Raw genomic sequence first — 217,626 nt, 5'->3', positions numbered from 1 at the left:
TCATTTCCTGATTGATTTGTTTTTGGACAAAGAGGTCAGACAGAGGGACGCTGGGGGTCCCAGGGGCCCGAACAGGGCGGCTGCATCATCTCACGCACTTGGCCGTCTCGGGGCTTAAGGAAGAGCCACGGGGAACCTTGACACAGAACAGTCTCTCACAAGAAGCTCGGGAGGGGCCAGCAGCCTGGCTGCCTGACCCCACCTTCTGCCTGGACCCCTACACGTCGGGAGACCCCAAAACCAACAGATGTTACATGTTTCGGGAAGAAGAGCCTGCCCCCTTGCAAGAGAGGACCTCGACAGGGCAGGGATCAGCGTTCCCAGGCCGGCCTGTGGTCACCTTTGGCCAGATCGTTGGATGGGAGCAGCCAGGCAGGGACCACTGTGAACCGGGGAGAGACGGGGTGTCGGGGTGTGGGGGCAGAGGGGGCCAAGTCTAGCAACGTTTGCAGGAAGCGGGTGGGGGGCGGGGGAGGGAGGGAGACCCCTGGCTGTTAAAGTCGGACACTTTCATCACGGTCTCCAAGGCTCTGGCGTGTTCCTGGCTGACTCGGAGTGGGAAGGGTAAGCGCCAAGTGTCTCTCTGGTCCTTTCCTGAGGCGCCTCGGGGTCCTGGCAAAGCAACACAGCAGACGGTGGGCGGCTGGAGCCGATGGGCTGGGGGAGGCGCCTACTTTCGATCCGTCCTCCCCCAGCAACCCTGGAGGCCTTACCCCACCGACCCGATTCACCAGCACCCCTAGGAACCCCGTCAATGCGGTCTCACTCCTTGCAAACGGCAGTCGGCTCTGTTAACAGACATTGGTCAGGCCCACAGCCTGACGTGTACAGGACTGGCCCAACGATGGGGCTGCCTGTGACTGCCAGCGCCGGGCGCCCACGGGCCAAGACGCTGAGTCACAGTTCACCCGTTAGGCCCCCTTCCCCCTCTGAAGCTCTGGAGGGAGCTGGGGTACCCACAGAGCGACACCTCCATCACTTTTAGTTATCTTTTTTATTCTTTTCTAAATCAGGAAAGACTTTGGGGGCAACTACGAGGTGGCAGAAATCTGGAAAGCTGGTTGGAACAGCTACCAACTTGTCTTCTCTTTGGTGACCACAGGAAAAAACAGAGGAGACTTGAAGGGTCTCCCTAGGAAGAAAAGGACCCAGAAGTTCCCAGAGGGCCACAATCCCCCACCTTCAGCTGCACCTTCTCCAGAAACGCGGGGCTGGTGTGGCTTGCCCCAGGACCGCTGCTCTGTGAGAACCCTTCCTCTGCGACTTATCACAGATAAATATCGGCTTGTTTCAAGCCTTCAGGAAGTATTGGGGTTGTGGGGAGACTCACAGCTTCATCTTCAGAGAGCCTGCAGGAGGGGAAGCCTTAGAAGCAGCCCTGCCCTCCACCACTTCCTACTGCCCGATGGCCCAGAGGCAGCCTTCTCCGTTGGAGGTGGTACAGCCCTGAAGGCGGAAAGGCTGGGTCTCGGGCCTCGGACCTCATGCAGACCCCTGCAGGGGGCCTGGCTGGACACCCCAATGGCCACCAGGAGTCAGGACAGCCTCACCCCCACCATCTCATTTCCGATCAGCTGCGGTCGAACGGTTCAAGGCCCGAGACAGTGACGTGCCTTGGGTGGTCACTTCTGATTTGCTGGGCTAGCAGAGGTGACACAGAGCCACCCGCCCACATCTGTCGGCCTGCAGGCATAGGGGAGCGGGCCTTATTTGCAGGATCTGCTGGGGCTTCAACCACAGGACAGCTTGGAAACCCAAGGCTTCCTTTCTGCCGAGCGAGTGTCAGCTCAGGCTGCTGCGAGCTGTCAGAAGTCTCTGTTCCCCGAAGCACAGAAGAGGACTTGGGGGTCCCTCCCAGGGGGCAGGGCACGCACTGCTGAGGACAGGCTGCATGGCCTGAGGCTGGAGCCGCCGGGGCGGGGACCCCACGAGAGCCACTGGGCCCAATAGCTCTTGCGGGCCGGGACGGCCACCTCCAAGGGGCAGATGCCAGGCTGGGGGCACACACGCACCCCAAGGGGGCAGCCCCCTTCTCTTCTGGTGAAAGTCACCCACGGCTGGGGGTCCCTCTGAGGGCCTCGGAAAGGAGCAAAGCCAGTGCCCGACACCATGCCCGTCTCTCAGGGGTTGGGCCGCCCTCGCAGAGGCGCCCACCCCGGGCTGGATCAAGGCTGACACCCCAAGGACAAGGCACAAGAAGCACAACCGGCACGTTTGCTTTTTCTTTCCCTGTTTTGTTTCGGTTTTTTTCTTTAAACCTAAGGAAGCAGGTTCTGAGAAGACAGTGCAGCGGCGTCGGCCTCCCCGGGCCCAAGGGCCACGCGCGCATCCCCACGGAGGGGGCAGCCGGAGGGGTGGGATGGGGAGCGGGTCTGTCGGTGGCGGGACCGTCAGACGGCAGTGCGCGTGGGCGTGCTGGGCTGGTTCAGCCGCAGCGTTTTACACAACCAGCCGGCAAAATCCACTTCTTCCACCTCAGACCGCTTGATGAAGGCGTGGTTCTGAAAGGGAAGGAACGATGTGAGTGGCCCCGCCCTAGCTGGCTGGCCGGGTCCCCACCCCAGAGCAGGGAGGCCCGGGCCCGGGGCCACGCGGCCTGGGACGGGGTCTCAGGCGACGGGGGAGGCCACTCTATGCCCCCTGGAGCTCAGGGTAACGTGGGGTCGGCTCACCCTCTGTGGGGCGTCCCGGGCGCTGTGGGGTGAGGAGCAGCATCCCTGCCCCGACCCGCTTGACGCCAGGATCCCCCCGCAGGTGTGACAACCACACACGTCCCCAGACGTGGCCCAGGGACCCATGGGGGCAGAGTCACCTGGGTGAGAACATCTGATCTGGAACCACGGAACTCTGAGGATAGCAAGTGTCCTACATGTCCTGTCCAGGCGGCAGCCACCGGCCGCTTGAGGCTCCTGAGCCCTTGAAACAGGGCCCGTGTGGCTGGAGAGCAGGATCGCGCCTCATCCGTCAGTTTAAGTAACTTTAACAGTCACCCTGACAGCGGTTCCCGTTCGGAAGGGCGGGGGTCTAGGCCTCCCACGTGACATCCACCTGTTATGCCAGCTGGGGAGGCGAGACCACCCCTACCTCCCTAAAGGTGGGCACAGGCTTGGGTGAAACACCAAACCAAGGGAACAGGACTCGTGGTCGGGAAGACAGTCAGCCCCACACGGCCCACAGTGTCACGCAGGCAGAGACGTGGATGTCGTCCCGCACTGTGTGAACTGCGTGGAGCTGGGCGGGGGGGCGGGGGGGGAGACAATGGCAGATGTCAAAGTTCACTCCCCTGTTCCGTGGGTCTGCATGTTCCACAGTGAACACGTGCTTCTTATGTCGTGCGTGCCCTGAACACACGTCACTGGACTCAGTAAGGAGCTTCTAGAAAGAGGCAGATGGACGCAGACCCCTTCCCACAAGGCACTCCAAGCCAGGCTCACTCTTGGGGCCACAGAAAACTGACTACAGCTGGGACACACAGGCTGCAGCCACAGCTAACAGAGGGGTGGGCTAGACAGGGTGCCTTCCTGGAGGCGGTGCCGAAGCAGAGGCCCACAGCTGGGGGGAGAGCAACAGGACACATCCCAGAAGGAGAAGGGCCATCCTGTGCAAAAGTCCTGAAGTGGAAAGCAGGAGGGAGGGCCCGGTGGAGGACATGGTGGGGAGGGGGGAGCGTGGTCCTGCAGGCAGGGGCACAGGAGCCCACCAGAGGGCGTGGCTCGGTTATTCAAACTACTGCATCGTGACCACCCTAAGAGGCTCCTTCTCTCCCGTGTGGACACCTGAGGTTGACAACTAACGTCTCACGCCTGTAGCTGGCAGTGTTTTCTCTCTTCGAGCCACAAGACGCATAAACAAGGGGCTGACTCAGCATCGGGGGTGACTCAGGTGGTCAGGCCTGGTGATGGAGGAAGAAGGCCTAACGTCCACAGTGGACATGGGCGGAAGGCACTGTGACGGTCACCCTGAGGCTGGCAGGCAGCCCTGCCGGGGGAAGGCCAATGCCGGAGACCACCTTGGGTTTTCAAGGACGTTGGACAGTATGGGTTTAGAGGAAGGCAAACACCCCAGTGGTGCCCCCAACGCCTTGGAGGCCGGCCATTCTGAGACACAGCCCTAGCCCCAGGCACACGGGCCCTTCTGTACCCCGGGGAGCTGAGAGGACCATGGCCGCTCTGCATGGTGCCCTCCAGCAAGCCAGGGCGACCCACAGGGGTTCTCCAGCTTGGCCAAGAGACATCAGAGCCAGCTCAGGTGTTCACTCAAGGCGAGGAGGGCCTGCCAGGGACCTCTGGAAGTCCAAAATCTGTGGGTATTACTCACCATGAGCATCTTCAGATCTGCTCGCTCTGCTGGGTTCTTAATTAGGCTGTGGGTTCCAGGGGGTGGGAGAGAGAAGACAGGCGGGCAGTCAGTGGCCTTGGGGGAAGAGGCCTGCATCCTGCTGCCCTTTCCTGCCTGGCCCCCGTGGGTGAGGGGCTCCACCGCCACCCTTGGGTGTGAGAGCAGGATGCCCCGGGAGGGCAGGGCAAGAAGCTGAGACCAGGACAGGAGGGAAAGGGGAAGAGGGTGGGAACTCCCCCCCCACGCTGCTCCATCAGAGGCCCAGCAGCAACCGCTGTTGTGGAAGCGGAAGTTTTCCCTTCACGAAAGAGGAACGGTCTAAAAGGTCTAAAAGGAACGGTCTGAAAGGCTGCTGCTCAAAGCAGTTCAGGGCTGAGTGGCAGTTCTTCAAACTGGCAACCTCACAGGGCACAGATAGGTTTACGGGGAGCGCTGGACGCACAGTCACAGGCTGGCTGCGAGGTACGCAACCCTGGGCCGCAGCGTCGCGTCCTGACGTGCAGGGCGCTCAACGGGCCGGCCCTCCGGGTCCACAGCCCGCTCGCCCGAGGCCGCGTCACCCAGACGCTTCAGAGGGTGGGAGGGCCACCCCCCAGAAACCGGCTCCGAAGGCCTGCCTAGGAGCCACGGGTTACGGGCTTGAGGGGTTAGGACACCGGGCTGCCTGCTGGCAGAAGGCAAGGCGGGAATAGCGTTATTTCCAGAGAGCCTGCCATCCTGGCTTGCGCGGGGTTTCGGGGACAAGCTGGGGGTGGCAGCTGGACGCCGTGACTCAGCAGCCTTGGTGGGGGGTTGGCGGAGGATCTGGGTTCTCAGGTGAGCTCCAGTCCCGCCAGACGCCGCCACTGCCAGGCATCCCCGAGGCCCCGGTCGTCCCAGGAAGCAGGCCGGGCCGCCTGGCCCCTGCCCCACCCGCCCCGAGCTGGCGGCCATGGCGTCTTACCATTTATTTACGAACTCCTGGAAGTCCTGGGTGAAGATGCCGTTGGGCAGCTTGGGAGGAGGCTGCGGGCCAGGACAGAAAGGCGGGGGTGAGAGCTCAAGGATGCTTCTGGAATCAGGGAGAAAAGGCGCTTCCCAGCCTGTGCCTCTGAGGACAGCTCGGCACTTGTTGGGGACCCTCAGGATGCACCCTTCCTGGAGGCAGAGGGCGCCCACCACCCCCCTTCCAGCAGCTTCCCCGGGCAGCCCTGCCAACTGGGTTGGCCTTTTCCCAGAGTTTCCTTCAAAAGCTCTTCTTGTTCGGGGACCACGACTGGCTCAGGAGTGAAGGAGAACAGGGCTCATCCTCATTTTATGGATGAGGGTGGTTACTCTTGACCACGTGCTACACGGTCTGGGCCACTACCCTCCGGAAGTGCTTGGAGAGAGCTGCGGGTCTGCCTGAAAAGAGGGGGAGCCTGAGGGGCCTGGCCCCTCACAGGTCCCGGGGTGGGGACAGCCGTGCGCAGGCTCAGGCCCCGTCCAGGAGGGCAGTGGGCCTTCTTCCTGCTCAGGGGCGGGAGGTGCCGGCGGCCTCCCTGGAAGGACGTGCTCACCGGGCCTGGGTGTCGCTGCCAGGTGCAGGGAGAGCTGTGTCACCGGAACCACCCTGCCCTGTTCTGTCGCCACTGACCCTGCTCTGAGCTGCTCACCTCAAGACCCAACCCTGGGCCAAGCTTGGCCACCCCAACTCCAAAGGGCCACTGGAAACACACTTCCATCAGAGAAGGGCCAGGAGGGTGACCCGGCCACGCCGAGAGGGAGGGCTGTAGGGTCAGGTCCTGCTCGGCCCTGTCTCAGCTGCAGGCCTGAGGAGCCCACTCCCATCCTTATGCCTGGATTTACCCATCTGTACAATGGGAGTATCCATGCTGCCCTCTCACGTGGTGGGGAGAAGGACTGGGTGGGTGCCCTGTGCCCCCTTCCCAGAGAGGAAGGTGATGCCTCAACTTTCCCTGAGGAAGTGGGATGATTTATGACTTCACCCACAGGGCCCCAGCGCTGGGCCATTGGGCTCAGAATGAGAATTTCGGGTTCATCCCCGTGAAAAGATAAAAAAAAGAGCCCCCTGGGGAGGGGAGGTGTGCGCATCCTACTGGACTCAATGGTCTCCACAGCTCCCTGAGGCCCCTTCCCGACACAACCCACAGTCTACACATCGAACGCTCTTCTTTCTGGGGAACACTTTCCAACGGGAATGGCTTGATGCTGCTGCTGTGGAGACCCGCCTGCCAGCAGGGCCCCGGGCACGCACCTCGTTCACGATGTAGTCCAGCAGCTCAAAGATTGCCATGGCCGGCCGGCTGTCCATCCCATGACCTGCCCGGGGCAGAAACAAAGACGGATGAGACGGGCAGGTGGGCACCGTGCTTCCGTCGGGCGGTGGGGCCTGAGCGTGCTGAACGCAGCCGAGCACCCTCTTCCGCACCCGGCCCAACCCAGAGGGCAGGCTCCTGGGCCCAGCTGCCTTCCTGGGAGAGGAACATCTCTCCTGAGCCTCTGGTGAATTAAAAAAACAAAACACCAGAACGAACAGGAACGCTTGTTGAGAAGGCACACATCTGGCAGGGGGCTGGGCTGTGCTAAAGCCGACCCCCTGCTCCCTGGAGTGGGGGGAGGGGCCACGGGGGGCCGAGCAGGCAAGGGCAGCAGTGTAACCTGGCACGGACCTGCGGGCTCAGGATGGTGGCTGGCTGGGATGGCTGACCCCTGTCCTAGACCCAGCTGGCCAGGCCCGCCTTTGGCAGCTGGACTTTCGCCTTCTGTCCCCTGTCCTGAAATGGGCACGTGGGCCACGGCCGGGGCTGGGGGAGGTGCTGGCAGGCCGAGCGGCCTGGCACAGCGCCCCGCTCCTCCCCGCCTGGAAGGTCTGAGCACCGTCTGGGAGTTGGGCTGGAAAGGGAGGGGCAGGGCCGGGGCCTGAGGACACAGATGTGGGAGCGGGGGTTCTCCCCTCGGAGGAAATCAAGACACCCCAGCAGTCTGGGTGCGGCACCAGGAAAGGGGAGGGTCTGGGCTTGAGAATACTGTGAAAACCGCCATCTGACGACCCAAGTATCCGTCAGCGGTAAATAGATACCACACGGTGGAATATTATGTGACCATAAAAAAGGAGCGAGGTACGAGGTGCCACGAGGCACCGATACTTGCCACGGTGTGGACAGATCTCAAGAACACAATGCTCAGTGAGAGAAGCCAGACACAGAAGGACACACAGGGTGTGTGATTCCATTGATGGGAAACGTCCAGGACAGGCAAATCCACAGACACAGGGATTGGGTTCATGGTTATCAGGGGCTGGGTAGGGGACAGGGTTTCCTTTTGGGGTGATGAAATGTTCTGAAATCAGATAAAGGTGATGGTCGGACAACCTTGTGAAGGTATAGAAGTCCAGTGGGTTCTAAGCCTGAATCGAGTGGACCATATGGTATGTGAATGCTATCTCAATAAAGCTGTGAGAAACCAACCAACCAACTGCAGTCCACTGCATGGTCCTTTGGGCTCTCACTCAATTCAACTCTCTTCCTGTCACTTGACTTAAAAAATAAATAAATTGGGCTTCCCTGGTGGCGCAGTGGTTGAGAGTCCGCCTGCCGCTGCAGGGGACACGGGTTTGTGCCCCGGTCTGGGAAGATCTCACGTGCCGTGGAGTGGCTGGGCCCGTGAGCCATGGCCGCTGAGCCTGCGCATCCAGAGCCTGTGCTCCGCAATGGGAGAGGCCGCAACAGTGAGAGGCCCGCGTACCGCAAAAAAATAAAAAAATAAAAAATAAAATAAATAAATAAATCCCAGAGTCCTACGCGCCCCTTCCTAATTACACCACCTGAGCCATGACCCTCACCCCTCGCCAGCCCCCAACGTGGTGGAAGCATCGGCCTGAACCTCGCAGGTGGCTGCCTGAGGTACCGGGAGGCCCCTGGGAGCCCCGCTGCCCTCCCGTACCTCTGCTGTGTGCTGGGCTGAATCTAACCAGCCACCCGAGACCCGAGTCGAGTTGCCTTCACTTTGGGCTCCCTGAAAGGCCTGGCCCAACACAGCAGGACGGCCACTGCAGAGTCCAGGTGTGGGGCAGAAGACTGCCTGCTGGACAACCCTTTCGGCTTTTCTGTACACTTGAACGTTCTCGTGATAAAATGCTGGAGAAACCACCCGCCACCCCACGGCTTGGCTGAGGGGCGAGTGTCTCGACCCCGCCAGCTGGCAGCAACAGGTGCAGCTGCCCCAGACAGGACAGTTCGAGGCGTTGCTTGCAGCACTGTCCCCAGAAGCCTCAGGACCATCTGAGGACTGCTGACCGCAGTGAGCGCGGCCCAGGGGGACAGGTGGAGCTAAGAGGGGCCAGAGGGGAGGCAGCTGCTGTCCCCAGGCGCCGTGTGCCCCATCCAAACCGGAAGTCCCAGTCTCAGGCCATACCGCTGATGGGGCGTCCGGGGGGTCTCGGCCGCGGCGAGATGCTGTGAGGCTCTCCTTCCGCGCCGTCGACCATGGGCCGGCCAAATATGGCCTCCAGCTCCTTGGCGTCCGGCGGGGGGATGGGGTACCTTCCAATGGACAGCTCCACCAGGGACAGGCCCATGCTCCAGATGTCTGACTGCACCGAGTAGTGAGTGCCTTGCAGCCGCTCCGGCTGAGGGGAGATGGGCAGAGACGGCCCGAGGGAGATGGAGGGGCGCTGGCACCCTAGAGTGTCCCTGTGGTCCCCCTGCAGCCCCATCCCGCTTAGGGACACAGCGGCAGAAAGCCATTCCGCCCCCTCCCTCCACCTGCTTCCAGCCGTGCTGACAGCAGCCCCTTAAAGCCCCGCAACCCAAAGTGCTTCTGGAGAGCGACCGACCCAGGAAAGACGCCGGAACGTCTCCTTCTCCCAACAATCCCAAGACGGACTTCTCAGAATCTGCTCTTAGAATCAGCCAGATGGGGACTTCCCTGGCGGTCCAGTGGTTAAGACTCCACGCTGCCAATGCAGGGGGCGCGGGTTCGATCCCTGGTCGGGGAACTCAGATCCCGCAGGCCACGCGGTGTGGCCAAAATAAATTAAAGAGATAAAAATGAAAATAAAAAAATAAAATCACCCAGATAGTGCCTAAAATAACGGAGGGCTAGTCGATTGGCTCAGAAATTAACTGACTACGCTCCCCGAGCGGACAGGAACCAGGCCGGCGTCTCCAGAGAGACAAAAACCCAGATGAGAAGATGATGGAAACTAGAAATTCGAAGGAGAGAACAAAGCCCGCAAAAGAAACTATACTACAGGGAAGGGCAGGCTTTTGGAAAAGCTTCTGGAAAACGGGGAAGAGCTGATGAGGGTCGGGGTGGCGGTGGGGAGGACGCTGGAAGGACTCACAGACATGTAGGACCGCGTGCCCACGAAGGAGTTGGCCATGGAGTCGATGAGCTGCCCGCTCACCCCAAAGTCGCACAGCTTGATCTCCCCTCGGGAGTTGACGAGGATGTTGGATGGCTTCACATCTGGGAGCAGAGCCGGCGGTGTGGACGCTGCGAGTCGCCGTCAGCCCCTCCCGGCCCCGGGGCGCCCGTCCCCTTACCTCGGTGCATGATCTGGTGCTTCTCCCGGAGATACGCCAGGCCCCGCAGAACCTGCAGGGAAGCCGCAGGGCGGTGCCGTGAGGGGGACTGTCCTCTGGACAGGCCCGAGGCCCAGGCCGAAGTGGCCATGTGACATTGACAACATTCTTTGGGTGGGTACAGTCACCCACCTCCCCAACTCTCACACGGCCCCCCACCCTTGAGGAGGACACCGCTCTCCCCTTGTCTGAGGAGGGCCCAAGGCCCTGTCAGTAGGGCTGTAAGTGTCCAGTCAACTGCCCCGCCTCAGGGGTTACCCCAGCCCGAGAGGCATCCTCTGTTGAGCCCTTTGGTGCCGGGACCGTGCTCGGGGCCCCCAGGTTGACGGCGTGAAGGATACAGGGGCTGTTTCACTGAGTTAGACAGGTGACACTCGACGATGGCAGCACTGTGGGACAGTGTGTGCCTGGCGCCGTGCCACGGTTCCTCCTGCCACCCCCATGCCTGTATGGGGCACGGAAGTATCACCCCCACTTCACAGGCAAAGGGACGCCACTCACTCAGTCCCACAGCTGGTGGAGGCTGGCACAGGCACCTCTGCCTCTTTGCCCGGAGGCTGACGCCCACCACTGGCTTCCTGAGGCTCCTCGAGCCTGGCCGTGTGGAAGGGGGCAGAAGTAAGAAGAAACCCATGAGAACGCAGGGCCGGGAGCGCGCGCCCGCACGCACTTACCGCGATGCTGACCTTCCCCAGGATCTCTTCGGGGATCCTCTTGGCTTCTTTCAACACCTGGTCCAGGGAGCCACCGTCCTAGGGGCAGCACAGGAGAGAGAGGTAGAGCTGCCCTGAGCCGTCGCCAGGCAGGGCTCCCCAGAGGGACGCCAGAGTGGCAGGGAGGAAAACGAAGCATTTCCCTGGTTCCCAGAGAGCTGGTGCTCAATTTCCTCCACGGAAAACAGAGGCCAGACCACAGCCAAAGGCAACCCACTGGCTCAGAGCAGGGACTCCCGCGGCCCCGGCCACCTCTGGGGCCTCAGGAAACGGAAAGGGTGCCAGTGTGCTCGCCAGGCGGTCCATCCTTCCCGGAACTGAGGCCCGTGGCTGGACGGCGTGACTCAGCCTTCCTGAGGTTGCCACGGCAGCGGCAGGCGGGCAGTGCTCCATGAGGCCTGTGGCTGAGCCGCCCAGCTTGCAGCCCGAGCACCAGAGAGCGTACCTGAGCCAGACCCGCAGCTCTGGGCCTGGGTCCCCTCCCAGCAAGTCAGCCGCAGCCTCGGGAAGGGGAGCGCGAGCACAGGGGCGCCGCCCGCAAGTGCCCGGCACAGATAGAAGGCCAAGCCAGCTCCGCCAGGAAGGCCTGATAGCCGAGGGGCACGGGGGAGGGGGAACGATGGCTCGGCCCCCTGTCCTGCCGGTGTAGCCACTGCTCGCCACCCTGAAACTGGGATGTTCAGCAAAGGACGTGACACAGGGCACCCTAGTTGATCCCCTGACCAGGGCATGGCCCCAAATCCACACGATAACGAAGAAGTGACAGAAACCAAGTATCTTGTGCAAGGTCACCCGGAAGCAAACCTGGAGACCAAAACCCCGGGTGTCACCGACTGGCCCAAGGCGCCTCTTCAGAGATGGGCTCCGAGGACACACCGAGGCCCCCCCAGGATGCCGGCAGACCGGAGCTGAGGCTCGGGCATGCGGTGGGAGGTGGCCAGCATCTGAACTCGCAGCTGGGTGGAGAGCCTGTTTTCTCTCCATGCTGCTCTAGGGCTCCTGTGGCCACCAGCTGTCCCAGGAGGCCTCTTATTCCGTTTGAGGGGGCGCGAGAAGCCTGCAGCCTCGGAGACGCCTGGTCCCCCCTCCCTGGCACTCTGCTCCAGCTGTGCTTGGGGAGAAGGGCCGCGGTGGGAGTTGTGGAAAACCCCAGGCCCTCCAACGCTTTGGGAACCCACGAGGGACTCTGTAGGCTAGCCCCAGCCTGAGGACGAGGGGGCTGTGCGTGCAGTGACGGCGGGTGCAGCCGGGGAGGAACCCACGGGACCAGGAGGTCCGGTGCACTTGGTCGGCAGGCTGCCCGGCCCAGCCCTGTTCTGCGTGCAGGGCGAGATGGGAATTCCACTTTTTTTTTCTCATTTTTTTGTTTCATCAACCTTAAAAGGTTTTTTTTAAAAAAAGCGTTCGTAAAAAAAAAAAAAAAAAAAAAAAAAAGCGTTCGTGATCCCTGCTCCCTGACTCAGCTCCTCATACTCTGAACTTTCCGTAGGATTGTAGTATGTTTGCTGGACGACATTCAGGGAGAACGTCTCCGCAGCGACTACGGTGGGCCAGGCCCCAGGCTGGGGTCTCAAGGCGACTCAGGACACATCGCGGGTCCTCTCCACGCAGCCCCACTGCCACCCAGCCCCTGACGTCAGCGTGGTTCATCCTCCGTGGGGTGCAGAGCTGATCCAGAGCTTTAAGTCTATCTATCTATCTATCTATCTATCTGGGGGCTCACATTATGCATACTTTCCTCTCGGGGGATTTTCTCATCCGGTGCATATATGCTGCTTTCACTTCTCCCCTGGAAAGCGGCCTGGTGTCATTCTTCACCTCCCCTTTGCTGACGGACGTGTTTGATTTTTCATTATTGTAGAACAAGGGAGTGCATTCTTCAGTAGATTTGACCAGGACCCAAGAAAATACCAAAAGCTGCCTCTGAGTGGTCAGTCGGCTGCTCCCTGGCCGCTCCGGCCCTGAGACACCCGCTGTCCGCTGGTCCCAGCCCCTAGTTTCCCCAGGAAAAGGAATAGGTCTGGGCACCGGGGAGCCGCCAGCCCCGCTGTTTCCCGTGCCCACAGGTGAGTTTCTCCTGTGCTGAATCGGGGCTGCTCGTCACAGCCAGCGGGCCTTTCTCACAAGCTGGAGCTGGAATCTACCCGGTGGGAGACCAGAGTCAATTCGTGCACGACCCTGCGTAGAGACGAATGCGTGCCCTCGACAGGGAGAGAAACGGAGGTGATGCAGGAATTCGGGGAAACGGTGGCGGTGGTGACAACGTCACGGCTGACGCTCCGTCAACATTCGCGGACCAGCTCGCCCCGTCCTCATATCTTTGGCCTGACAGACAAGGTGCGAGACTCGTCCAGTCCCGCATGAGAGGTGGGGGGACTGCAAGCGTCCTCTCGCCGCCATGGGCGAGACCCTGCAGGGGACCATCGGGCACGAGGACACTGGTGTGGGTGGCACAGGCCCTCTCAGCGCTTCCCGTCATCTTGTCCTCCTCACGCCCTCCCCGCCCAGCAGCCACCCACCACTTAAGGCTCACCTCCATGGACTGTAACCCGTCAGCAGAAAGAGGGGCGCGCGGGCCACACCCGAGCCCGTGTCCTTGCGTTTGTGTGCCATCTACGCGTTCCACTGTCGTCATATGCTCGCTATGAAAGCGAACAAGAAAAGCCCGACCGTGAAGCTCTGAAGGACGAACATGGCAAACAAAGAGAATCTAGCATCTCCCCTGCATCCCAGCGGTTCCGTCTGTGCGCTGCTGGGGTGCAGGCGCCTCACCTGGAACTGATGCTTTACACCCACCAAGAACGGAGGGGGAGGGGGTGGGGCTGTGATGCTGCCTCTTTTCTTTTTTTTAGACCGTGCTGTGTAGCACGCGGGATTTTAGTTCCCCAACCAGAGATGGAACCCGTGACCCCTGCAGTGGGAGCATGGAGTCTTAACTACTGGACCGCCAGGGAAGTCCCATGCTGCCTCTTTTGTACAAGGCCAAGAGGGGCCTCCAAACTCTCAGGGTATTCAGGGAGCAGGGATGGAGGTAGCTGAAGTGGGGACGAGCAGGGGAGGAGGGGGGAAGGGGAGAGGGAGGGAGAGAGACAGCACAGAAGAGGCTCCCCTCAGACCACAGCAATGTCACATCCTTTTCTCGCCCTGATACTCGTCTGTGCAGTGTCGACCAGGTGGGTGGGCAGATACGACTGCCCTCTCCCAGGTGGGGAAGGGGCTCCCACGGGGCAGTGCCAGGCGGGAATCAGGCAGCCAGGTTGGGGCAAGGCAGTGGGGGAGCCCTCCCCCCGGCCCACATGCATTCCTCGCGGGCTCTTGCTCAAATTCGTTTCCTGCCTTCGTTACAAAACCATCAGAGGGGACGGCAAGCTGGAGGCGAGGCGTAACCACAGCCACCCGCCAAAAGCCACGCGGCATCCTGGTTTTGCAAGGGCCCTGAACAGCCGGGAGCGGGCAGGGCCCTACCTGACAAAGGAGGCATGGCAGAGGGCCGGCGGCATTTCCTCTGGGGGCCTTCGGCTCTGACCACTTCTGCTTTCGCGTTACACCTGATCCCACCCACTTCTGAGCCTCGAGACCAGAGCTCCTTAATGAGGGGGCACATCAGAATCAACCATGGTTTAAAAGAGATGGGCGGCCGCCCTCCATGGCAGAGGCCTGGTCCCATGGGTCTGAGCTGGGGTGCAGACCCGGGTCCCCAGACCACGCAGAGGGCACTTGGGAAGGAGAGATCAAGTGTTTAGTCGCACAGCCCGGCGGCGGGCCTCAGCCCTCGGGCATGCCTGCTTAGGTGCAAGGACTTTCAACGTTGCATTACTCAGAAAGCCGCGGGGACCGGAAACAACCTTAGTGTCCACCAAGAGCGTTTCATAAATTACCCAACAGGTACGCAGGGACGCCAGGGCGCTAGACGGAGGGGAAAAAGACGGAGCCGGCTCTGTGCCAACAGAGAGTAACGTCTACCATGGATCCGGGGAAAAAGCAACGTCGGGAGGAGGGTGTCTGGCGCTTAAGAAACAAAGGGGTCTACATGCACACACGGCTGCACTGCCTCGTCCACCTCCAAGAGGGTCCCCCGGGAACAGGACGGGGACTCCGGGGTGGGAGGGGAGGCGTCCCGGGCCCCGCCGCACTCACCATGTGCTCCATGCAGATGCTGATCTCGCCGTCGCTGTAGAAGGCCCCATAGAAGCCCACGATGTACGGAGAGTTACACTCATGCAGCACCTGCAGCTCACGGATGATCTGGTTCCGGATGGCTGGCTTGATCTCCAGGTGGATCAGCTGCAAGGGAGAGGGAGGCGGGGTCAGGATCGGGCCACTGAGGGGGGCCGGGAAGGAAGGGTGTCTATGTACCTGAGAACGGGGAACACACACCCACACACAGACTGGAGCGGGAATGTTCACAGTAACCGGCTTCACAGCAACTGAAAGGTGGAAGCAACCCAAATGCCCTGAATCAACGGAGGAAGGGACAGAAAAATGTCTCTCTACGCCCTGAACATCACTCAGCCGTGAAATGGGGTGATGCACAGACACTCGCTGCAATGTGGATGGACCTTGAGAACATGACGCTCAGTGAGAGAAGCCAGACACAGAAGGACACATGGTGGGTGACTCCACTGATGGGAAATGTCCAGAACAGGCAAATCCACAGAGAGTGCATTCCTGGCTGTCTGGGGCTGGGGGACAGGGGAGTGACTGCTGATGGGGATGGGGCATATTTTTGGGGTGATGAAAATGTTCTAAAATTGATGATGGTGATGGACGCACAGCTCTGTGAATATACTAAAAATCAGTGTATTAAATACTCTAAAAGGATCGCTTGTATGGTAGGTGAAGTACATCTCAATAATGCTGTTTTACAAAAATATATCATCAGAGGCAACATTATTCACTTGGTTACAGGGGGAGCTCTGTTAATCAAATCATACAAAGGGCCAGCCTTTCCCAGGAGCAGACCAGGTAATGCCCTGTCCGATGCGGCAATTACTTCACCTCTGCGCCCCTCCGCCCCTTGGGTTTTCTGGACCCCTTCCCACCCCCGGCCTAGAGAGAACAGATAGCCTTCCACTGCCACCCTAGGATCCTAGCTCCCCTTCCCCTTGAGTTCAAGTCAGCAGAGAGGACTGCCACCAAATTCATCGCAATATCTGGAAAGGTTAGAAAAGAAAGGATCGTCCACAGAGATGCAGAAAAGACAGCTGACAGACAGCCAAGAGCAACGCCCAGCTACAAACCCCAAATAGCCAAGATCCCCCGTACAGCGGGGGAGAGTCAGGCTGCGGGTGCACGTCCTGGTTCCTTCGAGTCCTAGATGCTACAGCCATGGTGATAAGACAAGAAAAGGGTGCGATTTCCACCTGTCCATCAGAGAGGCGGAACCAGATCCCCGGTACCTGAAAATGACCACTATCAATTCAACAGACATTTCTGTAGAGTCAGTTACACTCGGGGCTGGTGACAGGGAGAGACAGCACAGATGGTCCTGCTTGGAGGAGACGCACCACCAGGAGGGGGAGAGACACAGGCAAAACAACCCCGCTGTGGTGGAGATGCTGATGGAGGAATCACAGAGGGGGGTCCAGGGCTCAGGCGACACTCAGGCCGGGCCTCGAAGGACAGGTGGGACTCTGCCAGATGGACAAGGTGGGGTGGGCATGCCGGCGGAAGGACAAAGAGCTGCCTGTTGGCGGGCTGTGTGCCGAGTTCATGGGGGCACGGGGCGTGTGTGGGGCACCAACGACCTTCAAAACCTTGAGAACTGCAGCAGCTCCCAGCGAAACGGTGCCTGGTGCCTATTCCGCCCCCAGGCAAAACCTCACGCCTACACATGAAGGTTCCCCACCTGACCCAGCCTGCAGAGCAGAGCTCTGGCTGTGGGCCCTGGGACACCGCACCTGCCCCTTGGCCACCACCAGCGGGACGGTGGAACACACCAGAACCCAGGTGCTCTCTCCTCCATCGGCCGCCCCTGTGAGCACGTGCACGCAGACCCGCTTGGAGAGGGCGAAATGAGGGTCTGAAAGCCAAGTGCTGCCATCCGTGTGCAGCGCGGCAGGTTCATCCTGCAAGCCAGGCGGGAGGGCACAGCGAGGTGGACGGTGGGCAATGCCAGCGTCAGGATCATCAAGGCCCAAGAGAAATACAGCACGGGCCACCAATTTAATTTTGAATCCTCTAGCTGCTGCGTTCAGAGTACAGAGAGACAGGTGACATGAATTTTTCATGTATTTTGTTGAAACTCGGTGTAGTGTATCAAAAATTGACTGTTTGGACGTGAGGGCGATGTAAAAATATTAATGACTTTTTCACACGGAGGCCGTGAAACCTGGTTTGTGTTTCTGCACGTACGGTGCGCCCTGTCTGACATCGACTGTGTTTCAAGGGCTCGGCCACTGCGTCTGACCAGGGGCAGCCATCGTGGACAGCGCCGCTCTCGACAAAGAACTTCAAAGGAGCCGCAGATGAATCACTGGGGTGGTGGGGGTAGAGAAGCAGAAGTGGGGGAGTTGGACAAAACTGGACAGATCTGGACAAATCCCAGGGGTCCTGGAAGCCTGGAGTCAGGGCCTTAATGTGAATAAGGCCAAAAGAAGTCAGAGGCTTTCCAGAAAAATATGGTAAAGAACGGATGCAGGGGCGGCTGCCATGTGAAGTGAGCCTCATGGATTACCTACGAACCACCACTGAGGGGGTGTGGAGAAAAAGCAGGAATGGGACGAGGGCCACGTTTCTGAGCACTGGTGCTTGCGATTCGCCCTGACGATGATGACCCATAGGGGTTGGAGAGTGGCGGTGAGAACTGCCCCCATTGGGCTGACCAGCAAGTTCAGGTTCAGAGACTTAAATGACGCCCCCAGGGGCACACAGCTGGTGAGCGGTCAGGGAGGGTTGGGGCCTGGCTCATGGAACGCCAAACAAAACCCACACTCTTTCCACGGCAGCACCTGGGCCGTGCGAGCTCCAACAGCTGATTAAATAAGTACGGTGCTAGGAGTTCAAACCCCATCTAGGAGTCTAAGGGTGCTCCTACTGCAGATTGGGGCATTCGAGTTAGGGATGGGGGCAGGGGGCACAAACTAGGTAAAGAGGGAAATGGATTGCGGAGGCGAGGCCTTGACAGCTTCCACTGGGTCAGCGTCAACTGCAAAGGGAGGACCCGAGAGGGTTCAAGCCCAATTCAGACACCGACCCAGCTAATCCTCAGTTTCTCAGTAAAACAGAGCTGTTGGCCCATGCAAATGAGAACGTGCGCACCGGCTTTGACCCAGGGCCATCACTAGAAAGAAGGCAGCTAGGGTTAGGACGTGGCCTTGGGCAGGTTTGTAACCTCCATTCTGGAAGCATGCAGATGCCGAGGGGAGGGACACACACACACACACACACACACACACACACACACACACACACACACACACACACACACACACACACACACACACACACACACACACACACACACACACACACACACACACACACACGAGGCTGAAAACACATCCCTCCGCTCAGAGCACTGGGAAGTTGGGAGAGCCCCACAGGTGCAACACGGTCACCGAATTCTTCGCGGATCTCTGCCGGTCCCACTGACGCAGAGGTTGTGTGCCCAGGGCCCCGCAAGGATGCGGGAGGAATCGTGACACCAGACACGAGTTCAGAGAACATTTACGAACGGACGAGACAGTGGAAATGGAGCCCGGTTCTTGCGGGTCTTAGGGACCTGGTGTCACTGCTCGTGTCGTAGTGGTCAGGATAATCCCCTGCCCATCACAGGGGCTGGAGGGACGCCGGCCCACAGCAGGATCTGTGCAGGCCTTCCAGAATGTGTGGAATTCCTACTCGGCTTCCCAGGAATTCGGAATTCCACCCAAGGTAGTGGAGGAAGGACGGAGGCCACTGTTTCTCAAAAACCACTTTGACATGTCAATTTTCCCACCTGTGTCCTCAGCTGAATACAGGCAAACAGAGCTCCTGGGAGAAATGGCACTCTGGGAGCCCTTGACCTCCGCAGACCGGCCGAGGGCTCCAGGGCCACCAGGGAGTAAATTCACGCCCTGAATTGCATGACTCTGGGTGCGGCTGCACAGGCCACAGGCAACTGGAAGGGGTTACGATTGATGGGGAACAAAATCTGAGGTTCACTCCCCCCAGTTTTTAGAACTTTTTTTTTTTTTTGCCGTACCACACGGCATACGGGATCTTAGTTCCCTGACCAGGGATCGAACTGGGGCCCTTGGCAGTGAAAGTGCTGAGTCCTAACCACTGTACCTCCAGGGAATTCCCTTTCTTAAAAAAATTTTTATTCTATTATTATTTTTTTTTTGGCCAAACCGCGCAGCATGTGGGATCAGTTCCCCGACCAAGGATCGAACCTACGCCCCCTGCAGTGGAAGCTCGGAGTCTTAAGGGCTGGACCACCAGGGAAGTCCTCCCTTTTTTTTTTTAAACCTTTTATTTTGAAAGGATTATGCAAGCACAGGAAAGCTGCAAAAACAGCAGAGAGAGTCCCGTGTGCCCTTCACCCAGCTTCCCCTGGCAGTGACGCTGTCTGTGACTGAGGCCTGTATCACAGCCAGGACACAGACATCGGGGCAGCACCACTAACTAGACTACACCTGGGCCCCCCAGGTTAAACCCGTAAGCCTTACTTCGCAGGCTTTCAGAAAGCCGTAGACAAACTCTCAGATTTCATGGTTATACAAGGCACGTCAGCAGCCACCTGAAAGAGTCCTGGCTGTCCTGAGAACCCTCCGACCCTGACGAGCACTCTGACCTGTACACTCTGTTCCCAAGTCCCTGCCTTCCATCACCGTCTGAATTTCACATCTGCTCTTCCACTCCCTGTACTCTGGGCGATGGCAGACCAGGGATTTCGGGGGTTGCTCTGGTTTTGAAAAGGCTGCCTGTGGTAAGCAGACAGAAATAGAAAGCATGTGGCTGTAGGTTTCAGGAGGGAGGGCGGGGCTCTGGAGGCAGGAGGAATAGCTGCTGCACTAACCTCCCCCCCCCGCCACATGGAAACCGAGTGCATGGTTCCCAGGAAAGGCGGGCCCTGCGCAGATCCCCCCGGGGACCAGGGTGGTCAGGTTTCCAAGAACGCAATTTGGAAACTATGGGACGATGGGCTTCCAGAAAGGGGGCTTTCTATGTCTGCAGGAACACGTCTGTGGGAGCTGAATCACGTGTCAACTCAACGTCCCCCAGTCACGTGTGCAGGAGCCACCATCCCCAGGTGGTGACCTCCTCTTCTCCACTCCCGATGTCTCTCAGGGACCCTTCCCTACATGTAGCAGGGAGGCTGCACTGCGGCACAGGAGCCCCGATGAGGGACTTCTCAGCACCAGGGTTTGCACTGAACAGGGAGGTGATGGTTGATTTTGTGTGTCCGCTTGGCTAGGCCACGGTACCCAGCTGTTGGGTCAGATGCCAATCTAGATGTCACTGTGAAGGTATTTTTTAGATGTGATCTAACATGGAAATCATCAGACTTCGAGGAAAGCAGGTGACCCTCCGTAAGTGGGTGGGCCTTATCTAATCAGTTGAAGGCCTTAAGAGAAAAGACTGAAGTCGCGCTACCCCCACCCCCCGCAAAGAGAGGATTCTGCCTCCAGATTCCCTCTCTCTCTCTCTCTCTCTCTTTTTTCTTCTTTTTAAATTTTTTGGCCACACCGCAGCATGCGGGATCCTAGTTCCCTGACCAGGGATCGAACCAGCGCTCCCTGCAGGGAAGCCCCTAGGACTCTCTTTGGACTCAAGCTGCGCCGCCAGGGAAGCCCCCAGACTCCCTTTGGACTCAAGCTGCACCAGCTCTTTCCTGGGTCTGCGCCCACTGGCCCGCCCTACAGATTTCAGACCTGCCAGCCACCACGGTCCCTGAGCCAATGCCTTAAAGTACCTCTACCTACCCCACCCCCTACACACCCCTAGTGCTTCTGTTTCTCTGGAGAACCCTGGCTACTACAGGTGGCTCGGGTACCCCGTTGCCAAGGGACCGCCCTCCCCCACCCCACCGATGTGGCCGTCGCTACCAGCAGCCAGTCCTGGTCGGCAGGGCCTTCTGGTTGTGAAGTCAGGCGAAGCCCGGCTCTAAGGGGTCTCGATTCTCCTCTCTTCCGTCTGCTACCCTTCTCAAGCGAGTCTGTTCCCGGAAATCTGAATTTCAGACATCCCGCAAGGCAGGGGGCGGCCTCCAAGAGAAGAGCTGCGTGGGACCAGGCTGCATCACCACATTCTAACTAGAACCCACGTTGGTAGGGGTGGCCTCTGAGCCTGCGAGCCCGTCAGAAGGCAGAGGCCGGCACCCTTGAGGCCCCTCTCTCCTGCTGCCAGGGCACCTGTCGCCACCGCTCGCACCCGCAGAGTACGGGGACAGAGCCGTCACCCCACCGCCAGCTGCCTCTCACCTTTCTTGCCATGATGAGGCCCGAGGGTCTGTGCTGGACCTTGGTGACCACCCCACCGTTCCCGGCTCCCAGCTCCGAGATCCTTTCAAAGTCATCGTCCTTGAGCTCCCCGACCTTGGCCTTCTGGGTGAGGAAGGCTTCCAGCCGCTTCTTCTGCTGCTCGTCAAGTTCTAGCTCCTCTAGCTTCTTCTGCAGGTCCACCAAGTTTGCTCTGCGGAGACCCCAAGGGCGAGGGTTAGCCAAGACTGCATGTGCTACCAAAAGATGACTCAGCCCGAGCCGAGGTCACCGTGTGTCCACTGCACATTCCAGGCCTGGGGTTTGTAGCTGGGAGGTGAATCAGACCTGATTCTGGTGCTTGAAGGGCCTACGATCTCATGGGAAAGAAAGACCACCCGCAGACACACAGCTGAGGTCCCTGAGAACTGGGGATGCCGTCCCTCTCCCCCACTCATAAAGGTTAGGAGACCTCAGAACCTCGAGGACCAGCTCTAGCTCAGTGGCCCTGCTCTCAGACCCGGGAGCCCTACCTCCTGACACAAGAGCTCTGGACCACATGGGAAGGAGACAAGGGAACCGGAGATACAAGCCTGGGGGTCGGGGAGTGAAGCCCCAGGTCAGGACATCTGTCTTTCACAGGGATGGAGGAGCAAACTCATTTGGAGTGGCCTCAGAGCAAAGAACTAGAACCAAGAGGCAGATGACAGAAGCCGTAGCATCTGTGCCTCTAATTCACACGAATTACACAGAGGCACGGGCGGAGGAAAGGAGAGGGGCATAATTTAAACAGTGCAGACAATTCCAGGGCATTCCTTTCCAGCAGCATGCTCTTATTATATCTTGAGCGTTACTGTAAACAGTAGGCATTTATACGTACATGCATTCCTAGAGCTGGTTATTAAAAACCAGCCATGTGGGACTTCCCTGGTGGCACAGTGGTTAAACATCTGCCTGCCAGTGCAGGAGACACAGATTCGAGCCCTGGTCCGGGAAGATCCCACATGCTGAGGAGCAACTAAGCCCGTGAGCCACACCTACTGAGCCAGCGCTCTAGAGCCCGTGAGCCTCAACTACTGAGCCCGCGAGCCACAACTACTGAGCCTGCACTCTGGAGCCCGTGAGCCACAACTACTGAGGCCCGCGCACCTAGAGCCTGTGCTCCACAAGAGAAGCCACCGCAATGAGAAGCCCGCGCACCGCAACCAAGGGTAGCCCCCGCTCGCCGCAGCTAGAGAAAGCCCGTGCGCAGCAATGAAGACCCAACGCAGCCAAAAATAAATAAACAAACAAACAAATAAATAAATGTATATAAAAACCATGTATACTGCACTTTATTGGGTGATTTCAACGAACTTTCAAAGGACAGGTTGACAGTTAGCTATTTTCACGAGTGCCTTGACTCTGAACCAAATCCTGGAGTAAAACACTGTAACAGGAAGGTAGACGCCAGCTCAATGCTCAGTGCGCACGAGCACTAACCCGAGGCTGCCCAAAAGAAAAAGAACGTGAGCTATGTATGCAATTTTTAAAATTTCTAGCCACGTTAGAAAATGTTTATCTGGTGAAATTAGTTACTCTGGAATATGTATTATACTTACAGCTCCCCTGAATTTGGACAAACAAGCCACATTTCAAGCGCTGGCTGTGGCCAAGGGCTCTACCCAAACAGTGAGTGCAGCTCTAAGGGAAGTCACTAGAGGAGAATGGGCCACCTCCAGAGGTCCCCACTCACCACTCTCCAGGGCACTTAAGCCAAGGTTTACCGCCCACCTAGGGGAGACCCCCCCGGGGGAATTCAAGCAGGAGACGAAGGGGGACACTGGAGTTCTGGCAGGAAACTTCCAAGGCCCAAGTTCAACCATGACTTGCCTACAACTTAAAGAGATGTAAGCAAAAGGGCACACAGGAGCAAGATGACCTGCCGCTGGGTGATGTCACCTGAGCTGGTACCTCGAAGAGGTCGTTGGGAGGTAGGGGGCTAGGTGCCACTTCCTGAGCAGGTACAAGAGCTTTAACTCCCACAATCCTCCTGGGAGGCACCTCTCTTGTAGACCCAGCCCACCCAGGAGGGACAAGGCTCAGAGGTTCAGTAACCTGCCTGAGGGTCACAAGGCAAGGAAGTGGCAGAGGCTGGAGCAACACCTATGCCCTTCCAGCCTGCAAAGCCTGTGCTCATAGTAGTGGTCCCCTGAGCCAGGACCTGGATAAAGGGGGAACAAGAAGGACACCGATGGACAGAGAAGGAAAGGCAAAGGAAGGAATGTATGTGCCACGACCCCTTCACCATAGGAGTGAAGAGGCAGCTCTTGCAGCCAGACCCTCAGACCCTGGAATGTGTCCAGCCTGGCCTATGGCATCTAAAATGCATTCTGGAGTCAGCTGATTAAGCCATTTTACATTTCATGGCAACTCCACTGTGGTTATTTAAAAAAACCCTGGAATTCCAAAGGCTGGCTTCTTCTGGGGGAATTCTTGAAGGGATGGAAATCACAAATCACATTAAAACAAAAAGAAAAAAAGAGAAGAGAATATGATGAAGGAGATGTCTCGTAAGAATAAGTGGAGTTTCTGAGAATCAGGAACACGTCCCCACATTGAGCTGCACCCTCGGGGACTGAGAAAGATGTGAACTCACACACATATGCATCAAGGCGCTCCTCCTTCATCTGGTCGCAGGAGGCCAAGTCCCCTGAGAGGCACCAAACATGCCATTCGCCCATCACACCTGGTTCTCATGGGTCACACCACAGGCAAGGCGCACGGCACACAGATCCCGGCCACGGACCTCTGACACCAGCCTGGCCGCTCCGGCATGAAGAACGGGAGTGGGGAGGTCATAGGGACATGCTCTGGGGCCAAGCGGCGTGACCTCACACAACGCAACTCTGCCATCAGGTAACCCCAATGCCCCGTGCTTCTTTCTCTGTCCCCTTCCTTCCCCTCAAGTCTTCCTGTCCCCCTCCGTTGCCTCAAACCCAATCACACTTCTCCAGCCCCTCAAGGCTTTGCTAATCCATTCGATCCAGAATCTCTGTTCATCTGCTTTCAGGGGTCCCAGCAGGCTCCCGACTTCTTTCCTGCTGGGTGCCCAGTTCTCCCCACCCCTGCCCCTTCAAATCTCCCTCGCTCCTTGTTCCCCCCCAAGCCTCTATGCCTCCTCCAGGCCTCCTAACCACTCTCCCCAGGTTCAGCTCCACCCTCCACCAGCAGGGTCTTCTCAGGCTCCCTTCCCCCCAATTCCCTGAGGACCCTCCCCACCCCTCAGGGATCCCTCCCCACCCTCAAATCTCTCAGGTACCCCCTTCCCCTTTTCCTGGACCTCCTTACCCCATGCTCACTCCCAAGAACCCCGCTTGCCCCATCCCCTCCTCTCAGGAACCCCACGTGCCACCGTTCTTGGAATGCAAGGACCCCCCCCCCGCGCCTTTCCCCGCACATCACTACTCAGGGACTCCTCCTCCTTCCTCCCATTTCACTATTGCGGACCCCTGACCCATCCTCTCCCCTCAGAAACCCTCCCATCATCATCCTGGCTGCACTATTTAGGGCGCCACATTCCGGTCTTCTCCCCGCAGGGACCGATTCACTTACTCTGAGACGCTCCATCTCATCTTCTCCCAGCAAGAACCTTCCCCCAGCCCGATTTCACCATTCAGGGACCTCCCTCCCGCCGACAGCGATACTCCGAGCCCCTCACCTCTCCTCTCCTCTCAGGGCCCCCTCCCCGACCTTGCTACCCAGGGCCCCCTCCCCTCCTTTCAGGGACCCCCTTCCCCGATCTCGCAACTCTGGGACCCCTCCCCCGTCCTTCCCACCCAGGGCCCACTCCCCCGTCCTCTCATCTCCTCGACCCCCTCCCCCGACCTCGGTACTCTGGGACCCCCATCCCGTCCTCTACCCGGCCCTGGCCCTGCCCACTCACTCGGAGGCGCCCTCGCTGGTGGGGGACGGGCCCTCGGCGATGGCGGGGTTGATGGTGAGCGCCGGCAGCACCGGCTTCCTCCGGGCCAGCATCGGGGATCCGAGAGCCGGCGGCGGCGGCGCCTCTAGCCGGGGCCCATAGGGGGCGGGCCGGGAGCGGGCGGCGCCGACGCGAGCGCGGGGCTGCGGCCGCGGCCTAGGCCGGCGCCGGTGGGGCGAGGATGGGCGGCGCTGCGGATCGGAGCCGAGAGGCGCCAAGGGACGCAGGGGCTGAAGCCGAGGGATCGGGGCCACGGCAGCCACAGAGGCCGGACCGAGGCTGACACTGCAGCCGGAGCCCGGGAGGCAGAGGGAAGGGAGGGGGAGCTACGAGATCGCGGGCCTCTCGCGATAACCAGCGCCGGGGAGCCGAGCCGGGCCCCGCCCCTCACCCCGACGCGTGCGCACCAGCCTGAGGCCGCCTCCTCGAAGGGAAAAGGGGAGGATACCGACTCTAGGCGACGCATGAAGCATGCGCACTCGCTCGTCTCCCACCGAGCGTGTGCGCATGTGCCTGGGGCGCCAGGAGGGCGTTCGGGAGAGGCAGGGCGAGAGCGAGGACGCGGTGGGCAGGTGTGCGTGAGGGAGACGTCAGCCCCTTAGAGCCTTGCAGGTGCCGGACTGGGAATACATCACCCGGTAAAATCCTCAAAAGTTGTGGGAGGGGCTCCCCTGGTGGCGCAGTGGTTGGGAGTCCTTCTGTCGATGCAGTGTACACGGGTTCGTGCCCCGGTCCGGGAAGATGCCTCATGCCGCGGAGCGGCTGGGCCTGTGAGCCATGGCCACTGAGCCTGCGCATCCGGAGCCTGTGCTCCGCTACGGGAGAGGCCGCAACAGAGAGAGGCCCGCGTACCGCAAAAAAAAAAAAAAAAAAAAGTGGGAGACTTAAGTTGACCTCAGAGTCAAAGGCTTTTTGCCAATTATGGACACACACACACACACACACACACACACACACACACACATATACATAATATCAATTACCATCATTCTTTCACGAAAGAGAGGTCATTTAAAAACTTGTTGTTGTAAGTATATGTAACATAAAATTTACCATTTTACCATTTGTAAGTGCACAGCTCAGTGGCATTAAGTACATTCACACGGTTTGGCAACCATCCCCACTATCCATCTCCAGAACTTTCTCATCCTCCCAAACTGAAACTCTGTCCCCATGAAACACTGACTCCCCACCCCTCCCCCAGACTACCACTACTTTCTGCCTCTATGAATTCACCTCCTCTAGGGACCTCATATAAAGTGGAATCATACAATATTTGTCCTTTTGTGACTGTCTTATTTCACTCAACATAGTGTCCTCAAGGTTCATCCATGTTGTGGCGTGTGTCAGAATTTCGTTCCTTTTTAAGGCTGAATAATATTCCCCTGTATGGTTGGACCATGTTTTGTTTATCCGTTTACCCACTGATGGACATTTGGGTGTTTCCACCTTTTGGCTGTGATGAATAGTGCTGCTATGAATATGGGTGTACCAATATCTGTTCATATTCCTGCTTGCAATTTTTTTGGATATCTACTTAGAAGCGGAATTGCTGGATTATATGGTGTTTCTATGTTTAATTATTTTGAGGGATCATACTGTTTTCCACAGCGGCTACACCATTTTATGAGAAAGGTCATTTTTAACACCAATTAAAAAAAAAAAAAAAGGAGGCAGTATATGGCACTGAATAAAGGCACAGCCATTTAAATGGGAAAAAGTTGGCTTCATGAAAAACTCACCACATTGCTTTTTTTGGCTCACATCTATGAGCACCTGTGTGCATTTCATGGTAGGGTGCATCTTCACGTGGGAAAAAACAGAGAGAGGAAGGTTCAGTCCACCTCTTCTAGGTTCAGCCCAGGTCCCCTGGTCCCCCTGGCTCAGCCCTGCCCACTTCCTGTCCAGCCTCCCTGCAGTCATTCTTTTAACAGTTAATTTGCAAGCCTTTTAGGTGCTAGACCCGCGCTGGGCACTGAGAGATACAATGTTTAAAAAAATAGCTACATAATCTAAATATACATAATTGCAAAATGTGACAATGGTCTAAAAATGCAAAGTTGTAACCATAGCTCTCCCCTGATGAAAACTGCTCCCAGACACTGCCTGCCCCTCCACTTTTACAATCTGAGCTGTGTTTGTTTTGCCTCTCACTGCTCCCAGTCGCTCATCCAAAATTCAGAAGAATGCTCATCTAGCCTCAAATAATGCCATGACCTTTCCCAGATCTGGGCGTTTCCAATGTCTTTCTGTTCTGCAAAATGATTTCTCTATGATTTTATTTTATTTTAGGCTATATATACATATACTCTTTTTTATTGAGCTGTAACTCACATGTAATAAACGCACAGTTCTTGAATGTTCAATTCCTTAAGCTTTTATAACTGTATACACCCATGAAACCATTCCCGGAAACAAGATGCAGAACATTTCCATCACTCCAGAAAGTTTTCTCGGTGTCCTATTCAGTTAATCCCCCTTGCCCCAAGCAGCAGTGGTGTGCTGGTAAATGTTTAACGATGGGCTTGTGAAACGAGAGATTTAGAGAGAGAGAAAGAGAGAGAGAGAGAGGCTGGTTTGTAATTTGTAGTACTTGTCCTTTTCTGTGGTGTATATATTCCCACCGAGACTTATTTCCATCTACCATGAAGTTGGAAAGGATAGTAACAATAGGCACCTATGAGCCAAGACAAGCTGGCTGCAGCCCCCTACTCCCCTACAGGCACCCTAGATTCTGATTTCTATCTCCAGAGATTAGTTTTGCATATTCTAGAGCTTCGTGGAAATGGAATTGTACAGTATGTACTCTTGTGCCCAACTTCTTTTGCTCAGCAAAATATTTTGGCCATTCATCCATGTGATTGCATGTAACAGTAATTTGGTTTTTTCCTTGCTGTATGTATGATATTCCATCGTGTGTATCTGGGGGACTGCCCTTCATGTAGACCAATCAGTTAGTTCTTTTTTTTTTATTGAAATATAGTCAATTTACAATGTTTCAGGTGTACAACAAAGTGATTCAGTTATGTATATATTATATATTTTTCAGATTCTTTTCCATTATAGGTTATTAAATGATATTGAATATAGTTCCCTGTACTATACAATAGGTCCTTGTTGTTTATTTTATGTATAGTGGTGTGTATCTGTCAATCACAAATTCCTAATTTATCTCCTCCCTTTCCCCTTTGGTAACCATAAGTTTGTTTTCTATGTCTGTGAGCCTGTTTCTGTGTTGTAAAGAGGTTCATTTGTATCATTATTTTTAGATTTCACATATATGTGACATACGATATTTGTCTTTGTCTGACTTAGTATAATAATAATCTCTAGGTCCATCCATGTTGCTGTAAATGGCATTATTTCATTCTTTTTTTTTTTATGGCTGAGTTAAATTAGTTCTTGAGGAGGATCAAGGGATCAAATCTTTTCTAATGAGCAGAATTTTCTCCTCGATTCCTAGTTGGGGGCTCAGCATACATTAAATCTGATTCTCCCTGTTCCTTCCAGTTCCCTATTCCTTGGAATTCCCAATACACCCTGCTTGTTTCTGGCGTATGGCTCTCGCTGCATTCTGATTCCCTTCCCTGCTCTCTTATTCTATCTTCCCGTCTAGTTATGAACATTTTGAAGGCAAGGAAGCTGTTGGATTTGTCTCTTTCTCTTCCAGTCCACCTCCTCGGATAGTGGAAGCCTCCGAATATATGCTACTTGAATTAATGAAATGGGTGCTCCTGTCCTTGGCAGGCGAACTTCCTGCTAATCACCTGATGCTCGGCCCTTGTTATAGAACATAAGCTTTTATTGTTGAGATTACAGCAGACTTGCCCTCCAGCCCCTTCTCTATCTTGACCACGGAGTACATTTTTCTCTGTAACCTCACCCTGTTACCTATCTCTCTGCTTATCATTGGTTCCAATCACATCTTTCTTGATACATCTGTTCCCTGGTCCCAGAGACTTGGATCTCTCTGAAATCTCCCCCTCCCCATGGAAATTAGTTTTTAATGGCTTTGTTGATAGATTCAATTCAAAGTGGTGTTTATCTTACTCAGGAACAATTTAGCATTAACATCACATGTGTACACTCGGCCTATCTCGGAATGCACCCTGAACTTTATCTCTCTCACCTGGGCAATGGATTAACTGGAAGAACGGCTGACCTGACCCCTTTGCATACTGCAGTTGAGCTCTATCTAGACTACCTACAACCCAGCAATTCTACCCCTAGGCATATGCCCTTCTATAACCAGGAGACACGTACGCTAATGTTCTCTTTGGCAAAAATCTGGAAACAATACGAATATCCATTGATGGAAAAATATGTTCCAGTATAGTCCCCAAAGAAATATTAGGCAGCAGTAAACTCACAAATGACAACAACAACGTAAAAAAGTCTTAGAAAGTTACAGAAGACTTTTGACGACACCATTTTTTTTTTGTTTTTTAGATTTTATTTAATTTTGGCTGCATTGGGTCTTTGTTGCTGTGTGCAGGCTTTCTCTAGTTGTGGTGAGCGGGGGCTACTCTTCGTTGCTGTGCGCAGGCTTCTCATTGTGGTGGCTTCTCTTGTTGCAGAGCACGGGCTCCAGGCACACAGGCTTCAGTAGCTGTGGCATATGGGCTCAGGAGTTGTGGCTCATGGGCTCTAGAGCGCAGGCTCAGTAGTTGAGGTGCATGGGCTTAGTTGCTCCGCAGCATGTGGGATCTTCCCGGACTAGGGCTCAAACCGGTGTCCCCTGAAATGGCAGGCGGATTCTTAACTGCTGCGCCACCAGGGAAGTCCCCATCACCTCAATTTTTTTTAAAAGTAAAAAGTATTTATACTCAAAACATCACATCCTAATTATATTTTGCTATTATGTGTGCTTTTTAATTTGCTTTGATTTTCACCTATTTTCATTGTTTTTGTTATTGTATCTGTTTGGTGGAAATATGATGGGGAGGTACTTTCTGTACTTTTTTAACTTTGTGTCATTGACATCACATTGGCAGATTGAAATGGTCCCTAGTGGGAGTATTTACACTCTGGAAATTGGCAAATGATACAAATGAGGGCTTGATTTATTGTGTTTTTGATTGCATAGAATGAGTCAGAAAATATTTTGGTAAAGGATCGGTCAATATTTTCTGCTTTGTGGGCCCTACATCTCTATTGCATGTCTGTACGGAGAGAGCAGCCACAGACCACACTAACCAAATGGGCATGGCCGGGTGCCAATAAAACTTTATTTACATAAACAGGCAGAGGATCATAGCATGCCAACTCCTGGTTTAGGCTTTAAAAAGTGGTGGAGACATGCCGTGGAGCGGCTGGGACCGTGAGCCATGGCCGCTGAGCCTGCGCGTCCAGAGCCTGTGCTCCGCAACGGGAGAGGCCACAGCAGTGAGAGGCCCGCGTACCGCAAAAAAACAAACAAACAAACAAAAAAAAATGGTGGAGAAAAGTTAATAATGCAGATTAAATGTCAAAATGTGTGTCTACTATTGTTAGGTTGTGACTAGCACACACACACAGAAATGGAAAGATATTTTCCAGTATTCAAAAACCGTTACATGATTCACCAAAGAAGACATTCACATTATTGATGAACAAGTGAAATTCCAACATACATCTTCACTTTCATGTTATTTATTAACATAAATGAAAAATATTGCCAACGTTCATGTCAGAACTACACTTGTTCCATTATTTGCCACCAGAGGTTGGTTATAGATACAACAGTTTGGCAAAAATCAACCAAAACCTATTCTGAGATTCAAGTGGCTATGTAGAATTTATATATAATATATATTAGATATACAGAGATATCTAAATTCCCTTTCAAGAGAGCCGGTTGTTAAACACAGACCAACACACCACTACTTTTATACATTGGGGAGCTGAAATATTCCTCCACCAAAACGGTGTGTGTTCATTCAGCTAACATTTATTGAGCGTCTACTCCCTGCCAGGCAGAAAGACCTACCCCAGGGGATATGGATATTCACTAATTACTTCATTCAACAGAAACGTCTGTGATCATTCCCTGCATCAGCTTCGATCCAGATACTTAGCTATTCAGAGAGAGAAAGGGATATGGGGTTAAGCAAAAACTCAGGAAGTAGCAAATAAGTGGACAAAAGCACAGAGGCCCATCTCTGTGATGCCATCCCTAGAGGGATTTTTTTGTGTTTTTTGCTTGTTTGTTTTGTTTTTCTTTTCATTTTGTTGGTGGCCGCACCACCCGCGTCTTGAGGGATCTTTGTTCCCCAGCCAGGGATGGAACCTCAGACAGACCTGGGCAGTGAAAGTGCAGAGTCCTAACCACTGGACTGCCAAGGAATTCCTATCTCTTTCTTTCTTTCTTTCTTTCTTTCTTTCTTTCTTTCTTTCTTTCTTTCTTTCTTTCTTTCTTTCTTTCTTTCTTTTCTTTCTTTCTTTCTCTTTCTTCCTTCCTTCCTTTCTTTTCTTTCTCTCTTTTTCTTCCTTTCTTTCTTTCTTTCCCCCTCCTTCCCTCCTTCCTTCCTTTTTACCTCCTTTTATTATTTGATTATTTTTCTTGAGATATAATTGACATATAACATTATATTAGTTTCAGGTGTACAGCCTAATGATTTGGCTTATGTATATATTGAGAAACAATCACCACAACAAGACTAGTTAACATCCGTCACCACACATAGTTAACAAACACCTTTTTTTTTTCTTGTGATGAGAAATTTTAAGACCTCCTCTCTTTGCAACCTTCAAATATACAACACGGTACGATTACCTATAGTCACCATGCTGTACATTGTGTCCTCAGGACTCATTTTATAACTGGAAGTTTGTACCTTTTGACACCTTTCACCCATTTCTCGCCCCTCCCACTCCCACCCCTAGAGTTGTTTTTCTTTTTTAATGATGTTGTATCATGTCCTGAACAATGGATGGGCAAGATGATATCTATTTTACAGCTGTGCAAAAAGGGTCCATGCAGATGAACAAGAATTAGGAGGAATGTGGAAAAGGAGTTTGACTTGGGGCAGGGGTGGTTAATAGGTGAAATTTACTTTTTGCCTTCCCTTTATTTATTTATTTCATAGCACTGTTATTTAGTAAGAAACAGATAAGCATTGTCTTTTAAAATTTATTATTATTTTTTAAATTGAGGCATCATGTATGTAATGCAAAATCCACCCTTCTAAAGTGTATGGGGACTTCCCTGGCGGTCCAGTGGTAAAGACTCCGTGCTTCCACTGCAGGGGACACGGGTTCGATCCCTGGCTGGGGAACTAAGATCCCGCATGCTGCGTGGCAAGGCCAAAAAATTATAAAAAAATATAGTGCACGGATCAGTGGTTTTTAGTATATTCACTGTGTTGTGCAACCCTCACTGCTATCTAGTTCCAGAACATTCCATCGCCCCCAAAAGAAACCCCGTTCCCATTAGCCATTGCTCCCCAGCCCCCGGAAACTTGCTTTTCTGCCTCCAGTTTGCCCTCAGCTTCTGACTGTGCCCATAAATGTCTGCGGAAGGGATGAAGTCAAATGGAGTTTTGATGGGATGTCGTAATCACTTCGATCAAAGTCCCAAACTCAAGGTTTCTAGAGTGAGCGATGACTTTATTTTTTCTTTTTTTACAGGGGCAATTAAAAATCTCCGGGGCTTGGCAAGATCAGATGGTTGGGTGCAGATTTCTCTCTCAAGGTCAGTACCTCAGGTGACCTTCAGTTTATGAAGGTGTTTCTTCATCAGTCTGATTTCTTTCTTCCTTCCTTCTTTCTTTTTTTTTCTTCCTTTTTTTAATATTTGTTTATTTATTTAGGCTGCGCCGGATCTTAGTTGCAGCATGCCGAATCTTCGTTGCAGAATGCAGGGCCCTTTAGTTGTGGCATGCAGACTGTTAGTTGCGGCATACATGCGGGATATAGTTCCCCGACCAGGGATCAAACCTGGGACCCCTGCACTGGGAGCGCGGAGTCTTACCCGCTGGACCACCAGGGAAGTCCCCGGCAGTCTGACTTCTGTTTCCTGTAAAGCATCAGAAACATTGTTCAGATAATTCAGCAAAGGAGGAGTCCCTCAGAAACGTGGGGCCTTGGAAAACTCATCTCACCCCTCTGGGTCTCAGTTTCCCCTTTGGCAACACCATTTCCTCCTTTGACACGAGAGCAGGGCTCTGCAAACTTTTTCTGTAAAGGACCAGATAATAAATATTTTCGGTTCTGAGGGCCAGTCTCTGTCGCAAAAATATAGACAAATGGGTGTGGCCAGGCGACACTGACATTGGCATTTCATATCATTTTCAGTAACAGAAAATATTCTTAAAACTTTTTCTCAACCAGTTAAAGAGTGTGAAATGCATTCTTGAAGACAATACAACAGCAGGTGGTGAGCTGGCTTTGGCCCATGGGCTGTGGTTTGCCAACCCCTGATCTAGGGCATCAGGACATTGGTTACACTTCGAGGCATTTGGGGTATAAGACGTGGCATGTTCCTCATAACTAAGTTAAGGCAAATCATTCATTCATTCAACAGCTACAGCAGTTCAAATTTTTATTGAACCCCTACTCTGTTCCAAGCTCTCATGGAGCTCACAGTCTGATAGGGAGAAATAGGCCACAAACAAATAAAAAACAGTACGTCCCATTTCAGCAAGTGCCGCGGAAGAAAAATAGCGAATGCAAGAGAAGAGGAAACACAGAAGCTGGGAATAGGGCAAAAGTCACAGTTTTAGGGCTTCCCTGGTGGCGCAGTGGTTGAGAGTCCGCCTGCCGATGCAGGGGACACCGGTTCATGCCCTGGTCCGGGAGGATCCCACATGCCTCGGAGTGGCTGGGCCCATGGACCATGGCCGCTGGGCCTGCGCGTCTGGAGCCTGTGCTCCACAACGGGAGGGGCCACGGCGGTGAGAGCCCCGCGTACCGCCCAAAAAAAAAAAAAAGTCACAGTTTTAAATAGGATGTCAGGGACTTCCCTGGGGGTGCAGTGGTTAAGAATCCACGCTCCCAATGCAGGGGGCCCGGGTTTCATCCCTGGTCAGGGAACTACGTCCCACATGCATGCTGCGACTAAGGAGCCCGTGAGCCTCAATTAAGACCCGGCACAACCAAATAAATAAATAGGATGTCAGGGACGGTCTCATTGAGAAGGTGACATTTGGCAAAAGCAGAAAAAGTTGGGAGTGTGCTCCATCGAGATCTGGAAGAAGGGTTCTGAGGCAGATGACACAGCCAGTGCAAAGGTCCTGGGGCAGGACCGCACCTGGCGTGTTGGAGGGACAGCCAGGAGGCCCGGGTGCCTGGAGCAGAGTGAGACAGAGTGGATAAGACTGCTGATGGATGGATGTGGGGTGTGAGGGAAAGAGAAAACTCAAGGACAACCCAACGTTTTGACCTTGAGCACTGGAAGGCTGGAGCTTCCGTTTAGTGAGACAGGAAGGGCAGCGGGAGGAGCACATTTGGGGGAATGGCAGGTGCTCAGTCAGCCACATTGAATTTGGGAGGCTTGTGAGACGTCCGCATGGAGATGGCAAAAGGCAGTTGGATATACAGGCCATTTGCCAACCTTAAGCAGTTAACCCTGAAAACAAGGTCAGACTTCTAGAAATGACAGGCATAGCAGAAGCACTTGCTGCATTTGCAGTAGGGATTAAGCTAGTTTTTGTTTGTTTGTTTGTTTTGTTTTTGGCCATGCCCCACTGGCATGTTGGATCTTAGTTCCCGGAGGAGGGATCGAACCCGGACCCCCTGCAGTGGAAACACGGAGTCTTAACCACTGGACCGCCAGGGAAGTCCCTAAGCTAGTTCATTTTGAATCTAATAACTCACATCTGATATCTTGGAGAGGTGGTACTGGACTTTATAAATAATCACAGCTTTTGGGGGGGAAAAGGTCCAAGCATTATTCTAATATTTGAGAAGGAATGGGTAACGTCTTACGACATCAGGCAAATATTTGATAAATATTTGATGGGGAAAATGAATGAATAAATGAGTGATGAAGGAAGGAAGGCTCTGAAAATGAGTGATTTGTCTTCCCAAAAGTCCCTGGCACAGCTGGCATGGATGCCCTCTCCCAGGAGGACTATCTTCCTTTCTGACTGCCATGCTGCTGATGCTCTGCTCACATCCCAAAGCGCAATGGTTACACCTTCCGTCTCGTGATCCACACAGAAAATCCCTAATTTGTAGCATCTGCTGATTCCTGAGGTGTAAATACCCCAACCTTGGCCAATTTCAATCTACCTGCGTGATGTCATTGAATCTCACCAGCCAGAGGAAGCCAGCTCCAGCTCACCACTGTACCTGAGTCTTTTCGGGCCTTGGACCCAACATCATCTCTTAGCCTGAGCATATATATTACCTATCTCCTCTGTCCTTCTATGTCTTCAGTGTGAAATACCAGCCAGTTCCTGCAGATGTTGGATGAAATTATGTGGATCAAAATACTTCAGGAGAGGGACTTCCCTGGTGGTCCAGCGGTTAAGATTCTGCGCTTCCAATGCAGGGGGGCGAGGGTTCGATTCCTGGTCAGGGAACTAGATCCCTCATGCCGCAACTAAAGATCCCTCATGCTGAAAGTAAATATCCCGCACGCCACAACCAAGATCCTGCATGCCCCAAGACCCGGTTTAGCCCAATAAATAAATAAATATTTTTAAACAACACTTTGGAGGGGCAAAGAATGGCATGCTACACAAATGCAAGGCGTACGTACAGATAAAAAGCACAAATTAAGAGGTGGTGTGTATACACACCAAGGGGCTTTGGAAAGTAACAAAGCTGTTCAAATTTGTCAACATCTTTGACAACGACTGAATGGGATTTAATTCATTGAGAGTCCTAGTGTGTAAAGCATGGTGGGAGAGTAGGATCATGGCCCCAGGATAGGGGAGTCCTGGAGACCTTGGCAGGGGGCAGGGGGAGGAATCAGGACAAGGAGGGGGCACAAAAATAACCTCCCACTCCTCCCCACTTCCCAGGAGACCTGGGTTTGGCGGGGAGGGAGGGCGTGGGTGGGGCCGCCAGGGAAGGAGGTTGAGAAGGCAGTTGCTCGCGGGGTCCACTAGAGGGCGCCAGGGACTGAGAAGTTGACCGGTCTCCCCCAGCCTCAGGCCAGGCCTGGGTGGGAAGGGGAGGGGTCCACTGGGTGACGCTGGGCAGCTGTCTATAGAAGAGGACCTGGGGGCCTAAGTCTCTGAACATGGAATTCCAGAGTTGGGGGTTTGGAGGAGAGGGGTTGAAAAATTAGAGCAGGAGTCTGCAAAAAAAATTTTAAAGGGCCACGTAGCAAATAGCTTAAACACAGCCCATCACAGTTAGTCAACTCTGCTCTTCTTGTCCCCAAACAGCCACAGACCATACAGTCCATAAATGGGCGTGCTGTGCGCCACGGAATTTTATTTTTTGAGGCTGAAATTTGAATTTCATGTAATTTTCCTCTGTCGCGAAATAATTTTTTCCTATATTTTTAATGTTTGGTTGTTTTTTTTTTTAAGAAGATGTTGGGGGTAAGAGTTTATTTATTTATTTATTTATTTTTGGCTGTGTTGGGCCTTCATTTCTGTGTGAGGGCTTTCTCTAGTTGTGGCAAGCGGGGGCCACTGTTCATCGCAGTGCGCGGGCCTCTCACTATCGCAGCCTCTCTTGTTGCGGAGCACAGGCTCCAGACGCACAGGCTCAGTAGTTGTGGCTCACGGGCCTAGTTGCTCCGCAGCATGTGGGGTCCTCCCAGACCAGGACTCGAACCCGTGTCCCCTGCATTAGCAGGCAGACTCTCAACCACTGCGCCACCAGGGAAGCCCTTCTTCCTATATTTTTAAAGCGAAATAATTATTCTGTATTTTAAAATTATTTGAAAATGCAAAAGCTGCTCTTTGCTCTCAGTCTTTACAAAGACAGACTATGGGGGTATAGTTTGTCAGTGGACTAGGGATGATAATAAATATTTGTCTGACACTAGGAACCAGGTATTAAGTGCCTCAATGCAGTGGCTTACATAGCACACTTAAAAGCTGAAGGAAATCTTGTTTTAACACTCACTCCTCTATAAGCCAGAAAGTGTCAGTAATAATTATGCAAAGCAACCAATAATTGTAATAGCCATAAGAGAAATATGGAGTGAAATTTTTTCTTTCATTGAACACCAGCTATATAATCACACCAGTAACATACGTAAAATAAATATCCCAGTCCGATATACACACTACTAAATGTTAAATAGGTAGCTAGTGGGAAGCAGCCACATAGCACAGGGAGATCAGCTTGATGCTTTGTGACCACCTAGAGGGGTGGGATAGGGAGGGTGGGAGGGAGATGCAAGAGGGAGGAGATGCGGTGATATATGTATATGTATAGCTGCTTCACTTTGTTATACAGCAGAGACTAACACACCATTGTAAACCAATTATACTCCAATAAAGATGTTAAAAAATTAAATAAATAGGGCTTCCATGGTGGCGCAGTGGTTGAGAGTCCGCCTGCCGATGCAGGGGACACGGGTTCATGCCCCGGTCCGGGAAGATCCCACATGCCATGGAGTGGCTGGGCTCGTGAGCCATGGCCGCTGAGCCTGCGTGTCCGTAGCCTGTGCTCCGTAACGGGAGAGGCCACAACAGTGAGCGGCCCACGTACCGCAAAAAAAAAAATAAATAAAAATAAATAAATAAATAAATAAATAAATATCCCAGTCCAATAAAGGGAAAAAGGTGATGAATGGATACATTTTAATTCCATTAATGAATTTTTTTTTAAAGAAAAACTTCTCTTTACATGTAGGTACATATCTCTACTGATCTGTTGCAGCAATGAATAATAGCTTTATAGTTTAATAAGTTTAAATCATCAAACAAGAATAATAATTTAAAGGAGGAAATTATTGATATTTCCATTTTAAAGGTACGGCTCAAATCCAGTAAAAATGAATTAAAATTTGAGCTTGCCAAACAAAAATATTATAATTTGCAATTGGTGCACTGTCTAAACTTTTAAACAGAAATAGAAGGTCCAAGTGGTCAGATAGGGAAAAAAAAAAAGTGAAGTAGCTCAAACTCTGTTTCTTTGCATTTAAAATCACTGGCCCATCACTGTTTATTTCAAATCTACTGTTTAAACACAAGATCGTGTAATACCACAAGGGTTGGAAATATGAACTGTTTCCAAAGAGAACTCAAAAGAATTAGAATCGTTAAGAACTAGCTCTTCAAATGAATGTGTATAGCTGAGTCTGTGTGTGTCTGGAGCCAAATGCATTGCATGAAGTTCTCCAAATTCACTTCTGTGTAAAATACAATGTTTATTAAAGGATAAGTAATAAAATGTGCTAATTCAAAACTTCCAGTGGTTAAACCACAGCAATTGTTCAGACCAAGAGTGGACAGGCCATGACTTGTCAGCCAAATCCAGCTTATTTTTGTAGGAGCTAAGGAGTGTTTTTTGTTGTTTTTTTTTTTAACTGGTTGGGAAAAAAATAAAAAATAGAGGGACTTCCCTGGTGATCCAGTGGTTAAGACTTCGCCTTCCAATGCAGGGTGTGTGGGTTCGATCCCTGGTCGGGGAGCTAAGATCCCACATGCCTCGTGGCCAAAAAACCAAAGCATAAAACAGAAGCAGGGCTTCCCTGGTGTGCAGTGGTTGGGAGTCCACCTGCCGATGCAGGGGATATGGGTTCGTGCCCCAGTCCGGGAGGATCCCACATGCCGTGGAGCGGCTGGGCCCATGAGCCATGGCCACTGAGCCTGCGCGTCCGGAGCCTGTGCTCCGCAACAGGAGAGGCCACAACAGTGAGAGGCCCGCGTACCGCAAAAAAAAACCAACCAAACAAAAACAGAAGCAGTATTGTAACAAATTCAAGGAAGACTTTAAAAATGGTCCACATCCAAAAAATATCTTTAAAAAAAATCAAAAAGAGAATAATATTTCACATGTGCAAACTATAGAGGATTCAAATTTCAGTGTCCATGTAAAGAGCTTTCCTGGCACTGGGCCATATTCATTGATGAATTGTCTGCAGTGGCTTTCTTGCTGGGATCACAAGCTGAGTAGTTGCCGTCTGGCCCAAAGAGCTGAAAATATTTACTATCTGGCCCTTTATGGAAAAACTTTGCTCACTCCCTGGTTTAGACCAGTAAAAGATTTCTTAAGGGGAGATTATTTCGACACTGACATTGTTCAGCATTGTCTATGCACGTTGATAAAAAAATAATAATAAAATCAGGTTTATTATCAGTTTCTGAATTCTCTGCAGACAATGGGCTCCCCCTTTTTACTTCAGATTTTCTTTTTTATAAATTGAAGTGTAGTTGATTTACAGTGTGTGTTAGTTTCTGGTGTACAGCAAAGTGTATCGGATAGATACACTTTTCAGATTCTTTTCAGATTCTTTTCCATTATGGTTTATTAAAAGATACTGAATATAGTTTCCTGTGCTATACCGTAGGACCTTGTTGTTTATCTATTTCATATGTAGTAGTTTGAATCTGCTAATCGCAAACTCCTAATTTATCCTTCCCCCACTTCCTTACCCCTTTGGTAACCATACATTTGTTTTCTGTTTTGTAAATAAGTTCATTTGTATCATGTTTTAGATTCCACATATAAGTCCTATCATATGATATTTGTCTTTCTCTGCTTGACTTACTTCACTTAGTATGATAATCTCTAGGTCCATCCATGTTGCTGCAAATGGCATTATTTCATTCTTTTCATGGCTGAGTAGTATTCCATTGCATATATACCACATCTTTATCCATTCACCTGTTGATGGACACTTATGTTGTTTCCATGCCTTAGCTATTGTAAATAGTGCTGCTGTGAACATTGGGGTGCACGCATATTTTAGAATTAGAGTTTTCTCTGGATGTATGCCCAGGAGTGGGATTGCTGGATCATAGGGCAATTCTAGTTTTAGTTTCTTAAGGAATCTCCATAGCTGCTGCACCAGTTTACGTACCCACCAACAGTGTAGGAGGGTTCTCTTTTCTCCACACCATCACCAGCATTTTTTTATCTGCAGACTTTTTGATATGGCCATTCTGAACAGTGTGAGGTGATGCCTCATAGTAGTTTTGATCTGCATTTCTCTAATAATTAGCGATGTTGAGCATCTTTTCATGTGCCTCTTGGACATCTATGTGTCTTCTTTGGAGAAATGTTGATTTAGGTCTTCCGCTCATTTTTTGTTTGGGTTGTTTGGGTTTTTTTATTATTGAGTTATACAAGCTGTTTGTATATTTTAGAAATTAATGGGCCTCGTTTTTGATAGCACCTGGGGTGAGCTGCTCCCCTCTCCCCAGCCGTGGTATGCCACCGCTCGTGTATAAGAGTTCTCTGGATCTTTACTATTCTCCCCATTTTGGGAGGAGTAGAGGCACAGAGAGGGCAAATAACTTGCTCAAGGTCACACGGCTTGCAAGAGGAGGGGCTGGAATTGAATCCAGAGAGCCGTAACCATGACATTCGCTCTGTGCTAGATGACACGACAAAGCCCCGGCCTGTTGTGGCCATGAGCACTGCTACCTGGGGTTGACTCTGGCTCACCCCGGGGGCAGCTCTGACTTAGCGTTGCTGCCTTGAATTTCAGCATCACTACTTACAAGCTGCTTGGGCTAGAGCATCCCCTCCGCGAGCCTCAGTTTACTTATCTGCAAAATGGGTATTTACAAAGTCCCCAACTCATTTGGGGTTTTTGGAGGATCAAGTTTATTTGTGTACTTTTCACAGTGCCTGGCACAGTGAGTGATCAATAAATTTTAGCTGTGGTTTTGATGAGACTGGGTGCCCAGACCCAGACGCTGGGCCTAGGAGAAATGGCATTGTTTTTTTGTGGAGAAGGGAAGTCCAAGAGAGTGGGGGTGGGGATGGTTTGAGAGAATTCAATGCAGAGTGAGTTCTCCATGCATGTTTGTCTGTTTGTTTTGGAGGCCCCGCTGGGATTCTCCATGCACGTTTGCATGCAAATTGCATATACAAAATAAACCTAAAGAAAGGTAAGAAATGACTTTTCAATCCTTTTTTAAACTGTCTGATTCTGTCAAGAAGCACTCAAATTGGGTGCTGTTGTGTCTTTAACACATTTTTGCTAAGTTTTTAAGAGTCACCTAATCCAGAACCTTCCACAGGCAACAGTAGCTCTCTAGAATATAATAACATTGTTTATTTTCTTTTGCATCTGTTTTAGGCACTGATACTTAAAAAAACCCAAAACCTGGTGTTATAATGTTTCCTTTTAAGATACATTTTAATTAATTAATTTATTTTTATTTTTGGCTGTGTTGGGTCTTCATTTCTGTAGGAGGACTTTCTCTAGTTGCGGCAAGGGGGCGCCCCTCTTCATCGCAGTGCGCGGGCCTCTCACTATCGCGGCCTCTCTTGTTGCGGAGCACAGGCTCCAGACACACAGGCTTAGTAGTTGTGGCGCACGGGCTTAGTAGTTGTGGCGCACGGGCTTAGTTGCTCCGCGGCATGTGGGATCTTCCCAGACCAGGGCTTGAACCTGTGTCCCCTGCATTGGCAGGCAGATTCTCAACCACTGCACCACCAGGGAAGCCCTAAGGTACATTTGTTGAAGAAAGTTTAGTACCATCTTCAGCATTATTATGTATTTGGCTTTTTTCTTCAATAAATTTATTTTTGAAAGACACTTAGTAACACGATGGTAAATTAGACCAGTATCAGATGCCCCAATTAGAAGGTAATTGTAAAAGCAATGTAACATGAAAATAAATGTTACTAGGGACTTCCCTGGCGGTCCAGTGGTTGACTCAGCGCTTCCACTGCAGGGGGCACGGGTTCAATCCCTGGTCCTTCCGGGAACTAAGATCCCACATGCTACACTGCGCCGCCAAAAAAAAAAAAAGTTACTAAATTCTCTTGAGGGTTTTGGTGATCATTTAAGTGTACTCTAACTTGGAGATTCTGTTGGTGATCTGAGATTTCTACAGTGTTCTTCCTGCAGCAGGGAGGACATTTGGGGATTAACCATGCTCCCAGAGAGAAGAATCAGGGCGCGGTTCTTTCTTAACACTTTCTCAGCCCGTTCCACCTCGCTCATGCGTGAACGGGATTGTCCCCTACCTGGTGGGCTTCTCCATATATATGTACACAACGTGGCCCATGACTCTTATCAAACTACGCTCCTGGTCAGATTCTCCCTGGGATTAAACATTAACCCCAATGTTTAACCTGGAAGGGGCTTCATTTTATATAACCTTTAGATCCATCGTCCCATTTTGCAGATGGGGAACCAGAGTCTCAGAGGGGAGGAGGGACTCTGTGATGTCACAGCCAAGTTGATTGCTGAGCTGGGGCTAGGACTTCGACCTCCTGGCGCCCAGTCCAGAAAGCAATTGCACACAAAATGGGAAAGTTTTGAATTGATTAGAGACGACACAGATAACCCAACTCGGCCGAGAGCAGGTGTATTTCTCTTGAGACCCGTGGCGCACACTGAATTGTGGGGTTTGCTCCACAGATGGGTTTGGAGCCACTTCACTGGTGGTGGGGGATTGATTTCGTGGCTGGAGGTATATCGGTGATCAAAATATACAGGTCTCTGCTCCCTGGTGTAAACAGATAACATAGATAGATAAACAGAATTCCCTCCCATCAAAGGGCTTGTACTGGGTGTGACTGGGATGGGGGGGTGATTTTGGCTGGGGTGGTCAGGGCAGCTACTTGGAGAGGTGACCACCAGGCTTGGGTTTCATCACAGCTTTGAGGGGTGTTAGGGGTTGAATTGTATCCCCCAGGCCCAAATTCATATGTTGTTGTCCTAACCCCCAGGGCCTCAGAATGTGACTGTATTTGGAGTTGGGGGTTTTCAAAGAGGTAATCGAGTTAAGTGAGGTCACTAGGGTGAGCTCTAACCCATAAGACTGAGGTCCTTGTAAAAAGGGGACATTTGCACACAGAGATACAAGGACAAGATGGCATCTAAAAGGCAAGGAGAGGGGCTTCCTTGGTGGTGCAGTGGTTAAGAATCTGCCTGCCAGTGCAGGGGACACAGGTTCGAGCCCTGGTCTGGGAAGATCCCACATGCCGTGGAGCAACCAAGCCCGTGCGCAGCAACTACTGAGCCTGCACGTCTGGAGCCCGCAAGCCACAACTACTGAAGCCCACACTCCTAGAGCCCGTGCTCCGCAACAAGAGAAGCCACTGCACTGAGAAGCCTGCGCACTGCAGCGAAGAGTAGCCCCCTGCTCACCACAACTAGAGAAAGCCTGCGCCCAGCAACGAGGACCCAACGCAGCCGATAAATAAATAATAAATTCTTTAAAAAATAATGTAAAAGGCAAGGAGAGAGGCCTCAGAAGGAACCAGCCCTGCTGACACCTTGATCTTGGACTACCAGCCTCTGGGACTGGGAGAGAATACATTTCTGTTGTTGCAGGCCCCCAGTCTGTGGGACTTTGTTTCAGCAGCTACAAGCAAACACATTCAGAAGGTGAGGGATGGAGGGCCAGGACGAATTCAGGCTCTGGGGACCCCGACATGCCTCCCCCACCCGAACCTTAAGGACTCCCTCCCAGAAGCCCCAGGGGTGGAGCCAGAGGAGACAAGGTCTCCTCGCCCACAAGGGGAAGGAAGCTGAGTTGACCACATCCACAGCCGTAGGAGGCCTCCTTTTCCTGGTGAGAGGGTCAGCTCTGACCCTTGGACCCACCAGCCATAAAATAATCACCGAGATGAGGTGAGATGAGATGGTGGTGAGACATGGGGGAAGGACTGGGCAGAAGGGTGTGGATTGCGAGATGGCAGGGGCGCTGACCCCGTTTGCTGGTCTAGACTCAGGACCCTCACGGGGTACTGTCCCAGAGGCCACCTGGTCTCCTGAAGCTGGGGGACCCCCTTCCTATGGTTGGCTCAGGGCTAGACCCTGACACCAAGCTTGGAGAACCGGATCTCTGACCCAAGGGACCTCCCAGCTCTTTCCACAAACACATCCCATCCAGCCCCATGCAGAAACTTCTAGAACCATCACAGGACTGACATCAGCCTTCTCATCCTGGAACAAGGCACCACCCTGCCCTCAACTCCCCAGGATCTTTCTGCCGAGGCCTCCCTGACCCAACCCCTCCCATCTCTCTTTCCTGCTTTATTCTTCTATACCTGGTCTCTCCCAATTTATTTATTCTTTATATTTCTAATTGAAGTATAATTGATTTACAATGTTGTGTTTCTCTTCAATTTATTTATTTACTTGCTTATGCACAACTGATTTTACTTAGCATCTTCCCCACCTCAGAACATCAGCTCCACAGGGGCGGGGCATGGGGAATAATTGGTTATGTTCTCTGCTGGGTCCCCAATGCCTGGCACACATCAGGCACTCAAGAAGTAGTGGTCATTGGGGCTTCCCTGGTGGCGCAGTGGTTAAGAATCCACCTGCTAATGTAGGGGACACGGGTTCGAGCCCTGGTCTGGGAAGATCCCACATACCGCAGAGCAACTAAGCCCGTGCGCCATAACTACTGAGGCCGCGTGCCTAGAGTAGTCCCCGCTCGCCGCAACTAGAGACAGCCCGCGTGCAGCAGCGAAGACCCAGCGCAGCCAAAAATAAATAAATAAACTATTAAAAAAAAAGAAGTAGTCACTAGAATGAATGAATGAATTCCTGGACATAACGTCCTTCATGCTTTAGGAAGGACAGAGGGAGCCTCCCACCCCTTGACAAAGTCTCGCCTCTCATGGTATTGGGAGACCCTGGTTCAAACTTCCTGTCTTCAGTCACCCCTGAGAGCCAGGAACCCCTTGGACTGGGAAGCCTGGAGGATTAGGTGCTAATCAGTTGGCATTGCCCAAGAGCCCGATCAGAGTCCCCCTGTCCCCAGCCCCTGGCCTGCCTCAGCCACACCCATGTCACAAGGGTTTTACTCACTGCCTGGCCTGGCCGTACCCCAAGGGAGAGTCCCGGAGAAAGAGGGGGAGGAAGGGGAAGGGAGGGGGGGAGCAGGTGCTCCCAGAGCCCCTCACCTCTTTCCCCCAAAACTGACCTAAAGGGAGAAGTAGAAAGGACCCTCTGGCAAGCAGCCAAAGGAATGCGGAGGTGACATGGTACCGAGGGACATGTCCCCATCTGGGGCAGGGGACCTGGGCGTTGTCTCAATGGTGGCTGACTCATGGAGTGGCCATGGTGAATCATAACCCCTTATTAGCCCCTCTGTCCTCCTGTGCAAAATGGGGACTGTCATTAGGGCCAGACTTGTGCTGAGGCCAAAGGGCTGAGGGGGCCGGAAAATGACAAGCAGACGTCTGCCCTTCGAGCACCTTGGAAGCTGAGCGGGGCGTGTTCCTTACAGATTCATATACTAGTAATAATAGTAATAACCCTAAAAATGGCCAGAGTTTGAGACCTGGCTGTGTGGGCGTCCCTTCTGAGCACTCCACTTGTTATAATGGATCAAACCCCCAAGAACCCGGTGAAGCAGGGCCTTTATCCCCCATTTTACAGATAAAGAAAATGAGTCAAGAGGAGCAAAGTTATTTGCCCACAGTTACAAGTGGTAGAGGCAGGATTCGAAACCAGGCCCTGCTCTACCCCAGCCAGTTCCATGGAAATATTCTCACTTTAAAGTTTTTAGCAGTTACATCAGAAAAGTACAAAGCAAAATGAAGTTTCGTATTAATAATAAATTTTTGTCAGTCTGAATGACTGAATTCATAAACCCAAGCTGTTACCATTTCAACGTGCAGTCAGTGTCACAGTTATGAGTGCAGTATTTCACTTTTTTTCATGCTAAGTCTTGGATATCCAATGTGTATTTCACACGTACAACCCATCTCAATGTGGATGCTCAGTTTTCATCAGAAATCCTCGATCTGTATTTATAGAGTTCAGAAGATTTACAGTAAAAATGTAGATTCACATATGCAACTTGTTCCACATATACTCAAAAGTTGTCTGTTAACTGAATTAAGTATCAATTTTTTTAATTTAAATGAATAGAAATTAAATAAAAGTTAAAATCCAGTTCCTCAGTCACACTTTTTATACTTCAAGCGCTCAGTAACCACATGTGAACTTAATCCTGCTGTTGGGCTGAGCAAGTCTAATCCACAGAACCTGTGGATTACAGAAAACGTTTTCTGAAAAGGGCCAGATAGTAAATATTTTCAGCTTTGCGGGCCAAAGTGTCTCTGTCAAGACCATGCAACTGTGTGACAGCAACTGTAAACAATATGTAAACTAGTGGGAGTGAACATGTGCCAACAAAGTTTTATTTATAAAAACAAATAAGGGGCCAGAATTGGCCCATAGACTGTAGTTTGTCAGCCACGCGCTAAACTCCATGATTATATTTATACATGTTCAGTTGTTCCTTCTACAAGTATTGATTCGTCAGCTACTGCGTACCAGGCACAGTTCCAGGCACTAGGGATACTGCACACAGTAGGTCTTGTCCTAATGATTGTCCATATTTTGCAGGTGAATTCTAGCTAGAGACTTTATGGTACTCCACCCCACAACCTTTCCTATCTCTGACTTGTTAAGCACCTGGATCAATGTTGATGTATAGAAGGAGTAAAAGACACTTCTGTAGACTGAAATAATGAATGAATATTGACATTCCCTAGGATGTGTCCCTCTGCCTGGCACAGAATAGACACTCCATAAATGTTTGTTGAATGAATGTACACTGTGATAAATGAACAAAATATATAGTGTCGGGTGACAGTAAGTTTCTATGAAGAAACATAAATCGAGATGGGGATGGAGACTGGTTTTAAAGAAGGTAGTCATGGAGAGCTTCATGGAGGAGGTGAATTCGAGCAGCCATTTAAAGGTGAAAGGAGCCAGCCACAGGGAGATCTAGGAAAGGGGATAGGACCGCAAGTGCAGAAGCGCTGAGGGAGGACCGTGCCTGGTGACATGAGTCCAGTGTGGAGGGAGAGAGAGGGAAAGCAGTGGAAGATGGTGCAAAGGTAATGAGGGAGAGGGCTTTTTGAGTCCTAATAAGGAAAGCAGACTATGGGGGCAAGCATGGAAGCCAGGAGGAGGAGAAGGGGGAGAGTGCACTGGTCCAGCCCAGTGAGGATGGGGCTGGACCAGGACAGTAGAAATGGAGCAGGCAAAGAATGAACGTATTTTGAAGGCAGAGCTATCAAAACTTGCTGATGGATTGTAATAAACATGTGCAAAGCCCACTGGAAGATAAACAGAAGCACGAGTGTGGGAGCTGAGGGAAGGAGGAGGGTGACGGATACACAGGAAGTAGTGAGAGCCAAAAAATAATGCCACGGAATTCAGAACAGTGGTTACCTCCATGGGGGGGAGGGGTAACTCCTGAAAAGGGATTTCTGGAGTTCCGGAATATTCTTTCTTTTTTTTTTTTGGCCGTGCCATGTGGTATGCGGGATCTTAGTTCCCCAACCAGGGGTCGAACCTGTGCCCCCTGCAGTGGAAGCCCAGAGTCTTAACCACTGGACTGCCAGGGAAGTCCAAAAATTATATATATTTTTAATTAAAAAAATTTACACAGGGTCTTGGTGCAAACCAATGCTAATAGCATGCCATCAGGTTAGAGTATAAGAGATTCAGTTATGAGCATTTGGCAGCCAAAAAGTAAGGGGGAAGGAAAGCAATGATATGTGAATAGGCGAGGACCATTTTGGCAAATTCAGAACTGGCCAGACATTCTTGAGCAACCACCATGCCCTGAGTAGTGTCAAGGGAGATGAACAGACCTGCCTTCAACCTTCAAGGGACTCAGTCTAGTTTTGAAAAGACAATACAGACAGGCAGGACCAATCAACAAATACCTGAGGAGAGTGTGTTAAGTGCTAATCTCTATAATCTACATTCAAATGTGAAGTTTGGGGCAGGGGGAGACAGCTCTGTGGACAGGATTAATCAAGGAAAGTAAATAGTTTTTTTGTTTGTTTGTTTTGTTTGTTCAGTGCAAGGGTCAGAAACTCCAGCTCAAAAATTTTAAACCAAAAAGGGAAGTCACTGGCTCACATCACTGCCATGTTTCTGAAGCCAAGGAGTGGATTTCAGGTATGGCTGAGTCCAGGACTTCAGACCATGTTGTCAGGGATTGATTGCTCTCTGTCTGCTCTGCTGTATTCTGGGTGGGCTTCATTCCCAGATAGCTTCTCCCATCATGGGGTAATGATGGCCAACAGCCCCAAATCTACACTCCTACAGCTCAGCACCCCGAGAGTGCTATAGAGTGGAAAGGGGAGTTCTGGAGTGAAGTGACTTCCCAGGGTCTAATGTAATATCTGTAATATCTGTGAGGTGTGGAGGTAGAGTTCACACACACGTCTGTCTGTCTCCAAACTCTGAGTTCTTCTTAGCCACTGAATCATACTACCTCCTATAGAACTGTCCCCAAGCTGCAGAGGAAATGGTTAGCATTTTCTCAATTTTAAGAGTTTTCTCGTTTGAATTTTTTTCAGTCTTTTCTGACTTTTAACTACCACTTGTCTGAGCTAGAATCTAGTACAGTATGCAATCTCCAGTCAGTAAAGATTCAGGAAGCAGTTTCTATGTGCCCTAAACTAAATGCTGGGATTTTATAGATAGGAATCTTGTATGTTTAAGGGTGTGAGACTGAATATCATAATTTCATGGTGTTTCACGTAGAACCCAGTGGCTTTTGAACATCTTACCACTTGAGTACATCTGAAACCCACAGAGGGAAGTTATTTGCCCTGGGCAAAAAGATAAGAGCTAATATAGATCTGGGCTACAGTTCCTTCAGGCTCCATGAAGAAATGTAAATGTTCCCAAGAAAAATAATATATTCACCCAAAATCAGTCATTCACATTTTACCTAGGTCTAGTTATATCTAAGTAACATCTGAGAGGGGGTGATTTTTGCCCTGGGGAAAAATGCTAAGAACTAATCTTTGAGTTATAATGCCTTAAGGCTCCATAAGAAAATGTAAATGCTCCCAAGCAAAGGAATATATGTGCCTGATATCAGTCATTCACACTGCAGTTGGAATTAGCTCAAAGTTCTTCGAGCACATTTTCCCTGAGGTAACCTCAGAGATGGAAAGGAAGAGGGATCTGTGAGAAAAGCACAGGTATAGGGAGACTGCCTCCTGGCAGGACTTGGCTGGCAATTACTGATATGGTAGTGTTCACATCAGAATAAAGCAATAATGATGAGAGGGAGGCATCACCTTATTTAAGGAACGTTACAGGCAAGGCAGTGGGAATGCTGGACTTTGGGGACCCAGGTGGATCAATTTACTTTTGTAGAGGGGGCAGCTCCTAAACACTAACTCTAATACAAGGTGAGCTTGTATTAGAAAACTTGGAAAACTATGGAAAAGGTATGTTTTGCATTTTATTTGTTTTTTTTTTTTTTTTTTTTTGCGGTACGCGGGCCTCTCACTGTGGTGGCCTCTCCCGTTGAGGAGCACAGGCTCCGGACGTGCAGGCTCAGCGGCTGTGGCTCACGGGCCCAGCCTCTCCGCAGCATGTGGGATCTTCCCAGACCAGGGCACCAACCCGTGTCCCCTGCATCGGCAGGTGGACTCTCAACCACTGCACCACCAGGGAAGCCCCTATTTCTTTTTTTTTTAAAGTTAAATTGTATTTCTTTGTTTGGAATATGTACATCGGGCACATGGCTGAGAATTCCAAAATAAATGATTATGCGGGGAAAAGCCCTCCTTCTTCTCTATCCCACCTCCCAGCTCCCAGCCCTGAAGGTTACCACCGTTACCAGATTCTTGTGTCTCATTCCAGAGATATTCTATAAATATATAAGAAACATGTATACACATTCATTTTTCCTTTTGTCACACAGAGACAGTATCTTGTGTTGTGCACCTTAATTTTTACTTAACCAGTGCATTTTCAATGGGAAAGATATTATCTTCAAGGGGGTTGTGAAAACTAGTTCTTAGGGGGTGAAAAAAAATCTTACTCTTTTACTGTATAAAGCACAGATATACATATGGTACAGAAGCATGTATATAGAATACATGTGGATTTACAGTTTCATGGGGGAGCAGTTAGGAAAATGTCTTCAAAGACTCCTTGTGGGAGGGCCAGAATAAAAAAAATGTTGAGAAACACTGAAATAACCATGTATTTTCAATATTGTCCCATATCAGTACATAAAGAGAACCCTCATTCTATTTCACAGCTACATAATATTCCATTGTGTTAACACATCAGACTCTATTAATCAATCCCCTATTGACAGATATTTTGGTTGTTTCTAATGTTTTCCTAAATGCATTATGTACATGGTTGTGCATTATGTATTTAGTATGCTTTTTATTGAGGTAGAATTAATTTACAGTAATGATGCACAGGTCTTAGGTGTGTTCAATTGGCTGAGTTTTGACAATTCTAGGCAATCATGTAACCACCATTAAAAATAAGATATGGAATATTTTCTCCCCCCTAGAAAGTTCCTTCATGCCCCCGTCCACTCAATTGCCCACTCTACTTCAGGCAACCACTTTCTATCACCAAGAATTACTTTTGCCTCTTCTCTGGGTGTCGTATAAATGGGATCCTACAGTATTCTTTTGTGTCTGGCTTCTTTTATCTCAATACATTTGAGATTCATCCGTGTTGTTGAATGTATCAGTAATTTATTCCTTTTTGTGGCTGAGTACTATTGTGTTGTATGGATACACCAGTTTGTTTATCCACTCCCCTATTGTTGGGTATTTGAGTTGTTTACAGTTCAGGACAATTATGAATCAGGCTGCTGTGAACATTCATGTACAAGTCCTTCTGTGAACATATATTTATATTTCTCTTAGGTAAATACCCAGGAATAAAATTGCTAAGTCATCTGGTAAATGCATGTTTAACTTTATAAGAGATTTCCCAATTGTCCAAAGTTTCCCCAAGTGGTTGGACCCTTTTGGTTCCCACAAACAGTGAGTGAGAGTTCCAGTTGCCCCTGATGTTGTCTTTTGTATTGCAGTCAGTCTAGTGGGTATCTTTAAACGTTTTCATATATCAGAAATGGTTCAGTATCAATCAAGTGCAACTTAAAAACAAACCTACACCTACGCAATTATGTTTAAGAAATGCTACAAACTCTGTCCCTTCCAAGGGTGTTACAGAGTGTGGTAAAAGCTCTGACAAGTTCCACAAATCTGTTTATTAACACAGTATTCCTCAATCAACACAGCATCCTCTTGTGTTATGTTTCATACTTTTTAAATAATTAATTAATTTTTGGCTGCATTGGGTCTTCATTGCTGCACGCAGGCTTTCTCTAGTTGTGGCGAGCAGGGACTGCTCTTCATTGCGGTGCGCGGGCTTCTCATTGCGGTGGCTTCTCTTCTTGTGGAGCACAGGCTCTAGGCGTGTGGGCTTTAGTAGGTGTGGTGCAGGCTCAGTAGGTGTGGCGCACGGGCTTAGTTGCTCCACGACATGTGGGATCTTCCTGGACCAGGGCTCGAACCCGTGTCCCCTGCATTGGCAGGCGGATTCTTAACCACTGCGCCACCAGGGAGGTCCCATGTTTCGTGCTTAAACACATTGGTGGAATCTATTGTGGGAATTTTACTTTAGATTCCAACTTAGCATCGCTTTGAAGCATGTGGTCATGTCCAGTAAATTAGGTCATATGATTCCAAGGGCATCAGAAAGTCCTCTTGTCCCTCAAATGCTTATCTTTATCCTACCTTTTCAGACGTCTCTTCATTAGGACATATAAAAGCCTTCCAAAGCCCACGATTATAAAATTACAAAAAAGTACAAATATCCTGGGGAGGTGGACTATGGGGTCTAAATCTATGTGAAGGTGTAAATGAGTAATACCAGATCCATGATTCTGGCAGGTTTTGATAAGAAGAGGAGGAAGTTCTATGTCAAGGGCACCGGGGCTCCTCAGAGTCATAAATGGGAGCGAGGGGGAGGCAGAGACAAGCCCAGAAGTCAAACTTCACCTACTTTCTCCACCTGCTGACACTGCCCTGGAAAGGAGCCTCCACAGCAAAGGCTGAATAAATATTATGACTAGGAAAGCCAAACCAAACCAAACAAACCCCTTAAAAAATCCAACACACACAAATCCAACACAGAGTGGTTAAAAAGGAAATAAGAGATGCAGAGGTCAAGAGTGAGATAATGTCCCCCATCCAGAGGGGGGCAGTTACCGTAACGCAGGGATTCTCCCGCCAGGCACTGCTGACATCCGGGCCAGGCTTTCTCTGTGTGGGGCTGTTCCAGGCATTGTGAGGTGTGGAGCAGCATTCCTGACGCTCACTCATTCCACGCCTGGAGCACCCCCAGTTGTGACAGCCACAGATGTTACCGTCAGATAAGAGAACCACTCTGGCGCAGCACATAATAGGTCGTCCTTAAATTTTTGATGCATGAATAAATAATGGCTGGTCCAGGGAGAAATGTACGCCAGGATGTGAATTTCTTGAGAGCAAGGAGGGTGTCTGAGTTACTGTGTAAACCTAGCACCTACCGTCGTGCCCGGCACACAGAAGGTTCGTCATCCATTCACTAATCTCCAACAGCTTCCTGCTGTATTTAGTATAAACCAAACTCCTTGCCACAGACTGCAAGGCCCTGCACGACCTGCCCCATCCCCTCCCTGCCCTCCCCTCCTCCCTCTCTCACTCTGCTCCATCCACATGGGCCTCCTGGCTGTTCCTCCAACACGCCAGGCCCTATCCTGCCCCAGGACCTTTGCACATGCTGTTCCTTGGCCTGAAACACCCTTCCACTAGATCTCCCAGTGGCTGGCTCTTTCTCATCATTCAGGACTGTACTTAAATGTCACCTTTTTTTTGGCCATGCCACATGGCATGTGAGATCTTAGTTCCCCGACCAGGGATTGAACCCGCATCCCTGCATTGGAAATGTGGAGTCTTAACAGATGGACCACCAGCAAAGTCCCTAAATATCACCTCTAAAAAGAAGCCTTTGCCAGCCCTCTGTTGCCCTTTACATGATGACATTTAGTTTCTTGGTAGCATTTGTCCATTTGTTAGTTTTCTGGTGTGTTTATGCATTTATGGTCTAGCTCATCCACTGCCTTATCCCCAGGGCCTTAAATAGTGCTTGGCACACAGGAGGTGCCCAATGAGTAAGAGTTGACTGAGCACCTCCTGTGTGCCGGGCACTTCCTAGACACTGGGGACCCAGCTGAGAACAAAAGAGCCTCTATCTTAGCCCCGAAGTCACTCACATGAAGAGGCAGGGGAGGAATGAGGGAAGAATACAGGCAAGTAAACAAGAAAATTTCAAATAGTGAGGATTTCAGTGAAACCAGTGATGTGATAAAGAGGTACAAGGTGAGGGCTCCTCTCTGGTGAGGGGTCAGAGATGGCCTCTCAGCTGTCTGGGCTGAGATCCACAGATAGAAAACATTCCCAAATATGTGAATGCAGTGATAGATTCGGGGTGGAGGGGATAGGAATTCCAGGCAGAGGGAACAGCTAGTGCAAAGGCCCTGAGGAGGGAATAAGTTTGGCTCAATGAATATTTATTGAGAATAAATGAATGATAGAAGATTCTAGAAGGAATCGATTGTTCTGGTTTGGCCGTGGAAAGCTTGCTTGCGGGCAGGGGGTTGGGGGTTGCCAGCTCCAATGAGGGAAGGGGGCTCCTGGCAGAGGGAAGGGCTCTAGCGGAGGCCTGGGCAGTTCTTCTTGGTTCTGTTCTGAGAGTGGACAGGACCCAGCCAGGGGCCCTGGGCTTTCCTGGAGCCGACATCCAGGGATTATGACGAGAAACAGTCCCTGAAAGTAGGGGAGAGGTCATGTCAGAGCCGCGGCTCCCCAGACTTTGGCCTTTGCCCACTGCCGGCTGGAAAAGCACGAAACATCTGAGATAACTCCCTCCCCTCCCCCTAGCCTGCCCCTGTGTCACTGGCCCTTAACCCTGTCTGTCTTGCCTGTTCCCCAATCAGCACCTGGGGGTGGGCTAGGAGCGCCCCAGGACTATTTCAGCATCTTTTAGGGGTGGTGACAGAGCCACAGAGAAGAGCCGGCTGAGCCTGGGAGCCCTGGTGGTGGGGTGAGCCCCCAGCTCGCAGCAGACGCAGAAGTGGCTGGAGAAAGAGCTGGCCAGGCTCATGAATGGGGAATTAGCAGTTGGAAAGGTGAGCCCTGCACTGGTCTCCAGGTGAGGGAAGGTTTATGCCAGGAACCTTCCCCAAGCTCCCAGGGTTGGCAGGAATCTCACATCCCATTTTACAGATGAGAAGACTGAGGCCCAGAGGGAGAATGCAACGACCAAAATTGTGTCTCCATTCTGGGGCTGCTCCTGGTCTTTCTTCCTGGTCCCCCCGCCTTCCAGAAGGGGGGAATTTGGGCAGCATGGGAGTGCAGGAGAGGGCTAGTTCCATCGGCTGATCATCCCCACGGGGGCATCTGTCTACCACTTTTTAAAGAAATTGGCTGTCAGGCCCCGGGAGTCTCTGGGTTGGCCCCAAAACACAGATTTGGAGACAGAAGTCCAGCAAGCAGGAGCAGCAGGCCCGACCTTGGGGCTGGAGCCGGGATAGAACTGGAGCAGGATGGACCTCAGGGTGGTGTGCAGATGGGTGGTGGGGAGGAGAAGGGCTGCGTGACCCTCACAAATGTCCCCTCCTTGCCCCAGATGGCTTCCTCCACCAGTCTCACGTGCCCTACCGACAGCCTGGAACTCTTGGATCTCCTGTTTGACCGGCAGGACGGCATCCTGAGACACATAGAGCTGGGCGAGGACTGGGGCCACGTTGAGGACCAGGTGATAACCCGCTGCATTTACCCCAGGGCCAGAGCCAGGACCCCACTCAGCTCTGTGCGTTTATTGCTCATGTGTGAGATTTTAGCAAAGCACGTTATTGTATGGAACCTCTCAGCGACCTAAGGGGCAGATGCCATCACCTCCTTCTTATAGGTGGGGAAAAGCGAGGCCCAGAGAGGGGTGGTGACTTGTCCTGGGTCACACACACAGCAGTTTGGAGTTGGGTCCAGACTTAAACTTGGGGCCTGAGCCTCGACACGGTTGGATGTTGTTCCCGTGCTACATGACTGTGTTCAGGCTCCAACAACACTGGGGGCAAGGAGCGTTAGCTCTTTCCATCTTACAGAAAGGACACGTGAGGCCCAGAGAGGGTCAGTGGCTTGCCCAGAGACACACAGCTATCCAAACCGAAACATAGGCCTCCTAATTCCCACCGTCCCTCTCCGTCCCAACAGGTCCTGCCAGGCCCGAACTCTGATGATTTCCTCAACTCCATCCTGGGTTCTGGCGAATCAGTGCCCAGCTCCCCGACCTGGTCTCCTGCGGCCAGTGACAGTGGCATCTCAGAAGATCTGCCCTCCGACCCCCAGGACACCCCTCCACACAGTGGGGTGGCTGCCACCCCAGTCAGCTGCCATAGCACAGAGTCTGGCAAGGGGCCCTGCCCCTCCTACCATACTGGCCCTGCCTGCCCCACCAGGAACCTTGGGCCAGTGGCCCAAGGGCTTGAGGCTTCCGTTGCCATAGACCTGGGTGAGTCCTGTGTCTTTGCTAACTACCCTCACCTTCTCCCAGGCACTGTACACGCAAACCCATTTTCGGTACGCAGGCCTCTCACTGTTGTGGCCTCTCCCGTTGCGGAGCACAGGCTCCGGACGCGCAGGCTCAGCGGCCATGGGTCATGGGCCCAGCAGCTCCGCGGCATGTGGGATCTTCCCGGACCGGGGCACGAACCCGTGTCCCCTGCATCGGCAGGTGGACTCTCAACCACTGCGTCACCAGGGAAGCCCATGCAAACCCACCTTTTGAGATGGGTATTGGGATGCTGTCTGTCACGGGCCCGTTTTTCAGGTGGTTAAGAAATGAGTCAGAGCCGCAAAGGTGGGATGCGCCTCTGGCAGGCTGGTTCCTGCCGCAAGCATCATGCTGGCAACCTCATTTTTGTACCTTCCGTGCCTGGATCATAGTAGACGCTCAATGAAAGTGTGTGAGGTCACGGGATCCCAGGCCTTGGGGTGTTCCCCCTGGACCTGGAGAAAGGCCTGATGCAGAAGCCACCGCCAACAGGGTATCCTTTGTCTCTTGAGCATTGCGATGGTATGGGAACGCTTATTAGTCCCTTTGGAGACTTTACAAAACTAAGGCTCAGAGAGGTTTAGTCCCTTGCCCAAGGTCACACAGCTCCACCCAGTCGAGATTAGAGCAAAGGGCTATTTGACTCTGAAGTCTGTGCTCTCCAGAGCAGCTCACCTACAGTTTGCCAGGTACCTGGTGGGAGGGAACCACAGGTGAATCAGACCTGGTCCTTCCCCCAAGGGAGAGGTAAGGCCAGGCCAACTGCAGATCCAGCTTATAATGCTGGGCAATAACAGCTACTCCCTCCCGGGTTGACAGTGGGTCCCTGACAATGTCCTGATGAATCTGGGTTCCCATCTTATGGTGGAGGGGAGACTGAGGCACCAGGTCTTGGGGCCCCAAGCTGTGCTACAAATCCCTAGCACATTGGGGTCAATGCTGGGAGCTTTGCTGGAGGAGGGAAGTAGAAGCTGGGAGCTCAGGGGCCCCCCGCCTGACTCCCTCCCTGTCTCTGTCCCCATCTGCCCTGTCAGAAATGTGGAGCCCAGGCCTCTACGCCGGGGAGCAGGCTGAGCTGGCCAACTCACCCCCACACTGCAACCTCACAGTGAAAGACCTCCTCCTCTCTGGCAGTGGCGGGGACTTGGTGAGCAGTCCCCACCCGACCCCTGGAGCATCAGAGGTGGGAGGGCACTGGAGTTCATGGGGCCCCAATACCCCCATTTTGGAGACTGGAAGACAGTCACAGACAGGGGCTGATAGTAGTCCAAGGTAAGTCCAAGTCACTTACTCTGACTTACACCCAGAGTAAGTCAGTGGGTCCCAGTCCTGAGTTCTCTGTCTCCTGGGCTGGGATACTTTCTACTATAGTAGTAGTAGTATTAAAAAAAAAAAAGGGCTAAAACTTACCAAGCATCTACTATAGGCCAGGCACTCTTCTAAATGCTCTTAATGTATCATCTTTTAATTCACAGCAACCCTGAAAACTGGGGCTCTTATCTTAATTCTACGTTTGAGGAAACGGGCACAGAGAGGTCCAGTAATTTGACCTAAGTCACACAGCTGCTGCAGGCTTAATCCCTGGGCTGGCCCATTGGGCCTACTGTACCCATTGCACGCTGACTGAGGGCTGTCTATCTTGCCCTGGGGTTTGACTACAGGTAAACCAGACCTGAGAACCCAATCAGTACCTCCATTTCTCAGATGAGAAAGCCAATGCCCAGAGAGGTTAAGCCACAAACCCAAAGTCACACAGCAAGAAAGTGGCCGAGTCAGAATTTGAACTCTAATTTGCCTGATGCCCAAAGTTGTCCTGACAACCTCTAAGAAAGAGCAGAACACCCCTCTTGACTTGAGAGATGCATGGTGAGCACCAGCTGTGTGCTCAGCCTCTGGGGACCTCATGGTCAAAAGGGGACAACTGACTGCTCATGGAAGTGTACCCATAAGGGAGAGAGGCTGGAGGGGCATTGCAGGTCCAGGAAGGCTTCCTGGAGGAGGCAGAACTTCAGCAGCTCTTGAAAGATAGGAAAGGTGAATGACTGCTCTGGAAATACTAACTGGCTTTTGTAAATGTGTCAATTTAATACTGTTGTTCTGTGTGTGAACAACACTGGGAAGTGGAAGACCTTATCCCCATTTGGCAGATGAACATACTGAGGCTTGGATCCTGGAGAGAAAATGGTTGGGCTGATCCATGGCCTGGAATTCTAGGGAGTGGAATTTGATCCAGTGAATGTCAGGCTGCCCCAATCTCCACCTTTATTCCTGAGCCTCCCATTCCATGGTGTGACATTCCTAAGGCTTGGCTCTCTGATGACCCGATTCTTTCATTTTCAATGTTTCTATTTCATAATTTAAATTTAATTTAAAAAATTTTGAATAGGCAAATGCATTCACATAGTCCAAGTTCCAAAGGTACAAACAAGTAGACAGGGAGAAACACCCCTCACCCCCATTTCCTGGAGGCTCACTTAACCTGTGCCTTGTGTGTTGGCTTTTCCCTTTGCTGTTGCAGAATGCACTGCAAGGAATGTTCAGAGCCCAGAGAAGTGCCTGGCATGTAGTAGGTGCTAAATACATAGCTGTCTAATGACTACTTGTGAAACAAATGAAAAACTTGTATCTAAAGAGCAATTCCTGGAAGTGGAATTGCTGGGTCAGAGGGCTGTGTGCTGGTTCTTTGGAGCCCTAGTGCCAGTGGGGACTTTACAGCAGATGGATCGATTGTTTCTCAGACCTGATGCCTCTTTCATTTCCCAGAGGCGGTCACTCTCCCTGCCCTCAAAGCAATTCTGCTGGTTTCCCCACAGCAACATAACCTGGCAGTCCCCAACCTGTTGCGCCTTGGGACCGGGCACAGCCAGGAGCTGGTGCTGACAGAGGACGAGAAGAAGCTGTTGGCCAAAGAAGGCATCACCCTGCCCACCCAGCTTCCCCTCACCAAGGTGAGTCAGTGGGACCCCTGGCTCTGGAGCTCGCCCCCTTTCCTGCAGCTACTTGCCCATGAGTCTCACCTTTGGGTCTCCCACACTAGAATGTTAGGACGTGTCTGTCACCAGAGCCAGAAAAATCATCCTCAAAGCCACCGCAGTGGGGGCTTTCTAGCTGGCCGCAGTCTCCACCCAGCCTGTTCACTCAATATCAGTATCTGAGTTTGCTTTTCCAATTGGAAGACCTCTCTTAGTCTTGATAACTGGCCTCGGGAAAGGCGCTGTTCCCACAGATGGTCAGAAGATGGCGGGATTGCACCAGTGCACAAAATCCAGTTGCCAGTACGGGACTGGGTTTGGGAGCTGGGAAGACCTTCAGGACCCAGGACCCCCCTAGAGATTCTGCAAGAATTTCGGGGCAGAAAATCTGGTCTTCAAGTCATCATGGGTCTGCCCTCAAGTCCCTGAGTCTGGGATGGCTCCCTTGGGAGGATAATGGGGTGAAGTTGTGGGGTCTGGACAAGAGAGCGGACCCTCCAGCCTGCCTCAGTCTGCTCCCCATGTCACTCTGCAGTATGAGGAGCGAGTGCTGAAGAAAATCCGCCGGAAAATTCGGAACAAACAGTCAGCCCAAGAAAGCCGGAAAAAGAAGAAGGAATATATTGATGGCCTGGAAACTCGGTAAGGCTGGGGTCCCGGGACACCACACTTAAGGGGGAAACTGAGGCCTGAGAGAGGGATGCAATGGAGCTAAGGTCACAGTTTTCAGGATCTGACAAAATTAGAGTTGTTTCCTTCTCTGGGAGAGACGATTTTTCACGTGAATTGTGAGGATGGAAAAATGCCTAGTAAGGTGGTACAGGGCTCAGGTTCGAAGCCCCTTAATCCCCTAGAAGATGTTATGCCAAGAAGGGAGAAGGTATCATCCATCTTGTCCTGGCTCTTTGCCTGAAGATGGGACATTTACTTCCCTTGCTGAGCATCACTGATCCTCAGAGCTGTCAATGGCTTCCTTCGGTGGGGGAGAAGAAAGGCAGAATTTCCTCAACTTAAGAACTGTGCACCTGGGACTTCCCTGTTGGCGCACTGGTTAAGAATCCACCTGCCAATGCAGGAGACACAGGTTCAAGCCCTGGACCGGGAAGATCCCATATGCCACGGAGCAGCTAAGCCTGTGCACCACAACTACTGAGCCTGCGCTCTAGAGCTCGTGAGCCACAACTATGGAGCCCATGGGCCACAACTACTGAAGCCCACGCGCCTAGAGCCTGTGCTCTGCAACAAAAGAAGCCACTACAATGAGAAACCTGTGCACCACAACGAAGAGTAGCCCCCACCTGACACAACTCGAGAAAACCCATGCGCAGCAACAAAGACACAATGCAACCAAAAATAAATAAATCAATTAATTAATTAAAAAAAAAAAGAACTGTGCACCCCAGGACTTCCCTGGTAGTCCAGTGGCTAAGACAACACGTTCCCAATGCAGGGGGCCCAGGTTCGATCCCTGGTCAAGGAAATAGATCCCACATGCCACAACTAAGATCCATGTGCCGCAACTAAGACCTGGCACAGCCAAATAAGTAAATAAATAAATATTAAAAAAGAAAAAGAACTGTGCACCCCAATCTCATCCAATCGCCTCTCTCAACTCATTTAGGCTACTGAGGGACAGGCTCCTCTTTATTCTTTAATAGAAATATAAAAACTTAGCTTGCTCACTTTTTAAACCAAAAGTGATTTAATTAAGTGTTACAGATTTGGGTTTTCTATTTCTTTTCTAGTCAATTCTGAGATGTCATATTCTTCTGGGAAGTTGTCCATTTCAAATTTACTGACATAAAATTGTTCATAGTTCTCTCCTATTATTTTTTTAAGTTCTGAATAATTTATAGTTGTGCCCTTTTTAATTACTCATGTTGTGTATTTGTGCCTTTTCTTGTTTTTTATCTTGGTCAATCTTGCCAGAAGTTTGTCTGTTTTATTATTCTTTTCAAAGAATGAATTTCTGGCTTTTCCTCCCACACAGTTGTCTTTTTGTATTCTAGTTCCTTTATTTCTACTCTTAGCTTTATTGTGTCTTTAGTTGTGTTTTGTTTTGCTTTTGGTGGGGAAGATCTATTCTGTTGTTCTTTTGCTAACTGTTAAATGTGTATGTTCAGCTGGTTGAGCTGTAATAAGGTTATACATTTTGGGGGACTTCCCTGGCAGTCCAGTGGTTAAGACTCCATGCTTCCACTGCAGCAGGGCACAGGTTTGATCCCTAGTCAGAGAACTAAGATCCCGCATGCTGAGGGGCCAAAAAAAAAAGAAAAAGAAAAAAGGTTATACATTTTCCTCTCAGCACTGCTTTATCTGCATCTCACACATTTTGGTTTGTACCATTGTCATTACCATTTGGTCCCTAGGTCTTTCTTAATTTACACAGTGGATTCTTCTTTATCCCATGAGTTATTTAGAAGGAGGGCCTTTTAGTGGGAGAATTTATTCTCTTCCCTGGTTGTGATATGAGGACTAGCATATCCTCATACCATGATTTGAGTGTTTTGGTTTTTTTAAAGATTTTTTGATGTGGACCATTTTTAAAGTTTTTATTGAATTTACTACAATATTGCTTCTGTTTTATGTTTTGGTTGGGTTTTTTTTTGCTTCAAGGCTTGTGGGATCCTAGCTCCCAACCAGGGGTTGAACCTACATCCCCTGCACTGGAAGGTGAAGTCTTAACCACTGGACTGCCAGGGAAGTCCCATGATTTGAGTGTTTTAATTCTACATCTGAGTGGTCTGGGCCAAGACAGCATTAACAGATGGATGCAGATGGGAAAGGTGGGGTTGCCGGACTGGACCCCAAAACCCTAGATGGAATGATCACATTGTCTTGTTCCTCAAATGTACTCTGCTAAGCCCCTAATCAACTTTACTTCATATCAGTGCCCAACTGCTCTATGAACTAGGTAACTGTATCTCCACTTTACAGATGAGGGGACTGAGGCCAGACAGCAGAGTGCCTCAAGGTCACAGGGAGGGTGAAGATTTTAACTTGGGTCTCCTTGGACTCAGTTGCCATGCTACTGCATCTTCTCAAAGCATCACTGCCTGAGTTTGGTGGTCCATTTCCAATCCTGGGGGCTCAGGCCGGAAGAAAGCCCCTACATCAATGCAAAGATGGTACCTAGGAGCCAGGCAGAACTGGGTTCAAATTCTGGCCTTGTTACAGACTTGCCAGGGTGACTTTGGATGAATGACTTCCCCTCTCTGGGCTTCGGTTCCCTGCCTGTACAGTGGGGCCTCACAAAGAGATGTTAGTTTGACCTGTTGGTGACAGGTATATTCTGAATTTCACTGTGATGTTGCCCCTTCAGGATGTCAGCCTGCACTGCCCAGAACCAGGAACTTCAGAGGAAGGTCTTGCATCTTGAGAAGCAGAACCTGTGAGTATTGGTCAAACTGGGGCAGAGAACAGGAGGAGCTGACCCCAGAGTCCCTTGCAGGAGAGGTGGACATGGGGGGACAGGCTGTGTGACGGCAGGGCAGAGCAGGGAGTAAGGGCTCCACTTAGAAAGGAGGAAGCCTGCAGAGAAAAGGGGTTTTGGACTTGGGCCCTTGAAGGATGTATAAGAGTTCACTAAAAGGAAGCTGCTGCCGGTAGAGGAAATGGCATATGAATGGCTAAAGGCTAGGAGTATGGTATGCTGGATAACTGCAGGTGATTCCATCTGTGGGTGCATTTACTTAGTCAATTTTTTGGGGGGTGTCATGGATGATTCCATTACAGGTGTTTGTGAAATAGCTTGTGTTAACACTTTAGTTGTGATGGGAGGAGGTGGTATTTCCTCCCCCCCGTCGTGGTCAACCTCCCGATTGACATTTTGAACTGTTGGATGTCTGCTCTGGTGGCAGAGAGGACTTTGTTGCATTCATTCAGCTTTGGGAAAGAAATGTATGCCTCTGTCAAGTTGTTGGGTGTTTTTTAAACCTTAAATCTTTTATCCCCCTGCATATACACATTCATCTTGTCACAAGGTCGGTGTTGCCTCCATAATTGAGTTAATACAGGCTAAATTTCCATCTTCTGTGATGTCCTGTTTGAAGTTTAAACAGCTTGATCTATTTTTTAAAAACCTATCAGCATATTCTTCATGTTGTGTGGACAGTGCTTGGTGCCTTATTCTTTCATAGAATCGTCTGTTTGAAAATAGTGAGGGATTGATTTTTTTTTCCTAATAAATTAATTTATTTATTTGTTTATTTTTGGCTGCGTTGGGTCTTCGTTGCTGCACGTGAGCTTTCTCTAATTGCGGTGAGCAGAGGCAACTCTTCGTTGCGGTGTGCAGGCTTCTCATTGCAGTGCTTCTCTTGCTGTGGAGCATGGGCTCTAGGTGCACGGGCTTCAGTAGTTGTGGCACGTGGGCTCAGTAGTTGTGGCTTGTGGGCTCTAGAGCGCAGGCTCAGTAGTTGTGGTGCACGGGCTTAGTTGCTCTATGGCATGTGGGATCTTCCCAGATCAGGGCTTGAACTCGTGTCCCCTGCATTGGCAGCGGATTCTTAACCACTGAGCCACCAGGGAATTGATTGATTCTTACGGTGGTATTTAGAAGGGAATTTTAGTTCTTTTCTTTCTGTGCTATAATGTAGCTATGTTTAAACTTTCCAACCAGGTCATATATTTTCTACTAACCTGTTTTTAACCTGAGGAAAATTCTTGAGCCATTGTTTCCAAGTAGCTTCCACTGAGTATTTGCTACATTGGCATACTTCTAGATCAAACTGTATGGCCCTACTTACTCAATTTTTATTTAGCATCTACTCTGTGCCAGGCATAGTTCTGGACACTGGGGCCCAAACAGTGAACAAAACAGACCCAGCCCCTCCACTTAAAGACTCACAGTCTACTGAGAAACAGACTCAAGACAAACAAAAATATATGAAAGATCATTCAAATAGTGATAGCCACTGGGAAGAAAAATAAACTAGGGGGAAGGGGCTAGGGAGTGAGGGGGGTGCCATTTTAGGCAGGGAGGTCAGATAAAGTGACATTTGAGATGAGACCCAACAGCTAAGAAAGAAGCAACTACAAAAAGACCTGTGGGGGGTGGGGCAGGGGAACAGTGTCCTTGGTACTGAGAGAACAGCCTGTGCAGAGGCCCTGGGGCAGGAATGCTTGTGCGTAGGAGGAACAGTGAGGGGCTGTGTGTCTGGAGCAGAGTGAGCAAGGGGGAGAGAGGGAGGAGGGGAGGGCAGGGAGGGGACGGGACTGGCTGTGCCAGGCCTTGTGGGTCTCGGGGAGGACTTGGGCTTTTACTTCCGAGGGAGATGGGAACTCTGGGAGGGTTGGGAGAAGTTGCCTCACATTTGAAAAAGTGTGGAGCATGAACTCTAGAGGAGGCAGGAGAAGCCTGGGGGGCCCAGAGGCTGGGGCCGGTGTCCAGGCGAGCAGTAATGGCAACCTGGGTGGAGAAGGTGGGGTGGCAGAGAAGTGGGTGAGATGTTCAGTGATTTATTGAGGGAGCTTCTGGGACTTTTAAGAGCAGTGGGGCCTTGAAGGATGGACGGGATTCAGACTTCAGCCAGGCTGGGGGACCCCAGGAATCACAGGGAGGCAGGTCAAGGCTATGTAGGGATCAAGCAAGTCTTCCCGTTTCCACTAAGGTCCCTCTTGGAGCAGCTGAAGAAACTCCAGGCCATCGTGGTCCAGTCCACCAGCAAGTCGGCTCAGACGGGCACCTGCATAGCGGTGAGTCCTGACCCCCAGCTCCAAGGGGCTTGTCAGCCTTGGCAGAGGGTCCTGTGGGGGAGGTGAGTGTGAGTAGGAGGACAGCCGGCCCCGAGCCCCAGCTCATGCGTGCTCCAGTCTTCTGGGCCTCAGTTTCCCTGCCGAGTGTACTCAGGGGAGGGGGAGGGATGGGGTGACCCTGCCCCCATCTCCACCAGGTCCTGCTCTTCTCCTTCGCCCTCATCATCCTCCCCTCCATCAGCCCTTTCGCCTCCAACAAAGCCGAGAGCCCCGGAGACTTCGTGCCTGTACGAGGTAGGTGGACCAGGGGGTTGCTCCTCCCTCAAAAACCCTCTGGGCTGCCCCATGGGTGCACTCCCCTTGGATCCCCAGCCCCCATACTGGGCCACTGGGAGAGGGGGAGGAGGCCCCCTTGCAACTGCTTCCTGAGGCTGGGGGCTAAAAGAAAGAAGGGACCCAGCCCCCCAGGCCATCCCTCACGACCCCCCAACCCTTGCTCAGTTTTCTCCAGAACTTTGCACAACGATGCTGCATCCCGTGTGGCTCCCAACACCGTGCCAGGCTCCGAAACCCCAGGACATGGGCCCAAGGCTGGCACACTTCAGGAAGGGCCTCCAAGCAGCCCTCAGGGGGAATGGGGATCCCGGGACCCGCCGGCTCCGGACAACTCGACGGAGGATCTGGACAACGGGACCCTGGTCCAGGGCAACTCCATGAAGGAGCTGGACCGGGCCGCCCTCCTAGACTGTGCCCGGCCTGAACAAGCACTTGGCCCAGGGCGCGTGGGGCTGGAGGTAGCAGTGGGGGAGCTGTGAGCACCACGGGTACGTGCCCCCAGGCCCCTCTAGTCGGGTGCTGCAGTGGACAGAGACAGGCACAGGGATCCGAGGTGAGGGAGAGACCCCGGCGATGGTGTCAGGATGGAGACACGCAGACTCACAGCTTCAGACCCAGGTACCCAGGGCCATGCAGAAACTGATGCTCAGACACAGACCATAAGGCCACAAAGCCTGAGAAATACACGTACAGACCCAGGTGCAGAAGGAAACAGGAAGACAGACACCAACTGATCCACAGCCCCAGAGAGATAGGCATACACCAGGCCTCGGTAACTCCCCGCTCAGGGACTCCTGCCTGCCCCCTGGAACACAGGGAGGAGGAAGCGGCCAAGTCTGCTGGGACCCTGGCCCTGGAGCACGGGCTGAGCTCTGAACTTCGGGGCCGCCATGGCTCACAGCTGTTCCCTTTTTCTAAGACTGCTACGGTCCTTAATAAAGTATTTTGAGAGAACACGGCTGGCATGGAGGTGGAGTGGGATGGGGGCTGAATTAGAATCTGGGGCTCCCCAACCCACAGAAGGAGGGACTAGGCCAGCCTAGGATAGAGGAGTGAGGCAGGGGGTCCCTTGACCCCCAGGCTGGAGCGGTGACCAGAGAGGTGCCGATGCGTGTTCAGCACCTTGGAGAGCGGCGGCGGGCGGAGAGCAGGGCGCAGCAGGAGGGCGAGGTAGCTCTGGCCCACACCCCCACACACACCCCCGACTCTTCCAGGGTATTCGCGGAAGGCCTGCGGCAGTTGCCTTCCTGGGGGGCCGGGCTGCCCACCCTGCGTGTTTTATGGATGAGGGCACTGAGGCGTCGGGAATGAGGGGACCTGCCCAAGGTCGCAGCTCTGGAGGACTGACCCCAGCTGCACCTGCGCTCTTCCTTTAACGCATCACCCTGGCCCTGCCCGCTTTGTACAGGTGCCCGGGGGTTGCAATTGAGATAAAAAAACGTGGCCTCTCTCCTCAAGGGGCTCACAGCCTAGTAGCAGAGGGCACATAATAAAGAATCCCGCAAGTGAGAATTACAAACTGAGGACTCAGCAAATATCTGCAGCTGGTAAGGCCCTCCTTCGCCCCCAGGCCTGGATTGCACCCCAGGCACACATCCCAGGGGGTGAGGGGACCACACAGCCCTGCCCCCAGGGACTAGGGCCCAGGGCAAGGTTGTGGATGGCAAACACAGGCTCAGATGCAAGAAATTCTTTTATTGCATTGAAGGCTTTTCTGGAAGCCTGGAGGAAGCCAGGTGGACCCACCCTTCCTCCTCCAGCCCCAAAGGCAGTGTGAGCCTCTATTGTCTGTCCTGCCATGAAGTCTGCCTCCTAAATGATGGCCCTGCCTCCCCTTCCCTCCTGGAGGGACTGTGAAGGCTGTCTGGGGGTAGGCAGGGGTTGGGGAGTGTGAGGGCCCAGGGGTCAGAGGAAACCACAGAGGGCCTGGCCACACCTCCCAGGAACATCCTGAGTCAGAGGCTGGAGCCTGGGGGTGGAGCAGGTACAGGGGGTGGGGGGGTGTCAGCTCCAAGGTCAGAGTCCAGGGGGGCTGCTCCTTCCCAGGCCCCCTCCAGAGGCCCCAAGCTAAAGGGAGGTGCAATGGAGGGCAAGTCTGCCCCAGGGCCTGGAGCCCAGCTCTCAGCGCCCTGAGGTCTTCCCACAAGGACAGAGAGGAGTAACAAAGTGAGACCAGTAAGAAAAAAAAAAAAAGAATCCATGGTTTCTACAAACAGCCCCGCCCTCCCCAGGCCCCCTGGTCAGCTGGGAACCACCTCGGTCTTCACTCTTTTGGGGGGCCTGTGGGGAGCAGGACTGTCCAGCCGCTCCCTTTTGGGGCTGGCGGGCCCGGAGCCGTCATGCTGGGCGCCGGGCTCAGCTGCGGGCTCCTGCTTGGGGCTGGCGGGCGCTGGGCTGTGGAGCTGGGCAGGGGCCTCCTCCTTGGGCTCCAGCTTGGGGGTGGGTGGGCGGGGCAGGGGTGGCAGCGCCCTCTCCAGCACGCGGGGGCCGTCCCAGGCCGGGATCTCCAGGCCCAGATGCTTCATGAGACGGGTCATGACTTCATCTACATAGCCGTGGATACGCAGGTCTGCGTGACGGTCCTGTGGGGGGCGGGGACCAGTCAGGCGGAGGGAGAAGGCTTGGGGGGGCCTGGGGGGTCAGGGGTCAGGGGTGGGCTCCAGCACGTACGTGCTTGGTGGGCTGAAGGTTGACGATGACCAGCCGGCCTCCGTGGCGTTTGGTGGCGAGGGGCAGGTTCCCGCTGGGCCGGATTTGCAGGGAGGTGCCCAGCGTGATGGACAGGTCCGCGTTCCTGGGGCCAGGAGGCGGGATTAGCCTGAGCCCCTCGGCAAGGGTCTCTGTAGCCCTCCTCCTGCCTCACGAGGCTGGGGGCGGGACGTCTCCAACACACACACCACCCCACCCTTGCTCAAATGCCATGGCTTCACTGCTCTGCTGACACGCCGGGGCCAGCCCTGGGAGGCCAGCTCACACAGCGCCCATCTCTGCCTGGGGGCCGGCTTGCCCCAGCTTCCAAGCTGCCCTGAATCCTGCCCGCCGCTTCCCTTCTGCCGGAGCCACCCCACCCGGTCGGCAGAAGTGGAGCTGCTGATGTCCCCACTTGGACCCCTGGGTTCCAGACCTGGCTCAGTCACTTCCTGGCTGGGCAGTGTGGACGGAGGTGTCAGCTTGCTCCAGCCTCGGTTTCCTCGTCTGTAAAATGGGCCCCGAGCAGCACCCACCCTGGGCTGTGGTAAGGATGGTGTGTGAGGCCTCTGGCCGGGGCCGGGGGTATGAGGGCTCAGTACACAGGAGCTGCCGTTGTTACGGGGGAAGCGAAGCCCAGAGAGGGTGTGAGCCACCTCTTTCCTGATGTCCCCGGGGTTGCAGCTGTCTGTGTTTCTGCCCCTCCCCTACCCACCCCACCCTGGGCTCGGTGGGGGTCAGACCTGCTGGCCTCATCGGCCAGAGTGAGGTCCCGGTCAGGCAGGGAGTCTTCCCAGTCCAGGATAGTGTCTCTCAGCTCCCCCCTGTACGGAGAGCGGGGAAGTCAGCAGGGACACTGGCCGCCTCCCCTGGGGTCCCGGGCGTGGGGAGGGCCGCTTACCTGCAGGCCCGCAGCCCCCTTGACTTGGCCACGGTGCAGAGCCGGCCAGTGGCCTTCAGGCCCATGCTGCCCACGACGGTGTCCCGGACGTACTGCCTGTGTCGGGAGAGGAAGGGGTCAGCTTCCTGCCCACTCCCAGGTGCCTACCCTGCGGCCCCACCTGGGTGGCTCTTGCTTTTTGCAGGCAGCTGTTCTCCCAGGAAAGCGGGGGCCACATGACCAGAATCTAAGCATGAGGGGACATCCGGCAAACCCAGCACGGCGGGGGCAGAGGGGGCCTCCCACAAAACAGCTGGCCTGGCTGCTTCAAAAGGTCCACAGCTCGGAAAACAGAGAAAGGTCGGGAAGTGCTCCAGGTAAAGGAGACTGAAGAGATGGGACAGTGGCATGCAGAGTGCCGCCCTGGGTTGGACCCAGCACCAGGGGAAAAACAGCAACAATGGGAGGGAGCGCTGGGAACACAGATTGGGGAGAATAGTCGTGTCTGTGGTTTTTACATTTCCTGACTTTAGAAACTGCACCGCGGCTGTGGAAGAGAATACCGTGGCTTGTGGGAGATAAATGTCTAAAGGGTTTAAGGGGCAAAGGATAAGGAAATCTGCCACTTGAACAGTAGAGCAAATCCAAACACAGAGAGAAGAGGAGAAACAAATTGTGGCGAGATGGTAATATTGATGAATCTAAGTCAGGGTCAGCAAACCATAGCCCTGAGGATCAAATCCGGCCCTCTGCTTCCCATTTTTGTAAATAAAGTTTTATTGGCACACGGCCATGCCCATTCCTTTAAGTGCTGTCTATAGCAGCTTTCAAGCTACAGAGCTCATAGTCACGACAGAGACAGTCTGGCCCACAAAGCTGAAGATATTTACCATATGGCCCTGTACAGGAAAAAGTTGGGGATCCCCGGTCTAGGTCAAGTATGAGTTCATTGTATGGTTGTTGTGAGTTTTCCACCAGATTGAAGTTTTTCAAAATAAATTTAGAGAGAAAAAAAATTTGTTTTTAAAGTTGGGGCCCCATCTGTGCTCTGGTCTTAAGAGATTCCACCCGCAGGGGAGCCACACGCACCCGCCACGCCTGAGTTACTCACACCCATAAGGCTGCTTGCCCAGCAGAGGGAGGCACGCCCAGAGCCCTCCTGTTCCAGGAAGGCTCAGCCTTTCCAGAGCCGGAAGAATGCCCCGTCACACCCTGTTATGGGCTGAGCAAGTATTTTGGAATAAGACCTTATTTGGAAGTAGGGTTGTTGCAGATGTACTGGCTGGGTTCAGATGAGGTCACATTTGTGTAGGGTGGCCCCTAACCCAAGTGACTGATGTCCTTATAAGAAGAGGGGACACAGGGACTTCCCTGGTGGTCCAGTGGGTAAGACTCTGCGCTCCCGATGCAGGGGGCCCGGGTTCGATCCCTGGTCGGGGAACTAAATCCCGCATGCTGCAACTAAGAGCTTGCATGTGGCAACTAAAAAGATCCCGCGTGCCACAACGAAGATCCTGCGCGCCACAACTAAAGCCATAAGTGAATATTAAAAAAAAAAAAAAAAAAAAAGAGGAGGGGACACAGACACACAGGGACACGGAAACGTTGATAAAAGATTCAGAGGTCGGAGTGATAAGTCTACAGCCAAGGATGGTCGGAAACCACGAGGAGCCGGAAGAGGCAGGAAGGATCCTCCCCGACAGGGTTCAGGCAGAGCACGGCCCTGCCAACACCTTGATTGTGGACTTCGAGCTTTCAGACCCATAAGACTATCAGTTTCCGTTGTTTTAAGTTACTCAGGTTGTGGCAGTTCGTAACAGCAGCTGCAGGAAATGAATACACCTCCCGGGAGGAAGATACGCCCCCAAGTCCCACCCTGGGAGGGTCACACCCTCGTCTCTGGAAACATCAGGTTCAACTCACAAGGCCCTTCTGCAGAGCCCGACCTGGGTCATCCACACCTTGGGCCCCCGTCCCTACCCTCCGTGGCACTCACATCTTACACTTGACACATTCTTCTACAAACATGTTTCCGTGAAGCTCTGCCAGCTTGTCCCTGTGGGAGGAGAAGGAAGAGGCTTAGTGGAGGGGATCCAGAGGCCTCAGGGCTGGAATCCACCCCCCAGGACCAGAAAGAGGGGATCTCGATTCTCTAGACGTGCCCGCCTAGCAGACACTGACACTGGCAGCTGAGCACCAAGCACCTCTCCTGGCTGAATCGCCACAGTGGCCTTGAGAGGGAGGGGCTGCCATCAACACCCATTTTCCAGATGAGGAAACTGAGGCTCGGAGAGAGGGGCAGCCTGCCCAAGGCTGAGCGGGGCTGGACGCGGGGTGCACCTGGGGAAGCCAGAGCGCACGTGCAGCCCGTCCACGTTCTGGCTGACCAGGAAGCGCAGGAGGCCCACGCGCTCCAGCTGCACCAGTGCCATGTGAGTCTTCGTGGGCCGCGCGTTCTCGAAGGTGGTGTCGAACTTGGGGGCCAGGCCCTGCTCCTCCATCGTCCAGACGCCATGGGGGCCCCTGAGGTGGCAGGCGGGAGAGACAGAGAGAGCTTAGGGATCAGGAAGACGGGACGGAAAAGGAGACAGAGAAACGGAGGCAGAGAAAGAGTCAGAGACAGACGAAGTGACACAAAGGAGGGGGTGGGGGAGGAAGGAGGGAGAACGTGGTACACAAGGGCAGAAATTAACTATTCAATCCCACCAACACTTACTGCTGCTGCACCGAGCCTGGCCCTGCGCTGGGTGATGCTGGGGCCCTAGGGGACCCAGGCCCTACCCTCAAGGAGTCCTCCATCTTGTGGGGAGAGACATAGGTGGACACAAACTCTCCAGCTCTGTGGGGCTGGGGCAGAGGGAGGAACCTGAGGCTGGGCTGGCCCAGCAGAAGCGGGAAGGGCTCTTTGTGGAACTGTGGGAAGGCTTCCTGGAGGAGGCTGAGCTGTCTCTTGAACAGACAGGAAAGGGCCGGGCAGCTCAGACAGAAGAGGTAAGCAAAGGCCAGGGGGCTGGCAACAGCCTGTGAGTGGTCTGGGGACTGCAGGGGCTGCAGGGGCTGAGGTTGGAGAGCTGATCCAGGGCTAGGTTGGGGACAGCTTTGATTTCCAGCCTGAAGTGCTGAGAACTCTCCTGTGTGGCAATGGGGAGCCATGGCAGGTTATGGAAGGGGGGTGAGATTCACACCTTAAAATTCTAACATTCCTCCAAGAACGAGGAATCTGCTCTTCCGCTGTAAGAGTCTGCTCCGTGGGCCTGAGAGGCCTTAGAAAGAGAGCACAATTGTGATAGGCCTGCCCTACGGGGTAGGCTTGCAAACTCAGCACCTACAGGGGCCACTTGGAGGCCACCAGTTAGAGACCCCTGCTTTTCATCAATGAAACTCTTGTCTAACACAGGCTGCCTAACGTTAGACATTATCTGGCCTCACACCCTCACTTGAAGGTGAGGAAACTGAGGTCCAGGTGGTTAAGCCACTTGTCCCACCAGAGGTCTGACAGAAAAATATTTGTAAGTGAGTATGGAGTTAACTGTCCTTGATATCAATTCTCCCCTTTTTCTCTGGTAATAATAGAACCCCACTACTTAGCCTTGCAGTGAGCCTAGACGAAAGACTACATTTCCCAGCATCACTTGCAACTAGGTGTAGTCAGGTGACCAAGTTCTGGCCGGTGGAATGGAATGTTGGGTGTGATATAAAGGGACATTCTCCAAAGGAAGGGTCTTTCCCATCCCCAACACCCCAGGGAACTGACAGATCACCCCAGACTCAGCGGGAGGGAAGGCGGCAGGAGGGGTTCCGGTGGCCAGACATCTGTGAGCTCACAGGGAAACCCTGCCTTGACTTCCCTCCATGCGCACGGACCTGAAGTCGGGGATGCCTGAGGCTGTGCTGATGCCCGCGCCCGTGTGGAACACCACGTTGGAGGACTGCCAGACCAGCTGTGCCAGCTCCCATACCTTCCGCTCCAACTCCTCAGGGGGGTCAAAGACCTGTTGGGTGGGAGAGAGTGGAAGGGAGCGAAACAGGAGGGAAGGAGGCAGGGCACAACCTTTAAAAGAATGACACAGGGCTTCCCTGGTGGTGCAGTGGTTAAGAATCCGCCTGCCAATGCAGGGGACATGGGTTCGAGCCCTGGCCCGGCAAGATCCCACATGCCGCGGAGCAACTAAGCCCGCGTGCCACAACTGCTGAGCCTGCGCTCTAGAGCCGGTGAGCCACAACTACTGAACCCGTGTGCCACAGCTACTGAAGCCCGCACGCCTAGAGCCCGTGCTCCGCAACAGGGGAAGCCACCGCAATGAGAAGACCTCGCACCACAACGAAGAGTGGCTCCCGCTCGCCGCAACTAGAGAAAGCCCGCGCGCAGCAACGAAGACCCAACGCAGCCAAAAATAAATAAATAAATAAAATAAATCTATTTTAAAAAAAAAAAGAATGACACAGCCGTAGGACATAACAAAAACTGGTCAAAGCTCCAAGATGGCGGAAGATTCGACTTCCAGTATACCTGGAGCCTCATTATATACCCATTGTAATACCTCAGCATATACTAAATGTATTAACACCCACAGGTGCCAGGACAGTTCAAAGGCTAACCATAAATGGCCAAAAAGTGGGCGGTGGCCCAATTCCTGGAAATCCCCACCCCTTCCCCGAAATAGTCGGAGTAATTCTCCCACTCACTAGCCTATGAAATTACCCAGCCCATACAAACTAACCACGCCATATTTCGAGGCCTCTCACCTTCCGATGTGGCCCCAGGGCGGAGAAAGTGTCTGGTGCACGGTAGGTGCTTAATAAATGTTTGTGGAATAAAATGGAAACCAGGCAGGAGAGGAGTGGGGCGTCACACCACCTGGGAGCTCACTAATGCCTGACTCGGAAGGGACGCACTAGCCTTTGTGGGGTGGGGGCAATCTTCTCCCCCGTTTACAGAAGAGGAGAGGAGACCTAAAAGGAAGTTACCCCGCCAAGGTCTCAGTGTATGGTGGGGACTTCTTCTCAGCGTGGCTGGAGGGGTCTTTCTGACTTACATCCTCCAGGTTCCTCCCCAGCTCAAAACCCTTCCTCATCACCCTCAGGATGGTGTCAGCTCCCCAGCTTGGCACTTGAGGCCCATCTTGGCCTGGTTTTGGTAACCTCTCTGGTCTAATCTGTTCTCCAAGTTTGTTTATTCCCACCCCCGCGCCTTTGCCCCGGTAGTGCCTTCCGCCTGGAACTACAGCCCCTGGTGCCCCATCAGAACTTCAGGACTTCCCGACCTGGGTCCTAGCCTCAGTCCCAGCCTGACCGATCCGGAGCTGGGCGTGGTCGCGTCCCCAGGCGCGCTGGGGCGTCACTTCCCGCCCCCTCCTCACTGGGAAGTCCCTCCCATTGTCTAGCTTCAGTGTCTCCTGATACTCCCAGAATGCCCGCTGCCAGCCGGCCCCGCCCAGCCCACGGCCCTGACGACGGCCGTCGGGACACCCGGCCGCGCTCACCTCGGGGAGACCGCACTTGCCCTTGTCCGCGTACGGCGACAGCCCCGCCGCATAATTCACCGACATCCTCCAGGCCCCAATGGGAACAATAAAGTTTCCCTTGTTGCGGCCGCTTCCGCCGGAAACGGGGTGGGACGAGGAAGAAGGAGGAGCCGCCTTCTCATCCTCTATACCCGGCCTCTTCTCCCCAAGGCGCATGCGGCTCGCGCAAACGCCTCAGTCGCCATATTAATTGCTGGCAAAGAGCAGCCAGCTTCCTACTGTGCTGGGGACGTGGATGGTGGCGAGAATAGGGCTGTCCAGTGACCCGGGCTGGAAACTAGGGGACTGCCCACGTGAGAGTTCTCTAGTCACCTCTAAAATGAGGGGCGCAAACGATCGGTTCCCTTTTTCCCCTTTTTACAAATGAGTAAACTGATGCGCCCCTTCCCCGCACCCCATCCCTCACAGGACAGGGCCTGAGAGAAGGGACCCAGGACTTATGCTTCGAGTCCAAGGTTTTTTCCCCTGCACATTTCATAAGTTTCTAAATTTACAAATGCAGGGTACCTGTGCATGTGTGCGGGGGCCTCAGGGGGTGGCAATTTGGGGCCTCACTAGGGAGGGTTACGGACGCCACTCTTAAGTTATCTGAACGTTATCCAGGTGGATGATTATTACTCAGCAGGACAGGTCCTGACTTCACCAAGAGGCTGGAGAAACTGCTCACAATCACCGGGGCTGGAGGCCTTGAGGACTCATTTAAGAAACGTATCGAGCACCTACTGTTTACTGGGGAGACGCTGGAGAACACAGGCAGCACCCTGTGACCGGGCAATGGTGACTTAGTATGAGTGGGTTGTAATGAGGGCACTGGGCAATGAAGGAGCTCAGAGGAGGCACCTGACCCAGCCTGGGGGCAAGCAGGAAGGCTTCCTGGAGGAGGGGATGTTGCAGCAAAGATCTGAACAGTGAGTACGATTGAGATGGGGAGAATCAGCCAGTTGGGGGTGACAGGAGGTACAGAAAGAGGGCTCCTGGCATAGGGACCGCAAGTACAAAGGCTGAGAAGAGAGGAAAAGGGTGGCTCATTCCAGAAACTGAAATCCGTCCAGCCGTGGTCGGGAAGAACATCGGTGTCTTCCCACCAGAGCCCCTTGGCCAACAGACAGCCCTGCTGCCAGCCTGTCTCCTCCCTCTGCTCATCCCCGGCCCCCTGGGGCAGCTGCCCGCTCAGAGCTGATCAGGTGTCAGAGCTGCGAGCTGGGAGCTGCTGGTGCGAGCTGGTGGCCCAGCTGGGAGCAGGTAACCAGAGCTGGCAGTGGACACAGTGGCCTGGTGCTGGAGTCACTGGAGCTGCAGGAGGTAGGAGGGGAAGGAGTTAAGGGAGGCCTGGGATGGAGGCTCCCCTTAGGGCCTCAGGCTCCTTGCCCCTGATCCCTGGCATGTGGGAGAAAGAAAAGGCTGGTGTGTGTCCCAGCTATGCTGAGGCACGCTGACACCCACACACACACTCATTCATGCGTGCACCTCCCACTTCCCAGCCTTTGCGCTGTCTAGGGTACGTACCCTCTTTTTCTGCTGCTGCAGCTCAATATCCTGCCCAGCCATCAGGCTCTGTTCATATATCATCACCTCTTCCAGGAAGCGGTCCCTAGATGAGGGTACTTCCCCCTCCCCCAAGCCTGCGGATTCCCTCCTGCCCAGGCAACCTGTGGACTTCTCTCTTGGGTGTCAGTTACACCCTGCTCTGGGTGTGATTGAGCCCGTTAGACAGGAGTAAAGAAAAAGGGTGGGTGGAGTGGGTGGTGAGTGAATGGGTACATTGATTGAATGGGGTAAATTGAAGGGGTGAATGAAAGGATGGGCAGTAGATGGATGGGAGGGTGGATGAACAAGTGGATGGATGGGTGGGTGCGTTTTGGATGGATGTGTGGTAAGTAGATGGGTCAGTGGGTGGTGGATGAAGGATGGTTGGGTGGGTAGATGGTAGGTGGGTGTTGGCTGTATGGGTGGGTGCATAGGTGGATGGGTGGGTGGATAGTTGAGGTAGATAGGTGGTTGGATGAGTGGTTGGGTGGGTGGATGGGCAGGAGGATAGGATGGTGGGTGGGTGGTGGATGAAGGATGGTTGAAGGGTGCGTGGAGAGCCATGAGAAGATGAGCTGGTGGATGGGTGGGTGGGTAGTGGCCAGTGGGTGATTGGACTGGTGAGTGGATGGTGGGTGGATGGATCAGTGGATGGTGGGTGGATGGGCAGGTGGATGGTGGGTGGATGGTGGATAGAGCACTGTTGAAGGGTACGTGGAGAACCATGAGAACATAAGTTGGGCGGATGGTGGACAGTGGGTGGATGTAGAAGCGCTTGGGTGGGAGGATAGCTGCACAGGTGAGTGGATGGGTGGAAAGATGATTTGGAGAATTCATGGGCAGGTGAGCAGGTAAAAGGACAGGTGAAGGATATGTCTTAACAGAAATCCCACTCAGACATAGGAAGGAATTCCTAGCCAGACACCTGGCAGAATGCCCCCTTGAGATCCCTGCCTGACCTCTATACCTGCACATGCACGAAACACAAAACAGGCTAAGCTGGACTGACATGCATGCACACACATACCTTGTGCTCACACGTGCACACACATGCATGCAGCCATCACCCCGGACCTCTGCCCACCTTGGGTGACTTGCCTCCGTGCTCTCACTCACACAGGAGCCAGGCTGGTGTAAGGGGACTTAGCTGCAAGGATTTTCTTTCTGACTTTCCAAGAAACATGCCTCTGTGCTAAGACGCCTCGGCTCTGGGCCTGGGCCCCCAGGAGCCCCTAACTATTCAAGAAAACAGAACCAGTCCAGACACTTCCAGCCTCTGGAGCCAGGGGTGGGGCAGAGGAAGAGCTGGGGGAACCCAATTTGAGGAGTTAGAGTTCTGCCTACTAGTAAGAGGCAAAGCTGATCAGAACACCATGGGATTTTGGAACTGGGCTGTGAAGGATGAATAGGAGTTCACCAGAGGGGGGAAAAAAAAAGGCATCCTAGATAGAAGTAACTGCACAGATAAAAGCTTGAAACCAGAAAAAGCCTGATCTACTTGGGCAACCGGGAATACTGGTGGAATACATTTATTGAGCACCTATGTTTGCCAGGCTGTATGCTAGGAACCTCACAGGAAACTGGCCACGAGTTGGGTAAGAAGGGATTATTTCCTGCATTTTATGGAAGAGAGATGTAAAACACAGGGCAAGTGACCTGCTGAAGGACACACAGCATTTAGAAGATAGGATAGGTTCATGTCCTGCTCTAGGGGCTGGGATGGCCAGCGGGGAGGAGGAAGTGGTACTTTTGAGGAGTGGGAGGCGGACGACTCTCCTGCCCGCCAGGATTGATGTCCTTTACCCCCTGGCCTTCTGTAGGTGGCCTGGGGAGAGGAGAAACACCTGACACTGGCCATGAAGACCCTCCGGGCACGATTTAAGAAGACAGAGGTGAGTCTGAGGCCACTGAGATGCCTGATGTCCCCCAACTTCAGGCTCCTGTCCCCCAGGACCTGGCTGAAGATCCACTGGGCCCCTAGACTGCTGTCCTCTGTCTGTCATCAGATTCTTTTGGCAGTATGACCAAGCCCCTCCCTGTTCAAAACTCTTTCATGGTTGCCCACCATCCACAGGTTCAAGTTTACCCTTTTAGCCTCTGGCCACCTCCCCTCCCTTTCCTCTCTACTGCCCCCTGCTGCCCTGATCTCCACATTACTTCCTGTTAAAGCTTTTCAGCCACCATGCCTTTGTCCAGGCTGTTCCCTCCACCTGCAATTCTCTTCCCTGTACTACTGTGCATCAGATCCTCCCCATCGCTCGCAATTTGTCTCCAAGAACATTTCTTCCGGAAAATCTCTATTCCCAGCTACAGTGACCACTTGCTTTTCTGGGGCCTCACTTTCTCGGGGACCCTGATTTCTTGCTTTTGAGTATTTATTCAGCAAATATTTGTATTGGGTGCTCTTCTAGGCACAAAGGACACAGCAGTGAACAGGGCAGACCGAAATCCCTGCCCTTGTGGAGCTGACAGCTGTGTTGGGGCGATGGATGCTAAACAAGATAAATAAGTGAAAAGGCATATTTTGTACCAGGGAGACGAAGAAAGGGAATTTAAAGCATCCTGAGCAGGGGAGATGGTTGCAGTTTTAAAGCAGGTTGTCCAGAAAGGCCTCACCAAGAAGCTGATATTAGAGTATAGATCAGAAGGGAAAGGAGGAGGAAACCATGTGTGTGTTTGCAGGAACTGCGTTCCAGGCAGAGGGAACAGCCAGTGCAAAGGCCCTGAGGTGGGGTCTAGCTGGCTTCTCTTGCAGCTATATTTTGGGCTGTGAACTTCCAGAGACTGCACTCCGTCCTCATTCATTACCCACTCCCTCCCGGCCCCGCCTAGTCCCTGCCAGTGTGCAGGCTGGTCCAGGTCACAGAGTGACAGAAGCTAAGAGAGCATTCACATGTAGAGTCTGGCAGCCAGCCTTCCTGAGCACTGGCCTCTGTCAGGCTAGACTTCCCAATTACAGCACAAAGAAACCAGGGTCCAGAGAGGTTAACTCACCTCTCCTGGTCACAGAGTAAAGTGGCAACAGGGAGATTCAAACCCACACGTGTCTGACTTTAGAGCCCTTGGTCTTTCTCCCATGACAGGGCCTTCCCATCCGGAAGGCCCAAGGCAATCAGGGAGGCTACCTGGAGGAGGTGGTGCTGGAGCAGAGCATGGAAGGATGGGGAAGATTTAGTTAGACAAGTGAAGGCACACAGGGAGGGGGATGGGGACCAGTGTGAGCAAAGGTCTGGAGGCTGGGCAGAGCCTGGTTGATACAGGGACATAATGGGATGATGAAGAGGTTCTTTTGGCTGGAGCAGAGAATGTGAGGGGGAGCTGAGGCCCGAGAGGGCCCAGCCCGAGGAGTCCTTGAATGTCAAAAACGGGGCAGAGGAACAGCCTGGTTTTATTTTTCAATTAAAAAAATTTTTTTGGCCTTGCTGCGCAGCATGCAGGATCTTAGTTCCCCAGCCAGGGATCGAACCCGTGGCCGCTGCTGTGGAAGAGCAGAGTCTTAACCACAGGACCGCCAGGGAAGTCCCAAGCCTGGTTTTAAAGTCAGATGGCTCTGGGTTCGAATCCTTCCTCTGCCCCTGACTAGCTTGGTGACTTTGTGTATATCTCCACCATCCTCTGGCCTTCCAAAGTTTTCCCAACTGATTTTTATTTTATTTTATTTTATTTTTATTTATTTATTTTGGCTGTGCTGCGTGGCTTGTGGGATCTTAGTTCCCTGACCAGGGATCAAACCAGTGCCCCCTGCAGTGGAAGCTCAGAGTCCTAACCACTGGACCACCAGGGAATTCCCCCCTCAAAATGATTTTTAAATGTATTTTTATTATTTGTCAATTTTAACATTCCTTTCATTTTGTTTATTTTAACGTTTAAAATTTAAATTCAATGCCGTTGAACTCATTTTTATTTCATCCCATTTTTGTTTTTATTTATTTGTTTTCAAACACTACAAGGCGATTTCCATGTGCTTTGCCAGATGTCAGCTCCTTTAACCCTCATAACAATCATATGGGGTAGGAGCTTTTATCTCCACTTTATAAATGAGTAAACGATGCCCAAAGAGGTTAAGGAACTTCCCCAACATCACACAGCTAGGAAGTGAATGCCTGCCTTCTCCCTGGGCTGTGTTACTAGGAACACCTGTGTTGCTAGGGCTGTGTTATTGGGCCTTGGTTGCGGGGAAACTTGCATTGATTGAAGTGAGAAGGAAGGAGAGGGAGAGGGGGAGGGAGAGAGAATGAAAGAGAGAGAGAGGGCACCAGAGCAAGGAATAAATTGTTTGTTAAGCCCTACAAAACGTGGCGTGGGGTTAGCTTCATTCACTGCGAAACGATCCTAAAATTTTCATCCCGTTCGAAATCGATTCCTAGTTAGTGTTCACATTTCCTGCTAAAGATTCCGGAGAAGCTGTAGCCAGTGGTAAACCAAACCACGGGATTGTTGAATTTCAAAAGCAGAGTCCTATTGAAATCCAATCCTTCAAAACGTTTGTGCCGCTAAAAAAAACAAAAACAAAAAAAACACCTAGGGGCTTCCCTGGCGGCGCAGTGGTTGAGAATCTGCCTGCTAATTCAGGGGACACAGGTTCAAGCCCTGGTCTGGGAGGATCCCACATGCCGCAGAACAACTAGGCCTGTGAGCCACAACTACTGAGCCTGCGTGTCTGGAGCTTGTGCTCTGCAACAAGAGAGGCCGCGACAGTGAGAAGCTCTCACACTGCGATGAAGAGTGGCCCCTGCTCGCCGCAACTAGAGAAAGCCCTCGCACAGAAACTAAGACCCAACACAGCCAAAAATAAATAAATAAATAAATTGATTAAAGTACCCTTAATTTAAAGAAACAAAAAAACACCTAATTTGGGACGTGGGTGTGTTTTGATAGGTGCCTGGCACAGTGTCAAGATGAGGGCAGGAATAGAAGGGTGTTAAAACCTCAGCCCGGGTGTGAGGGTCTCTGGGTGTGTCAGGGAGGGCGGGGGCAGCGAGCAGAGCCCGCCTGGGCTGGAGCGGGCACAGCAGATGGGAGGCCTGGGGGAGGAAGGAGAGGAGAAGCTGGTCCTCCACTCCCCCCGCAAAACCGCCCCCCACCCCCGTCAGTCCCTCTACCTGCCAGGCTCCAGTTTCTCTGCCAAACGCAGGAGTCAGGTTCAGCTTTTGTTCGGCTGCCCCGAGGGAAGAAAGCAAACACCCGTGACTGCAGTGGTCCGTCTCCACCTCCGTCTCCATCTCTCCGGACCTTCCATTTCCCATTCTCAGCACACAACCTGCCCGGCGCGCCCTCTCCGCTCCTTTCTGCTTCTCTCATGATACAGCCTGCTCTGCCAGGTCCCAGCAGAGCGCCCTACTTGCTCTGAGCCTTCTCGCACCCTCTCTGGGCCTCAGTTTTTCCATCCATAAAATGGGAGAGACTTCCCTGGTGGTCCAGTGGTTAAGACTCTGCGCTTCCAATGCAGGGAGCACGGATTTGGTCCCTTGTTAGGGGAACTAAGATCCCACATGACACGCGATGCCGCAAAAAGAAAAGAAAAGAAAAAAGATGGGAGTTAACTGGAGCCGGGAGCCTAGTCTTTGGATTCCCATCAACCTCCTGCCCTTATTTCAGGTTTTAGAAAAATCCTGCATGGAAGAAGAGTGCGGATTTGTAGAAAATTTTAGAGATTCGTAAACTCCCGGTGCCTCAACACTTTTTGGAAAATCTGTCTGTCTGTCTGTCTCTCCCTCACTTTTATTCCCAGAGTCACTGTTTCTTTTTCTTTTTTTTTTTCAGTTTGAACAAAGTAGTTTATTGCTATTAGATCAACACAGGCACTAGGGGATTGCTTGAATTTTGTAGCTTGTAGTTTATTATTAGGATGCCCTGAAAAGTACTCTTGAAATGAACAAATGTACATATAGATATATATTAGATATGTGACCTTATTTTAAATGAGTCACTATTTCTTTAATTCATTCAACAAACATTTATTCAGCACCTACTGTGGGCTGGAGATCAGGGCCGGCTTCACAGACACACACACAGACACACACACACACACATACCCTGCCACTCAGAAGGACCCCATGTTTGGTTTCATACTCATTTCTCCCCATCTTGAAATTCTTCATAATTTTCCAACAAGGGGCCCTGCATTTTCATTTTGCACCGGGTCCTTCAAAATCTATACCCGGTACCTGCTGGGGATCCAGCCGCATTGACTAAGGGGGACAAAAATTCCTGCCTGTGCAGAGGTGAGATTCTGTGGAGAGATCAAGAGGAAACAATATTTTCAGAAAGGTACACAGGATGACGTCAGGTAGTGATAAGAACGATGAAGGAAAAATAACCCCCCACTAAGGGGTCAGAGTGACAAGGGGTGATCAGAGAAGGGCTCTCTGAAGAGGTGTCTTCCAGTGCAAAAGACAGTAAAGGAATCAGCGTTGTGGGCAGTGGAGGAAGGAGGGCATTCCGGGTGGAGGACACAGCAAGGGCAAAGGCCCAGAGGTGGGCAGAGCTGTCTGAGGACCAGAAAGGAGGCCACTGCAGCAGGATGTCACGGACCAGGGGAAAGGTAGGGGGAGATGAGCTCAGAGAGTTGACGAGGAGGATTGTTTAGAGCAAAGCTAGGCACATTTTTCCTGTAAAGGGCCAGAAAGTAAACTTTTTTTTTTTTTTTTGCCACGCCACACAGCTTGTGGGATCTTAGTTTCCTGAGCAGGGATTGAACCCCGGCCCTCGGCAGTGAAAGCATGGAGTCCTAACCATTGGACCACCGGGGAATTCCCATAGGCCATTTGAAAATGGATGGGCATAGCCCCATCCCAATAACACTTGTTTTATGGACACTGGAATGAGAATTTCATATAATTTTCATGTGTCAGGAAGTATTACTCTTCTTTTGATTTTTTTTTTCCCTGACCACTTATAAGTGTAAAAACCATTCTTAGCTCTTGAGCTGGACCAAACCAGGTGGGGATGGGGTGGGCTGGGACTTGCCACCCACCCCAGCCCTGGGGACCTCAGTTGGCAGTTGGACCGCTTGCCATAGAACCTCCTGGGCTCTGTGAGCAGTTAGCATTTGATGCCGAGCAAAGTCGCTGGAGGCTTTTGAGCAGAAAAGAGAAATGCTCTGATGCAGGCTTTAGGAAGCTGTGGACCAGGGAGGGGAACAGAAGCAGGGAGGCCTGGGAGGAGGTGACCTCCAGATAGAATTGTGATGGGGCTGGACCATGGGTGAGAAGGGGTCCCTGGACGTAGTTTACAGCTGGCGGGGTTGGCTGCTGGATTGGGTATGGGGTGAGAGAGGAGTGAGATGATGCTAAGACTTGGCCTAAGCCCCTACCAGGACAGTGACGCCCTTGGCCCACTGCGGGGGGCTTCTGAGCTTGTCTAACATCCAGAAGGACAGGCCGAGGGCAGTTGGAAATCCGAGGCCTGAGCTGGGAGATCCATTTCAGTCTCCTCTCTGGACAAGCCTGAGAGGGTCACACCACCCCCCCTCGGTGTAAGAGGAGAGAGGAGCCCTTAACACCCTCCTTCCAACTCCCCAATTGCTTATCAGCAGATTCTCCATTTACCTGCCCCCACCTCTCCCTCCATCTGCCTAAAGGTGTCTAAGAATAATCACGGACAACAGCAGTGATCCTGCCTCCGGGTACGCTGGGTGATACCTGGGACATTTACGGTTTTCACATGGTGTGTGTGTGGGGGGTGTTTCTGGACCAGGGGTGCCGCTCAACACCCCACAGAGTCCAGGATGGCCCCACCCCAGGGAATGACCAGGCCCCAAGTGTCAGCAGTGCCTCTGGGTGGAGGAACCCGGCTCTATAGTGTTCCTTCCATTATCTATCCCATTGTTAAAGAATTGAGGCCCAGAGAGGGAGAATGGCTGGCCCCGGGTCACACAGCAACTATACAATGGCCAAGCTGGGTTCAAAGCCCCAGTGCCTGTCAGCAGTCACTGCTCTTAAATTTGGGTTCCTGAAGGCCTGTCTCCTCACTCATCCCTTCTCTCCCCTGTAATCCCAATCTTCTCCCTTCTCCTGGTCCCTTCTCGAATTTGCATCCACAACACAGTGGACTATCCTGACTTTTGGAACCATTTGTGGCTCTCCTGACACCCCACACTCCTGGTTTCCCCCGCCTTCCCAGGACCCCCTCCTCCAGCTCCTATGCTAGCACCTCTCCTCCTCTGCCCCCACCCTTAAGTATGCACACCCCTGCCCCACCCCACGCCCCAGGTCCTGGACCAGGGCAGAGGCTACCGCACTGGTCCAGGAGAGCAATTTATTTCATGATTTCTCCCAAACATGATCTTGTTCCTGCCACTCCCCAACTCCTGCCCATTCTTCAAGTTTCAGCTCAGATGTCCTTTCTTCCAGGAAGCCCTCCCTGACTCCCCAGATGATATCAAGAGTCCTCTCTGAGCTCCCAGCTCACCTGGGCTTCCCTCATAATAGCCCTGATCACCTTGGTTCATAAATCCATGGATGTGTCTGTCTCCCCAGGGACCTCAGTGATAGCAGGGACATCTGTCTTCGTCACCACTGAGTCCCAATGCCCAGTGCAGTGCCAGGCACCCTGTAGCACAAGTGGACTGAATGAATGAAATACACATGGCTCAGAGGGCTTGGCTTTGTGAGTCACACATTAACAGAGCAAACATTCACCAACTGCCCACTCCACCCTGGGGTGCCCACCCCACCCTGGCCTCTGCCAGGGAGGCCTCAGTGGGACCCTGCTCTCAAGGGGCTTCCAGTCTGAGAAAAGCAGCAGAACACAGACCCTCCCAGCCCCTTGGAGTTAGAGCCAAAGGCTGTGTCCATTCTGTCTTTCAGTGGTTTAACTGAGCACCTACTATGTCCTGCGTCCCTAGGATTCAGTATTAGATATGCACACAGCCCAACCACATCTTTCTTTGAATCCGTGTTTATGGCGCACTATGTTCCAGGCCCCATATCTAGCATCTCATTTAGTCTTCCCAGTAACCCTCTGCAGTAGGTACTGTTTAATATGAAACCCATTTCCCGGATGAGGAAAGTGAAGTCCAAAGCAGGTAAGTATCTGGGCCGATCTTATAGATGGTAAATGCGGGTGTGTGGAGGGCAGGGGGCGTGGTGGGGGGGTGCCCTGGATTCAAATTCAGGTTTGTCAGACTGCAGAGCCCCGCTGGTGGATGATGAATGAATGAATGAGTGAATGAATGAGGGAGGGAGAGCCCGGATAGCCCAGCGGCAGTGGAACCAGACCGGGAGTCACCTGAGACCACCCCCCGTATCCCACACTCCCCCTCTTCCCCGCCCCCCCCCCCCCCCCAGAGAGGCGGAGACGAACGCAGGCGGGTCCATGGAGATCCTGGGAGCCTGGCCCTCTTTGCCTCAGCCTCCGGGTGGCAAGAAGGTCAGGTCGGGCCACCGCGGTGCCCCTCCCTCAGAGCCCAGCCCCCTTCCCTGGCACTCCCCCCGACCCGTAGGGGAGAGGCCGGGAGGGGGGCAGCAGGCGGGGCGCGCGGGGGAGGTTTGGCGCGGGGCTTGGCGGGACCGCGCGGGCCGGGCGGCCGAGCCCCGGCATCGCGGGCCCTTCCCTCTGGTCACCTCCCGGAGCCCGGCGCCCTGGACACCATGAAGCAGCTGTGCCTTTGCGCCGCCGCCTCCTTCGCGGTAGGGCCGGGGGAAGGGGCGCGGGAGCGGGGCGGGCGCGGGCCCTTCCTCCCCTCCCCGTCCCGCCCCTCCCCGCCCCCTGACCTCGCAGAGCCTAGACCCTCCACCCTCAGACCCGCGAAGGATGATCAGGGAGGAGGGAGGGGGCGGGGCAGAGACTGGGGGGGATGGATGGGACATTTGGGGGGACAGTTTTGAGGACAGATGGGGACACAGGAGAATTTGGAGGGCATTTAGAGAGACAGTTTTGGGGAACAGTTTTGGATGGGATCATTTGTGGGGACAGTTTGGATGCTGTTTTGGGTGATCTTTTCTGGGAAAAGATTGACATTTGGAGAACAATTTTGGAGGACATCTGAAAGATTTTAGGGGAGGACATTTTGGGGACAGATGATGGAGTCATTGGGGGGATGATTTTGGAGAACATGTCAGGAATTTGGGGAAGACATTTTGGAATGCATTTCAGATATTGGGACATTTGGGAGACAATTGTGACATCTCAGAGGCAGTCAAAGGATAGATGGCAGAGGGTGGTGCTGAGGGACATTGAAGCAACCTTTTTAGGGGTTCCTGTGGGAAGATTTCGGAGGGTAGTTCAGAAAGGGATATGGTGAGGTGATATTGGAAAGGTGGCTTTCACTAAGGGATGGGCTGGGAGCCTAGGTTTGGGGGACAACTTTTTGGAAAGATGCTGGGGGCTGATCTGGGGATGGTTTAATGGTACGATGGTGGAAGTGGTGTATGACAGCTGGGGCGATGGACCTGGGGGCAGATGCTGGGGACCCAGGCTTGAGGGTTGCTGTCTCAGGCCCCCACCCAGGACCACTCCCCCCGGCAGCTGCGGCTCAGCCCCACTGACCTTGGCTCCTGCCCACCCTGCGGCCCCTGCCCCATCCCGAAGCCGGCAGCCAGAGGCAGGCGCCAGGCAAGTGCCCAGGCCGGGCGGTGAGAGCCCGGAGCCCCTGCTGGGGGAGTGGGGAGGGGCAGTGGCCGCCAGTCCCATGTTCCCCTGGGTGTGCCCCGCAGAGCCAGGACTGGGGCAAAAGTGACGAGCGGCTGCTGCAGGCCGTGGAGAACAATGATGCCGCACGGGTGGCCTCCCTCATTGTCCGCAAGGGGCTGGTGCCCACGAAGCTGGACCCCGAGGGCAAGTCCGCGTGAGTGCCCACGTCCTGGGGGTGTGATGGCTGAGGGGTGGCCACCCTGCAGCTGACCCCTGACCTCTGGCCTCCAGATTCCACCTGGCGGCCATGAGGGGTGCAGCCAGCTGTCTAGAGGTGATGCTGACACACGGCGCCAACGTTATGAGCACGGATGGGGCAGGTACTACCCGCCGGGCCCTGGGGGAGGGAAGAGGAACTCAGACCAGGTGCCGAGCCTGAGGGTCCAGCCGGGCCCTGCTTCATGGCCTCCATGTCCTGCTGAAAAAGGGGGGTTCTCTTCAGTGCCCCCAGGGAGGCACAGGGGCGAGTCAGGCTGTGGTACCCAAGGATGGAGACCATGGCCGGCAGCAAACAGAGTGAGTCAACTTGTGGATCAGGGAGAGCTGGGACTCAGGTAGTGGTTGAGTCAGAGGAAGTAATGGAAACAGAGGAGCATCTGAGCTTGAGGAGCATCTGGGGGCGTGAGAATAACAAGTACAGTTTTTTGGAGGGGAGTATCTGAGGTGCATGGAGTAGCTGGGCTCTAGAGTTAGCTGGAGCTCTGGGAGTAGCTGAGACAAAAGGAGAATCTAGGTGTGTGACTTAACTAGGGCCCTGAGGGATAACTGCGATAGAAAGCATGGCCAGAGGGAGTAGTTGGGACTCAGGGAATAGCTAGGCATGGGGCATAGCCACATCTGAAGCTTCAGGGCAACAAGTATAGGAGCCAGGATGTATGGGTACTGGGAATTTGTGGAGTATCAAAGAAAGCGGCATAGCTGGCACTTTGGTGTAGTTGAGCTTATAGAGTAGCTGGGACCTGGGGAGTAGCTGGGGACCTGGGGAGTAGCTGGGACCTAGGGAGTAAGCTGGGGACCTGGGGAGTAGCTGGGGACTGGGGGAGTAGCTGAGGACCTGGGGAGTAGCTGGGGACCGAGGGAGTAGCTGGGGACCTGGGGAGTAGCTGGCGACCTGGGGAGTAGCTGGGACCTAGGGAGTAAGCTGGTGACCTGGGGAGTAGCTGGGGACTGGGGGAGTAGCTGAGGACCTGGGGAGTAGCTGGGGACCGAGGGAGTAGCTGAGGACCTGGGGAGTAGCTGGCGACCTGGGGAGTAGCTGGCGACCTGGGGAGTAGCTGGGGACAGTAGTGCTTGAGGAGTGGATGGATGTGGAGTGTAGCTGGGACGAGATTGTCTGGGACACCTACTAGCTGAGGTTTGGAGAGCCTCTGGTCCCAGGGAGTAGCACAGTTTTGAGAGGTACCTGGGTTTGGGGACTTGTTAGAGTCATCACAAGTAGTTGACACAGGTTTGGGGGGGCAGCTGGAAGTTCCCTGAGTATCTGAAGCTCTAGTACATTCTCTCTCCCTTTCAGGTTACAGTGCCCTCCACCTGGCCGCCAAGTATGGGCACCCTCAGTGCTTGAAGCAACTACTGCAGGTCATGTCCTTTCCTGCCTCAGATACTTCCCAACCCCAGATACCCCCTTGCCCTGACTAGTCCTGAGTTCCAGGAATTCACTGAACCCCCAGTTACCCCCTGCATCCTTTGTATTCCTTGGCCCCTTTTACTCCTGAGTCCCAGCTGCTCCTCGGACAACCAGATACTCCCTGAGCGTCCCGCTACTTCCCACCCAAGTTACACTCCCAATACCAGCTATTTCCTGAGCCCAGCTTCTCCCCAAACCCCCGGCTGCCCCTGGGCTCCCAGCTAATCCCTCTCTCACCGATTTTCATAAAAGCCAAGAGAGTCACTTGGGGGCCTGTGAGAAGTGGGTTCCACAGAGCAGGTGGGTGGGAGGGGAGAAGCGGGGAGGCAAGGAGGCTGAAATACAGCAGAGCCCAAGGAGGGGCAGTTCCTAGAGAAATTAGGCAACAGGGATGGCTCCTAAACAGGGATGGCTCCACCTCCAATGACACGCCTCCCCCCCCAGGCATCCTGCGTGGTGGATACTGTGGACAGTAGTGGGTGGACGGCCCTGCATCACGCAGGTGGGTGCAGCCTGGCCTCGCCCTGGCCACCATGGCCCAGAGGGTGCTAGGCTTGGGAATTATTCTACCTAGGGCTCTGGGGACCTGCCTAGGACATTCCACCTCCTTCCTCATGGAGCCCCTACCGTGTGCCAGGCACTGGGCTCTGCATTCTCCTCAGTGACCCTTTGAGCCATGGACGATGACCATTGCACAGACAAGGGGATTGAGGCTTATCAGCAAGAAAGTGGGGAGGATCCAGGCCGTCTGACCCCGAAGCACAGGCTGCTGTATGCTGGGCCTGGGTGAGGACGATCAGAGGGTGACCAGAGTATAATTTGCTTCAAGGAACTCCTAGGGAATCTCAGGAAGGCCAAAGGTCCAGGCAACCTTCATAGTCATCAAATCCAAATTCCTTTCCTGAGGGAGGGAAGGGACCCACCCACCTGAGCCAGGACCCAGCCCAACGTCTGTCCATTGTGCCCATGACATTCGAGAATGTCTTTCACTTGATGACTCAAGAAACGTCTATCCTCTTGGGAGCGTGGAATACATTTGCTCTGGAGTTTTAGTCACTGTTGAAACATTCCCTGCAGTTGGAGTACGCTGCCACCTAGTGGTGGCAAAGCCTTTGATCACGTTATGGAAGCTCCATGGTTTTTTTCTTTCAATAAATATTGAGTACCTGCTGTGTGCCAGGCTCGGTTCTAAGCGATGGGATTACAACAGCAAACAAAACCCCATAAGTCCTTGGGCACACAGCAGGTAATCACATAAAGTTTGATGATTTTTTTTTTTAGCTTTTTTTCTTATTTTATCTTTTTGGCCATGCTGCACAGCACGTGGGATCTTAGTTCCCTCACCAGGGATCGAACCCGCGCCCCCTGCAGTGGAATTGCGGAGTCTTAACCACTGGACCACCAGGGAAATCCAAGAGTTTAATGGTTTTCCAGCAACACTTCCATGCACAAAGCCCTTCCTTCCCTCTTTGAGGCTCTGGACATAACACACCTTGTCCTACTTCCTTGATGACCAAGTCCTTCCAAGCTCCTCCCTGCCTCAGGGTCCATGTCCATGCAGTGACCTCTACCCTCCCCCTTTCACCATCAAAACCCAAGCTCAGATCAAACCCCGAGAAGCCTGCCCAACCTCAGCGGAGGTCTGATCTCTGTAGTAAATATTAACACTCTTTGTATGAGGGTTTGGTATATAGTCGGTACACAATAAATGCTGGTTGAATCAAAAGGGGTTAAATACATGAAAATCAGTGAAACGTTCCACCCTAAGAGGGACCCACAGTGGAATGTGGAAGGAGCTTGGGACTGGGAATTAGAAGACCTGGGTCCTCATCCTGGCTCTTTCTCTGACCCCCTGGGTGACCGTGGGCCTGGCTGGGCCTCAGTTTCTTCATCTGTATAATAGGAGTCATATCTCTTTGTCACTGATCTTCTGGGGGAGGTGGGAGTTTCTCATGAAATAAAGGATAAGAATCACGCTCAGGCAGAAGGCCCCCAGAAAATATCAAAGCCATGCCCTTCCTACCCACCCTTCTCTCTTTTTCCAGCGGCTGGCGGCTGCGTCTCCTGCTCAGAAATGCTCTGCTCCTTCAAGGCACATCTGAATCCCCGAGATCGGGTGAGTCTTTGGGATCTTGTGGGGAAAGATACTGCATTTGAGGTATGCTGCCACCCGGTGGCAGCATCCCAGGCACCCTTTGAAAAGTATGAAGATTTGGAGGGAAGCTTGGGGGCCGTCATAGGCTTCCCCACCTCCCAGAGTCATTCTCTCATGCCTTGTCTCACCCCTCTCCCACCCCCCTCCCCCAGCTGGGTACAACACCCCTCATCATAGCAGCTCAGATGTGTCACACAGATCTGTGCCGCCTCCTCCTGCAGCAAGGGGCTGCTGCAAATGACCAGGACCTTCAGGGCAGGTGAGCATCTCCCCTCTCAGCCAGTCCATTGTGTGCTGTGTGACTTAAGCAAGTCTCTTAACCTCTCTGGGTGTGGGATCTAGTTGTCCTCCTCCCCTTACCCACCCTGGGTGTTGAGGAGGGTGTGGTGGTTTGAAAATGTCCTCACCCCCTCAGTAGCCTCCTCTTCTGGTAGGACGGCCCTGATGCTGGCCTGTGAGGGAGCCAGCCCCGAAACAGTGGAGGTGCTGCTGCAGGGTGGGGCCCAGCCGGGCATCACTGATGCGCTGGGCCAGGACGCTGCTCACTACGGCGCCCTGGCAGGGGACAAACTCATCCTACACCTCCTGCAGGAGGCCGCCCAGCGCCCCTCAGCACCCAGCGGTATGCAAACCCCACCTCTGAACAATTTTGAGCACCCTCCTCCATCTTCTAGGTAATTTCTTGTCACCCCTTTCTCTCCCTCCCTACTGTGGATAGTTTCAAGGTATCCCTATTTGTATTATAGGAGGTTTCATTGCTCCCGTCACACTACTCAGGACAGTTTTGAGGAATCCCAGAGCTTTTAGAATAGCCTAGGGGTCAACTCTGTTTTCCTGGGTCATCCATATGCTTGGATGTTTACCTTTCCTAAGAATTGGCCCTTCCGCTTGCCCCATCCTGGAGATGCCACTGTTCTCTCTTTTGGAGAGTTTCAAGGCCCCTCCTATTAGTATTCTGTCAAAATGATTGATTCCTACCTTAAAAGTCCTGATTCTGGGGGGAATTGGGAGCGCTCTCAAGTCCCCTGGGCTCACTAATGCCCTTCCTAGGGCTAGGAATGGAATCCCTAGAACAGTGCCTGACCCTGCTTCCCTCTCTCCCCTGCCCCCCCAGAGGATGACTCAGGCGAGGCATCATCTCAGGTATGGATCCCTAAGCAGCGAGCAAGTCCCTCTCCCTGTGCACACACTACCTTCCCCCTTGCCCCAGGCTCCCTGGGAAGAGAAGGAAGAGATGGACCCTTGACTCAGGGTTAATACCGGGAAGGACCAGGCTGGGGAAGAATGCCACCTTCGGGGTATGCTGCCACCAAGTGGCGGCAGCACCCACAGCATAACTCTCAAGACTCAGTGAGAACACTGGGGGGATGGGGCCACATCATGGGGCTAGGGTGGGATGGTAGAGGGAACTGAGATGGATGAGGGCTGGTGCAGTCAGCGAAGGAGTCAGGTCTGGCCGCTTTCTCTCTTCTGGCACTACAGCATCTCAGCTCCATAGGGAAAGAATTGTAAACGATTGGGTCTAGCTGGGGAAAGTGCCAGGGCATGGAGAGGGGCAGAGGGTAAAACATAAGATTTGGAGCTCTCAGGAGATGTGGTCTTGCCCCCTTTTATGCTGGGATAAGTGAGGACCAGCGAGAGGCAGGGACTCACTCGAGATCACACAGGAAGTGAGGGCACAGTTGGGGCTGGTGACAGAGAGTGGGTTGGCTGTGTTGGTTTATTTGGGTGGGAGGCTGGCGTGTCCCCCATGTACCCCCTCTACCCCTCCCCCCAGAACTCTGTGTCCAGCCATGAAAAGCAAGGGGCCCCCAAGAAGCGAAAGGCACCTCAGCCCCCTGCCAATATCCCGATGCCGGTGAGAGATGCCCTGGCCTTGGGGGGAGGCATGGAGGGACTCCAGGCAGGATGGGGAGAAAGCTCTGGCTCAGGTACGGGAGCGTACAGTCCTTGGGCATCATGTAAAGGTAGTGGGTTCCCGGGGTCGGGGGACAGGATGATCAAGATGCCTATGAGGAGATCGTGCGGCTGCGACAGGAGAGGGGCCGCCTGCTGCAGAAGATCCGGGGCCTGGAGCAGAACCAGGAACGGAAGAAGCAGGAGGTGAGGGGCCTCAGAGACATGGGCCTTGGGCTAAGCCCGCAGCAGGTACCATTTTGGGGGTACTCTACCTCTTCTCCCTCTCCACACACACGGGCCTCCTCGGTGTTCCTCCAACACTCCAGGCACGGTGCTGCCCCCGGGCCTTTGCACGTGCTGTGGCCTCTGCCAGAAACACCTTTTCCCAGATGTCCTTATGACTCCCTCCCTCATCTCCTTCAGGTCTTTGCTCAAAGACACCTCCCCTACCCAAATTATTTAAAATTGTTACACCCCGACTCACTTCACAGTTCCCTTTATTTTTATTCAAAGCACTTACTGCTATTGGATGTACCATATATTTTATTCATATTCACCCATTCGACTGTAAGTCCACGAGGGCAGACATGGTTGATGGTGCCTGGCTCACAGTAGATGCTTCATAAGTATTTACTGGATGGATGAATATTTGAGTAAGTGAGTGAATGAATAAATAAACGAATTAGTGGCCCTAAAGGGGGTCTGGCACAAAATAGGCCAGAGGACATCTGTGGTTGGGATGGAGGGCCACTGAGCAGGAGGTAGGCCAGGGAGGCCCCCCAGCCCAGATCCAAGCCCAGGCCCCTTTCTTCCGTCAGCTGCCAGAGGCAGAGGCCAGCTCCCTCCACAGCCTGGAGAGACAGGTAGGGTGGAAGGTGGGGGGAAGCTGGATGGCCAGCTGCCCAGTGTTTTCCCCAGAGGCCCACTGAGCCCCCCACTGCCTCCCTGCAGGTGCAAGAGCTACAGCAGCTGCTGGCAGAGAGGCAGGAGGAGAAGGAGAGTCTAGGACGGGAGGTGGAAAGTTTGCAGAGCAGGCTGTCCCTGCTGGAGGTGGGCCCAGCGGGGAGCAGGGCAGGGGTGGGGCTTCTAGGGGCGGGGCCACCAGGGGGAAGGGCCTCTCTTCTGCTGCAGCTGCATGATAGCCACACTAATACACATAGTCTCACACACATGCAAACACAGAACAGACAAACATACAAACACAGGTACACATAATAGACACTTTTAAAAACACAGAATCACACATGCTGACATACGTGCAGAGATGAACAGCCACGCTTGTATATATGTGGTCTTACACGTACAACAGGCAAACACACAACAAACACATCTGTGGGTGTATAATCACACATGCACTACAAATACTTGGGCACACACAGCAGATATTTCTCATTCAATCACACACCTAGGCAACACACCCACAAGCACACGCACACACACAAGTATTTCTCAGAATACATAATTACACAAACATAGATACATGCACACAACCGCGTTCACGCACATGCACACATACAGAAACACAGAACGGTCACACACCACAGACTAAAATACAAGTGCAAAATCACACACAGTCACGGGGACTCACATAGGAGAGACCGGGGCCACTGTGCACGCCCACACGTGCACACACATGCTCACCGCCGACCCACAGACCCTGAACCACTGTTGCAGGTACTCGCACACAGGCAGACAGCCGTGGCCCCACACAGAATTGCAGACACACCCTTTCAAGGACTCACTCCCATCCCTCTCTTGGTCCCCTGTGACCAGGTGGCACGTACACCCCTAGTTGTTGGGGTTATGGACACAAACTTGGGGGAGACATGGGGGCTGGAGGGAGGGCAAGACCCCGAGCCGGACCCTGATCACCCCCCCACCAGAATGAGAGGGAGAACACCAGCTATGATGTGGCCACCCTGCAGGACGAGGAGGGTGAGCTGCCCGACTTCCCAGGTGAGCTCCCACCTGCCCTCCCCCACCCGTTGTGTCTGGGGCCCCAGGAGTTGGAGCCTTGACCCATAGGCATTGAGAGAGGTTGCATCTGGGAGGGAGCTTGGCCCGCCCCGTTAGTTACTCCACTCCCCAAAGTCGGCCTGCCCAGGGACCCTGGGGCCTGACTCTGTGTCCCCTGCCAGGGGCTGAGGCGCTGCTCTCCAAGCACCTAAGCCCATCGGCCCAGGATCTCTTGGCCTCGCTGCAGGAGCAGGTGGCCACGCTCACCAGACAGAACCAGGAACTGATGGAGAAGGTCCAGGTGGGGAAACTGAGGCCGGGGAGGGTTGGGTGGGGACAGACCTGAGGACCTGAGGGGCTGTTCCCCGTGGGGTTGGACGGGCACGTGGCTGAGTCTGTGGACAGGGAAAGTGGCATGGCTGCCCTGTGCCCCCCATGGCCACTTCAGCTCTTGCCCGGCTGCCCTGCCCCCTCCAGATCCTGGAGCACTTCGAGAAGGACGAGATGGAGGCTGACAGTCTGGCCGAGGTCATCCCTCTGGCGCTGTACAACTCTCTCCGGGCTGAGTTTGACCAGCTCCGCAGGCAGCATGCCAAGGCCCTGCAGGCGCTGGGGCAGCAGGAAGCACAGGAGGGCCCTGGAGAAGAGGAGGCAGCCCCTAGGGAGGGCAACGGCCCGGGAGCCAAGGCCGCCAGAAACGGACCAGTGGAAGCAGAGCTTAACGGCACTGCAGCTCCGGAAACCAGAGTTAATGGAGCCGAGAGCACAGAGGAGGAGGCTGCGGGAGTAGAAACCACGGAAGCCAGAGCTTTGGAAGCAGCATCCAAGGTGGCAGAGGCCACGGAAACAAGACCCACGGACGCTGAGGCCACAGAAACAGAGGGTGTGGGCGCCGAGCGCTTGGAAACAAAGGCCGCGGGGGCTGAGGTCACAAAAACGAAAACTCTAGAAGAAGGAGGAAACTCAGAAACAGAGGCCACGGGAGCAGAGTCCACAAATATGGAAACAGAGGAACCAGAATGGAAGGCCAGTGGAACAGGTGCTGTGCAGGAAGAGCTCACAGGCACAGGGACCATGAAAACGGAGGCCATGGGAGTGGAGGCCACGACCCCGAGGGTCACCACAGGCCCCGCCTTGCACCCCAGTGCTGCCGAGCTGGAGGCGGCCCACGGCAAGTGTGAGCCCGCGGAGGCCGAGGGTGGTGGAGCTGGCGGGGTCAGCAGCGGTGACACAGGCCAGCTGCGGGCCGCCCTGGAGCAGGCCCGGGAGGACCTCCGAGACCGGGACTGCCGCCTCCGGGAGATGGAAGCGGCCTCAGCCCAGCTGGACGAGGCCCAGGCCGGCCGGCTGTTGGCCGAGGAGGAGGCTCGAGGCCTGCGGGCAGAGCTGGCCCAGCGGGAGGAGTTGAGGCTGGAGCTGAGCCGGGAGGTGCAGGCCCTACGGGAGCAGCTGGCTACGGCCGCAGCCGCCGGGGAGCAGCAGCGGGCTGCGGCCGTCAAGCTGGGCCAGGCGCGGGACGTGGCTGAGGCCCGGGCTTCTGAGCTGGCCGCGGCCTGCGAGGAGGCTCGGCGGGGCCTGGCGGAATTACGTGAGGCCTCCGAGGTGCTCCACCAGTCAGTGGTGCCAGCCTCGGAGCATCACCGGCTGCAGGAGGAGGCCCTGGAGTTGCGGGGACGGGCGGCCAGCCTGGAGCAGGAGGTGGTGGCCACGGGCAAGGAGGCCGCCCGTCTGAGGGCAGAGCTGGAGCGCGAGCGTGTGGGCAGCGTGGCCCGCCTGGAGCACGAGCGCATCGTGGATGCCCTGCAGGCCGACGTGGCCCGGCTGCAGGGGCAGCTGGAGGAGCTGGGGCGACGCCACGAGAAGACCAGCGCCGAGGTCTTCCAGGTGAGCGTGGTGGGATCCTCATTGGGCACAGCCAGTAGCCAGTTGGTGGTCTGTTCTGACCCCACAGCCATGCGATATTTCGACCCCATCGGTTTCAGTCCTGCAGAGACTTGACGCTGCGATATATCCAGGTGGACCTTTGACCCTGCAGCCATTCTGACCTCCTGGGTGTTTCAACTGGTGTTTTCTTTTTAAAAACCTTTTGGTCATTTTGACCCCATCATTTTTTCTAATGGTTAGCCCTTTTTCCATCTTCCTTTTTTGTTTTTGTTTTGGTTTTTGCGGTACGCGGGCCTCTCACTGTTGTGGCCTCTCCCGTTGTGGAGCACAGGCTCCGGACGCACAGGCTCAGTGGCCATGGCTCACGGGCCTAGCCGCTCCGCGGCATGTGGGATCCTCCCGGACCAGGGCACGAACCCACGTGCCCTGCATCGGCAGGTGGACTCTCAACCACTGCGCCACCAGGGAAGCCCGCCATCTTCCTTTTTATCTATCTATTTATTTATTTATTTATTTTTGGCTGTGTTGGGTCTTTGTTGCTGCCCGCGGGCTTCCTCTAGTTGCGGCGAGAGGGGGCTACTCTTCGTTGTGGTGTGTAGGCTTCTCATTGCGGTGGCTTCTCGTTGCGGACCACGGGCTCTAGGCGTGTGGGCTCATTAGCTGTGGCTCGTGGGCTCTAGAGTGCAGGCTCAGTAGCTGTGGCACACAGGCTTAGCTGCTCCGTGGCATGTGGGATCCTCCCAGACCAGGGCTCGAACCTGTGTCCCCTGCATTGGCAGGTGGATTCTTAACCACTGTGCCACGGGGGATGTCCCTGGCACGTGGGATCTTCGTTGCAGTGCACGGGCTCAGTAGTTGCGGCGCACGGGCTCTCTAGTTGTGACACGCGGGCTCTAGAGCATGCGGGCCTAGTTGCCCCACAGCATGTGGGATCTTAGTTCCCTGACCAGGGATCGAACCCACACCTCTTGCAGTGGAGGAAGGAGGATTCTAAACCACTGGACAACCAGGGAAGTCCTGAAGGTGGATCTTTTGACCCCATCTCTTTTCTTAAATACACACACACACACACACACACACACACACACACACACACACATCCCGCAAAAAAACCTAGCAACTGTTTTTAACAAATATGTGAATAAAAAGCCACATTTGTTAGTTGTCATCAGGAAAGCGTTTTTCTCTCCATGCCTCTGTTTACTCACCTGTATAATGGAGCTAATAATAGTTCTTAGTCCTCACATGAGAATTAAATGGTTTAATTTTACTTAGGACAGTGATGGTACAAGTGATTAATAATTGCAGCCAGGATTACTGGTTTTCCAAGAACATTCTCTTCTATTTTTTTTTTTTTTTTTGGCTGCACTGCTTTCAGGGATCTTAGTTCCCCGACTAGGGATCTAACCTGTGCCCCATGCAGTGGAAGCGTGGAGTCTTAACCACTGGACCGCCAGGGAAGCCCTATTTTTTGAATTTTACCTTCCTTCATGATCACTTCTTTTGTGGGTAAATTTTGCAAGGCTGATTTGATTCAGACTTAGTTTTTTTTTTTTTAATTGTTAAGGTGTAGTCAGTCTGTACTAAGTGGAACATCTAATTATTATCCATTTTCCCTGACCTTTTATTTCTTTTAAGGCCAATGATCCCCCCCAGGATCAATTTTTGCAAATCTAACACTGCTCCAATCTTGATATTTTTGTGAAAGTGCAGTCATCAATTTTGGGGCATTTGTTTGCTTTTCATCCAGACTCTTCTGTTTTTCCTTCATTTCGTAAGAAATCTACAAACCTTCACACCACCGGCAGAGAGAAGAACATTGGCTATATTGTAATAATAATGATAATAACGTTCATTATGTAATAATAACACTAAAAACAACATCACAAACTTGAAGATAGCACTTACTGTGTGCCAAGCACCATTCTAAGTGTATTCCATGTATTTTCTCATTTTATCCTCACAATCACCCTGTGACGTGGAGGCGCTTATTATCCTCGTTTTACATATGAGCAAATTGAGACACAGAGAGCTTATGTCACTTGTCTAAGGACACACAGCTTGGCAGAGTCAGAATGTTCATCGTGCCCAAAGAAATCCAGAACTTCCCTGAATCAAATTCCTTGAGGCCAAACGGGCTTGAATAGCCTCAGACCAAAACAGAAGGGTCAGAATCTTTGGTGTCCAGGCATCTTTGGGGTCCAGACGTCCTCAGGGTCACACATGGGTTTGGGCCGCAGGTGCAGCGGGAGGCGCTATTCATGAAGAGTGAACGGCACGCGGCCGAGGCCCAGCTGGCCACCGCAGAGCAGCAGCTGCGGGGGCTACGTACTGAGGCCGAGCGGGCACGCCAGGCCCAGAGCCGTGCCCAGGAGGCCCTGGAGAGCGCCAAGGAGAAGGACAAGAAGGTGGGTCCCCTTTTCTTGTGCTCAGTCAGGGGGCCCCCCACTCGAGAGAGGTTGGAGGGAATCTAAGAATGTCCCAACTGAAAGAGCCTTGGGAAATCAGCCCATTTTCCAGATGAGCAAACAGAGGCTCCAAGAGGCAAACTGAGTGTCTTGAAGTCACACAGCACCTCACTAGACAGTGGATGTGACCCCCAGAGCCCCAGGTGCTTTAGCACACAGAGAAACCCAGCCCCAACCTGCTGTGTGACCCTGGGCAAGTCACTTGACCTCTCTGAGCCCCAGTTTCCACCTCTGTAAAATGAAGATAAAATTGCGGTAGGGATTATGGTTTATTTGTAGCAGTGTTCCTCCCCTTCAGCACTAGTGACATTTGGGGCTAGGTTATTCTTTGTGGGGGACCATCCCGGGCACTGTGGGGCATGGAGCAGCATTCGTGGCCCCTACCCACTCGATATCAGGAGCACCCCCAGTGGTGACAAACACAGATATTGCCTGGCATCCCCGGGAGGCAGGATCTCCCCTGGTTGAGAACCTCTGATCTATAGAAATAACAATAAAGCCCAGCATTTATTGAGTGCCTGCTGTTTGCTGACACAGTTTAAACGTAATCACAGCAGCCTACCAAGGTGAGAAGTGTGATTCTCTTTACAGATGAGGAAACTGAGATTCAGAGGGTTTAAGTCATCTTCCCAAGATCTCCAGCAGGAAAAGGGTAGAGAAGGACCCAAACCCTGGCCTGTCTGACCCAGCCCCACCAGGCCAGGCTGCTTTCGGCCCTCCTGTTCTGTCTGTCTCCGCTTTCACTTCCTGGGACTCCAAGATCCACAAGGTTTTTCTGTAAAGGGCCAGACGGTCAATGTTTTTGGCCTTGCTTGGCCAGGGCACTCAGCTCTGCCGCTGATGCAGGAGCTGTAGACCCTGTGACAATGAATGGGCTTGGCCGTGTGCCAATAACATTTTACGTTTGGCCATGGAAATGTGAATTTGGTTTCATTTGCACATGTCGTGAAATGTCATTCTTCTTCGGACTTCTTCCCCCTCAACCATTTAACGTGTGGAAACCATTCTTAGCCGATGGGCCGGACTCAGCCTGCAGGGCAGAGTTTGCTAACCTCTAGGATGCAACTTTCCCTCCAAGGCCTGTCCTTTGCCTGGAAAGGTCGCAGGCCCCCAGCCCCGGGCTCAGGATGCTAGCTGACCCTCCCCTGATCCCACTTCAGATCACAGAGCTCTCCAAAGAAGTCTTCAGTCTTAAGGAGGCACTGAAGGACCAGCCGGGAGCCCCAGGCTCCTCGGACGTGGAGGCCCTTCGTGGCCAGGTGAAGGCTCTACGAGAGCAGCTGGAGGTGAGAGCCTCACCCACCTGCTGGGCACAGGGGTTCCCGGAGGGTGACGGGCAGGCAGGAGGTTGGGCACATGGGCCAGGCGTGGAAGGAAAACAGTTCAGTATTTTAGCAAGCAGCACAGCCACGCCGGCGCCTGCCATCAAACTAGGGGCTCGGGGTGCAAAGGGGGCTTTCTGGCATATCTTGGAGGGGGTTCTGCTTTTCTGAGCGCCCTCCCCACACCCACAGGAAGCTGCCAGGGACCACAGTGCCGTGGTGGCCTTGTATAGGAGCCACCTCCTCTACGCCATTCAGGTGAGTCACCCTGGCTTTGGGTGCGCCACTGCTGCTCCCTGGGCCTCAATGTCCCCATCTGGACAACAGGACGCTGGTCAAGGGAAGAGGTTCATGGCCTCCGGGGCGGGGGGTCGGGGAGGGGAATGGAGAAGCTGGGTGGGAGGCGGTGGGGAACGCCCAGGCTCTCTCCGCTTCTCTCCACCTCCCGCCCCAGGGTCAGATGGATGAAGATGTACAGCGGATTCTGAGTCAGATCCTGCAGATGCAAAGACTCCAGGCCCAGGGCCGCTGAGGTCAGAGCACTGCCCTCCGCCTTCCAGGCCCCGAGTCGGGGCTCCCAGACTCACGCGCTGACCATCCGCACTTGGAGACCAGCCTGGGCTCCTTCCCAACGATCCCTCACTGCCTCCACGGCCCCACTGGTCCCTGCATGCGCTGGTCAGTCTAGACCCGGGCCCTGACCGCGTACCCTTCCCTGCGCCGGAGAATTTGTGAGTCCCCTCCCTCATGTCTGGTCTTATCATCAAACGCCACCCCAGGAATAAAAGCTCACGGAGCAGAGGATGAAAGCATCGTGTGGCCTGATTGCTGGGCTCCCACTGCAAAGCGGGGAAGGGGCGGCCCAGAGCAGGGACTGGGGATTAGGGTGAGGAGAGCAAGGCAGGACTCAGTCCCCGAGAGGAACACTGTTACTATGTCACTGCAGTATCTTTTTTCTTTCTTTTTTTGGCCACGCCACGCAGCATCTTAGTTCCCAGACCAGGGGTTGAACCGTGCCTCCTGCCTTGGATGCGCAAAGTCGTAACCACTGGACTGCCAGGGAATTCCCCAGTTACTGCACTATTTTTAAAAGTCAGAAGGGGTTCCCAAAAGTTCATAATGAACAAAATATGCAAATGTCAAATGAAGACGGAATCTGAGGCTGCACGACTTACCTCACTGTCCTCACCCTAAACCCGGCCCTGGTGGGAGTGTCCCACACCCTCCCACAGCCTCTTTGCCTCTGGGCCAACCCCCTGAAATCCCCTGGGGGTTCCTGGCTCTTTCCAGCTCCGTGTCCAGCCTGTTCCCCAGGTTTCCTCAGCGTCCAGCAGTGGCTCTGCCTGTCCCCGGGCGTCCCAGGCCCTTGGAGAATGTCCACGGTTCGGGGCTACCTTCCCAGAGCCTGGGTTTCTGCCCCTCTGTGGCCTGGAGCGTGGAATGTGGCTGGTGGGGGTGGGGGTCCCCATCTCTGTGGTTGATGAGTGATGGGCATCTTCTGTCGGCGCCAGCTGCTCTCTGTTCCTCCCCGCCCTGGCCTCTCTCTGTCTTTCTCCCTGTCATCATGGCCCTCCCTGGCGTGCCCCCTCCTTGCTGCAGCCGGAAGGAAGGCTCTTCTGGGAAAGGCCACAGGGTTACCACTTCTCCCTTTCGTGGCCTCCTCCTTCTGGCCCCCACCTTTGGGGCCTTCCGCACCCGAGACTGGGGGTGGCCGGGGAAGGGACTGGGGGCTCCTCCTCCGGAGCCCCATGAACCAGGCAGTGAGTCAGAAGGGGAAGGGGAAGTAGGGGGCCTCGACTGGGGGCTGGGCTTTCCCCTGGGTGGGACCTGAGTCCCTTGCCTGCCCGAGGGTGCTCCCTGCCCCAGCCTCTGAAAGCAGATCCCGCCTGAGCCATGGCCCCAAGACTTGTCCTCACCCTCACCTTCTGGGTGGGTTGCTCACTTTGCTGCTGGAGAGAAGGTACGTGGGGACCCGGGGAGGGTAGGGGGAGCCAGGGCAGAGGGACACTCTCTGAGGACTGGACTTTGTCTGCCGTGGAACATCCTGGGTGGGGTGGGAGCTCACACACCTTCTGTATGACCACTGATGGGAGGGGGTTACCATCCCATTGCATGGGTGGGGGAAACTGAGGCACAGAGAGGGCAAGAGCTACCCCAAAGGGACCGGGAAGTGGCAGCCACAGCCTGGAGGAAGGAAGGGTGAGAGAGAAAGAAATTTTAATTGTATCCATTCATTTCATGTGATTCAAAACAAAACCATCACAAAGAGGGGGTCCGGTAAAGCATCTCCCTCCCCCCAGAAATCCCCGCCAACCCTAGGTCCCCTCTGTGGGTCCGTCAACCTCAGTTTCCCCATCTGGAAAATGGGCTAATAGTTCCTGCTTTGGTGGGTTGTAGCGAGAGTGAGAGGTGATGCAGGTGCCTTTCATTCATGCACTCATTTATTCCACAAACCTCTATTAGGCTCCTAATGTGTGCCCAGCACTGGCTGGCAGTGAGGTGGGGGCCAAGCCACGGTAGGACTTTGATGGTCCTGGGTGAATCAGAAGCTCATGCTCTCCCTCTCTCTCCGGGCCCCCCAGCAGCTGTCACCCAGCCCAGGGTGCGGTGCCAGGCCTCTAGGTACCCGATCGCAGTGGATTGCTCCTGGACCCTGCCGCCCGCTCCAAACTCCTCCAGGCCCACGTCCTTCATTGCCACATACAGGTCAGAGAGCCTGGAGGGCTCCCTGGGGATTTTACATCGGGGCTGACCCCCTAGGATCAGGGCAGCTGGGGACTTCGTGAGAGCCTGAACCCCTCAGAATTCTAGAGCACCACCAACCCTTAGAAATATACTCCCTAAAATACGTACTGCAAGCCGCATGTGGAGGGTAAAATTTTCTAGAAGCCACATTTAAAAAAGAAAAAGAAATGGGTGACATTGGCTTTAATATTTTATTTAAATAGTATCTAAATATTCCAAATGTTTATCATTTAATATGATCGAATGCAATGTACTTTAACATGCTTATATACGATTCATATATTTAAACTTGTACTAGAAATTGATTTCATAGCATTTAATAGGATTATCTGAAGTATTCAACATGTAATCAATACTTTAAAAATTAATGAGAAATTTTGCATTCGGTCTTGTTATACTAAGTCACGGAATTCCATGTGTGCTTTACACGTGTCACACTTCAATTCAGATGCTAAACATTCAATCAGAAATTCTTTTTTAAAAACAAATAAATTTATTTATTAATTTTGGCTGCTTTGGGTCTTCCCGTTGCTGCCCGCCGGCTTTCTCTAGTGGTGAGCGGGGGCTACTCTTCATTGTGGTGAGTGGGCTTCCCATTGCAATGGCTTCCCTTGTTGTGGAGCATGGGCTCTAGGTGCATGGTCTTCTGTAGTTGTGGCACGCAGCCTCAGTAGTTGTGGCACAAGGGCTTAGTTGCTCCGCGGCACGTGGGATCTTCCCGGACCAGGGCTCAAACCCGTGTCGCCTGCATTGGCAGATGGATTCTTAACCACTGCGCCACCAGGGAAGTCCCCCAATCGGATATTCTTGATCTCTGATTAGATTTCATAATAGTTGTGTTTGGAAAAGTAGATTCACACACCTGAGTTGTTCTGAGGAGCTTTCCCACGCTTTCTGATAGGTGGAAACTTTTTCATTCAGATTAGATGAAATAAATCAAAAAGTCCCACTCAGTTGCACTAGCCGCGCTTCATATCCACAGGGCAGAAGCAGAACGTTTTGGATGCTGTGGAAGTTGCTGTGGACGGTGCTGAGCTCCAGCCTATAGAGTCTGAAATCTTGGGGTGTCAGAACTCTAGAGAACTGGAATCTTATTATTTTGGATTCCAGAATCCATGAATTGTAGACCTGGGAATGTTGGAATTCTAAGGCTGGAATGTTGACATTCCAGAAAGCTTTATTTATTTATTTAAAAAACTGTATTATTATTATTACTTGGCTGTGCTGGGTCTTTGCTGTGGCATGCAGGTTCTTCTTTGCTGTGGTGCACAGGCTTCTCTCTAGATGTGGCACATGGGCTCCAGAGCATGAGGGCTCAGGAGTTGTGGCGCATGGGCTTAGTTGCCCCGTGGCATGTGGGATCTTAGTTCCCCGACCAGGGATCGAACCCACGTCCCCTGCATTGGAAGGCAGATTCTTAACCACCAGACCGCCAGGGAAGTCCCCCCAGAAAGTGTTAGAATCCGGACCCTAGCATCTCCCTGTGGGGTTTTACCCCTGACCCTGGGTCCCCCGGGCTCTGTGATGTTGGAGTGAGGGGTCCCTAGGATCACACAGCCAAGAGCAGGACTCCTCACCTGCTGTCCCTACTTGGGGTCCAGGGCACAGGGGGCCAGCAGGAAGTGCTGGGACCCTCACAGCACACTCGATGTCCAGGCTTGGCGTGGCAGCCCATGGGGAGAGCTGGCCCTGCCTCCAGCAGACACCAGAGGCCACCAGCTGTATCATCCCTGACATCCAGATGTTCTCCATGGTGCCCTATGTGCTCAACATCACAGCTGTCCACCCCCGGGGCGTCAGCAGCAGCTTCGTGCCGTTCGTCCCAGAGCACGTCAGTGAGTAGGGGCAGTGGTGGGGGTGTGGAGGGTCCCCCTTCTGCTCCTCCCACACACACACACGCCCACCTCCCACCTGTCAGGATGAGATCCTGTCCTTCTCTCACGGATCCTGTGGGCTCCACCTTCACAATTCAGCAAGAATCCGCCCACTTCTCCCCTCTCCTGAGCCCCTACTTGGTGCAACCTGCATCACCGCCCACCTGGACCAGTGGCAGCCCCTCCATCCTGGTCCCCTATTCCTGCCCTCACCCCCATCTGTCCTCCTCACAGCAGCCACCAGAGGGCGCTTGTGAGCACTCCAGTCAAGTCCCATCTTGGGCTCCTGCCCTCTTGCCCGCAGTCTGTCCTCCCCGCAGCAGCCACCAGAGGGTGCCTGTGAGCACTCCAGTCGGGTCCCCCCTTGGGCTCTTGCCCTCCTTCCCACAATCTGTCCTCCCCACAGGAGCCACCAGAGGGCGCCTGTGAGCACCTGAGTCAGGTCCCATTGTTGCCCTGCCTACAGCCCTCCAGGGCTCCCACCATCTGTTTCTGTCCCCTCCCTGCCCTCCCCTCCTCCCTCTCCCCCTCTCACTCACTCTGCTCCAGCCACATGGGCCTCCTCGCTGTTCTTCCAACACACCAGGCACAGTCCTGCTCCAGGACCTTTACACGTGCTGTTCCCCCTGCCCGCAAGGCTCTTCCCCCAGGTCTCCACACTGTTCACTCCCTCACCTCCTTTAGCTCTCAACTCAGATGTCATCTCCTCAGTGAGTCCTCCCTAAGCATTTTTTTAAAATTGCAAACCATCATACATTGCTGGTGGTTATTAGAAAACAGACTGGCAGTCCCTCAAAGAGCTAAACATGTTACCATGTAATCCAGCAATTCCAATTCTAGGTATATATCTAAGAGAAAATGGAAAGCACGTTTGCAGAAAAAACTTGTGCATGAATGTTCATAGCAGTATTATCCATAATAGGCAGAAATTAGAAACGACACAAATACTCATTAACTGATGAATGGATACACAAAACGTGTCCATCCCCACAATGGAATATTGTTCAACCATAAAAAGGAGAGAAGCCTTGACACTCGCTACCACATGGATGGACCCTGAGAACACAATGCTCAGTGAGAGAAGCCAGACACAGAAGGACACACAGTGTGTGATTCCGTTGATGGGAAATGTCCAGAACCGGCAAATCCACAGACACAGAGAGTGGGTTTTTGGTTGTCAGGGGCTTGGGAGGGAGGAATGGGGGGCTGACTGCTCACGGGGATGGGGCTTCTTTTGGGGAGATGGAATGTTCCGGATTAAATGGCGGTGATGATTGCATGACACTGTGAATATACTAAAACCACTGAACTGTACACTTTCAAAGGGTGAATTCTCTGGTATGTGAGTTGTGTCTCCAAAAACATTGCAACCCACTACCCTCCTTGCACTCCTGACCTTTCTTCCCTCCTTTTTATGACCTTCGGATCTGCCTTTGTGTCTTATCTTCTGCCCGGGGGATTGAGCTCCAAGGTGACAGGACTACTGTGTCCCTAGTATCCAGAACATCCCTGGACACTCAGCAGACCCTCAATTAATATTTATTGGTTGGTTGGTTGAATGAATGAGTGAATGTGCCCTCCGCTGACCCTGTCTCCTGCTTGTCCGTCAGTCAAACCGGACCCTCCAGAAGGTGTGCGCCTGAGCCCCCTCCCTGGGCAGCGGCTCTGGGTGCAATGGGAACCCCCCCGGTCCTGGCCCTTCCCAGAGATCTTCTCACTCAAGTACCGGATCCGCTACAAGCGCCACGGAGCTGCCCGCTTCCGCCAGGTGAGGAGGGTGAGGTGACGGGGAGGGCAGTTCCCGGGTAGACGGAAGAGCATGTGCAAAGGTACAGTGGGGTGTGGGTCACAGCTTGGGGTGCTGGTGTGCAACGTGAACGCAGCCCAGCAGTTCCACTCCTGGGCATCTACCCAAAAGAATTGAAAACAGGGTCTCGAACAATTACTTGTACACGAATGTTCACAGCAGCACCACTCACAATGGTCAAAAGGTGGAAATAACACAAGTGCCCATCGACGGATGATGGATAAACACAACGCGGTCCCTCCACACACGGGAACATCACTCAGCCATGAAAAGGAGAGAAGCCCTGACACTCGCTACAACGTGGATGGACCCTTGAGAACACGATGCTCAGTGAGAGAAGCCAGACACAGGAGGACACACTGTGTGTGATTCTATTGATGGGAAATGTCCAGAACAGGCAAATTCACAGAGACAGAGATTGGATTAGTGGTTGTCAGGGCTGGGGGAGGGAGAGGGGGTGACGGCTCATGGGGATGGGGCTTCTTTCTGGGGGGATGGAATGTTCTGGAACTAGATAGTGGTGATGGTTGCCCAACACTGTGAATGTACTAAATGCCACTAGATTATCCACCTTGGAATGGTTAATTTTTACGTCATGTGAATTTCACCTCAATTGAGAGCACCAATATATTGTTTTACATTCTTAAACAATAAAGGCAGGGTATCAGTCAGTGAGCATACGGGCAGGGCAGTTGTGTCCTGGGCAGCCTTGGATGCTGGGCTGAGGAGCTGAGTCTTTGCAGGGTTTAGGCTTTTGCAATCCTGTCCCTTAGAACCTTCTCCAGCAGTAGAAATGTTCCACATCCACACTGTCCAAGACGGTAGCCTCGGGCCGCATGAGGCTGCCAAGCAGTTGCAAGCTGCTGAGGAGTCGAGGAATGGGCTTTTAAAGTTGATGTAGTATTCATTAGTTTAATTTTGCAAATGCTTGCAATTTTAAAATCGAGACAGAGTTTACATGCCACGAAGCTCTCTGTTTTCAAGTGCACAGGCCAATAACTTTGGTGTATTCGCAAGATTGTGCAATGATTAATTAATCTAAATTTAAAACGTAAAGCATCACATCCGGCTGCCATATGGGACAGCTTGTGCAGAGGAAGGAGGGACATAGTCAGACCTGAACTGGGGAAGCTGCTGATGGTGGCTGACATGGGACATGCCAAGGATGAGGGGGACCCCGATGTTGGAGGGAGAGTGTGGAGTGGCGGGAACAGAGGGGACAGGGCGGAGAACCAGAAAGGCAGAGCTGAGAGGGTGTCTCATGGGTGCCCAGGGATTTTAATCTGTGGAGGTGCCTGAGTGAGGACATGGAAAGGTCAAGGCCATCAAAAGAAGAATTTATTACATTTCCCCAGAAAAGAGGACACATCACGCCACGCAGGGCCACGTGGGCAACTTTGGGACATCAGGAGGCTGAAGTGGGAGCCAGGGGAGAGCCCAGGCCAGAGGTGGATTGGGGTTTCCTCGGGGAAGGCTAGGCGGGGCAGGTGAACAGCTTAGGGTAAGCAAGTTTGAATAATTCCAGTGGGCTCTGGGCTGCAGGGTGGTCTCTAGTTGCTTGGCATCTGGCCCTGGGGTGATTTAGGACAGGGTGGGGATATGGGCTGGTGTGTGACCAGTACAGAGAGGGGATGGCTGGGGGTGTGGACTCGGGGTGGGTTGGTTTTTATATGAAAGGCATGCTCCTGGTCGACCAAGAATTGGCTGGCCAGGGAGGGGCAGGCTCTCCCTGCTCAGCAAGATGTTTAAGATGTCCGAAGATGTACAGGGGCCACAGAGGGCATGCCGATGAGGATTGACATTGGTGCCTGAGTCTTGGAGCAGCAGCCCGAACATGGGGACGGAAGGCTTGATCACATAGCTTCCTTGTTTCCACCGACCCAGACCTCCTTCTGCTTTCAGGTGGGACCAATTGAAGGCACATCCTTCACCCTCAAGGCTGTGAGGCCCCAAGCCAAGTACTGCATCCAGGTGGCTGCTCTGGACCTCACTGACTATGGGGAATCAAGCGCCTGGAGTCTCCCCGCCGTTGCCTCCGTGACCCTGGGCAAGTAGTGGGGGTTCCCTGCACCCCCAAAGAGGGGCTGTGCCCTTGACATCCACCTAAGGGTGGATGGGACCTGACTGGCCTGGGTTCACTGCTGCCGAGTTGCCGGGCAACCTTGGACAAGTGACTTTGCCTCTCTGAGCCTCAGTTTCTCAGTCTGTGAAATGGGGATGTACTGCCTGCCTCCTTTGACACAGTGCAATGTTTTGTGAACTGTGAATATGAGATTTTTTAAATTGTTTAATTAGAAAAGGATCATTGTCACTAGAATGAGGACTCTTCCTTCTTTTAACAGATCCACATGAGACCCTGTGAGGAGAGGACAGACCAGGACACACACACACAGTGAATCCCCACTGCCACACACGGGGTCAGGGCTGGACCAGAGAAAGAGACAGGGCTGGGGGAGTCAGGGCAGGGGTGGTGGGTGTTCCACCTGGGATGGAATGATGAATCCATTCAGTTCAGTTCAGTTTGGTTCACCTCAAAAGCTGCCCAGATGTGAGCCCCAGTGTGGGTGGACACCAATGGCACATGGGTTTGGGAAGCTCTGAGGAGGGGAAAACACAGCCAGGCTCTGAAGGATTTTCTCAATCCAGGAGCTTCTCAGTACATTTCACTCAGGTCTCAATTCCAAGGTCACCTCCTCCAAGAAGCCTTCCCTGACCACCTCATCTAGGGCAAGCAGAATAAAGACCCCCCCCAAAGATATCCATGTCCTAATCCCCAGAACCTGTGAATGTGATACCTTACACAGCACAAGGGACTTTGCAGATGTGATTAATTTAACAATCTTGAGGATCCTTAAAGATTGAGGATCTTTCATTAAGTTAATGAAAATGGGGACTTCCCTGGTGGTGCAGTGGTTAAGACTCCATGCTCCCAATGCAGGGGGCCCAGGTTCGATCCCCGGTCAGAGAACTAAATCCCACATGCCTGCTGCAACTAAGAGTTTGCATGCCACAAGTAAGGAGCCAGCAAGCCACAACTAAGGAGCCCGCCTGCCACAACTAAGACCTGGTGCAACCAAATAAATAAATATGTTTTTTAAAGTTAATGAAAATGAAGTAGAGTTATATTGTATTATCCAGGTGGCCCCAAGGTAATCACAAGTGACCTTATAAAAGGGAAGCAGGAGGGTCAGAGGGAGACAGAGAAGGTGATGTGACAGTGGTAGCAGAGGTCAGAGTGATCCAGGACCGCGAGCCATGGAACTCTGGCAGCCTCTAGAAGCTGGAAAAGACAAGGAAATGGATTCTCTCCTGAAGCCTCCTGAAGGAACCTGCCACCCATTTTAGACTTCTGACCTCCCAAACTCTAATAAATGTGTTGTTTAAAAATATTGAGCTTGTGGTAATTTGTTACAGCAGCCATAGGACACTCATACATCTCAAGTAGCCCCTTCTCATCACTTTCCATATGTCTCCCTGTTTTATTATGTTCAGATCATTTACCAGGACCCGAAAGGGTTTTTGTGTGTGTTTATTGTGCCATCAGTCCCACCAGACAGACTGTGATCTCCATGAGGGCAGAAATCTTACGTCTTATTCTCTGATGTGTCCCCAGTGACTGAGCACGTCCTTGACACAGAACAAACATTTGTAAAAGGAAGGGAGGAGGCTAGGGAAGGAACGACCTCTTTAGAGGGACAACTCAGAGGCAAACAACGGGGGGGACATCTGGGAGCGAATGTTTGTAGGGGGAGGTAGGTTTGGAGCCTGGTCTTTGAGTCTCTGTGACTCAAGATAAACTTGGGTGTGGGGGGGCGTCCAGGGTGCTTCCCTGTGGAGCTGTGTGGATCGTAAGAGCTGCCCCAGTCCTCAGGTGAGCGCTAGGGACACGGGAACGATGTGTAGGTTCCCGGAGCCCAACACACAAGGTAAGCGCTCAACGCTGAGTTCTACGTTTGCTGAATAAAACCACAGGGAACGTAGCTACCAGCAGCCACGTCGCGTGACGACGAAATTTTAACCAGTCGCTGCTCACCTCTAGAGGGCGCAGCGCCTCCTCCTCGGAACTTCAAATCCACACCGACGCCGGAACCTTTTGCTGCGCCCTTACCGAGGTTGCAACTGGGGAGGGAATACAGACGGACTCGAGTGTTGACAGGCGGGGATCTGAACCAATGAAAAGGCAAGCTGTGTACGCAGCAGCCAATAACAGCGGCTGAAGGAAGTGACGGAAGCGGAAATACAAGGATAGATGGTCGGGGAAGTTCGACAAGCACTCAGCCTAATCAGTATTCTCGTGGTCGTGAGAAGAGCAGGAGGTAAAGATGTCGGAGCGAAAAGTTTTAAACGTAAGTATTGGGCAACTAGGGTTTTCGACCTGGGGCGGGACATCTCGGAGCTCGGGCCGAGGAGGGCTACTTATACTCTATTAGGGCCTTTGCTTTCTTCCCCAACGGCCTTCTGCAGGGCGGGGCTCTCTAGAACCCTCCTAATCACCTTCTGCGGGGGGTGGGCCTTCACTAAGCCTTCCCCTCGAGGCTGGGGTGTACCCAGTCACCTGTGGGGGCGGAGCTTAGGCTATTTACCCACTCACTTCTGATAGGATTTTCTGAAAGGAATTATCCAGTCACTCCCGTTGGGGGCGGAGCCTCCTTAGGATATTGGTATTCTCACTTTACATTCTCACCTCCAGGAGGCGTGGCTCTGTTAAGTCTCTCCCCGCTTGGGGTTCTAGCCAATCGTGTTCCTCGGAGGGATTAGGCTTTGCTAAGCTCTTCTGCTCCGCTGGCAGGGACCCTTCCAATTGCCTCAACTTCTCCCAGTTCTGTTGGGGAAAACTGGGACTCTTGGGGTGTGGAGCTGGTCTCTGGAAGGCAGGATTCAGCTTCTGGAAAAGAGCGCTCCGGAATTCTGAGTCCCTGTTCCCCGCCCTTCAGCAGGGTGTGTGCTCCCAGGAAGGGGGTGAGCTCCCCAGCCTGGGAGTGTATAAGCCTAAGATGTCTGGACGGAGTAGAGAGGAGACCTCCAGACTGGTGGCTTGGAGCCCAGGATGATGTCCCTTACAGTGACTCAGTGCTCTAATCTCTTAAACACCTATATTAGGAATTCAGCCCCAGCCAGACCCAGTGCAGTTGTGTCGGACTTCGAGTCCGTGAAAGTCCTTCCATCCCGAGGATCCAACTGGCAGCCCAGCTATTTCCATAACTTGCTGGTAGATACTTCTGTGTGCCAGGCACAGCTCTAAGTGCCTTGTTCATCAGGTCTTCTCAGGGGGACAGGTTATCCCTTCTTCAGATGAGGAAACTGAGGCCCAGAGAGGTTATGTAATAGCCAGAGAATAGAGGAATCAAACCCAGACACCCCTCCCCGCCAGCTCTGTAACTGATGCTCCTAATCACTGTACCACAGTTTCCCCAGAGCTGTGTCCCTGGGTCTGAATCCTGGATCTGCTGCTCACACTGTGTGACCCTAAGTAGCTGAAACCACCAGAACTCAGTTTCCTCCTCTGTGAAATGGGTACACCATTCTCTGTCTCATAGAGTCTTTGCAAGAATTCCATGAGGCAGGGGACATAAAGCTCTCTGTGTACTACGTGGAGCCTAGTAAGTGCTCAAAATGCAAAGTGCTTTATTTTCTGATTATCGTATGTAGTTCTCTTTCATAATCCAGACTCTCCTTCCCCACATCTCCCATCTCAGGCTCCTGTGCAGAAAGAGTTAATGCAACAGGCTTGAGGCTGCTGCCTTAGAAAGCCTGGCTTGCAATGCTGGACTTTGGCTGGTATCCGGGAACCTGAATTTTGGGATGGTTCCCAATGTTCTCTGAAAAGAATGGCTCCCTGGGGTTAAACTGTTAGTACAAACAGTGTAGTTTATGCTGAGCACCTGCTCCCCTCCGGGAGTCTAGAGTCTGGAATCGTCATACGTGCTGGGCAGAGGTGCCTACACACCAGCCCCCAATGAAAACCCTGGGTGCTGGGTCTTCCTGAGCTTCCCTGGGGGACATTTCGCACACGTTGTCACAATATATCACTGGGAGAATTGACTCCATCAGGAGAAGTCTCTGGAAGCTTGTGTCCGGTCTCCCTGGGCCCCTCCCCACATGCCTTTTCCCTTGGCTCGTTTTTCTCTGTATCCCTTTGCTGTGATGAATAGTAGCCATGAGGACAAGTGTATGCAAGTCCTAGGAGTCCTCTCACCAAATCCTCAAACGTGGGCGTGGTCTTGGGGACCCAGACACAGCTCCCCAGAGCCCCTTCCCTCTGCCCCCAGCCTGCCCCTGCGTCTGAAAGCAGCTCCCCTGACCCTTCCTTCCTCCCCACAGAAATACTACCCGCCCGACTTCGACCCGTCAAAGATCCCCAAGCTCAAGCTGCCCAAAGACCGGCAGTACGTGGTGCGGCTGATGGCCCCCTTCAACATGAGGTGAGCGGCCCCGCGGGCCCTGCGCTGGCCGCACAGAGAGCGCCCCGCCCCCAGTGCGCAGACCACCCACAGAGAGCGCCCCGCCCCCAGTGCGCAGACCACCCACAGAGAGCGCCCCGCCCCCAGTGCGCAGACCACCCACAGAGAGCGCCCCGCCCCCAGTGCGCAGACCACCCACAGAGAGCGTCCGGTCCCCAGTGCGCAGACCAGGTCGTCGGTCCTGGCTCAGACGTGGACCCAGTGAGCGAGTGACCGTGCCAGACCTCACCCTCCTGCCGTTCAGGACCAATCTCCCTGATGTCTCAGAGCTCCCAGCTGGTACCTGTGTCGAGGTCTCAGTCACTGGTAGTAAGAGTGAGCACACGAGACAGGGTCCTGTATGTACATTCACTTCCTCCAGCAGTCCTGTCCGTTCCCGCCCCAGGGCCTTTGCACAAGCTGTTGCCTCTGCCTGGGACACTTTTCTTTCTGCTCTCACATGGCTGGCTCTTTGTTTTTCTTTTTTGGCTGAGTTGGGTCTTCACTGTGGTGCGTGGGCTTCTCATTGTGATGGCTTCTCTTGTTGCTGAGCACGGGCTCAAGGTGTGCGGGCTTCAGTAGTTGTGGCTTGCAGGCTCTAGAGCGCAGGCTCAGTAGTTGTGGTGCACGGGCTTAGTTGCTCCATGGCATGTGGGATCTTCCTGGGCCAGGGCTCGAGCCCGTGTCCCCGCATTGGCAGGCAGATTCTTAACCACTGCGCCACCAGGGAAGCCCTGGCTGGCTCTTTTTCACCCTCAAGACTTGGCTTAGATCTCACCCCCTCAGAGAGGCCCTCCGGATCCCCCTCCCAACCCCCTCCATCCTTCCCTCCCCATCACAGTCCCCAGGCCTCGTCCTTCATACCGCCTCGGAATTACTGTACCTCACCACAATTTTTTACATCTTAGCACATCTGAAACGAAGTGGTAATCAAAGCCACCTTTGTTAGTGAAATTCAGCCCGTGTTTACGTATTCCTTTCTCTCTCCCCTTCCTTCATTCGTTTTCCCTCAGCAGTCACTTACTGGGCACCTGCTGTGCACCAGGGCCTTGGCTGGGTGCCAGGGACACTGTGGGCATCAAGACTTGCCCCACCCCCATCCCCGGGACTTCCCTGGTGGCACAGTGGTTAAGAATCCACCTACCAATGCAGGGGACAGAGGTTCGAGCCCTGGTCTGGGAAGATCCCACATGCCACAGAGCAACTAAGCCCATGCGCCACAGCTACTGAGCCCGTGTGCCACAACTACTGAAGCCCACGTGCCTAGAGCCCATGCTCCGCAGCAAGAGAAGCCACCGCAATGAGAAGCCCGAGCACCTCAATGAAGAGTAGGCCCCACTCGCCGCAGCTAGAGAAAGCCCGCGCGCAGCAACGAAGACCCAAAGCAGCCAAAAATTTAAAAAATTAAATAAATAAATAAGACTTGCCCCCCTGGAGCCATCTGGTGGGGAGTAGAGATAATACACAAGGGCTCAGGCGTATTCACGAAAGGCGCATGTAGGACACATAGATGGTCACGAGAGAGGGAGAGGGACTGGACGGTGGCCAGGGAGGGAGGGTGCTTCGCTGGGTGGTCAGGCAAACGTTGGAAGAAATGCCAGCAGAACTGGGATCTGAGGAATGGAAGGTGTCACGGGCTATGGGAATTGCAAGGGTGAAGGCCCGGAGGTGGGACTGAGCTGGGGTGTTTGTAGGAACAGCCAGGAGGCCAGGGAGCACAGGATCTGAGCAGGAGGGGCCGCGGGAGGGCAGGGGCCGCGAGCTCTGCCTTGCTCCTTGTGGCATCCCTCCTGGTGGAATCTGCACTTTGGAGGTCAGGATGCCCCATGAACTCCAGGCTTGCTTCCAGGAATGGGTGATAGGCGAGTCTCACCTAGTCTGGGTAGTCTGGGTGCTTCCCAAGAAGGCAACACTTCAGCCGAGACCCAGGCAGATATTAGTGAGAAGAGTATGCCGTCTAAGGGAATCAGTACACACAGTGGGGCAGTCTTCTTGCGGGGTGGGGAGCTTCCCGTCCCTGGAGGTATGCAAGCAGCCATCTGCCAGAATGCTAAAGCGTCCTACCAGTAAGAACCAGGGTATCGAGATGGCTTGAGTCCCTGTCCTGCCCCACAGGTGTAAGACATGTGGAGAATATATCTACAAGGGCAAGAAGTTCAACGCCCGCAAAGAGACAGTGCAGAACGAGTCCTACCTGGGCCTGCCCATCTTCCGCTTCTACATCAAGTGCACGCGCTGCCTGGCAGAGATCACCTTCAAGGTAGGCGGCCAGCCAGTCTGGTCCTTCCTCCCCTGGGGGTCAGTGCTCCTGTCCTCTCCCTCCAGGGAAATCCCATTTCACCTTCTCTGCAGAAAACAGCAAAGGTTTGGGGAGAAGTTCACGGCAGTATTGTTTATAAAGGCAAAAAAATCAGGAGTAACCTAGATGTATGGTGATGGGATTCAAGGGACAAACTACTGTACAGTGGAATATTGCACAGCCAGTAGCAGTCACGTTTTTACTTTGTTACTCTAAGGGTGGTATTAAAGATTTGAGGAAAGGATGAAGAGAACTTATAGTTTTCTCTTCACATACTCTTGTACTGTTTGAGCATTTTTTTTTGCTAGGGACTTTTTTCCTTTGGTTAAAAAACAAGATTTGGTTAAAATAAAAAGTACATTAAAAAATGATAGGGCTTCCCTGGTGGCGCAGTGGTTGAGAGTCTGCCTGCCGATGCAGGGGACACGGGTTCGTGCCCCGGTCCGGGAAGATCCCACATGCCGCGGAGCGGCTGGGCCTGTGAGCCATGGCCGCTGAGCCTGCGCGTCCGGAGCCTGTGCTCCGCAATCGGAGAGGCCACAACAGTGAGAGGCCCGTGTACCGCAAAAAAAAAAAAAAAAAAAAATTAAAAAATGATATATTTTAATTACTCCATCAGGAGTAATTAAAGCTGTCTTCTCTAATTCCAGGATGTTCTCTTCACCCCAAAATTAAGCCCCAGCCCTGTCAGCAGTCACTCCTCATCCCTCTCCCCAGCCCCTGTCAACCACGAATCCACTTCCTGTGTCTGTGGATTGCCTATTACGGACATTTCTTTATCAGTGGAATCACTCTGTAGCCTTTTGTGTCTGGCATCTCTCACTGAGCATCATGTTTTCAAAGTCCATCAGTGTTGTAGCATGTATCAGTGCTTTACTCCTTTTCAGGGCTGAGTAATATTCCACTGTGTGGATGGGCCACATTTCCTTTATCCATTTGCCAGCTGATGGGCATATGGGTTGTCTCCAGAAAATGTCTCTTTTTACCTGAATTATGAAGTATGTGTATATTTAGATTTTAATGAATACATATGACTTTTTTTAAAGACTAGAGAAACTATGGCAAAATGTTATAAATCCGCCTTTATAGTGAAGAATTTCAAATAACTAGGATTGCATATATGTGTGTATGTGTATATATACATATGTGTGTGTGTGTGTGTGTGTATGTGAGCATATGGTAAAAACAGAACTCCCACAGTAGTGCAGGATTAACACTGGAAAATTTGTTTACTGCTCCCCTCTGCCCAGCCAGCCCCCATGCATAGAGACAGTTATAACAGTTTCTTGTGTGGCTTTCAAAAAATGTGCTCTGCCTACACATGCACACACAGGGATCAGTCTCTTCCTTGCTGTTTCTTTTTAAATAGTAAGCTTCTTATTTTGGAATACTTTTAGATTTACAGAGAAGTTGCAAAGATAGCACAGAGAGTTCCCATCTGCCTCTCACCAGCTTCCCCTCCTGTTAACGTCTTCCATTTCTACAGTGCATCCGCCACAATAAGAAACCAACACTGGATCATTACTGTTAGCCAAATTCCAGACATGATATGGATTTCAATCTTTCTACTAATGTCACCTTTCTGTTCCAGGGTCTCATCCAGGATACCATGTTACATTTTTGCTTCTCCGTTTTATAAACACAAATAGGAGCATGCTCTATACATACGTGATGTGTAATTCGTAATTAAGGGAAGAAGGTCAAGTGCGTGCACACACGCACGCACACACAGACACACACACACCAGAAAAGATGTGCAGAGGTCCAGAGACTTTTATTTGCAAACATGTGGAAGGTGAAGGGCAGGAGGGAGGGAGTGGGCAGGTGGAGAAGGGTCTGCAGGTCTATGCTCGGGAGTTCAGCGATTCTGCAAAAGGGGACAGGAGCACTAGAAAGAAAGAACTGTACTCGCCAAAGCCATAAGGCAAGAAAAAGAAAGAATTGGTATTAAGAGGAGTGAAACACGGAGAGAAGGTGTCCCAGGCTGCTGGCTGCTGTTCAGCAGAAGCTCTTGATGCTCAGAGATTTAGGAGCTGATGTCTGCCCACCCTCCCTCCCAGACAGACCCCGAAAACACAGACTACACCATGGAGCATGGAGCCACGCGGAACTTCCAGGCTGAGAAGCTCCTGGAGGAGGAGGAGAAGAGGGTGCAGAAGGAACGGGAGGACGAGGAGCTGAACAACCCCATGAAGGTGAGTGTGCGCAGGTGCGTGCGTGCATGCATGTGTGTGTGTGTGTGTGTGCGCGCGCGCGCGCGCACGCGCACGTGTGCCTGTGCTTCGGTGCTGGCGGAATCGGTGCCCCTTCCTGCCTCAGGCCTCCAGGCAGGGTGATGGGGTGGGGAGTGTGGTCAGCAGAACTCTAAGATGTTCCCAGAGCCCTGACTCCTGGTCACACACCTCATCCAGTCCCAAGACTGTGCATACAAGGATCCTATTCCTGTGACTAAGTTATGTTAGGTTAAACTACAGCACAGTCGCCCTTGTAAGAGGGAGATTATCCGGATGGTCCCCTTAATACGGGTCTAGAGTCAGAGACAGAGGACGTCAGAGACATGAAGGACTGACACTGTGGAAGTGGCCACGTGGCAGGGAACAGCAGGCAGCCCCTAGGAGCTGAGAACAGCCCCTAGTCAACAGCCAGTAAGAAGGCAGGGACCTCAGTGCCACAACCACAAGGAACTGAATTCTCCAGCAGCCTGAGTGAGCTCAGAAGAGGGCCCTGGACCCTTGATCTCAGCCTAGCAAGACTGCCAGGGAACCCAGCTGTGTCGGCCCAGACTCCCAACCCACAGAAACCAGGAGACAATGAATTCGTGTTGTTTTAAGCCACTGGGCTAGTGGCAAATTGTGGCACAGCAAGAGAAAACTAACAGGGAGTCAGGAAGTTGGACTTTGGAACGCCAGGTGCTTCCTGCAGCCAGCTGCCCCGCGGTTTTCTAAGGAGGTTCCCATTAGGCTAGTTTGGATTAAGACTAGAAATAGAGAAGGAAACGTTCTCTTGACCATATCCTGGCTGTGTGACCTTGGCCAAGGCACTTGGCCTCTCTGTGTCTCAGCGTCCTCATCTGTAAAATGAGATGAGAATTGTGCCCCCCTCGTACACTTGTGGTGAGGGTTAAATGAGTTCATACACATAAAACTCTTAGATCACAGCTTGGCACATAGTAATTCATAAATATTGATACTCCTTTTGTTATCCCTTAAATAAGTTATTTTCATCTTTAACTGGACATTTTTTTTTCGTCTTTCTCATAAATAGTAGGAAGTCCATGTTCTCCTCTGTCTCCTCCCACCCCCATAATTCCCATCTCTTCCTGGACCCTCATGCCTCTGCCAGCTGTGTTTTCTGGTCAAGCCATGTCAGATCTGATCCGATGTTTTCAGCAGCCGTGCGGAGCAGCAGGGAGGGAAATAGGCCTTAGAGGCAGTTTGCTGTATTCCTGGAGCTCCATCAGTGCTGTCCACGTGCTGCTCTAGTTACTGCTACACTGGCCAGCACGGGGTTATTACCCTGGTACTGGTTAGCTGTCCTTGTGTAACAAGTCGACTCAAAACTTTGCAACTTCCAGCATTTATTATCCCACAGTTTCTGAGGGTCAGGAATCCAGGAGCAGCTTTGCTAGATGGTTCTGTGGGTCCCTCCCAAGGTCACAGTCAAGCTGTCTGCCGGGGCTGCCTCATCTGATGGCTCAGCTGGGGCTGGAGGAGCCACTTCCAGGGTGGCCCCCTCACGTGGCCATTCCCTGGAGACTTCATGTCCTGTCCACATGGGCCTCTCCACAGCACTGCGTGAGCCTCCTCACAACATGGGGGCTTCTCCCCCTCCCCCAGCGAGAGTCCCAGAGAGAACAAGGAGGAGCCCCGGGCCTTTTATGACCTGTCTCGGAAGGGACACACCGTCATTGGTCCTGTTGTGTTCATCAGAAGCGAGTTACTACAACAGCCCACCCTCACAGGGAGGGGAGTTAGGCTACACCTCTGGAAGGGAGGAGCGTGAAAGAATTTTTGGACGTATTTTCAAACCACCACAACTGCCATTTCCCAGAGGATTAGTTCAACAGGGTCACATAGCCAGGAAGCAGCCAAGGCAGGATTCATTTCCAGCCCCGCCCGGCTCCAAAGCCACCTCTCTGAGACCTGGCGGGGCCGACCTCACCTCTCTGAGCCTCAGTTCCTTTGTCTGTAAAGTGGGGGTTATTGTGAAGATTAAACGAGATTATGTCTGGAAATATCTTAGCCTGGAGCCTGGCACACAGCAGTTGCTCAGATCGTCTTTTTTAAAAATCTTTATTACTTTTGCTTAGTGACGGAGCCAGGCTGGAAGTCCAGGCCACCTGGCTCCACCGTTGACCAGCCGCATGGTCTTGGGCAGTCACTTCCCCTCCCCGAGCCTCAGTGTTCCGAGCCGTGAAATGGGTACAGCTGTGCGACCGGGTGCTGTGGATCGAGCCCCAGGGTGGGGGGGTCTCCCCTTGCCCATGGTGACCCCAGAGGCCAGGCAGGCCACGTGGAGGGGTGGAATCCCAGCTCACTCAGCCCTGTGTCTGCACACCTGCCAGGTGCTGGAGAACAGAACCAAGGACTCCAAGCTGGAGATGGAGGTTCTGGAGAACCTGCAGGAGCTCAAGGACCTGAACCAGCGGCAGGCACACGTGGACTTCGAGGCCATGCTGCGGCAGCACCGCCTGTCGGAGGAGGAGCAGCGGAAGCACGAGCAGGCGGAGGACGAACGGGAGGCGGCGTGAGTCCCGGGGCGCCCGCCCCCCCACAGCCTCTACAGGGTCCTTCCCTCTGCCTGGAATCCCCCCTTCCGGACCTTTCCACAGCTCCCTCGTGCGTCACCGTCTCAGGGAGGCCTTCCCCGCATCTCCCTCCCCATCTCGCTTTGTGTCTCATGGCGTCTCTGTCGGGGCCCCCAGGATCACCCCCAGGTTTGATGAGTTAATTACAGTGAAAAGTTACGGCGAAAAATCAGCAGAAGGAAAAGGCAGGTGGGGCAGAGTTGGAGGACCGGGCGCAGACTTTCAGAGGCCTCTCCCGGTGGAGTCCCACAGGACAGGCTTAATCCCCCCAGGTGAGACATAACGGCAGAGGGAGGGGCGCTCCCGGGGGAGGCCCACGAGACCCAGCCCGGGGTTCTCACTGGGGGCCGGTCACGCAGGCACCTTGGCCCGGCACGGCCAAGACCCCAAACCCAGGAGGAGAGCAGATGCCCGTGCAGACCCCATGTCTGCACAGTGTCGGGACAAGGAGCCCCCCCATCAGTGAGGGTGGCAGGAGCCCCCAAGTCCAGATCCAGATGCCCCCCCAAGGGCTGGCCTGGTGAGCCAACCTTTCTGAGGATCTGGCCTCAGGCCTGCTGTGTTCATGCTTCTGCCCGGCACCTCCCACTCTCTGGAACCTTCTTGCTGATTTGCCCCTTTCCTGATTTATTATCTATCTACCCTCATCTAAAGTCTGAACAGGGACTTGCTCTGACCTCTGCATCCATGGCCTGGAACACGGTCAGGCACATACTAGCTGCTGTTGGATTGGCGTAGATAACAGTGAGAGGAGTCTGCGTTTAGCGAGCCCCTTCTCGGTGCCAGGCACTGTTCTGAGTTTGGCTCTGTCATTATGGTGGTCAAGAGAACTGAGGTTCAAGGAGCTCCCAGCACAGCCCTGACTGAGGCCCCCCAGCTGGGGTTCAAACCCAGAATGGTTCTGGCTTCCAGGCACTTAACCACCCCACTGGGCTCAGTGGACAAAGAACTTTTTTTTTTTTTTTAACTTATTTATTTATTTTTGGCTGTGTTGGGTCGGGTCTTCGTTGCCGCGTGCGGGCTTTCTCTAGTTGCGGCAAGCAGGGGCTACTCTTCGTTGCAGTGCCTGGGCTTCTCATTGCAGTGGCTTCTCTTGTGGAGCATGGGCTCTAGGCACACAGGCTTCAGTAGCTGCAGCACACGGGCTCAGCAGTTGTGTCTCGTGAGCTCTAGAGTGCAGGCTCAGTAGTTGTGACGCACGGGCTTAGTTGCTCCGTAGCATGTGGGATCTTCCTGGACCAGGGCTCGAACCCGCGTCCCCTGCATTGGCAGGCGGACTCCCAACTGCTGCGCCACCAGGGAAGCCCCTGGACAAAGAATTCTATTTTAAAGTTATTTGTGCATCCCCATCCCCCACTCAGTGAGATCAGGACAGGGCAGCCAGGCAGTGCACCTCAGTGTGTGTGTGTGGGGGTCCTGGCCATTGTCCCACAACAGAGCACGTTCCCAAGTCCCACGTTCCTTCCCGCAGGGCCTTAGTGGAAGAATCTAGGAAACGAAGACTCCTGGAAGACTCGGATTCAGAGGAGGATGCTGCCCCCACCCAGCCCCAGCAGGCCCTCCTGCCCAACCCCACTGCCATCCTGGACGAGGTGAGTGTGGCCTGCCTGCATCTCCACATGCTCTCAGGTGAAGCAGGGACAGAGTAAGCCAGAGGTTGGCTTAACTTTGTCTTGAAAGGCCAGTCTGGGTCGTAAGTGGTCAACTCCACATCATAGCACTAAACATAGCACTAAACTTGCTACGTAGATAGTACATGAATAAGTGGGTGTGGCCGGGTGCCGATAAAACTTTATTTACAAAAACAGGTGACAGGCCTCCGGGACTGTAGTTTTCCACCCCTGCTTCAGCTGCAGAAACAAGGAGACTCCCCACACTTAGAGACATCAGGCAGACGTTTATTTCTCAGTCACTTCACAGTCCTGGGCTGGACTCCCAGGCAGCCCTGCTCCATGCAGTCACTCAGGGATCCAGACTCCTCCCATCTCCTAGTTCTGCCCCGTCCTAGAACATGGATGCCAACTCTGCGGTCACAGCTGGCTCAGAGCACCCTGGGGTTCCAGCTGCAGGAAGGCAGAGCATGTGTGGAGGACCACCAGCCAGCGCCTGGAGGCCCAGGTTCAGATGCAGCCCACCTCCATTCCCCTCGAGTCCCAATGGCCGGGCATAGTCACATGGCCGCATCCTGCCTTTGCAAGGGAGGCTGGGAGCTGCCTCCTCTAGCTGCCCTTGCTGGCAGAAAGAAAGAAGAGGGTTTGGGGAGGGAGCGAGCCTTTTCCGCCACAGATGTCTTATCCAAGGTGATCAAGGCCACTCTGATTTGTTAATTGAAGGAGGGGGTTAAAGTGGGAAATCATAAATAGCACAGACACCCCCAGAAACTTATTATTTTAATTCAAAACATGTTCCTGGTCTGTATTAGTTAAATACAAGTCCAGCCACTGGACAGGACCCAAGTGACAGCCACTTCAACTACATGGAAGTTACTTTTCTCTCGAATAACAATTGTGCGGGGCTGTGCAGAACAGAGAAGGTGGACCCTGGTGTCCGGGTCCTCATTGTCCTGCCGTCCCAAGGATGATGCCCTCATTGCAAGGCAGCTCAGTGCCACGTCTGCATCCCAGCCAGTGGAAAGAGGTGGGGACAAGGGAGGAGGACATTGAGGGTAACTATACCCTTGATTGAGTACATCCTTCTGCTCACACCCCATTGGTCAGAACTGAACCACCTGACCACATCCTGCTGCAAAGGAGGCTGGGAAATGTAGTCTTTCACTGAGGCAACCACATTCCAGCTGAGAATTCTGTAAGTGTCTGAAGAGAGCGGGTTTGGGGGTCGCGTACTCTCACCCATTAACCTTTTGACATAGAACCAAGGTGTTTTCCTTGAGGCTGTATCCCTGATCAGAGTTCTCACGCTGTCTCTCTTGCATAAACCAGCCTCAGAATTCATGGTCTAAAGTTTCCTCTTCTTTTTTTCTTTCAAGTGGAACAAGAGATTGAAGGTACTTTCAAAGCAGTCTGGCCTTGTATGATTTCCCTCCAGTCTTTTTTTTTTAATAAATTTAGTTAGTTAGTTTTGGCTGCGTTGGGTCTTCGCTGCTACTGCGCTCGCTTCCTCTAGTAGCAGCGAGTGGGGGCTACTCTTTGTCGTGGTGCACAGGCTTCTCATTGCGGTGGCTTCTCTTGTTGCAGAGCACGGGCTCTAGGCGTGTGGGCTTCAATAGTTGCAACACGCAGGCTCAGTAGTTGTGGTTTGCAGCCTCCGTAGTTGCAGTGCACGGGCTCAGTAGTTGTGGCTCACGGACTCTAGAGCACAGGCTCAGTAGTTGTGGCGCACGGGCTTAGCTGTTCTGTGGCATGTGGGATCTTCCTGGACCAGGGCTCGAACCCATGTCCCCTGCATTGGCAGGCGGATTCTTAACCACTGCGTCACCAGGGAAGCCCACCTGCCAGTCTCTTACAGTTACCTTGCTCGTAGCTAATTTGATGGTGGACTTCTTGTATTTTGCTTTACACAAACTTCACCATAACTTTTACGGAAACACCTCTCTTTGACCCCTCTGTTCCCTGGGTTTAGTTTAATGGGGACATGGAATGGCGTTTGACGAAAGGTGAAGGATAGCAGCTAGCTCCACCAGTCAGTTCAGTGGTGCCAGATGAGCAAGCTTCGGCTAGGACTGCCGGTCTCTCCCTGTGCCCCCAGCGGACGGCCTCTGTCTCGGTTACTACACACGGGGGATGCAGTGAGGCCGCTGTGTCCTCCTCCTGCCCCCACTCCCCGCCCCAACTGTGCCAGCCCCCTCGGATGGGCCAGGCTCAGTCCTGCCTCCCATCTCTGCTTGCTGACCTCAGCACTGCGTTCTGACCTCGGCTCTGCTGGCCCCCGATCAGCAGTAGCTGTCCCCCCGGCGCTGTCACACCACCCTAACTTCTTTCTTTCACGTCACTGATCAAGACAATGGCGTCTGGGGACTTCCCTGGCAGTCCAGTGGTTAAGACTTCCTATTCCCAATGCAGGGGGCACAGGTTTGATCCCTGGTCGGGGAACTAAGATCCCTCATGCCGTGCAGCCAAAAAAAGAAAAAGACGATGGTGTCCTGAGCATCTACTTGCTCATCCACCCTCTTCCTCCCCAGATGGTGAGCTCTGTGCGGGCAGCCCCCTGCCATCATGCTCCCCCTGCACCCTCAGCTCCCAGCTCCGACAGGGCCTTCTGCATCTAGTGGTTTCCAGTTCCTCTATTTAAACATCAAACAGATAAAAGGGGTCTCTTCTGGTGCGACTGAAGGGCTGGAGGTGGGGCTGAGCCCCTCTCTGCCTCCCGCTAACTGGTCCCCAAAGTGGGTGCCCCCATCTTCTGTCATTCCCTCAAACACGTTGATTGAGCACCTACTACAGACCCAGCAGTGAACAAGGCAGGACCCCGCAGCTTGGTTGAGGAGGCAGTTAATAAGGCAGTGGAGGCCACTGCGGGCACAGACATGCAGCACGCACTTGAGCTTGAAATGTGAGGAAAGGCTTCCCAGGGGAGCAGGTACTTGAGATGGGTATTGGAGGATGAGTAGGAGTTCACCAAGTGAACTAGAAGCAAAAGGGGCATTCCAGGTGGAGGGAATGGCATGGGTAAAGGCGTGGAGGTGAGCGGTCACAATGTGATTTAGGAAGTGTAAGCGCAGGGTGTGGGGGGGCCACAGAGGAGTTTTGAGCAGGAGAGAATTGGTCAGCACAGCAGGGGGAGTGGGAATGGCAAAGATCCTGGCTCAGCTGGGGACTAGGAACCGGGCTGCCAGAGAAGGAGCAGGATCTGGGACAGACCCCCCCAGTCATGCCTGCCCCCCGCTACCCCCGCCACAAACTGCAGGCCCCAAAAGCCAAGAGGAAGGCGGAGAGCTGGGAGCGCAGTGTGGGCACCTTTGGCAGCAGTCCCCAGCTGTCTGGCCTGGTTGTGGTGAAGAAAACAGACCTGGGCCGCAGCATCCAGCGAGGAGGAGTCCTGCCCGCCCCAGGTAGGTTCCTGCAGTCCCTTAGCTTCATGCAGTGCCAAGGGTGGCCACCAGGTGGCAACAGCACCCCTGGTGCTGTTCCGGTGCGGGTTGAGGTGTGCCCCCAACCAGCGGTAAGGGGAGAAGGGCTGCAGTTCCCTTTTTTTCTTGTAATTACAAAAGGAGCAAGTGCTTGCTTTTAAAACCCAAGTCAGATAGAGGCGTGTAGGACAAATTGTCTGCACCTCGGTGGTTGTGTCGCCGATGCTTTGTGTGTGTGGCTCCTCGGACCCTCGGGAGATGGAGAATTAGGGTGAGGTCGGCCCGATGAGGTGGAAAGAGCAGGCTTCCAGGGCAGGCATCCTGGGTGAAGATCCCTCTGCCTCCACGCGCTCGTTCTGTGGCCTTGGTCGAGGGCCCTCAACCCCGGTCCTCAGCTTCCTGTCCTGGAAGCTGCTCATGACAACAGGACCAACCTCGTAGGGCCTCGTAGGGTTTGGGGGCTGATTCCATGAGCTGCTCCATGTCGGGCGCCTGCAGTACATCCTGGCACCCAGCGAGCCTTGCGGATACACAAGCCATTGTTATCAGAACAGTTATTACCCCATTCATCAGATGAGGAGACTGAGGCCCAGAGAGGTGAAGCTGTTTGCCCAAAGCCACACAGCCAGTGTGGGTGGTGGAGCCAGGGTCTGCCCCTCTTTGTCACTTGGGACTTGGAGTGTTTCCGTTTTCTGTGTTGCACCCCCGGCATGGGCACCTCTGCCCACCTAGATCAGCTTTTAGAAGCGGAGCTGCTGGGTCAAGGGGTGTGCAGTTTAAACCATGATGGGTCTGCCAGGCACTTTCCACAAAGGCTGCAAACAAGCAGGAATGGCCCAGTCCGCCTGGAACTGTCCCGAGGTGGGCTGCCGGGACGAGGAGGCACGGTGGGCTAGCTCTCGCCTCTCCTCCAGATGCAATGAAGAACGGGCAGGTGGCTGGCCCTGCGCCCCAGACGTCTGGCACCTCCTCCCTGAGCCAGCTGGGTGTGTATTCCGACAGCGAGGACAGCAGCGGCAGCAACTGAGCCCTGCCCCCAGGCCCTTCCCCAGGTCAAGATCACACAGCCAGCTCCAGCCCATGGTCGGGGCAGGAGGCCCTGGGACCAACTGGAGTCACCACTGGACAAGCACAAATGACCTCCAAGGCTGGCGGGGTCAGCAATGGCTTCAGCTGAGGGACTCAGTTTCTCTCCCGTCCCCCCACCTTCCCTGCTCCGGAGCTCGGGGTCCCCAGCTCACATGGCGGCATCCCCGGAGCAGCTTCTGACAGGCCTTCGAGGTCGTCGCGGCTGACATTCCGAGATGCTCTGGGCACGTGGGTGAGCCCACCCACCAGTGGTTGGCTCCATCCCCGCCACAGAACCATCTGGAACCCATGAAAGGAACCTGCTGATCTGGCCTGGGGGTACCTTCTCTCTGCCAGCATCTGAGGAGGGGGCTGCAGAAGCATGCAACCTAGCCAGTCCTGGACTCTTGGCTCAGAAACTGCAAGATAATAAATGTTCCTTGTTTCATACACTCCGTTGGGGGATAATTTGTGAAGCAGCAGTGGAAAGCTGATACGGTCATGTAACCAGCAAGTCTGATTCCAAAGCTCATGTTCTTTCAAGATTGCCAGATTCCAGCTTGTGTGATCTCCTGCTGCAGTATTTTCTAGTTGAAGGTCCTGTGCCCCCGCCAGACTGCTTCACAACTTGATCAGCCCCCGTCTCTGGTCTCCCACCCCTCCCGGGGTCACAGACGTTAGCCCTCCTCTCACACACAGACACACACACACAGACTGTCATCTGGCATTTGATAATGAGGCTTTGTGTTTTTCACTGTCAGAGTTTAGGGGATGAAACGACCCCACTTTGGGGATTCGCTTTCCTAAGGTGATTTCCTTGCTTAGGACAGCACAACGAGGTGAACCAGGGTCCAACCAGGGCTTCTGATGAGGGCTTGGGGGTCTTATATTACAGCTCCATGGCTGCGAAGACAGGACCTGGGTGGGTCTGATTCCAAAGCCCTGACAGGGACTCCCCTGGCGGTCCGGTGGTTAAGACTCCACGCTTCCACCACAAGGGGCGTGGGATTGATCCTTGGTTGGGAAACTAAGATCCCACGTGCCTCTTGGCGTGACCAAAAAAAAAAAAAGCCCTGACGGTGGGGACTAAAGCCAGCCCACACTGGCAGCTAGTGAGAACTGATGCCTCGTGCATCTCTTCCCAGTTTTGCACCCAGCGGCATCATATTTATGGCTTAAAATTGGCCACCACGGAGTGTTTACACCACGGAAATCGGCAGATGCTGCAAACCAGTTCCCCACACCAGAGCCAGTTGTGAAGCCCGTACCAGCACACCACTCCCTGTTTTCCCCCAACTCAGCATCCTGCAGACAGTGCCCTGGACGTGGGCCATTCAGAGACTCTGGGTTAAAATGTCATCCAGGGAATTCCCCAGCGGTCCAGTGGTTAGGACTCGGTGCTTTCATTGCTGAGGGCCTGTGTTCAATCCCTGGTGGGGGGACTAAGATCCCGAAAGCTGCTCGGCACAGCCTAAAAATAAAAACAAAAAATAAAAAGTAAAGAAGTCACCCAGCTTAAGTAGTTGTGAAAAGAAATTGGGGGGCTGGGGCCTCTCTGCTTCATTTCAATTCATTCTTTCAGACGGTTTCCTGAACTGCCATTGCTCTTAATCCACCACAATTTTTGCCATGTACGTGCACCATCCGTTGCTATTATTTACTTAACATTATTGTTAACCTGACTCCGTTCTAAAACATGGGTTACCAAACTCTGATCCACAGGCCAAAGGTGGCCTGTGGCCTGTTTCTGTAGATAAAGTTTTATTGGCACACCTACACACCCATTTGTGTGCATATCACCCACGGCTGCCTTTGCTCTCCAGTGGCAGAGGTGAGTGATTAAAACAGCAATTCTGTGACCTGCAAAGCCAAAATATTTACTCATATATCAAAATAAGATGTAAACGAATGATACTAGAGGTGGTGCTAATGTTGCAATTAAAGCAGGGTAGGGTAGTTCTGATGGGAGTACCTTAGGAGGTGTGCGTACTGCTTGTGGCTCTCTGTATTAGTTACCTAGTGCTGTGTAACAAGTGATCCCCAAATCTAGCAGCTTAAAACAACAGGAATCTGGATGTGGTTTCACTGGGTTCTCGGCTTCAGGGTCTGTTACAGCTGCAGTTGAGATGTTGGCTGCGGCTGGGGTCTCACTGGAAGGCCCGACTGGGGTAGGGTCCGCGTCAAGCTCACCCACGTGGTTGTTGGCAGAATTCACTTACTCATGGACCCTTAGCCAGAGGCCACACTCAGTTCCTTGCCTGCACGGACTGGCTTCATGAAAGTCTGCTAGAAGTGACGGCCCATCACTGTTGCAGTGTTCCGCGATTAGAAGCAAGCCACAGATCCCTCCCACGTTCCAGGGGAGGGGCTCACCTTGTGTGACAACCAGGAGGTTGGGGTCATAGGAGCCACCTGAGGGTCTACCTGCAGACCCCCCTGCACAGTGAGCTTTGCAAGGGTCCGTGTGTTGATGAGTGTGTCCCCAGCACCTAAGACCAGCTAGGCACTTAGTAGGTGCTCAATTAATGTATGTAGCCTGAGTGGGTATCTCCCCATTCACGGATGAGGAAGTTGAGGCCCAGGGAGCCCCACGCTTCTGCCCACTGTCTGTCACCCTCCCCTTTCCTCCACACTACACTGGAATTGTTTCTTTAATTCTTATTTCCCCCGCAGGCTTTTACGCTTTGCTCTCCCACCCGTGTCTTGGGAACAGTTTGTCTCCTGGTCCCCAGTTTTCTTGCAGGGGTTCCCAGGGCCGAGCAGGCAGAGGGACAGCGCAGCAACACTTTGGGCAGGGGGTCTGTTGTTGTGTGCTGACCCTCCAGGGCCTCAGCCTGCATGCCCCCTCGCTCCCTGCCCTGAGCCCGCCACCCCGAGATCCACACCCCCTTTTTGCTCTCTGGAGCCTGCCCTTCCCTGCTCGCTGCCGACAGTCCCCGTCCCCCACGAGTTCCATGTCTGTCATCTGGTCCTTGGGAGCTGTCAGGCCTCATCCGGAATCTCCTACATCAACTCCCCTGGGGGCTGCCTGGCTGCCGGAGCACATCAGAGGGACTGGGGGGGGTGGTCTCCCCTATTCTGGAACCCCCTCCCTCCTGAGCCTGGGCTTCACAAAGGAGACAAGGGGCCGCTCCTGCTTCCCAAGCTCTCGCTGAGGGCCAAGCGCTGCCCCAAGCTCCCTCCATGCCAGGGCTCTGCCACCCATGCCGTCGGGCACATGCTCCCTTACCCACCGCCCCATTTTACAGATGGCAGGAGGCTCCTTGGCCAAGGGCTCAGAGTGGGTGAGTGAGGGGCTGGACCTGGCTTTGAAACTGTGAGGCTCCAAGGCTACACCTTCGATCACCACACCCTATAGACTGGGAGCTTCCAGGGAATGGTCTGTGCTTCCCCCATCAGGTTGGGGCCCTGGAAGGCCAGTGTTAGACTGGGAGCCCTTGAAAGCAAGCACGTATTTCCTGTGTCAGACTGGGTACTTCGAAGGTCAGTCTTATGCCTCCTCCATCAGACTGGAAGCTCCTAAGGTCAGAGCCGTGCCTCTCCCTTCAGACCGGGAGCCTATTGACGCTTGCACACATCTCCGTCAGACTGGGGGCTTCTGAGGGCAGGACTATGTCTCTCCCATCAGACTGAGCTGAAGGCAGGGCTGTGTCCAGGAGCTTCTGAGAGCAGAGGTCGTCTCTCCTATCAGATTAGGAGCTCCTAAATCAGGGCCATGTCTCCTCCATCAGATCAGGAGGTTATAGGTCCCACCATGGGTCATCCCCACTTGGTCCCCTCCTGTCCTGATGCCTTGGCTCCCATCCCCCCTGCAGACATGGGGATCCGTGAGGTGAGAGCAGGTGCAGCCCCCAGCCAGGGACCCCCTCTGGCTTCTTCCTGAGGTCCCATCCACCCTAAGCATCTGTTGAGCACTTACTGTATGCCATACAAGAAAATACTATTCAGGGGCTTCCCTGGTGGTGCAGTGGTTAAGAATCCGCCTGCCAGTGCAGGGGACACGGGTTTGAGCCCTGGTACGGGAAGATCCCACATGCCGCGGAGTAACTAAGCCCGTGCGCCACAAGTACTGAGCCTGCGCGCTAGAACCTGTGAGCCACAACTACTGAGCCCAACTGCCGCCACTACTGAAGCCCATGCGCCTAGAGCCTGTGCTGCACAACAAGAGAAGCCACCACAATGAGAAGCCCGCGCACCACAACGAAGAGTAGCCCCCGCTCGCTGCAACTAGAGAAAGCCCGTGCGCAGCAACGAAGACACAATGCAGCCAAAAATAAGTAAGTAAAAAATAAATACATTTATTTAAAAAAAATGTTTTTTAAGGCACCCAAAACAGTGCCAGGCAGTAAGCGCTCAACAAAGGTTAGCTGTTCCATTTCATAGACGGGAAAACAGGCCAGGTCACTTACTCAAGGTCAGGTGGGCTGGGATTCCAGAAACCCAGCGCTACCCGGGAGGAGACCTTGATGGAGGAGACCCTGATAGACCGTCTTTCAGACCCTGAATGCTGGGGAAAAAGAGGTCCCATCAGCCCAGGACCTCCAGACCACTCACCTCCTTGCCTTTGTCCATGCAGTGCCTGCCTCCTGGCTTTGCTCTCTTGCTCCCTCCTCCCCCAATCAGAAAGGCAAAACCCAAGAGGTTACTGGCTATTCAAGGTCATACCACTGCAGGGCCGCCAGACCTCCAGCCCGGCTCTAACCCTCGTCCACCATCTCCCGCCCCTTCTCAAGCCCCCTCCCTGCTCCTGCAGTGGGAGTGGGGGCAGCCCCAGGAGAACCCAGCTCAAAAGCGCAGGAAAGTCAAACGCCGTTTGATTCTGCCTCCAGGGCCTCTAATTGCTATTCCTGACACAGACCGGAATTAGAAGGCCCCTTTCAAATATTTATACCTTAGACGTCGCGTATTTATCTGACAGGGAGAGGACTCGGATTTGATGAGATCTGTCAACAGCTCATCCCCGAGCCGGGTATTGCCTTGCGGCTGACAGAAAACAGGACAATTACTTGCCGTGCTCCCTGGGCAGTCCCCAGGGATGCTGCCCTGTCGCTGATCAGAGAGGACGGGGTGGGGTGGGGGTCTGTGTGAGTGCTCTTCGGGAGGGAGGACCAAGTTCAACAGGTTCGTGTGGAGGCCAACTCAGCCAAAGCAGGAAAGAGGAGGGGAGGACATACGGACACCCCTGCTGCCGTGAGGGGCCTTGCCTCATCGGCTCTGGACCTCAGTTTTCCCATCTGGAAAATGGGGCTAACAGTGGAGGGGAGATGGAGAACCTCTGATTCCACGAAGAGACCTGATGGGGGTCGAATGCCATCCCAAGCCAGGCCATATCACAGCATCCAGGCAGAAATGAGCTGTGGGGTGTGTCTCCCCTCTCTGTGCCTCAGTTTCCCCATCAGGAAAAAAATGTCACATCCTCCTGATGATCCTTCCTCCAGCTCTCTGAGTTTTTCCTATTAGAAACCCCATTTTTCAAATCAGGAAAGCAAAGCGTGGCCTGCATAGACATTGCCCAGGCCCCACTGTTCTTTGCGGGGGGCGGAGTGGGGGAGAGCTCACAACAGTGTCAGCTCTGACTTGCGTCTGGTCTTGCCTCCCCTCCAAGCCACACCCACCCTAGGGGGCTTGGAGGAGGGAATCTGAGGTTCCATCCTTCCTGACTACCCCTCTCTTACTCTTTCTATTAGGGGTCACTGAGCAAGCCCCCTTATGGGGAAAGAAAAAAAATGTGTTTGCTTTGGAACTGGCCAGCAGCTCCCTTTGCCTATCTTACTCCCCCCAGATCCGTTAGTGTCCTCGCCCCCTGACAGCTGCAGCTGCCAACAGGCAGCCAGGCCAGGCGAGACACCTCTCATTTCTGTCCCCCTCCCGGCCTCCACCCCCAGAAACCACAAAGGGACAGATGCCGAAGGCACACTCCAGGCACAGATACCATCTCCTTTCCCCTGGCCAGCTGCCCCAAACCCCTTCCCCCATCCTGCAATTAGTCCCCGGGGGAGAGGGGACGGAGAAGAGCCCTCTTGGGGGAGGGGAAGCCAGAACCCCGTCCCTTCCGTTGCAAACCCCCCTTCCTTTGGCTGCCTCAATATTCATTTTAGCCGGTGACCTCTGGAACAATTTCCACAACCCCAATCTCCTGGTCAGTTTCGCCGCCAGACCCTGGTTCAATTTCAACCCTCAATAGTGGTCACGCTCACCCCCTCTGCTGGTCAATTTCATCCCTGCTCGCGGTCAAGTCCAGCCCTCCATTTCCCGGCCAATTTCCACCTCCCCTCCCTCTCCCCCTTCCCCATCTCAACACCTCTCGCTCTCCGGAGCAAGGTCAGCCCCTGTGGGTTTCCACCTCCCGTGCTCCTCGCTCGCTCCTGCCAGCCTCGGTCCTCCGGGTCACTGTCCAGCCGCCGCGGCCTCGGCCCCCGCGACTCCCGCCCCGCATCCCCCCTCCCTCCCCGGGCAGATGCTCCCCTCCCTCCCCAGAACAGCTGAAGGTCTCAGTCACCTCCGAGGGGAGCGCAGGGGGAGGGGAGGGGAGGGGGTGGGGAAGCCTTGACGTCGCTGCCCGGGACCCGGCCCGGTACTGGTAGGGGCTGGGGCGTCCGTCTGAGAGCCCCCTCCCCAAAGTCCCACCTCCCGGGCGCGCGCCGGCGGCTGCGGGTAAAGTCTCTCCGAAAGCGTGAAGGGGGATTGGAGATTTTATTTTCCTTTGTGCCCGCGACTGGGGCCGGATCGAGGCGGCCGGGCCGGGGGCCGCGGGATTGGGGCTCCCCCCGGAGCGGCGAGGAGCGCAACAAAGGATGCGCCGCACCGGGGTCACCGTCCCCGCGGCCCAACTTTGCGCGCGGCGCCCGAGTCCCCGGGGAGCCTGCCCGCTGCGCTGAGAACCCAGGCGTCCGGGCTGAGCCAGGGCTTGGGGGCGTCCGCAGGCGGCGCTTTCCCCGCCCCCGGCCCCCAGGAAGGGATCCCGGAGCTTCCCGGAGGCAACGGGTGGCCGAGCCGTGCAAGGAGAGCGCGCTGCCCGCGGAAACTCCGCGGATGCCCCTCGCTCTGGCTGGACGACCCCGCGCTCCGCGTTCAGGGCCCTACGGGGCGCCCCCTTCCCCCGCCGTCCTTCCAGAGCCGGGCTAAGGTGCGCTTTTGCTTCTCCTCCCCCTTCCTCCCTCCTCTGTCTCCTCCTTTTCCCCCCCTTTTCCCCCTCCTCTGAGCCCAGCCAAGGGTCACACCTGATCTTTCTCCTCCTCCCTTCCTCCCTTCCTTCTCCCCCTGCTCCTCCCTGGGGACTCCGCCGAGGAAGAGGGTCCAGAAGAGGGCATGTGGGTCCTCTTCTGACAGTGGCCAGGTTTGGGGTGACACTCGCTCAAATGGCCAAGTGGCTACGAGACTACCTGAGCTTTGGCGGTCGGAGGCCCCCTCCGCAGCCGCCCACCCCCGACTACACGGACAGCGACATCCTGCGGGCCTACCGGGAACAGAAGGATCTGGACTTTGAGGACCCCTATGAGGATGCAGATGGCCGCCTAGAGACCGACTCCGCGGGGCCCGGGGACTCCAAGGGCCCTGGAGAAACCAAGTACGACTCTCCAAAGCACCGGCTCATCAAGGTGGAGGCAGTTGACATGTCCAGAGCCAAGGTCTTGCTGGGCAGCCCCCGGGAAGAGGTGCGTGGCTAAGGCCCAGAGGTTGGATGGCCCCAGGAGACTGGGTGGGGCGGCCAGGCTAGGTTTCCCCAGGACTTTGGGGAGCGTGTTTTATGTGTTACCCCAGGGAAAGACCAGGGCACCAGCCGGACACTCCCCAATCCTCCATCCGCTTCGTGGAGTTTGATATCTGCCCCTTTTCACTGCACAGCGCTGGTTGTCCTCCTCCCTCTCTGACTGGCTTTGTGCCCCTGTCCTCCTGCTCCCTGATTCCCCCCTTCTGGATCCCTCCGCACAGCTTCCCTTCCTCTTAGCAGCTGAAGGGATCTTCCTTAAACAGATCTGAGTGAGTCAGTTTCCTGCGGTCACTTAAACATCCTCACCACTACTCTCCACCCTTGCTCTCTTATTACTCCCATTTTACAGAAGTGGAAACTGAGGCTCACAGAAGAGAAGCGACTGGCCCAAGGTCACATGGCTCTAGCTTGTTAGAACTTGAACCCAAACCTGCCTCCAATGCCCATGCTTTTTTTTTTTTTTTTTGGTACTTTTCCTAGAGGATCAGGGGGTCCACCCCAAACCCTCAGTGGAGAGACAGAGAAGGCTTCAAAGAGGGTTACGGTAGGCTGTGTCAGGTAGTGGTTAATGGCACAGAGAAAGGTAGGAGGAAGCAGGGACTCGGGGAAGCAGACAACCAAGGATCAAGCGCTGCTTCTTACTTATCAGCTGTGTGACCCTGAGCAAGTCACTTGCCCTCTCTATGCCTTGGTTTTCTCATCTGTAAAATGGGGATAAGGTACTTACTGAGTGTTGGTGCTACAAGTAAATATATGTGAAGCCTTTAGAACAGTACTGGGACCTAATCATTAAAATGATTGAAGGAGGGAGGTAGGGATCTGTGTCGGGGAGAATCAGAACAGCACAGAGGAAGAGAGTAAGGGAAGCTCTATCTGCAAACACTCGCGGGTGGAAGAGGAAACTACTTGCTTGGAGGGGATGTATCAGATGACACAGAGACAGCAGGCAAGAGGTGTAGTATTGCCCAGCAGGGGTATTCAGAGCTAGGCTTGGTCCCCCTGAACCCTTGACTCCCTCCCCTTCCTTTCTGTCTCCAGTTGGAGGTCGACACCGAGTACTCGGACCCTTTTGATGCCCAACCTCACCCGTCACCCCCGGATGACGGCTACATGGAGCCCTACGATGCCCAGCGAGTCATGAGCGGTGAGTGGGCAGAGCTTGGGGGAAGGTGACAGGGTCCCAGGTGGGAGTGGGAGCTGACCAGTGTCCTTGGCCTCCCAGAACTGCCATACAGGAGGGTGCAGCTGTATGACACTCCCTATGAGGAGCAGGACCAAGATCTGGGAGATGGGCCTCCTTCAGGGTGGAAACCTCGGCAGAGCCGGCTGCCCCAGGAGGATGAACGGCCAGCAGACGAGTATGACCAGCCCTGGGAGTGGAAGAAAGACCACATCTCCAAGGCATTTGCAGGTGCTTCTCTGACCCTGACCTCTGAATGCCTGTGTCCCTCTATTTCCTGCTCTGGTCACATCCCCTGTTTCAACTTACAGAGTAAATCCGCATCACCTGTCACTTTGGTAGTTTGTTAATTCTCACTAAAGTGTGAATGACTGATAGTCATAATCTTCCCAGGAGAATCTGTAACTTCCTTGGAAACTGAAACCCCATTTATTTATTTATTTATGCTGCACCGCGTGGTTTGCGGGATTTTAGTTCCCCAACCAGGGATTGAACCCAGGCCCTCGGCAGTGAAAGTGCAGAGTCCTAACCACTGGACTGCCAGGGAATTCCCCTTTCAGAGTGCAATGGAACCTACGCATTCTGCTCAGTATAGTGCAGGAATAGGCGTTGATGTCACACTAGATCTGGGTTTGTGTCACTTGGGCAAATCCCTTTATCTCCCTGAGTCTCAGTTCCCTTACCTGTAAAATGGGGATCATTCTAGTACCTATCGAATAGGGTACTTGTAAATTGAGTTCTAAAGTGCTCAATTACACAGGAGCCATTGTGGAAGAAGGTAGCCTTTCCTGGAGTCGATTCGTAACTGAGTTGGGTAAGCTTGGATAAGTCTCTGAACCTCAGTTTCCTCTTCTGTAAAGAGGGAATAATAAGGTCAGCTTTAAGAAATAAAATAACTTGGACTTCCCTAGCGGTCCAGTGTTTAAGACTTCGTTCTTGCATTGCAGGGGGCACGGGTTCGATCCCTGGTCGGGGAACTAAGATCCCACATGCTGCATGGTGCGGCCAAAAAATATATATATAGGAAAAAAATAACTTGGACCAGGAAGAGTTGTGCGTACCCAAATCTGCCCCAGAAGTTGTATGACTGTGAGGGAACTTGGAGCTCAGTGCCTCAGTCTACCTGTCTGTATATTGAGGGTGGTTTTCTAGCTCTATGAGTTGGCCAAAATCAGGCAGAACTTCCCGCCGACCCCTCTAGCCACACCCCCTGCTCTCTGATTTATCACTCAGGGAACTGCCCACCCTTCCATGCCACCAGATTCAAGAATGACCACACCCCTTTCTTCTGAAGGCTAATTGGTTGCTCGCGTACCAATCCCGCCCCAGCCTTAAGCCCAACCCCTCCTCTTCTGGGTTCTGATAGGTTGCCCTAAGCTGGCACCGCCTTCCTACTGAAATTCCACTGGCTTGCCCCCACCCCACCCTCTTGAGATAGGCGGGACTTAACCATTTTCTCTTTAAATCTTCTCCAGTGCAATTTGACGGTCCAGAGTGGGAAAGAACCTCAGGCTCAGCCAAGGAACTCCGGAGACTCCCGCCCCGAAGCCCCCAGCCTGCAGAGCGCGTGGACCCGGCCCTGCCTCTGGAAAAACAGCCGTGAGTGGGGAAGTTGAAGATGGAGTTGAATCCCTCCCTGCCCCACACCAGCCACAGATTCCTCGGGCCAGGGGGGCTGGAGGAACTTTCACTCATTCACTTAATTCATTTCCTCAACTAATCTTCGCTGGGTGACAGCGCCTGCTGTGGGCCAGACACCCAGCTCGGTGCAAAGCAGAATCAGGTGGCGTCTCCATTCCCTCCGGCGTCAGATTCTGGGTTCAAATCCCTTCTCTATCTTTCGGCTGTGTGGCCTTGGGCAAGTCACTTAACCTCTCCAAACCTTGGGCTCAACACCTCCAAGACAGTGTCTGCCTCACACAGAATAAAAGGGGATTTCCTCCCTTCCCTTGAGTGGGGTTTATAAGCCTGAGAGCAAAGAGACATCTTTCTCACCCCCAGGAGATCTTGTGGTGAAAGTGGGAGAAGCAGGATTTTGAAGGGGTCCCAACTTTAGGCTGGGGTGAAGCTCACAAGCTGGGAGAGTCTGGGTGTTCTCTGTGTCTCTCCAGTCTAGGAGCTTCTCAGGGAACTCCCCGAGCCCCCAGAGCCCAGCCCTGTGAGTACCAGGGTGTGTTTATCACAGTCATTCCCAAACCTCTTAGGTGGGCCGTACAGAACTGCCTAATTAACACAAGCACAGGGTATTTTCTTTCAATACAAACAACTGTTTGGTGCTCATCTGTCTTTGACACTTTGCTCCCACTGCTAGCTTCTCTTTGAGCACATTAAAGAAAAATATTATGTAACAAATGGTACAGGTGGGTTGGGGATACAGGATGTGGTGAATCTCATGAAAGTGATATGCAAGTGATTCGAGTTGGGGGATTAGGGAGGGGTTGAGGACACTTGGAGACCCAGCTGAGGGAGGCTGTAAAAATCAAGGTCGGGGTATGTGCTGAATTGGAAGGAGCAGCTCCAGGTTGACCTGGGTTCAGCTCCCTCCCAGGGAGAACCTTGCCTGCCTGAAAACCAGGCTCCTCTTGAGAAATCCAAGGGAATTTGTCTCACTTGTTTGCCTGGACGTCACAAGTCCTTGAAAGAGCTGTGCCTGCATCCAGCCCCAGGACGTGTTGGAAAGGGGGATTGCCCTTCAGGAGACCTGTCCCCACCCCCTAGGTGGTTTCACGGCCCGCTGAGCCGGGCAGATGCCGAGAACCTCCTGTCGCTCTGCAAGGAAGGCAGCTACCTCGTGCGGCTCAGCGAGACCAGCCCCCAAGACTGCTCCCTATCCCTCAGGTGAGACCGCAGCCCCCTGGAGGGACAGAGGGTCTCAGGACTGCGTGCTTTCCGGAGCAGAGGGGTGTGTCTCCAGCAGCCAGTGGGCGGGACTTCCAGGGCTGATGGACAGAGCTTTCAGGCCAGGGGGTGGGGCTTATGGGACCCGTGGGCGGGGCTTCTAGGCCAGGGGGTGGGGCTTCCAGAGGGGCCACTGGCTTGGTTCCGACTGAGAATGAACACCCTGTCACTGGAGGTACGCAAGAAGATGGAGAGGAAGCCATACCGTAGATGTAGGGCTTGAGTGAGATGGGGAACCAGGGACCCTAGACTGAGGGTAACCCTAGTGAGGAGCCCAGGACAGGTAGCACAAGGTGTCAAGAGGTTTGGAGAGAAAGTGCCTTCTGTGTTCCTGGGGAGGGAACTCCACCTGGTAGGAGCTCCAGCCTGTCTTGATAGGGGACAAGCTCGGAAGGCATCCCCGCAGTGTGGAACTAGCCAAGAGCTTGACGCCAAGTGGCTGTTAATCAGAAATATTAGGGGATGCCAGCGTCGGGCTCCTGGGGGCCATGAGGGGGTGGCTTTAGGGTTGGAGAGTGTGGGCGGGTCTGGAGTGCTGGGTACCCCCTCTGACTCCTGTCTCCAGGAGCAGCCAGGGCTTCCTGCATCTGAAGTTTGCTCGGATCCGAGAGAACCAGTTCGTGCTGGGTCAGCACAGCGGCCCCTTCCCCAGCGTGCCGGAGCTGGTGCTCCATTATAGCTCCCGCCCACTGCCCGTGCAGGGCGCTGAGCATCTGGCCCTGCTGTACCCCGTGGTCTCACAGACCCCCTGACTGAGCCTCAGCCCCCCGCCCTGGGCTGTGAGGACCCAGATCAGTGGCTGCAAACGGTGGAGGTCTTCCCAGTCCTGGAGAAGGCTGGATGGAGAGAACCCCGCCCCTGCCCCTCCAGGCTCTGGGTCTTCATCAGAGCCGCCCTGCTCAGCCTCCTTCTAGGTTCTAGGGATTAGAATTGTGTCTCGAAGCCCTCCTCTGGCCTGGAAAATAAATAAGTTATTGTGTGTTTCAAGTGTCCTTTCTGGGAGGTGGGGATCTCAGCCCCTCAGAAGGAAAAGGGGAGGCAGACCCTTGGAGGGGGAAGAGCATCCCCAGCTCCTTGTTTTGGGGATGGAGCTGGGGTTGGAGCCTGAATGGCTCACAGGGAGGGACCAGAATTCAGAGAGCTGGAGACAGGCAGGGAGAGAGAGGCATGGAGGCAGATAAAACTCCGGAGACAGTGGATGGAGACCAGCAGATTAAAAAGATGGAGAAACGGAGGGGGCGAGGCTCTCAGGCCAGCCCTGCCCCCACCCTGCCCCTCCTCCTTATCCGGGGCGGGCGGGCGGGCAAGGGCTGATGCTGCAGAAAGGACATCTGTCCCCATGGAAACAGCAGAAGTGGGGGAGGGGAGCCAGGCCCAGCTGGTGTCACTTCAAGGTGACAGTCGGGCAGGAGACCCCGGGGGCTGATAAATGCCAGGAAGCCCCGATCCCCCCCCCCGCACCCAACTCCAAGCCTGCCTGGGGGAGAGATACCAGCTGGGGAGGGGGTGCGTCCAGCTCCGGGCACTGTTTTGAAGCCGGGGGCATCACTTCTCTCTGCTAATTGGACATGTCTCTCCAAGGATAAGAGGTGGAAGGCTTGCGAGTCGTCAAAGAGCCCCCTCACCACAGTGGTCCTCTGAGACCCCCCTGATGACTCCTCAGATCTCTTTAGCACTCCCAACTTGCCACACATTCTGGCTTTGGTTTCTTCATGAGCCTTTATTGGGTGTTCTTTGGGCAAGGGAGAAATCCAGCCTCATAGAAATGAGGAGGGGGCGTGTCTCAGGATGAACTGCTGAACTTCGTGATCCTCTTGGAATAAGTCACATCTTTACGTAGCTGCTGGGGGGGTGTCCTCTGTTGGTCTCTGGGGGTTCTGATTCGTCTTCCCACTTCAAAGAATCCTCTTGGCCTGGGCCAGGAGGGACTTCAACTGCAGAGATGGGGTGACTGGGCCTGGGGCTGGAGGAAGATTTGGGAGCCAGAGGCCGCTTGGGGGTGGGGGGCCAGGGGAAAGAGATCGAATAGAAGCTTTGGCCCTTCTGATTCTTGCTGGAGATGTCCAGCATCTTCCCCTACACAGGCCATGCTTCACTCTTCCTTGGGGCCCTCCGGGGCTGATATAAGGCATTGATGTAGAGTGGATTCCCTGCATTGGAAGGAGGGGGGTATGACACCAAGAGGGCAGAATCACTTAAGAGAGCCTGGCCCTCTCCAGCCCACTTTCTGGAGGCTTTGTCTATGCCTCTGAAAAACATGGGTGTAGGGGCCAGCCTTCCCCATCTATTCCCCTTCTCTGCCTCCCAGCCTCACCCTCGCTCCTTCCAAAAGGGGCAGGTATCAAAGTCAGAAGGGTCTGCGTTCCATCCTTGTCAAGAAGCTGCAGTTCCCGCCTCCGCCACGCGGGGGCGGGGTCGCCAGTGGATGGCGGTGCTCGTGGGAACCGTCCACCCTCCGAGCGGCTACCTGCGCGGTTCCTTACCTGCGTCTCTGTTCCGGCAGCGGCGGCGGCCCCAGATCCAGGCTCCCAGAGCGAAAGCGGCCACGGCCACCGCTCCAGTCACCAGCAGTGCGAAGGAGAGCCCTGGGAAGGCGGTGGGGGTTTGTGGGCGGTCTCACTGGGGGCGGGGCACGGGGGCGGGGTGGGGCGGGGCTGGAGGAGGGACACGTGGGCGGAACTCACCTGAGAAGCTCCGGTTCAGTAGCCAGGCATCTGCCGAGAAGAAACCTACGTCTCAGGGGAGCTCACCTTCGAGTCCAGCTTCCTGCACCTCTTCAGGGTAAGAGCCCCTCTACCCCGTGTGGGACCTCAGGGTTCTTGCCCCTGCCATGCTGTGTGAGTTCAGGCAGGGATTTGCTCTGAACCTGTTTCCTCTTTTGAAAAAAGGATACTAATCATTCCTATCTTGCTGGGTTATTGTGAAGTAACTGCCAACGGGATTTTCTCATCATGAGCTCCATCATCCCCACCATGAGCTGCACCACCCTTGTCATGAGCCCCATTGCTGCCATAATAGACTCCACCGTTCCCATCACAAGCCTTATCATCCCCACCCTTAGTCCCATCACCCTGAACATGAGCTCCATCATCCTCATTTTGAGCTCCACCATCTTCACCAGGAACTTTGCCAACACTACCATGAGCTCCATCATCCTGATCATGGGATCTATCGTCCTCATGGCTCCTGTTTTTTGAGCGTCTACACTGTGTCAATCCCAAGATAACTGAGCCTCAGAGAGGCTGAGTCACTTGCCTGGAGTCACACATCCAGGCAACAGCTGGGCCATGCTTTGAACAAAGGTGTTTCTCCCCTCAGCTTCCCTCTCCCTTCCCTGTTTCAGAAAGAAAGGAAAGGAAAAAAACCAAACCAAAACAAACAAAAACTTACACGGGCCTGAATTTTTGAGTCTTGCTGAATAATCAGTATCATAGACACAATAATAACCACTTATGTTTACTGAGGACTTACTATGTTCCAGACCCTGCAATAAACTCTTTAGATATAATCACTTTAAATTCACCTAATCTGATGAGGAAAGCACTATTAGCTGAATTTTGATGACTAAGGAAACAGGCACAGAAGGGTCAAGTCACTTGCCCAAGGTCACACAGCAAGTGAATGGCAGAATGGGGATGTGCTTTCAGGTCTGTATAACTGACATGAACCCCAGCCAAAGGCGCCTTCTCCTGTGATTAAGACGAGACCCAGAGCCCCCAACCCCTTCATCTTGGAGGTTCTAAAGTTGGCAGTGGTCCCAGGGTTCCAAGCAGCTGTTCAGGGATAGGAAAGCCAGCTGTGGGGAGCTGGACCTGTGCCCGCTCACTCTCGCTCCCTCACAGCTGCCAACAACTCACAGCCTGGTGCCTCTGCTACCCTGCCTCTGCTAATTGGTAATTGGCCCCCTCATCACTGGAGGGGTGGGGGGCAGGCAGGACAGCCATAACACACCGCCCTAGAGGCAGGCAGCGGGTGGGTCCTGCCAGCTGGAGACAAATGGGCGTCTCTTGGGCCTGGGAGCCCGGGTGGTACTTCATTCTGCCTGATACGGGCCAGGCATGTGCCCAAGGCCCTCGGGAACCGCCGAGAGAGAGCAGGACCCCATCGGGTCAACCTGAGTCTCCGGCCCCTATGGTTTGGCCTATAATGGGGTGTCATGCAGAGTGGGGGAAACGCATGAGGTGGGCTCTGGAGAAAGCTGGCTGCATCCCCGGCTTGTGTGTGTGGTTGGATGTGTCTTGGCCCTTGCTGAGCCTCAGCTTCATCCTCTGTAAAGTGAGACAGGTGGCTTAGCTGATCGGGAAAGTGGCTTCCAGCCTTGAGAGTCCATGCCTTTCCTTTTCGTTTATTTGTTTGGCCGCGCCACACGGTTTGCGGGATCTTAGTTCCCCGACTCACCAGGGATTGAACCCGTGCCCCCTGCAGTGGAAGCATGGAATCCTAACCCCTGGACCCCCAGGGAATTCCCGAGAGTCAATGGTTATCAATTCTGGATTCTGGAATTCTAGAATTTTCTGCTCCTATACACTTTGTGATTGCAAAATTCTAAGAGTCTCTCTGGGACTCCCCTGGTGGCCCAGTGGTTAAGAATCCATCCTGCAATGCAGGAGACACCAGTTCGATCCCTGTTCAGGGAGCTAGGATCCCACGGGTCACAGGGCAACTAAGCCCATGTGCCACAACTAGAGAGCCTGAGTGCTGCAACTGGGACTTAACACGGCCAAAATGTAAATAAATAAATATTTAGGAAAAAAGTTCTAAGAGTCTCTTTTTAAAGTCAGACCGGTTTCCCTGGTGGTGCAGTGGTTAAGAATTCACCTGCCAGTGCAGGGGACACAGGTTCGAGCCTGGTCTGGGAAGATCCCACATGCTGCAGAGCAACTAAGCCCGTGTGCCACAACTACTGAGCCTGCACTCTAGAGCCTGCAAGCCACAACTAGTGAGCCCTCGAGCCACAACTACTGAAGCCCGCATGCCTAGAGTCCCTGCTCCGCAGCAAGAGAAGCCACCACAATGAGAAGCCCACGCAACGCAACGAAGAGTAGCCCCTGCTCGGGGCAACTAGAGAAAGCCTGTGCAAGCAACAAAGACCCAACACAGCCATAAATAAATAAACAAATAGATTAATTAATTAATATTAAAAATAAGTAAATAAATAAAGTATTTAAGACTACAACTCTAAGATTCTAGAATCTTCCATTCCTTTATTTCAGTGTTTCTCAACTTTTTTCATTATCACTCCCCTAAGTAGACGTTCTAAGAACCTTAATTTGTTCCCCGATGAAATGTTAATACCACAGACATTCTGTAACTCTGTTTATGGGCTGTCTGCGTATCGATGCTTTGTACATAAAAAGAGTAAGATTTTCTTTGCTCCCAAGAACAAATTTTTGCCTGCTTAGGAGTGACAGTCCCATGCAGAACATATGCTGTAATTCTCAGAGCTTGGAATTTATGTCCCTAGGATTCTAGAACTGCAAGATTCTTTTTTTTTTTTTTTTTCGGTACGCGGACCTCTCACTGTTGTGGCCTCTCCCATTGCGGAGCACAGGCTCCGGACGCGCAGGTTCAGCGGCCATGGCTCACAGGCCCAGCCGCTCCGCGGCATGTGGGATCTTCCTGGACCGGGGCACGAACTCGTGTCCCCTGCATCGGCAGGCGGACTCTCAACCACTGCGCCACCAGGGAAGCCCTAGAACTGCAAGATTCTATCTTGTGGTTTGAGATTCTGGAATTGTCCTCGGTACAATAGAAATGTGGCCATATGTTGACCAAAAGACAAGTTCTAGATTGTTCACAGCAGCCTTATTCATAATAGCCAGAACCCAGAAGCTGCCCAAATGGTCATCAGTAGGAAATTGGAATGATTGGTGGTGATGGAGGCTGCTCTGCAGCAAGGATGAGCCACTGCTCCACACACCAACATGGAGGAATCTTCCAGACATCAGGTTGAGTGAAAGATGTCGGAGACAGAATATACTCTGTGAGTCCATTTAAGTAAAATGTGAAACCAGTTAAAATAGATTTATGCTGTTAGAGGTCAGGATGGTGGGGTGGGCATGAGGACGGCATCTGTGAGGAAGCAGATATGTGTGTTGTCATGGTGCTGGGTACCCAAGTGTGTTCAGGTTGTGAGAATCCATTGCTGTGGTTTGTACACATCCCTCTAAAATTCATATGTTGAATCCTAACCCCCAATATGATGGTAACTGGAGGTCGGGGCCTTTGGGAGGTGATTAGATCATGAGGGTAGAGCCTTGATGAATGGGATCAGTGCTCTTATAAAAGGGACCCCAGGGGACTTCCGTGATGGTCCAGTGGTTAAGACTCCACGCTTCCAGTGCAGGGGGCGCAAGTTCGATCCCTGGTTGGGGAACTAAAATCCCACATGCCGTGCGGCACGCCCAAAAAAAAAGACCCCAGAGAGCCCCCCGGCTTCTTCTTCCACGTGAGGACATAACTAGAAGGTGCAAGCTATGAAACATGAAGAGGGTTCTCACCAGAACAAAACCTTGCTGGTGCTTTGATCTTGGATTTCCAGCCTCCAGAATTCTGAGAAACAAATCTGTGGTTTATTTAAAAACACTACCCAGTCTGTAGTGTTTTGTTATAGCAGTGGCCAAACAGACTAAGACATCCATTGAGCTGGCCACTTACAGTGTGTGCATTTCTCTGTTTGTAGGATGTACTTGAATAGCGTGTTTTATGGGATGTTTTGAACCAGAATCCAGAATTATATATATTCAAGGGTTATTATAATTGTGATATCTTGGAACAGGGCTCAGCAAATATGGCCCATTGCCTGTTTTTTTCAATAAAGTTTTATTGGCATCCAGGCCTGCCCATTCCTGTAGGTATGCCTCTGGTGACTTTCATGCTGCAACGGCAGAGTGGAGTTGTTGCAACAGAGGCTGTCTAGTTTACAAACTTCTTGCATCTGCAGACTTTCTGTTCCTAGGAATCTGATTTGGAGAATTTATGTTTCTAGGAGTTTGAGATTCTACAGTTTTAAGATTTCTGGAAGTTCCAAGTCCCCAGCTTGCCCGCACATGCTCTCATACCTGTCTCCAGCAGGAGCTGTGTCCCACTGCCCTGGGCCTCCTCCAAATCAGGGATCTCCACGGTCGCACAGCACACGTAGAGCCCATTGTCATTGAGGCTCACGTGGTCCAGCTGCAGGGTGAGATTGCCAGGCGGCTGCCAGGAGAGCCGTCCCCAAGGCCCGCAGACACCCACGGTGAGACTGCCGTTGATGATGCGTGTCTGGCACAAGATGTCACCATCCTTGGTCCATTCGATGTGTAGCTGCTCCCAGGCCTGGGCCTGCACCACCTGGCAGGCCAAGGTCACCTGGCTGTCCTGCCTCACCTGCAGCAACTTGGGTGCCTGCTGCACACTCAGGCCTGTGGCTCCTTGCAGGCCTGGAGGACAGAAGAGGTGATTGAGGCCTTTCTCAGTGTGTGTGAGTGTGTGTGACTTACCGCATTAGCCAGCCCACAGGGATGAGGCAGTAAGAGTCTGAAAGCTTGCTGTCTGTGTGATCTTTGCAAGGTTCTTGCTGAGGGTCAATGGCCTCATCTGTGAAATGGGGATAAGTCTCTTGGCACTTGCGAGATTTCAAGGTGGACTGTATGACGTGTCTGGCTCTCAGCCACACACATATTGCCTTGCGTGAGCCAGACCCTGTCCTGGCCACTGTGGACACAGACACAGAGGTGACTAAGACAAAAATCCCTACCCTTGTGGAGCTGAGGGTCTGTGGGGAGAGAGACACTGGAAGTCGTGAAATGAGAATCCTGACGGAGGAAAGGAATGGGGAGTGGCAATAGGGGATAAGGATGAAGTGAGAGGATCTACTTATAGAGGATGGTCAGGGAAGGCCTCTCAGAGGAGGCGACATTTGAACAGGGATCTGAATGGTAAGACGTAGTCAGTCGTGGGAAGGAAGATATGCAGGAAGAGCACTCCAGACAGAGGGAATGGGCCGTGCAAAGGTCCTGAGGCTTGACCGTGCCTGGTAAGTTGCAGCAACAGTGAGGAGACCCTGTGGCTGGAGAAGAGCTAGCCGGCGAGAGGAAGTGGGATCCAAGAAGTCAGCAGGGATGGCTTTTTCGAGGCCTGCAGGCCATTGGGGTGGGGTGTGGTGGAGGTACAGAGGTGGGGGTGGGGAAAGAGGAGCAGCTTAGTTTTTAACCTAAGTGTGATGGGAAACCAGGGGAGCAGGGAGGAAATGTGGTCCAATTTAAGTTTTAAAAAGATCACCGTGACTGCCATGGTGAGAACAGACTATGACACAGGGAGATCAGGTGAGGCCAGGAAATGAGGGTCCAGGAGACCAGTGATGTGGGCCGGACCCTGGAAAGAAGTGGTCAGTCTGAATAGATTTTGAAAGTTGTCCCCAGAAGGACTACAAGAGGAACTGAATTGAGAGAGAGGGAAAGAGGGACAGTGGCAGATTTCCAAGGTTTAACCTGAGGGACTTTGTGAATGGTGGAGGCTTTGGGCCAAGATGGGGGACACCGAGGGAGAAGCAGGGCTGGAGGGGAAAGAGTTTGCTTTGGGCCATGAGAAGTCGGGGTGTCTGTTAGACACCCCTTCAAGTTCCCGGTCTTTGGGGTGCAGTTGTAGCTGACGCTAGAGAGAGGAGATCCAGGGAAGAGTATTCCAGGCAGAGGGAACAGCAGGTGCAAAGGCCCGGAGGTGGGATCAAGCTTGATGTGTTGGGATAAAAAAAAGAAAAAAGGGGGCTTCCCTGGTGGCGCAGTGGTTGAGAGTCCGCCTGCCGATGCGGGGGACACGGGTTCGTGCCCCGGTCCAGGAAGATCCCACATGCCGCGGAGCGGCTGGGCCTGTGAGCCATGGCCGCTGAGCCTGTGCGTCCGGAGCCTGTGCTCCGCAACGGGAGAGGCCACAACAGTGAGAGGCCCGCGTACCGCAAAAAAAAAAAAAAGAAAAAAAAAAAAGAAAAAAGGAGAGAAGAGTCAGCAGGCTGGCCATGGGGGAGAGAGGGAATGCAGAGGAGAGAGGAGATGAGAGGCCAGCGGAGCCAGGTCACGCAAGACTCATACGCAGGTCATGGTGTGAATTTTATCCTGCAGGCCCCTCTGAGGATCCTTGCTAGAACCCTCCAACCCTTGTAAAGTTCTGAGTATCAGGGAGAGAGACGGGGCCTATTTGGCAGAGCAGAGAAACTAAGGTTTCGAGGGGCCCTCTGTAGGAGGGGCAGGAAGCTGGGTGATGGGTTGCAACAGGGTGGGGGTAGAGGGGAGGGAGGCCCAAGTACTCACCCCAAAACTGTGCCAGGAGGACCAGCACCTTGCCCAGGGAACCCATTCCTGGCCCATCAGGCTCCCCTCTCCCAGCATCCTGCCAACCCCCTCCCCCTCCTACATGACAGACTTCCTGCCACAGAGACATATGTGACACTCCACCTCCACCACAGAGGTATAGGTGACACCCGGGCAGCCAGCAGACGTCTGGTGGCCACTGCTGCTTGGGGTTCCATTTCCTGTCACCTCTTGCCTCAGTTTCCCAGAAGTTTTTTTTTTTTAATCTGAAAAGCAGTATGCGTATGTGGTGGAGATCATGTGAGCGAAAATCCTTCTAAAAGACTATACAAACACACCTAGGCTGGGGGGGACACATTGAAGGGCAGGTGAGGCAAGGGGAGGGGAGGGGAGCAGGTGGCAGAGGCCTGAGCAGGGGACAGAATGGCAGAATCCCAGGCTCAGTTATTTTGCCCCCAAGGTGTCTTCCTTTGGGGTTCAGAGGAAGGGATTTCTGCTAATGGCTTTGAGTCCCACGGCAGATAGGGTGGCTCCCCTGTCCCCACAGCCTGGGGAGAAGATTGGGGGCCCAGTCGAGGGGGTTCACAAGCTCTGGACTTTCTCCCAGCCCTGCACCCATCACCCCACAGCCGGCAGTACCCACCCCGGAGGAGGAGGCAGACTCCTAGGCCTCAATGTCTCACCCCCAACCACAGTGTGACCTCCTTTTTTTCAACCAGAAAGAAGAGGGTCAGCGTTCTTGGCAGAATTGTTCCTGTCAACCACAGGGAGGCCCCTGCGGTGGCGCTCTGCCCACACTTCCCCAGGAAGTGCCTCCCAGCCTCCTCCTAGCCCTATGGATTCTGGGCAGGCAGAGAGGCTTCTGGAGGAGATGTGAGAGCCTGGGGCTTTGTGGGATGCATAGGAGTTCAGTTGTGATTTAGGGAGGGAAAGGCGGCTTTGGAAGCTGAACATCCGCTTGTGCAAACGACTTTGGCTTTTCAGTAAATGTAAGGCGTGAGTAGTTGCGGGGGGGCAGATCTCTGGGCCAGGTGGAGGTGGGTTGCAGTGGAATTCCAGTTTGAGTGGCAGCTGAGAAGTTGTGTGGGTGAGAGAGTGGGGAGACTGAGGCACTAGGAAGACTAGGGGTAGGCTCAAGGCCACACGGCAGTCGAACCCAGGCATCCTGCCTCCCAGTTCCGGGCTCTCTCCAGCTCAGACATCATTAGCAATGTCGCCTGGTACGACCCAGGCTCTGGGTCTCGGCTCTCGGCGACCCTAGCGCAAGAAGGACTACATTTCCCAGTCTGCCGCGAGGGGCGCGCCTGCGCCCTGCGGCCAGTGATGGAGCGCTGACTGGGGGCGCGGCGGCGGCGGCGAGGGCTCGGCGGGCCATTGGCTACCGGCAGCGGCAAAGGCAGCTTGGGGACTAGAAGAGCGAGTGAGACCCGCGGCCCTGGCCGGGGACGACCTGGGCTGCAGCCATGGAGGACCAGAGGGTAAGACCGGGGCGGGGCGGGGCCCGCGGCGGGGTTAGACAAGAGGAGGGGACCAGGTGATGCCGCAGCTACCTCCCCGCCCCCCCGCCCCAGCTGCTCTGCGGAGGAAGCCCCACCCCCACCGCAACCGCGCCCGGATCTAGCCCCGATTCTAGACTCGGCCCCCCCCCACTCTCGCCACGACCCCACATCATCTTGGCCTGGGTTCAGGCACATCCCCTCCATGTCCCCCTCGCCCTCCCAGTACCCCGGACCCAGCCTTGACTCCATCTCCCACGCCTTCCACCCGGATTGCGGACCAGGTGTCCCGGCCCCCGCCCCGCCCCGCCTCGGAGGACGCCCCGCCAGCTCAGCACTGGTGACCCCATCAATCCCGCGCCCCCAGGAAAAGCACCCGTCGGAGGCCTGGGTTAGGGATACAGGCCCCAGCAGCATCCCCCCACGCGGCCTCCTTCCCTCCCGCATCCCCTCTTCCAGGCCTCCTTGCCTTTCTCCACTTACCTGGCCTCTCTAACCCTCCCTCAGGTACCGTCTTTCTCCTTGCTAATCCCTTTTCCCAGCGTATCCCCTTCCCCAGATGAGCCCATGTTCTGCAGGCCTCCTTTTCCTCTGGGGTTTCTTTCCCGAAGCTAGTCCCTCGCCCTGGATCATGCCCTGCCCTCAGGATATAGGTACCTGGTTGAAGGCTTTGTGCTCAGGCAGACCTAACTGGGGCCCAGGGTCTGTCCCTTCCTGAGAAGCTCTCTCAGAGCCTCAGTTTCCTCCCCTGTGAAATGGGCACGCATAGGGTGCCTAATGCCTGCCCGCTTCCTGAGAGATGTAGGGCCAGAGCTCCGCCCAGGGCCTGCTCTTGGTGGATGCCCAAGCTCATTGGCACCGTGGCCCCCGCATCCCCTCCCTGGATGCCTGGAGGACAGAATGGGGAGCCTCAAGTCGGGGAGCCCGGCCAGGCTGAGGGGCTTACCTGTGTGCGCGCTTCCCTGGGGGCAGGAGGCTCTGCGGAAGATCATCACGACACTGGCTGTGAAAAACGAAGAGATTCAGAGTTTCATCTACTCCCTCAAGCAGATGCTGTTGAACGTGGAGGTAAGGAAGTCACCCCCCCCAGGAGGGAGGGAGGGGCAGCCATACGAGCTAATCTGCTGATGTCCATGGGACTCGCGGGCCTGGCTGCCACGGCCAGGCCTGTTTCCCCATCTGAGCACCGGCTTTGACAATCCTAGCCCTTCTGACCCCACAATGTCTCTCCAAAGGCGAACTCGGCCAAGGTGCAGGAAGACCTGGAAGCCGAGTTCCAGTCCCTCTTCTCCCTCCTGGAGGAGCTGAAGGAGGGCATGCTCATGAAAATAAAGCAAGACCGTGCCAGCCGCGCCTACGAGCTGCAGGTGTGTGTGCGGGGGGGGGGGGGGGGGGGGGGGGGGGGGGAGATGGGGGGCGGTGCTCTCCTGGAACCCCGCCCAGACGCCATCCTCCATCCCACCCCTCGCACTCAGCAGAGCCCAGCTGGCCTAAGCATCTTCCTCCAAACCTGCCCCTCCTCCCGTGCCCCTTCCCAGAGATGTCCCCAAGTGTCCCCGGTGTCCAGAGCCAGACCCTCTAGCGGTGTCGGCCACACCTCCTCTTTTTTCCTGGGGTCTTCCCAGCCTCCTCCCTGGCCATGACCTATTAATGTCCCACCCACCTGCTCTCCTTCTTAATCCCCTCTCCCATCCACCCCTCCTCTCCACGGCTGCAGCCCCACCCGTACATCTGGCTTTTCCTCCCCACCTGTCCTCACCCAGCGCTTCCAATTTCTCAGCCCTTCCCACTGGTGCCCCAGATCTGAGGGCATCACCCCTTGCCAAATACCCGCCTGTGAGTCTCCTGGGGTCTCAGATTCCAAGCTGGGGTCGCTGGAGGTTGCACCAGAACCTCCTGGGCAACCTCCTAACACCCCAGATTCCCATCCCTGGGGGATGTGGAGCCCTGGGCTTAGATGTGGCCTGGGCATGTGCATTTCTAAGGAAGGGATCCCCAGGTGGTTCTGATGCCCTGCCTGCAGAGGGCCAGCCTCCCTCTCCCACCTGCAGTTGGAGAAGGGCATGGTACCCTGCATCCCGAAGGCGGTGGGGAGCCCTGGGAGGGCTTGAGGCAGTGGAGTAAGGTGTCTCTTCTCTCGGTGCCGTGGCGCCTGCAGAACCAGCTGGCTGCCTGCACGCGAGCTCTGGAGAGCTCTGAGGAGCTTCTGGAGACGGCCAACCAGACCCTGCAGGCCACGGACCGTGGGGACTTTCCTCAGGTAGGTGCCTCGGGAGCCAGACTGGTAGGGCTGCCAGATAAAATACAGGACCCCCAGATACATTTGCATTTCAGATCAACTACGAGTAATTTTTTAGTATAAGTATGGCCCATGCAATATTTAGTCTAAGTACATCCCAAAGATCACATGGGACATACGCTAAAAAGAACAATTCATCGTGGTTGATCTGAAATTCAAATTTAAGAACAAATAAAATTTTTAGTATATCTCATGCAAATGTTTAGTATAAATATTTCCCAAGTGTTGCATGGGACATATTTACACAGAAATACATATTCATTCTTTATCTGAAATTCAGATTTAACAACGAATAATTTTTTAGTCATATGTCACGTGCGATATTTAGTATAAGTGTGTCTGAAATATTGGATGGGACCTACTTATACTAGAAAATCATTTCCTGTTTATCTGAAATGCAAACTTAACTGGGCATCCTATAAAATTTTTATTTGCTAAATCAGCCAACTGTATGTACTGGGTACTGGGTGGGAGGTGGGGGTGGGAGCCTGTCTTTGCCCCCTATCCCTTCGGGGCACAGCCAAGGTTTTCTGCCCCAGTGTTGGGGCACTTTGCCACATAGATGCCTGGCTGGGCCTCAGTCTTCCTGTCTGTATACTGGCTTTCAGACTCAGTCAACACAATTCTTTGGATTTTATTCTGTCCCTCTTTCTAGGCTGCCAAGCAAATCAAAGATGGGTAAGATGCTGGGACCTGGCTCCCACCCCATTGCCCCACCCCTGTTGTGAAGGTGGGAATGCCCAGGTGAGGGTCCCTTGGCCCAGAGCACTGGACAGGAAGAAGGGGGAGGGGGTCCCCTACACACACCTCGGAGGACTAGGCCTGGGCGTCCACCTCCTTCCCTGCAGTGTGACGATGGCCCCCGCCTTCCGGCTGTCATTGAAAGCCAAGGTCAGCGACAACATGAGTCACCTCATGGTGGACTTTGCACAGGAGCGGAGGATGCTACAGGCACTCACGTTCCTGCCTGGTGAGAGGGGAACTTGCTGGAGGGCCAAGATTGCGGGGAAATGGCCCGGGAGTCTGGGGGGCCCTGAGACAAGGCCTAGAGTAGGGCTGACAGCCATTTGTGGAAACCCCAGAAGGCCCCGCCCTGGGGAGGAGCCCTGAGAGTTCCCACCCCACGGTGGATGGAGCCATAAGTAAGCCCCACCCTGTGACAGAGCCCTGAAGAAGCCCCACCCACCAGGGGTGGAGTCCCATGGAGGCCACACCCCCAATTGGTCGCGTTCTGGAAATGTTCTTCATCTGAATGGTGGAATCCAGAGAAGGCCCAGCCATTTGTTGGTTAAACCCTGAGAAATCTCTTCCCTACCCTCCACCCTTTGAGGAGGTTCCACCCCCAGGCCCCACAACCCAGAGGGGCCCCGCCCCTAATCCTGGGATCCAGAGGACGCCCCGCCCCCAAGAAGGTCTATTATGTGGGTGGGGTTACAGCAAGGCCCGCCCCTGCAGGCACAGCGCCCTGACACCCCTCTCTGCTCTGTCCTGGGCAGTGCCTAGTGCCCCTGTGATCGACCTGGCCGAGTCCCTGGTGGCCGACAACTGTGTAACCTTGGTGTGGCGCATGCCGGACGAGGACAACAAGATTGACCACTATGTGCTGGAGTATCGGCGGACCAACTTTGAGGGCCCGCCCCGCCTCAAGGAGGACCAGCCCTGGATGGTCATCGAGGGCATCCAGCAGACAGAATATACCCTGACCGGTAAGGGCAGCTCACCCTTCCCCATCAGTCAACCTGGGGCTCATGGACGATCCTCAAGGCACGTGGGGTGTGAGAGCAGCCGGGCTGGACCAGTGGGGCGTAGCAGAAATAACAATGATGAAAACGATACTGGTGACAGCCACTGTACCACGTGTTGAGAGCTTACTACGCGCTAAGCATTTTACCCACATGTAATGGGCGTGCTTCTTATCACCATTTTACAGATGAAGGAACTGAGTGAGGTACGGGCCGAGAGGGCCTCCTCCATCCCTGTCTTATCTCTATGATCCAGCATTCGTTCATTCATTCATTCATTCATTCATTTTGACTTGATGTCTGCAGGGTACCAAGCACCATCCTTGGAGTAGTGGGGGAGCAAAGTGGGTGAAAATCCCTCCTCTGGTGCACTGGTGTTTGGGGGGCTACCCTCCCAGGATTTGGGGATTTCCTTGGCAGTTATAAGAGAGCAGAAAGCCTGGGGGAATCCGTCCAGCTGGTAGGGGAGGGTCTGATGGAAGATAAAATTAGGGGTCCCTAATGAGTTAAGAAGCCATCCTGAGCCAAGGGAAATCCTCAGGGGCGGGGAGAGTCTTGCTGACAAGATAACTATCACCACCGCTCTTGGGCTGTAATTAGCCTGCATGGTTACTAATGAGCATGCTAATTGCAGGAAAGAAAAGCCAGCAACCTGCGAGAGGGCCTGAGAAACTCTTGGCTTATCCTTTGCATGGGAATCAAAATAAACACATCCCATTTTTTCCCCCAATCTTTTTTTATTGTGGTAAAACACACATAACATAAAATTCACCATCTCAACCATTCTTAAGCGCACAGATCAGCTATTCACTGCGTTCATGATGTTGTGCTAACATCCTCCCCACCATCCATCTCCAGAACTTTTCATCTTGCAAAACTGAAACTCTGTCCCCACTAGCTTTGTTTGTTTGTTTTAACTTTTTGGCCACACCACACGGCTTGCAGGATCCTAGTTCCCCGAGCAGGGATCGAACCCACACCCTCGGCAATGAAAGCTGAGTCCTAACCGCTGGACCACCAGGGAAGTCCCCCTGTCCCCATTAGATGCTAACTCCCATTCCCCTCCCCGCGGCCCCTGGCACCCACCATTCTACTTCCAGTCCTTACGATTGTTACTACTCTAAGTGCCTAATATAGGTGGAATCACACAGTATGTCTGGCTTATGTCACTGAGCATCATGTCCTCAGGGTTCATCCACGTGGTACCCTGTGTCAGAATGTCCTTCCTTTTTTAAAGCTGAATGATAGTCCCTTGTGTGGCTTTACCCAGCTTTCTCTAGTAGTGGCAGCTTACATAACTAGAACTCAATACCAGAACCAGAACGCTGATACGGGTACCTTCTGCAGTGTTGACTCGCTTTTCCCCAGTTTTACACGCACTCATTCGTGTGTGCCTGTGTAATCCCATGTGCCATTTTATCCCATGTGTAAATCTGTGTCATCACCACCGTCATCACGGTGTAGATCTTCTCCATCACAGGCTTCTGGATGCATCCTCTTTGCCTCTCTGGCCTTTTCCAAAATCCATAGGGCAGGAACTTGAATCCCTCAAAAGACCTGCGATATTCAGGATAATGATGAATTCGCTCACCTCTGTAAAGAACCTATGTGGTTATTTGCAGTCCGCCTACTCTCTCGTTGATTGTTTGGAAGACAGGAAGGTTTGGGTTGAGTTTATAACTTATATTCCTTGACCCATCTCATCCTCATGTGAACCCTGCTCAGTGTCGGGGATATGATTGTTGGGTTGCAGAGTAGGAAACTGAGGCACGCACTGTCAAAAGTCAGATGGGTTTGTGATTCTGAAACCAAGCCTCCTGGGTGGTAGGTAGTCTTAGCTCTGGGGCAGTAGATGGCGCTGCTGAGCAAACCACCTTACTCTCAGAAAAGGGGCTCCAAGGGAGGGGGAGGCAGTCTGTGTGGGCACCTGGAGGAGGTTAACAGCCAGGCTGAGGCCCAAAAGAGAAGAGGGGGAGAACAGACTTCCAGGCAGAAGAACAGCCTGATAAGGGCTCAGAGGCCAGAACACTGAGCCTTTGTGCCTGGAACTAGTTAAGTCTGCAGAGGGAACCACAACTGTAGGGAGAGGGGAGAGGAGGAACGGGGACTTTACCCTGAGGGCAAGGGGATCTATGGGAGATTTCAGAGCAGGGGGTACTAAGTGTTGTTTGGGATGCCCAGAGAATGGGCACCCTGTGAGGAATGCCCAGGAGGCAGCTGGACATGTGGTCTGAGCTAAAGGTTGGGCTGTGAGTGCTGTGGGTGGAGAGGTGGTGTCTGAAGGGTGAGAAGGGGACAGTCAGCAGAGTGACGTGAGCAGGGGTTACAGACTGAGGCACCCATACATTTGAGGGTATGGAGGAGCCTGCAAAGAAGACCAAAGGGGAGCAATCAGAGGGGGCAGGCTGCCATGGCTGCCAAGGAAAGAGAATGTTCCATGAAGGAAGGAGTGGTCAGCCAGGAGATCCTGAAAGATGAGGATTAACAAGGCCAAAGGAAGGAGAGGGAGTGAGGCAGCTGAGAGGGGGGTGTGGACAGCTCTCCAAAGAGGTTTTGCTTGAGGGAGAAGACAGCTTGATGGTTGCTTTTATTTTGTAAGATTAGAAGAAATTAATAATATATTTTTTAAAGTATAGAAATGGAGGGTAGGATATAACCTAGTAGTATGGAAAGTCTTTAAGGAACCAGGCATGGCTAGATCCAGGGGTTCCAGCAAATGACTCGCTCAGCTCTGTTCCTGACACTCATTGGCTCTAGGGCTGCATTCTCAAGGAGGCTTGCCGACGTGCTGGAAAATTTTCTCAAAAGGAGCTTCCTCCTAGCTGGCGAGCCCAGAGGAAAGACAGAATCTGCTCGTTATAATACTAGAGTCCCAGGGCAGATTCTGATTGGCTAGTTTGGGTCATGTGCCTATCCCTGGACCAATTGGTGTGACTGAGCCATAAAGCATCCTGACTGGCCAGTCTGGGTTGTGGGCAGAGCCAAGTGATACCCCACAGGTGAATGAGGGCAAGGATGGTTTCTCAGGGATGTCATTTATAAGATACTCCTTAGAATGAAGGGTGGTGGGATTACTGTGGGACACAGGGGCCTCTAATCTATTGCTCAAAGCGTACACAATGTCGATTCCTCTGTTGTCTCGTAGGTCTCAAGTTTGACATGAAATACATGAATTTCCGTGTGAAGGCCTGTAATAAGGCAGTTTCAGGCGAGTTCTCTGAGCCAGTGACCCTGGAGACACCAGGTGACTGGCTCCCACCCCTGCCCTGGCTGAGACACCATAACCCCTTACTCCCAGGGCCCCAGGGACTGGTGTCTGAGGAGAATCTTCTAAGCGGGATTCTGTGACCCTTTTTGCCATGGTTGCCAGGAAGCTCAGTGCTCGGTCCACAGTAGCTTCCTTAGCCTGAGTGTCTGGTATAAACCTGGTATTGTTCTTTGCATTTGCAGTTGATCCCATTATACCTGGATGGTTTTTAGACACACACACACACACACACACTCTCTCTCTCTCTCTCTCTCTCTCTCTCTCTCTCTCTTTTCTCAAAAAATGGCTAAGCGCGCTATAGAATTGGGAATGGGATATCAGTACTGAAGACAGATTTGTTAGCCTCCCACAGTGACACCTTTGAATGTCCTGATAGGAAGTCCTTCTGCAATCTTGCTTAACTCTGTCATGCTATAGCCCAGCCCCTTTCCTGGGATTAATCCCCAGTGGAAGCACAGGGCAGCACAGTGGTTTGAAAATGGCTTCAGACCTGGGATACCTTTAGGCAACAAGCCCTTGGTCTTCACTCCTCTGGCTACATGTTCTGCCCTCTCCACTCTTCCCCATCTTGTCTATTGGTGTCTTTCTGCCTGTTGTCTCTGTATCTCTCTGTCTCTGAATCTTTGTCCATTGGTCTCTTTTGCTCTCTCTCTGTCTTAGTCTGTTTCTTTGTGTTTTTCTGTTCTCTGTCCCTGTCATGGTCTGTCTTGGTCACTGTCTGTCTCTCTCTGTGCCTCCGGGTTTCCCCATCTCTGTGACTCCCACATCTGCCTGGCCCCAGCGTTCATGTTCCGCCTGGATGCGTCCACATCCCACCAGAACCTGCGGGTGGATGATCTCTCCGTGGAGTGGGACGCCATGGGCGGGAAGGTGCAGGATATCAAAGCTCGCGAGAAAGATGGCAAGGGGCGGACGGCGTCTCCCGTCAACTCCCCAGCCAGGTAGCCTGCCCTCTCCCCTCCCTGAGTCTCTGGTGGAGGAGATCAAGCTGGACATGGACACACAAAGCCCAGTGTGCTCAAGGCTGGGGTGGAGGGAGGGATGTGGAGCTGGGGGGACCCAAAGAGTGAATGGAGAGGAGATTTTGAAATGGGTTTTGACGGTTGAATAGTTTTCCAGATGAGGAAGGGCACTGGTGTGTTCTGACATGAGAGGCCCTGTGTATGAAAAGAACAACAGACAGTCAGGGAATGATGAAAAGTTCCTCGTGGCTGGGGTGGACCAGGGAAGCCCTCCGATGGGAGAGGTGAGTTCTGAATTGAGACTTCCCCTTCCCTGTCGCCCACAGAGGTACTCCATCTCCCAAGAGGATGCCCTCGGGTCGTGGGGGACGGGATCGCTTCACAGCTGAGTCCTACACAGTGCTGGGTAAGGAGGAGGGTTGATGGGAGGAGAGGAGTACTCTGGGCAGGGCCCTGATGGGGGGTGGTGGGAGAGAATTCCTTTGGCTGGGGAAACTGAGGCAGCTATCAACAAAGCTTCTGTGGGAATGGTCCCAATAAGGTGTTATTGTGACACTGGAGGAATGGGAAGATTTGGGGCTGAGGGATTAATGGGGGGAATCAGAGCTTATGGGTGTTCTGGACTGGGGAGTGGCTGGGCAGGAGCTTGAGGGGGGATTTCCTGGGGTCTGTGGAGTAGCTGAGACTCAGGGAGTAGCTGAGCCTCGGGGAGTAGCTGGAAAGAACAGTTGCCTGTGGAGCAGCCAGGTTTGTGGAGGAGCTGAAGCAAGACAGGGGCTCGGGGAAGTGGCTTAGGGTGAGTGGAGGAGCCAGAGAGAGTCGCTGAGTCTGAGAAGTGGAGAGAATGGCTAGGATGAGAGGAGCGGTTAGCACCACAGGACTGATTGGATCCTGTGAAGGAGAAGCTGGAGTCCGAGGACGACCTGGAGTTCAGGGGAATCACCACTGTCCAGAAGAAAAGCTTGAAAAAGAAGCCAGGGTAAATGAGGAAGCCAGTGTGGTTTGTACTTTGTGGCAGGTGGCGGCGGGGAGGGCACAAATTTAGGGAGTAGCTGGTTTCTGGGAATGAGTGAGGAGAAAAGCTACCATCTGGTGGGGCAAGAGCGTGCAGAGAAGCTGCAGCTCAGGAGTAGCTGGATCGGGGAGTAGCTGAGGCGGCAAGAATCTGGATCCGGGGTCCGGGGAGGATGTGGACTCAGGGAGTAGCTGAGATCTAGTTGAAGCTTGGAAGATCCGGACTTAACGAATATCTAGGGACGCCTGGAGTATCTGGAAGGAACAGCTGAGGACCAAGCAGTATCTGGAGGGAATAGTTGGGCTCTGGCTGCCCCTTTGTGAAAGGGCACCTGGGACCCGATTCTACCCAGTCCCCCCTGCCCGCTCCGCCCCACAGGGGACACGCTGATTGATGGCGGGGAGCATTACTGGGAGGTGCGCTACGAGCCGGACAGCAAGGCTTTTGGCTTGGGGGTGGCCTACCGCAGCCTGGGCCGCTTCGAGCAGCTGGGCAAGACAGCCGCGTCCTGGTGCGTGTACGTCAACAACTGGCTGCAGGTCAGCTTCACTGCCAAGCACGCCAACAAGGCCAAGGTGCTGGACACCCCCGTGCCCGACTGCCTGGGCGTGCACTGCGACTTCCATCAAGGTGACCCCGGGCCCCCGCTGACCTCTCCGGCCACCCCTGTCCGCCGTCTCTCTGCCCAAACCCCTCTTACCGGTCCCCCTGTTCCTCTTGCCCTCCACCCCAGGCCTCCTGTCCTTCTACAACGCCCGCACCAAACAGCTGCTGCACACCTTCAAGGCCAAGTTCACACAGCCACTGCTGCCGGCTTTCACGGTGAGGCCTCCTCCGCGGCCCAGGGGTAAGAGCGGGCGTGGCGTGAGGGCTGGCTTCACTACTGAGCCTCTCTGTGTCCCCCCACCCCGACGCCGTCCCCCAGGTGTGGTGTGGCAGCTTCCACGTGACGGCAGGCCTACAGGTCCCCAGCTCTGTGCGCTGCCTGCAGAAGCGGGGCAGTGCTACCAGCAGCTCCAACACCAGCCTCACCTAGGCCTCGGGACGGCCCCTCAGCCGGGCTGATTTCGGGGCGGGGGGGGCGCCTCCAGGCCTTGGCTGTTTCAGCTGGGCACCCTCCTCTCACTTGCTGCTTGGAGCCTTAACCCCTGATGGGGTCACCAGTGGGGAGCGGGCACGGGGGCGGGCCCTCCTCCCCACCTCACCTCCTAATAAAGGTCAAACACTGGCCGGGCGGTGCTGCTGGTCTTATTTTCGGGGCTGGGTGGCACTGGGTGTGCCTGGCCCTCTCTGGACCTCAGCTTTCTTGGCTGTAAAGTGGGCTTTTCTTGGGAATTGCCTGGCGGTCCAGTGGTCAGGACTCAGAGCCGTCACTGCTGAGGCCTGGGTTCGATCCCTGGTCGGGGAACTCAGATCCCATGAGCTGTGAGGCACAGCCCCCCACAAAAGGCTTTCCTTGAGGGTCAGGAGGCAGGTTTTGCTGAGCTGAGGACCACCGTGGGCAGTCGTCTGAGGGAGCCCGCACTGCCCCACCCAGCCAAGCCAAACACGCAGGTCCTGGGGTCATTTGAGCTTTAATTCTGGGAGGAGGGATCTGCCTGACTGATGCGCCACACTTGGAGATGGGCCCGCTGGTCCCCTGTGCACTCGGCTGCCTGCTGCAGCGCCAGTCTCCTCTGCAGTTTCCCTTTCAGCTCTGCTGTCACATCTGCCAGCCCTGGGAGTGGGGAGGGGGGTGGTCCCTGAGGCTCCAGCGGCACCAGGGATTCCCCAGTCCAGGCTGTTCTCTCTTATATCCACCCAGGACTGCTGCAGAATTTTCGGGGCCCAGCATAAAATGAAACATGTGTTCAGTGGACATGAGGAATTTCAAGATGGACCCAGCAGAGCATTAAACCAAGCGTGGAGGTCACCCATGTGTGACTACACGGGTCCCCCGCTTGTGAAGCCCACCCTGCATTGACCCCTTACCTGTGGTCGGGGAGGAGGAAGCCTGCGCTGAGCTGACTGCCAGCTTCCTGGCCAGGCCACTGTTGAGGCCTTTTTTGGGCTCTGGTGGACAAGGTAGATGAAGGCTGAGGCTGGCTCTTGGCTGGATGGGAAAGGGGCTGGGAAGAGGGACCCCTACCTGACTTGGGCACGATGGGTGGCTTTGGAGGCTTTGCCTGAAACATGGCCAACTTCCTGGGCTTCGGGACAACTGGTCGACTAGGGGAAGGCACTGCATGGACAGAGATGTGGCATATCACATCCAGTCGTCAGCCCGCTCCTCATTTCCAACTCTCATCCACCCCGGCCGCCACCCACCGTCCCCGTTCACGTAGTTGGCAGCTGGGTCATCTTCAATGGGGATCACATAGTTCTCATCCTGGTTCAGTAGTGGGGGCAGCTTGTCCTGGCTGGACACAGGCGTGATGGACGAGGGAGGCAGCTGCTTAGGGCCACCCCTAGGGGCTGCGGGACCTGGTGGGAAACTGTGGTCACTGTCAGGGCCCACGTGGTGCAGAGACACCTCAGGATGAGGATGTATGTGCACACCTCGTTGCATGCATGTGTGTCTGTGCACGTGCCCGTTTATGAGTCTGTGTGTGTCCCCCTGTGTAGCATATACATGGACACTGGGTGAATTTGCGGAAGTTGAATATATGCAAAGGGTTCATACACACGTGTGTGCATGACATCGCATGGATGCTAAGGTATGTGCTGGGTCGCTTGTCTATATTAGTGTGTACACTAATTTAGTGTATGTGTAAAAGTCTGAATTTGTGCTCTTGAGTGGGTATGTCTGCATTTGTGTGTACGTACGTGATTGTGACGTGAGGTATGTATATGTGTGCTACATGGGACTGGAACTGTGTGACACCTGTATTCATGCATGTGTGGAGCCACTATCTACATAGGAGCTTCTGATGATGCAGGTGAACACATACAGGTCTGTGTTCATGAGTGTGGCATGTATGTATGTATGTATACTTGGGCCCATCATGCACGTGGGGTCCGAAGCATCTGACCAGCCCAGGGAGAACTATACTGCTCATTCCACAGACCTTTCCAGTCTCTTCTTGCTTCGTAATCGGGACTACCTCCCACCCTGATTTCCCATCTCTAACTACTGAAATCCTTGGGGACCTTCAGCCAACAGCCCCTCCTCCAGGAAGACTCCCCTCTACTCTGCCCTGCCTCCTCTTCTCCCAGCTCTAGGTGCCGCGCCTTCCCCTCCCACCCTCCAGCCCCAGGTTCGACTCCTCAGGGCTGGGACTGTCTGTGCCCAGCCATGCCCGCCCCCTCCATAACCTGGAAGCCCCTAGAGAGCAAGGTCTGGGTAATTTCTCGGTCCCTGCAACTCTGGGTAGAAGATTGGGCACAGGTGGCGCCATGAGGTTCCTAGGTCTTTCCCCACTCTGCCCCAGTGGCGACCGCGGGGACAGGGCATCACCTGGGCCGGGGGCCGAGGGTGCCACCCACACACTCTCGCCATTCTCTTTATCCGCCTCCACGTAGCCTGAAACAGAGAGGGCGGCCTGGAGGAGGCACGGCGGCTGGGGGCTGACCCAAGGGTGTCCGGGTCGGGGAGGGGGCGGGAGAGGCGTGGACTGGGCCCCCAGAGTTCCCTGAGGCTGCACCAACCAATCACTTTCTCGTAGTCATCGTCCAGCAGGAAGGGCATCAGCTGCTTATTGGAGTGCGACACGAAATAGTTGACCACTGCGTCGAGCGAGGTGCAGGAGAACTGGGGTCAGATAGGGGATGTTATCAGGGCTGGCGGGGAAGGGGAGCAGACCTTTGCAATTCCCGGGACCGGGGCCCAGCGCTCACCGGCTCCTCCACGTCGATCACGTACTTGGGGCCCTCGCGCTTCACTCTGTAGTGCCGGACCACCGGCGTCCTGCAAGGGCAGGGGCGAGTGAGTGGCCTGGGTGAGGACAAAAAATGGCCTGCCCCTCGTCCGGGCCCCGCCACCATGGAGGGCCCAACCCCGACTTGCTCCCCTGCACACTGACCACGCCACATCCTGGCGTGGGTCTCTGCAGGGGACCAGGCCCTCGAAAGACTCCACCTCCTAGAAAAACCCTGCGCCTGGTCCTGGCATAGCCCCCCAGGAGGACCCTCCTGTACGGATTCCATCCCGGGAGCCCCCGCCCCCGGCTCCACATTCTGCCTGGCCCCCGCCCCTATATATGACCACACCCCCGCACCCGACGCCCCTCCCACCCCGGCGCCGGGGCCACGCATGCGCACCCGTTGAGCGTCTGGAGCGTGCTGACCGACACTCCGCCCGCGCCGTCCCCGCTGGGCCGGAGCAGCAGGTTCCCGCACTCGGGGTGGCGCTCCAGGAGCAGCTGAGCCTCCAGCCGGCTCACTTTCAGGAAGCACCTAGGGCGGGTCGCGTCACTCACCAGGACAGGCCCCGCCCCCAGAGACACAGCCACGCCCTCCCCACGTAACCCCGCCCCTGGGCACCCAGCCTTGCCCTCCCGTCCGCGACCTGGTTTCTGGAGACCCTGCCTTGCCCGACCCCAGGCCCAGGCTCTGCCTCCGGAGGCTCAGGCTATCCTGCGGGCACACAGGCCAACACTCAGAGACCCATACCCGCCTCCCAGGCACCTATACCCTCTCCTATAAAACTTGTCCCGCCCCCAGGCACCTAGGCTCGCCCATGGAGATCCAGGCCCGCCCCCAGGCAGCTAGACCCGCCCCAAACACCCAGTAGGGCTCCCAGCTGTGAGACCTAATCCCCGCCCCTGCCCGGATGCAGTCTTACGCTCAAGACCCAACGCCTGGAGACCCCGCTCACTGCCCTCTCCGGCTCCATGCTGTCCAGCCCGCCACCATCCTGGAGACCCTCGGCACTTACGAGGGCATCTCGAGCGCACGTCGTGCCTCTTCTTTGGCCAGGACCTCGGCCATCATGTACAGGTGTCCGGGCAGCAGGTTCAGGTTAGACGGGACACGGAGCTGAGGGGGGCATTGGGGCGTCTGGGAATGGGAGGCTGTGACTATGTCACGGAGGGGCAAACTGAGGCCAGAGTGCGGATACAGCCAGGATGGGAACCCAGGTCTGGGGGCTCCAGAGCCACCTGACACCTCAGGGGCAAAGAGGGCATAGAGAGGACTTCGGTGATGAGGAGGACAGAGCAAATGCTAGCATGTAGGGTCTCAAACAAACTCAACGGCCTGCAGGAGGCAGACTGGGAACAAATGAGTAACCTAGAAATCAGGAATGTTTACTAACACTCCTGGTTTTTAAGTGTTAGCAGCTGACTTAAATTTATAGCACTTTGCTGGCAAAACAAAAGACGTTTATGGGCTACATCTGGCTCATAGGCCGCCAGTTTGTGACCAGTTTGCTCTACTGGAGAGGTTTGTTTGGGGAATGAAGGTTGGAAATTAAAAAGAGGATTTCCGAGCAGGCCTAGTGGGGAATGGGGGAGAGAGGGGCCGAGGACGACCACTCTTACCTCCACCACCATCAGGATGAAGCCTTTCCACATCTCCCGAGACTCCAGACTCTCTACCTAGGGAGGGAAAGAAAAAGATTTTGTGTCGATGAGCCTCGGTCTAGTCATCTGTGAAATGGGAGTGAGGAATAAGAGTCCCTGTGTCCAAGGGCTGTTTTGAAGATTAAATGAGCTTGAACAGGTTAATTTAGAATGATGTCTGAATATAAGTTCTTAGTAATGTGGGGTACTGTTATTCTTTAATGTTATTACATCAACATTTAAAAAAAACATAAGTCAGATCATGTATCTCCTATGCTTGAAACCCTCCCTTGACTCCTACCTCCCTCAGGGTAGAAGCCCAGGTCCTCCTGGTCACCCACAGGCCCTGTACAACCTGCCCCTTCCCCCCACCCCCGCAACCCTCATTCCCTCCCTCTCTCCCCCTCTTTCACTCTGCTCCAGCCACAGGGGCTTTATATATATATATATATCTCTATATCTCACATCTTCTTTATCCATTCAGTGGACATTGTCAGTGGACATTTATGTTGCTTCCATGTCTTGGCTATTGTAAATAGTGCTGCAGTGAACATTGGGGTGCATATATCTTTTCAAATTATTGTTTTCTCCTGATATATGCCCAGGAGTGGGATTGCAGGATCATATGGTAGCTCTATTTTTAGTTGTTTAAGGAACCTCCATACTGTTCTCCATAGTGGGTGCACCAATTTACATTCCCACCAACAGTGTTAGGAGGGTTCCCTTTTCTCCACACCCTCTCCAGCATTTATTATTTGTAGACTTTTTGATGATGGCCGTTCTTTCTGGTGTGAGGTGGTGCCTCACTGTAGTTTTGATTTCCTTTTCTCTAATAATTAGCGATGTTGAGCATCTTATCATGTGCCTCTTGGCCATCTGTATGTCTTATTTGGAGGAAGGTCTGTTTAGATCTTCTGCCACTTTTTGATTCGGTTGTATTTTTTTTTTTTTTTGATATTAAGCTGTATGAGCTGTTTGTATATTTTGGAGATTAATCCCTTGTCAGCCACATCGTTTGCAAATATTTTCTCTTATTCTGTAGGTTGTCTTTTCATTTTGTTTATGGTTTCCTTTGCTGTGCAAAATCTTTTAAGTTTAATTAGGTCCCATTTGTTTATTTTTGTTTCCATTACTCTAGGAGGTGGATCCAAAAAGATATTGCTGCAATTTATGTCAAAGAGTGTTCTGCGTATGTTTTCCTCTAGGAGTTTTACAGTATCCAGTCTTAAATTTAGGTCTTTAATCTATTTTGAGTTTATTTTTGGGTATGGTGTTAGCGAATGTTCTAAGCGCAGGGATTTTTAATTGTCTTAGTCACTGCCTTGACACTAGAAGAGTGTCTGGTACACAGTAGGTGCTCAGTAATGTTAGCTGAAAGATTGGATGATGGCAGTGATGGTCTTTGTGGATCAGATCTTGTTCTGGGCACTTTACATATATTATCCCACTTTTCAGTTGAGGAAACTGAGGCCCAGAGAGGTTAAGTGACTTGCCCAGTGTCACCAACCCAGTGGTAAACTTTTTGTGACTCCATGCTACTATGTGTTAATGGTGGGTGTGACAAGAAGGAAGGGTCTCCTACCAGCCCCACCTTAAGACACCTACCTTGAACTTGATCTCCTGGTTCCGCAGGACCAAGCAGAAGTGGGTGCCACGGTCATGGGAGCTCCCCCAGGGAGCTTCATCTGTGAGCTTCACAAACATTCCTAGGTCTAGCTTCTCCATATGCTGGGGGCACAGTAGACAGGGTCTGAGCACGAGGCCTGTGGCCCCTCAGGCCCCCTGTCTTAGACATACCATCCACGTCCTCTGCTTGGTCCCTGGGGTCAAGGTGGGCCAATTCTTGAGCCTTCATTTCCATCCTTACCTGGGAGTCCCGATTGCTATTGTAGAAATAGAGAGTCAGGCCCTGGAGGCCTGCCCAGAACTTCTTGTAATCCTGTGGACCAGAGTTGGAGAAAGAGAAGGAGGTGAGGTGGCGAGGCTGGGTACCTCCATCATAGTCTACCTCAGGACGTTTGCACTGGCTGTTCTCTCTGCCTGAACACTCTTCTCCCAGATCTTTAGGTAGTTTCATTCATCACCTGCTTTGGGTCTGTGAACAAGTGTTGCCTTCTAGGGGAGGCCCTCCTCATCCATGGCCCGGCTTCTGGGGATCTGTTACTCTCAGAAAGGACCAAAGGGAACCTACAGGGGTGGGAGCTTTAGGAGTAATTTGTGCTAACTCACTTTATGGTTTTCCATGCATCCACCACTCATCCATCTGTTCCGCCCTCCCATCCTTCCACCCTCCCATTCACCCATACATACATATAACCCCCTGTCCCCTTATCCACCCTGTAAATATTAACATCTCCTAGGTGCCAGGCACTGGGCTAGGTGCTCAGTCTACAGTCAGAATTTCACAAGGCTCTGGACACTAGAAGGTCTGCAGATTCAGGATTTCCCCCTCAGGATTCTGAATTCCAAATGTCCTAGCTCTCTGGAGGCCGAAGGGGCTGATACAAATCAGATTATAAGATTGTAGAATTTGTTTTTCACCAAATATTCCCTGAGCACCTACTCTGCGCTCAGCTCTGTTGCAGGCAAAATAATAAATGGGGCATGGCTTCTTTTTCTAAATAGATGATGTTTCGGGAATTCCCTGGCGGTCCAGTGGTTAGGACTCCGTGCTTTCACTGCAGGGGGCACAGGTTCCATCCTTGGGGGTGAGGGGTGGGGGTGGGGACTAAGATCCCGCAAGCTGCATGGTGCGGCCAAATAAAATAAAATAATGATGTTTTAGAAAGGTAGAGAAAGCATAGATACTTAAATCCTCCAAAGAAGAGAAATTAGCACCCTCAGGGAGGGATAGATCCTGGACCAAGAGATCACAGAGGAGGAGAGAAGCCCTCCAACTGGGAAATCTGGGAAGACTTCCTGAAACAGGAGGTACTTTAATTAGTCCATAATGATAATGAGGGTAGCTCTTATATTGACAGCGATCAAGCATCCATCAATCCACCTATCAATTCATCCATCTGCCTATCCATCCGTTCATCCAGCCGCACGTCCATCCATTCATTCTTTTTATCAACTTATGTACTCACCCACACATCCATCCACCTGTCTATAAGCATACCTCATTTTATTGCACTTCACAGATATTCTGTTTTTTTCTTTTTTACAAATTGAAGATTTCTGGCTACCCTGCTTTGAAGAAGTCTTTCGGCGCCATTTTTCCAACAGCGTTATTTTTTTTTATTTTATTTTTTTGTGGTACACGGGCCTCTCACTGCTGTGGCCTCTTCCGTTAAGGAGCACAGGCTCCGGACGCTCAGGCCCAGCGGGCATGGCTCACGGGCCCAGCTGCTCCGCGGCACGTGGGATCTTCCTGGTCCAGGGCACGAACCCGTGTCCCCTGCATCGGCAGGCAGATTCTCAACCACTGCGCCACCAGGGAAGCCCCCCAACAGCGTTATTTTAAAATTAAGGTACGTACATTGTTTTTTTAAGATAGAATGCTATTTCACACTTAATAGAGTATAGTCTAGTGTAAACATAAATTTTATAGGCACTGGGAAGCCAAAAAATTCATATGACTCACTTGATTGCAATATTTGCTTTATTGTGGGACTTCCCTGGTGGTCTAGTGGTGGGACTGGGTGCTCCCATTGCAGGGGGCCTGGGTTCAATCCTTGGATGGGGAACTAGGTCCTGCATGCCACAACTAAGAGTTTGCATGCTGCACCTGAGAAGCCCGCCTGCCGCAGCTGAGGATCCCACATGCTGCAACTAAGACCTGGCAGCAGCCAAAATAAATACATACATACATACATAAATACGTAAATACATACATAAATAAATAATATATATTTGCTTTATTGTGGTGGTCTGGAACCAAACCTGCAGTGTCTCCGAAGTATAGCTCTATGTATCCATCCATTCACCTATCTGTCCCTCCACCCAGTCACCCATCTGTCCATCCATAGGTACATACTACATATATACATTTTACATTTATTGAAGACCTACTGTGTGCCAGGCACTGGGAATACAGCAGTAAGTGATTAAACTCACATGGTCAGACCTACTTTGTCATGCACCAGCTATGTGCCATCCATTGCACATTGTTCAAGCTATCTCTGCCTCAGTTTCCCCACCTATAAAATGGCAATAATAATGGTGCCTGCCTGGGACTTCCCTGGCAGTCTAGTGGTTAAGACTCCGGGCTTCCACTGCAGCGGGCACAGATTCGATCCCTGGTCCAGGAACTAAGATCCCACATGCCTCTTGGCATGGCCAAAAAAAAAAAAAAAAAAAGGTAACTGCCTCAGAGACTGCTATGAGAATTGGGTGAATTAATACATGCAAAGCACTGAGTCAGATCCTTGGCATGTTAAGAGTTATCCCTTGGGGCTTCCCTGGTGGTGCAGTGGTTGAGAGTCCGCCTGCCGATGCAGGGGAGGCGGGTTCGTGCCCTGGTCCGGGAAGATCCCACATGCCACGGAGCGGCTGGGCCCGTGAGCCATGGCCGCTGAGCCTGCGCGTCCGTAGCCTGTGCTCTGCAACGGGAGAGGCCACAACAGTGAGAGGCCCGCGTACCGCAAAAAAAAAAAAAAAAAAAAAGAGTTATCCCTTGGGACTTCCTTGGTGGTGCAGTGGTTAAGAATCTGCCTGCCAATGCAGGGGACACGGGTTCGAGCCCTGGTCCGGGAAGATCCCACATGCCATGGAGCAACTAAGCACGTGTGCCACAACTACTGAGCCTGCGCTCTTAGCCCACAAGCCACAACTACTGAGCCCGTGTGCCACAACTACTGAAGCCCGCTGCGCATAGAGCCCGTGCTCCACAACAAGAGAAGCCACTGCAATGAGAAGCCCACGCACCGCAACAAAGAGTAGCCCCCACTTCCCGCAACTAGAGAAAGCCCGCGCGCAGCAACGAAGACCCAACGCAGCCAAAAATAAATTAAAAAAAAAAAAAAGAGATATCCCTCTTCTGTAACCATGCCTATGGCCTTGTCAACCCATTTTATTTTTTTCGTTTTAATTTTAATTTTATGTTTTTGGCCTCACGGTGTGGCCTGTGGGATCTTATTTCCCCAGCCAGGGATAGAACCTGCGCCCCCACAGCGGAAGTGTGGGATCTTGACCATTGAACGACCAAAGGAGTCCTTTTTTTTTTTTTTCTCTCCATTTTATAATAGAGAAAACCGAGGCACAAAGATGCAGAGTCACTTGTACACGGCGTGGGAGTCAGGACCGCGCGGAGCAGGGATGTGAACTTGGGTCTCATCCTCTGGGGCCCTCGTGCTCTTTCTTAACCCCTGAGATCTCCTGCCTCTGGATGCTTTCTAGGCTGGGGAGGATTTGGATGTGTGGAGGCCGAAGGACGGGAGGAGGAAACGGGAGGAGGAAACTGCCAGGGCAAAGGCAGAGAAAAGCCTGGTTGGTTTGCGTCCTGGTAGGAGATGGCAGATGAGGAGGGGGATGGGCCTTAGTGGGAACCAGGCTGGGCTTTATTCTGAGGAGGACACACACACACACACACACACACACACACACACACACACACACGGCCCCTGGCCAGTATCTGGTTCTGTGGGACGTAGCCTCCATTAATTCTCACTGTCCCTCCTCACAATCTGTACTGACTTTGACCCCTGGATCTGAAGTTCACAGAGTTAGCTCAGGGCCGGGGGTGGGGGGGGGAGGGGAGGTGTGGGAATCAGAAGACTCCCCATTTCCTGGAGTAAAGTCGCTGATCCTGTTTGTATCCGAGAGAGACATAAAGAGACCAAGACAGAGAGAGATGGAGCCAGGCAGGGAGAAATACAGAGAAAGAGAAAGAGCTCAGGTCAGAATCAGAGACACAGAGAGAGACAGAGACAGACAGACAGAGGGACGTAACCTTTCCCAGCCCCCAGTCCATGCCCTGCCCCACCCAGCACCCACCGCATTATCCTGGGCCGGTTGCGGAGGTCTAGGCTCAGAGAGGTGCTGCACCTGCCTCGGCCGCCCAGCAGCGCCAGCTCCCTGGCCCGTCTTACCCGGTCTCGGGGTCCCTTCTTCTCCAGGAAGCTTTCGTGGTAGTGTGAGGGCAGGCTCCTCTTGGGCTTGGGAACCCGGGGTGGCCTCAGGGCCAAGGCCATGGCGGGCCGGGTCTTTGGCCTGGCCTCTCCCTCCAGTGGGTGCCCCAGCTGAGCCAGGAAGCAGAGAAACAGGTTCCAGGGGAATTTCCTCTCTTCTGTCAGCTCCCGAGCTCCCTCCCCTGCCAGGGCTGGATGGGGGCTGGGCCTGGGCAGGTCCCGAGATCTTAGGGAAATCCCCTCCTCTCTGGTGCCCAAAAGAGGTCAGGGAGGCCTGGCTGGAGTAAGGGAACAGAGGAGAGAGCTGCTGGGAGCTGTCAGTGCCAGGGCATCAGGAGGGGGACCTGCCCAAGCAAAGGCCTGGAAGGGAGAGAACGGAGTCTGGTGCCAGAGTGGTGAGGGGATGAGACCAGAGAGTGGTACGATGTCCAGGAAGCCCATTAGGCCGCCTGGACGTTAGAACAATCTTGTTTGTATCTACCAAAAATCTTGCAGGGATTTTGACAGGAATAGCACTAAACCTGTATATCAGTTGAGGGAGACTTGACATCTTTTATGTCCTGTGTTGAGTCTTCCAACCCACAGACATGGTCTTTCTCTTCCTTCCTTCCTTCCTCCCTCCCTCCTTCTCTCTCTTTTCTTTCTTTCTTTCTTTCTTTCTTTCTTTCTTTTCTTTTCTTTCTTTCTTTCTTTCTTTCTTTCTTTCTTTCTTTCTTTCTTTCTTTCTTTCTTTCTTTCTTTCTTTCTTTCTTTCTTCTCTCTCTCTCTTTCTTTCTTTCTTTCTTTCTTCCTTAGTAATTATAAACACCATTGTACTTTTAGTTCCAGTTTTCATTGTTCATTGCTAGCATACAGACATGCCATTGATTTTTGTGTGCTGATCTCTTATCCTATAACCTTGCTGAACTAACCCACTTCTTAGTTCAAGGGGCATTTTTGGTAGATTTCTTGTGATTTTGTACACAGGCCATCATGTCATCTGCAAATAGGGTTAGTTTCATTTCTTCCACCTTTCCAATCTGTATGCCTTTTATTTCCTTTTCTTGTCTTATTGTGCTGGCTAGCATTTCCAGGACTCTGTTGAATAAGAGTGGTGAGGGTGGACATCTTTGCCTTGTTCCCAGTCTTAAGGGGAAAAGTGGGATTTCCCTGGCAGTCCAGTGGTTCAGACTCCATGCTTCCACTGCAGAGGGCACGGGTTCAGTCCCTGGTCGGGGAACTAAGATCCCACATGCCACGTGGCGTGGCAAAAGAAAAAAAAAGTGTTCCGTCTTTCACCATTAAGCACAATGTTAAGTTTTGTAGACGTGCTTCTCCAAGTTGAGGTAGTTTCCCCTCTGTTCCTAGTTTGCTGAGAGTTTTTATTATGAGTGGGTGTTGAATTCTGTCAAATGCTTTTTCTGCATGAATGGATACGTTCTTATGATGTTTCTTCTTTAGCTTGTGTGTTAGTTTTCTGTGGTCGATATAATAAATTATCACAAATTTAAAGGCTTAAAACAACACAAATGTATTATCTTACAGCTCTGTAGGTTAGGAGTCCTACGTGGATCTCACAAAGCTAAAATCAGGGTGTTGGCAGGGCTGTTTTCCTTTCTGAAGGCTCAAAGAATGAATCTATTTCCTTGCCTCTTCCAGCTTCTAGAAGCTTTCCTCATTCCTTCCTCCATCCACAAAGCCAGCAACTGTGGGTAGGAACCTCACATCATATCACTCTGAATTTCTTCCATAGTTATCTCTTCCTGACTCTCTTCCATTTTTAAGGACCCCTGTTATTACACTGGGCTCAGCAGATAGTCCAGGATCATCTCTTTATTTTATTTTTATTTTAAAAAATTAATTAATTTAGGCTGCACCAGGTCTCAGTTGCGGCACGTGGGATCTTTTGTTGTGGCGGGCGGGCTTCTTAGTTGCGGCATGCATGCGGGATACAGTTCCCTGACCAGGGATTGAACCCCGGGCCCCCTGCATTGGGAGTGTGGAGCCCTACCCACTGGACCACCAGGGAAGTCCCAGGATCATCTCTTTATTTTAAAGTCAGCTGATTAGCAACTGTACTTCCATCTGCAACCTTAAATCCCCTTTGCCATGTAACCTAAATATTCACAGGCTCTGGGGATTCAGACATGGACACCTTCAGGGAACCATTATTCCACCCACCACAGTCTCTTAAATATGGTGGAAAACACTGACTGAATTTGGCGTACTGAACCAGCCTTGCACCCCTGGAATAAACTTCACTTGGTCATGATGTATATAATTCTTTTTATGTATCGCTGAATTCTATTTATTAATATTTTGGTAAGGATTTTTGTGTTTGGATTCATGAGGTATATCCTGTAGTTTTCTTTGTACTCTTCTTATCTGGTTTTGGTGTCAGGGAGATGCTAGCTTCATAAAATGACTTGGGGAGACTTCCCCGGTGGTCCAGTGGTTAAGACTTTGCCTTCTAATGCAGGGGATGCAGGTTCAATCCTTGGTCAGGGAGCTAAGATCCCATATGCCTCGCGGCCAAAAAAATAAAACATAAAACTGAAGCAATATTGTAACAAATTCAATAAAGACTTTAAAAATAGTCCACATCAAAAAGATCTTTAAAAAAAATGAATTGGGAAATATTCCCTCTTCAATTTTCTGGAAGAGAATATGTAAAATGGTATTAATTTGTCTTTGAACCTTCATAGAATTCTCCATCTGGGCCTGGAGATTTCTTTTTTGGGAATTTTTTTTTTTTCTCCCAAGCAAATGAATACTTTTATTAGCATGGTAAAAAATATTTTTTTAAACACATAGGGTAAAAAACATTTTTTTAAAACACATAGGGTTTTGACTTCAAATACTTGCCAGGCCTGCTACAGAAATTAACGTGTAGCTAAAGAATTTATGCATCTTGAAGGTACCTAGTTCCTTTCTGGGGACTTTTAAAATTACAAATTCAATTTCTTTCGTAGTTATAAGGCTGCCTGGACTTTATACGCATAGCAAAGAATAGCCTTTGGAATCTGCTCAAGAACTGTGTAGTCTGGGCAACCTCTTCATCTGCTGAACTGTCTGGTAATGTTGATTATACTATCTGCCATATAGGGGTGCTGTAAATGGTTAATAAGGTCACAGCAGTTAGGTTTTTTTTGTTTTTTTTTTTTTTAAATATATTTATTTATTTATTTTTGGCTGCGTTGGGTCTTTGTTGCTGCGCACGGGCTTTCTCTACTTGCGGCGAGCAGGGGCTACTCTTCCTTTCTGTGCCCGGGCTTCTCATTGAGGTGGCTTCTCTTGTTTCAGAGCACGGGCTCTAGGAGCACAGGCTCAGTAGTTATGCCTTGTGGGCTCCAGAGCGCAGACTCAGTAGTCGTGGCACACGGACCTAGTTGCTCCGCGGCATGTGGGATCTTCTAGGCTCAGGGCTCGGACCTATGCCCCCTGCACTGGCCGGCGGATTCTTAACCGCTGCACCACCAGGGAAGTCCACACAGCAGTTAGTTTTAATTTTATTTATCAAAGGCAATGGGGAGGGAGGTGGTCATAGTTGTATTTTATAAAGATCTCTCTGGGGCCAGCCAGGGTGAGAGATGGACAGGGTGTGGGTGAGTGTGGAGGCCTGAGTCCCTAGGAAATGATCCAGATGGGAGAGGCTCGAGATCCAGCCCTGGGTTTTATAAGAGAGCCAAAGAGAAAGTAGGCAAGGTTATGTGGGAATAAACGGGCCAGTTTGAGCTCTGCTGAGTCTAAGGGGCTGGGGGATGCATAGTTGATGGCTAGCTCCTGGGTGGGTGGTGAGATGACTCCAAAAGGAGGTTTGGACTGGACACAAAGTGAGTGTCAATGAAATTTAACTATCAAGTTAAGAAGAAGAAAAAAGGGAATTTTATTTGAGCCAAACTGAGGATTATAACAGAGGAAGCAGATTCTCAGAAAGTGCTGAGAGCTGTTCTGCCTGTTAGAAGCTGAAGGCACATATACATTTTATTTATTTATTTGTTTGTTTGTTTGTTTATTTACGCTGCACCACGGGGCATGCGGGATCTTTAGTTCCCCAACCAGGGTGCGAACGCGCCCTCTCTGCGGTGGAAGCATGGAGTCTTAACCACTGGACCGCCTTGAGACAAAGGATCATACATCGAAATGATACTGATATTCTACATAAAGTTCACCAAGGATAGATAGTCCAGGTAAGCCCGTAAAAAGGGAGGAGCGGGCTTCTCTGGTGGCGCAGTGGTTGAGAGTCCGCCTGCCGATGCAGGGGACACGGGTTCGTGCCCCGGTCCGGGAAGATCCCACATGCCGCGGAGCGGCTGGGCTCGTGGGCCATGGCCGCTGAGCCTGCGCGTCCGCAGCCTGTCCTCCGCAACGGGAAAGACCACAACAGTGAGAGGCCCGCGTACCGCAAAAAAAAAAAAAAAAAAAAAAAAAAAGGAGGAGCAAATCATCCTGATCCCCTACAGAGCTGGAAAAGAACACTATTCTTTTAAGAAGTTACATTTACTGTTGAGTAGGCATTCCCATCTTCCCATGTTTGAGGATCACTGGTTAATGTGTAATGCAGATTGGGGAGAGAGGGAGGAAGGAGGTCCAAACAGAGAATTTTGTTTACTTTTTCTTGTCCTGCCTTAAAATACAACTTTTATTTCATCATGAGTAATAATAATCATTCACATTGCCTAGCTCTTACTCTTTGTCAAGCCCTGGTCTTTAACAACGCTGAAGTAGGAATTATTATCCCCAGGAGGCAACAGGGAGGTGGAGACACTTGGCCAAAGTCACAGAGCTGGGAAGTGGTGCCGCAGGATTTGGAGCCAGGTCCAGTCTGATTCCAGATCATCCTGGCTGGACACCCCCGCCCCTAACAGCCTGTCCCCTCTTCCAAACCCGGGTCGGGTACACCCATATGCGGCTGAGCCCAGCCAAAGGTGCCCTGCAGCTTAACGGAGCCCCCACCCCAGGCTTTAAGCCCTGCGAGGGGCTGGTGAGTCCCAGCGCTGGGAGGTGGCCCTGCGCCTCGGAGCGGAGGTCCCGGGACGGCGGCCACCGAGAAAAGAAAGGGCTGCAGCTGTGCGGCGCACTAGCTGGGCTCAGCCCACATGCACGAAGCGCTAGCGTTGGGTGGGGGGTGGAGGCCACGAGCCGGCTTTGACCCGCGAGCTGATTGGCTAGCTGAGGACAAGACCCTACAACTGATTGGATGCGTGAGGCCGGAGTCTCCTGCTGACTGCTAGAGGAGGAGCAGTTTAACACTGATTGGCTGGAAGGAATCCAGCCTCTACCGTCTATTGGCTGAAGATGAAATGACCCAGTTTTAATTGGTTGGCTGGCTCTGCTGTGATCCAATCATGGAATCAGTCGAGGGCCGCCGGGAAGGGTGGAAGTTAACCCTTTAGAGACTGCCGCCCGGCTTGGGCGATCTACAGTCGCGGCGCGGGGCTGCTTCCCCATTCTATCCCGTAGCCCCAGGGCAGTGTGGCTCATTCTCCCGGACCTCAGTGTCTCCTCGGTCCCAACAGCCGAGGCCTGTGTGTCCCTCAATAGGAGTGGCCGCGGACCTCAATTTCCTCGGTCGACGTAGTGGGCTGAGCCACCCTTGTCCCCCAGCCCCAGGCCTCAATCCTGTAGGCTATGGCCTCGGGTGGAGTCATTGGTTCTCCGAAACCGTAAGTCCCCGGCCTTAGTTTCCCCAATGGTACCCTGAACTCTCGGCTACCAGCCCCCTCCCATGGAAGGTGGCCTCAGGCCTCAGTTTTCCGAATGGTCCCGGAGGATTGAGCCGCCGCCTCTTTCTCCAGCGTGTGCAAGCCGGAGGCCTGACTTTCCCCGCTCGCTCCTGCTGACCCGCCCACCGGCGGCGGCCAATGGCTGGGGCGCTTCCCGCTCGGGGCAGAGCCGCGTCACGTGCCGGGAAGAAAGCACCAGAGGCGCGCTGGGCGTGTGGCTGAGCGGCCATGGCAGGTACGGCGGGCCTGGCGGGGGGCCGGCAAGGCGCTGGGTGGGGTGGCTGGACCAGCTCGGGGTGCGAGGCCCCGCTGCAGCCTGTTGCTGCCCGCAGCTCCAGAGTCGCTGTCCCCCGCGGGCGGCGCGGGTGAGGAGGCGCCGGACGAGGACGAGGCGGAGGCCGAGGACTCTGAGCGGCCGGGGGCATCGGGTGGCGCGCGCGGCGGAGGCGGTGGCGGTGGCGGCGGGGCCGGGCCAGGGAGCTGCGGTGGCCCGGGGGGCGCGCTCACCAGGCGCGCGGTCACGCTGCGGGTGCTCCTCAAAGACGCGCTGCTGGAGCCCGGCGCCGGGGTGTTGTCCATCTACTATCTGGTGAGCACCCCCTAGCCGCATCCCATCCTAGCTGGTGCAAAAGGGGAAACCGGAGTCCAGTGTGCTTTCTTGCCGCAGGCCGAGCCCCGGTGTGGGGAGGGGAAACTGAGGTACGGAGCATCCTGACCCAGCACGAGCCCTTCTGGGCGGGAGAACATTGTTTACCAAATACTCCACTCAGAGAGGACACTAGTGCCTTCCTGACTGTGTGACCTCATTCAACCTCTCCGTATACCAGTTTTCCCATCTGTAGAATGGGATTTTCTTTCCTCCCATGGGGTTGCGTGAGGATTCAATGAATACAGTGCTCAGCAGTATGCCTGCTACACAGTAAGTGCTTTTTATAAGTGTTTGCTATTATTACTATTATTGTTACTGTTGTTGTGCTCTTTGTGAGTGGGAGCAATTTGTGAATTGAACACCTGCTGTGTGCCAGGCTGTGTTGGGTGTTAGGGACACAGCAGAGATCAAGACAGACCCTGTTCCTGCCCTTTGGGGCTCACAGTCCAGTGAAGGGAGGGAGTACAGTCATATAACTGGACAGTTCCAATCCAGGCTGATCGGGATGGTACCTAAGCTGGAAGCCTTCCTGGAAGGAAGCAGGAAGTGGTTACCAAACCCTGGGAAGCGGCATGGGGTCAGGGAGGACTTCCCAGAGGAGGGGTCTTGATGGGTACCAGCTCTTCGGCCCAGCCAGCCCACTGTCACTGCAGGGGAAGAAGTTCGTGGGAGACCTGCAGCCCGATGGGAGGATTGTGTGGCAGGAAACGGGCCAGGTGTTCAACTCACCCAGCGCCTGGGCCACCCATTGCAAGAAGCTGGTGAACCCAGCCAAGAAGTCTGGCTGTGGCTGGGCCTCTGTCAAGTACAAGGGCCAGAAACTGGACAAGTACAAGGCTGCCTGGCTCCGGCGAAACCAGCTCCATATACCTGCAGCTGCCGCCGATGAGGTGCGTCCTTCAGCCTCCCTGACTCACTGTTGGATAAGGAGTACCCAGAGAGAGGATGTTGGAGCTGGGGCCTTGAAGGATGAACAGGAGTTGGTCAGAGAAAGGTGAATGGAAGAGTTTTCCAGAGGAAGGGATAGCATATGCAAAGCCTTGTAGGCATGAAGCAACACATGCTGCTTAGGGAACCATTATTAGCTGATGCAGCTGGACATTCAGATGCCTTGGTAGCTGAAGGGGCTGGAGACATCAGCAGGGACCAGATCTGGGAGGGTCTTGAATGCCATGATAGTAATAGATATTCTTTGAATGTTCACCAGCTGGGTTGAACTTGGCCAAGGACCCTCTCTGGGTTCCTAGTCTTTTTCATATGTAAAATAGAGATGATAACGGTACCCAGGTGTATTACACACACACACCTGGTTGGCAAATCTTTAGGGCCACTGGCAGGCTGGAAACTCAGGCAAGAGTTGATGCTGCAGTCTTGAGGTAGAATTCCTTGTTTTCCAGGAAACCTTAGTTTTTGCTCTTAAGGCCTTTAAACTGATTGGATGAGGCCTACTGACATTATCAAGGGTAATCTTCTTTATTGAAAGTCACCTTATTGTAGATGTGAACCACATCTACCCAATGCCTTCAAAGCAACACCTCGACTAGTGTTTGATTAAATAACTGGGTACTATATCCTAGCCAAGTTGACTTTTAAAACTAACTTTCACAGCATGCCATAGGGCTATTCATTCAGCAAGTATTTAGTAAATGCCACCTGTGTGCCAGGCCCTCTTCTAGGTGCTGGAGATAAAACAGATCAAAATGAGAAAAAATCTCTGCCTTCATGGAGAGAGAAACAAATAAGTCCACCTTACTGTATGTTGGCAGAAGTAAGCAGGGACAGGGGATGGGAATGGTGGGAGGGTTAGGGTGGTCAGGGAAGGCCTCACTGAGAAGGTGACATTTGATCAGTGAACTGAAGGAGGGGAGGGAGGGAGCCATAAGGCTTTCTGGAAAACAGCACATGCAAAGGCCTTGAGGCTAGGCTGTGGCTGGTGTTTTTGAGGAACAGTGAGGCTCCAGTGTGTCTGGAGCAGAGTGAGCAAGGGGCAGAGAGGGAGGAGGTGAGGACCAGGGCCGGCGGGGGGAGGACAGGGGCAAGTCGTGCAGGACATCATGGGCTGCGTGGTGGACTTGGGCTTTTACCCTGAGGGAGGTGGGAGCCCTGGAGGGCTGTGGGCAGAGGAGGGGGCGGGACCTGACTCAGGTGCTCACGGCCGCCCTCTGCTGGCTGCTGTAGGGTGTAGGGAGGACAGACTGGGGCCAGGGCGTGAGAGTAGGAGCCGGGGAATCGGGGTGCAGGTGATTGTACAGATCCAGGTGGCTGATGATGGGGTGGACCAGGACAGCCATTGAAGGGGGAGGAAGTGGGCAAGTTCTGGTTAATTCTGCAAGTGGATCTGATGGGATGTGCTGATGGATCTGATGTTGGTGTTAGGAGATGTTTTGTTCTGAGCAAGTGGGTAGACAGGATTGCCCTCATCAGAGATGTGGGGAGGAGCAGGTTTGGGGGGATGGTTGGGGCAGGGTGGCCATGTTGAGTGTGAACCCCCCACGAGGAGATGTCAAGGAGCAGCTGGACCCCAAGTCAGGAGCTCAGGAGAGCCCCAGGCTGGAGTCAGGACTGTGGGCAGTTGTTCAGGGGGTAGATGGGGTTGGAGGCCACCCAGGAGGGATGTGGGTGGGGAAGGAAAGAGGCCCGAGGACCCAGCCCTGGGCCAGCGAGTGAGATGGGGGAGAATAATGGGGTCCAGGAGAGGTGGGAGGGAAGCCAGGTGAGTGGGGGGCTCCCTGAGGAGTTTCTGGGAGGAGAGGAACAGACCCGGGCAGACGCTGCCAAGAGGGGGGCAGGGGGACAGAGACTGAGATGTGACCATTGTGTTTGGACACAGAGAGGTCACCTCGGCAAGGTTTCTTGAGAGAGCAGGGGGAGAGGTTATTGAGAGAATCTGGTAAAATAATCCATGCAAAGTGCTGGCTTGCTTGCTGGATGAATGGAGCAACAGGGCATATGCTAAATGCTTTGCACGCATTCTCATTTCACCCTTACGCCACGCCTGTGGGGCTGGAGGTCATTGTGCCGTTTAACAGATGAGGAGACTAGAGCCCGAAGTCTGTTTGTAATAGGCAGAGGCGGGATTCGAACTTGCGAGGCTAGTCCACAGCCTAGATTGTTTCTGCTCACTCCCTCCCTCTAGTGGGCACCTGGGGCAACGACAGGAACCGAAGGCTCAGGCCAGCCAGAGGTCTCTGTGGAACTTGCCGGGAGGGTAGGGAGCAGCCAGCTGAAAGTCCCGTCGCTGTCCCCCCAACCCCGACCCCGCCAGAGCCCGGCCAGCGAAGGAGAGGAGGAGGAGCTAATGATGGAGGAAGAGGAGGAGGAGGTTCTGACAGGAGCCTCAGCGGAGGACAAGAGTCGGAGACCACCGGTGAAGGGCCCCTCGGAGCCTGTCCACCCTGGTGAGAGGTGGGGGGAGGAGGGAGGGAGGAAGGGCAGGAGGCCGACGGAACTCAGGTGGGGGAGGAGGCTGGGGGCAAGTCTGGCCTTTCTTTTCCTTAGAGCCCCCAAGATGCCTGGCTGACTTCCCAGCCCCCGTTGCCTAATTTCACTCTCACTGCCTGACTTCTTTAAGCTCTAATACTACATTTCTTGGTCCCACTGCCCAGTTTCTTTATCTGCTGCCGGATTTCTTCACCATGCCGCCTGATTTCCTTGCTCCCCCGTAGGATTTCTTTGCCCTGTTGCCTGATTTCTAGCCCTGCCGCCTGATTTCTTTGACCCGTTGCCTGGTCCTCACCTGACTTCCTGAGCCCTTCATCTGAGTTTTTAAATCTCTTCTGCCTGATTTGTTAACCTGCCGCCTGATTTCCCAGTCCACCTGCCTGATTTTTAAGGCTGCCCCTGGAATGGTTTTTTTTGTTTTTTGTTTTTTCTTTCTCCGGCTGCCTGGTCTTCATTTTCCAGTTTCTGGCTGGGGAAGGAACTGACGCTGCCTTTTTTTTTTTCTCTTACCCCCCAACCCCGCAGAGGCCACGCCCCCAGGGAAAAGGGTGGAAAACAAGATCCGGGTGCCTGTGCGCTACTGCATGCTGGGTAGTCGAGACTCTGCCAGGTCAGATATACCCCATGCCTGCCGGGACCCTCACCCCCATCGGTGTGAGCTCTTGCCGGTGTATGGGGAACAAAGGCAGGGGTAGGGTGGAGACAAGACCTCAGGTCCGAGCTGGATGTGGGCAGCTGGGGAGCCAGCGTGGGGGTGAGGAAAGGGCCTGGGGGTTCCTGAGGCTGTGGAACCCTCCTGGCTCCTTCAGGAACCCGCACACCCTGGTGGAAGTAACATCCTTCGCAGCTATCAACAAGTTCCAGCCGTTCAACGTGGCCATCTCTAGCAACGTGCTGTTCCTGCTGGTGTGTGCCCAGCTCCTACTTTGCCCCTTAGGGGTCAGGGGCTCTCAGGCCTGGGCAGGGGGTGTCCCCCCACCCCACCCCCCACCAGAGGATCCCTGGAAGGTTGGCTCCATGAGAGCAGAGACCTTGTCTGCTCTGTTCACTACCGGTGAACAGTAGGCACTCAATCAATGTCTGAATGAAGAAGGAGGTGGGTGGGCTGACCCCGTCACAACGCAAGGGCCCTGGCCCTCAGGACGGCCTTGGGGCGGCGGTGCGCAGTCTGAGCGGGTCTTCCATTGTCCCTCCCCTCCCCAGGACTTCCACAGCCACCTGACCCGCAGCCAGGTCGTGGGGTACCTGGGCGGCCGCTGGGACATCAACAGTCAGAGTGGGTATTTGGGGCCTGTGGGCAGGGGGGTGTTTGGGGCTGGGGTCGATGTCCACGCCTTCTCCCGCCTCCGTGCAGTGCTCACGGTGCTGAGAGCCTTCCCCTGTCGGAGCCGGCTGGGGGACGCGGATACCGCGGCCGCCATGGAAGAGGAGGTGAGGGGGCGCACGGTGACTCGGCGTTCTGGGGAGGGCTGGCGTGGACACAGCTGTCCTGGCTACCGCGTCTTGGCGCCTAGCACCGTGTCGCCACTCAGCAAGGGTGCAAATGGGTGTGTGTGACCTCCGGTCCCCTCACCTGTGACCCCCACCCTCATACTTCCTTCTGTACAGACGCGCCGCCGGCCCCTTCCCCTCTGAGCCTGTCTGGCACCTGGTAAAGGCCCGATAAGTATTAGCTGCCGTCCTTAATGTTTTCATAGGGTGCTTAGTACGCGCCTGCGCTCCACACTCACCTTGTCACAGGGCACAGAATGCGTGTGGATTGGGCGCGCACATGTTTCTCCGCCCACTTCTTCCTTTCTCTTTACCCTATCTCTTGATGTAACTATTGATTGAGCGCCTACTATGTGCCGGGAATTGTTCCTTGAGCTAAGGATACAGCAGTGAGCAAAATAACCTTTTATCTTAGATTTATGTGAGGAGCATCTTTGTTTTTTTGGGGGAGGTCGCACCACTTGGCTTGCGGGATCTTAGTTCCCCGACCAGGGATTGAACACCAGGCCCCGGGCAGTGAAAGCGTGGAGTCCTAACCACTGGACCGCCAGGGAATGTAGCAGCAACTTTTTAACGTTATTTGTTGACTGTCCCCCACCCCCCCACTGGACTCGCTGAGGGTGGAGCAGGGTGTGTCTGCGTCACTGCTGTGCCCTCAGGCCTGGTACACAGCAGGCGCTCATTAAATGCTGGCCGCGTGGGGCTGGATGGGTGCCAGGCACGTGAGCGCACTAGGGCTGCTACAGCCCCCGGCCCCGTGCGTCTCTGCCCCCAGATTTACCAGAGCCTGCTCCTGCGGGGCCTGTCCCTGGTAGGCTGGTACCATAGCCACCCGTACAGCCCGGCCCTGCCGTCGCTGCAGGACATCGACGCACAGATGGACTACCAGCTGCGGCTGCAGGGCTCCAGCAATGGCTTCCAGCCCTGCCTCGCCCTGCTCTGCTGTGAGTCCCGGGAAGGGGCGGGCGTGGGGCCCCAGAGGGCCACCGCGCCTCCATGCCCAGCCCCTTCTCTCTCTCTCCTCCCCCAGCCCCTTACTACTCTGGTAACCCGGGCCCAGAGTCCAAGATCTCGCCCTTCTGGGTGATGCCGCCCCCTGAGGTAGGCGGGGCTGCTGGGGGGAGGCCTAGGGCTGGGAGGCGTGGGCGGGGCCCTGTGTGGGTGTGGGAGGGGTCAGGAGGCCTTGTTAGCCGCAGGAAGCCAGTACTCTGGTTCCGGGCTCATCTGGGGAGCTGGGGTCTGCTCTCATCTGTGAAATGGGAACAAAATCATTGCTCTGAGGCTGTGGGTGTGAGGACTGTTGAAAAGGTGGGTGCTCTACCTGTAGCATGCTGCTTTTGCACCAAGGTAGCCTCCTTCCTGAGCCCTGTCTGGTTTCATTCCCCAAGTCCATCTCGGGGTCAGAAATCAGCTTTAGAAAGGAATTCCGGAGCCATGGCCACTCCTGTGTGTGTGGTGGGGTGGGTGCCACCCTGCCTCCCTGGTCGCATTGCTGGGTTCCTTTAAGGTCTCGCGCGGCTCTGGATCTGATCTGAGTGCGGAGCCAGGCCTGCAGTATCAATTCTCTGACTCCCAGCCCTGGGCACTTCCTGCTGTGCTCTGCCATCTTGGAGGGGGGCCGGGTTGGGGGTAGCTAGTGGTGACTGCCATGTGTCTCTGCCAGCAAAGGCCCAGTGACTATGGCATCCCCATGGACGTGGAAATGGCCTACGTCCAGGATGGCTTCCTGACTAATGACGTCCTTCATGAGATGGTGAGTTCACTGCCGCGTGAGGTGGGTGGGGGTGGGGTGGGTGCCCTGGGAGGAGCAGGTGGGAGATGAGGGCGCCCAGCTGGATGGACATGACACTGTAGGACTTGGGAAGCGCTGGCTGAACGGGCCACATCAGGGCCCAGTCAGGCTCCTCTTCCGCTCCTGAAAATCACGGGCTCTTAGGATCAAGTCCCAGATCCTTGCCTCAGCCCCTCCTACCTCTCCCCCCTCGCCCTCCTGGCTGTTCTGGAACATGCTAGGGACGCTCCCACCTTGGGCCTCCGCAGCTGCCAGGGATTCTCCAAGTGGGGACACGTGAGAACCTCAGGTGTTACTCGGACGAATAGCGAGCAGGCACGTAAACAAACGGAGCTAGTTCGTCACACCTGTGACTTCACTGATGTTACTGCTCTGGCTAAGGCTAAACCGTGGAGCCATGTCAGGACCGGGGCAGGTATAAAGAATCACATTCAGTGTGCCTGCTGCTTCTGCAGAAGTTGTCTCCCCCTCCAGGGGGCCCTCCTGCCAAGCCCCTAATTTCTTCAGGACCTGGGTAACGTCTACATGCCACACTGCATTAGACTAGAGGCCCCCCGAGGGGTGGCAGCAGTGTCTGTCCCACTCGCTAATGTATCCTGAGTGCCTGGCCCGGGAAGTGCGGTCGCAGGGGCTCACCTGCCCCACCGTTCCTTAGATGCTGCTGGTAGAGTTCTACAAGGGCGCCCCTGACCTCGTCAGGTTCCAGGAGCCTTGGAACCAGGAGCACACCTACCTCGACAAGCTCAAGGTAAGACTCATGCTGAGTCCTGTGCAAACCCCTCCTTTTATAAAGATCTCTGGGAGCCCCGGGGACCCCCCCCCCCCACTGAATATATTCGTGGGCAGCTTGAAGAGAAGTGAGTTCTTACCTGGGCCTATACAAAAATACTTCAGTCAGAAATGAATGCTACCAAAGAAAAGTCGTGTTTTATCACATGGAGGTGGTGACGCTGGTGGACATCACCATCGACATGCAGATGAAAATGCAAAAGCCCCGTAGACCTCATCACCCCTGGGACGTCCCAGCTGGAGACGCTGCTCTGGGCCCTGCTTCTCCCGGGGCGCCCATGGAGGTGCAGGAGGGGTTCTGAATCTTAAGCAGCAGCAAAGCTGAACCGAGCAGAGCGGCTGGTGCTGGGAGTGGGTTTGTCTAGCCCGCTGGTCCTACCGCTGGTAAACGGGACGTGTCGGCAGGGGCTCCGCATATTTCCTGCCTTAGAGTCGTTCTCAGAAGACACTACCCACTCCGCTTTGCAGAGAAATAGCTTCACACGTTTGCTTGTTTTGTTCACACTTAACAGTGACCAGGGCTTAAAGCTGCCACTGGTTACCTCCCAGACTGGTGCTAGGTGGGTGGGGTGGCCTCGGCACACGAGGGGGCCGCGTGTAAGAGCAGGATTTGGGAAGTGTGGAGGAACCTCACCCCCAAAGGACGACGTCCCCAGGCCTCAAGGTGTGGCTTCAGGGACACGGCTGCGTGCTTGGGTTAGGAGAGCCCCCTGGCAGGCTGCAGCCCTGAGGCATCAGGCCTCCTTATTTCAGATCTCCCTGGCCAGCAGGACGCCCAAGGACCAGGGCCTGTGCCACGTGCTGGAGCAGGTTTACAGCGTCCTCAGGCAGGGGAGCTGAGAGCACCAGCCTCCAAGGACCAGGGAAGCCTTTGGTCAGATGCGGCTCCCCGAGGCTCTGCGTGAGGGGAGTGGGCCCAGGGCCTTTGTGCTGCTTCGTTCCTGTGTGACTGAGGTGTGTGACGGCAGGGGCTCAGATAATAAAGGAGAAACAGCCTAGGCATGTGTCTCACGGATTCAGGAGGGGTTGCTGTCCATGCAGCCGTGGCTATGGGGAGGGGCCGTGCTGGCGACTGGGCGGATGACAGCCGTCCCTCCCAGGCTCTCTGGGGGCTGGTGCTCATGTGGGCCCCACCCTGGCTGGAGACCCCTTCGAGAGGGCCCACCCTGCACCACAACCAGGCAAGAGACTGTAGAAAGAGACATTTAATACTTTTTTTAAAAAAATCAGGATTACATTTTGATCTGCCCTAGGCTGGGATGGCTGTCTCTCCTCCAGGTACTGGTGACCAGGGGCCTCTTGGAGGAGCAGGGAGGGCCTGGTGTCCTTGGGGGCTTTACCGGGTCACCAGAGGAGGGGAATGTGAACCAGGCCCGGGGTCCCCTGTTTAGCCAAGTTTTGGATTAGGCAAGAGGGGAAGTGGGTGCAGGGCTGGGGCCCTGCTGGTCTGGGCAGCTGCCTACCTTGGTCTGGAGGAGACGGCCTGGGCCACTGTCCAAAGACGGTATGGTGGCTGGCTCACCAGGGTGGTGCCCGTGACTCCCCCAAGGGTCCCAGCAGCCAGGGGTCTGGGAACATTCACTTAACAAAGCCTTTGTGCTTGACCTTCCACATAGTGGAGGCTGGGCTCCCGTGGTCGCATGTATGTGTGTAGGCTGGGCTCCCGTGGTCGTGTGTGTGTGCGTGCGTGCGTGTGTGTGTGTGTGTGTGCGTGTGTGTGTGTGTGTACACGCACGTGCACGCTGGCAGCTTGTGCCAGAGATGCTCCATGTGCTTGGCTTGGGATGCGGTGGTGGGCACGGGTGTTTGAGGCTTAGTGCCCTGCAGGGGGGAGATGGCCTGTCTTTAGGGGCCCTGGCTCCTGAGAAGCCCAGGCTCGTCTTTCCCCAAGTCCCCAGCCAGAAGAATGGGGTGAAACCCTTCCAGGAAGGTGGCATCTGTAGGCACTCAGGGGCCTAGGGAGCTCTGGAGGGGGGCTGGTAGTGTCCGGGGGGAATTTAAAAGCAGGGTGGCGAGTCTCAAACAGGGGTCTCGCCCAGACCACCCCATCACACCGATGTTCAGTCCTATCCCGTTAAGGGCAGGTCTCCGGGCAGGGCTGGATGGAGGTGGGAGAGGATGCGTGTGCGTGTGTGTGTGTGTGTGTGTGTGTGTGTGTGTGTGTGTGTGTGTGAGTGAGAGAGAGAAGAGAGGAGAGAGAGAAGGGGGGCCCACCTTGAGTTACCAGTCCCTGGAGGGGTGGGAGCAGTTAGTGTTTCTAAGAGCACCTTAGTGTGAGCCTCCTGGGGTCGGCGGGCGGAGCTGGGGGGGCAGAGTTGTGAGCAGCAGGAAGGAGGAACACTGCCCAGCCCCCAAGACGGCCACGTGGAGTGGGGAAGGGAGCCCCCACCACCGGGGGTGAGCACTAGTGTAAACAGGGGCCCCGCTGCCCTGGGGCTGGATCAGGCCCAGAGTGGGCCGCCCCGCAGGCTGTGAGCACTGCCCAGCTGTGGGGGCCCGTGGAATGCAGAGATCTGGATGGAGGGGCGGCGGGCCGACACACCATGGAGACGCGGTCACTGGGGCAGCGGCACCAGCACCTCCACGTAGCTGAGGGGGAAGAAGCCAGACTGGCCGTGGAGCATGCCCTCATACCAGTTCTCGTCGATCTGATTGGTCAGCGTGATGATGTCGCCCTCATGGAAGCCCAGCTCCCCGTCGTTCTCAGGCTCAAAGTCGTACAGGGCCTTGCAGCTCGGCTGGTCCAGGGGCGCTGGGGGCGGGGGGAGGTCCAGGCTGTCACCTGCCCCTGTGGGGGCGCAGGGGGATGTCGCCTCCTCTCCCCTCCCCCCACCCCTTTGTCCTGCCTACTCACTGCTCCTTGCTTTCCCCCAAGGAGAGCCGCTCTCTCCCCTGTGGCCCCCACTGCTATCAGGAGGAGCCAAGTGACAAGGGGAGGGAAAAGGGCTCTGTGAGTCGTCACCAAAACGCTCCTGGGAGGAGCTGGGGACACCCAGTGGCATCAGGGTGATAGTGACCAGAAGCACACAGCTCTCAGGGTACCACTTGGAACAGAGGGAAGCCCAGCTCCACTTCTACCAGAGAAGGGGTGGAGAAGGACCCTTGGGGCACAGATTAGCAGGCGGCATCATAAACCGAGGCAGGGGCACGGGGCGGGGCAGGGCCTGGGCCCCTTGGGGACACTCACGCATGCTCCTGCTGCTGGGGGTCCGGGTGGGCTTGTCGGAAGATCGGAAAGATGACGAAGCTGCTTGCAGACAAAGAACAGAGGTGGGCTGAGAATGCTGGCGTGGGGCCTGGTGCCCATCCTTGGGGCTCCTTGTGCAGAGAACTGGCCCTGCGGTTGGATGGGTGGTGGGCTAGGGGCTCCCCCAAAGGGGCCTGGGGCAGAGTGGTGCCCTCTCCTCCATTACCTGTGATCTTGGGGGCCGTGGCACAGGGGAAGCCCCCGTTGGACTGCTCAGGCTCTCCGAGGTCCAAGGGCTCCCGGGGCTTGGGCTTATACTCCCGCTTGGGGCGCAAAGAGGCTTCGCGCATCCTGCATGTGGAAGGACGCCTGTGAGCGACTGCAGGGCACCTGTTGAGCCCTTGCGTGTCGAGGTCAGGGAACAACGCCTCCAACCCCAGCTATTTATGCTGCTGCCTTGGGACTCCGGATGCACGTGGGAGGTGGCGAGAGGGGGGCCCCCAGGCATATCTCCAAGGCTGCCTACAGGCCTGATCCTACTGCACCCAGAAGCCTCCTCGGCAGTGGCGGCTGGGGAGCTGGTGCCCAACAGATACCCACCCCTCACCAGGGAACCACCGCCCACCGGGGCTTCCCTTCTTAGGCCCTGGACGCTGCTGACTGCAAGATGGCCCTTGGAGACAGGGAAAGAGAGGAAGGGGCTCCCCAGGGGCAGGGCTGGCCAAACCCTCTCCCCACAGGACATCCCAAGCCTCTCCTCTGGGGACCAGGATGAGCATGATGAGGTCCTGCTCCCTCCTGGGACCCCCGCCCCGACTCATGCAGCCTGGGATTCTTTCTGAAAAGGAAGTAACCCTGCTGCTCTGGAAGGAACGTGTCACAGTGGGGCTGGGTTGTCCAGGGGTGGGGGCGTCCCATGGGTCCCCCAGGGCTGCCCTGGCAGCCGCAGCACCCAGCCACCGGGCCTCCCAGCCAGCAGGGTGGGCCGGGGCTCCCGTGGGGAAGGCCAGGGGGCCAGGCCCACCTTCGCTTGAGCTTGTCAGCCAGCTCATCCAGGATCTGCACGGCCTGCCGGTGGTAGTCCAGTTGGGCATCCACCAGGGCGGAGAGCTGGCTCACCTGCTCGATCTGCAAGGGACCAACCAGGGCTGAAGAGCTGCCCTCCTTCTGGCCCCCATCTCTGGCTGCCTCCTGCAGGAAGCCTTCCCAGATTGTTCCAGACATGGGCCCAGCCCCCGCCTGACCCTTGAGCTGCAGCCGGAGGAGGGTGAAGGGCCTGAGGAGACCCCAAAGCCTCAGTGGGCCAGTGGCTTCCTGTGGGCCTCCTGTTCCCCCTTCCTTCCCTTCACACCCTGAACAGGCTGCCCACTGGCTCTGGGAAGTGGGCACCGCCGCTGGGCTCGTGTCTCAGGGGCTCCCCCAGAGTGGTCCCCGGCAGACCGGTGTGGTGGGTGCACGCGGGGAGGGGCTCAGGGCCTACACACGTACGTCAGTCTCCAGGAGGTTGTGCATGCTGGTCTCGGCCACCTCCTTGGACTCCTCAAACTTCTCCATGGCCTGGCGCAGCTCCTCATCGGGGATCTTGCCCTGCCGCTTCTTCTTGTAGTCAAAGTCCAGGCGGCGGCCCTCCAGCTTCTTCAGGTGGTGCTGGGGGCCGGGACGAGGGTCACACCGCGTGCCTGGGACCTCGGGGAGGGCCACCTGATGCCCTGCAGCCCTTCCCGCTGGGAAACCTGGCCTGGGCTGTATGTGTGGGGGGAGGGGGTAGGAGCGAGGGTGGGCCTGGAGCGGCCCCACATACCTGGATCTCCTTCAGGTCCTTGTCGCACAGGTTCTGGAGGGGATCGATGAAATTCTGCTTCACCTCTATGTCCAGGGAGTCCTTCACCTCAGCCAGGCGCTTCATGGACTCCCCGGCATCCAGCAGGGCGTCGCCTGGGGAGAGGATGGGGTGGCGGAGGAAGCCGTCACAGGAGGCCTTGGCCTGCGCGGCCGAGGCACACCCCACGGCCAAGGACCTGGACACCAGAACAGAGAACGAAACAAGGGACCCTTAAGTCTGACCAGGAGCCATGGGGGCCGGTGGTGACAGGTGTTCACGAGCTGCCCTCCCACCTCTTGGAAGGCACCCAGGTCCACCGTGGGCCGGGAGGGTGGCTTTTGCATGGCCGTGATGCTGTAGGCAGCCCTCGTCCAGGGGACCAGCCACCCTGGAGAAGATCCTCAAGCTACGGGGAAGTGCCAGCCTGCTGGCAGCAGAGACTCTGGCCCCAAGCTCTCAGGCCCGCCCCCGCCTCCAGCCTCCGCAGGGCCTCACCGAAGTTGGACTCGCCGCCCAGCTCCTTCCCATGGCGGATCATGCACTCGCCCAGCAGGCCCTCCGACTGCGGGTAGCCAGGGTTCTTCACCTGCCCTCGGATCTTGGACACCGTGTTGAGCATCGTCAGCTTGGCCCGCGAGGCTAGAAGAGGGCGGGGCCGGGTGGGTGTGGTCTCTCAAGGAGCCACCAGACTGCCAGCTGCCCCCCTCTGCCCGGGTGCTTGTTTATTTCTGAAGTGCTCCCTCGGCCTGAGGAACCAGAGCGTGAGAAGAACCTCCTGAAGAGACGTCCCCCCGCTGCTCTGGTCCTCGTGCAGGAGTACTGGCAGTGGGCAGGAGAGGGGGCCAGCTCCTCGAGACCCCCAGAGAAGCGGGGTAGGCAGGTAGAGGTGTGGACAGGCACAGGTGCCCCAGTGCAGACCTCTACCGGGGGCGGGAGGTGAGGGGCGTGCCTGCACCTCTGCCAGCTCCAGTCTGTCCTCAGCGAAGGCCTCAGGTGGACACAGCTGCTTTTGCTGCCTGTCCTGCATCCTCTGCCTTTCACTACAGGAACCAACATTTGGATTTTTCTCCAGGAAAAGTCCCTGCCTCCCTCTCAGCCTCGGAGACCCCACCTCATGCTCCAAAGACAGGCTTGTGGCTGGGGCCTGGCACCTGATTCAAATTGGTCCAAAGAGTTGACTGGGGGGAAAAGATGCCCTTTTCTGCTGGGACCATTAGCTCTAAGGATAATTTAAGGCTAGGGTTGCCGTGAAAAGCGAGAGCTGACAGATAAAGCAGAAAGGAAACGCATGACCCTGAAGACATCCTTTGGATGCCTGGATCCAGCCATGCCTGAACCTGCCTAGCCCTGGGCATTTCAGTTCTGTGGGCCCACGCACTGCTTCTTCATGCTCCGGTAACCAGAAGATTCTGGACTGACAAGAGACCCGAGGAGCTGGGGGCAGACCCCTTGCAGCTGGCTGGTGCCCTACCTGGGTTGGGCTGCAGATACTCGATGGTTCTGGCCAACACTTCTGTCACGGCCTTGCTGGTAACATCCACCTTCTGTAAAGGGAGTCCACGTGTAGGGTTTTGAAACCATCAGGGCGTCTGAGGCCAAACCAGGAGCACCTGGACAGCCCTTGCCCTGGTCCCAGTTCCCCAACCGCCTCAGAGCCCACGCAAGAACTGCCCGCTGCTTCTGGGGGCCGCCTCGCCTCCCTGCTTCCTTGCTGTTGGCTGTGCTGTGCCCCCGCCACTGCCTGCTCTGGGCTGGGGGGAGGCCTGCGACCCGCCTAGACCCTTCCGGTAGGCCTCGCCTCCCCCCAGGTGCCAGGGCCGGGGCCTATGGGGGCTGGTAACACTGCCAGCATTAGACAGGCATCCCTCTCCTGTTACCTTCTCCATCTCTTTGAAGTCATCGTCCAGCTTGGTCCCTTCAGCCCCTCCGACCTTCTCACTGACCAGCTGGGGAACGAAAGGAGGGAAGAGAGTGTGAGCCTCAGGGGAGGAGGGCGAGGGCTCAGGCATCCACGATGGCTTCCCAGGGATGCTGAACGTGGCAGCCAATGGCAAAACGGGGAGCCAAACGAGCTCCTGCTCCAAACCCACATACTCCTGCAAACCCAGGGCCGGGGGCTCCTCCGGCTGGAAGCCTACCCTGGCTGCGCCCACCCAGTCAGGCTGCGCTGGCAGCTCCGCAGCCCCCAAGAGGGTCCCCCACCCCTGCGGAGTTGTGCAGACTGTCCAGGCCCCCCTCACAGGGCCGCGGGGCCCACACCCGGACAGGGCTGCTGTGGTTCAGCGAGACGCCGAGGCTCACGGAAGCCCCTTTGCTCAGGGAACTGTGGCCTCCCTTTCCCACTGAACTCCTGCCTCTCTGCGAAGGACTCTCGGGGACCAAGGGTCTGCACGCGCCAGGGGCACCTCTGAGAGGCGAACAGGTCCTGAGGCCAAATGAACATGAGGACTGCCATGGGACAAGCGCCGAGTGGGAGGGAAGACCTGCCCCACACGGGCCAACTGTGGTGCCCAGAAGTCACTTCTTGCGTGCACGGGTGTGAACACACACAAACACACACACAATTTCCTGGTGGCCAGCAGCAGTCTTTGCCCACTTGTCAGGACCGCTCCCGGGGCTCCTGAAGGCACCCTAACCCTAACCCTAACCTGTGTGGTCTTGGGCCATCAGCTTCACTGGGCTTCAGTTTTCACCTCTGTAAAATGGGGTGACAGGTGTGCACTCACCAAGCTGTGGCCAGGCTGCCGTAGGCTGCTGTGTGCAAGTGTGTGCTCTGGGGTACTCCTGCGACACCCATGCTGCCCACACCGATGACTGCTGTTACTTTCCCCACGCATCTTGGTTCTCCAGGGGAACCACAGAACTGTAGGGCAGACCTAGCCTATAGGCCTTTATCCCTGCCTCTCCCCCCGGGGGTCAAGGGGAGTCTGGGGGGAGCTGCATGCCCCTGCAAGTCAGTGTTCTCATGGCAGCTGCACCCCGGGAGCCCAGGAGGGGATGGGGCACAGAAAGGAAGCAGGGCTGGCTCAGGGCCCCTCCACCATGCACCAGTATCTGGGGGACCTCCAAGGGCAGGCAGGGGCTGCCCTCCCATTTTTGACTTTATAAGGAAAGACCCTGGTCTCTCCTAGGTGTTTCTGGGGTGTTATACTTTATTTCATGGGGCAGTTTCACTTCTTTTGATTATGGTAAAACAGGACGTTCTCAAATTCAGTGGTTGCCAGAGGGAAATGAGTTAGGTGTCTGATGTGAGACAAGACACTTCTGGTGAACTGAAAGGGTAGCTGAAGTGCTGGGGCTCAAAAACCACACTTTCCGGGCCGAGGGCCTGCTCAGTACAGGGGACATGGGCGCCCCCAGGGAGCAGCCCCTGCTGGCGGGGACTACATCCTTTCTCTGAGGGGAGAGGGCACAGGCAGACCCCACAGCCTCTTCCAGGCCCTCCAGGAGTGTCACCTCCCCATCTTCCCTGGGAGCCCTCTGACAGCTCCCATGTGGGGCCTCCTTGCTCTGGCACCTGGGGGGCTGTGCTGGGAACATCTGGGTCCCTACCAGTCTCCTCGCCCTACCCCCCACCTGGGAGCTCCAAGCTCCAGTCCCTCAGGCTGATTTGCCCCAGGTCCCTTCTCTCCAAGGCCCACAGTCCGGAACTGGCACAAGTGGATGAAAGGATGACAAAAGGCCAAAAGGGAAAAGTGGGAAAAAGCAAGCCACATGCCAACCACAGTAAGAGCATCAGCAAAGGGAGGCTGTGCTGAGTGCTGGGCTGTGCTCCAGAGGAGGGGCCTGGGGAGCCCCCAGGAGGAGGCCGGAGGGCGGGGAGTGCCCCATCTGTGTGGGAGGCCAGGACTCTGCCGCTCGGTCCTGCTCGGGGACCCCGCACACACCTTTTCGGGGCCGGCAAGAGCAGCAGCACCGCCATGGAAGTAACACCTTCACGTGTAGCGTCTGCATCCAGCACTCCCCACAACTGACGGTGTTCCCCGGCTGCGGGAGAGGAAACTGAGGCGCAGCCCTGGCAGGGGCCCCGCGGGCTGAGGCCCACTCTTCTCTCTGCAGCTGCCGCCCCCCCACCCCCCACTCCGGCCCGCAGTGCAGAGGGGCTGGCCCCGTCAGCCAAGGCACCCCCCCCGGGGTGGGGGAGGCAGCAGATGGGGTGGGTGAGCGCTGCCCACTCTCCGGCAGGGCCGTGACCACGGCGGTGTGGAAATCATGGCCTCCTGGGCCTGCCCAGCTGGGTGGGAGCCTGAGTCACCAGCAGTGGGCCCACACTGGCTGCCACTGTGAAACCCATATGGGTGCCTCCCTGGGGGAACGTGGGGCCCAGGCCAAGCCACGGCCCCAGCCACCCCCGCCAGGTGACAGCCAGGGCTGAGGGGTCGCTGTGGAGAGGCTGCGCTCGGCCAAAGCTGGCAGCGGCCTTCGGAGATGAACTCGCTGTTGCCCGTCACACGGGCCTCTCAGATCTCAGCCTGGCTCCCCACCTGCACGCCTGGCTTCACTTCCGCCCTGGCAGGGCGCTCAGGGACCGTGAGTCCCATGAAGGCCCAGAACAGGGTCCTTTCTGAGGAGGCCGGGCAGCTGTCTGGAAAAAAGGTCCACGAGTGGTTCTGAGACCAGCCACCAGGTGGGACTGCTTTGTGACTGCTGCTCTGTGACCCTCTGAGCGCGGGCCTTCCTGTGTCTGTCCGTACCCTGTGATGGCGGCTCTATCGAGGTATTGCTGGCCTGCGCACGACCCACCAGGGAGTGCACACCTCTGCCCCGCAGGAGGCTCCCTCTGCAGCCTGTCCCTCTGGCGGTACCTCTCCGGGAAACTGCATGAGCCAACCCCCCACCGTATGTTTGGTCTGACCTATGTTACTGCCCTTATATTATTTCTAAGCTCTGAGAGGAGCGTGCCCTGCTTGCAATTCAGCCTGCAGGCGCCTCCAGGGCTCCAGCTCCAGGTCCCCCTCAGTTCAAACTGCAGCTTAGACTGCAGAGGTGGTTACTACCAGCCAGAAAGTGGAAGGACCCCAACCTGTTCGCTTCCCCGTGTGCTGACCCATTCGGACTGCTCCGCCAGCGACGGCCCCAGCCCAGCTCCCACCTGGACTCTGAATGGTCAGATTTACGACGACACGACCCCCAAGTGACTGCGACAGGCAGAGGGCACCCACTTCAGGCTCTCACACAGAGAAGCAGTGGAGCCGTGTGGTCTGAGGACACCTGCCCCAGGCACCTGGAAAGTGAGCGAACTTGGAACGGAGATGGGGCTTCATCCCTGAGCACCTACACGACCTCCACCCATGCAAGGCACCCGTGGGCACTCATAATAAAGACCACTCGGAGAAGGGGCTGTTCTCTCAAGGACTGGCGTTCTTCAGCCTTCTAGCCTTGGCCATGTTTGGAGAGGAGCGAGGAATCTGACACGCGGGAGAGAAACAAAGAACGCGCAGTGGAACAATCTGAAAACACAAGACATTGTATGCCAAGAGCCGGCAGGACAGCCGCTCCAGGAGTCGAGCAGAGAACAGGAAGGCAGGAGAACCTTCTTTCCCCCAGGGAGGGACGTGGGGACGAACGGCTGCCCCAGACCAGGCAGGCACGCTGCAGTGGCCCCTCAGGGGCAGCGGAAGCTCGAATCCTGCACCAACGGGAGGCCTTGTAATTGAGTCATCTCAGCGGGGAAACCTGATCAATATGATATGGAAAATAAACAGCCGATCTGCAGGCTCGGTGACCAGGGCAGACGATCCACTTTGACGAATTAAGAGCTTAAGTAAAAAGAGCAGCAGGAGGAGGCTGGCACAGAGGAGCCGGGAGAGAGAAGAGCAGGGCTGCTCAGGGCCTCGCAACGCAGGATGGATGCTCTGCACGTCCTGTTCAGCACCCTCGCGCCTCATCCAGCCGATATGCTCTGTGGGGCCGCTTGCCACGCTCCAGGTTAACAGCGGAGGTCCCCATCCTCTCTCAACTCCCCCAACTCCCCTCCTGCCCTCCGCCTGGCTAACTTCTCCCTGCCCCCACCCCGTGCTACAACAGAGCAGCCCCCGCCTCTCCCTCCCTCCTCATCAGTGAGGAGCCCAGCGCCAGGCGGAGGGGGCACGCGTTGGGGGCAGCTGCTCTCGGGCACTGGCTGGAGAGTTGGACTAAAAGGCATGGAAGGACTTCCCTGGTGGTGCACAGGAGTTAAGAACCCGCCTGCCAACGCAGGGGACACAGGTTCGAGCCCTGGTCTGGGAAGATCTCACATGCCACGGAGCAACTAAGCCCATGCACCACAACTACTGAGCCTGCGCTCTAGAGCCCGCGAGCCACAACTACTGAGCCCACGTGCCACAACTACTGAGGCCACGTGCCTAGAGCCCACGCTCTGCAACAAGAGAAGCCACCACAATGAGAAGCCCGTGCACCACAACGAAGGGTAGCCCCCGCTCGCCGCAACTAGAGAAAGCCTGCACGCAGCAATGAAGACCCAACGCAGCCAAAAATAAACAAATAAATAAATTTATAAAAATAAATAAAATTTAAAAAAGAAAAGAAAAAGCGATGGGGGTGAAAGAGCCTTGGGGTCCAGGCCCAGCCGCCCTGCTATGCGGTCCCGTTCCGGCCATCCTCGGGTCTGGGCCAGTGAATGCCCTGTGGCTGAGGCGCTGTGACCCAAGGCTGTCAGGTGTGAGCACTTCCGGCTCCAGTTAGCGACCACCGTCGGGAGGGGGTGGGCAGGCCCGCTACCCGCTGCCAGGGCAGAGGCTGTGCTGGCTTTGAGGAGCGCCCCTCTGGCGAGGGAGGTAAGAACAACAGAGACACAGTGATAAGAGCTGCAAGGGAGGTTTAAACACGCCAAACATGCTCCTGGCTGGGTGAGCTGCGGGGGCCAGTGCTGTCCAAGCTGGACCTCAAAGGGCAGGGTTCCAGCAGGCAGAGCCTGGCCAGGCAGGCACATGGTGTTCTGGGTGAGACCCAGGCTCAGGGGCACAGGGGCTGCCATTCCTGATCCTCCACGTGCCAGGCACTGTGCGGGCGCTTTGCATACATCCTGCCATTGATTGTCACCCCTCTGCAATGACAATGCAGGGACCTGCACACCCATTCTACAGATGAGGAAACCCCCGGGGTAAGAGGTGGAACAGCAAGGCTGCGAGCTGAAAGTGGAGAAGCTGGGAGCTGCGCCCAGAGCTGTTGGACTGGTCGGTCCGTCCCTCACTGCTCCCCGCAATGCAGGATCTGCCAGAAGGGCACGGGGCCTCCGAGGCTGTGGGGAGGAGGCAGACTGCCTGTGTGCAGAATGCCCAGACGTGGGAGGTCCCGGGAGGCAACTGCAATGACTCCTGGGCAGGGCTAAGAAATTCCTGAACGGGGAGGACGGCACAGGGACGGGAGGGAGCGACACAGGGATGGACTCATTCGCTTCTACATCCCTTCCAATTGCTACTCCCCTTCCTGCTGGCCTCCCAACACTTGGGAGCCGCTTGCCAAACACCTCAGAGCAGCCCCTTCTAGTTTCCTTTATGGTCTTCTGTCTCATGACTTGGAGAGCCCACGACACGGGCAGAGCCCAGGATGGCCTGCTACCCGGCCGACACACGAAGCCGCTGGCTTTCTCGAGTCTCCTTTCTCTGCTTGGGCCCTGGGCCCCTGACTCAGAGCTGCTGGCAGACACACCAGAGGGTGCACTCTTTGGCTAACTGACGCCCTTTCTGGAAAGGCGAGCCAAGGGTGCTTCTGGGGAGGTAACGTGCACGGTGCACTGCCACGCTGAAGCCTCCTGTCCGTCCCTGCCCAGAAACCTCCAGTGGCCCCCGTGTCGGGATGATTTCCAGAGCCTGGGCCCTTGTGAGTACGAAATGCTTGCCGACGGGGGCGGCACTTGGACTCCAGGCAGCTTGGATCCCACGTGGCTCTGAGAGTAAAGGCCACGAGGTGTGGGGCCGGGCCACCGCCCTAAGGGATGAGGGAGAGGTGCCACTGAAGCAGAGGCCACAGAAACACTATTCATACCCAACTCCTCAGCCCAAGGAGGCGGGCCAGCAGGAAGCCTGAGGGCTCTGGCAGCAGGAGAGCTTTCATCTGTGGCGGGTCTTTAGTAAATATCTGTGAGCTGATGGAGAATAAGTCACCACCCGCTTTGTCAAGCTCCGCAGAGGGAAGTGTCCTGACAAGTCAGAACTTCCTTCAGTATACCCGGAATTCTGGAATGTTCCCGGTTTGCTGGTACCCTTCATGCCTCCGGGCACACACTTCCTCTCCTCCTAGGGATCAAAGCTACATGGTTTTAAAAAGCAGCTCTGTGAACGGGAGCAGTGGAAATAATCAAGCAGGAAAAGGCTTCTGAAGTTACTTCTCCCGTGAAAACCCCCAGTTGGGCACCACGACCACCAGGTCTGGCCCCAAGGGGCAGACACAGACCCACAGACGCCCCTCCACACAGCGTGTCGGGGTGTATCTGGAACCCAGTTCTGGCAGCACAAAAACAGCGGCTTTGAAGCCCAAGGTGTTCTCTCAGCAGGAGGGATGGCACCTCTGGCCTGAGGCCAGCAGCTGAGATACTGGCTCAGAAGCAGAACCCCTCAGGTCCCCGAGGCTGCAGGCACAAGCCAGCTGCAGGGTCCCCCAGGTGGTGGCGGGGGAAGCGTTTGGCTGTCTCTGTGGAGAGGAGACTGGCCAGGGGGCCTGGTCTGAGCTAGCCTCTTGCAGTCTGAACCCCCCTGGTTCTCTGCCCCCGCCCCGTGGTGCCCCTCCCGCCTCCCTGCCCAAACCTTCCCAGGGCTGGCTTGGTGGGCAGCAAGCTGAACGCCATGTGAGTCCCAGTGGCTGCTCCCCTGCGTGCCACATGCTGCTAAGATGAGGGGGGGAAACCGTTACATGAGAAGAATCCCCTCAGTCACGTCCGGCTTAATCTGAGAGTCTGGTCTGGACACGGCACGGGCAGTGGGAGCAAAGCAGGAACCCGTCGTCGGCAAGAATGGACTAGGGAAGGCAGCAATGGCACGTGGGGACAGTCGCTCAGTGACTGTCAAGGCAGTGACGAGCTGGGGGACGGCGGTCCCGAGATGGATTGAGGTGTAGCCTCAGCATCGTCTCAAAGCCCCGACCTCTGCATCTGCAGGCTTTGTGGGCCCTGGTACCAGCAGCCAGAGGTTCACCCAGGGCAGACACCCAGAGAGCTGCCCCTTCAGCCCCAGGCTGATGACCAAGTTGCCAGACCTCCCACTGCTGTGACACTGCTTTCCCGATGGGGCCTCAAACTGGCTTTAAGCACCCCGGATCCGTCACCAGGGCCCCTGTGTGTAAACCAGGCCTGCCCTGCCCTGGCTCAGACTCTCCTCACTTTTCCCCAGGACCCCTCCTGGCTGCTCTCCCCTCGGCCTTGCTGGGCCTCCTGCCCACGGCAGCCCCCGAGAGCTGGGTCCAGAACCCTCTGTGTGTCAGGGTCTGTGCCCTCTCCAGCTCCTGCAATCCTGGGACTGCTCCCCTCCTCCTGCAGGGGCTGGAGGCTGAGGCCTGGCCTGACCCCCCGTGCCCGTGCTCATCTCCGAGCGCAGGGACCCCGTGTGTCTTGCTTTCCGCCATCACCCAGCCCAGTGCATCTGACCAAGCACCCAGGCCCCTTACTTTTGGGGGGTCCTCTCCTGGCCTCGCAGAGGAGTGGCAGCTCAGAAGGACCCAAAGTTGGAGGAGGAGTGAGGGGCTGGGCAGACACGGGTGGCTGTGCGGTGCCTTTCCTGTTGCCTCAGCCCTGTTTGAGGAAAATGCCTCCCTCACCCCGAGGTGACCCAGCAGTCCTTGGAGATGGGGTGACAAAGAACTTACTCTCTGCCTGGCCCGACCTCCATGTGGAGCTCAGCTGAGTGTCGGCCACAAGGGCCCAGGCTGGCCAGTGTTTCCCCTCGCAGCCTGTCTGGTCAGAAGCCACAGGCCTGAGTGCCCTCCCGGTGCGCTGTGGAGGGGTGGGCACTTCCTCTGGGGACCAACCCCCCGGCCCAGAGCGTTAGCCCGGGCTCGACTCTAATGATGGTTGGTCCTGGGATTCCCATTAAAATGCCGAGTTCCTCCACAAGAAAGCAGAAGCACTTAACAAGAAGTGTTCCCTGCTTCCATTCATGGTTAACCAGTTCCCCAGGTCATCTGGCAGAGTCTGGGGGAGGAAGTGAGCCCTGCTGGGTGCTGGGACAGGTGTGGAAAGCAGGCTTCAAATTGAAGCACTTCTGGCTTGTGGGAGGAGGTAGGACTGCTGGAGGGGAGAAGGGACCGCAGAATGTGCATCTTTTAATGTTTCTATGAAACGCAGCAGAGACTGCATTGTTCCTTGGACCCGCGGCCTTGCCAGCCCTTCTGTCAACCTTGAGGAAGGGATGGAGCCCCAAAAGGAAGAGATAGAGCCATTGGGGACCTCCAGCACCCATCTGGCCCAGCTGCAGCCTCTGGGCAGTTATCTCCACCTTATAAATGGAGCAACTAACACCCCAGGAGGTGACCCGCCTTTCCCAGGGCCAGGCAGTGTAGTGTAGTGTAGTGTGTGTGTGAGACCAAGCCATACAGGAGGGGTAACTGGGTGCCCAAAGTCTTAAACCACCTTGCTCTGGAGGCTGCCCTGCATCTCCCTGCATTGCTTCCTCATTTTCAAAGACTGGCCAGGGCAGTCAGGGTGCTGTGGATACAAGGCCCAGCCCTCAGGATCCGGCCGCAAATCCCGCCCCTCCCGCTTGGCTGGGGAAGCGTCCCAGCAAGTGTGAGGCCACATCGCAGCCCCTGGGAGCAGGCGGTCAAGAGGACCACAGCTGTTCCTGGACAGTGACAGTGGGGGACAACCACCCAGGATGACACCCTACACCACACCAAGTGCACGAGCCTGGAGGCGGAAGGCGTGCGTTGGAGGGCCGACTCTGCCCTGAGCCTTCTGGAACTCCAGTCTCTCACACGATACCCACCACTCCAGGGTGGCATGAGGCCACAGTCCCTGGAATAGCACAGAGCTTTCTATGAATACCAGTGGCACCCCGGACCGGGAGCTGCTCAGGGAGGAGGACACCAGTCACACACAGACCCCTGCGCAGGACATGATGCAGCTCATGTGGGGGAGAAGCAGACGGGCCCTGCCCCAAATGTTATCGGGGGAGGTGAGGGCCAAAGCCTCAGGGCCTGGCTGAGGAATCTGGGCGGCAGACTGGGGTGTGGGCTCAGGACTTTGCCTCCTCCAGGACACAGGGAGGGAACAAGCCCGCTGAACAGGGGCTCTCAGGGGGGCCTGATCCCAGCCGGCACCCCAGGCTGTGCCGAGGGTTTTTACCCAACGACCGAGAGGCCAGCAATTGCTTGAGGCTCATCTCTTAGGAACAAATCTCATCTGGAACTCTTGCCAGAGCTGAGAAGCCTGGGTATAAACCGGCCTCATGCATTTTAATTTCTCATCTCGGGGACAAGGCAGGAAGGCTGCATGTCACACAACCAGGAAAATCAATTTCAGATGAAAACTCATAAAAAGAAACACCCAATCCACAAACAAATGAGGTAATAAATTCCCGAGTCCTGCCGCGCCGGCTCCGCACCACTGACCGCGTGCTGTGCCAGGCTGTGCGGTTGGGGAGCTACCGCCCGCAAATCCCCTCTCAGGGCAGCACAGCAAACTTCTGTCCCCACAGGAGAGTAAATGAGGTGTCCTGCAAACTCACCTTTTGTCAATGGCAGAGCTGACGCAAGAGCAGCCCTTCAGGAAGAGACAGGAAACGGGACTTGGAAACCCTGTGAGGCGCACAGCTGTGCGGCCTCCAGAAAGCACCGGAACAGACCCTGTATCCAACACCATCACCACAGCCTACTACATAAGAGGCTGTAGGCACCAGGTCACGAGTCTCACGGAGGGCCACGTGTACCCCAACAGCACCAAGCTAAGGTGACAGAACGATCTAAAAGCCCAGGGCCCCGACCTCCTTAGAACACAGATGCTATCCCCCCATCTCTACGACCACTTCCATTCTGAGACACTTAACTAATGTGAAGCCACCTCTTCGAGGAAGCCCTCCTGATTCTCCATCACCCGCCTCCTTACCCAGGTGGGAGTGACCTGGCCACTGGCCACCTCTCCCAGCACACTAATGGCACCTCCTCCATTGAGGCCAGAACCCCCGCCCCCTCTGGACCTCACCTTGGACCAGGCTCCACAAAGGCACCCACCTCACCCCACGTCAGAGCCTCTGCCCTGCTGTCCCTTCTGCCCCAGACTTTCCCGTGGTTGGGTCCTGTCCATCTGGTTCCCCCCTCCCCCTGACCCACCCGTCACTCATCCTTCTCTCAAGCCCCTCTTTTTTGTTTACAGCCCTCCTCCCACTGGACTGTGAACTCCAAGTGAGTGACCCCAGCACTGCTGTACCTGCACTCGGAACGGTGTCTGAGACTGGGAAGTGCTTAGTCGATACTTAGCGCCCCATGGGAGGAAGGAACGACCTCACAGGGGTCTGACCTCATGGCGCCATTCCATAGTGGCTAAGCACTGGGAGGGCTGCGGACCCAGGAGCCGGCCGGATGACAGCACCCCCTACCCCTGAATCCCCAACTTTCCTTTGCGTCGCTTATGGGAAGTTCAAGTTAGGCGGCACTCTGCCTAGGGGCTGCCAGTCTAATTCCCCACTCTCCACCCAGGGTCTGCCCACAGCTGGCCCCCTCACCAGAAGGTGAAGGGGAAGTTTGCAAAGGAACAAAATCTGAGCAAGCTGGGCCCAGGCTGGCTTGCATCCAGAGGACCGCGCTCCCTGTGAAAGGCACGTGCCTGCAGTTTGGGAGGACAGGACACGGGAAAGGAAGGCTGACAAGCAAGCAGGCTCTGAAGGCCAGAGGGAAATGGCCCCCAAATGGGCCGGGCTGGAGCCGTAGGGGCCGCACATCTAGGTTCTCCAAGGATCATCGGGGGCGACCTCTCGGGGAGGGCAGAGCTCGGCCTGGGCGCTCCTCCGAGAGAGCTCCAGGAAGAAGCTCTGAGTGGGCGCTGAGGAACATACCCTCACCTGGCTCCACGGCTCGCCTGTCACTCCAGGGCGACGACACCAGGTGACTCAGGGCCACTGAGACCAGTTTCTTCAGGCGTGGCTACCAGAAGCACCCGGGTGGGTCATGATCCCAGGACAGCACACGGCAAGCCAGAGGAGGTGACGCCATCAGCCCCTCTCGGCACAGCGGACCAGCCCCTCTGAAGTTTAGTGACGGGCACTGCGACACTAGGCCACGTGTTAGATGCCGGCACCCTGTCACCCTGCACGGCCGCTCCTCTTCCTGACCCCCACCCTATTTGTCCAGGGGCACCTGCCCTTCTAACCTGCAGAGTCAGTCCTGGGAACCCTGAACTGGAAGGAATCTCAGCACACAGATGAGGAGATCAACAGGGGCCTGCTGGGGCCAGGTGGGCACCAGAGCCGCCGCTCCTGTCCCCGGCTGCCATCCATCCTGCAGTGGCAGAGGGGGTGGGCCTTCTCCTTCTCAGGACGCACATCAGGCCTGGCGCACACGCTCCCTGATGTTACTGCCTGTAACTGCCCCAGTGGTGGGTGAGCACCCGACTGAGGGGTTCCCAGGGACCCCGCCCTAGATCACAGACAGAGAAGAGCAGTTCTCAGGGGCCGTCTCCTCCGCCACAGCTCACCTTCATTCCAGCAACAGCTCCTGGGAGAGCCTTGCCTCCCCACCCAAACGCACCCTGTCCCCAAACACTGACTTCCCGTTGGCTGCCAGCTGCTGTGATGGGGCTAGTAGAGCAGCAGGGGGCCTGACGCCCAATAGGTGATGGGCAATCAGTATTTGCTGAGATAACGCAGACCTCGCCCTTAGGAGCCCAGGGGAGAACACTGCCAGTCAGGTGTGTCAGTAACAGGCCAAAACAAGGGTTTGCCCAAGAGGTCCTGAGGCAGGGCTGGGGTCGCAGGGGAGCAGTGGGGGTGTGGACCACAGCATGGGGACTGGATCCGGCTCTGTCACCGCACTGTCACTTAACAAGAATGTGGACCCCTCTGAGCCTCTGTTTCCTCAACTGTAAAACTGGGTGCTGATGACGACCCGTGATGACACAGGTCGCTGGGTCTCCATTGTGTGCACAGGCTCTTCACTGCGGGGCTTTTCTCTAGTTGTGGCGCACGGGCTTCTCTAGTTGTGGCATGCAGGTTTAGTTGCCCTGCAGCCTGTGGGATCTTAGTTCCCCGGCCAGGGATGGAACCCGCGTCCCCTGCAGTGGAAGGCAGATTCTCAACCACTGGACCGCCAGGGAATTCCCTCAGCAATGCCTTTTTATGTTGATTTTTCCAGGAGTAAAGCAGCCCTGCCCTCGTCCTTGCTTCTCCGCTGTCACCGTGTGACGTGTCTGGTGCTGCCACTTGCTGAGCTAGGAGCCGTAAGCATATTCAAATCTCTCTCCATCTGATGATGATGGTCTAGTAGCCAGGGCCTCCCCCCGCACCCAGGCCAACCTCTGCTCCCCTAGAAGGACTGAGCCCACAGACAGGCGGTGTCCGGACTCCCGGACGAGGAACAAGAACACAGTAGGGCAGGCCAGTGACCCGGAAGCCCCAGCACTGGGGGCTTCGCTCTGCTGCCTGCTGGGGACAATCTGCATCCTCCTCTCCCTTCTCCCTCCCGTGTCCACATTCAAAGCCAGGGTCCAGGTCACCTCCTCGTGAGTCATCCCTGGTTTCTCCGTACAGGGTGCGTGTCATAGGACCCTGTGTCACCGTATCTGCCCTATTTCAATCGCTCAGCCACTGTGCGTGTCTGGGACACTCTCCTGCCCTGAGCTTACCTGCTCCATCAGAGCAGGATGGGGCTGAATGTCTGGGGTCAAAGTCAGCAGGCCAGCTCCCCACTTGAGAAGGTTGCCCTTATTCATTCAACAGATATTTATATGTGCCAGGTATAGTAGAGGGAAAAAGAGATAGATACTACAAGCTCACACAAAAACGGCACTACCTTAAGGACCTAAGATAAGGAGCCCCTTCCTCCTTGTGGGGAGGGAACCAGGTAGGAGTTACAAGATGTCCCTGGACTTGGCTTTGAAGCATGGGAGAAAAGGACATGACATGAGGAAAGGCAGAGACGGAGGACACGGGGTCTGCACCAATGCAGAGGACAGAGGCGCTAAGGGCCGGCTTGGAAACCAACTCCCAGAATGTGATTCTGAAGCGTCCCCTTTGCAGGTGTGGGAGTGATTAGTGAAGGCTGCCTGGCACGAGCCTCTAGTGTCCGTGACGGGAAGAAAGGCACGCTATCAGGCTCGAGAACTGCCGACCTCTTTCTACAGTGGATGGGAAGTGATGCTGGTCGAAATCCCACTGTGGCATTTCCCAGAGGTTTAGACGGGCCACAGCGCTCTTTGCGTAAAACCTGAACACAGAGCCGGTTTTCAAGTTGACGATGGAGGATTCCCTATCAGTCCACTAGCTCGTAAGTCACCAAGGTGGGATTCCAAGAACCAGGGGATGACTTCCATGGAGCACTAAAACGAAGATGGCTCAGTGGGAGGCCCGCTCTTCCCACAGCACCCATCCATCAGCTTGGCAAAGCAAATCGCTCCTATTTCCTCTTTGACCCCAGCCGTTAAGTTGGAGGTGAGAGCTAAGGGAGGATGAAACACACGTGCTCGTGTGTACATGCGCATGCATGCGTGCGCGCGCACACACACACTCTTCAATGCTGAGCTGAAAACCTTTATCCAGACAAAGCTTTAAGACAGCAGGGACCTGTAAGAGTTTCCTACAGCTGCTGTAACGAATTACCACAAACTCAGTGACTCAAAACACGTTTCCTAAGCCGCACAAAAATCTGAAGGAGGTCATAAGTCCAACATGGCTCTCCCCAGCGAAGACCAAGGTGTTGGCAGGGCTATGTCCCTTTCTGGGAGCTCTAGAGCTTTCCTGCCTTTTCCGCTCCTAGAGGCGGCCGCACTCCTTGGCTTGTGGCCTCGTCCTCCGTCTTCACAGCCAGCGAGGTGGGCCTATTGTGCCACCTGCCCTCTGGTTCTCTCCTCCATGGTCCTGTCTCCCTCTGACTAGGCAGGGAGAGGTTCCACTTTTAAGGGCCATTATGATGAAATTGGGCCCACCTGGTCATCGGTTCCACCTCCGGGTCCATGCCCTTAATCTCACCAGCAAAGTCCCTTCTGCCAAGGTCACACATTCACAGGTTCCAGATAATGGCAGGGACACCTTGGTGGAGGGTAGGGGGGTGGTGTTCTGCCTGCCACGGGAATAGTCAGCTCTCGTTACTCACAGTGGTTCTGTGCTATAAAGTCGCCCAGACGCCGCACTAGTAAATACTGAGCCACTGCTCTGGGGACACGCAGGGGTTAGGCTCCTGTGAGCCTCTGGTCACAACTCATCACCTGTAACTTCATGTTATGTGTGTTTCTGTTTAAAGAAACCTTATTTAGGGACTTCCCTGGTGGCACAGTGGTTAAGACTCCGAGCTCCCAATGCAGGGGGCCTGGGTTTGATCTCTGGTCAGGGAACTAGATCCCACATGCATGCCGCAACTAAGAACCCACATGCCGCAACTAAAGATACCACATGCCGCAACTAAGACCCGGTACAGCCAAATAAATAAATAAATAAATATTTTTAAAAAAAGAAGAAAGAAAAATGATTTAATATACACTGCTGATTCATTAGCACTGGACGCACGGCCAGCAGTACCTGATCTCGCCTGAGCGGAGCTCATCTCACACGTGCTCTGTGAGCACGTCACAGCCTTCCTGTGCCTGGGACACTAGCCAGCACTTCAGCTCCATGCTTGGGACCAAGAGCGAAAACACCCGCAAGAAGCACAAAGGTACAAACACGCATCACTAAACAAGCCGTGGAAAGGATGCTGGTTTACAGTCTTGTTCTGCCTCAGTGGGAATGAACGTGTTGGGAGACTCAAAAATTTCTGTCACTCTGGGCATGTTCACGAATACCTGCGAAGGTGCCCCAAGTCCTGATGGGGGGGGTTACAAACACATTTCGGCAAGTAAGGTGAAACCGCAAACACAAGCCCGCCAACAATGACGGACCGATGGTGAGTTCAGGTGCTGCTGGCTGTGCATCCAATGCTAATGAATCAGTAATGTATATTAAATAAGGTTTCTTTAAACAGAGGCACGGACCGGGAGGTGGAAGCGATCGCCCTGGATGACCAGGTGGGCCCAATTTCATCAGGTGGGTCTCCCTGGGTCCTCCCCCTGGCTTGTGCCCCCACCAAGCGGACCCTGTGCCTGAGGAGCCCCCGCCCCACGCACCCAGCTTCCTGGCTCAGGCGGTACCATGGAGCCTAGCAGAAAGATCACCCCTGACAAGGGCCCCGACGCAGGACCCCCAGCAGCTTTGATCAAGACTCCGGGGTCATGCGAACAGAAGAGGTGGTGATGTTCTCCAGGCTGGTCCTGCTCAAAAACCTACACGGTCACATTAAATGGGCAGGAGTTTAGAGAAACACTTGGACCTTGCCTGCGGGGACATCCATGTGACCGCTCACTGTGACGCCAAGAGCAAAAACGCGGCAACGTCCTAAATGCCCACTGCCAGCGGAGGGAGGACAAGTCGCTGTCCGCACACAAAGGACAGCAGGGAGTTGTGGAAGCAAAAAACTCGAGCCACACGCTCAGTGTGGACGAAGCGCCCCAGCGGTGCTGAGCGAAAAGAGCAGGCCAAAAAAGCTGCCATGTGACACCATTTTTAAGAGGTGTAAACTTGCAAAACAAAGCTGCAGACTTTTTAGCGGTAGATTCGTGTGCAGTGATGTATCGGGGAGGGGCCCTCGACTCTAACTGTGCTGCTCGTGTTTACTCAAGCTCTTGTGGGCGCTTGGCTAACGGCTGGCCATTCTTCACCTCTCTACAGATGAGACATTTTAACACAAACTCAAGTGCCTGAAAAGGGACGTGCCCTTTACGACACACTGGCACTGCCTGGTGTGGGGAACTAGCTGAGTGCAAACTCCCCTAGACGGCGGTGGACTCTCCTCCAGGCTCTGCTGAGAGCTGAGAGGACGCCTGGGCTGAGACCGGGCAAAAGGTCCTCCTCCCCACTCCCCGGAACCAGTACACCTGGACTCCTGGGTCCCCAATGCGCCCCCATCTGCACAACTTCCCACAGAAGCCTCCCAATCCTGACAGTCTGGAGGCGGCAGAGGGACTTGGCTGACCGGTGCCTCCTGCCCACCCTGGGCCGAGGCCAAGGGCATGGGATACTCTGAAGCAAAGCGGAGAGAGTGCTCAGCTACCCTTGAGTCCACTGGCGGGAAAGGAATGGTGATGTGGAACTTCCAAGAGAGCCCAGGAGAAACACCTAAGGCTTCTCAGCAGTGAAGTAAACGCATCAAACCTGGGGGCAAAAGACAAACCTCAGAGCCAACCTCTGAGGGCAGCACACACAACTGTATTGGGGCAATCAGTGGGGAGCTGCAGCAGCTCCAAGACTCCTCAAGGGTGAAATGCTGACTTGGCGGGACAGCAAGGATTCTCAACCTTGGAGGAAACACCCCAGGGAGAGGAGATAAAGGACAACCCTAGGCCAGGAGGTTAGGGTTAGGGGACGGAGAAATCCCGCCCTTGTCCCCGTGCGCTCGCCGCCCTCTTCTAGACAAAGGCTGACCCTGAAGGGCCAGGGCTGCCCGCCCGACTTCAGACAATCACGGCTCTGATGACCTGAGGCCATCAAGCTGATGGACACCTGCCTGCCTGCCTGCGTGCCTGCCCAGAGGCAGCCGAGGGGCCTCATCCTGGGGAGGCAGCTGGCAGAAGATGAGGAGGGGACCTCGGGAGTGATAAAGTTCCCAGTTTCCTTCCCCGGGGGCGTCCTAAGTCTCCTCTCACTCCTGGGGCCGAGACCCAAAATGACAGAGGAAAAACCATCAGTCAGCTGCTCCACTTTAGAGAAAGTGGGACTGGATTGAGGTGTGCTGGCCAAAGACATCTGAATTATCGGCCAAGGTGGTGTCGGGGGACTAAACACACAGACTGAACGGTGCCACTTACTGTCGGGCCTCTCCCCAGGCACTTGGGAAATGCACCCTCACCCCAAAGCTCTCTCTTCTGAGCCTTAATTCAAGTCTGCAGGATTTCCTGGCTCCACGGGAAGACGATGAGGGGCAGGGGAGGGGGTGACAAGAGAAGAGGTAACCCAGGGACAAGTGAGAAAGTTATTCCCACCGCGACGCTCTTTCAGTACCCCTCGTTCTGGCAAGGAAAAACTTTCCAGTGGGCACTTCTTTTTTTTAATTTTTTTTTTTGGCTTTTTATTTTTTGGCCATGCCACGTGGCATGTGGAATCTTAGTTCCCTGAGCAGGGATCGAACCCATGCCCCCCTTCAGTGAAAGTGCAGAGTCATAACCACTGGATGGCCAAGAAGTCCCTTGTGGGCACTTATTGTTTCAGCGACTCTTTAATAAGAGGGACCAGGGCTTCTCTGGTGGCGCAGTGGTCGAGAGTCCGCCTGCCGATGCAGGGGACACGGGTTCGTGCCCCAGTCCGGGAAGATCCCACATGCCACGGAGCAGCTGGGCCCGTGAGCCATGGCCACTGGGCCTGCGTGTCCAGAGCCTGTGCTCCTCAACGGGAGGGGCCACAGCAGTGAGAGGCCTGTGTACCGCCAAAAAAAAAAAAAAAGAGGGACCAGACCCCAGCCTCCGAGGTAAGGAATCCAGGAGGAATCAACTACACTGCTTTGTTTCTGTTGTATCTTGTGATCCAGTTACTATGACTTAGAGTAAGAAATAACATCAAGATCCCTTTTAAAATAAATTTAAAAAGTGAGTCTATTTGAAAGTCAAGTTAACTAACTGATTCTAGTCACAGGCTAGGTGGTTGGTTCCAGGTATTTACTGCAGGCCCAGGAGCTGGTGTGATGGACACAGCACCTCGGGGAAGGTGGCGGGGCTCCCTGGGCCCCAGGGTGTGGACAGGGAAAGTTAGGGCCCGCAGGTGAGGAGGCTGGCCTCAGGTGCACTGGGCCTACGAGCTTGTTGCATTTCCAGTACCAGCCAGACAGGCAGGGACCACCATCTAGAGGGTGGCTGGGAGTGCCATGACTGGGGACAAAGATCTGGAGGACAGGTGCACGAGCAGTGGCAGGTGCCAGGGAGGTCCCTCAGGTCCTGGAGGGAGAAGGCCCAGAGGCAGGGTGGCAAGCCCACAGGGGGAACCAACGGGGCAAAGCGGAGGAGGGGGTGAGAGAGCTGGCCAGCTGACTCAGGACACAGGAGAAGAGGCAGAAGGGCGGCCAGGTGTGGAAGCCAGGGAGGGGCTGCACACAGGACCCGGGCTAACGCCGGTCAAGTCTAAGAGGTCAGAAGTCCAGGGGCAGAGAGCAGGCTTCTGAGGCCAGAGTGGTGGGGCCTGGGGAAAGTGGAGCCAGGGAACTCCTTTTCCCAGCAGGCTGGGCACCTCCAGTTAAGTTCAGGCCTGGCTGCGGGGATGAAATGACAGAGACTGCCCGTGACACAGGTTGGGCCGCTCTGGCCCAGTCAAGCGCCGGTCCCTCGGCCTGGAGCCCTCAAGACAGATCCTAAGCCAAAGGAACAACCTCTAAGCTTTGATTTCTTATTCTTTAAACCAGTCGGACCTGTTCCTGACCGAGGCCTCCACGGCCTTGCCAGCCACCTGGCTTCGCATGGGCACCGCCACTGGCACCGGACAGCCCCATTCCCGCTCTGAGAAGGAGTCCACCATTTCTGACTACTTGGCCAGCAAGCCACGACCCGTGGGGACCCGGGCTTGTCACCAGCCGCCAGGCAAGCCTGCTCCCTCAGGAGCTCACACCCAATGAGAAGAAAAGCACACTGGGTGTGAGGATGTGCTGGGTGTGTGGCACGTGGGCAGGAGACCACCAGGGAGGGTGGAGAAATATTTTTGGGAGGGGGACCCAGGAGATGGCAAGGATACAGGAAGATACACGCAGGGCTCTGAGGGCAAACAGGAAGTGGACAGGGAGACCTGGGCTGGGGTGGGGAAGGAGGAGGGAAGGTATGAGCCTGAGCAGACCTGTTGGACTGGGGCGTGCTGGCTGCGAGGGGGAGGGTGGGATTGAAAGCCGCGACCAGGGCGGGGGCTCCAGAAGGTTCTGAATGCCAGGTTGGAGCTGGAACCGCACCCCAGGTTGGCGGGGGACGCTCCCCTCAGCAGACCCCAGCCCTGTCTTCTCTAGGTGCGCCCACACGGCCGCCCCGCTTTTGCGCTCTCATGACCTACGATGTGGGGCAAACTCCGTCCAGCTAACCTTTACTGAGTTCCTGGGACAGCGACCCACTGTCCTCCTCACCGCCCACCCCCTCCCGGGGGGCAGCTCACGTCACTGGGCCGTGACAGCCCGGGCGGGCGTGGTACCGCTGGAGGGGTTTAATGCCCAGGTGCGGAAATCTGAGCATCCAGGCAGCGGCTCTTCCCAGGGCGGCCACGGCTGATGCTGAGTCAGGTCCTTCAGAGGAAATCGCACATCTATTTTCCTGCTGTGGTTGGGAGTCTCCGCGTGACCCCCCTCTCGGGCCCAGTCAGCAGGTTTTTCTAGGAGCTGAGTGGAAAAGGAAGACGAGGCCATCCTCTGAGAGCCTGAGTTTGTGGAGCCCTGGTTACTGCTTAACAGGAAATGAGCAGAATTGGACCCGAACTGCAGTGCTCGAGAGAAGTGGCTGCAAATCCAGCCCTGGGGAGAGGGGCGGGGAGAGAAAAAGTTTGGGTGGGGGGGTGGGGAAGAGAAAGAAGGAGAAGAGGAGGAGGAAGGAGGGGGGTGCAGAGAGGAGGGGAGAAGAGAGGAACCGGCTGCTCCACAGTCTGATACACCCTTCCTCAGCTTTCCAGGGACAGCTTTTAAAAAGAACCAGAAAAAATCGCCCCTGACACTTCCCCAGGCACTTAAAAGCCAGGACGGTTTGAGCACAGGGGGTAAAGATGCCTCAATAGGCCTGCTCACCCCTCCAGTGGCTGGAAGCCTCCAGCATCAAACCCTCCTTAAACCTCAGAAACGTCACCCCACCCCCCGCCGTGACCTCGAAAACCAGAAATAGAAGACAATCTGACTTTCCTCTGCCACTCCGCGGCCCACGGCAGCCCTGCAGTGTCAAAATGTGCAGATGCCTCTGAAATCCTACGGAAGAAGTTGGCTGCACGCCCCAAATTAAAAACTAACTTTCCCCAGATTGGATCCGTTTCAAAATACTGGCAACAAAGTGGAGAGGGCTGAGACAGAGGCCAGGGCAGAACTAACTGTGGCCCACATCCCAGGGTCAAAGGCCATGGGACACGCACACCAGAGGCAAATGGCAGGCCTGAGGGGCCCGGTCAAAGCCTGTCAGTTTGTCTTCTGAGGAAAGAAGCAAAGAGATGCCCAGATGGACACTTGACGGGCGGGCGGAGAGCTCAGGCCCCCAAAGGCACTAAGCGCTTGCTTGGATGTTGGCTCCGGAGGGAGGCTGGGTGGATGGGTGGTGGGTGGGTAAATAGCACCATTTCCTTACTTCACTTGCTAAGTCAGTGACAGTTCTGGGGTCGCAAAACTGTGACAGCCTTCAATTTCTGAAACCAAACAGAGGCTGTTATTAAGTGGCACACGGAATATAATTAAGTATCCTACAGCTTTGCCTCAAAACATACCCAGATAAGCAGGGCGAGTAGCTCCCACGGGCCCTCTTTGATAAACTGCTCTTTACTACACACAGGATTCTGAGTCAGAGGTGAACTTCAGGTCTGATGTACCGCAGTCACGGGCAGCAGAAACAGAATATGATGACCCCTTGGTCCTGGTATGTTAATAACAAGAGTATGCAGGATGCTGCTTGGTTACAGGGCGCCTCCCTGATTGCAAACAGCGGGTCCTGCCCAGGAGGTCGGGTTAACCTGGTTTTACAGACAGGCCTGGGAAGTGGTGGAGTTTAAAGAGGCCCCTTGGCTCCCTTCGGGAAGGGCAGTCTCAAATCTCTTCTGTAGCTCCACAGTGCAGCCTAAAACACAGGGCTGGTTACTCCACCCAGCAAGCTGGGGACGGAATACTGATGGAGCAGGACAGGATCATCTCTGTCCAAGGTCCCACAGGGACACCGCTAGGTCAAGGGTCTTCCTACAAAATGAGTCAGCAGAGTGGCTTCCTGTAAGAGTGGACTTAACCCAGTTCCCATCGCACGTGGACATGGCAATGGCCAAAGGCCCTTCCCAGGTCTGCTGTCCCGAGGCAGAAGGTCTTCCGGAGGTTAGCCTGCAGCTGCTCAGCTCAAGGGTCTGGGCCAGGGACCACCCCCACCACCAGATCTCGCCTGACACCTGTCGCTCCCGGCTCACAGGTTCCACACTTTGATTCGTGCTGAGACTAAGGGGTTACAAATTCCAGATTTTTGTATCCTAAGATCACTCCATGTCCACTACTTAGCAGGCCAAGAACTTTACTGGGAAATCAAAAGCATGATCCCATAAAATGAAGTTTAAAAAATAGGTCAGAGGGACTTCCCTGGTGGCCCAGTGGTAAAGAATTCTCCTTCCAATGCAGGGGACACAGGTTCGATCCCTGGTCGGGGAACTAAGACGTGCCACGGGACAACCAAGCCCGTGCACCAGAACTACTGAGCTCACGTGCTTCAGTGAGAGAGCCGGCGTGCCGCAACTACAGAGCCCACGGGCTCTGGAGCCCTCGTGCCACAACTAGAGGGAGAAAGCCCACATGCCACAACTAGAGAGGAGCCCGCGCCGCAGTGGAAGATCCTGCACGCCTCAACGAAGACCCCGTGTGCCACAACTAAGACCTGATGCAGCCAAAAAACAAAAAAAGGTCAGAGCAGGCAGTATCTGGGGACATCGGACATTCCCCCGGCTACTGCTTACTCCAACACGTTGGGGTCCTGGGCCCCCCGTCATACCCCCACCCCATGCCTTTCCCAGGAAGCTCGATCTTTCCTCCTAGACACAAACCCGGAGCCTAGCGAGTATCCAACAAACGTCAAAGCTACGGGATATGACGGTCATGAATTTCCCTCCTAGCTCGGACGGAACCAATCTTTCAGTTTAAACTCTCTCCCTTCTTTCAGGCAAAAAAAAAAAAAAAATCAGGCCAGCATTCCAGGCAACTGCCAGATCTACCCCTAGTTACACTCTCAAATCTCCACATAGCCCAGCCACAAGAATTATCAGGAAACCAGTTAGAAGGTTAGGCCTGGAAATTAATGTCACCCAAACACACCACAATGACAAGTGAACTTTTGAGCCTAGATCTCACTACTGGGTTCCTCTACCCACCTCAGTTCCTCAGAAAGGCTCATAAAAGCATCTCCCCAGATTCTAGGTGTGCATGAGTACCAGAGGGCTATTGAGTGGCATTACACAGCGAGGCCAGACGGGACCAAAACCATGGGCCTGAGACAGACGCCCATTTCTTTGGCTGCTTCACTCCATACATTCAACTTTCCTCAGCTCAGGTGGCCAGTTCCTATTAAGAAGTAAAAACCCACAAACTTCCCGCTCAAGCTCAAACCGATTTTATTTGAGACCTGAAAGTTTTCACCAGGGATGAACTGGTGTGGAATTTGCCAGTATACTGCCAGACACTGGGAACTGGTTTGTTACCAGTGTCACCAAGGAGGTAGAAACTTTTCATTAACATCACAGCCTCACCTTCGAGAAACCCAGCTTCTCTATTCCCAGCTCTCTCTCACACATCCACCTGGCTTCTATTTCTCAATTTAGAAATGATGCTCTTACAAGCCTTGGAAATCAAGAACCAGTTTCAAAGTAGGGTTTCTTGCTACAGAAACGTTGGCGCTTCTCTTATGCAGGGCCAGATAATTCTCTGTCGTGTAGAAGACTGTCCTGTATGTTGTAGGATGCTTAACAACCATCCCCAGCCATTACCTACTCGGTGCCAGTAGCACCCTTTCCCCAAGGCGTGCCACTGTCTCGGACGTTGCCAAATGTCCCTTGGGTGGTGCACAGGGTGGGAGAGGGGAGGGTTAGTTGCCCCTAATTGAGAGGCACCAATGCAAGCTTGTACCTTCTTAAAAATGCCAGATGCCAAAAAACACTCTGGGGTTTTCCTGAGGACTTGGGAGGGGAAGACTTGGTGTCTGGATGCTGAATTTTACGCACGTGTCCATCTGCGTATAAGTGGTTATCTGCATTTCGAGAATTAGAAAAAGCAGGCAGCTGCCAGAAGAATGCCCAGGAAGGATTTTTTGTTGTTCTTCTGTTTGGGTAAAATTATCCTCACTTTTTTCAAACCATAAAACAGTGTTTCTCAACCTCAGCACAGTTGACGTCAGAGCCAGGTGACTCTTGGTTGTGCAGGGCCGCCCAGTGCGCTGTAATATAATTAATTACCACCGTGTTGTGACAACCCAAGATGCCTCCAGACATTGCCAATGTCCTCTGGAGGGTAGAACTGGCCCTGGTTGAGAACTACTGTCCTACAGGAAGACAAATGCCCCCAAATCCTTTTGTGTAAAAAGGGGACAGTGTTTACCCTTAGGCCAGATAAGTGAGACCAATTGAGACCGACTGGTTTAAAGAATATCACCTGTTCACGCAGTGAAAACTCAATATATATTATTATGACTTAACAAGAATGTTACCTGACACAGATGACCCTACTTGAAAGAGGTGTTCATAAGATCAAGAAAAGAAACACAGGGCTTCCCTGATGGCAGAGCAGTTAAGAATCCGCCTGCCAATGCAGGGAACACAGGTTCGAGCCCTGGTCCGGGAAGATTCCACATACCACAGAGCAACTAAGCCCTGTGCCACAACTACTGATCCTGCACTCTAGAGCCCGTGAGCCTCAACTACTGAGGCCCGCATGCCTAGAGCCCGTGCTCCGCAACAAGAGAAGCCACCGCAATGAGAAGCCTGTGCACTGCAAACTAAGAGTAGCCCCCGCTCGCCGCAACTAGAGAGCCCACGCACAGCAACGAAGACCCAACGCAGCCACATAAATAAATAAATAAATTTACATATAAAAAAAAAGTAAAGTAATACACAAAGAAGTGGACACATCCAGATAAACAGCAGAGGTCTATGGAAACTATTGCAGAAGGGAATGGAACACAGCCAGGGTGATTCTTGAGAGGACAACTCAACATGGAATCGGTCAGGAGGCCAAGACGACAGCTCTCAGAGGAGGACGTGTCGCAGCAATTCTTTGGGACTGGGCCTCAGAATATCGAGATAATAAATTGATCCGCACCACCAGCTTGCACTGCTCTGAGCTTTCCAGATTTCCAAGCACTCCCCGCAGGTCTGAATGCAGGCCAACCTTCTTTCCCTGAGAGGAAAGGCTCCGGTGGATGGCCTGAGGCCCAGCTAGTTCCTCCGGCACAGCGTATCTGCTGGGGACAGCATGGGCCACCAGCACGGGCCCTCATGGCTGGGGGCGGGGCGTGGAGGGCTTCCAGAGACCTGTCTATATGAAGGAACAAAGTGGCCCAGGAATTCTTCCGAGACCCACAGTTCCTGCGAGAGGGGCTACATCAGGGCCCAAGATAGTGAGCAGCCCTCCAAGGTGCTCTGGTCAAGTGTGCGGGGGTGGGGTCTGAGGCCTGCTGGGCAAGGTCTAACCCAGGGCCAGCTCACTTAATTCCATCCTGCTGGGGCAAAGGGCTGTACTCTCAGCAACAATCCTAGAATCCCTCTGGATTAAACCTCTCTTCCTCCAGGGTTTGGCCTGGAGTCTAGAGATAGACCCCAAATATCTTTAGCCCTAGACAACTACTAGGGTCATTAGTTCTCCCCCTCAAAGGGCAAAAGGTCCCAGCTGTGTATTACTGGGGACTCATCTCTCTTCCCTCCCACTGGACCTCTCCAAATTGTGGGCAGAGTCTGGTTTGCCAGCGCGGGCCAAACAACTCCTACTACTGTTGCTCGCTCCTTCCTGGAGTCTATCCACACAAACTCCAGATCTAAGGTTCTCATAGGATCAAGGGATCTGGGACTTCTTGGATCTGAAATTATAAACTGAATTTTGCATTCGCCCAGTTTTCTGAAGAGTGGATCCACTCAGCTTTCACCAGACTCGTGAGCAATGGGGCCTGACACAGCACCGTTGGGAGGGGGAGACTTGATGTCTGGATGCTTGGACATGTCTGGATGTTTTGGAAAGGTGACTTTCCAAAACACCTATTCTATCTGTCAAAGTAGAACACTTATATTCTTGGATTCTGCATTCCACTTTTGGGAATTTATCCTTTAAATCCAATCCCACCTGTGAGCAGAGATATTCACTGGCTATTCACGATAGTATCGTTTGCAGCAGAAAACTACTGGAAACAACCTAAACGTCCATCGATGGACAACTAATTAAATAAATTATGACAGACTTGATGGAATGGAATGCCACATACCCATTAAAAAGATACAAGAGGCTCTAGGAGTAGCTCTGGGGGAGGGGGAAGGGAGAGGGTTTTTCCCCTAAGGACATTTAGCAGCATCCGGAGACATCCGTGGTCGGTGGGGAGGAGCTCCTGGTATCGACTGGGTAGGGGCCAGGGATGCTGCTCAACGCCCCACAGTGCCCAGGAGGGCCACAACAGAGAATGACCCAAGGTGATAATTCTGGCTCTAGTGCGATCTCCGAGACACATTTAATGAAAAACATCAATTACACGGTTCTGTGTAGACGATGTTACCGCTACGTGTGTGTTTTTAAAGGAGACGCATACCCTTCTCTTTGGTAATTGGTGACAGTCCCTGTCTCTGGAGAGAGGGACTGGATGCCTGAGGGACTGAAGTGGGAAACTGACTTTTCACTCTACCCGTTCAACTTTGTACCGGGCCCACTGAAAAGGTTTTTTCGTTTGTTATCTTTAAAAACAAAAAAATAAAAAAAAGAATTGTTCTAGACACAAAATTTCCCTGACCCTGGGTTCTCTAGCAAGAGTCCTGTGTCGACAAGCTCGGGACTGCTTCTTCCCCTTCTCTCCCTGCCCCCCCACAGCCCCCCCCGCCCGCCCGCCCTTTCAGAGGGAAGGACGGGAGGAGAGGGGTCCACGTCCGGGGCCAACCTCTGGGTGCACCTACGCGCCTCTAAAGCGTCTGCCCACCCGTCTCGAAGAGACTGGAGCCCACATGGCGGGGAGGGTCTGGGCCACCTCGCACGCAGACCCCCGCCCCTCCTAGGTTGTCCCCACCCGGCAGGGGACGAGTGCCAACGCCGCCCCCTCAGTACTCACGGCTCCCTCCCGAGTCAGGGCCTGGCCGGGACCCCCTCCAAGCATCCTGTGGCCCGGAGCTCGCCCCCCGCCTCGGTCTCCGCTCACCTGGCTCGCCTTGTAGAACTGCTTCTTCAGCCCCGCTACCGACATGCTGCCTCCCGCCGTCGGGCCTCCCGCGCGGACTCAGCGAACCGGAGGGACCGCGCAAGCGACAGGCTTCCGGGCGCCGCCAAACCCCGCGCGCCTCAGCGGGCCCCTACGGCACCGCCTCCGCCGCCCTCCAGCCAGCTCCGCGCCCGCCCCGGCGCCGCCTCAGCTCCTCGCGCGCCCGCGCGGCCAGGATATTACATGGCAACCACACACTTCCGGTGCCGGCCTCCGCCACGCGCACGCGCGCCCCCCCCCTCCACGGCCCCGTCTGCGCACGCGCGCTCCCTGCCGGCCAGGGAGCGCACGCGCACTCCGCCTGCGGATGGAGCGGCTGCCTAGCCCAGTGAGTGGACCGGGGAGAACCTAGAGGGGCTGTGGCGGCTGCAGCGACCCCTCGAGTCCCGGAGGTGGGCCTGACGTCTTAGGAAAGGCGCTTAACACCTTTTTGCAGAGATTGGGGAGGCGAAGGGGCAGGTAGAACTCCAGAGGCTGGGTTTACAAATCTTCGGATACCTGTTCGGTAATCTCAGCTATACCCAATTCTTCTGTGGTCTTCCACCACCATCTCGTTCGGTCCCGTGTTCGTCCATTCAGTTGCCCAAGTCAGACATCAGGCTATCACTTATAACTCCTTTCCACTGCCCCAACTGTCTTCTGCCCTGATCAGACCATTCCACCACCCTCCTCTCTGGTGTGCCCACCTTCAGGTTCTCCCCTCCAATTCATCTTCTACAAGACAGCCAGAATGATGCTTCTATAACACAATTCAGATCACATCAGTCCCCTGTTTAAAGTCCATCTACTGGCCTTAGCATACTCTCCCAATTTCTTAACATGGACTACAAAGCTTGTATAATTTGGCCCCATCACCTTGTCTAACTTCGGCTCTCTTCGTCTTCTATAACCCATGGTCCCTGTTGCCTATGGATTTTGCTAACATTATTCCTCTCATGCACATTCTTCCCCAATCTTTCCCCTGTCCCTTGTGCATAAAAAATAACTCTATTTGGAATGTCACCTCCTCCAGGAAGCCTTCCCAGATTGATACATGTTTACCGATATTGATTTTTTCATCAATTGTTATTTTTATTGAATGAATTGGAAATTAATAATGAATCGAAATGAGTAAATGAGTCCAAAAAAACAGGGAGGGGGCCAGTTGCACAATGGATAACGTGTCTGACTACCGATCAGAAAAAGAACAATAACGTGACTAGAGCTAAAGTGCTTGCAACTTCAGTGCTGAAATATCTGACAGAGTTGAGTGATTTTGTAAAGCAGAGGATTGCTGGAAGTTTACAGGTGCCTCAACAGAAGGACTAGATCAGAGGATTGCTTTAGAATACGCATGCCCCAACGTCTTTCCCCAAGATCCTGATGGGGCTATTATGAATAGTTTGAAAAATCTCCTGTGTGATTCTGATGGGCACCCTGAATGGTAATCCACTGGTCTAAATCATTTCAGATGCCAGAATGTCAGAGAAGGAAGGGAAAACATCCTAATGGTTCAGATGAGGAAACTGAGGCCGTGAGTAAGACATGACTTGCCCAAAGCGATGTCCTCAAATTTCCTATTTTCCACATTATTTCCAACCAATTCTACTGATTTAATTATCCAATCTACAGGATAAATAGAATTCCAAAATTGGGCTAAATTTCACTCTTCTCTCCTCACTTCTGCTCTGCTTGAGAGGTTCAATTGGTGCTGAAGAAAACTTGTCCTAAGGCTTGCAGGCTGACTCTGAAGGTTTCTGTTCCGTGTGAGGTTTTTAACTTACATGATCACACAGTTCAATTAAATGATATTTATGTATTCACTCAAATATTTATTGGGTACCTACTAATGGTTGTCATGGGTAGGTCCTGGGGATACTGTGATAAACGATTCCTGCCCTCATGGAGCTAATGACAAAAACAGAAATGAATTCATTAACCAATAACACGCTAATAAATAAACACAAGCTGTAATTGCTCCAAGAAAAAGAACAGTGTTGTTGTAGGAACTTCATCTTGTTGGGG

The 217,626-nt window shown here is 54.2% G+C and overlaps 12 protein-coding genes across 48 annotated transcripts; 7 read left to right on the top strand and 5 right to left on the bottom strand.

Annotated features, from left to right (window-relative positions):
* Positions 1-975: 975 nt before the first annotated feature.
* On the bottom strand, positions 976-25,344 carry MAP2K2 (mitogen-activated protein kinase kinase 2). The gene is made up of 11 exons (XM_030879295.3): positions 24,947-25,344; positions 21,025-21,235; positions 14,756-14,902; positions 10,580-10,657; positions 9,867-9,918; positions 9,665-9,789; positions 8,734-8,947; positions 6,575-6,639; positions 5,282-5,343; positions 4,318-4,363; positions 976-2,501 (listed from the first exon to the last, which is right to left on the bottom strand). Exons 1-11 carry the CDS (start codon positions 25,036-25,038, stop codon positions 2,391-2,393), a joined length of 1,203 nt encoding a protein of 400 aa, XP_030735155.1. The 5' UTR covers positions 25,039-25,344; the 3' UTR covers positions 976-2,390.
* A 201-nt stretch (positions 25,345-25,545) lies between these two features.
* Positions 25,546-65,037, top strand: CREB3L3 (cAMP responsive element binding protein 3 like 3). Of its 2 annotated transcripts, XM_060297369.1 has the most exons (12): positions 25,546-25,597; positions 32,594-32,657; positions 53,859-54,000; positions 54,501-54,629; positions 55,085-55,382; positions 56,459-56,571; positions 58,238-58,372; positions 58,932-59,038; positions 61,719-61,787; positions 64,006-64,090; positions 64,288-64,384; positions 64,592-65,037. In XM_060297369.1, exons 3-12 carry the CDS (start codon positions 53,974-53,976, stop codon positions 64,903-64,905), a joined length of 1,374 nt encoding a protein of 457 aa, XP_060153352.1. In that variant the 5' UTR covers positions 25,546-25,597; positions 32,594-32,657; positions 53,859-53,973; the 3' UTR covers positions 64,906-65,037. The 2 variants fall into 2 exon arrangements, with proteins under 2 accessions (XP_060153352.1, XP_030735145.2); XM_030879285.2 differs by lacking the exons at positions 25,546-25,597; positions 32,594-32,657; positions 53,859-54,000 and having other exon boundaries at positions 54,441-54,629.
* A 1,499-nt stretch (positions 65,038-66,536) lies between these two features.
* SIRT6 (sirtuin 6) lies at positions 66,537-73,590 on the bottom strand. Of its 4 annotated transcripts, none has more exons than XM_030879291.3 (8): positions 73,478-73,590; positions 71,859-71,986; positions 70,335-70,517; positions 69,991-70,050; positions 68,016-68,111; positions 67,858-67,938; positions 67,097-67,220; positions 66,537-67,008 (listed from the first exon to the last, which is right to left on the bottom strand). In XM_030879291.3, exons 1-8 carry the CDS (start codon positions 73,541-73,543, stop codon positions 66,667-66,669), a joined length of 1,080 nt encoding a protein of 359 aa, XP_030735151.2. In that variant the 5' UTR covers positions 73,544-73,590; the 3' UTR covers positions 66,537-66,666. The 4 variants fall into 4 exon arrangements, with proteins under 4 accessions (XP_030735151.2, XP_060153342.1, XP_060153343.1 ...); XM_060297359.2 differs by lacking the exon at positions 73,478-73,590 and adding an exon at positions 73,259-73,432; XM_060297360.2 differs by lacking the exon at positions 73,478-73,590 and adding an exon at positions 72,741-72,754.
* A 115-nt stretch (positions 73,591-73,705) lies between these two features.
* On the top strand, positions 73,706-100,748 carry ANKRD24 (ankyrin repeat domain 24). Of its 13 annotated transcripts, XM_060297347.2 has the most exons (25): positions 73,738-73,812; positions 74,145-74,427; positions 76,867-76,938; positions 79,619-84,074; positions 84,337-84,678; positions 85,517-85,603; positions 85,705-85,835; positions 85,913-86,001; positions 87,195-87,259; positions 87,753-87,810; positions 89,354-89,424; positions 89,616-89,722; positions 89,898-90,085; positions 90,578-90,606; positions 91,241-91,321; positions 91,459-91,566; positions 92,181-92,225; positions 92,314-92,412; positions 93,246-93,318; positions 93,501-93,619; positions 93,796-95,202; positions 97,443-97,610; positions 98,831-98,956; positions 99,185-99,250; positions 99,447-100,748. In XM_060297347.2, exons 5-25 carry the CDS (start codon positions 84,640-84,642, stop codon positions 99,522-99,524), a joined length of 3,234 nt encoding a protein of 1,077 aa, XP_060153330.1. In that variant the 5' UTR covers positions 73,738-73,812; positions 74,145-74,427; positions 76,867-76,938; positions 79,619-84,074; positions 84,337-84,639; the 3' UTR covers positions 99,525-100,748. The 13 variants fall into 13 exon arrangements, with proteins under 13 accessions (XP_060153328.1, XP_060153334.1, XP_060153333.1 ...); XM_060297345.1 differs by having other exon boundaries at positions 73,706-74,427; XM_060297351.1 differs by lacking the exon at positions 85,517-85,603 and having other exon boundaries at positions 73,706-74,427.
* Positions 100,749-100,864: 116 nt separating this feature from the next.
* On the top strand, positions 100,865-108,788 carry EBI3 (Epstein-Barr virus induced 3). 7 transcript variants are annotated; one of them, XM_060297363.2, is made up of 7 exons: positions 100,865-100,952; positions 101,575-101,698; positions 103,394-103,572; positions 105,222-105,379; positions 105,578-105,748; positions 107,321-107,465; positions 107,761-108,788. In XM_060297363.2, the coding sequence occupies exons 1-7, from the start codon at positions 100,886-100,888 to the stop codon at positions 107,778-107,780; spliced, it is 864 nt and encodes a 287-aa protein (XP_060153346.1). In that variant the 5' UTR covers positions 100,865-100,885; the 3' UTR covers positions 107,781-108,788. The 7 variants fall into 7 exon arrangements, with proteins under 7 accessions (XP_060153346.1, XP_060153347.1, XP_060153348.1 ...); XM_060297364.1 differs by having other exon boundaries at positions 100,874-100,952; positions 101,578-101,698; XM_060297365.2 differs by lacking the exon at positions 100,865-100,952 and adding an exon at positions 102,290-102,317 and having other exon boundaries at positions 101,118-101,698.
* An 869-nt stretch (positions 108,789-109,657) lies between these two features.
* YJU2 (YJU2 splicing factor homolog) lies at positions 109,658-126,545 on the top strand. Its single transcript, XM_030879296.3, has 8 exons — positions 109,658-109,764; positions 111,740-111,840; positions 113,974-114,118; positions 116,218-116,352; positions 118,722-118,903; positions 120,436-120,556; positions 123,828-123,972; positions 124,905-126,545. The coding sequence occupies exons 1-8, from the start codon at positions 109,741-109,743 to the stop codon at positions 125,015-125,017; spliced, it is 966 nt and encodes a 321-aa protein (XP_030735156.1). The 5' UTR covers positions 109,658-109,740; the 3' UTR covers positions 125,018-126,545.
* Positions 126,546-131,354: 4,809 nt separating this feature from the next.
* On the top strand, positions 131,355-137,822 carry SHD (Src homology 2 domain containing transforming protein D). The gene is made up of 7 exons (XM_060297342.1): positions 131,355-132,184; positions 132,388-132,713; positions 133,808-133,913; positions 133,992-134,180; positions 135,425-135,548; positions 136,668-136,787; positions 137,413-137,822. The coding sequence occupies exons 2-7, from the start codon at positions 132,417-132,419 to the stop codon at positions 137,597-137,599; spliced, it is 1,023 nt and encodes a 340-aa protein (XP_060153325.1). The 5' UTR covers positions 131,355-132,184; positions 132,388-132,416; the 3' UTR covers positions 137,600-137,822.
* A 797-nt stretch (positions 137,823-138,619) lies between these two features.
* Positions 138,620-148,947, bottom strand: TMIGD2 (transmembrane and immunoglobulin domain containing 2). Of its 3 annotated transcripts, none has more exons than XM_060297339.1 (5): positions 148,577-148,947; positions 143,909-144,268; positions 139,532-139,561; positions 139,331-139,432; positions 138,620-138,810 (listed from the first exon to the last, which is right to left on the bottom strand). In XM_060297339.1, exons 1-5 carry the CDS (start codon positions 148,620-148,622, stop codon positions 138,743-138,745), a joined length of 606 nt encoding a protein of 201 aa, XP_060153322.1. In that variant the 5' UTR covers positions 148,623-148,947; the 3' UTR covers positions 138,620-138,742. The 3 variants fall into 3 exon arrangements, with proteins under 3 accessions (XP_060153322.1, XP_060153323.1, XP_060153321.1); XM_060297340.1 differs by having other exon boundaries at positions 138,659-138,839; XM_060297338.1 differs by having other exon boundaries at positions 138,789-138,997.
* On the top strand, positions 147,009-158,857 carry FSD1 (fibronectin type III and SPRY domain containing 1). Of its 3 annotated transcripts, none has more exons than XM_060297335.1 (13): positions 147,033-147,612; positions 148,603-148,698; positions 148,866-148,997; positions 149,789-149,890; positions 150,585-150,607; positions 150,778-150,899; positions 151,426-151,635; positions 154,817-154,915; positions 155,721-155,880; positions 156,228-156,307; positions 157,295-157,546; positions 157,650-157,763; positions 158,721-158,857. In XM_060297335.1, exons 1-13 carry the CDS (start codon positions 147,598-147,600, stop codon positions 158,750-158,752), a joined length of 1,437 nt encoding a protein of 478 aa, XP_060153318.1. In that variant the 5' UTR covers positions 147,033-147,597; the 3' UTR covers positions 158,753-158,857. The 3 variants fall into 3 exon arrangements, with proteins under 3 accessions (XP_060153317.1, XP_060153318.1, XP_030735161.1); XM_030879301.2 differs by lacking the exon at positions 158,721-158,857 and adding an exon at positions 157,842-158,140 and having other exon boundaries at positions 147,060-147,612; positions 157,650-157,738; XM_060297334.1 differs by lacking the exon at positions 158,721-158,857 and adding an exon at positions 157,842-158,140 and having other exon boundaries at positions 147,009-147,612; positions 157,295-157,738.
* STAP2 (signal transducing adaptor family member 2) lies at positions 158,480-168,639 on the bottom strand. 2 transcript variants are annotated; one of them, XM_060297341.2, is made up of 12 exons: positions 168,429-168,639; positions 164,264-164,335; positions 164,002-164,124; positions 162,376-162,432; positions 161,772-161,872; positions 161,156-161,290; positions 160,733-160,802; positions 160,544-160,646; positions 160,353-160,418; positions 159,224-159,379; positions 158,888-159,137; positions 158,480-158,633 (listed from the first exon to the last, which is right to left on the bottom strand). In XM_060297341.2, exons 1-12 carry the CDS (start codon positions 168,528-168,530, stop codon positions 158,480-158,482), a joined length of 1,389 nt encoding a protein of 462 aa, XP_060153324.1. In that variant the 5' UTR covers positions 168,531-168,639. The 2 variants fall into 2 exon arrangements, with proteins under 2 accessions (XP_060153324.1, XP_069901443.1); XM_070045342.1 differs by lacking the exon at positions 158,480-158,633 and having other exon boundaries at positions 158,680-158,968; positions 159,045-159,137; positions 168,429-168,638.
* MPND (MPN domain containing) lies at positions 158,839-183,546 on the top strand. Of its 8 annotated transcripts, XM_060297333.2 has the most exons (17): positions 158,839-158,980; positions 159,521-159,612; positions 165,573-165,869; positions 171,419-171,521; positions 172,497-172,636; positions 174,245-174,407; positions 174,505-174,761; positions 175,475-175,711; positions 177,958-178,219; positions 178,788-178,872; positions 179,072-179,168; positions 179,466-179,693; positions 180,529-180,697; positions 180,784-180,854; positions 181,417-181,506; positions 182,201-182,293; positions 183,088-183,424. In XM_060297333.2, the coding sequence occupies exons 6-17, from the start codon at positions 174,401-174,403 to the stop codon at positions 183,172-183,174; spliced, it is 1,683 nt and encodes a 560-aa protein (XP_060153316.1). In that variant the 5' UTR covers positions 158,839-158,980; positions 159,521-159,612; positions 165,573-165,869; positions 171,419-171,521; positions 172,497-172,636; positions 174,245-174,400; the 3' UTR covers positions 183,175-183,424. The 8 variants fall into 8 exon arrangements, with proteins under 8 accessions (XP_060153316.1, XP_060153313.1, XP_060153314.1 ...); XM_060297330.2 differs by lacking the exons at positions 158,839-158,980; positions 159,521-159,612 and adding an exon at positions 161,200-161,854; XM_060297331.2 differs by lacking the exons at positions 158,839-158,980; positions 159,521-159,612; positions 171,419-171,521 and adding an exon at positions 161,200-161,854.
* SH3GL1 (SH3 domain containing GRB2 like 1, endophilin A2) lies at positions 183,522-215,812 on the bottom strand. Of its 3 annotated transcripts, none has more exons than XM_070045343.1 (10): positions 215,563-215,812; positions 189,221-189,289; positions 188,815-188,887; positions 187,839-187,982; positions 187,323-187,456; positions 187,010-187,168; positions 186,546-186,649; positions 185,748-185,872; positions 185,522-185,584; positions 183,522-185,086 (listed from the first exon to the last, which is right to left on the bottom strand). In XM_070045343.1, exons 1-10 carry the CDS (start codon positions 215,605-215,607, stop codon positions 184,890-184,892), a joined length of 1,113 nt encoding a protein of 370 aa, XP_069901444.1. In that variant the 5' UTR covers positions 215,608-215,812; the 3' UTR covers positions 183,522-184,889. The 3 variants fall into 3 exon arrangements, with proteins under 3 accessions (XP_069901444.1, XP_030735180.1, XP_069901445.1); XM_030879320.3 differs by having other exon boundaries at positions 185,522-185,581; positions 215,563-215,811; XM_070045344.1 differs by lacking the exon at positions 215,563-215,812 and adding an exon at positions 191,231-191,344.
* Positions 215,813-217,626: the final 1,814 nt, after the last annotated feature.

This window comes from Globicephala melas, chromosome 3, assembly GCF_963455315.2.
Source record: "Globicephala melas chromosome 3, mGloMel1.2, whole genome shotgun sequence".
Taxonomy (NCBI): Eukaryota; Metazoa; Chordata; class Mammalia; order Artiodactyla; family Delphinidae; genus Globicephala; species Globicephala melas.
The sequence above is the reverse complement of the archived record's forward strand: the minus strand, read 5'-3'. Positions and strand labels throughout refer to the sequence as shown.

What these genes read in the sequence shown, in the direction of transcription:
- MAP2K2 (XM_030879295.3), bottom strand. Translation starts at nt 25,038, where the DNA reads ATGCTGGCCCGGAGGAAGCCGGTGCTGCCGGCGCTCACCATCAACCCC. An exon ending in GCCTCATCATGGCAAGAAAG is followed by an intron (nt 14,903 to 21,024) that starts GTGAGAGGCAGC and finishes TCTCCCTTGCAG; the next exon opens with CTGATCCACCTGGAGATCAA. An exon ending in GCATCTGCATGGAGCACATG is followed by an intron (nt 10,658 to 14,755) that starts GTGAGTGCGGCG and finishes TGCTGCCCCTAG; the next exon opens with GACGGTGGCTCCCTGGACCA.
- CREB3L3 (XM_030879285.2), top strand. Translation starts at nt 54,441, where the DNA reads ATGGGTGGTGGGGAGGAGAAGGGCTGCGTGACCCTCACAAATGTCCCC. An exon ending in CCCAGCTTCCCCTCACCAAG is followed by an intron (nt 58,373 to 58,931) that starts GTGAGTCAGTGG and finishes GTCACTCTGCAG; the next exon opens with TATGAGGAGCGAGTGCTGAA. An exon ending in CATCTTGAGAAGCAGAACCT is followed by an intron (nt 61,788 to 64,005) that starts GTGAGTATTGGT and finishes GTTTCCACTAAG; the next exon opens with GTCCCTCTTGGAGCAGCTGA.
- SIRT6 (XM_030879287.3), bottom strand. Translation starts at nt 71,147, where the DNA reads ATGGCTCCCCATTGCCACACAGGAGAGTTCTCAGCACTTCAGGCTGGA. An exon ending in CCAGGCTCGGTGCAGCAGCA is followed by an intron (nt 70,518 to 70,710) that starts GTAAGTGTTGGT and finishes CTGCCACCTCAG; the next exon opens with GGGCCCCCATGGCGTCTGGA. An exon ending in CTGGCCGATGAGGCCAGCAG is followed by an intron (nt 67,221 to 67,857) that starts GTCTGACCCCCA and finishes TCCTGGCCCCAG; the next exon opens with GAACGCGGACCTGTCCATCA.
- ANKRD24 (XM_060297345.1), top strand. Translation starts at nt 84,640, where the DNA reads ATGAAGCAGCTGTGCCTTTGCGCCGCCGCCTCCTTCGCG. An exon ending in ATCTGAATCCCCGAGATCGG is followed by an intron (nt 89,425 to 89,615) that starts GTGAGTCTTTGG and finishes CCCCTCCCCCAG; the next exon opens with CTGGGTACAACACCCCTCAT. An exon ending in CCAGCGCCGAGGTCTTCCAG is followed by an intron (nt 95,203 to 97,442) that starts GTGAGCGTGGTG and finishes TTTGGGCCGCAG; the next exon opens with GTGCAGCGGGAGGCGCTATT.
- EBI3 (XM_060297361.2), top strand. Translation starts at nt 101,424, where the DNA reads ATGCACTCATTTATTCCACAAACCTCTATTAGGCTCCTAATGTGTGCC. An exon ending in GAGCTGCCCGCTTCCGCCAG is followed by an intron (nt 105,380 to 105,577) that starts GTGAGGAGGGTG and finishes GAATGTTCACAG; the next exon opens with CAGCACCACTCACAATGGTC. An exon ending in CGTTGCCTCCGTGACCCTGG is followed by an intron (nt 107,466 to 107,760) that starts GCAAGTAGTGGG and finishes TTCTTTTAACAG; the next exon opens with ATCCACATGAGACCCTGTGA.
- YJU2 (XM_030879296.3), top strand. Translation starts at nt 109,741, where the DNA reads ATGTCGGAGCGAAAAGTTTTAAAC. An exon ending in CGGAGCGAAAAGTTTTAAAC is followed by an intron (nt 109,765 to 111,739) that starts GTAAGTATTGGG and finishes TCCTCCCCACAG; the next exon opens with AAATACTACCCGCCCGACTT. An exon ending in TGGCAGAGATCACCTTCAAG is followed by an intron (nt 114,119 to 116,217) that starts GTAGGCGGCCAG and finishes CCTCCCTCCCAG; the next exon opens with ACAGACCCCGAAAACACAGA.
- SHD (XM_060297342.1), top strand. Translation starts at nt 132,417, where the DNA reads ATGGCCAAGTGGCTACGAGACTACCTGAGCTTTGGCGGTCGGAGGCCC. An exon ending in TGCCCAGCGAGTCATGAGCG is followed by an intron (nt 133,914 to 133,991) that starts GTGAGTGGGCAG and finishes TTGGCCTCCCAG; the next exon opens with AACTGCCATACAGGAGGGTG. An exon ending in CTGCCTCTGGAAAAACAGCC is followed by an intron (nt 135,549 to 136,667) that starts GTGAGTGGGGAA and finishes CCCACCCCCTAG; the next exon opens with GTGGTTTCACGGCCCGCTGA.
- FSD1 (XM_060297334.1), top strand. An exon ending in ACCGTGGGGACTTTCCTCAG is followed by an intron (nt 149,891 to 150,584) that starts GTAGGTGCCTCG and finishes CCCTCTTTCTAG; the next exon opens with GCTGCCAAGCAAATCAAAGA. An exon ending in GCCAAGCAAATCAAAGATGG is followed by an intron (nt 150,608 to 150,777) that starts GTAAGATGCTGG and finishes CCTTCCCTGCAG; the next exon opens with TGTGACGATGGCCCCCGCCT.
- TMIGD2 (XM_060297338.1), bottom strand. Translation starts at nt 148,622, where the DNA reads ATGATCTTCCGCAGAGCCTCCTGCCCCCAGGGAAGCGCGCACACAG. An exon ending in ACTGAACCGGAGCTTCTCAG is followed by an intron (nt 139,433 to 139,531) that starts GTGAGTTCCGCC and finishes CCGCCTTCCCAG; the next exon opens with GGCTCTCCTTCGCACTGCTG. An exon ending in CTGCCGGAACAGAGACGCAG is followed by an intron (nt 138,998 to 139,330) that starts GTAAGGAACCGC and finishes CTTCCAATGCAG; the next exon opens with GGAATCCACTCTACATCAAT.
- STAP2 (XM_060297341.2), bottom strand. Translation starts at nt 168,530, where the DNA reads ATGGCCTTGGCCCTGAGGCCACCCCGGGTTCCCAAGCCCAAGAGGAGC. An exon ending in ATAGCAATCGGGACTCCCAG is followed by an intron (nt 164,125 to 164,263) that starts GTAAGGATGGAA and finishes CTGTGCCCCCAG; the next exon opens with CATATGGAGAAGCTAGACCT. An exon ending in TCATCCTGATGGTGGTGGAG is followed by an intron (nt 161,873 to 162,375) that starts GTAAGAGTGGTC and finishes TGCCCCCCTCAG; the next exon opens with CTCCGTGTCCCGTCTAACCT.
- MPND (XM_060297326.2), top strand. Translation starts at nt 174,175, where the DNA reads ATGGAAGGTGGCCTCAGGCCTCAGTTTTCCGAATGGTCCCGGAGGATT. An exon ending in TGGCTGAGCGGCCATGGCAG is followed by an intron (nt 174,408 to 174,487) that starts GTACGGCGGGCC and finishes GCCCCGCTGCAG; the next exon opens with CCTGTTGCTGCCCGCAGCTC. An exon ending in CGGCCGCCATGGAAGAGGAG is followed by an intron (nt 179,694 to 180,528) that starts GTGAGGGGGCGC and finishes CTCTGCCCCCAG; the next exon opens with ATTTACCAGAGCCTGCTCCT.
- SH3GL1 (XM_070045343.1), bottom strand. Translation starts at nt 215,607, where the DNA reads ATGTCGGTAGCGGGGCTGAAGAAGCAGTTCTACAAGGCGAGCCAG. An exon ending in AGGACCTGAAGGAGATCCAG is followed by an intron (nt 187,169 to 187,322) that starts GTATGTGGGGCC and finishes CCCGGCCCCCAG; the next exon opens with CACCACCTGAAGAAGCTGGA. An exon ending in CCCCAGCAGCAGGAGCATGC is followed by an intron (nt 185,087 to 185,521) that starts GTGAGTGTCCCC and finishes CCCCGCCCCCAG; the next exon opens with CGCCCCTGGACCAGCCGAGC.